General features: G+C 41.2%; 12 protein-coding genes and 1 long non-coding RNA gene across 20 annotated transcripts; 9 read left to right on the plus strand and 4 right to left on the minus strand.

Moving 5' to 3' along the window:
- Nucleotides 1–307: 307 nt before the first annotated feature.
- On the plus strand, nucleotides 308–14,180 carry LOC311267279 (tryptophan 5-hydroxylase 1-like; the record flags this gene model as incomplete). The annotated part of the gene is made up of 11 exons (XM_084370251.1): nucleotides 308–403; nucleotides 6,469–6,615; nucleotides 6,763–6,946; nucleotides 7,190–7,290; nucleotides 9,069–9,136; nucleotides 9,588–9,784; nucleotides 9,958–10,093; nucleotides 10,314–10,440; nucleotides 11,349–11,444; nucleotides 11,798–11,931; nucleotides 14,018–14,180. 11 exons carry the CDS (start codon nucleotides 308–310, stop codon nucleotides 14,178–14,180), a joined length of 1,449 nt encoding a protein of 482 aa, XP_084226377.1.
- Nucleotides 14,181–42,009: 27,829 nt separating this feature from the next.
- On the plus strand, nucleotides 42,010–72,670 carry LOC311262596 (CD81 antigen-like). The gene is made up of 8 exons (XM_084362123.1): nucleotides 42,010–42,330; nucleotides 54,474–54,588; nucleotides 62,245–62,342; nucleotides 63,022–63,096; nucleotides 64,236–64,355; nucleotides 66,315–66,413; nucleotides 69,262–69,345; nucleotides 70,349–72,670. Exons 1-8 carry the CDS (start codon nucleotides 42,265–42,267, stop codon nucleotides 70,409–70,411), a joined length of 720 nt encoding a protein of 239 aa, XP_084218249.1. The 5' UTR covers nucleotides 42,010–42,264; the 3' UTR covers nucleotides 70,412–72,670.
- Nucleotides 72,671–86,930: 14,260 nt separating this feature from the next.
- On the plus strand, nucleotides 86,931–119,118 carry LOC311262588 (plakophilin-3-like). The gene is made up of 13 exons (XM_084362113.1): nucleotides 86,931–87,911; nucleotides 95,546–95,634; nucleotides 99,481–100,100; nucleotides 100,969–101,092; nucleotides 101,268–101,472; nucleotides 101,626–101,785; nucleotides 103,259–103,367; nucleotides 107,121–107,285; nucleotides 109,828–110,007; nucleotides 110,182–110,335; nucleotides 110,500–110,695; nucleotides 112,171–112,258; nucleotides 118,070–119,118. The coding sequence occupies exons 1-13, from the start codon at nucleotides 87,701–87,703 to the stop codon at nucleotides 118,109–118,111; spliced, it is 2,343 nt and encodes a 780-aa protein (XP_084218239.1). The 5' UTR covers nucleotides 86,931–87,700; the 3' UTR covers nucleotides 118,112–119,118.
- Nucleotides 90,181–94,179, minus strand: LOC311262605. The gene is made up of 3 exons (XR_014623279.1): nucleotides 93,958–94,179; nucleotides 91,616–91,736; nucleotides 90,181–90,678 (listed from the first exon to the last, which is right to left on the minus strand). It is a non-coding gene; the product is annotated as an uncharacterized lncRNA (long non-coding RNA).
- Nucleotides 119,119–123,734: 4,616 nt separating the features above from the next.
- Nucleotides 123,735–140,542, plus strand: vps35 (VPS35 retromer complex component). The gene is made up of 17 exons (XM_084366092.1): nucleotides 123,735–123,840; nucleotides 124,948–125,046; nucleotides 126,323–126,419; nucleotides 126,991–127,114; nucleotides 129,694–129,876; nucleotides 131,409–131,628; nucleotides 132,471–132,554; nucleotides 132,694–132,803; nucleotides 133,095–133,191; nucleotides 134,002–134,150; nucleotides 135,447–135,654; nucleotides 136,328–136,483; nucleotides 136,790–136,912; nucleotides 137,006–137,185; nucleotides 137,735–137,974; nucleotides 138,655–138,798; nucleotides 138,992–140,542. Exons 1-17 carry the CDS (start codon nucleotides 123,838–123,840, stop codon nucleotides 139,169–139,171), a joined length of 2,397 nt encoding a protein of 798 aa, XP_084222218.1. The 5' UTR covers nucleotides 123,735–123,837; the 3' UTR covers nucleotides 139,172–140,542.
- A 2,487-nt stretch (nucleotides 140,543–143,029) lies between these two features.
- cUnh16orf87 (chromosome Un C16orf87 homolog) lies at nucleotides 143,030–149,558 on the plus strand. The gene is made up of 4 exons (XM_084358112.1): nucleotides 143,030–143,329; nucleotides 145,069–145,168; nucleotides 147,648–147,827; nucleotides 149,005–149,558. Exons 1-4 carry the CDS (start codon nucleotides 143,264–143,266, stop codon nucleotides 149,121–149,123), a joined length of 465 nt encoding a protein of 154 aa, XP_084214238.1. The 5' UTR covers nucleotides 143,030–143,263; the 3' UTR covers nucleotides 149,124–149,558.
- A 5,187-nt stretch (nucleotides 149,559–154,745) lies between these two features.
- Nucleotides 154,746–158,575, minus strand: LOC311259141 (THAP domain-containing protein 6-like). Its single transcript, XM_084356055.1, has 5 exons — nucleotides 158,449–158,575; nucleotides 157,662–157,854; nucleotides 155,956–156,069; nucleotides 155,457–155,667; nucleotides 154,746–155,206 (listed from the first exon to the last, which is right to left on the minus strand). The coding sequence occupies exons 1-5, from the start codon at nucleotides 158,526–158,528 to the stop codon at nucleotides 155,172–155,174; spliced, it is 633 nt and encodes a 210-aa protein (XP_084212181.1). The 5' UTR covers nucleotides 158,529–158,575; the 3' UTR covers nucleotides 154,746–155,171.
- Nucleotides 158,576–165,702: 7,127 nt separating this feature from the next.
- Nucleotides 165,703–180,347, plus strand: gpt2 (glutamic pyruvate transaminase (alanine aminotransferase) 2). The gene is made up of 11 exons (XM_084363360.1): nucleotides 165,703–166,171; nucleotides 166,686–166,775; nucleotides 168,030–168,138; nucleotides 171,270–171,403; nucleotides 171,522–171,765; nucleotides 172,760–172,839; nucleotides 173,503–173,639; nucleotides 175,634–175,808; nucleotides 177,281–177,436; nucleotides 179,274–179,386; nucleotides 179,652–180,347. Exons 1-11 carry the CDS (start codon nucleotides 165,878–165,880, stop codon nucleotides 179,806–179,808), a joined length of 1,689 nt encoding a protein of 562 aa, XP_084219486.1. The 5' UTR covers nucleotides 165,703–165,877; the 3' UTR covers nucleotides 179,809–180,347.
- Nucleotides 180,348–181,185: 838 nt separating this feature from the next.
- mtfmt (mitochondrial methionyl-tRNA formyltransferase) lies at nucleotides 181,186–187,589 on the plus strand. 2 transcript variants are annotated; one of them, XM_084374733.1, is made up of 10 exons: nucleotides 181,186–181,277; nucleotides 181,392–181,589; nucleotides 183,712–183,909; nucleotides 184,184–184,306; nucleotides 184,385–184,487; nucleotides 184,575–184,650; nucleotides 184,738–184,829; nucleotides 184,918–184,996; nucleotides 186,715–186,788; nucleotides 187,252–187,589. In XM_084374733.1, exons 2-10 carry the CDS (start codon nucleotides 181,501–181,503, stop codon nucleotides 187,405–187,407), a joined length of 990 nt encoding a protein of 329 aa, XP_084230859.1. In that variant the 5' UTR covers nucleotides 181,186–181,277; nucleotides 181,392–181,500; the 3' UTR covers nucleotides 187,408–187,589. The 2 variants fall into 2 exon arrangements, with proteins under 2 accessions (XP_084230859.1, XP_084230858.1); XM_084374732.1 differs by having other exon boundaries at nucleotides 181,221–181,589.
- A 2,066-nt stretch (nucleotides 187,590–189,655) lies between these two features.
- celf1 (cugbp, Elav-like family member 1) lies at nucleotides 189,656–237,333 on the plus strand. 7 transcript variants are annotated; one of them, XM_084350839.1, is made up of 15 exons: nucleotides 189,656–189,884; nucleotides 197,000–197,137; nucleotides 209,376–209,563; nucleotides 209,792–209,874; nucleotides 213,602–213,650; nucleotides 214,874–215,008; nucleotides 216,265–216,344; nucleotides 216,589–216,723; nucleotides 216,855–216,924; nucleotides 218,506–218,628; nucleotides 219,009–219,122; nucleotides 222,495–222,680; nucleotides 223,455–223,475; nucleotides 223,987–224,130; nucleotides 227,775–237,333. In XM_084350839.1, the coding sequence occupies exons 2-15, from the start codon at nucleotides 197,034–197,036 to the stop codon at nucleotides 227,900–227,902; spliced, it is 1,560 nt and encodes a 519-aa protein (XP_084206965.1). In that variant the 5' UTR covers nucleotides 189,656–189,884; nucleotides 197,000–197,033; the 3' UTR covers nucleotides 227,903–237,333. The 7 variants fall into 7 exon arrangements, with proteins under 7 accessions (XP_084206965.1, XP_084206962.1, XP_084206961.1 ...); XM_084350836.1 differs by having other exon boundaries at nucleotides 189,657–189,884; nucleotides 214,877–215,008; nucleotides 216,562–216,723; XM_084350835.1 differs by having other exon boundaries at nucleotides 189,659–189,884; nucleotides 216,562–216,723.
- Nucleotides 237,334–244,361: 7,028 nt separating this feature from the next.
- Nucleotides 244,362–252,488, plus strand: tollip (toll interacting protein). The gene is made up of 6 exons (XM_084353944.1): nucleotides 244,362–244,552; nucleotides 246,182–246,331; nucleotides 246,757–246,939; nucleotides 248,840–248,992; nucleotides 250,099–250,183; nucleotides 250,317–252,488. Exons 1-6 carry the CDS (start codon nucleotides 244,520–244,522, stop codon nucleotides 250,538–250,540), a joined length of 828 nt encoding a protein of 275 aa, XP_084210070.1. The 5' UTR covers nucleotides 244,362–244,519; the 3' UTR covers nucleotides 250,541–252,488.
- Nucleotides 252,489–252,806: 318 nt separating this feature from the next.
- LOC311257881 (intestinal mucin-like protein) lies at nucleotides 252,807–265,591 on the minus strand. The gene is made up of 17 exons (XM_084353826.1): nucleotides 265,579–265,591; nucleotides 264,570–264,817; nucleotides 263,596–263,779; nucleotides 262,787–263,000; nucleotides 262,353–262,525; nucleotides 262,195–262,264; nucleotides 260,964–261,085; nucleotides 260,811–260,842; nucleotides 260,557–260,725; nucleotides 259,150–259,245; nucleotides 258,468–258,508; nucleotides 256,622–257,575; nucleotides 254,483–254,581; nucleotides 254,095–254,223; nucleotides 253,972–254,011; nucleotides 253,770–253,884; nucleotides 252,807–253,224 (listed from the first exon to the last, which is right to left on the minus strand). Exons 2-17 carry the CDS (start codon nucleotides 264,693–264,695, stop codon nucleotides 253,023–253,025), a joined length of 2,766 nt encoding a protein of 921 aa, XP_084209952.1. The 5' UTR covers nucleotides 264,696–264,817; nucleotides 265,579–265,591; the 3' UTR covers nucleotides 252,807–253,022.
- A 622-nt stretch (nucleotides 265,592–266,213) lies between these two features.
- On the minus strand, nucleotides 266,214–288,166 carry LOC311267339 (uncharacterized protein; the record flags this gene model as incomplete). Its single annotated transcript, XM_084370385.1, has 6 exons — nucleotides 266,214–266,225; nucleotides 272,930–273,637; nucleotides 277,010–277,696; nucleotides 279,650–280,531; nucleotides 283,718–284,298; nucleotides 288,145–288,166. 6 exons carry the CDS (start codon nucleotides 288,164–288,166, stop codon nucleotides 266,214–266,216), a joined length of 2,892 nt encoding a protein of 963 aa, XP_084226511.1.
- Between the last annotated feature and the right edge of the window lie 192 nt (nucleotides 288,167–288,358).

Here is a 288,358-nt window from a genome sequence, read left to right on the forward strand (position 1 = left end):
GGTGTGCATGTCAGGCCACGTGATGTTAATTGTGACCCTTCCTAATCTCCCTCCTGCTGTAAGAAATGGCTTCTCCCTCTCACCATGCACCCTCCCTTCCACTACAGCTTCATAAATACCACAGCATTTAGCTCTGGGTGACAGTGCACATGGAAACTTGTACTGTAGTTGATCTTAAGTCTTCAACTGCTGGGAGAGACTAGCTTCATTTCAACTAGTTTCAAACTTAGCGGTAGCTAGTGAAGAACAAACAACTTCACTGAGCAATAATTATATAGCTCATTACATTTCTACTACTGATCGAGGCATGTATGCCAAGAAATCCGACGAACAGGGGCCATGCAGAGGAAGGTCTTGCGACTCAGTAAACTCTGCTTATGAGGAGAAGCAGCTCAACAATGAAGTAAGTCACACTCATGATGCTTGTGTTCAGTGTTATGTGAAAAGCCTCACCTATGAGGAGAGTGCACATTTTTTTGCAATAGTTTTAAGTAGATGTTAACTTGATATAACCTGTCCAACTGAATTCATATGTAGTCATTCTTTTTGTAGTAAAAGTAAGGTCAACCTATTTTTATATGTTGTTAATAGTATTGTAAAAGGCAGAAAAGTATCAGAAATGCTCCTTTTTATCTGAGCCGGCTGGCGGGGCATGTCGGTGTATGTTTCCTTGGTGAAAGTTTGGTCCTTGGTTGATCGAGCTAAGCTGCAGGGCAGGACGTGTGAAGGAGAGCCTGATCGTCCTGACGTCCTTACAGAAAACAAACAAAGAGACCTGACAAAACATCTATTCATACTTTTCAAAACATCATAATGTAGTTATTTATGCATCATTTTGATCCATTTATTGAAATTACATCACAGCAATCTGATCTTATTTTGGGTTCATACCGCTGTAGTAAGTTTATTATTTGAACACAACAGTTATTCACCAGAGGCAGGTGGACAGGCACTCTGCAGCCGAGGTGTCCTTCCTAGAAATCCTGGCAGTTAGAGCATTACTACTGATCTGAGAGCAGATGTTCAGCTCAGCAGCACTATGAGCTCATTCTCTATCACTGTATCATCAAGGACACAGAGACACAGACAGATGCATAGTTAAAATGAGTTTTGTTTTTTTTATCAAAGTCTGATTACACCATGCAGTATGTAACCAATACATCACGATCAACATATAACCTATAATTCATGTTTCAGAATAAATGTCACATCTCACAAAGCTTCAAAAACATTTGAGAGTGATCACAGTAGCTCTGACAACAGATACATCGTTTCCATTGACATAAGTAGAAGTGGTCTCAACTTTTACATCTGCGGTCTGTTTCAAAGACCCTGTGACCTGCCCTCTGAGCGAGCACTGAAAAAGTCAACTCACTTGTTTGTGTAACAGTACACAGAGTGTTCTAGCCATGAGTGTGTAATGTACCACGAGGCTTGGAAGTTTCTTCGCCTGTTGCCCAGGAGTGTCCTGGGAAAGAGTTTCAGGTGTGGCTGGACTGGTCCATCAGCTCTTGATTTGGAAATGTCTGTTGAGGAAGAAAATTAAGCAACTTTAATTATGCTACACAGCAGAGATTAACAATAATCAAGAAACCAGTTGACTTTGAACTAGGCTTAACGTTCACACAGTTTGTCTTGACCATCTCTCAATACAACATTAGTCCAACACCTCCCCAGACTGGGAGTAGCCACGTTCACAAAGCACCATGATAGCGCCTGAGTCAACAGGCTGACGTCCAAAATAATCAGTAAAGCTGAAATAAAACAGCAAAATTTAAAGTGGGGTCAGAGACAGCAGGTGTCGATCTATTGTTCAGTCTGTACTGTTGCTGTCCCTCGTTGATAATCATGCAGTGCATCATAAAATGTACACATCCTCGAGCTTGTGAAGTTAGAGCAGTCTGCAAGTAAGCACACACACACACACACACACACACACACACACACACACACACACACACACACACACACACACACACACACACACTTGTTTGTCATTGTTAATACATTTCTATCACATTTCCATCAAAAATAAATGAAGCAGATAAAGACTGTTGTGTTTATCCTTGCAGCTCCTGTGCTCACCTTTGTGCCCTCATTAACTGTGAGTTTCATTAATACCCTTTAAAGAGTGCAATGAGTTGAGGGGATGGGAGTGAGTTCACCTGTCGGTACACATTACGAAAGATGCATCAACCGTGTTTTTTGTAATTCTGCTAATTGCCACAAGGCGGAGACAATTTCCACACTGCAGATTCAAAGCGAATATGTTGAATCTACATGTGAACTTAAAGTTGGAGTTGGTAACGTTGGAGAAACCAGAGAGAGAAAACTAGAAAGTATACAAACCATTACACTTCCTCCTTATAGGCGTCCCTCCAAAGCCATTTTTTGTCAGAGAATGAGATTTTTTGATGTCTGTCAGGAGATTTTCTACAAGTGTAACAGAAATGCTTCTAAAATGTTAAGGGGATCAGTAAAAGGTGAAGTGATGAAAGATACCAAGGAGGACAAGCGGACACAGGTGGCTGTTTGCATAGCACGATTGGGAAACACTGGTTCAGGATCTGTGCTTTAAATTCACAAGAAATTCATATTACATTGTCACCTGCAAAGGTCACAAAGCCAGTCATGCCATCTGTTCCTCCATTTAGCAACCTTGTAATTACAAGTAATCTGACAGAGGATGTCCAACAGGGACAGCAGAAAAGGTATAAAAACCCTATAATTTAGAAAAATAACATCAGACACCTTCTGTTGTAAGAGAACTCTGACTCACTTGCTTCAACTTCGACTGATTAAATTGAATTATTTAAACCAGCAGAGTTGAAGGGGCAGCTCCTCACATACAGCCGTAGACAGGCTGCCTGAATGGGCCTGAAGCTTGTGTCGTGTCTTTCCATCCAGCAGCTGATTACAGAGCTAACACTTGTCTTTTGTAATGGAGGAGACTTCTCAGTCTACTCATGTTGTGTGTTATGAGAGAAAATGTCGGTTGTGCATCCTTCCGGCCATCATAGCATATACCTACATACTAATCATAATTCCTTCCAGATACTCTTTGCCTCAATTGCTTTAACATATTTTCTGAAATGCTGTTTCAGTTCTCAAAGCATTCAGTTTATATCGAGCACCATAGCAAATCATTTATATCCTATCACCAGCTGAACAGTACAGTGTTTCCCCCAGATAGACTTTACGTAGGCGGGCCACCTACGTATAATAACGCCCGCTCAAGTATATTTGGCGACTCATTTCAGCTTTGTACAACAGGATGTTTCAAAATTGATCTGAGAGAACGACAGCATCTGCGAGTGAGTCAATGACACATGCTGAGCAGAGAGAGGGGGCCTCTGGTGTTGCATCACTGACTGTGATGTGACCGCTCCTGTTTAAAGGTGCACTATGTAGTTTGTATCAGAAGATGACTGATTTTTTTTTTTATGCCAAAACAAACTAAATAAAAAAACTCTCTTCATTTTCATGACTGAATAAACTAACTGACTCCACAATTTATACTGTTTTATTTTGTTTATGTGGCAGACCCTGCCACCTTTCTAGCTTCAAACAGTGTTCTGGGACTTTATTTTCCTCTGAGAACAGCTGGTTTATTCAGTGATGGAAAGTTTGAATTGCTTTGCCAAAACTACACAGTGCACCTTTAATGTAGGCCTACTTACTGTAAGTGCACCTGGTCGTTGGTTCGGTGCATGTTGGTCTTGATCGGCCATATAATTAGCAACAAGCTTCCTCCACACGTGGCTCGCCTGCTGTAAGTCCAACGGAATCGCGTGTGAAAAAATCCTACAGGCAAGGTGTGTTTGTCTTTATAAAACTTACTGCTGATGAAGAAAAATGGAAAACGCTGCTGGAAACAGAAAGGAGAGAGAGAAGAAAGGCGAGGCAAGCCAGTGTGTGTGCATTAAGGAGGACAAGTAAAACAACAGTATGTAATGTTGATGTAGGCAAACTCTTCAAGCTTGTACATAGAAAGATAGTTGATTTTTGAGTATCATTACCAGGTCGTCCTCCCCCTGCCTGACAAGTAAACATCCTGTGGGAAACACTATAGTATGTATCAGGTATGGCGCCAGGATTTCAATTTTGGGGGGTGAACGCTAATTTTGTCTGGGCCTCATTTATAGGCTACATATGATAATAATGTTTCCTTCTTTGGACAGTTTCCAGTCTTGCTCAAACAGAGATGATATTGTGCTGTGGAGGGTCACTTCCACACTTCTGTGTGATAATGACACTATTAACTCTTTTTCTAAAACATGTTCAGTGCCGAGATAACTTTTCATTTACCGGTGAGAGTTTATATTTATAACAAGCGGCACACGGGAGTATATTGCTCGCATCATTCGAAAATGAAACATCCCAACTATTACAATGATCTTTTGCTGCATATTGTGTCGACCCGATCTGACTGGATAACCATGTTTTTAAGTTGATCGCAGAAAGAGAAAGAGAGCGATCAGCTGCTGGATGAGCAGGATTCACTTTTAACAAACAAGAGAGCAGCACACTTCATAGTGACAGTTCATAAGTCGTCTCAATAGAAATGGTCTGAAAAGGCTTTTAAAGCAAAATCCTCTCTACCTCCCGTCTTGACTAGCCTACATTGTTTTCTAAGTCCTTCTAGTCTATGGAAAGGGATTAAAAGTCAACATCTAAAGTTTACATCATAAAAAAAGGTGTGTGAGACCTCTCAAAAAGAAGATGAGGAAGAATACTGATTCAGGACTGAAGGCTGCCACATGGAGGACGAGCAAGTGTGACAGGGGCAAATGTTAATAAAGGAGAAAGTCTTGCACCGAGCTGAGTGGAATTTGAAAGCTTATTTCTTCTTCTTGGGACGTTTCATCCATTCTCAGTAGCAAACTGAGCATAGGGGGGGGCTGCACAGGCAGGGTCGTTTGTGCACGTTCATCTCTGCCTCTTTGGGTTGGGTTGCCACATACCCAGCAGATATCCCACACAGAAACTGAGACACTCTCAATCGATTTGTATCTCTGTATGAAATTTGGAGATTAGCGGGAGAGATTACGAATCAGGAGCACTGGGAGTAAGGGTTAAAAATAGTGAGACTCCTGTGACGATTGGGAGTGTTGGCAGGTACTGTATGTATGTTCTCCTGGTCATTTAGGGTGGGCCAGTTGTAGAAGTGTGTATAAGTGTGTGGGCTGAGGCCCAGAAGGCCCACCTACAACCATGCCAGGCCATGCCTGGCATATTAAAAGTTATTGGCAAACAAACAACAGTTTCAACACAAAGTCAACCTCAACAGGCGTCTCCGTCACTCACAGTCCAAGTATGCTACTATTCAATTCAAGTTTTCAAACAGTAATAGTACTCTGAATTACTAAATTGTTCAGCTGTTATAGAATTGTATATTAAAGGAATAATTTAAGATATGGCCAGAATTTTAACAAATTCTGATGTGTGTATGTGAAAGGAGTCATAGACAAACCACACAGAACCATCATGATGTCAGCAGCTCCTCTCAGCTCTATGGAGGGTCTATTCCAGCTTTAACAGGCAACTGTGTTAAGTGAACAGCTCTCTGTACACTACCTACCCAGCACCAAACGCCAGACAGGCAACTAGCTTGTGACCACAGTTTTGCCACATTTTTCTCTCAGAGGGATAAACCACAAAGAAGAGCTACATAAAACCATCTCAGATCGTTGCTGCTGCTTCAAGTAGCAAAGCAGGTTTAAGGGCCCTAACACACAATGTCTCTGTGCTGCCAGTGAGTGTCTGTGGTCTGTGCAGTGTGTCCCACACTGCAGGCACATGTCAGACCTTGTCTGTGGCTTTTTGGCTAAATTGTGCAGATTTACTTTTCCATCTTACCGTGCCTCGTTGAGACAAGCAACTCCTGGGATGGACCCTCACGTCTGTGCAGGAGACAAGAGAGAAATACATTTTGAAAAGTCTTTGTGTGTTTAGCTCTCAGTCCTTCAGCCAGTGTCATTTACAACATTTCATCAGAAACATTGTTGATTAGAAGTGACTATGTTAGTGAGTGGTGTGAAAGATCTGCTGCTTTACAGTGGTTTGTAGAGCCACAGTTCCAGTTTCCCTTTTCGAATGAGGGATTCAAACTACCGCCCCCCGGTGGTATGGAGGTATTTCCTCTCATGCGGGTGCAGCGTGTATGAGCTAGTTGTCCCTGGCTGTATTATTTGTAGTGTGTTCAAGTGCAGCTTTCTGGCTGACATACAGGAGACATGAGCTGAAGCAACGCTCAGCATTTGTCCACTTGTTCTACGATGTCGGTTTCATGTGTCTGGGCCCAAAGACACTCTGCAGTTGTTTTAGCCAGCGTGCGTCTGTAGCACCTTTATCTTGCTGCTTAGTGTGTCTGTTAGTCAATCAGTGTTGAGGACATGTTTGTTGATTTATTTCAGGCCAAAGGAAATCATTGATACCTACTAAATGTATGATTGTTGTTTGAATAAGGCGACATTCAATAAAATTGATGAGAACCAGGACAACAGGAGCGTCTCCACTGGAAGGCCCAGCAGCTCTAGAAGAAGTGTTGCAACAATCATATTCTCACTGAAAAATGAAGTGGGTGGTCTTGTCAAGGCACTTAAGCTTTTCCAGGTGGGTGTTTCATTTAAAGTTTTAAAAGCATGTTTAGTCATCTATAACCAAACTGCTGAAATGGGGGGGCATTATCTTCTCCTTATGCTTTTGATTGTGGAAGCTTTTTCACATGTTTTGTTCATCTTGTATATTTTGTATGTGCAGGAAAAACATGTCAACCTCATTCATATTGAGTCTCGCAAGTCCAAACGAAGGGATTCAGACTTTGAGATCTTTGTGGATTGTGACTCTGACCATGCACAGCTCAAGGAGCTGACTCAGCTACTGAGGACACATGCCGATATTGTTGAGATTACTCCATCTGACATCCCCACTCTACCTGATGATGGTAGGCCATACTTTCCTTTGGACTTACCTGATGTATGATAATAGAATTTCTTTATTCATGTAAATAAAGATATAGCAGTAAATACTATCATCTAGGCCCGTCCACAAGCACCAACATTAATAGCATATATGGTTCAAATCTAATTCACAAGGCTGTTTTTATAACTGTTAAATTGTGATTTTGTGGAAAAGCAGAACTTATTTTATTTTTAATGAACTGAACTGAACCTGAATTGTATTTCAGATCTGGTGAATGTGCCCTGGTTCCCTAAGAAGATCTCTGATTTGGATTTGTGTGTGAACAGGGTTTTGATGTATGGCTGTGAATTAGATGCAGATCATCCGGTGAGTAGGACAGACACAGCTGTTACAGAGTGGCTGCAAATATTGGCACCCTTGCATTTTTTATATTATATATATATTATATTTATAAAACACAATATCACAGAAAATATTGTATATTGATACGCTGTATTTGTATATATGTATAACATACAAATATTGCATGGCATACAATATTGAAGAAGCCTCTTGGATGAGAGGTGAAACGTCTCCAAGAAACTGAAACAAGTCCAGTTGCCTATGCTTAGAAGTGTATGGTATCATTACATAGGTATTTATTTGGGTCGCAGACGAACAAAACAAATTGAAAAAAAATATTGGATCCTAACTTATTCAACATGGCAATCAAAATATGGCTAATGGATAATATTAAAGGAGAGAAGGACCTCAGACAATTGCAAACTGATTGAAGCTGACCTTCAGACACGAGGTACAACATTTTCAACTCACACATCTGTTGCCAGCTCAGTGTGTTCTCCGAGGGTTTTATGGTTGGAGACTCAGTGGGACTGAGATGGAGAGACACACAAGCAAGCCTTTGCCAAAACACACCTTCTGGGAGAATGTCCTGTGGGCAGAGCAAATGAGAATTCTTTGGTAAATTGTATCAACTCAATGTTTGCAGGTAAAAAAATGAAGCCTTCAAAGAAAATAACATTAGCAGTCTGGTGTTCTGGTGTTGCTTTGCTGCCTCTGATCCCGTCTACCTTGAATCTGTGCCTGGCATCATCAAATGAAATCAGGAGATAATCGAGGTAATTTGGAGTGTGCTGTTCCAAGCAGTGTCACAACGGTCTCTAAAGGTCATGGGTCCTCCAGCAAGACAACAGCCCAGAACACACATTAAAATGCAGACAGAAATGGTTCAAATCTAAACTCTGTGTGTTTCAAAGTGGCCAGCAATGAGTCCACATCTAAATCTTATTTGATCCCTGTGAAGAGATCTGAAAACTGCAGCCTTTAAATCTGTGAGAACCGGAGGAGTTTACAAAAGAATAGTGGGCCAAACTGTCAGCAGAGAGGGGTAAGAACCTCACCGATGTCTCTAGCAAGAACTTGATAGCAGTTATTTTCTCCAAAGGCTGTGCAACAGATATTTAATCAGAGTGTAAAAACCCATGCACTCCTGGCAGGGTCTCCTAAGGCAAACTGGTCTCAGGGGAGGGAAAAGACAAAGAGCAATTTGAAGACCTGATGAATCGCAGCAACAGGGACAGAGTACCTCGCCCGGCATGGGGACACCGGGGCCCTCCCCTGGAGCCAGACCTGGGAGGGGAGCCTTTTACCACGGCTGTGGTATTAGTATTAGTTTATTTAATAGGCCAGTAATTAATATTGTAATGGAGATAACAGAAATAGTCTCAGCCTGAACACTAGTTCGTGGTTGGTCACTAGGTTCACCCAGATGTGTCGGCCAGAACACAACTTAAGGCCAAATCCTCCAGACTATGGAATAAAGAGCAGAGAGTTGGTTGAGTGGCTGTTTCTTCTTCTTCCTCACAGTGCATCCCTTATTAAAGGGAACAGGTTAGGTAAGTTAGCGTACTATTAGAAGTTTGAGAGCAGATACTCCACAAGTCTAATAATATACTACAATTTCAACTACAGTTCAACTACAGACAACTGTGAGTTTTTCTTTGAATGTGCAAGGGTGGCAATATTTTTGCCATCAACTGTATCTCTTTTGTTGATTGTCTAAAAGCCCAGATGTCTTTTCTTCACTTTTATAATGAGGATCTGTGACAATGTAATCTGATACTGTGACTGTACTGTTTTTGCAGGGATTTAAAGACAACATATATCGTAAGAGAAGAAAATATTTTGCTGATTTGGCTATGAGCTACAAACAGTAAGTCCCATTGTTTATTTAATTGTGATGTATGGTAGCCCTGAGGGTCAAAACACAACAACATTCTAGAAAAGTTTCAGAAAACAAACTCCTGTTTTACAAAAAACATCTCACGAAATCTGACATTTCAGAAAAACACAACATTTCACATTAAAAACACTCTGTTGTGAGGAGAGAAGGTGGAACAGCGCTGTATGTGATGCAACACTGTTGTGAGATGATGAGCTTTTCCATCGTTCCAACAAACTCCAACAGACTGATGCATCCTCTGTCTACATCAAGTCACGTCAGTTTAATTTCTGAATCATCAAACACTCGATACTGAAAAACTCTTGATTGTTACCTGTGACAAACTTTAATTAACTAGTTAAATACTCCAACTGAAAAGTGTCATGAGACTCATTGATGCTTTATAAATTAAACTGACTTACTTACTATTTCCGTTGGTCAGTGGCGATCCTATCCATCGCATAGACTTTACAGCAGAGGAGGTGCGTACCTGGGGCGTGGTGTACAGGGAGCTCAACAAGCTGTACCCCAGCCATGCCTGCAAGGAGTATCTGAGGAACCTCCCTCTGCTGACCAAATACTGTAACTACAGCGAAGACAACATCCCCCAGCTGGAGGACGTCTCACACTTCCTCAAGGGTAACTGTTGCAACATAAGCCGGTTTGGCTCAGCAAATAATGTGATACAAACTGCAGCAGCAGTTTATCTAATGACAAGGATGAGGATGACAAGAATGTCAGCGCCACAAAATCTGTGTGTGTGTGTGTGTGTGTGTGTGTGTGTGTGTGTGTGTGTGTGTGTGTGTGTCTAGAGCACTCAGGCTTCATCATTCGGCCAGTAGCAGGGTATCTCTCCCCCAGAGACTTCCTAGCAGGCCTGGCCTTCAGAGTATTCCACTGCACTCAGTATGTCCGCCACAGCTCCGAGCCTTTGTACACACCTGAACCGTGAGTACACACCTTCACTCATGACTTCCACTGTCATACTGTTTGTTTGATTGTCAGTCTTTTATTGAAACAATAGTTGTGTTCACCTTTTCACAACTGTGTGTGTGTGTGTGTGTGTGTGTGTGTGTGTGTGTGTGTGTGTGTGTGTGTGTGTCTGTCTGTGTGTGTGTGTGTGTGTGTGTGTCGGTGTGTGTGTGTGTGTGTGTGTGTGTGTGTGCAGAGACACATGCCATGAGCTACTGGGTCACGTTCCTCTGCTTGCTGAGCCCAGTTTCGCCCAGTTCTCCCAAGAGATTGGTTTGGCATCGCTTGGAGCTTCAGATGATGCTGTACAGAAACTGGCCACAGTGAGAAAATACACACACACACACACACACACACACACACACACACACACAATACCGTAGAAACTAAAGAGGTGGATATGTTTTTGTCATTACATTTCATCTATGTCCTGGTTCAAGGATCAGTTGCAATAATAATGTAATGGCGTCTGACACTTGTGTGACTGGAACAAGGCTCCCCTTTAAGAAAGGTGGCTTTTTGGGTAATGGTTCAATGTGAGTGTAACTGGTTTGTTGTGGGAAGTGAGAGAAGTAAGAAGTCACCAGTATGTTGCTGCAGTCACAGAAAAGTGCTTCATGGTATTAGGAGCAGTTACGTTACTCTAGTCACCATATAGTGTCCAGATAAGCACAGGTTACAGTGTAATAGTTATTGACAGGTCTGTGTTGTGTTTGGTGCCACAGAAGAGAAATAAAAAGCCTTTCATGCAAAGTTACTACACCATGTAAGATTACAATTATAGCTCCAAATATTAGTATTAATTTGGCGTTTTAATAAAAGTTATTATGCAGACTACTGTTATCACTCGACCAGCGATATGACCTCCTAGTCAGTACAATAATTGTGGATCAGGCAAGAAAAGAAACCAGGAAAGAAGTCCAAATACTCAGTTTGGACTTAGTGTTTTCTTATTCTAGCCTCCACCTGTTGAACCTGTAGGTGCAGCAGGCCTCTGGTGCACCATGCATGCTCTTGTTGCCAGCATGCAGCTGAGGTCCAGTGATAGTATTGAAACTAGTAAGAATACATTAAAAGCAGACACACAAATTAGTCCAATATATATTTATATAGTGATACATCCCTACCACACATGCAAACACACATACGTTCTGTTGTGACATCTGTGACTTGTATTCTCATGCTGTGTATGAACAGGATTAATTTAAGGTTACAACCTGTTTTGTTCCAGTGCTATTTCTTCACAGTGGAGTTTGGCCTGTGTAAGCAGGATGGCAGGCTCAGGGCCTATGGAGCTGGACTCCTCTCCTCCATCAGTGAACTCAAGGTGACACAGGAGCTGCTGTATACCTCTATCTACACTGTAGATCCTTTGTTACCACATACCTGTTGAATATAAATAAAGCAAAGTATCTATACATCACACAATTGTGATCTTGACTTAAATGAACGAACCAGTACTGGCTGAGTTATGACAGCTGTTAGCTTTCACCACTTCTTCTTCTTATTCTGTGTGTGTGCTCTTCCAGGTTACTGTGACCCAGTTAAAGCGTTCGCATGCACTTAGTCAAAACCATGTTATTTGCCCAACCAGATGAAGGAGGGCGTTCTCTCAATATGTTAATGTGTCTAGTGAGTAAAATGTAAATCTGACCATATGACGTGTTTGTCTTCTATTAGCACGCTTTGTCTGGCAAGCCTCATATCCTCCCATTTGACCCCATGGTGACCTGTAACCAGGAGTGCTTGATAACTACTTTCCAAGAAGTTTACTTTGTGTCCGAGAGTTTTGAGGAAGCCAAGAACAAAATGAGGTCAGTGGAGTTCCAATGAGTAAACACATGTAGCTATTATTGTATTCTCTGAATGTTTTTACACCGTCTTTGTTTCAGTTAGCAACTTATCTGAACAATTTTTATGTCCCAGCAGTGTAGTAATATTATCAGATGACCAATAATCAGCAGGGCAATCTAAGGCAAAAGTTCAACATTTTGAGTATTATTCACTTTCCTTCTAAAAGGTGGATGAAACGATCAGTATCACTTTCCATGCATCCTTGTCTTCCATGCAGGTACAGAGCAGGGTCCCCAGTTAATTTCCCCAAGGGCCAAATTATATCGAGCATGCCGAGTCAAGGCTTTTTCATTGGATCAGTGAAACTTGTTTTATGTACAGATGCTGTTGTTGCTGATATTATTATCATTATTCTTATTATCATTATTATCATTATTCTTATTATCATTATTATTATTATAATTATTATCATTATTATTAGCGTTATTCTTATTGTTGTTGTTGTTGTAATTTTTATTATTTTAATTTATTTTTCATATTTTTTATATTTTTCTAATCATTATCTTTATATTATTTTATGTTGTTTTAAATGTTACCAACTAGTTTGCTGATGTTAGTAGCACTTCTCTCATTTCATTCATTTCTCTTTTTTAATTGAGCTGTGTTGTTGAAAAGTACTATAAAAATTAAATTATTATTGTTGTTGTGTTCAGCAATCTTTGTGATGTCAGGCCCATATTCTGTTGAGGCGGTCCTGAGGCGCTGTCCAAGACGGACACTGGAGAGTTTGTTTCTGTCCTGGTCCTTGATAGAAGTAGAGTTCTTGATAGTGTCCATAAAACCTCTGCTCTTCTGGTTGTCGTTAGCTGACAGCGGCACCTGCTTTAATAGCTCCTCAACTGTTTTCTTGTTCTCCTCATCATGACTTCAAACTTCACCGGCCACATCGATTGCACACTTTTTAATCAGCCAGCATCAGGAAATGGCTTGTTAGCTTTAGCAAGGGTCGATGAAACGTGCAATGATGCAGCTGTTGTGCTCTCTTGTGCTGACATTGATTTATTTATAGTAAAAAATGGACTGCTTGATATTAACATATATGACATATATAACATATTTTGTGTGTCATTTTGTAGGGTAGTTGGCATTACAACTGGCAGCATGATTAGTTTTGACGTGCCGCTTTAGCTTGCTTTGCTAACAGCTACTGTCTGCATTCAGATTAAGCATGTCGGCTTAGCGTTGGTATGGTCCAGTAAAATCAAACCTAACTGATCTGTCCAGTCAGAGTAGAACTAACGGCTCTCCTGGTCAACCTCGCACTTCTTCGCAAAGGCCATGTTGTTCTTGGTTTATTGATTATCTGAGACATACTGGTGATCATTTGCTCTGATGACAGGCAGCTGGCTAGCTGGTGAGTGATGCTGTCTATTCAGAGCAGAAACAGGGGTCCAGGGCGGCATTCCGAAGGGCCGCCATCCCGAACATTCACTTTCATGTTTCGGAATGCCAGCCCTTAATTATTTTTGAAAAAAGGTCGCCATTCCGAACCTGAAACCCTAACCTTAACCATAACCCGGTCGGAATGGTGGACCGTCGGAATGGCGGTCCTTCGGAACGGGTGTCGCCCCCCCAGAAACAGCTAGCCTGGCTCATTCCAAAATTCTGTACCCGGCTGTTTTTTTCGCCAATAGACAGTGACACAATGTAACTCCCATAAAACCACTAATTGTCCTTTTTACATTGCTGGTTATGGATGTAAAAGTGAACTTCAGAAGTGTTTCCAGGCATTGTTTTGAACTTTGGATTGTTCCAGTCTAGCTGCTAGGCTCAGCTAATCACCTGCCTACCCTTGCTCTGTACTCAGCGTAGACAGGAGAGTGGTCGATCCTCTCATCTCACTCCTGGAAACAAAGTGAATAAGTGCATTTCCAGGCAAACTATTTCTTTACCAACAGCATTATAGCAAAAGTAGTCTCCATGCTGTGACAATAGGCATCCCAAGCATCTGGACCTTAGCTTAGTTGTAATAATGTTTTTCCCAAGGAGATCAGTGTTTTTGTTTATGATGACATATTTATGGATATAAATGTGCTGTGTTTACAGGGAGTTTGCCAAGAGTATTCGGCGTCCATTCACAGTACACTACAACCCGTACACCCAGGGTGTGGACGTCCTGAAGGACACCGACAGCATCAACAGTATGGTGAAAGACATCCGGCATGAGCTGGACATTGTAGAGGATGCACTGAACCGACTCAGCGTCTGAGAGTCTAAGGCCCGTTAATGCAAGTTACTGCATTCTTAACACTCACACAACCAACTGTGCAATTAGAAAACCATCTTGAGTTATCCAATGACGTAAATGCTCACAAGTCTTAAACATGGGAATCTTTCCCAGTTCTACCATCCATCCCATATGACATAAATGCAGCCCAAGTACTCGGTTACAACATAAGATTCAAAGCAAAAATCATTTACGTGTCACAAAACTTTATTAAGAAGGGGTGACTTACAGGTCATGCAGTGGCTACTTTTAGTTGCCGCTAGTTTAATTTGCAGCAAAATGAAGAAGAAAAGAAGAAAAGATGTCGGTGTTGCTTCAATAAATGATGGGACACAGTTTATACAATTGCATCTGCCATTTTGGAGTCTCAGGTCTATCTGGTCCCTCAAAGGTCAGTTTAGAATGAATCCATTACACATAACATTTACTAGTGCAGTGCCTGTTCAAAACATGCTGTTCGGCTCAGATTATCTACTAATGTGAGGGGTTTACAGATCCAATCTCAAGCCTCCTGAACCGTTCATAGACTGACATGTTGTTATTCACTATTTAAAATTTGGATGATTACATTGGTACTTTCCAAGCAGAGCCACAACAACCAGTGACAGAGGTTTGTTTGTTTCTTTTGTCAGTGCAATGTGTGGCCACAGCAAGTTACTGCACCACGCTAATCTCCTTTTTATTTATGTCTGCTTCCCCATGACATCTAATGAGAGGTATCACGTGAGTTGTGCATTGTTCCCTCTGATACGATAACTTTATCTGTAGTACTGTATGTGATTTGATGGAGTTTTTTTTTTGCATGTTTGAGATTAGAGAGAATGCTTGATTCCTCAGCAACACACCGGCCAAGTGTGAAGTAGATTGGATGACAACTTTGGTGTGTATGTTGGCAGTGACCATTGTCCTGTTTCATTCATTAAGATATTCATGATTTTCTTGACACAGGCCTGAGAGTTGTTCATTTTGGGTTGCCCTTCTACGAACACCAGAAGCTCAGAACTCTGCTGTATACTTCAGGTTGTGATTAAAAAAATAAACACAATAAGTAATGTGAGAGTGCATAATTCTGTAACTGAGTTCTCCTGTCATGTATGACTGTAAAAAAATTAGTAAATGTTGAGTGAAAATGTCTTCTCTACTCGCTATTGTTGTAATTTATGTGATAGAGTTTTAATAACTGTACAATAAAGTTTTAACTTTGTTGCCACAATGTGAAGGCTCATGTCCAAAGCTACCAGTTCACACTGTAATGATGGACCCTGATATCTAATGTCTACTGAAAGTTATGTATTTGTTTGTGCCTTTTCTCTTTTAATGGAGCACTATGAGGTGTTAACACCTGGCATTCTCATACTGCTATGGATTACAATGCCTGTGTTAACTGGATATGGAACAGGCTTTATATAATACTAATCCAATAAAAATAATTACAAGCATGTCATGGTTTACTGCGGCTTGTTTTTGTGTTTTTTGTTGTGTTTCAGAGGTGCTGGGAGAGGCCAGCCGTGGTTTCATAATCAGCCTCCCGGCATACACCCTGGTCTCCTCTCTGCTTGCTGCCTTGGACTCTAGCTCAAAGACTTGAAACTTGACTTGACTCTAGCTCAAAGACTTGAGACCTGACTTGGACTCTAGCTCAAAGACTTGAAACTTGACTTGACTCTAGCTCAAAGACTTGAGACCTGACTTGGAATCTAGCTCAAAGACTTGAGACCTGACTTGGACTCTAGCTCAAAGACTTGAGACCTGACTTGGACTCCAGCTCAAAGACTTGAGGCTTGACTTGGACTTGAAAAATGACTTGTGAACATCTCTGCCACAGACACTCTAAGGAAACGAATAAATGTCTTCAATGAAGACGCCTGGACCAGATCACCACTCACTCTCTTGGACGTATCGCAACAGTTACAATGAACATTTTACCCCTGATTAATGATTTATTCTCACTGCTTCCCATCCCTCCCACTGACAAATAATTCAAAACACTAAACTCACTAACAACTCAATTTTTCTGGAAAAACAAATAAACGAGAATCTCACTTTCAACATTACGAAACGCAAAGTCACAAGGTGGCCTCAAAGCACCAAACTTTCTTCACTACTTCTTACACACTAAGTCAGTTGCAATAATATTTATTAAAATAGACCCAAAAGGAAAACTACAATAACCCATTTCTAGATTTAGAACAAATTCAATATAAACCCACTTCACTTGCAGACCTCCCTTTCCTACCACAATCAATCAAGAAACAGGACTACTACAAGAACATCACTATGCCCTCAACTCTGGCAGCCTGCTGGAGTCACATAAAATCCCTAAGTCATTACTGGCACCATGTAGATACACCCCAATTTAGCATAATCCTACAGTCCAGCAACACAACACCCCCATTTACTTTTATCATGGTGTTATGTCCAAGGCTATTTTCCTAATTTTTCAGGTGATCAGAAACTCCTCCCCGTTGTTCCCTCCTGATCTCTGGCACCTGCTGGGAGGCCTTTAAGAGCTCTGGGTAGCTCCACCCACTCTCTCTCTCTCACACTGCAGCTTGGGCCTGCTGCAGTGCCACCAGCCTCCATCTTTGGGTTTTCTATGTTATCCATGGTTTGTTCTTTTGTGCAATAAATGTTACTTTGGCTGTACTGATTGCTTTTTGACTTCCGCGTTGCTTCCCAAGAGCCGGGGTCGTAACATATTGGGGGCTCGTCCGGGATTTGCTTTCCCCTATAATACTGTGCGTGATGTGCTGTGTAGCATTGTGGCTGTGTGCTGCTGTGTTTGTCCTCTTGGTGAGTATGCGGTGAGTAAAGTGTCTGAGTGTTGAGTTTCAGTGATCTCCCTGGTTAGGTAGGGAGTGTGCCAGCCGGACTGAGTAATCAGTTCCTCCATCGGTTCACTCATTTGTTTTTTTGCCTTTCTTATTTTTGAGGTAATTCTGGGTGGAGACATGTTCTCTCGTGGGGGTAAGCGTTCGGGTTCCCGGCCATCTGGCTGTGGTTCACTGAGTTTCTACTTTTAAAGAAGCCTCGAGCCCGGCACGCCTCGGAAGATATTTAGGGTTGAGTGAGGGTTAGGCAGGTACCAGGGGGGCTTGCTTTTGATATTCAGTACACTCAGAGGCTTACTTGCTGTACTCACTGGGGGGGGGGGGGGTTGTTAAGTTAGGGGTGTTAGAGATGGTGCTTTGCTTGGTACTATTGTGGTAAAGTGTCCTGTCCCCTAACTTGTGTTATGCAGTCTGTTGTTCTGTCAGGTTATGGTGTGTAACTTGACTTTGTGTAGGCTAGTTTCCCTGAGATAGTCGCCTTAGGTTTTGATTACTTTTTGATTACTAGCAGGTGCCATTCGATTAATATTATATTAATATTATTAGTAGCTTGATGGGTTATTTCTAGGCCTACATATTTGTGACCATGGCTTTGGTGGCCATTAGAGAGCATTTGTGATTTGGCTGCTTTTGTATGGGACATTTAGTAGTGCTGTGTGCACTGTGTATTGGTTAGCATAAGGTTTCTGGTGCGGTAAACCAATTTTGGTAAATGTGAGGAAGTTATCCAGTATGGCAACGCTTGACAACTTCGTTAGTGCACCTTCAGAGGAGCTGCTTGAGCAGTTTACTAAAGATCAGCTCCTAAAACTCGCCAGCTACTTTGACTTTGAGATTGCTAGTGGTGAGAAGCGGTTGAAAGAGAACATTAAAGAGGCTCATAAGGCTATGTTGACTGAGAAAGGTGTGTTAAAGCCTGTGCCTCCAGCAGCTTCTCAAGAAAGTTTCTCAAAACCTCCTCAAACAGATGTTGCTTTTGAGTTGAGGCTGAAGGAATTGGCCTTACAATAATTGCAACTACAGGATAAGCAAGAGAGAGAGAGCCTATGAACTCGTTCCTGAAGCTTACCGCCAACGCTGGAGTCTCAATAAACTTGACAAACAAACTTATGTTGACTTCGCAAAAGAAAAGGAGGCTCTCTTTAGTAGATGGTGCAAGTCTCAGAAGGCTGAAACCAAAGAGGATCTCACACAATTGATCCTGCTGGAAGAGTTTAAAAACTGTCTGCCTGATGTCAATTGTACATATATAAATGAGCAAAAAGTGTCCACCCTTGATAAAGCTGCTGTTCTGGCAGACGAGTTCATCTTAACCCATAAGACTGACTTTGACAAAAGACAGGGCGAGCAAAAGGGGAGAGCTTTGTTTCATAGATCTCATGTTTCAAAGCCTGTGCCCACTTCTGCCTCCTTTGCTAGTAAACCAGCTGTTGGGGGCACTTCTTCAGAGAAGGCTTGTTTCTATTGTAAGAAACCTGGCCATCTCATTGCTGATTGTCCTGTCTTGTGTAGGAAACAAAGGTCCAGTAAGCCTGTAGCTTTGATAAAAACTGTAAAAGGTCCTGCTGTAGCTCCAGTTATGGAACATCCAACTGAAAAGAGAGAGCTAGCTGGCTCTTCAGCTTTCCTTATGGATGGCTTTGTTTCCTTTGGTTCTGATCCTTCAAACAGGAAACTTATTAAGATCTGGAGAGATTCTGGAGCTTTTCAATCTTTGATCCTCAAGGACCTCCTTCAGTTTACTGATGAGTCTGCTTTGGGGTCTAGCGTCCTTGTTGAGGGGTTTGGAGGGGGTTATCTGACTTGTCCTTTACATACTCTTAACCTTCAAACAGCTCTGGTCTCGGGAGAGGAGGTTGTGGCCATTTGCCCATACCTCCCAATCGAAGGTGTGTCCTTCATCCTAGGGAATGACTTGGCTGGGGGTAGAGTGCTTGCTGCCCCTGAAGTAGTTCCATCCCCTGTAGCTGTCAAAACCCCAGATGAGCTTGAGGAGCAATTTCCAGACACTTTCCCAGTATGTGTTGCTACACATGCCATGTCCAGGAAAGACCAAGGTAAAAACTTGGATTCTGAGATTGCCCTTTCTGACACCTTCCTGGTAAAGCTTGAGGCACCAGGGTTTGGTAAAGTGTTCCCCTCTCGAGAAGAACTTAAGCTTGAACAGGAGAAGGATGCGACTCTGTCTTCCCTTTTTGGGGAGGCTATGTCTGAGGATGAGATTATAGCTGCCTCATGTGGTTATTTTGTGAATGATGGAGTGTTGATGAGAAAATGGACATCTCCTAAAATGTCTTGTCAGGATGATTGGAGCAGTGTGTTTCAAATTGTTGTTCCAAGTGCTTATCGTCCTGATGTGGCCGGAAGATGTAGTGGCCCGCCATGCCTCTGTACGGCACTGCGCTGGGGTCTCGCTGTGCTGTGCGCTGGGCGGCACCATGCGCACCTATATAGGCAGGTGCCTGACCACACCTCTTCCTCTCTCTTCCTCTCTGCTGAATGATCCCTGTGGTGGTGGCTGCAGCCTGGCGTGGCGGAGCAGTCCGTGCGGCACGATAACGTGGCCGCCAACGCTCTTCACGGTTGTCTCGAGGTAATGCACTCTGACAGTATACCTTCTCCATTCCGGTGTGCAATTGGCGCCGTGTGCGCACTAGTGACACCGGTGTTTGTGTGTGTGCAGTTGGCTGTTGGTGCGGAGGGACAGATCGCCCCGCTTGGAGCCTGGGTTGGTTGGCATCTGCTCCTCCTGGCGAGTTGGCGTGGTCTGCCCGGTTATATCAGCTGGCACCAGACTCGGCTGACTGATGGCTTATTGCCCTTTTTATCTTCCTCCTCTGTGTCAGTGAGACTGTGCCGTTGCCCGCCGGTAGGTGAAGATCCAGTTTTTATGAATGAGGCTCACCGCGACATGATTAACGTATCCGCCAAAATTGTTAACTTAACGAAGTTGTGCCCTTTTGTTTAGGGGCTGTCAAGGTGCCTGGCCTGTCATCGGCCACCACCCCCAAGTACGGCTGCTGCTGTTTTGGATGCGTTCTGGATGACATTGATGTGCGTTTTGTGCAGCTACTGACTACAGCTGTTCACTGCTCCTGGTTGAAGCGGCTGGTCGCCGCAGTTTTGACGTGGCTGCGCTGCTGCTGACCGCTGCTTTGATCCCTTCTTCCTTTTGATGCTTTTGGTTTCCCATTTTCATTCCTTAGTTATTTAGTTATTTGTTGCTTTACATTCTCTCAAGAATCTTAAACATATGTTTATCTTGTCTTGTATTTTGTTAATATTCATTTGGTTGGTTGGATTTCGTTATTGCCTTTATTAATGTCTTTGTGAAACTTCCGGTTGTGACATGTAGGGAGAGGACGTGCATGCGAGGGCTCCCGGTTCACCTTTTCTTAATCTCCTTTTATAACGAGTTTTCTGTACGGATTTCGACATAATTTTATCTGTTAAAGTCAGTTTAACTAATTCCGTGGACATGAGCATGTCTAAACACGCGAAATCAGTGAACGTGCAAACTCCGGCCACACGTGCTGCAGGCAAGCTAGCAACTTTTGCAGCTAGCAATACTCCGACAACAGCAAAAGCTCCTGCTACACTCGAACAACCTGCAGCTGCGGTGGTGGCTATGGACCAACTGTCTGCTCAATTTGCTATACAGAGAACCTCACTCAAGGAGGACGTTTCCACCCTGATTCAAGAGGCCATTAGACCAATTCAAGATTCACTGGACTCGCTACAGACAACAGTGACCTCATTCCAGAAACGTCTTGCCTCCGTAGAATCTGTAGCAGGTGATAACTTTGAGCGGCTAACAGTAGCGGAGTCCACCATCAAGACGCTCCAGAGCCAGAACCAGTCGCTGCTGGACCGGTGCGATGACCTCGAGAACCGCTCACGGAGATCTAATCTCCGTATATTGAACATCGCCGAAGGCAGTGAAGTTGGCAAAGACCCCCTCAAGTTCATGTCAGATGTTCTGATGGAAACGATGGGCCCCGAAGTTTTTTCCACACCGCCTGAACTGGAGAGAGCTCACCGTACCCCGACCTTCAGAGCCAGCCAGAGATCATCCCCCCGCACGTTCCTGGTCTGCTTCTCTAGATTCCAGCAGAAAGAAGCTGCACTGCGCTGGGCCAGGAATCACGAGCTCAAATATCAAGGTGCCACTATAAGGGTCTACCAGGATGTCAGCACAACACTCGCCAAAAAGAGAGCCGAGTTTAACGGCATCAAGCAAGCCTTGTATCAGAAGAACATCAGGTTCCGCCTGCTCTACCCGGCCCGGCTGCGAGTGATGGACGGAGACGATGTGTTCACTTTCGACTCGCCTGATGAAGCCCAGAAGTTTTTCGACCGGAGGTCCGGCAAAGAATAGGAGGACCCGCGGTTTGAACTGTACAGCCTGGCGATGATTAATCATCTGAGCCCGACGATGTGTAAGTTCACCTTTTCAGCATAAGAAATCAACCTGCGGTCCGCGGACCCGAGGTATGGACATTCAATAATGTTATTGCTGGACTAATCAATATTATGCTGAGCTATATCTTAAATTTTTCCTAATTTGTTGCCTTTGAATATTGAGGTTATGTTCTCATATGTGTGTATCTACTTGTTTGATAGTAATAGTGCTGCTCAACCATCTCTTTTTTTTAATTTTTTTTTTTTTTTATCTCGGTATTAAGAGGTTTTAATATACCTTATCACAGGAACTGGGAGCCTTCCTGGGCAGAAGTGTTGAGAAAACGTGCTACCGGAAGTTTTTTGAAATAGTGTTTAGCCTGCAGCTTGCCTCAGAGAGAGCGACAAGTATAGGCTTAGTTCTAGTTTTGTTTTTGTTTTTTGACAAGGTTAGGGAAAGGGACACCACCATTTTTCTTTTTTTTTCTTTTTTTTTTCTTTGGCAACATACACTCGCCTTTATTCACATAAGAGTAGAAATGAACCAGACTGTGCACTTTAATATGAACATTGCTTTACCCTTTTATTACTCACTTCTCCCTTTTCGTTCTATTCTCTTTAGCTAAACATGGTGAATGGTATTGATGCGAGGATGACTGCTATGCGATTTATTAGTTGGAATGTGAAGGGTTTAAACGGGCCTGTCAAAAGAGCCAGGATATTTAATCATCTCAAGTACTTAAAGTGTGATGTTGCGTTTCTCCAGGAAACTCATTTGCTGGTAAAAGATCAAGTCAGACTTAAAAAAGGATGGGTGGGGAATATGTTCCACTCCAATCTTAACTCTAAAACATGTGGAACAGCCATATTGATTCATAAAAAAATTCAGTTTAATGCAACCACTGTTATCTCAGATCCGCAAGGACGATTCGTGATGGTTTCCGGGCTCCTCTACCACAAACCTGTGGTTCTGGTAAATATATATGCCCCAAATTGGGATGATGATAAGTTTATTACCAAAGTTATGTCATTAATTCCAGATCTGACTTCACAACAATTGATTTTTGGTGGAGATTTAAACTGCGTGATGAATCCGGCACTTGACCGCTCCAATCCTAAATCTACAAATCTTTCCAAAAAAGCCAAGCTTTTATCTGTTTTTATGGATCAGATCAGAAGTGTTGACCCCTGGCGGTTTTTATTTCCACAGAGTAAGTCCTTCTCTTTTTTTTCTAATGTACACCACTCATATAGTAGAATAGACTATTTTTTTATTGACCAGAACCTTCTCTCCTTTGTCAAAAAAGTTGAATATTCATCTATCACAGAGTCAGATCATGCCCCTTTACTTCTGGATCTTGCATTTCCTCTTTACCAATTAGAACACCCCTCCTGGAAATTAGACAGAAATCTCCTAGCAGATGAGAGCTTTTGTGAAATGATATCACAAAAAATTGATGACTTTATAAATTCCAACAAAAAAGATGACATTTCCCCTTCTCTCCTGTGGGAAACACTAAAGGCTGTAATCAGGGGTGAAATTATATCGTATTCGGCTAGGGTAAATAAAATTAAAAGAATTAAACAAGAGGAGCTAATTAAAGCTATATCTATGGTGGATGCTCAGTACTCTGTTTCTCCTTCCCCTGAGCTCTACAAAAGGAAGCTGGACCTCCAAACACAATATAATTTATTATCAACTGAAAAAACAGAACGTCTCCTATTAAAATCACGGGGGTATATCTATGAGCATGGCGACAAAGCCGGGCGTTTATTAGCACACCAACTTAAATGCCGCTCAGCCTCTCAACAAATCCCACAAATACGAAAAGATGATGGTGAACTAACTATTGACCCAGAAGAAATTAAAGAGACATTCACCACTTTTTATTCGAATCTGTATACATCAGAGATGACAAAGGACTGCTCTGACATGGAACATTTCTTTAATAACCTCCAGGCTCCTTCTGTAACAACAGTTCATAGGACTGAAACTGAGCTTCCGCTAAATCGTATAGAAATCAATACAGCAATAAAGGCAATGCAAAATGGCAAGACACCGGGCCCTGATGGGTATCCCATAGAGTTCTATAAAAAGTTCTCTGACAAACTAATAACAATTTTACTTGACATGTTTAATGACTCTCTGTTCCATGGATCACTCCCACAGACATTGACTGAAGCATCAATTACCCTCTTGTTGAAACCAGGTAAAGACAGCAAAGAATGTGGCTCGTATCGTCCCATCTCCCTCCTAAATTGTGACGTGAAGATCTTGGCCAAAGCCCTAGCCCTACGCCTAGAAACCACAATGTACGACGTGATATCTGCTGACCAAACTGGTTTTATTTTAGGCCGTCATTCTTTTACAAATATCCGTCGACTCCTAAATGTTATCCACTCTCCTGCGTCCGGCGCGGTGCCTGAGGTGGTTATCGCGCTGGACGCAGAGAAAGCATTTGATAGGGTGGAATGGGGATATTTATTCGCTTGTTTAAAGAAATTCGGATATGGCCCTAATTTTATTTCATGGATTAAACTTTTGTATACCTCACCCAAAGCCTCTGTAACCACGAATGGTAAACGTTCACAATATTTTCAGTTGTCAAGGGGCACCCGTCAGGGCTGCCCAATCAGTCCACTGTTATTCGCCTTGGCCATAGAGCCCTTGTCTATTACACTTAAAACATTACCATCAATTGGTGGGATTCATAGGGGGGGGAGAGAGCACAGAGTATCTCTTTACGCAGATGATTTGTTAATGTATGTATCTGACCCTGTTTCATGTGCTCCCCATATTATCCACGCCCTGAGGAGTTTTGGCGCTTTTTCTGGGTACAAACTGAACTTCAGTAAAAGCGAATGTTATCCTGTTAACGATTTGGCTCTTCAAATACAGGATGGTGCTTTACCGTTCAAAATTTCTAAAAATGGCTTTAAATATTTAGGCATTAATATCACAAGGGACATGCAAAGCCTTCACCAAGAAAACTTCTGTCCGCTATTTGAGAAAGTCAAATTAGACCTAAAGAAATGGAAACCACTTCATCTGTCCTTAGCAGGGAAAGTGAATTGTATAAAAATGAATGTGCTCCCCAAGTTTCTTTACCTGTTTCAATGTATCCCACTTTATCTTCCTAAATCTTTCTTTAAATCTATTGATAAGGCTTTAATTTCATTTATATGGGACGGGAAAAAGCCTAGAATTCGGTTAGATCTGTTACAGAGGCCTAAAAACCAAGGTGGCTTAGCTCTCCCAAATATTTGTCATTATTATTGGGCCTCAAATGTTCAAAAAATCATGTATTGGCTCCATACTCCTGACGCAGACTGGTGCCAATTTGAAGCTGCTTCTTGCATCTCCTCCTCTCTTAAAGCCCTGGTCACCTCCAGCCTACCCCTCTCTTTCTCACAATACACTTACAATCCTATCGTCATAAACACCCTTAAAATATGGGCTCAATTCAGATGGAACTTTGGGTTTAAAAACCTTCTCCATCTAAGTCCCATACACAATAATCACCTTTTCCCCCCAGCCAGGTTAGACTCTGAATTTATTCTCTGGCAGAGACGAGGCATTCATAATTTTAAGGATATGTACATAAACTCTATTTTTGCAAGCTTTGATGACTTATCGCACAAATTTGGCCTGCCTCGGTCTAGCTTATTTCGATATTTCCAAGTCCGCCACTTCCTTCAACATCATGATCCCAACTTTCCATACATAGCATCACCTTCTGGTTTAGATGATCTGTTAAAATCCACATTCAAGACTAAAGGACTTATCTCAAGAATTAGTGATTGTATAACCTCTTTTAAAAACACGACACTGGCAAAGATTAGAGCAGATTGGGTGGATGAACTGGGGGAAGACTTGGAAGAGGAGATATGGGAGAGCGCTCTCTTAAGGGTAAACGACAGTACCTCCTGTGCCAAATTAAGCATCATACAATTCAAGATTCTACATCGCACTCACTACTCCAAAGCAAGACTGGCTAAAATATACCCAAACACAGATGCAGGCTGCGACAGGTGTCGAAACACTCCTGCTGATTTAACACATATGTTTTGGTCATGTCCAGCCCTGGTAACCTACTGGTCTACCATCTTTAAAACGTTGTCAGAAGCATTGAATATTGATCTTCAACCCAACGCAGCTATGGCCATATTTGGTACCACAGATAGGAGACATGCAACATTAAGGAAAAGTTATAAAAACATAATTGCTTTTACGACGCTGCTTGCACGTAGAAGAATATTATTACATTGGAAATCAAAACATCCACCCAAAGTGTCTGTGTGGTTTAGTGACATGACACAATTTATACAATTAGAGAAGATAAAATATACTCTCAGGGGGTCTAGGGACAAATTCTTCTCTGTCTGGGATCCGGTGTTGAAGCATTTGGGTAAACTAAAAACTGTGCCTACTTAATGACCATTTAGCATCCATCTTGTATTTGTGATTGTGATCAAATCCATGTAAACCTTGTCTTCTTGTTTGGTGCACAGCCTCAGTATTGGCGAACTCATTTATGTGCTTTTTGTTTTGCTTTGTTTTTTCTGGACTGGTGTCCCAACATGTTCGTGGGGGAGGGGGGGGGGGTATTATGTTATATAAATATGAGCATTGTGATACTTCTGTATGTCTATCTATGTACAATATTGTTGATGCTCAATAAAAAGAAAATGAAAAAAAAAAAAAAATTAATGTCTTTGTATTGTTTTACTTTCAGACTTCTGTTAATTTTCTTTGTTTATTTGACAGGTGCTGTGGCCCCAGGCAGCAGTTCACTCCTCTGGTGGTGGGTTTCTTCACACTCCTGATTGGTTTGCTGTGTCACGGGTGATTTTTGTTTGGTTGTGGACCCCCATTCCTCGTTTTGATCCCTGCTGCCGTGGTAAGCCCAGTCCTGTCTTTACCTTTGTTTGGTTTCCCTTTATTGTTGTTTTTGGTTTGTGTTGGTTATTTAATAAATCATTTTTGCATTTAAAACGTTCTCTGCCCCCGTGAAATCTTTTATCGAACCTGTGTCCTGCGTGCTAATATCAAGTGAAAACTCTATAGTAAAATAGTAACCTCATCTCAATAATTTCCCGGGGGTGAAATTCCCCTGGGTGGCGTTGTCATGGCAACTGATTGAACCACTCCGTCACATTCTTGGCGTTGTCGGCAGGATTTCACGTTTAAAGGGGCAGAGACGTTTTTTTGTTTTTGTTTGTTTTTGTTTTGCTTTCGTCCCATATTGTTTTTTTTGTGCTTTCTTTGGTGTGTGTTTGGTGTGTGTAAGTTGCGCACAGAGTATCAAATAACAGCAGCAGCCGTTAATTTGGGGACCCCCACCCCACTTTCTATCATTCTAAGAGGCTGGGCGCAGTTCTCCCTCTGTCGGCATGGAGGAGGAGGTGCAGCGGCTGAGAGACCTGGTGTTACAGTTGGAGGCGGATAACGAGCGACTTCTTGGGGGGCGTGATGCCTCACCTTCGGGCTCTGGTGGCTCTGCCTCTGCTTCCTCCGCTCCAACTAGTCATGTTCCATCTGCCGGTGTTGCCACTGCCGTCGCGGAGCGCTTGATTGTTGTACCCAGGGACCGTAAATGTCCCATGTTCAATGGTAAGACCGGCATGGGAATAGTTGAATGGATCGAGGAGATACAGGCATGTGTGCGTGCCCGCCACCTTTCTGCCATTGACCAGGCTCTTTTCATCTTTGATCATCTGGAGGGGGAGGCAAAGGAGGAGATCAGGTTCCGCCCAAGCGCAGAGCGAGGAGACCCAGCCAAGATTTTTGCCATCTTGAAGGAGCTATATGGTTGCGTGCAATCATATGTCACATTACAGCAGGCTTTCTTTTCAAGGCGCCAACATGATGGTGAGACATTGCTGGAGTTTTCCTTAGCCCTTATGGCTTTAATGGAACAGGTCAAACAGCATGCACCTGATGGGATGCCTAATGCAGACGTACTCCTGCGAGATCAGTTCATTGAACATGTCCTTGACAGTGCTCTCCGTCGGGAACTTAAACAGTCCACTCGTCGCCAACCCACTATCACCCTGTTAGAGTTGCGTAGTGAGGCTATCAGATGGGAGAGGGAAGGTCTCCCAGGGGGTGCTAGGGGGCGGAGCGCCTCACTTCCATCAACTTATGGCCTACAATATGAGGTGCAGGGTCGTGTTCATCCAGCTCCTCGTGCCACTCCGCCGAGGTCTGAACTGAATGAGCTAATGGATCTCTTGAAGCGTCAACAAGAGCAGCTCAACCAGCTCACTCAGACTGTAGCTTCCTTGCAGACGTCTCGCTCCCAAAGTCGGACTACTCATCATGGCCCTTTAATTTGCAGAAGATGCCAGCAGCCTGGCCATTTCGCTCGTGAGTGTGACGGTGAGAGAGCTCTACCTCGGGCCCGTGCCAATTCTGTTGCTGGCTTGGTCTCCAACACTGCTAGGCCCACTTATACTTCACATCAGCCGGAAAACTGAAGCCCACTGAGCTGCCGAGCCACAGCTCAGTTGGGGAGTCTACAGGCTCACGGCCAGGTACATCGGCTGAGTTAATTGCCGCTTGTCCAACCATTGACGTCTCGATTGGGGGAGTCACGGTTGCATGTCTGGTGGACACTGGGTCCATGGTGTCCACAGTCACCGAAAGTTTCTTTCTGGCACGTTTTGCACCCTGGGGCCATGATCGCCTTCGCTCCTGTCAATGGCTACAGTTGCGAGCCGCTAATGGACTAGCTATTCCATACATAGGCTACTTGGAGCTTGATGTAGCACTCTGCGGCAAGGTGATGCCTCGATGTGGAATCCTCGTTGTTAAAAACCCTCCTGGTGCAGTGTCTTCCGTCCCTGGAATCTTGGGGATGAACGTCATTCGCCGATGCTATAGAGAGCTCTTTGGAGCATTCGGCCCTTCTCTTTTTGACTTCCCTGCTGTATCGCAGGCACCTGGCCCTGTCTTTGAAGCCTTGCAGGAGTGCCACCACGCTGCTGCCCAAGATGCAAGGGTCCCATCTGGTACTTTGAGGGCTCGGGGCAAGAAAGCAGTGTGCATACCTGGGGGGGCGATGAAAATGGTTGCTAGCACCTGTCCCGACTCGTTTTCAGGTCAGGTGGCGCTCTTTGAGCCTCCAGAGTCTGGTCTACCAGCAGGGTTGTTAGCTTCTCCATGTTTGGTCCAAGTCATTCGGGGCACAGCCTACATCCCAGTGGTCAATGTGGGGACTAATGATGTTCTTCTTTACCCACGGACTGGTCTTGGAGTCTTAGCTGCTGCCCAGGTCGTCAGCCTGCCCGCTGGAGTGATTGAGGTGGAGTCTGAGGTTGCCACTGTCTCTTCCCACTTAGCCGCCGCCCCAGTGCTAGACCGGGTTGACTCACTGGATCTGTCTGCGTTGGCTGAGCAGGAGCAGGCAGACGTACGATCTTTGCTACATAAATATCTGTCAGTCTTTTCAGCCCATGATGGCGACTTGGGGTGCACCAACCTACTTTCACACGATATACCTCTGCTTGACGATGTTCCTGTCCGTCAAAGGTACCGGCGCATCCCGCCGTCGGAGTACGAGGCAGTGAAGGCTCACATTAACCAGCTGCTTGAATCCCAGGTCATCAGAGAGAGCAGTAGCCCTTACGCTTCTCCCATAGTCCTGGTCCGGAAAAAGGATGGGAGCCTACGCCTGTGCGTAGATTATCGCCTCCTGAACAGCAAGACTCGGAAGGATGCGTTTCCTTTGCCTCGCATTGAGGAAAGCTTGGATGCACTCTCTGGGGCTCGCTGGTTCTCCACAATTGATCTCGTCAGTGGTTACAATCAGGTCCCGGTGGCTGAGCAAGACAAGCCCAAAACTGCCTTTTGCACACCCTTTGGCCTTTTCGAGTTCAATCGCATGCCCTTTGGTTTATGCAACGCCCCAAGTACCTTCCAGCGGCTGATGCAGAGGATGTTTGGTGCTCAGCAGGGTCAGTCCCTGCTCCTCTACCTTGATGACATAATAGTCTTTTCATCCTCTGTGCAACAACATCTCCAGCGGCTGGAACTGGTCCTTGGTCGGCTCCAACAGGAAGGCCTTAAGGCGAAACTCGAAAAGTGCTCGTTTTTCCAACAAGAGGTTGGCTATTTGGGGCATGTCATCTCCAGCAAGGGAGTCTCTACAGACCAGGCGAAAGTTGACGCGGTGGCTAAGTGGCAGCGTCCCAAACATGTTTCAGAGTTGCGCTCCTCTTTAGGGTTTGCCAGCTATTACCGCCGGTTTGTAGAGGGCTTTGCAAAGCTGGCAGCCCCTCTCCATCAGTTGGTGGCCAAGCTGGCAGGCACTAAGTCAAAGAGGGGGTCGGAGCAGACTCTAGGCGAGGCATGGACCTCTCAGTGTGAGGAGAGTTTTGAGGCCTTAAAGTCGAGGTTGGTTTCCGCCCCAGTGCTGACCTACGCTGACTTTTCACGCCCTTTTATTTTAGAGATCGATGCCAGCCATGGTGGCCTCGGGGCTGTCCTCTCCCAGGAGACAGACAGTGGCGTGAGACCTGTGGCATATGCTAGTAGAGGCCTGCGACCCACTGAGCGTAATATGTCGAACTACAGCTCTATGAAGCTCGAATTTCTTGGACTTAAGTGGGCCATGGCAGAAAAATTCCGTGAGTACCTGTTGGGGCACAAGTGTCTGGTTTACACCGACAACAATCCGCTGAGCTATCTGCAATCTGCCAAATTGTGGGCCACGGAGCACCGATGGGCTGCTCAACTCGCTGCGTTCGATTTTGAGATACGGTATCGATCAGGCCGCAGCAATAGGAATGCTGACGCACTGTCACGGCAGTATGTATCTGGCTCAGACATGGTCGAAAATTCCCTGCCTGGCACTTCGGTTCCAACCAGCCTTCAGCAACCCTTACGCTCAGACCCTGCGGTGTTGGCAACTCAGTCCATGGTCTCCGTTCTTCCATTACACTCTGCTTCTGATCTCCGGTCCTTACAGGAGACTGATCCCCTCCTGAAGGACATCTTGCAGTTTTGGCGGCGAAAGGTTCAGCCTACCTCCACTGAAAGGCGACAGTTCTCCAAACCAGTGATGGCACTGTTGCGTCAGTGGGATCGCCTAGTGGAGGAAGATGGTGTCCTTTTTCGTCAGGGTTTCCGTCCTGATGGGGGAGAAAGATTTCTCCAACTCATCCTGCCTGCAGTCCTTAAGCAGGAGGTTTTGAATCAGCTTCACCAGGAACACGGTCATCAGGGCATTGAACGGACCACCGACCTTGTCCGGCAGCGCTGCTACTGGCCGGGCATGTTTTCGGACATAAAGCAATGGGTCCAAGGGTGTGAGCGCTGCCAAGTGGCCAAGGACTCGGGTCAGGTGCCACACAGCTTTATGGGTCACTTGCTTGCGTCTAGGCCAAATGAGATCTTGGCCCTAGACTTCACCTTGCTGGAGCCATCTTGGGGTGGGCTTGAGAATGTTTTGGTCCTGACTGACGTGTTCAGTAAGTTCACGGTAGCTGTCCCTACACGAGATCAACGGGCCTCCACTGTGGCCCAGGTTTTGTGGTCTGAGTGGTTTTACAAGTTTGGTGTTCCAAGTCGCCTCCATTCAGATCAGGGGAGAAGCTTTGAGAATTGTCTGATTCACCAGCTTTGTGGCCTGTATGGAGTGGCAAAGTCCCGTACCACTCCGTATCATCCTGCAGGCAATGGGCAGTGCGAGCGGTTCAATCGAACTCTGCACAACCTCCTTCGCACCCTTCCACCTTCACGGAAGCGGGATTGGGCCTCTTGCTTGCCTCAGGTGACTTTCTGCTATAACACCACACCTCATCAGGGCACTGGGGAGTCCCCCTTTTACTTGATGTTTGGGCAGGAACCACGGCTTCCGGTGGACTTTCTTTTGGGACGAGTTCAGGACCCAGTACCTGGTGGAGTACAGGACTGGGTGGTCGAACACCAGGCCAGACTTCAGGTGGCTTTCGAGGGTGCTCGTGAACGCTTGCTGGCTGCAGCCAGCCGACGAAAGGAGCGGCATGACCAACGGGTCCAAGATGCACCACTGACAACGGGCCAGCTGGTGTACCTGCGGGATCACAGTGCTCGGGGCCGCCACAAGATCCAAGATCTTTGGAGCTTGGTGGTCTACCAGATCGTGAAACCCCCTTTCCGTGACGGCGCAGTGTACACAGTTGCTCCTGTGAGTGACCTGCACAAGGTCAGGAATGTGCATCGGGACATGTTGAAGCCAATTGTTCAGCCTGAGCCGCCTGCACCACCACTGGTGACTCCATCACCACCAGCTTGGGCCGCACCGGATGGTGACTCCTCTAGTGACAGCGATATATTGCTCTTGGTTCCCGAAACCCCCTTGCCAGCGGTGGCGTCAGGACCTACTGTCCCGCATCACACTGTCCCCTCTGTGGTGACACCATTGGGAAGCAGACGTGTCACAGAAGTAACTCCGACAGGTGGGAGTTCGGCACTGCCGTGCCCTTCTGCGTCCCCAACTGATCAGCACAGTGACAGCCAGCAGACCTTGCGTCGGACTGCTAGGTCCACAGCTGGTCACCATTCAAATGCTCACCACCTTCCCCGTCCGGCTGGGCTCCCGGGCGGTGCAGCCAATTTGCTTCCTGGGCCTGTGTCCAATGCTCAATCTGCCATCTTTAGGCCGTGGTACTAGCGGTCAACATCTTGTCCGTCCATCGTCGGGCCGACGATGCAAAAGGGGGGGTAGATGTGGCCGGAAGATGTAGTGGCCCGCCATGCCTCTGTACGGCACTGCGCTGGGGTCTCGCTGTGCTGTGCGCTGGGCGGCACCATGCGCACCTATATAGGCAGGTGCCTGACCACACCTCTTCCTCTCTCTTCCTCTCTGCTGAATGATCCCTGTGGTGGTGGCTGCAGCCTGGCGTGGCGGAGCAGTCCGTGCGGCACGATAACGTGGCCGCCAACGCTCTTCACGGTTGTCTCGAGGTAATGCACTCTGACAGTATACCTTCTCCATTCCGGTGCGCAATTGGCGCCGTGTGCGCACTGGTGACACCGGTGTTTGTGTGTGTGCAGTTGGCTGTTGGTGCGGAGGGACAGATCGCCCCGCTTGGAGCCTGGGTTGGTTGGCGTCCGGTCCTCCTGGCGAGTTGGCATGGTCTGCCCGGTTGTATCAGCTGGCACCAGACTCGGCTGACTGATGGCTTATTGCCCTTTTTATCTTCCTCCTCTGTGTCAGTGAGACTGTGCCGTTGCCCGCTGGTAGGTGAAGATCCAGTTTTTATGAATGAGGCTCACCGTGACATGATTAACGTATCCGCCAAAATTGTTAACTTAACGAAGTTGTGCCCTTTTGTTTAGGGGCTGTCAAGGTGCCTGGCCTGTCATCGGCCACCACCCCCAAGTACGGCTGCTGCTGTTTTGGATGCGTTCTGGATGACATTGATGTGCGTTTTGTGCAGCTACTGACTACAGCTGTTCACTGCTACTGGTTGAAGCGGCTGGTCGCCGCAGTTTTGACGTGGCTGCGCTGCTGCTGACCGCTGCTTTGATCCCTTCTTCCTTTTGATGCTTTTGGTTTCCCATTTTCATTCCTTAGTTATTTAGTTATTTAGTTATTTGTTGCTTTACGTTCTCTCTCTTGTCTTGTATTTTGTTAATATTCATTTGGTTGGTTGGATTTCGTTATTGCCTTTATTAATGTCTTTGTATTGTTTTACTTTCAGACTTCTGTTAATTTTCTTTGTTTATTTGACAGGTGCTGTGGCCCCAGGCAGCAGTTCACTCCTCTGGTGGTGGGTTTCTTCACACTCCTGATTGGTTTGCTGTGTCACGGGTGATTTTTGTTTGGTTGTGGACCCCCATTCCCCGTTTTGATCCCTGCTGCCGTGGTAAGCCCAGTCCTGTCTTTACCTTTGTTTGGTTTCCCTTTATTGTTGTTTTTGGTTTGTGTTGGTTATTTAATAAATCATTTTTGCATTTAAAACGTTCTCTGCCCCCGTGAAATCTTTTATCGAACCTGTATCCTGCGTGCTAATATCAAGTGAACACTCTATAGTAAAATAGTAACCTCATCTCAATAATTTCCCGGGGGTGAAATTCCCCTGGGTGGCGTTGTCATGGCAACTGATTGAACCACTCCGTCACACTGACATTCTGCATTTGGCCCATGATCATTGTCTTGCAGGACATATGGGGGTCAGGAAGACTTTGGACCGTGTGTTGAGGTATTTTTTTTGGCCTGGTGTGAAAAATGATGTTGCCCAGTACTGTAGAACATGTCATGTGTGCCAAACGGTTGGTAAACCTAACCAGAAAATCCCACCTGCACCCTTACACCCTATTCCTGCTATCGGGGAGCCTTTCGAGCGAATACTGGTTGATTGTGTTGGTCCACTCCCCCGCACCAAGTCAGGTAACCAGTACTTATTGACCATCATACTCGGTACCCTGAAGCCATTCCCCTGCGCAGGATTACAGCTTCAGCGGTTTCTAAGGCTCTAATAAAGTTCTTCACTGTGTTCGGCCTTCCCAGATTTGTTCAGACCGACCAAGGGTCAAATTTCATGTCTCGTATTTTTTCTCAAGTGCTCAAACAGTTGTCGATCCAGCATTGTACTTCGTCTGCTTATCACCCAGGGTCTCAGGGCGCCCTGGAGAGGTTCCACCAGACTCTCAAGACAATGTTGCGAGCCTACTGTAAGGAGTTTGAGAAAGATTGGGATGATGGGACCCCTTTGCTTCTTTTTGCAGCAAGGGAAGTGACCCAAGAATCCCTTGGTTTCAGCCCAGCCGAGCTGGTGTTCGGCCATACTGTGAGAGGTCCTTTGAAAATGTTGAAAGAAAAGTGGTTGACAAACCAGTCTCCTCCTACAAACCTCCTAGACTTTGTGTGCAACTTCCGGTCTAAGCTATCTAAGGCATGTGACCTAGCTAAACAAAACCTGGGGGAGGCTCAAGTAAAGATGAAGGGATGGTATGACAAGAAGGCGAGGCATTGAGTGTTTTCACCAGGGGACAAAGTTTTGGTGCTTTTGCCACTTACCGGTTCCACTCTGCAGGCTCAATATAGTGGACCATATGTGATTGACCACCAGGTTGGTGAGTGACTACTTGGTTAAGACTCCAGATCGTAAACGAAAGACGCGTTTATGCCATGTGAACCTGTTGAAACCTTACTGTGAGAGACACCAGCCCATGCGCTCGGATGTGAAAACTGTTGCTGTGCTGAGTACTTCAATTCATGTAGGTGGAGACACTGTTGTTGTTTCAGAGGACAGTGATGATGTTCCAGAGGATCTTGATGTTACTGTTAGTCCAGAATTTTCTCAGGGTAGGTTGCCAAACTCTAAAATTTTGACTAACTTGGACGACCATCTTTCTTATTTGGTTTTCCCCAAGCGTTCTGACATCACTGAGTTGATACATAAATATCCTGCCCTGTTCTCTGATGCGCCGACACGCACAAACATTCTTCAGCACGATATTGATGTAGGCGATGCTGCTCCTATTAAGCAGCATCCTTACAGATCAATAATGTGCAATAAATGTTACTTTGGCTGTACTGATTGCTTTTTGACTTCCGTGTTGCTTCCCAAGAGCCGGGGTCGTAACAATGGCAACAAAAGGGAATCACTCAACTGCATCACCTATTCCAAAACCAGTTCCTCCACTACCAACAATTAAAATCCATAATTAAATAACTTTTGTTATTATAATTACTTATGTTGTAATTGTTAGTGATATTGTCATTACAGCCACCTTCACCATTGCTATTGATCATCGTTATCATTATAATTATTTATTATTTATTATTTATTATTATTATTATTATTATTATTATTATGTAATGCTGCACCTTCATCCATGGGATCATTATCAAAAGGACATGCCATGGTAGTGAAAATAGTCGCCACCTAATATAGCTTCTAATGTAGGCCGACTGACTGATTTTTTTTTTTTAAACAGATGGCAGAACTATATTACACCAAAACTCGCCTGCTGACTGAATGAATGAGGAAATCAAATACCATGTGGCTGAAAGAGGGCGGAGACAGAGAGAAACTCGAGGTTTGTTGAGAAAAACCTGGTCCCGACCAGGTTAGGTTCATAGAGTATGTTACCATGGTAACTGACCGAGAGCTTAAGTTACCTCTCTCTGTGAAACAGGCTAGAGTTACCCCTCTTTCTCTGGTTTGAGTTACCTCCCTTTGTGAAATGGAAAACTCAGAGTTTCCCTCATTTCAGGGTTAACAGACTCAGAGTTTTCACTAAACCTGCTTTGTGAAACGGAGCCCTGGTCTAATGAGGTCTGTAGGTGTAACCAGGTTCAACTACACTTTGTTGTAGCTGGCTGGCTCAACCCCTCGACTCTGCGTTGTGTTTAATGATGGCCAGGAGGCTTGCGTTGCGGTTCGTGAGACCATTTATTCTGGGCAAACTGGACAGGAACAGAATATGTACTGGTCACATACAGGCTCGACAGGCAGCTCACGTACAGCACACTCGATTGCACCTCTCATTAACTGGCCCAATAACATAATACAATATAATACACAAATACAGAATGTGGATAATGTACCTGGACAGGAACAGAATATGTACTGGTCACATACAGGCTCGACAGGCAGCTCACGTACAGCACACTACAACAGAACCGAAAGCTAATGTTAGCACCAAGGCTAACAAGCTAACTGAAAAATTGCGTTTACACCATTAAATGAACATTCCAGCACCTACAAGTGCCGCGACTCACTCCTAGCTTGCACATTAACATCTTCAATAACCACAGTACGTCTATATTCATACAAGAGAGAATATTGACATAAATACACAATAATTGTATACAGTGCTGCACTTTGCAACTCACCTCGATTGTACCTCTCATTAACTGGCAGCGTTTCTAACATGCACTTGGCATTCATAAACTGCCATTGAAAGAGGGTGCTGTTGAGCCACTAAACTCCCAAAAATACATTTCCAATACAAAGCAAGTGGAATCCCATACATACTGTGTTACATTCCCCCCTGCCAAATTCCACTTGCACCCCAAAACAACAAATACATACAGCAAGAAAGAAAAAAATATATGACCAGTTCAAAACACCAGGTACAAAAATCGCAATCAGGCAAAACATGGAACGATACAAATAATTCCACACATCGTAGAAGATATTTCACCCCTGCCTTGTGTTACTGATGAGGGCATATTAACGAAATTACAGTCACAAACACCCAGTACAAAGACCATTCACCATAAGAATCAGTATAGGAAGAAGTTGGCCAGACCTCATCACCACACACGGGGAAAAATATGCCTGTTACATATTTCATAAACGTTATGACTGAAAATCACCTCATTACAGAGAGAAGCAAAGGAGATCCAATTAGTGCACATCTTCTCTTGACAAATATGAGAATGAGTAACCAAAATATCCATAACTACAGTCGAAAACAATAAAAGGTCACTACTCTAAACCTAGGACCCCGTTCTCTGATGCATGAACTCTATAAGTCTTGCAACAGGTTTCAACAACCTTCCCGCTCTGGACCTCACACCCTCTCTAGCCTCCCCATCCCCAGCAAGGGATCCGGTTTTGTCAATAGTCTCGGTAGTCAGGCACTGATTGTCATTACATGAAAGGTGGTCCAGAGAGCCACCACCAATAGCTAAGCTGTTACCAGAGTCAGTGCCATCACTAGTCTTCAGAACCTCAGTCATGGGAGGATCAGGATCTGACAGTCTGTGAGATGTCTGGTCAACTATCTCAGGCACTGTGATGCCAGTAGATTGAAAAGTGGCTGCCTCACATTGCTGGCCAATCACTGCATCCTCAGACCGGTCAACATCCTCCAGATCCACTCTGCTCTCAGTCTCAGATGGTAGGACAGATACCCACACTCTCGTCCTATACTCAACAGAACCCACAGAGACATCAGCAACTGCCTCTCTCTCATCCTCAAGATCCGCTGAGCTTGACATAGAGGATACATCCACCTCCGAAGCAGAAACATCGTCAGGCAGAGGTAGAAAATTCACTGGCATTATCAGATTTCGATGCACAACTTTCTCCTGACCAGTGGAGGCATGCTGGATCTTAAATGTGTGACACTCTTCATTCTTCCCAACCACCACATAGATGACATTTTCCCATCGGTCAGCAAGCTTTCTCTTTCCACGCCCTCCTTTGTTAGCCAGCAGCACACGATCGCCCAAATCCACTGGTGCTCCACGTACTTTACGGTTGTACAGGTCAGTGTGACGCTGCAACTGCTTCGATGCCACAGTCTGAGCTATGTTCATAGCTTCCAACAAGTCTTTGGGACTGGATGTATTGACCATAGTCTGCGACCTCAGGGTTGTCAAGGACAGAGCCAAAGATGACATCAATGGGAAGCCTTGGCACTCTGCCAAACATGAGCAGGAATGGTGCAAAGCCGGTTGTTTCATGGACTGTACAGTTGTACGCCAATGTCAAAGACTTCAAAGCCTCAGGCCACCTTTGTTTCGCTCTGGGAGGAAGTGCTCGGATCAAGTTTCCCAAAGTCCTGTTCATCCTCTCGCATGAGCCATTTCCCATAGGGTGATAAGGCGCTGTATGGGACTTCTGGACACCTGCCACACTTAACAACTCCGCAATCAGAGTGCTCTCGAAATTAGCTCCTTGGTCCGAATGCAGACGTTTTGGAAAGCCGTAGATACAAAAGTAGTTGTGCCAAAGCTGATGTGCAACTGCCTTTGCAGTTTGGTTGGGACACAAGAAGGCGTGAGCCATCTTCGTAAAATGGTCTGTGACGACAAGTACATCCAAAGACCTGTTGTCAGAGTCTTCAGCCGTCCAGAAATCAATGCACACCAGCTCGAGAGGCTCTGATGTCCTGATACTCTACAAAGGTGCCCTGGCTTCAGGTTCAGGCGACTTGCTCACAACACACCGTCTGCAGCGCCTCACATACTCTGCAACATCCTTACACAGTCCAAGCCAATGAAATCTCTGCCTCACAAGATACAATGTTCGCTGTTGTCCTTGGTGTCCAGCTTCGTCATGGGCACCCTGCAGCACCCTGGATCGCAGTGATGATGGAACAACGTACAGGTAAGTTTTCTTCTTCGTTACAGCATTCTTTGCCACGCGAAACAGTACTCCATCCCTTAGTATCAACTTATCCCAACTTCTCAGTAGCTTGATCGCACCAACTGGTTCCTTAGTGCGCTCTCTCCTCGAAGGTCTCCGACCCCTCTCAACAAAGAAGATAACTCTACTGAGAACATTGTCATGTCGCTGCTCCTCCATCAACAATTCGCGTGAAAGTACCTCTGAGCCATGCTCTGTTGTTAGCACAGTCTGGGAGAACTGAGGCAGTAAGAATGCAGTCGGACAGACCCTGGAATCCTGCAGATCCTGTGCATCTAAAACAGCTGCCACATCATGGGGTGTCAGGGTGCCAGCCTGAGCAACTGCTGCACACTGAGAAGTGATGACCTGGCTGCCACTTGGGTTCTTATCGAATGGGTGAGCAGACCAGCGAAAAACATCCTGCACTCCAGGTGCACACACTGCCGCCGCCTCCGCCAGCAGGTCCTCATAGGGCACTCTAGTCAGCCGATGGAATGCGCTGGGCTGCACAAAGGGCTCCCTGCTCAAGGCGTCAGCCACCACATTCCTGGGACCAGGAATATACTTAATGTCAAACTGGAAGGGTGCCAGCTTTGCAATCCACCTCTGCTCACACGCATCCAGTCGAGCCTTGGACAGGATGTAAGTCAAGGGATTGTTGTCAGTCCATATGGTGAACTGATGACCCCTCAACCAGTGGTGGAACTTGTCACACACTGCCCATTTCAAGGCAAAAAACTCCAGCCTGTGTGCGGGGTATCTGGACTGAGCATAACTAAGCGACTTACACGCGAAGGCAATGGGCCTCGCAGTTGATTCACCAGCAGGGACTTGTGATAGTACAGCACCAAGTCCATTGCATGAGGCATCCACTGACAGCAGAAAAGGTTTGTTAAAGTCTGGGTGGGAGAGAGGGACTTGGTCCAAAAGAGCTTGCTTCAGCAAGTGAAAAGCCTGCTTGCACTCATCCGTCCAGTCCTCAGCACTAAGCTTTCTGTGAGCCTGCTTGCGCCTCTTCCCACTTCCTCGGGGGCCTTTACTGCCCGTTGTGAGTCCAAACAGTGGCTTGGCTATTGCCGAACAGCTTTCAATAAACTGCTGGTAATATACTACCATCCCCAGAAATGATCTAATTTTCCGCGGTGATGGAACATCAGTGCCTGGCTCCATAAGATCAGACTCAGTCAGCGAGGTGATGGCTGCAACTTTATCAGGGTCAGTTCTGATGCCCTCGGCACTGACCACATGTCCCAGAAATCTCACTGACCTTTGCAGGAAATGGCATTTCTTTGGGGCAAGTTTGAGGTTGTGAGTCTTGAGCCGCTGGAAGACCATCTCCAGCCGTTCCAATGCCAAATCCTCTGTGGGGGCGAACACCAAGATGTCATCTAAATAACACAGCAAACTGAGGAAATTTTGGTCTCCAAAGATGCCCAGCATCATCCTCATAAATGTTGCCGGGCTATTACACAGCCCCTGGGGCATTCGATTGTACTCATACAATCCGAACGGCGACGTGAACGCTGTGTACTTCCTGTCCTCCTGGTGGACCTCCACGTTGTAATACCCAGAAGTGAGGTCCATTGTGGAGAAGTAGGCGTTACCACCTAGCGCGGCCAGAGCGTCGGCTGGATGAGGGAGGGGGTGAGCATCTTTCACTGTCCGAGCATTGAGCCAGCGAAAATCATTGCAAATTCTCACATCACCTGAATCACCAGATAAACAAATCCACCATATAATGAAATAAAAGAGGGAAAATGCAATGACTAAATGAAGAAAACAGAATATCACTATGTGGAGAAAAAAAAAAAAAAAAAAGAAAAAAAAAGGATTCAGAAATGAAATTAAAAAAAACTGTTGAAACTTCTGTACAAAAATAAAAAAAAACAGCAATGTGTCAATTAAAATTAAATGCTCAAATCAAATATCAAATTAACTGTCACCCATCAAAACTTAACTCTCACAGTTATATATATCAGACCGAAAATATCAGTGAATTAAACAGCACCCATAAAGTCACTTCCCGTTTTTTTTTTTCTTCAAATAAAAAAACACCAATTAAACAGATATGAAACTGAGAGTAAAACACAGTTATGCTGGTTTACTAAACAACACCGCCACCTCGTGGCTAAAAGTGGAAGACCATATTCCTACTGCGCCTACTGATGACGCGCCGAGACGTGGAGCGGCCGCTCCCCTCCGCATCCAAGCAGACGAATCCAGGAAGTAGACGTGCCCCACTCGCTGCGGCCGGTGTAGAAGCGCGGGTCACGGCACCAGTGTAACCAGGTTCAACTACACTTTGTTGTAGCTGGCTGGCTCAACCCCTCGACTCTGCGTTGTGTTTAATGATGGCCAGGAGGCTTGCGTTGCGGTTCGTGAGACCATTTATTCTGGGCAAACTGGACAGGAACAGAATATGTACTGGTCACATACAGGCTCGACAGGCAGCTCACGTACAGCACACTCGATTGCACCTCTCATTAACTGGCCCAATAACATAATACAATATAATACACAAATACAGAATGTGGATAATGTACCTGGACAGGAACAGAATATGTACTGGTCACATACAGGCTCGACAGGCAGCTCACGTACAGCACACTACAACAGAACCGAAAGCTAATGTTAGCACCGAGGCTAACAAGCTAACTGAAAAATTGCGTTTACACCATTAAATGAACATTCCAGCACCTACAAGTGCCGCGACTCACTCCTAGCTTGCACATTAACATCTTCAATAACCACAGTAGTCTATATTCATACAAGAGAGAATATTGACATAAATACACAATAATTGTATACAGTGCTGCACTTTGCAACTCACCTCGATTGCACCTCTCATTAACTGGCAGCGTTTCTAACATGCACTTGGCATTCATAAACTGCCATTGAAAGAGGGCGCTGTTGAGCCACTAAACTCCCAAAAATACATTTCCAATACAAAGCAAGTGGAATCCCATACATACTGTGTTACATAGGTATCAAACAAAAACGGTGAAATCTCCCCTTTAGCATTTCCACAAATAAAATAAACGTTTCACAAATACAATAGCGGGTGTCAGGCAAAGTTAATGTATTACCTAAAATGTCTAAAATGTTTTAAATCAAGAACTGTCACAAAAAACCGACAATCAGTGTACAAACAGTCGCACTGCACGTTACGTTAATTTCCTCTTAACTTTCCCCTTAAGTGCCGAATGGATGCTGGCGAATTGGAGGCTAACTTCAGCGTTGTCCAAACTTCATGAATGTTTTTGTGACAAAGTAGTGTGTGTTCTCTCATTCATCACAGAGAAATGAGAGCTGTAGAAATCATTGGAACTGAAGACTGACATGATGAACACGTTCTTTATGACTGTGAACTTTCGACCATGACTGCCTCCAATTGCCAAATACAAGTTAGCGTTTATTTGGTTTAGGTTATCTTGGCTGGAGCAGGCTTCCGTACAAATCCGCCTGGATAGTGAGAGAGACATTTTTAACAGAAATCCGTTTCAGAGGCGAGGCCTGTTAGGACATCCGTGTTTTATTTTGAAGACGGCTACAGGAAGTCCAGTGTGTTGCTGGGGCTGGACTATGTCGGGGTGCTGAGATCGTGAGGAAGGGAGGGGGAGTTGGGTGTTGTCTCGGTCTCCAAGCTGAAGTCGGGATTCCCAGTCGACTCGAGGTTTAGCTAGCAACACGCCGCACTCTCTGCCGCCGCCGTCCTCACAACTCTGCCGAATATCTCCGTCTAACGGGTCAACATGGGAGTCGAAGGCTGCACCAAATGCATCAAGTACATGCTCTTCTTCTTCAACTTCATCTTCTGGGTGAGCAGCCTTGTTTTTCACACGTTGTGTTCATGTTAGTACGCAGTGCCTCCCCCTCGCTGCCCACAGCGGGTCGGTTTGTTTAGGCTGCGAGTCCGTTATGAATGAACGGTGCCTGTGAATCAACCACATACACGACACATGTCCCATGTTGAGCTCATTTACCGTTATACCACCGTAATAACCGTGAGGGTGAGGCAGCTGCTCCGCCACCAGGGGTGAATTCAGGGTAACCGCACTGATGGAAAAGGCACGTTTGCTATTAACGTTGATTTACGTAACGGTAACACCCATGGTGACTAGGTGCTGAATAACCCGCGTTTTTATAAATCAAAACAGAGTCGAGTCAGTTCTGGTGGTAAGTCAGCCTGAAAGGAAGCGTGTGTGTCCTCACAGTGACGAGCCCATCGTTAGTTAGTGTGTAGTGACACAATTAAAACACACGGTTCATTAGTTTGAATAAAGTTTGGTCCCTGTCAGAAGCTGAAGACAACACAGGCTAATGATGAAGAGGCTACATTTTTATTGCGAGCCTTAAGCTAATGGAGACTGACTTGCATGGGCTTGGAAAATGGCTTTGTTTGGATTATATCCTCCACCCAGCCTGTGTGTGTGTGTGTGTGTGTGTGTGTGTGTGTGCGTGCGTGCGTGTGTATGTGTGTGGAGGGGGACCCATGGTGGTTTCCATTTGGTGAGTCAAGGCCCAGTGTTGGGTGATGGATCATGGAAACATTTGTGGGTGTTTCGTTTTGCCTCTCCTGTAATAGTCTGTTCTCTGGAAGCTCTTGCACAGTTCTTCATGTACTTGGTACTTTTCTTTCTTGTTTCTTTAAAATTCAGCATTTATAGCCTAAATCAAAAAGTGGGACTCTACATCTTTCTGTAGAGGTGAATATCAACAGACGTTTTTTGGAGCTAGGCGACCCGATTCAGGAGGAGAAAACAAGCTTAAGTCTGAGCTCGGACCAAACAGAGCCCAGTGTTGAAGCAGCGCAGGGGGCTGTGATGGTGGGGGATTGTTGCTGCAACTTTGTTTTTCCAACTGACTCATTTTTTCAGTGTTTTATGTTTTTATTCTTAAAGTACATTATGGTATTTACAACGTGAGAATAATGAATAAAAAGTGCTGTATTAATTTGGTCAGTTAAATGGCACTACCAAACAGTTTTTTTATTATTACCATGGCTGGTAATGTTTTCACTTTGTGAGTCACTGTGTGTGTCATAATGGCAGACTGTGTTGTTGGAGACACCTATTGTAGCAAGAACAACCACAGAAGCAGTTCTGAGTACTTTGGAGCCCGGTGTTTATTTCTGTCTGTCTGTCTGTCTGTCTGTCTGTCAACAACAGTGTTGATGTAGTCAACACTGTTGTCGCAACTTTCCAAGATGCAGTCACCAAACTTAACGTTTGTAAAGGTGAAAAAAAAGAATGGAAAAAAAAGAAAGCTGAGCTCATAGATATGTGGTCCAAGTATGGGTGCCGGAATTAGGCCGTAGAAAGCAGGAGAGGGGCTATTGGGTCCCCACTTTACACCCCTGGCCCACATTTGTTTTGATGCAGGCACAGAACTTTACAGGGGTAAATCAAAAAGACGGCTGACTTTAAAGATGGGTGTGGTCTGACCTGGAACGTCAACATGTTGTAGGGCATTGTAGCTGGTGTGATCCCATCACAAGGTGGTTCGTAGTTACCTCCGCCACAGAGGTTATGTTTTCACCCATGTCCAATGGTTGGTTGGTTGTTTGGCTTACCAGCAGGATTACACAAAAACTACTTAATGGATTTTCACAAAACTTGGATGGAGGATGGGACTCGAATAGACCACATTAACTAAAGGGATGGATCCAGACATGTCTTCTCACTTTCTTCAACATTGCAAGATGTTTTTTCACATTTGTGATAATTTCTCAGGGAATAACGCATGGAGCTTGATGAAAAATCGGGTATTTAGGTGGCTGGTATCCATCCAGGAGTGAGTTCAAAATGGACCTGTCTGTCTCTACTGAGTGCCAGTCTAGTTTCTATTGTCATAGCTGTAACAGACACTGCAGAAAACCTACTACTCTGCACTGCTCGTGCTTGCACAATTAAAATAGGGCCCTGTGATTGTTGATTCGCACAAATGAGCATCCAGTTTATCCCCTCTCACGATGTTGATTAACCGCGCTCAAGTTGCGTGTCTGGAAGACGAGACTGCAACTTGCATCGCGGCTTCTGTCTTGGTTTCAGAATGGTTACACCACTAGGGCTGCAGCACTCCATCTCCTTTACTGCATATCCAAGTGAAATTAAAGTGTGTGAAGATGAAAAATAACTTGGTCGCAGTTGTGAGAGATTGAGTTCATACACACAGTTGGCAAAATGCACAGATTTGCTAAGCTCGGACGCTAATTATCATGAGAGGAAAGCAGTGTACAAAGCATTCATGTAGGCCAGCAGCTTGGCCAATGTCTGTGCCCAGTTAAGGACTGGTGCTTGGATCAAGTAACTGGTGTCATTTAAGGTGTGTCAGAGTTAGTAGGCTTCAGCTGTTAATTTAGTGTGTCAGATATTTAATCAACATTTAGGTTCACATAATTTGGTAGATACCCAATATAAATGGATCTGAATTGGGGCCAAAAAAATGTGTAAAAGACTTCGTTGTTGTAAATAGCTTTTTTGCTCTTTTTACATATTTAAAGATAAGTGCTGGTAACACTCCTGAAAAGTGACTTTAATGTGATTTTTAATGCATTACAGCATCCCTCTGGCTCCTCCTTTCTAACACATATTCCACTTTAGTCCTTTTAGTTTTATCGGCTGCTCTAAAGAGCTCTCTGAAAGGATCTGTCAAAGCAGACAAGTTCAGTCCGTCTTAAGAGACACTTTAACTGTAATGTGCGGTCATAGAGGAGCTGACTGTGGAGGCTGGCTCTTTAAAAAGGGGACCTCCTGTTTCCAGAAATTGCATTGGACACTGGGGGGTTGGGGTTTGGGGGCTCTGTGGTGGTATAGATAGGAGTCTTATGGGAACTGCAGAGAAGACCCAGACCCCCACTCCCCCTCCCCCAGCATGCCCAGCATTCTACAACCTCCTGTACTCTGGGCAACAGGCAGAAATAGACACTGGAGAGAAGCTCACAGAGGAACTTGGGCTGGGCTGAAAGTTTAAATCTCATCTCTATGTTGAACTTCCTCGTCCATCTTGACAGTCATAAAGTTTGAGGTTTAGCCAATGCTGTAATAACCATCTTACAACACATTTAAACTTGCCAAGCTTTATTAGATGGTTATAGGTTTTGCTGAGGAGGAGCTCAACTCTACTACACTGTCAGCCACTTGTAGGTACACTCTCTTTGGTGACAGTGGGTTGTAGTAAACATGATAAGGGTGGCCCATGTGTTTTGACATTTTTCGGGGTTTCTTGGAATGTGTGGGACAAAGGCAGTGGTCGAATAAGCAACAGATGGTGAGATAATGTCTTTGGCATCTGAGGCCAAGAGGGAGACAAGTTGTAGTTATTTTGGAATTGTGGCATGTCCTCTTGTCTCAGTTTTGATGATGTGATTATCCAGTATTTGGTCTGTGCTTTTTTCTTTGCTTTATTATGAATAGGTGACGCGTTGGTCTGTGCTTATTCTTTTATCAAATGGGTCCTTTCCATTTGAATCCTCCTCTGATGGCCCTCTTAGTCTTTGTGTTCAATACAATGTGTCCCAAAAAATAGTTTTGTTTTCATTTTGACATTCCAGTGCCCCCATCATTTTATGTAGCCTAGTTATTGCTTTCGTTCTAAATGTTTCTATGTAATATTCCAATTTTCCTCTAATATTCCAGTCATGATAAGTGAGGCTAAACCACACCCAGTTGAATTATTAGACAGAAATGAAATGATAAATTCTTAAAGGGTTAGGAAAACAATGCTCATGTAATTCACACACAAACACTCAAACGTGTAGATAGTGCATTTATTGGTGACTATTTGTTGCTGTGGATTTGAAGCACTGGTGAAATTTTATGCCAGCAGGATGATGTATGGTCTGTAAAACACTTACCAGTTACATTTTTCATTCATAGAAAGATTTTGCAATTGTTTTTCTAATTTTCTATTTGTGGATGTTGGATAGAAAAAAAAGGAAATTTGATAAATAGAAAAGTGGAGAGGTTTTATTTCTGTCTGTGTTATGGGTTGCCTGAGAGGGGCGGGCTCTAAGCGGCTGACTCACCTTACATCTGATTGGCTGGCAGGAGCCGCTATTCTCACCAATCCAGCGCAACTGAATATGAGACTTGACTCAAACTGTTAACTCACACAATAGCTCCGGTAATGTCTGTTTTTGAATTAACACATCGGCCTCTTCAACCTCTCCCCTGACCTGCTGCTCCTGTCATCAGTGTGTCTCTATGCTTGTTAGGTAGATAATAAGCAAGCCGCCACTGGGCTGCCCTGCCACTGCTCCGCCAACAGGCAGCTTAACAGGCCCAGAGACACTGCAGCTGCGACCTTACTGGGGCAACTACAGTTTACAATCAGCTGCATTAGCTCCACTCCACTGAGACCAGGCAAACTTTTTTAAAATCTGTTTTGAAGTTAAACACTTTATCAAAGCACACAGTTACATATTTTTTTGTTAGGCTAACAACAATGAAAAACACTCAAATAAGATTACACAAATAAATTAGAATACTGCCATACGGTGAGCTGACCTGCCCTTTATTATTAACAATTTCCTCATTGTCTCATTGCACTCATTTTCTCCCTCTGGAGTTAATGGGTTGTGCTTGTGTTTCTCTCACTGTTGGTTTGTAAAACAATCAGCCAGCGGTGGAGCTGATACCATAGATTGTGGGTCGTAGTTGCCCCGCTTATCACACCAACCACTTTGGCCGCTGCATCTGCAGTGTCTCTGGGCTCGTAGGTAGAGCAAACAGGCTGGGTGGCGGAGCAGTGGCACAGCAGCTGGCTGCAGCCAGCCTGTAGTCCGGAGACACTGCAGCAAAGTGCGGACCTGTCTGTGAGCAACACCGAGAGGGGCAGCAGAGGACTGGGACAATGGGGAAAGAGGTCGGTGTATTTACCAGCAAAACTACAGCTCATAAATTACCAGACCTACTGTGTGAGTTAACAGTTTTACAGGCAGAGTAGGGCTGGTCTTACGAGAACTGTGCTAACAATGTCTCACTCCATGCTTAGCTCTACAGTCATATGGCTATGGTGCACCTGTGATTGCGGGCCAGAAACAGGTTGTGGTAAATAAAAGGGGTATCAGCTATGACGGATGTAAACATTGAATGCAGAAGTCAAAGTTGCCAAGACATGCAGCTCCCACCAGCCAATCAGACATGAGTTGAGACGGGTCTTAGAGCCTGCCCCTCTCAGGTAGCCCAAAACACCAATAGAAATAAAACCTTATATAAAAACCCAATTTTCCATTTTTCTATCCAACATTCCACAAATGCAACACAAAACACAAATGCATTCCACAAAAAACGGCTGCAATATTTTAATCATACATTGATCTGGTGAACAAAAATACAATTTTAGAACATTGAATTCAATTTTCCAATTTTCTATTTTTCATTTTGTAAATGGAAAATTGAACTTCTATAATCTTCTATATAAACTTCTATTTATCTATACATTCTATGCTCCATGTGTGTGATGTGTTGGGAACCGCTGGACCTACTAGTGATTGTTTGTCCTCATCGATGGATTTAAAATAGCAGTAAAGTCTTACTGTCATTATTTATGTGTTGTAAACTGGGGGACAAGACCGAACCGAAGGGAAAGTGAAACTTAATGCTCCACAGAGAAATGTCTGCTGTGTTCCCTCTGTAGTATTTATCCATGCTAAATAAAATGCCCTGCTTCTGACCCGTTCTACTCTGCTTATGATCTCCGGTCATGTCTCTGCCACAGTAGGTTAAACATGCCCGTCCTACAGTGATCCTCGCCATCACAGTTGTGTTTGAAACTGGTGCACAAAGCCAAACTGAGTGAATACACATGACGCATTACTTTACACTCCACTGTGGCTTCAGTCGTAGTCTGATTGCCAGCTTCTGTGATTGGCCACTGCAACGTGACGTCTGGCTGCGTTTCTCCAAAAGTTGACTCGTCGTCTCAACTTTTTCACAGCCAAAACAGATACCCTCATTAAAATGAATGGGAAAAACTGCGTTTTCATCGCAACGCTGAATCCAGTGTGAATCCACTCGCCGCACTACGTCATGCTGTGTGTAGTTTTTTCCCTCTTGGCATGCTGACACTGGGGGCGTGCTTGAATCCTTGATTCCACCTTTGATTTCGAAGGTCGAGATTGTGACATCATTTCAATCGATATCCAATTTACATTCGAGATCGTGACACCCCTACCAAGTTATTATCGGCTAATGTGACATGTAGCATGCAAAAACACCAACTCATATGGGCAAGCTGTTGCTTTCAGACAGGCTATAGACAGGCTAACGTTACAACAAAGTGCCTTAGCTGGGCATTTTCATTGGTGGCATTCTTCTCACAATGTAAATACCATAGGACTGTGGTGTGTTTGGAGCTTCTTCCTGGAGCTTCTCCCCTTTCTCTGCCGTGTCTCTGTAGCTGCCGGTGGCACAGAGCCTTGCCAGTGTTGATTGGCTTATACTTGTGTGATTATATCACCAATCTTGTAGGCAGGACATTAGGTGAGAACAGAGAGGTGAATACAGAGAGAGGCAGAGGCTTCAGCAGAGCTAAAGCAGCATCATTTTGAATTAGGGCTGTCAGTCGATTAAAATATTTAATTGGGATTAATCGCATGATTGTACATAGTTAACATTTTTTATATTTTCTAAATGTACCTTAAAGGGATATTTTTCAAGTTTTTAATACTCTTATCAGCATGGGAGTGTAATTGTATGTTTATTATTATTACAACAATCCAAAACGATTACACATGCTGTCCAACTCAAACCCAACAAGCAACAACAGATGGGCATACTGACCTGAATGTAACATTCCTTAGTCATACTAAAACAATGTAGTGTCCAACTTTACACTTTTAAAGGTTAACCAAACAATGTTAATCAGCCTGTAAGCTGTAGCCACCCATTTAGCTATCACTGTTGAAAGTTTGCCTCATGTAGAGTTGTCCAGGCGTCCATTGCAAACTATTCACTGTGGTCTGACTTTGGCGAGGGGAAGGAGGGCTCTCTGCATCAGCTGTGTGCTTGGCCAGCACGTGGTATTTGAGACTCGATGTACTCCGGTAACTCAGTTCACATTGACAGTAAATGCAAATAACATTGGAGCGGGCTGAGGGTCATAATATGCGTGCGGAATTTGTGTTAATGCATTACTATCGCATCCTATTTTAAATTACTTAATTCTTACTGGCTATCACAAAAATGAAAACGCAGATACATATTATCGACCAGGCCGATAATTGGTCAACCACTACTTTTTGGCTACCGTTTTGACTAATACATCGAAGTCCCAGTGATTCTTAAAACTTGGTCTTTCTTAATTCTGTGGCTGATCCTTTCCTAAAGCTGCCAGTCCCTCTGACTTAAACATCCCAGATGCGATAATTATGGCTTGAAGGATGGATTTGTAATCAACAAGTTCATTACTTTCTCATTGAAACCACTGGCTACTGGATTATTGTGAGTCACACCCCTTTGCTTGTCCCTGATGCTGTAGCTAACCTGGAACCAGGACTGTTCCAGAGCTCAGTCACTGGTATCTGTAGCGATGCTGTTCTGTCTCGTCACAGGCGAAAAGTATAAGAATCAGAGATTTCCATGTTGTTCTATTTTGGTTCTCCCTCTATTCGTCATGTATACTAGGTCTGTAAATGAAAGCCTCTCAGAAATCTGTTTCAATCATGCTTAAGCTTTATGCATTGCAGTGACTCATCGCAGTGGTCATTCACGTGGTAAGGAGGTGGGGAGTTCACTTACAGTTAGCAAGTCATTCTGTCGTGCCGTGTGTGTGTGTGTGTGTGTGTGTGTGTGTTGAATTCCAGCACTCATGCCAGTTATGGTGTTGTTCTAGTTGCTAGGCATCAGAAGGCTGAAACTCTGGAATGGACCATGCTAAAGGAGGAGGATAAGGAGGAGTAGGGGTGGCTGAGTCTGTCGGTTAAGATCTATTCACATAAACACTAATGTTATCTACTTCTATTCAGAAATTGTTTTTGGCTATATTCTCTACTTTGGACGTAGTAAAATGTGAGATATATAAAATTCCTGAACCCATGTGGAGCAGAAGGGTTCCATCAGTGGTTTATTTGACTGCTGCCATGTGCTTGTTCCCATGTGTCTGCTTCGGTGCATGTTATTTCATGTTATATTTAGGATTAAATTGTCCCGAGCCAAACAAAGAAGTGCAGGAAGGCTTAAGTCAATGTAAACCACCTTAAAGAACAATACATTTAAGTAATAAGGTTACTCTGTGCACTATGTGCATTGTGCAGGGTTTCCCACAGGAAATTGGTGAGCTGAGGAAGTGAAGGAAAAACTGAACAAAGGTTGAATGCTTCACTCTTTGTCCCCAAATATATATACCTATGTCTCTTTGTTGCAGTGAGATGAGAAGATTAATACCATTCTCATGTTTATAAGGTACAAAATGAGGCTACCTCGAACAGCTGGCTAACTTAGCTTAGCACAAATACTGGAAATGGGGGTAAATAGCTAACATGCCCTCCATTGCTTGAGTCTCATGCATTGACCATGAGACTCACGCAATTAAGCATCTTCACACGGTCACGCACTAATCCTCCTGTTTTACGTGGTGAGAATCATAAATCGCCCCTTTTTATTTTTTTCCCTCTTATATATTTCCTCACTTGCTGCTTGCCGTACTTGGGGCTTTGATTGGCTTACCCAGATATTATTAACCCTAACCAATCACAAGTCCTCATGTCAAATAACCAACCCAATGAAAGGCAACGAGTACCAACATGCCGTCGCATCTCAGGAGGAGAAAACAAACCTAAGCCGACCGGCTGCAAACATTCAAAAAATATTGTGAGCTGGATAATGACGTCTGTCAGCTGAAGCTGAAGGTCAAACTGTAGGTAACCATCTCATTCTGATATGAATTATGTTATTTTTCTAGATTAATCAAATGTGGACAATAACTTAATCTGTAACATAAATGTTAATATCTGCTACTACAGAGAGGAAGAGTATAATCCGACCATTAACACAGTTAACAAATTACCAATAATCCGCTTCAACTGCTGAAGCCTGTATGCAAACTTCAACAACATCAAGGAACACTGAAGTCAATTTACACAACCATGCCACATAACTGTCATATCTGACACTATGATCAACCCTGATAAAGGAAGAAACTTTGAATCAAATGGACATGAATTCAATATAAATAGAAAAAATAAGAGTGGAGGAGGAGTGGTTATGAATGAAGACAAAAACCTGAATTATATAGTGTTTGAAGTGTGGTGGACAACTTATTAGAGAGTATAAGAACTGAAATCTGCATAGAGAAAAACTAAAATATATTAATTAGTTATGTAAAGGGCACCAGGGTCTAGTATTGAATCTTTCAGGGACTGGATAGAGGAAATGTTTTCAAAAATAAGTCAGAAAGTACTTTTCATTTGTGGGGATTTCAATATTGATCTGTTGAATCCAAATAAACAAAAAATGAGTGTCATCAACACAATGTACAGTATGAGCCTATTTCCAAAAATTACCAAACCCAGTCGAATAACAGCCTTTCTATGACATAGAAAACCAAACAATGAGCGGACTAATAATCAACAATATCAGTGGCCATCTACCAGTTTTTACTGTCTATAACATTAAACACAAGAAAGATCACATGGACAAGAAAGCAGAATACAGTGTAATGAGTATGGAGGCATCAATGAACGCACTAAAAGATTTACTGGCACAAAATTGTGAGACATTATATAAGGAGAAGGGATATTGACAATGCATATGAAACATTCGAAAGGAAAATTCAGATCATTTTTGATTCAAATTGTCCCATAAAACAATACTGCAGAAAACATAAATACAGAGATCGTCCATGGATTACCAGGGGTTTACAAAACTCCTGCAAGAAGAAAAATATAATAATATAATATAAGGAGATGTAGGAAGGACTACTACAGTAAAATATTAGATGATAATAAAATAATGTTAAAGGAATATGGAATATATTAAATAGTACTATTAAAAATGGTTCTAAACAAATAAGTTATCCTAGTATTTTATTGTTAATGATTATGAAAATTTTAATATGGACGATATGGTAAAAAGCTTTAATAGATTTTTTGTGAATGTTGGACCAAACTGATCCTCTGGTGACAACTAAAGAAATTAATGATTATTCTATAGAAAGGAATCTCAAATGCGTTTCTGACAGCAGGGGAAGAAAAATAAATTATATATATTGTTAATAAACGTAAGACCAAGACGTCCACTGACTTTAATGAAAAACATATATGACAGTAGTGAAAAGAGTTATTGATGGGATTTAAAAACCACTAACATACATCTGCAGCTCATCATTCCAAACTGGTACATTTCCAAATAAAATGAAAATAGCTAAAGTAAAGGGTCAGTTATTTTTCATTTTAGTAGGTCAAACACACTACACTTTAAAAAAAAAAATCTGTTTCAAAGATGTCAGGGAAGAAGCAGAAAGACCTGCTTTCTACTAATTTCTACTTATGCTGGTACATTATGAGCAATATGTAAAATTTCAGGAAACTGTTCTTTAAGTTGCAAAATAATTGGTCGGGGGAGGGGCTGCCTGACTAATGACATCACAACAGTCTAATCTTCATGTAGACTATGTGTATGAACATCTTTCTAGTCACTAATTTACTGATAATATTTCTTACATGTTCTCTGGTATATCCAGAGTAAAGGCAGAGGGGCAGAGAGCACGCAGAGGCCAAAAGTGCAGGGAGAGTAGCCAAATAATGACATCACAACAGTCTAATCCTAATGTTAATTTAAAATGAGATATTACTCTAAATCTGGCTTCAAGCGGACCAATTTTTTCGCCAGCAGCCGAAGGTCCCGTCCCCCAAAGTATCACTCCAAAATTTTGGTGAACATTGGCAGCCCTGCTCTGGCCAAAGGGAATAAAATTTGCCTACGAGCACATAAAGTTCACTTTTTTACATGTTGCATCTAATTAATTAAACCTTAATTTGCAGTTTATGGGGTGTTATGTTAACAGTCAGGCTAGCTATTCTGCAAACTTTGCTTATGAATAATTGGGTGATAGGTCATCATTTTGTGAAAAGATATTCACTCTTTTGAAGGGTTAGATGGGGATATTTGTGTGCATGAAGTATGGAGCTAGAGTGAGAGCTGATTAGCTCTTAGCATGAGGGCTGGAAACAGCAAGCCTGGCTCAAACCAAAGTTCAAACACAAATTAAAAAATTATTATCAGTTTGCCCATTTATCCAATATAATTATTAATATAATATAATAATAAACTTATTATTATTACATTGGAGAAATGGACAATATTTTTGTGCATTGTCTGAACTGCCTGGTTTCTGTTCAACAAGAGATAGTTAAAGCAGTTAACTCTCCCTGAAACATCAGGTTGTTTTTACATCACTGTTTGTGTACGTACAGAACACTGAAACACATAAGCTGTGTTAATACTGGAGAGTGCCAAGCTAGCTGTGTCCCCCTTGCAGTCTTATGCTAAGCTAAACTAACCACCTCCTTTAACCCCATGTTACTCTCAGAAAGAAGTGCATTTTACAAATTGTCGACACAAAAAGGCACTTGACATCATTTTCTCTTCCTGTGTCTTCCATTTTTTCAGCAAATCTACAATACAGAGTTTTGTCCCTAAAATATCAAGCAACAGCCAGCAGCCAACTAACTTAGCTTAGCACAAAGACAAAACCAGTGATCTCTACAGGTACTGGTAGGCAGATTTTGTTTCCTCTGGCAGAGCCAGGGTAGCTGTTTGCCCAGTTTCTGATCTTTATGCTAAGCTACGTTAGCCTGCTGCTGGGATATACTTGATCTGGTTTACAGCAAGAAAGCGAACAAGCTTATTTCCAAAATGTGGAACAATATGTAATGTAATCAGCACAATGTAGTGAAGTGCAATGTACAGAACAAAATGAAATGTACTGAAGAAACTATGTGTTGTGTTGTGTGTTGCAGCTTACAGGAGGTGTGATCCTGGGTGTGGCCCTGTGGTTGAGACACGACCCCAAGACCAGCAACCTGCTGGAGCTGGAATTTGATGGAGCCCATGCCCCCAGCACCTTCTACATCAGTATGTATCTCGCCTGTTAAGCTAACTGGGGTTAAGGGCCCTATTTAGACGGTCTAAAGTGCAAAGCGCCAGCGCGTTTAAGGCGTGTCCAAGCCCATTCTGCAAGTTAAATGACAGATGATCTGGGTGCAGAGTGCAGCACACGGCACAAAGAGGTGGTATTTAGACTCTGAATTAGTCATGGGTTGTGTTTTGGGCGAACATAAATCAAACCAACCTGAATGTCGTCTCTAATTCCCTTTAAGAGCCAGGTGCACCAGGGCAACATATCTATGTCTAGTGGCACCGGTTAGCTGAGTAAAAGGGATGTGATCCTCGGCTGCTGGACCCTCTGTCCCGATGTTTCCCAATCATCTGTCCCATCAACAACTCTGTTTGACTACATATGACAAAATACACTGATATTAAACTGATGAGGAGGAGGAGCGCTGCTACTGCGTCTATCTGTGTGTGCACGTTTCTCAGTCCGTGGATCAGCTGGCTTAAAAAGTATCATCCTGGCCAATAACAGGTGGGATGAGAGGGTCAAATACGTCCATAATGAGGAAAATATAAATTAAATTATCTACAGCGCTCCTCCAGCAGCAGAAACCATATGTGTATCTCTATGCTACCTGAAAAAATGCAGTGATACATGTAGTTAATGTGTTCTTAAAACAGTATAGCTGTATTGGCATAAGTATAAATATTATAAGTATTGGCATATCACTTTCTTTAATGTTATCAAATACCCGATCACAGTGATGCTTCTTTGATGTGCTGCAGTGGAGTTGAAGTGATATAATGATATAATGGTCCACATTAATTATTAATGACCAGAGTAAGTGGATGTCCTGTAGGCAATGAGGCCCTATTGATTGAGATGAATGTGATATTCATTTTTAATAAGTTAACAAATAGTTATAAATCTCCTTCACCTAAAGAGTTTGATGAGTAGTTAGTTTGAGTACACATCATCAACTATTGTGTTACATAGTATTAACAAAGTATTGTGGCCACTGATGTTACCATCTGTGTTCCACTGAAAGCACGTGTTGTCGTTCTGTTGGTTATTTCCAGTCTCTCACAGACTAATAAGAAAGATTGTCTCATGAGTCGGAACAAAAACCAGTAGTGCCTATTAATCGAAATGAGACCATGTTCCTGCTTTCATAAGCAAGAATATGAGTGAGTTGTGCCACTAACAGACCTCTTGACGTAGGCCTTCCATATGGGTGAATCAGCAAGAACTGTCTGTAAATTATCTGTCAATGCTGTTTAGATGCTGTCAGTCTGTTTAATCCCAGTATACAATTGTGCAATTTAATTGAAACAGCTGATTGTAATGTAAAAATAGCTACATCATATTCATTCAACAACCGCGTTTACATCCGCTGTTTGTCCCATAAACACTGGTAAAAGAAAAATAAACTCAAGTGAGTGTAGTATTTGAACATTTTGTTGTATTTGGTGCTTTCCAAATTTGTCAATTTGTATAAACATGGATAGAAACAGTAAATATTGAAAATAAAGTCAATACAATAGGTCGAGACAATAGTGTTAGAAGAAGCTATTTAAATCTCTGTGCAGCAGGACAGGAAGTGAAACATATTTTCAGAAACCATTTGAAGATGAATTTGCCAACCACAACATTGTTTTGATGACAGCCATTGAATTTAACATGGATTCAGGCCTGGTTGCAAAAAAATTTTATGACACGGCTGTGTCATAAAATGCAATCTACAAAAACACATTTAAATCATACTCAAATAATATGTTAATAAATTATTTGTATCATAATTACGTGTAATCATCAAATCAAATGTAATGATTTTGACAGCACTGCTCTAGAGTAGCATTGTTTCATGCAGTCACACATACAGTACAGGACAGGTGGTACAGAGCTGACCCTCAGTCACCTGGATGTGAGAATATAAAAGTGGTGTGAAGCACACTACAGTGAAGTGGGGCGGTCCGGCCTCACCCAGATCACCAGCAACTTGTGACCAGGACTAACAGAGGACTCACAGCTCATCATATGACTCTGAAAAGGTTGCACTCCCACATGAAGTTAGTCGCTGTCCCCTCTCCAACTTTGCAACCATCATCACTTCAGATTACCAGTCACTTCCTCACGTCTGCGTGAACTATCTGAGTCATCTGCTTTGTGAGGAAGAAGTCTGAAAAGGGAGATGAAAGGGGAGTTGATCGAATGCAGAGTTTGTATGATTACAAAATAAATGGGAGAAAGTCTCCCATCTACATCTGAAACACAGCTACAGAAATGGAGGGGGTGTTTGGATCATTGTTTGTGCCGTCCTCTGAGGAAACATAGCTGCGGTTGTTCAATGAAAAAAGCCTCAGCAGTCAGAGAGGAACTACTCGGGGACTTTCTCAATGATTGCATCCTACCCATTACATAAAGCCTCCCTCTCATTCCCGAGGAGGGGAGAAAAAGCCTTGTCAGTATAGGAAAAAATTCCTCACTGGCCCTCCCTTCTCCTTCCCCATCTCCTCCTCCTCACCGACCCCTCCCGTCTTCCTCCTCCTCTGTGAAAGTTTTCCTCTCCTTCTCTCCACTCGGTTTCTTTCCACTGTTGCTCCCCCCTATTTCCCCATCTGGTTATGGTTAGTGTTCGCAGTCTCACTTACCCTTATTTTTCCTCTGGTTCTCCCCTCCCTCCCTCCCTCCATCCCTCCCTCCATCCCTCCCTCCATCTCTGTCTGCCCTTTTTTCCTCCTCTCCTCTCCTGTCTTCATCCCCTGCTGCCAGGAAATTTTCAATATGGAGTCCTACATCTGCTTCTCCCCTTTCTCTCGCCCCACCCCCTCACAGACACAATTACCCAATGGCCACCCTTGTTTCGCCTTTCTGCAGAATTAGACACACAGTCAGTTTTTCAGTAAATAGTAAGGTTTTTTTATTTTCTATCCCTGGATATCACTGATGTCTGATCTCTAAAGTATACCAACTTAAAACAACCACAGCTGAATAATCACTTCAGAATGTGCTCATGTTTTCTTGTGAAACTTAATGAACTGCACTTTTGAAAAGTCAAATGGTCCTACGTTCTTAATTTCAGATTAAGAACATAGGTCAGTTCAAACTAACAAATTGTTAAATGTTAGTTGGAATTGTTTTGCAGCCTTAGACAGACAACTTCTGGGTTTAACTTTGGCCTACGATACTTGCCTTGATTGTGCAAGTGTGCTGTCCTATGAACAGGACCTTCATTCAACAAATAGAATAATTTAATTTGTTTATTTATATAAGTCACAAGACTGGAGCTTGTGATTGTAAGTTCTGAAATGGTTAGAACTATGGTTACTACAAGTTTAAAGATTATTTGATTTATAACTGACATTGGGTTTATGATGATAAAAAAGATGTCATTTAATTGGATTATGGTTTTTCAGTAGAGCTGCAGTCTGTAGTGATGCACTGGATGGAAATGAAACCAGTTCACTGTCATATGCTGCTCTTCACGTGAACTGGACAATAGCTTCCCAATATTAAATCACAGATTCACATTCCTGGGACTGCTTTTTACAGTGTAAGGTATTGATAGAGAACAAACAAAACACAGATGTGATTATTGATGAGCAAAAATTAAACATTTTGATGGAAGAAGAATACACTAATGCATCTATGGATGGTAGTTGTCTCTAAAGCTGTACTATACAGTTACAGTGTTACACTTGAAGTCAGACAACTGCTGGATTGTGATTTCTGATAACAAAGAACATCAAATACTTTAACTTGTTTATACAAAACTTATGTCCTAATGTTCTGACTAATAAAACTATACATCTATAGATCTAGTTTAGATGTGTTTTTTTTTCAGCTTGTAAGGTGTATATGGCAAAAGTGTTAGCAAACCTGTGCAGTTTCCTATTCAAGTAGACATTAGGGTTAGCATTAGCAACATTAGCATTAATTTTGAGTCATACGACTCAAATATGACAACATATGTTTTTTGTCACCTGACAAATGTTAATCCAGAATTCATTCTCCTGTCATGTTGGTCTTTGTCTTACAGTTTGTTCATTAAAGTAAAGTTGCTCTGTGTATCGTTTACAGTTTAGTCTGCAGTGTTCCAACAAATCCCATCTTTAATGTCTTTCCACTGCATCCATCCCAATCTGAAGTCAGGAATCCTGATGTCCTTACATGGCTGGACTGCAGTATAAAAAATAAACTACCAAAATATAACAGGGAACAGGAAGCAGCAGAAAGGAAGGCTTTTGTATAATACACAATAGACGGATGACTTCACCAAAGTTTCTAAACACATCTGGATAAAATATTTGGAGGTACGATATTCTATTTGCTTCATCGTCTTAGGGAGGTTCCACCTTTACTTAATGTTCTTTCGAGCTGACAGCAGATGAACAAACTCAATAGGCATAAATAATCTCATGGTTGTGCTAATTATAAAAGAGAAATAGGTTTTTCCAAATTGTAATGAATCCTGTTAAACAATGAAATAATAGAACTAAATATGAACAGATTTTAGACTGAATTTGAGTGATATTAATATATTTTTTAATTTATATATCATAAATTCCCTACCATATGTGACCACTTGTAAGACTTTGATTAAGCATATGAAGGTCCATAACAACTGAGAAGGCTCCATCTCCATATGAGGACTGTGAGATGTGGTTTAAAGCTCTGTACAAAAGCATTGTTTCTCAAGACAATGCAAATAAGTGTTGATTTCCTACAAATCACACATTGTTACAATTGTAGCAAAAAGGGACACAAGCACAAGATTTTTTTATTTTTTATTTTTATTTTTTATTTTTTATTTTATTTAAGGGGCGGCAATAGCTCAGTCCGTAGGGACTTGGCTTTGGGACTCAAAGGTGGCCGGTTCAATTGCCCCCTCGGACCTAAAAAAGTATGATGTGGACTAGTAATGGAGAATACTGGTTCACATCCTGGGCATTGCCGAGGTGCCCTTGAGCAAGGCACGGACCCCTAACACTGCTCGTTGGGCGCCGTTGCAAGTGGCAGCCCTTTCACTCATTCTCCTCTGTACACTGTGTGTGGGTGTGCATGTGTGTGTAATGTGAGTGATAAAATAACAAAAAGAATTTCCCCTTGTGGGATGAAAATAGTATAATAAAATTAAAATAAAAGCAAAACCATGAAAGCATATTATACATTGCATATACTGTATACAACAATACACCACTATCAGGTCAACATTTCAGTTTGTCCAACAAATACCTCATATTCATACACCCAGACAATCCCAGACATTGAGAGAACTCTATTGTGAAGTGTGTGGATGACAACACCATCATCGGCTGCATTACAAACAACGATGATAGTTCATAATGTAAGGAAACCAACAATCTTGCACAGTGGTGCACTTTGATTGAAAAAAAAATTACATCATGTGGTCCTTTTATTTGTAGCCTTGAAATTTTAGAGGATTGTGACGCATCTCATGGCAATGCAGCAATGTTGAGAGTCACATAATCCATCAGCTCCTTCTCAGACTATACAAGGAAGATGCAGAAGGCCTGAAGAGTGGAAACAAAAAGCATAATGGAAGAGGATCCATGAGTAAATTAAATCAAGACAAACAGGAAAAGACATTTAAGTAAATGGAATTATTGAGAGCATAATTTCAAATGAGCAAATGCATTAAATAGAAAAGACAGATGGGCGGTGACAAGACAGGGAGAGATTGTGATTGCCTTACAGCATCTGGAGAGGGAGGGGCGATTGTGTCAAACTAGAAAGCCGCAATATAAAAGATGGAGTGAGCACTTGGTCCGTCTCCAAGATATCGATTTATAAATTAGCCTGAGTGTGTGTGTGTGTGTGTGTGTGTGCGTGTGGGTGTATGGGTGTGTGGGAGAGAGAGTGGCTCTGTGGGTAGAAAAGAAGAGGGGGATGGGGGATATGAGCTACGGGACCAGAATCGTTAGCGGTCTAGAATCGAATTATGTCTGAGCTGACAAGCAGGAGTAATGAGACTGGGGCTGAACACAGAGAAGTGCACTGCCAGCTGGTGCCCAGTGGGCTTATTTAGTAGAGAAACTAAGTATCTACCATGTATTGTTCAGGGCTGATACGGATACAGATTGTTAGTAATCAGGGGGACTGATAACAGATATTTGGAACTGATATACATTAGCAGTAGAAATTATATTCATGGTTTTAAAGATTTTGAATAACCAGTTTTGGAATGTAACTAAGTAGAATTTACTTAAGTACCGCTCTTTTACAGATTTGAGATACCTTACTTGAGTATTTTCATTTTCTGCTACTTCATACATTCCTCTACATTTTTTGATTACTTTAGTTAGTAGTTACTTTCCAGATTCACATTATTCAGTGTTGATAGGCTATTACTGGTGAAGTGTAACAAACCAAACAGTCTTGTGGGCGGGACATTGAGTGATTGCTAATATCTGCTAACATTTCTGAACCATTAATCTGTATGTAAGTGCACCATCAAAGAACAGTTCACTTCTCAAATGTGTGTGCACACAGTTAAGACCAGTGTTAGTCAGTGAAATAAATGACCTCACTCAAATCTGCAAGAAATGTGTTTTGTATTTTTTCATGTTAACTGCATCAAATGAAAATTGAACTACTATATGGAAAAACACATTTAACAATCTAAACAAAGGAAAGTCTAGAGTGAGTCATTTGTATTTATGGGACTAAAACTTGCAAAAACAGCAGATTGGTCTTTAAAGGAAAAACCAGAAAGCAGTGTTTTTCTGTGGATTAAGGGCTGTCTTTTTCCCCAGATTTAGAGAGAATACTCATTTGTATGAAAGTTTTTTACTTACTAATTTATATTCAAAGTCAACAGCTGTAGTATAAGCATGCTCCTCCTCCCCAGTCTTATCTTTCCACCCAGCTTTTTCCCGGCCTGGCTCACCCTGCATCAGACCTTTGACCTGACCTTAATAGGACATTTTTTACTTCTTTTTCTAAGCTGTTAGACTATAAAGGCCAGTGCACAGCTGGGATTTACAACCACACACCTCCTGAGGTTAACAGAACTAAGAGCAAGACGCAAAGCAGAGAAATGGCTGTTTCAAAAGCATATTCATGCCTGTCTTTCTTTCCATACTGCACGCCCTCTGTCCTCCAAAAGTCCAATATTAACCTGCAAGTATACAGCATATCACATGAAACACATGGAGGTCTCTGCAGAAACTGTGAGATGAGATGTGCTTTAGGAAAGAGAAAGCAAGTGCAGAAACTGCTCAATATCCTGGATGAAAAATGATGTGTGTGATTTATAAAGCAAGCGCTTTTTACAAGAAAACACAACTTCCTGTGAACATAACTGGAACATTACTCAATTTAATCTACTGGCGTAGAGCAAGATTGTGCCTTCTGCTGGTCGTCATGTGTTATTGCATCCAAACAGGCATTAAAATGGGGTGGAGAATACTCGCAGAACTTCAAAACCACAGTGGTTTGAAAGTCTTTCAGTGGTTTCCATTCTTGTAATAACTGATAACATTAACTTGTCTCTTTGAAGCATCTTTGAAATCATGCGGTCAAGTATGCTGGATATCCATGCAGCACTCCGGTCAGCCCACTTATTTCTACCTGTTAATGTACATGTGTTTCCATGGATATTAATCAGTCTATACTGTCTGTCTGTCTGTCCGTCTGTATGTCTGTCTTTCCAGGTGTCCACATCCTGATTGCTGTCGGCGCAGTGATGATGGTGGTTGGTTTCCTTGGATGCTATGGTGCCATCCAGGAGTCTCAGTGTCTATTGGGAACTGTGAGTCACAGTCACACCAAATGTTCCCTGTGGAGTTTTAGAGAGTTTTAGTATCACCATGGAGATTTGTGGGTGGGTCCATGTTTTGCGCATGAGGAAGCCTGGCTTGCTGGATTTAAAAAATGCCGTATTGCCGATATTCATCTGTGTTTACAGTTGCCAATAGTGCTGAATATGGGTTATGCTCCCCTTACCACTGTATAGCTATGGTAGCATCATAAAACATTTGAAAAGCATCTATTAGATGAAAAAAATTAGTCTATGTCCACAAGTGCAGGTTGAGTCATCACATTTTCTTACTATTGTCCAGGTAACAAACTCTTAAATACCATTACAAATACCTACAAAACAACTTTTTAGCCATTGTTCACCCTGCTTCCACCTGGCAAAAGATACAGAAGTATCCAATACAATAAATACACCTTGTACCTTGATACTGGTGTATGGGTGAGATATGGAGAGAGACATATGTGATAAAAACACTTAAACATTTAATTGACTGGATGGGGTCTTAAGATATAGTCCACATTGTGTTTTGGTGATACAACAAAACGTGTGTTTGTATACAAGAAAACTCCACAGGGCACCCTTAACTTCATAAAATCTTCTTTGTCTCATTAAGCGATTAGCTAAATTTTTAAATGGACCACCTATTTAATGTCTCTATTCTGTCTTGCAGTTCTTCGCCTGCCTGGTCATCTTGTTCGCCTGTGAAGTTGCAGCTGGAATCTGGGGCTTCATGCACAAAGACACTGTAAGACTGCAAAAATACTCTAGAGTTTGAATTAGGCATGCAACATTGAGCCCAAAAGTTCAGTAAATACCAATAAAGACCGTTTTTTGTCAATTGCATTTTCAGATATACTTTAATATGCCATTAGACTGAAATGTTCCCACATCAAGCTGTGAAGTGTGTCACAAGAATCAACAGTTAAAAATTTGGAGTAGCATGCAAAACCATCATTATCATGACTACCTTCATATACTGTCTACTACCTTAATCCATTCTTAGCCACAGTTTTTGGCTCCCATATATACCATCACTGCAGGTCTTAAGCATCTGTTTTTTTAACAAATCATTACCCATTGATATTTGAAAAACCCAGAAACTTATTTAACAACACTTACCACTCTGAAGGTATATCCTTCAATCCTCAAAGACTCTTAACCATCTGAACGAAAAAATATTACATCAAAATAAAACAAATAAATAATAGATATTTTTTCACATTTACGACTTAGTGACTGTATTTCCTGATCTAAACAAAAATGGTAGCCAGAAATTACAAATGTTTGTGCTCATGTTTTATTGTAAATTATTTTTGTCTATATTTATGTGACACTTTACTATTTTATATTTTCATACAATCAAAGTGCGTATACTTTAGTGTTGTACAAAGGGTAGGAGAGTATATAAATGCAACTTGAGAAACAGGCTTTAAAATGAAGAATATTTTTGAGTCCGAGGAGTCTGGAAATAACTTGAGAACATAAGCAAGCATTGTTGAAAAACCCTCTGGGTTTTTCAAAGATTGCTGGTTATTTATTTTGTGGAGGAAAAAAAACAGTTGCTGAGCTCTGTGATTGTAAAGTTGGACCTGGCTCAACATTTTCCTCAAGGCCCTGAGTCATCCCACATCACGTCTGTGTTTTGTTTTGGTGGCTGACAAATCAGGTAACAAGATAGTTACTGTAGCAACACACCTAAAAACACAACTTTAGTTCAGTTCTAACACAGGGCTGTCTTTGGTCTGAATGCCCTGTTACTTCGTCTTAAATGTAATTTGTGTGATGTTTATTGTGTCGTGTCTCTTCCTTACACTTAAGACTGATGCACTTGATAAGAGGTCAAAGTACGTTTAAACATAAAAATGTCTTTTGTCCTGTTTACAGGTGTCGAAGGAGATGACTAACTTCTATGACACTGTGTACGACAAAGCCATGACAGAAGGCATCCGTGACCCGGACAAGACAAAGGCAGCCAACTCAGTGCTCAAGGTCTTCCATGAGACGGTATGAATGTACATTATAAAACATATCACTTATATCCAGAAAAATTCAATTGAATTTTGGCACGAGGTAAAAATATACACACTCACCTGCCTTAAGTCAGCGGTTCATTGATCAAAACCACCAGCTCAAGTCTTCATTCTTTTGATGATTCGTTCAATCATTTACATATTCAATACACAACACACATGTTGAAGTACAATCCAGGAACTTCTGTAAGAACTTTAGTTTATTTGCATGAGTGTCTCACTAGGGGTAAAGCCCCTGCGTTCCCTCAACAGAAGCTCAGCCCATAGACTGGTCCCTATGACATGTATATTGTAGGGTCATTCATCATTTGAAAATTTTAGCCCACCCGTTCCTCGCTTCACACTGGGGATGCACAATATTGGATTTTTTTGCCGATATCCAATATGCCAATATTTTATAACTCAATTGGCCGATAAACAATGCCAATTTCACAAGTGAAAAAGTACGTAAACATTGATAATTAAGTTTGCAGTGTTGAAAGACTGAGTCTTGACTCCTCCTCGCATCACCGATGCTGAGCAGTCATCGCAAATAGCAGTTTTGCTATCCGTTTCCATCCATCCATCCATCCATCCATTATCTACCGCTTATCCGGGATCAGGTCACGGAGGCAGTAGGCTTAGAAGGGTATTCCAGACCTCCTTCTCCCCAGCGATGCTTTCCAGCTCCTCCTGGGGGAGCCCAGGGCGTTCCCAGGCCACATAGGATATATAATCCCTAGCGAGTTCTGGGTCTGCACCGGGGTCTCCTCCCAGTTGGTTGTGCCTGGTACACCTCCCAAGGGAGCTGCCCAGGAGGCATCCTAACAAAATGCCCGAACCACCTCAGCTGGCTCCTTTCAACGCGAAGGAGCAGCTTCTGTACTACGAGCTCCCCGCAGATGACTTAACTCCTCACCCTACGGAGGAAGCTCATTTTGGCCACTTGTATCCGTGATCTCACTCTTTTGGTCACTAACCACAGCTCGTGACCATAGGTGAGGGTCGGAACATAGACTGGTAAATTGAGAGCTTTGCCTTCTGGCTCAGCTCCCTCTTCACCATGACAGTCTGGAGTAGCACCCGCGGTACTGCTGGTGCTGCACCAAACCTCCTGTCCATCTCCAGCTCCATTTTCCCATCACTCATTAACCGAGATACTCGAACTCGGTTGAACATCACTTGGGGCTGGAGCTCTCACCCCAACTGGAAGGGCCAGTCCACCATTTTCCAGCAGAGAACCGTGGCCTCAGATTTCGAGGCGCTCACCCTCGTCCCGACTGCTTCACACTCGACTGCAAACTGCCCCAGTGCCTGCTGGAGGTCACGGGCCGAAGAAGCCAACAAAACCACGTCATCTGCAAAGAACAGCCTACATTGATTTTTGTGGGATCAGACTAAGATTAAGGGCGCTGTAAAAACTAAGAAGAAATAACATGAGTGCATCTCTTTAAACCATAAACATTTACTATAAACATATGGCATACATATGTAATGTGTAAAACTCTTTTCCAATGAAAGTAGCTATACGTAAATGCCATATGCTCATTTACGTATTAATGATGTCGACACATGCTCATTTGCATAAAGCTTAGAGAGTCAATTAACTTTCTGCCTTTTCACAGTTTGTGCAGTGCCTTGTAAGGCACAGTTAAACCACATTTCTTAATGACATTTCACTTTGATTTTGATGTCTCATTATGCCACATTGTGAATTTAATTAAAAGTAAATGTATAAGTTGCTCCCCTGACAGAGATAATAAAATCCAGCAGTAGACTGAATACAATGGACAGATGATGCAGCTGTACCACATGCCATATTTAGTTGATGTCACTTTAAAATCTGTCTCTGAACTCTTAATTAACCGATTAATGTTTTGCATTTTTAAGTTACTTTAGAAAGCACTGTGTAGAGGATAGAGACAATCACTCACTGTGTTGTTTTGTGTTTCAGCTGAGCTGCTGTGGTAAAGGCCAGGGAACCACTTTGCTGACACACTTCACAGACCAACTTGGCCTGACCGACCTCTGCCCCAGCTCTGGAACTACAGTTGTAAGTGCAATCATTCAACTCAACAGTTGTATCACCACTCTCATGCATTAACAGCTTGGGCAGTCTGTGAGGTTTTGTTAACACTGGATACAAGCAAGACTTTTCTTGTCATTTTGAGTAGGTTACATTTCAGATCAAATAAAGTTCAAACTGACCATGTTTATATTTATCATTATTCAGAAGGTTGTTCAATGCCACGTCATCACTGTGATATGTTTGTTATGAGAATAATGACATTTTTGTCTGACATATTTTAATAAAAAATAAATTAATTTGAAAGAACTACAACAAGTGTACACAATACCCTTACACTTAAACATGACACCTTGAACACTCTCAAGAGTCATGGAAAGCTTTAGAAGAATGTATCTTCCACATGACAGATATCTTGTCTTGTCAAAGAAAAGCTGGAACTAATAATGTTAATGATTGCTCTGTTCCATTTAGGTGTAGCAGGAAGTTACATCAGTGTGCCGAATGGAATGTAGCCGTTTTTGTAGCACCTGTTCAACAGGGAAAGTGAGTTAGATTAGGAGACCGATACCACTCTCTGTGTGTTCAGTACAGAGCTGAGGCGGGTATAGCATTGTGTAAAGTAGCCTATTGAAGCAGAAAGAAAAAAAAAGTCTGGATCTGTTCAGTATCAGAAATATGCCAATACCTCTTAAGCTCATGAATGAACATGTTGTCTCTTATGTGTTAAATCTATACACACACAGAAATGTAAAAAATAACAAAACATTTTGTGGTTTCATTGAGAGTTACATGTTGGACAAAAACTCTGGCAAGTCCCTGTTCCTGGCTAATGTTCACAAGAAATCACTACAGCACCTAACTCCCGTATTTACAATACAATAACAGTACATGAATGTTTGTGTTTGGGTTAAACATATGAGATTTAATATGTTATCACTTATTAACAGGTTATAGCTTTAGAGGTGCTCTTAGAGGTACGTTTTAACTTCAGACCGAGCCAAGCTTCGTCCCTTTGCTTCTTGTCTTTATGATAAGCTTAGATCAAGCCCTTCTGGCTCCAGCTCCATACTTATATATATATATATAGTACAGATACACTGTGTGGCCAAGAGTCAGTGGACACCCCTAGTTATTATTGAGTTCAGGGGTGTCAGCCACACCCATTGCTAACAGGTACATAAAATCCATCACACAGACATGAAATTTCCACAGAATTATTCAGCAGTCAGAATGGGTTGTAAAGAGCTCCGTGAGTTTAAACATGGCACTGTGAGCTTTGCCATGAGTCAAAGTAGAATTTCTGCTCTACTAAATATGCACAGGATAACTGTTGTGAATCTGAAGCACAGAGAAGCAATAACAGCTCAGCGGTAGACAACTGCTATGGCCGAGTAGCTGAATGCAAGCCTTGCATCACTGTGCATAAGCGTTGGCTGTATCAGTTCTTTTTCATTACAAACTAATTGCTTTTTTAAAAATATATTATTTTCAAAGAAGAATATATTCAGAACAGAAATAGAGTTGAATGTTTTAAATATATCAGAGCAGCAACATGTTTACAACAGCAGAATCACTACAAACTCAATAATATCTCACTAGAAACAAAAAGAACCTGTTTTGGTAGCCGTCCCTACTCACGCCATAACTGAACTCTGAAACAGCGGAAATGGGTTCTTTGGAGTAATGAATCACTCTTCACTGTCAGTCTGATGGATTCATTTGGATTTGGCAAGTGCCGGGAGAATGCTACCTACTAGAATGCATAGTGCCATCTGTGAAGATTGGTAGAGGAGAGACAGTGGTCTGGGGCAGTTATTCAGGGTTTGGGCGAGGCCCCTTTCTTCCAGTTCGTCATAATGCTACAGTGCTGAGTGATGTATTCAAATCAAAGTCCTGTAAGTGGCACATTCATCACAAAATCCTGCGCTCATAGAGTTTTGTTAGCATAGTCAGTCAAAGTTGATTTGTACTGTTGCCACCTAAAGGTAATTGACATCACATTTCACAGCAACGTTGGCAATTGATGTTTGATGATACCACCCAAAATTGCTGCTAATTGAATCGTGCGTTAAAGTCATGTATGTTTTTAATGGCCACAACGTGGTGCTGTTGGTACAATGCTGAAATGTCGTGTACATGCTCATGGAGAACTTGTGTACCTAGTTTCATTTTCTTAAAGGTGACAGAATTGAAGAACTATCATGTTATATTGTTGCTCTAGCGCCCCCTACAGGTAGACTTTTATGATCAGTCGCGCGACAATAGTTGATGTGTGACGTGTGGTAGGTTGGTACATATGCACAACCAAAGCATGTCCACAATGACAATGCCGGCACGTTCATGTTTAGCAGGTTATTATTATATAATCACCATGCTGATTTAGCAAATGAATACAGTTACATTTGCTTATCAGCACTAAGTAGGTTATTTTGCTGAATATTATAACACTGTTATAGCATTTATGCAGTTCCTGCTGGAGCCAGAGAAATGACTGTACTTTCTCTGTAGTATTTTTAGCATTGCTCTTGCATTTATGCCAGTTACATTCTGAAACAGATTGGTTAAATTAGTTTAATAGCCTTTAATAACCAATATTGACGAAATTAAACACAATAGCAGATAGTCTTGAGTCCTAGCCAAGTTGATATTTGCTGAACAGTGTTAACTCCTCCTTACATTTACTTGTCCAAGACTCTGAATGAAGAAGAAGCCTGCCTGGCCACTGGTGGGATAGTTTTTAATCTGAAAACCTTAAGTCAAATGAAGCACTTTTGTCCCTCTTGACCTTAAAATCATTTGACAGGGCAGTCAAGTTGTTCTTGTTACTTTGGAGCAGATATAAATTCTATGTTTTGATTGTTTTCTTTTGCAGAGTTGCCACAACAGGATCGAGGAATTGTTTTCAGATAAGATTTACCTGATTGGTATCGCTGCTCTGGTGGTTGCAGTTATTATGGTGAGAACAACCACACATCACGAAAACATAAAATCTTTCAATAACATGGTGTATTTCTGCCTTGACCTTTCCAAAAAGCAAACAGAAGGTGCATACCAGAACATGGGGACATTATGTTCAGTGAATATAGTTTAAGGTTTAGTTAGTTAGTCTAACTCCAGCAGTAATCAGTGTGAAATCCTCTACTCTTTTCTTTGTACAAACTTAAACAGGCTTGTTTGGCTGTTTGAGTTCAGATTGAACATGTTTATATTCCTCAATCAAAGGTATTGAAAAACTTTTGTTTTGGTGTTGGTACTGTTCACCTGTCTGTCCATTGGACATTTGAAGTAACTGTTCTGGAAAAGGGCTGCTACTAACAATTATTTTTATTGTAGATTAATCCCTTGATAATTTTGTTGATTAATCAGTGAGAAGTTTGTTCTATAAAATTTCAGGGAATAGTGAGAAATGTCAATAAGCGTTTCCCAAATCCTAAAATGACGTCTTCAAATGTCATGTTGTGTCCACAAGCCAAAGACAGTAAGTTTGCTGTCATAGTGGAGGAAAGAAACCAGAAAATATACATATTTAAGAGGCTGGAATCACAGAATCTTCACCTCTATTGTTTAAAAAAATCAAACCAATTCATCGATTAGCAAAATAGTTGGAGATAAATTAGTAGTTTACGACAAACTGACTAATCGATTGTTGCAGCTGAAGTTTAGATTAAAGAGTTGAGACTTGTGTTATTGTAGATAGTTATTGTCAACAAAAAGATCAATGTATTAGTTTGTCTCTCTAGTTTGTAACCCGTCGACTTTTCAATGGCAAGATGTAGTTTCTTTAAAATAAAAAAAAGCGGCTCAGTAATCTCCTTAAACAGCTGCTCACTGTAGATTTAAGCGAACACTTAAACAGAGTAATCAGCGCGCTGGTTGGGAATATTTTCATCTGAGGATTAAAGGAAAATGTCAGTGTAAGAATATGAAACCAACACTTGTCCGTGTGTTCATCCTCCCAGATCTTTGAGATGATCTTTAGCATGGTGTTGTGCTGTGGGATCCGGAACAGTCCGGTGTACTGAAGCGATGGGCTGCCAGTCTACTCGTCATGAGGGAAGGACAACCCTGCAGCGTCTGTCTCATCCTCTTCCTTTTCCTTTTATAAGCAGGAAACGTCACATATATTGCTTGCTGGATTTAGTCAGCTCTTTGAGAAGACAACATAAATCATCCTTCATTGAGCATTTTAATTACACTGTCAAAGATTTTTTGTTAGTCACACATGCTGTTATGCATATTTACCCAGTGCTATCCTAACCTGATATGTAGATACTATATCACTGTGTCACACATGAGTTACACTCACCAGTCCTGGTGACTCATCCTTTAGTCATTCTTTAGTTGTTTAATGCTTTCTTGCCTATGATCATGCTCTTATATTCTTGGTTTTATGAATGTTTTTCCACTGTTTTATGTATAAACTGTATATAAATATATATATTAACAGTGCTTTATGACTGCCTGAGCATGGATATTATATTACAGTAGATCCTTCTTTTGTATTCTTCCTGCACTCTCTGCTTGTTTGTCTTGCCCTAGACTGAACCAGAGGATGGTGTATATGACCAGCGCTACTTAAGCACTAGTGTTGGCCTCACCATATCTACCATACAGGTGAACACCCTGCAGGAACTGACTCAAGAAGGAATCTCAGTTGTTTTGGCTGATGATTTGTCTCTGGTTGTTTGTCATTCATCACTTTTCCAAAACTGAGTGCTCAGTCATTTGAAACAATTTTGAACAATATCTCTTCAGTAGTTGTCGTCAGATTTCCTTCGACAGAATTAACTTGTATAAAGTTGAATGTAGTCTTGTAATTACAAATGATACTTAAAAACACAAATTTCTTCTGCTTGGCAAGTTTGCCACGGCCTCCACTTCTCAATCGTCACCTTTGTTGTCAAAAGATTTTGAATAGCATGGTGAAAAAATGGTCATTAATTCGAATCTAGTTCTGTCTCATCTGACATCTTGTTGTGTCATTGTCCTGTCCCACCAGCCTCACAGCCTACTAACTCTACACAATGTCACTGTTCATGTAATAAGTGCTCCCTGTGCAGGGCAAGAACAGGACAAAAGCAGCTCCCTCAGTGGTTTGCGCTAAGCTTCTTGCAGCCCTGCTTCTGTTGCTTAGCTGTTGGTTTGGCCCTGTATGCACCTCAAAAACAGTTTGAGCTAGTGCATTTGTGTGCACGTACAGAACTGGGACGGACACAATATCATGAACACCAGTGAAACTGAGTCAAAATAAGTGCAAGCTGGATGTATTTTGCAGTGACCTCTGGAGTCTTGTCACTGTGAGGTGGTCAGACTGCCAGCAGAGACTCCTGGAAGCCGTTACATTCAACCAAGTTATAGTTCCAGCACGTAGCCCCCCTTTAAACAACGACTCGTCTTACCTTGAAATTAAAACTCAAACATTTGTCAGTATGATAGATTCATGTTTGTTAGGGTTTGTATTAGATTTTAAGTGTTCATGATTTTGTGTCTACTCTCTTGTAACTGTCTCAAGCTGTTTGCAGTAGTAATATTTGTACTAGTATCTAACAGCACAGTCGCAACTGCTACAGAGTTGACCACAAATCAGTTTTAAGTGCCTGCTGAAGTTCAGGCAATCAGAAAGCTCCCACCTGGAAACTGAGCATGTTGTTGTATTCAGTCCATCAGGGTATCTACTCCACCACGTGACAGGCTCAACTATATTTTGTCCTGAGGCTGCTGCTGACACTAACGCACCGCAATGCTCTAAGTTTCACAGGTCATAAACACACTCACATTAAATCATATCGTCTTGTGTAACCTTCCTAACATTTCATACTTTAACTGAGAACCAGTAAAAGTGTCTTGTAATATTTACAGCTCTGAAGTATTGTACGAATGAAAATCATGAAGGCTGTAGAAAGACAATGTATGCCTTTTTTTCTTCTTGTATCGTGGTATCTTTGTCTGGTACGTTGTCAAAAGGAGTCTGGACAGAAAGGGAGGAGGATTTGGTGGCAGTGCTGACTGAGGAAGTCAGACCTTCAACACATCAGCTAGCTGCTCCCCAGAATTATTAAAAAATATGACAAAACTAGTCAGTCCAGTATTACTGGATGATGAGGGCACTAGCTGTGTGTGTCTGACAGTATTGTCCATGTTGTGGCCTTTTGAATTAGAAACTGACATCCAGGACCCACTGCCACTGAAATCTTAACCCCTCTCTACCCGTGTAGACTTTGGTTTGCCCAAATATAAAGGGATTAAATGTATTTTACAAATAAAACAGTCAGGTGATCTTGCCTTTTTTTTCTTTTTTTGGGATGGGGGGGGGGGGTTACTACTTTGTAAAGTGAAATCCAATAAAAATGTAAGGGATGATATTGAATTAAAATGGGAACATACAGGAAGACTAAAGATTACTGCAGCAGTGATATCTTCATTTTACCATCCAGTCAACTGACTTGAACCTTACATGTCTGTGTCAGTGGCAGCTGTGTCTGAAGGCATTATGTTTTCAGGTTGTCCATCCATCCAAACTATTGTGGAAATGATATCTCAGGAACCCCTTAAGGGAATTGGCACAGACCTCCACTTGGATTCAAAGAGTAACTAATTAGAATTCGGTCAAAAGTCACACTGACCTCACAAAACAAAAAAACAACAATTTGGCCATAACTCAAGAATTAATGCGCTAAGTATGACATAATTTCACACAAATGTCGACTAGGATAAAATGATGAAGTGATGACATTTTATATTAAAAAAGTCAAAGGTCAATTTCACTGGGATATCATAATATTCTGCAAAAAAACACTTCTCTGGTCACTCAACACATTCAACACTTTTGTGTCCATATATCAAATCTGGTCAGGTCCAGAATTAGTGACACTTTTACATATAGTTATCCTAGCTTATTAAACTATAGTTAAAACTTATTTCATTGTTAACAGACAATGAAATGCTTCATAAACCATTATGAATCAATTGTAAAGCTAATAAAAATCAGTTACAACTTCATAATGGCCATCCAAATAATGTTTATAGATGAACTATGTTAGAAACTGTAGGTTTGTTCCCCTTCATGTCAGTGGCTCGTGACAAGGAGACCAAGTGGAGTAGTGGTGCAAGCACCTCCCACTGTTCCTCTCACTTTATAAATAGAGGCCTGGATGTTTTGGATTGTTTGTCAAGCATTTCATTATTTGTTAACGGTTAAAATAACTATTAACTTAAGTTGAATTAACTATGAATTCAAAGTTTATTTATGATGATTATAATTTGTTGCCAGTGAGAAACATCAAACCGGGGTTCTCATGTGGTGAGGGGCAGTTTGCTGGGTCAACTTGATTTGACTTGAGTTTTAACTGAAACAAGTATGGATGCACATCACACCCACTGAAGCTGCATTGGCTGCCTGTTGACTGTTCATTGTGAATTATGCTCACATCTTACACGGAGCTTATGAGTATGAGGAAACGGTACATGTCTTTAATTCTGTATGTGAGTAACCCTGAACTTTGTAAGTACATTTGAAACAGCGACAGGGATCCTCAAGCTGGTAATGATCAAACCTGCTCGTGCTCACTTTTGGCGGTGTGAATCAGCTGAGCTCATTGTCAGCATTTCCGTTTGACCTCACAGTGAAGGGTCAGCCTTCTCTTTCTCTTTCAAAATGAGACTCACTCTTTCAATTGAAACAACTGGGACAGTGGCGTTTTATGACCACGAGATGGAGACAAAAGACAAGTGTTTGGGGTCTGTATTATCCTAAACTCCCAGTTTTTAAGGCGCGTGGCAGGGTAAGTTTGAGTCAAATTAATTTAAAGGTAGTTACAATATCATTGTAGACATGTTAGCTTTGTGTTACCTTTAGTATGAAACAGATGGGTGGTGTTATTACTCCTTGTTTTTTGTTTTTATGAATAATTTTAATGGGCATAATTTAGAACCATTATAAGAAAAACATTTATGTCTGAGGCTCACGGTCACTTCAGAGAAGAATGCTGAGTTTGGCCAAACACTGTGATGATAGATACTCTCAGTTCTGATGTTTAAAAAGTTAAACAGTGTCACATGTTTGAGGGAGAGGAAAGTTTTTACTTGTATTTTACCATTGAGTGTGTGTGTGTGTCTGTGTGTCTGTTCATCAGTGGTAGTACACAAACACTTCTGGAGGCTTACAGCAAAAGTAGTGCAGCATTCTCCTAAACAGCTGAAGTATATGGGGACTTGTTTTAGAACATTTAAAAAAACAATGCACATAAAATGCTTTAAGCTTAGCAGCTACAGTTCAATTTAAAAAAAGGCGTAAAAATTAAATCAATGTGGGATCAAACTTGACCTGACTTCCCATCAGCATGGGGGTGAGTAGATAATGACTGAATGAAAAAAATTGTGGGGAACTTTCCTTTAAATAATCTCCATACAAACAGATACTTTGTTGTGTAATTTACATAATCCCTCTTCTCGTGGATCTGTTGGTGATCATGATGCTGCCTACATATACAAGTGCAGGGGCAGACTGAAGACTCAATCTCCAGCCAGATGGAGGAGTTTTGGGTGAGAAATAAAACAAGGCGGTTCTCAGCTGGGCTGTCCAATAATATCACAGGACATTGTGACAACATAGCCCCCCTCTATTAGTAATAAAGGGACAGGCATAGTCGAGAAGTTAAATTCCATTTAAAGTTGGTGAACGGCTTCTTTATTTTTGAAAAGAGGTTGTGGAGGTGATAGCAGGGGATATTATGACATAAACATAACAATTTAAGAAGAATATTCATTTTCTACAGAGGAGGATTAGGGCCACTGTAAAACACTTTTTTGAGTTCTGACTTCATTTTTCCCTCCAATTTCAGAATTGAATTTATTTAATTCAGAATGTATTTACTTTTTAGTGGCTCTTATCAATACTGTCAATTAGTGAGATTGATAGTGACCACTATTGGTCCAATTATTTAATGATTGAATTTGTTGGATCATAATTTCATTTAACTGTATCATCTATATCAGATACTATTTGTATATTTAAAAAAGTGAAGCAGTCTTTGACACTGAAATGTGTCCTCTCAACCTGGACTGCTTCTTGCCTCCCTATTCAACAGCATGATTGAGGATTTAGAATTATTAACTTTATGAATTCAAATTCTGCCAAAACTTTTGATCAGGCTTAGTAATGCAGGTGTTACGGGTCTCAAGGTAAGTTCCACAGTAACAAATGATTTTGGTTCAATGTCTTTCAGTTCCTTGGAAAACACAGGTGAAATGTGGAGAGGAATGATGGTCACATGCACTCCTTTTCCCAAATTTCCTCTGAGAATGGGGGACAGAAACTCTCACCATAAGGAATGTGGACGCAACACCATCTTAGCCTATGAGAAGCCGTTTAGGCCAAAAATACATACTTCACTTGCACATACATAAATGCTGGTACTGAGCACTTGCACATACGTGCATACTCTCAGTAGTGTATCTGTGTGTGAGAATGCATATATGTGCAAGTCCCTGGAGGTACTACAGCCAATCACCCTCTCACCAGAGCTATGATATACTGCAGTCTGCTTTTGTCCTTGGCAGCAGTGTACAAAATGGCGATGTAGGAGGTGGGGACGGACTCAGTGATCGTAGTGTAGAAGTGCAAGAAAAGGCTTGTTATACGCACATCACGGAGGTGAAAGAGTTAGTGTGCAAGCATTACCGTCTTTTCATTCCAGTGTAGAAGTGTAGCATCACTGTCTTTGGCAGGTTGTACTTCTTAAGCTGTTGCAGGAAGTACATCCTCTGCAGGGCTTTTTTGGTAATTCAGCTAATTCGGCTCAATTAAAGGTTCAATTTCGTTTGGACCTTGACAGACTGGTGACTACAGGTACAGCTGTTGGTATACAGGGAGAAGAGCAGAGGAGAAAGGGTGCAGCTCTGGGGGGGATCCCTTGCTGATGGCTCAGGAATCAGATACATGTTCCCAAGCTTCACGTGCTGCCTCCTGTCAGGTGGGTGTTCAATGATCCACCTGCAGGCACTCAAGTCAGGCACACAGCTGGGAGAGCTTGTCCTGCAGAGGAGCTGAGATGATGGTGTTCAAAGCAGAGATAAAGTCCACAAACGTGAGTCTGGCATCCTCTGCAGCAGTATGAAAAGCTTTCTGGAAACAAAAACAGAAATAAAATGTCCTAAATTAAAATGTATTTCTAACAACAGACAACAAAAACGGAGCCAATTGACAGCCCTGCCACACAACCACCTGTATGAAGCTTACAATGCTCAGGCTTTGCAAATATTCAGTCCTGGGTGTGTTCATTCAATTATATGGCAATAACAGAGGTCACAGTCACACTGTTAAGTTTTGCTGGACAGCATCATACTGAGGTGTGTCTGATATGTCTTCCTACATTAGGTAAATGTTGTGGCTTTGTTGGCTTAAGAACATACACACAGGTACACCCAGAGGTAGCATACTCAAAAGGTAATTGAATTTGGGAGCTATAACCATTTTTACAGTTTGAATTCTTCCCCATACGGAAATCTGCAATTTGTCCCAACCCTTGAGGAGAAGCTGTATCTTTCATAAGACTGGGCCGAAAATATCAGAAATCATATTCTCCAGTCCTGGATTCAGAAGTATCCCCAGATATTTTAGATAATTTGGTACCCAATGAAATTTCCAAGTTATTTCAGTAACAGTATTTTGATAGAGGCATCACCTCGGATTTGGCCCAATTTATCTTATACCCCGAGATACCTGAAAATTAGTTAACTAAGTCCAACAATGGGGAAACAGATCTCTGAGGGTCTGATATCAGAATCAAGATGTCGTCAGCAAATATTAACAATTTGTTTTCCCGGCCTTCCATTGATACACCCCTGACAGATTCATTTAATCTTATTGCCTCTGCGAGTGGCTCCAGCACAACAATAAACAAGAGTGGTGAAGGCAGGTCATCCTGCTTAGTCCCACGTCCTACAGGAAAAGCAGATGACCTCAGACCATTAGTTACAACCATAGACCTAGGCTGAATGTATATAAGCTTTATAATACTCTGAAGTACTGGTCCAAATCCAAATTCTGGGAAAGGAAAACATCAGCTACTGGGGACTCCATGTCTTTGGTTTTCCTAATTAAATGCAAGAGGCGTCTCAGACTATGAGAGGAGGTCCTGTCCTTTAGAAACCCCACCTGATTTGGGTGTATCCTTATTACATAATTTACATCACAGCACAGGAGGCTGGGTCTATAACTTCTACATTCTAGATGGTCTTTATCCTTTTTTTTTTAACATCTCAGGGACTTCCCATTAGGTAAGGCTCTTGCTTTGTTTGGCCAGCAGTTTATTGGCTTTGTCACTCGAACCTATTTTTGTTTAAATCTATATAGGGAGTATTCTGGTTTTTGTGAAAACTGTGTTTAGTTGATATTTAGCCTTAACTAATCTGGCAAGGCATGCGTCATTAGGATTTTCCCAATAATCCTTTTCCAGCCTTTTAACTTCTTCTTCATATTTAGAGACTTTTAATTTATCCTGTTTTTTTTTATCAGTGCTGTTTGTTGTATTAAAACTCCAAGTATGCATTAAAAGCATCCTCCACGTTAGCCTGTTCAGAAGTTCCATTATTAATTTTAAAAAATGTGTGAATGTGATTTTGAAGGTTTTCACAGGACCTCTCATTCTGCAGAATACTAGTGTTCATTCGCAACTTATAGACCTTTCTTGTGTCAGTCCAAACACAATCACTAGGTCAATAGGGGCGTGATCTGTCATCGATAATGTGCCTATATTACAGGCTCCAATGGTTTCAATCAAAGAATGTGAGGCCAAAACATAATCAGTAGGAGAAAAGTCTATTGTGTCTATTTGAAAAGAATGTGTAATCACAAGCAGTTGGATTGAAAAGTCTCCATGCATCATGTAGTCCTAAATCTTTACACAAGGCCTTTATAGAATCCTGAGTCCTGGATGATCTAACAATACCAGACCCGGATCTGTCTAAGAACACATCAAGAACTTGGTTGTAGTCACCACCCAAAATGATAGGAAAGTCGCCAAAACCCCAAATTATCTTCTTGAGTTTCAGAAAAAAGTCTGGATCCTCCACGTTAGGTGCATAAATGTTCCCTAAAAAATCATTTGTCCTAAAATATTAACCAAAAGTATAATTATTCACCTGTCCGTGTCTCTAAATTCATGCTCTACCTTAACATTGATCTTTTTTTAATTACAAGTGTTATGATAGGCCCAGCCAAACCATCTGTCTTGAATTCTTGGAGGATCTTTTCCCAAAAGATGTGTTTCCTGAAGCATCACCACATCTGAGTTCCTCTAAAAATGATCTTAAAGAACTGTACACAGGTGGCCCAATCCCTTCTGAAAATTACTTAACCATTTTGAATTGAGCCTTCCTAAATTGTCATTAGAGGACACCCGGAATGGCCGTATATTTGGAGGGTATTAAAATAATTTAAGTTTGGCAATACATTTTAAAATATGACTCAAATGTTATATGCAAATCCTTCAGCCTGGGTGTGTGTTGGGCCCAGAGATGAAGTCGTTCACTGTGGATTTCAAAATGGGCTCTAAACTGAATTCAGTTCCCCAGAATTCCCCAGTCTTCGCACCTAGGTGCAAATTCAGCTTTAGCTACTATTGGTCAGGGTGACAGACCTCCCTCTGACCAGATAGTCAAAACTCCAGCTCCTTCCTTTGTTCCCTCTCTTCTCTTCTCTTCAAGTTCTCTTCTCTAAGTGCTTCTCCACCTCTGCCCTGCCCTCAAGATCTCTACTTCTGGATTCGTCTGGGCCTAATAGCTGCTGAGAGCTGCAAGCTGCATTTCCAGCAGGCCCAAAGAACTTCTCCTCACTGCAGCGACACAAGGTCCTGCTAGCATTCCAAATCAGTTAGCGCCAGCAGCTGAGACGCAAAGCTTGCCAGCTAACTCCACAATCTGAGGAACACCAAGCAAGTTAGCACCGAGCTGCTATCCCTGCAAAGGAAAGGAGTGACCAGTTTCCTCCATCTGCTGTCTTTCATCAGATCTTGCACAGCAAGAACAGCATTGTTTACCATTGGAATCCCACCCTTCTTCTGCTTGACTTTTGAAGCTTCATGCTGTCTATTTAATATTGTACAAGAGTGAATGTTGCCAACCTCTAGTCTGTCAAGGACTCCAAAATCCTTCAACCTTTACCAGCTGTTATGGTAATTTTGGTTGTAGTTATTAAGTTAATTATTAATCCGAGTTACAAACAGTTTAGTACCTTTTTATGAGACTGATTTGGTGAATTGGCTAACTTTTCCCTTCTTCAAGGGTGGTGCCCCGAGGTGATCTAATGCAAATTGGATCTTATTATTAATCATAATTAATAATTATCCCTGATAATCATTAATTATTATTGATAGCCAAATTTAACCCACAACTCCCTATTACTGTTGCATGAAGCACTACATTATGGTGCCTCGTGTGTTGTAAGCACAACATGTGTGTAGGAAGAGGCGTCTCAGAGTTATTTGACATAGGACGAGGCACAGGGCAGGTCCCCTTTAATCTTTACTATTTCTATTCTTGCATATTTAATTAGAAGCTCCACTCAGTTCTCCCCTATAACAATAGGTGCAACAGCACATTCAATATCGCTATAAGTGGACGACACATTGATCTATATGGCAGATGTCCAACAAACCCTTCCATATGTTTTAAAGACACTAGAATGTTTTGGACTTCTCTCAGGATACAAAGTAAATCTATCAAAATCAGCCAGGTGTCCCTCCCTCTCCAGATTAGGGTCACAAGGGAGGTCCTCTACCTGGGTATTAAAGTTAGTACGTCCCTACAGTTGGTGGCTAAGAATAATTACTTGATAATTTTTTTTAAAATAGAAGAAGATACAAAGGGGTGGAGACACCTACCAGCATCAGTTCCAGCCTGTATATCTGTCATCAAAATGAACATATTACCTATGGTACCATATGATCCCTCTTACACCCCCTGCAGGATTTTGGCAAAAATTGGACTCCTTACTTAGAGACTATATTTGGAACGGTAAAATAACTAATATAAAGTAGATAATAATTATATATAATAATAATAATAATAATAATAATAATAATAATAATGATAATATAAAAAGATGGAGGGGGATTAGCATGTCCAAATTTTAACCTGTATTACTGGACATTTGTATTGAAAATTCTTACTTACTGGATGGAGGAGGATAGAGTTTCGTCCTGGAAGAATGTAGAGCAATAGTCAATAGCACCGACAAAGTTGAAGGTTTGTATTATGGTTCAATTTTAACATATGTGCTGCTACAAGTGTTAAGGGGGGCAGAGGAATTCGGTATGTTGTGTAAATATTCTCCATTATGGAACAATAATCATCTTCTATTTGGGGGGAAGTAATTTACTAACAAAGCTTGGGAGGATAAAGGTATCACTACTCTTCAAGATATTATTGGGGCAAACACAATCCTTAGCTGTTTCAAAAAATGTTTCAGAATATAATATTGATAAGCACTCTCTTTTATTTTACTTTAGAATAAGGTCAGCTTGTAAAGCCTACGGGGTCCCCTGGGGGTCAGACTTGAAGGACCATCCCATCTTAAACTGGATGCTGGTGGTCCAAGGCAGATCTATGACAAATTAAAGTCACAGAAATATATGCCCACATCAGGAATAAAAGCCTGGAATAGGGATATATCTGAAGTAGGACGAGAATTAAACTGGAATATGATTTGGGTTAACGTGAATAATGCTTCTAAAAACCCAAACCATCAGTATATACATCTGCAATTCTGTCACAGAGCATATCTTACATCAATAATTAGAAATCAAATGGGATTGGTCCCTGACCCATACTGCTCTCTCTGCCCCCATGGAAGAGTTGGCTCATTAATACATATGGTATATGTTGTCCAGGGGTTTAGGACCTGTGATAGAAGGTTGTTAAAACTCTTGCAGGACTAACAGGGATAAACTTATCCCTGTTGTACACCTTCTAAATGATGACTCTCACCTATCCCATATTGGAAAAACACGTAAAGTTTGGCTAGCAGGCCTGACTGCTGCCAAGAAGATTGTTATACAGAAGTGGAAGCCTCCTCATGATATTTCCAGTATACATTGGCTCTGGAGTTTTTTTTTGGACATTTCTTACCTGGAGCTATCATCAGCAAGAATAAATGATGCACGAGCCAACAAAATCTCAATGTGGACTAATTTGATGGATGACTTAAAGATTTATTGTCAAAATCAGTCTTCCCTGTCTGTATATGTAATGTGATGTTGCTGGTGGAGGGGGGGTTCCTGGGTAAAAAATCCTTTAGTATTTTAAAAGGAAGATAGAGTATGATTACCTTTAGCCCTCAGCCTCAACAAGCTCAGTTTTTTAGGTCTATCCAGTGACCCTGTAAATGCAGACCCTTTCTACTACATGCCCGAATGATTGAACTTCCAGATTTACATGTACAGCATCTAAACACCTTAGACAGATGGAGCCAGGGTTGGTCATGAGACCAAGCCAGGGTTGCTCCTGAGAGTCAGACAGGATGGCCAGTCTGACTCTCAGGAGCAGGCTTTTTATGACTATGGACAATTGGATCCAGGTGAGCTTAAACAATCCATCTGGTGCTAGGAATGCTTTTGAAGTTACAAACCCTTGAATACATTCTTTGTTGGACGCTCTGACAACGCAATACAAGTGAATCAGTACTAGGACTTTTCATTCTGCTTTCATTGTTTAAATCTGTATTCACACTGATGTGGCCAACAAGGTACAGCACTCAGCTGTATTTACTGTACAAACATGTGGTATATGGATGCTATCAGAACCAGCACATTGTACATTTTAAAAGTTACACACGATAAAGATGGAAGTAAAAATCAAAGTACACTTTACACATGTTATGAATATATTGCATATCACCCTTATTTTGAATGTATATCTTCTTTTTTCCAACGGGTGAATTTGTTAATTATCTGATTATAATGTATGATGTGTATGATACAGAATGCAGTTGTTTGAATTTAAAATATACTATAAGCACACCAATGCTGTATTCCCACTCTTAATTGTGTGCTGTACCAATATCTTATCATGTTTCACACTGGCAACCAACCAAGACAAAAGTTAGCACACTGTCCCACCCCACCCTCTGTATGCTGCTGGTTTGTCTCTACACATGCAGTAATTTCTCACAGTTAGATTAATAATTTCTCTACTGTGAGACAAATAGCTGTCAGCGTTAGTTCTGGATGCTCTGAATTCCAACACTGACTCTCTATCCTCATGAAAACTATCTGTGCCTCATCAGCAGTGAAAACAAGTAAACGACGTTTAAAACAAAATGACAAACAGATTCCAGTTCAACAACACCTCTCAAACATGTCAAGTGCTTCACATCACTTTGTTAAGCAGGTTTGCTAATATTATGATTAATTGGTTTGTTTTAAAAAATATCTTCAAGCTAAGATGTTCTGAGCCCATAGACCTTTAATATAGCAAAGATCATCTTAGCCTTAAGGTGTTTTTGAAAATGGCACTGGTTCTATGTATTGTAGCAAAATTATATGGAGGCCTGTGACTGCCAAGTTTAAAAAGTAACTGTTTAATCAATTTAACATTTTCTCATCTAATAAGTCTAATTACTTGCAAAATCAAAAGTAAATATTTAACTGACAAACTGGCAATGTTCAATGCCACAAAGCATAATGCTGCTCTAATGATAATAAAATTGAATGTAAATTTGACTTTTCTATGTCAAACACTTTTTGTATTTGTCTTTTTTCTACAGCTTCTACCAGGCACACAATTGCAGTTTTCAGAATGGCAAGATTCTCCCAGGCCTCCTGTCTAAAACCTGTCTAAGTCAACCATTATGAAACCGGCCATAATGAAAATAACCATGAAAAAGACAGATACGATTGAATTTTTATCAAAACAAGATAAAATTCGACAAAATTCAGAAATCAGGTTCACAATTTCATTTTCAGGCTTAGGTTACACTTTTCTGCCAATTTGAAAGTGAAAAAACTCCATTTTAAATTTTTCGGTAGGAGGTTCATACCTTCCATTGTTCAAGAATGTTCTGCTTTCTATAAAAGGAAAATTAAATAAAATTTAAAAAATTTAGAAATGAATTCGACTAACACTGGCAGCCACAGACTTCAAAAGTACAAGAAGAATAGCCTGTTACTAACCCAAAAAGTACAAAATAATCATTCATGTGTTCATGAGGTTAAAGTAAGAGGTCATGGCGAGGGTGTGTGTGTTTGTGTGTGTGCTGTTACTAAAAAAAGCCACTCTGACACACTCCTCATAACATCCACACCCAGTCTAAGTGTCAGTGGTTCCTCTGTAGGTTTGTGTGAAAGCCTCATGGTCTCATTCCTGGCAGGATTGTTTCTGAGACAGGCTGCATGAATCCCTCCCTGAGCCTCTCTGCTCCTGGTGCATTACTGCTCCCCTCACTGTTTGCAATAATCTCCCCCAAGTATTTCTCATGTTAGCCTGAGGTGATGAGGTTATTTCCACATTCCTGGGCCATTGAACAACCACCCCATCTACAGGAAAACGGTGCTTATTTCGCAATGCTCTTGATTTGAAAAATTGATAAAAGAACAATAAATTGGGGGATATGGGGAATAACTATCCAACTTCACTAGTATTTGTGTATTCAAGGGGTGAACAGCATTCTTCCTAAACAGATCCCCATGCTTGGTGTTTTGATAGTGGTGTGAATACCAAAGCACAATTTTTACAAATTTTCATCAAACCATTGGACATTTCCACTTCTCATGAGCTTTTTATTTACCATGCGATTACCTCAGTGAACTTTGGGAGGGTTTTGAGATGACATCACATTGTAGCTGTTTGTCTGAAACATCACATCAGCTGAGCATGTTACTAAACTTGATAACCATCTGAACCTGACTCCACCCTCCTCCTGGTCCCTTTTGCTGGTTCCAGTAATCTTTTAGGTTTGGATAAGGATGATTATTCTCAAGATCTTGCATAACATACAGACTTGACATGATTGGTTTACTAATGTTGATGACAGATGTCTTTTATGACAATAGGAATAATTTACAAACAGACTTCATTCACTGACCAGACGCTTGCTCACATGAAGATCACCTCTCTTCATTTTAGACCCACTGTGAGGTTTCCTCTTGCACCACCATCAGGCTAAAATATTTTCAGTCATATTAGCAGCATGGCAATGTTGGTCTCTCCTGTTGGTCCATTGTTGACAAATATTAGATAAATGGCATGAAATTTGGTATGGATACCTGTGATGCATTGGACTGGTCAAATACTTCAATCAATCAATCAATCTTTATTTGTATAGCGCTAATTCACAACAAAAGTAATCTCTTGACACTTTCCAGATTGAGCAGATCTAAACCATACTCCTTGATTAATCTATTTACAGAGACCAAACATTTCCTCCATGAGCAAGCACTTGGTGACAGTGGTGTGAAAAAACTGCCTTTTAACAGGCAGAAACCTAGCAGAACTGGACTCAATGGTGGGCAGTCATCTGCCTCAACCGGTGGGGTTGAGAGAGAGAGAGAGAAAGAGAGAGAGAGAGAGGGAGAGAGAGAGAGAGAGGGAGAGGGAGAGAGGGAGGGGGTGAGAAAGAGAGGGCAAGAGGGGGGAGAGGCAGTGGGAGAGACAGGTAGAGGGGGATTACAGCAGCCACGGCTGTAATAACAGCTTAACTAATTGAGATATGAATATTAATAATAATAAAAGTATAATAATAATCATCATCATCATGATGATAATGGTACTAGAAGTCAAGCAGGACTGCAGCAGCAGGGCCAACCACCATCCATAGAGAGAGACTAGAGAGCACAGAGACTCCGGGTAAGAAGCCAAGTCAGTAACATGTATTAACGAGACAATGTGTACAGATAGAGAGAGAGAGTGAGGCTCATTGCATCATGGGAAATCTCCCGGCAGTCTAGACCTATGGCAGCATAGCTAAGACTGTGCAGCCCCTTACAATAGGATTCATCAAAAAAGGAAAGTATTAAGTCTACTCTTAACATAGAGAGGGTGTCTGCCTCCAGAACTGACACTGGAAGATGGTTCCACAGGAGAGGAGCTCGATGACTGAAGGCTCTGCCTCCCATTCTACTTTTGGAGACTCTAGGAACCACAAGTAACCCTGCATTCTGAGAGTGCAGCGTTCAAGTGGGGTAATAGGGTACTAGTAGGTCTTTAAGATATGCTGGTGCCTGACCATTAAGGGTTCTGTATGTGAGGAGGAGGATTTTAAATTCTGTTCTGGATTTTACAGGAAGCCATTGCAGATAAGCTAATATGGGAGAAACATGTTCTCTAGTATTACTTCTTGTAAGTACACATGCAGCGTTCTGGATCAGCTGGAGAGTCTTTACAGACATATTGGGGCAGCCCGATAAAAGGGAATTACAGTAATCCAGTCTTGAGGTAACAAAAGTGTGGTATGACTCTCTGTCAGCCTGGCTTCAGTGCTGAAAACAAACCTGGGGCTGTTCTTATTTTCCTCTATGATCAAGTAAAAACTCTGTGTACATATACACATGCAAAATTTTGTGCATTAACATTCGTGTTTTAGGCAGTTTTCATAAATATTCCTGTGCACACTGCAACACCTGAACACCATGGAAACCGCTAAAACTTCTTCAGTGACTAGTTAAACTGTGGCATCACAGCCTGTCTGGTCAAGAGTTGGACAGACGTGAGTAGTAACTGATAGTTACCAGGTTACTCAAGTCTCAGCTAATAAACGTTATCCCCACTCTGTGACCATCGGTACCATGGTTTAATAAATTGGAGCTGAAGATGCAATTGTTCTCATTTACATGTTAACAACAAAGAGAATATAGATCAAATATACGGAGGCCTAGAAACGCTGCGTTTGCATTTTTTATGCTGTAACTCTCGAGATCACAAGTTCATTCTTCAATTATCTTGCGAAAATGAGCCGCGTTATCTCAAGATAACAAGATAATCAACCCGTTATTAGGACAAAACAAAAGGTCATTTCCTCCTTACTTATTTTGTAATAAGATGGTGTCTTTTTTGACAACTGTAGCAACTGATTAAAGTTGAAACCATTGAGTCTTTCAGTCAGAGATAAAAAAAAATTCACATCAGCTATCATCATTTAAGGAGTCTGAGGAGTTATGAATCCTCCCAGACAGTTGTGATAGTCATCTTAAAGGTTGAAATCAAGTGTGTTCAAATGACACCCATATTTGGATTCTACATAATTATCTGGAAAGAACAAAAGTCTTTTCCTTGTGATGAATTATCTCGTTATCTCAAGAAACCTGCCTTTTGTTTTCTAGAGATAATGAGCTAAATGAACCCTTTATCACGAGATAACAAGCTTTATTATTGTGAGATAACCAAATCATTAACTTGTGATCACGAGATAACAGTGTTTTAAAAAATTATTGCATTCACAGTCGCTCTTGCGTTCCATACAAATCACTCTTTATGATCTTTAACATAATCACTCTTTATGATAAAAAAGTGGTTTGACAAAATCAGCATGAGTACAACTCATTAACAATATTATCAGGGTGCATTGTCTGCCACTGTGTAATTGTTGATTGCACCAGTGGGAGTCACCAAAGTCATACATACATACATACATATAAAAACTATAGCAGTTCAACCTCCAGCCTCAGGCCAACATTACATCTTCATGAACATGTCAGTGATCACAGATGATAAAGAATCACCACACAGGTGAAGAATAACACTGTCATCAGACCGGTTGTCTGACTTTCATCAGTCTTGCCTGTTGGCTACCCAACATTCACTTCTGCAACAGTCTTTGTCACGGTAAATAGGCCTATATGGCAGATCATGGGCCATCCACCAAAAAGCAAGTGACTTGGTCAGTAATTTTATACATAGTTAACAAAGTGAGTAAATAAAAAAGTAAAATTTGAAATGCTGAATTGAAACAACTGGTTGTTGATTTGGGTGAACTGTCCCTTTAACCAAGTGCTGTCAGTGCCTAAACATAACCATAAAACCTTTAATGATGCAGGATAAGTTACCAGATGAGGTCATTCCCTCTTTCTGTTATAATATATAAAACTTGGTCGCATTATGTCTCCACACTGTTGCTCTAGTTGCATCCTGTCCTGTCCTGTCAGTCATAGGTGGGTTTGGGTCCCAACTCTGCAGGTCCCGCCTACATCCAGTCGGACTGCTGACAGATCTCCATTTCGTAGCGGACACTCAACAGATCCAGTCAGTCCAGGAGCCGCGCCCGTCCGGTCCACTGCCCTTCTGTTTCTCTGCCCGGGTGAAGGTGTTGATCTGCCGCTGTGATGATGAGTGTGGCGGTGGCGGAGGGCTGCTTTCTGTCCGCCCTGCAGCCCAACTCCTCCTGCACCGCTTATGTGGTTCCCTCGGACGGGCCGTCTGCGGACCCGGTCGCTAAAGCACGGAGGGTCCGGGAGCAGGTCCGGATGCGGTTGGCTGAGAAGAAGAAGTCCTCCTCCCTGCCCAGACTGGACGACTCAGTGCTCGGATCAACAGGTGAGCACATCCGTTAACAAAATAAGATTGCTTTGAACTTGTTAATGACACCATCACCTGCTTATTAATCATGAAACACACAAACAGAAATGTTAAGGAAGATCACAGGTTTGTCTCAGGTGGTTTAACATGTTAGTTTAAAATCAGATTTCTGTGAAATATTTCATACCTCTATGAAAAAGAATATTTTGATATTGAATAGGGATTTTATATCACCGACCACAACATATGACAAGAAAAGCAAATGGCCAGTGGAACAGTAAAAGAAACTACAGTGGGCTCCACTGAAGTGAAGGAAGACGTAGCGCTGCAACAAGCTGTGAAGACACAGTGACACATTATCATCTGATAAAGATGTTGTGGTGAAATTGCTCACACATCCAGCAGACACACAGCGACATTAGCCTTGACTTAGTTGTCTATCAACCTGATGATAATGACTATAAAATTCCTTTTCACTCTGTTTTGGTCTCTACCAGTAAAATGACTCTTTAAACGCTCCACTATGATTCACCAGGTTGTTGCAAACTATGTGTGAGTGCTGTCTGGTGCTGGCCAGGTAGTGTGCAGTGGGTTTATTAGAGCCTCTGTGGTGAACACAGGTGTCTGCTGCTGCTGGAACTGAGGCTGAAGCATAAAGTTGTGGTCAGAAGAGCCAAAACAATTGGCTGACAAATGCTAACATATTAAACGTGACCGTTCTTGTTGGTTTGTGACTAAGTGACATTGAGTATTGTTCTTATAAAGATATTAATTCATGTAACCATGTTAAAGTAACAGTTTCCAATAGGAAACAAAACCAAGGTACATGACGGTCACTGGGGGGCAATTTGTAAGATATGACCAGAATCAAAAACTGAACTAACGTTATCAACAGAGTGTAAAATAACAGCAGCTTGACCTTATGTCAGTGACTTATATTTACTGTTCTGCAGGTATGTCTACTGAAGTTAGCACACTAGCACCTGCCCTGTCTCGTACCACTTCATACTGCAGGAGGTGATAGTCTGATAGCCTCCATAGTTTCAGCTGGGACTTTGATACTTAATCTTAGCTACTGTCCTTGTCCCGATCAGAGCCGCTGTAAATCAACTCTGTACTGTATCATTTTGTCTTCAAACTGATATTCGTTTGTCCTGGAGCCTGTGTTCAATCCCAGTCGGGTGTCCGGCCGTGTTCACTTGGAGGCGGCTGAGCCTCATTAATCATTAAACTCAGATTTAGTTATGCAGTATTTTCCTTGTGCAACTGTAGAGCGTTTGCACCCAGAGGGGGCTCCTGGTGTTGCTCCAGAGGCAGAAGCCATGCTGGCAGAAGGGACCCGGCTGAAAAACGTTCACCTGACGCCCCTTGAACAATTCCTGTTACTCATGTCAGTTGCTGAAAACTGAATTATGGAGGAATCACTAATGTTATTTATTGAGGATGTGCAGAAATCCAGAGCTTGGTAAATGTTTTGAGGTAATGGAAGAGAGACGCTATCCAGTTGCATTCTGGGAAATGTAATGCTTCTGCTGCTTCGGTTTGTATCGTTCCTTTGTAAGAACTGCACCTCCTGAATTTGTGAAGATGTCGACATAATTGGACAGAATGAAGGTAATTTGACAAATCATCAATAATGATTTTGTCCAGAGGGCGTTCACATAAATTACAAAACAAAATTCCAGCCGGAACACATCAACACGTCAACACACTATTACTCTGATGGTCAAGGTCATTGGAATCTCAACACAAAACAGCAGATGTGAACCTGAGCTGTTATGCAACCAAGATGGGAAATGTGTTACACAGACAACATGCAGGAAACAGATGATGGGGAATTTTGAAATTCCATTTCGTCATTATTTTCAGAAATCTGACTCTTACATTCACTCGGCTCAGTGATCAACTAAACAGAGCCCCCTGTTCAGCACTGTGTTGGTCATACTCTAACTCTGATTAAAGCTGTAACATGTCGTGGCAGGGGTGCACTAAGAGAGCTGTAGCATCCCTGTGTTAAAGCTTAACAAGCACATGCTTGTAGTCCTCAGAGGGTTGATAAAGGTGTAAGACAGAGGGCCTTATTTAGACAGTCTGTAACACTTGGTCTAAAGCGCAGCGCCCCGGTGAGTTTAGGGCGTGTCCAAGTCCATTCTGCTGGTGAAACAGTGGATAATCTGGGCGCAGAGTGCAGCACACGGCACAAAGAGGTGGTATTAAGACTCTGAATTAGTTATGTGTGTGTTTTGGGCGGAACATAAATTAAACCAATCCGAGTGTCATCTCCCTTTAAGAGCCAGGTGCACCAGGACACATATTAAACAGTAGCACTTGTCTTCACTGAGGGACAGGGATGTGATCCCCAGCTGCTGGACCCTCTGCCCCGCCGTTACACGATCATCTGTCCCATCAACAACTCTGTTTGACTGCATATGAAAAAATACACTGATATTAAACTGAGGAGGAGGAGGAGGAGGAGGAGGAGGAGGAGGAGGAGGAGCGCTGCCACTTGACACAATGACACTTACGCTCCACTGTGCGTTGCGTTGCGTCGAGTGTAAGATAGAGCCCAGAGTCTTGTTATTCCTGGATTGTATTACTATTTCTCTGAGGCTTTACAAACTAACAATTATTTTTATAATTGATTTATCTGTAGATTATTGTCTCTATGAATTGATTGTTCATTGATTGTTTGGTCTATAAAATGATGTTGATCAGTGTTTCACAAAGCTCAAGATGACGCCCTCAAATGACTTGTTTTGTCCACATCCAGAAGATATCCAGTTAACTGTCAGAGAGGAGAAGAAAGCAGAAAAGAAAAAAAATGAATTTTGACTTTTTTATTTCCTAAAAAAATAATATTGGAGATTAGTTTAATAGTCAAGAACTAATTGATTTATCGACCAAACGTTGAAGCTCTACTTTAAAAAGGCATTAATTCTTATCATTTTACAGATTTTTACAGAAAAACTATGCATGTATTATATTCAACAACGTGTATTATTATATATTTATTACTATGATACACAGATAGACACCTGTCTGCTGTGAGAACCTGCCAGTGTGTTATTTCCTGGTCATTTCCTGTTTTTTTCCTTCCTATGGAAACTGTCATGACATCACAGGTTCCAGTCAGGAAAGTTTAGAGTTAAACATGTTCACATGTTGAACAACAAGTTATTTTCTATTAATTCCAATAGTCCAATAGTGAGTATTAAACACAGAACACCTCATGGTCTTTGTCTTGACACATGCATGTTTATAATAGTGGCCAGTCAGCTTGCGAGGTTCAGATAATCGGATCATGACCTGTGTTAGTCTTTTCAAAAGAAAAGTATGGGAGTGGAAGGAGAAGTATCCTCCTTCTGTCTGATAAGAGAACAGGATTCCAGTTCGACCCATGAGGGAGTCAGGATGTCGGCTGAAGGCTGCATATGAGCTGTGTGTCATTAATGACGAACTCTACATCTTGAGATCACATTTCATCAGACTGAATTCCCTGTTTTGCAAAATAACAATATCATTTCATTACTAATACTGTATAAAGATGTTTTTTGGTGTTAGATTACAATACTAGCTTGTTTAAACTCATTAACAACAAAACACATAACTGAAAATTCAATCAGGAGTGACTAAATTGAAAGAGATGCTTGTGATGTCATGTTTTAAGGGGGTTGTGATGCCATGAGCTGTACAGGAACACCAACGCAATGGAGCCAACGCACTTGGGGTGGTGAAGGGGTGAAGGGCAGCTGCAGATCTGGATGGAATAGATGTAGAGCAGGACGTCTGACGAGCTCACTGGAAGGTCCATGATGGATGTGAAGGCGTTTGAGACTTGATTCACTGTGTCAAATTTCAAGTTTCAAGAGTTTCAAGAATACAGTATATGCAGTACAGAAGTGAAGTCACGGGGAAATTAGAATGTGTTTTTGCTTGAAAAGCCATATACATACATGAACTGTAGGTGTGGCTTTGTTTAAAGCGCCCCTCGGGCCACAGATATATACATGCTTTCTAACCACACATACACAAAGACATAGTGCGTATTCCATCTTGCAGACACGCAACTTTAATTACTGGGGACGTTCACAAACAACACTCCAAACTAGGGTTGCACGATATGATTGAAAAATAAAATCATATTGTGATTATTTGACAGATACTGTGAATGCAATATGATTCCAGATTAATGGACATTATTATTTTAGAATCAGAATTTTCATTTTCCCTCAAAAAACTATTGAAATCAAATCCTGATGACGTGACATTAGTTTGGTCCATACCATGTTTCATTCCTTACATCTGGACAATTATCACACATTTCACCTCTATTAACTCATTCCCTATTGTGGCTTAAATCTGTTTTGTTTGACATTAAAAGTTGAATGGGATCAAATGAGCCAAAAGGGTTTTTCGCACAGTGTGTTCTGAAGTCAGCATGACGTAGATGCAGTGCAGCCACAATGAGGATTAATACAAAGGACACAGATGGCGCAACCGGACTAACTTAGACAGAAGTTAGTGCAGTCAGAAGAGATGCTTTGGGGATGAGTGTGATGAACAGGAGGTGATGACTCCAGTCTTTCGTTTGTAATGTAAAAAACAGTGAGCTGTTTCAACACCCCTCCTGAGCTCATTGACCACCTCGTGTGTTGAACATTCCTTTCCAATCTCCTCTTCACAGCATGTTATCAGAGTTTATTTTAGACTGCTCTGTACTTTGGTCAGTGGCGTAAGACCTGCTGTCATACTGAGTGTCTGATATTTTTCACTGGGCCGTAAAACTTGAGGAGTAAACAACAGAGAAATTGAATAGGTCTGATTAAATTTAACAGTTGAGAAAACAGTTACCAGCAAATATTGGTAAAGTTGCCATCTCCAGGAAATGATTTCCTTGCTTTGGTGACCTGTTTATCATTTGTCTCGTGCCAAGGCGAGGTCACATATTCCCCCCTTCCAAATTCCATGGTAACTTGAAAACAGCACCAATCAGCCACAATACTGAAGGGACTAACAGGTGAAATGAAAAACATTGATCATCTGGTACCAGTTAGATCGTCACTGAAAATGTCCCGGAAAAAAACTTGAAAAATGATCTCTAGATAAGAGTGGGAACCCTGGTATTACCGAGTTCACTTCAGACTAATGCTGGAGACCAAGGTTGCTTTTTGGATTTCATGGGACAGAAATTGGAGCTTTAGTTGAAAAAGAGTTTGTGGCAAAGATCGGAGCTTGGCTGGATAGACGGGAGCTGCAGACATAAATCACTGAGAGGCTTCTTGTTTTGCAGAAACGAAAGAGAAAACAGTCTCATCTTGGGAGATGGGCTTAATTACAGTCATAAAACTTGAGTTGATTAAAAACATGCTCAAACTTTATATAGCAACGCCCCCATGTTCTTGATTTCTCATGGAATGTGAGTGTGAATTTGTTCACACACAGCCTGATAGAAACGTCTAGATATTTGCTTTGCCAACGATTTTCAAACATTTTCAAATCATCTCTTTTTTAAACATTTTTCAGACAATACAGCGCTGAACCATCAGTAACTGATTTAATCGACAACAATCTTATAACTGAAAAAAACCACAAAAATGCTCCATTTCAAACAATTAGAATCCATCACATTGAACTCCGTCTTGATTAGTTGCACTAACAGTTTAGCGACAAACATGGCCTTGAACTTAACTGAGGATCTGTATCATTCTTGGTGACAGGGAGGCAACTGTAGTGATCACACTCTTTTCCAGGCAGTTTCTGTTTCTCTGCTCTGTTTTTATCAGAGTCATTGTATAAAAGGAGGCCTCACACAAATATGTGAGCCAGCTCAGGGTGCTCCTTCTTCACACACTCCCAAAACTGTGTTAGAGTGGACGTGTCAGACTGCATCTGTACGCCACAGTGAGACAGCACATCCAACAGCCTCCTACTTCAGACAAGAGAACTGGGTTTCTTGATTGGTGAATTAAAACCATCAATCAAGTTGATCAAATGTCAATTTATGATTGACTTAAGTCACCCTCTGCACATGTGCGTTTTCAGATTTCTTCAGGAAATCACCCACCTTGTCATACAGGTTCAATATGCTGCTGTCCTTGCCCTGCAGACACATTCAGTTGGTTCAGTTTGCTGAATATATCTGCCAGATAGCATCGCTTTTGAAGCCAGTCGTCCTTAATCAAAGGTGGCAGGGAAGATCCGTGCTAACCTCGATACTTCCTGACGTTGTAGTCCAGCAGTCTACTAGGGCAGAATGCCAAAGTTAGTTATAGAAGTAGCCGAGGAAAGAGTTAAATGTTGCTTAGTGATATTCGTTTTGCACAACCACGGCAACCAACTGGAATGTTTAACTGTCCCTCTACCCTCACTGCTTAAAGTCCCTAAAACGCTGTCTGTGTTCTCCTCAGTGTGGTGGTCCTGTATGAGCATACCTTCCCTGACCTCTGACCGGGTGATGCTAATGCTCAGGCATGCAGCCCAGCTCCCCTCCCAGTACCACTCCCCCCCTCCTTCCTTCCGTCCTGCTGGTCTGATGGTGTGTGTTGTTTTTCTTCAAGCATTTTGGACAGGCTCCGCTCCCCCTTCCTCTCCATGTTCAACTCAGCAGCTCACTTATATGATATTTAACAGTTTACTGTGCTCTAAAGTCTGAGAGTGTTGATACATGTGGTTATAGTGTTCAGTCTATACAGTATAAGGTTCCTTCATCCACATGTCGTCATGGTTATGTTTATCACTTCCATCTGTGCTACAGCGGTTCTGCCCAATTACTGTTTGACAAAGTGCTTCAGGGGGTCTCTATGGATAGCCATGTTCATCAGTAGGATGTTCTGCTGCTTTTGTCCAAACTGAAATATCTTCATATCTACCTGATTGATTGTCATACAGTGTTGTTAAGACACCCATGGTTTCTCCAGACAGTGTATCCTAATAATCCTCTGACTGACTGCTGCATTGAAATTCGTTACTAGTGGATGGATTGCCTCAGAATCGGTACAGACATTTATGTCCCACCTTGGAATTGCAATGACTGAAGTGATTCCCTGATTCTTCATTGAGGGCTAAACAACTAATGCCATTGATACTCTGTTCAGGCAGGAGATATATTTGTTTTTGACAACACGTTTGGCTGCTCTGCATTATCCTGCCTTGTTTGAAACATTGGTTATGCAGGTGTCCTGAAGATGCAAGGAACAAATCGTCTCCAGCTTTAGTGCTAATTACCAAATGTTAGCATTCTAACACACACACAACATAAATCAGGGGTCTCCAAGAGAGGCTGGCAGTTTGAGACTGTGCCTCCAGAATTCTATAAGGAGTTTGAAGAGCAAGTTACACCACTTTTGACACAAGCCTTGGACTAGACGTCAGATAAAAAAATGTCTGAAACATGGTGAAGTTCATTATTAACAGTGATCCATACAGCTGGTATCAACCCAACTGATTGTGGCTCCCACAAACCTTCTCTTTATTAAACATTGATCAATGAATCCTTAGTCGCATGGATCCGCTTACAAAAAAGTTTTCCGATATTATTGATCCAGACTACACAGGCTTTACTGCTAAGAAAATATACATGAGTGCAGTAAAGATAACACAGTGGCATTTTGATCAATGACACAACATTTTTTTTCTTTCTTCTCTTTGTCTAGACTACAGCTTTCCTGAGACGAAGAGCTTAGCCCACACCCTTGGTTTCAGTTCCAGGTCCATGATACACACACCGAGTCGCATCATGTCTGTGAGTACCACCTGCCAGTACTGCCTTACACAATACTACACACCTGCATACATTTAAAAGAACTGTTCAGTACAGGTCTGTGTGGCTGTGATGGACTGTGGTAGGATTTGCATTAGAAGTTATCAGTTTTGTCATTGATTGTTTAAAGATTATTCAGTTGTATTATAACCTCTGTCTTATTTTTGTTGTGTTGGCCAGCATTTCTATCAGTAATAATAACATGGTACTCATCAAGGCCATGATTTGAGAAAGTTGCCATCCTGCTTAATTTTTTGTAATTTTGTTTTAAATATTATTTATTTAGTTTAAGGGCAGCTCCACTAGTGTTAAACACTGAAGCGTATTTACAGTGTTTGAATATTACTGCATATGTGAAATAGTAGTTTTGGGTCTTTTGTGGCTCTAAAGGAAGCTGCATGTAATCTGATAAATTGGCTCAAGGGATGTCACTCACTTGCTAAGTTGCTTTGTGGGTAATGGCTGGACCAGAGGACTGCTTTTCAAATCCTGGTGCCTACATTTCACACAATGCAACTTAGCTACTGTGTGACTGAGTGACACAGTGACGAGGAGACGAGGCAGTTTATCAGATGACATGCAGCTTCCTCTGGAGTCACAGAAGAAGAATCAGGGATTGAACCTCAATACTTTTTTGGTGCAAACAAAATGTGGTTTTAATCTTAGGTATCGCAAAAGGTTATTAAATGCTCGTGCTCGAGTATTTTAAGCAAAGCTTAAAAACAGTAATGCATTGTGTAGTTCTATATATTTTTGTAAATGAATAAAGGGGCCAAACATGTCTGTATTACCTCAAAGTAAGGTATCAAACAGTAGGTAAAGCTTGATATTAGACTCCCTGTAATAAGTGTTGGTAAGGCCCTTATTAACATTAATAAACCAATACAAGACATTTTATTTGTTGCTTTATTAAGATTAATACATAATTAATTATGCATTTATTGGCAGTTCACTGCATTAATTATGCTTTATGTAGCTACTGGATCTAAAGCAAGGTTTTCACTTATTAACTGTATTTTATTTCAAAGAGGACGTAAGGAAAGGGCTGCGGGCTAGAATCAAACCTGGGCTGCTGTAGTAAGAAACCAGTGGTGAATGGGGCGTGCTCTTTACCAGGTGTGCTACCTGAGAACACCCACTTTTCAACACTTAACATTGTTTTGAAGTGATTAGTGATGTTTTATATAATGTTTCTGAATATACTTTACAAAATACAATTTACCTCAATGTACTTACCCGAAGAAATGTACAAATACTTCTATTATTTTTGAACAGGTAGCATAGTTAACTGTTCTATCTATTAACCCTAACAAGTTACTGTTCTCACTTTAGATCCAGTAGCTGCAAAAGACATAATTAACTTTTAATAAATGCATAGCTAAGTGCTGATAATTGTATAATGAAGTTTGTATTAGTCTTAATAAAGCAACCAAAAGCATAGTAGAGGTTTAACAATAACAAAATGTGTCAGACGATTTTAAGTAATTGTTCCTCTGTAATTGTGTCTATAAGGGACTGAGAAGGCTTTTATTAACATTCTGAAGCGTCTATAAACTGTTAACACGTTTCTTAAAAGTGTTTATAAGTGTATTATAATAGTAATATAAGCAACACTTGTGTTTATAATTATATTATTAACACTTCTATAGTCTTATTAATGTTAATAAGCAGTGATTCATGACTTATAACACCCTTATTACCTATTAGCTAACACTTATTATAAGGACAATAAAATAAAGCACTTTTCTTTTTCTTTTCTTTTGTTGGCCTAATTGGAGTTAAACTACCTGTAAATTTGCCTGAATGTGCCCACCATGTCTGAGCTTGTTGATGTTAATCTTAAACTCATTTCAGCGTACTAAGAGAAGACATGGCCTACAGTGCGCAGCTACAGTCCAGGCTGAGATATGATAGGACAGCCAGAACAGGAGCAGTCAGACATTCGGACACAACCAAACAGAGAAAATAAAGACAGGTGGTCACAGTACTCCCCAAACTGTGGACTGAAAGATTGGTTTAACTTTTGACCTGCTGTGCTGAATAACGAGTGCAAAGGTTTCAGTTCAGTTCAGGTTGCAGTGAGGGATTATTAGCATGAGTCAACATTTCAGCTTGACCTCCAGATAAAGTGGTTTAGAAAATGGATAGACAATTTTCACCTCTGGCATTGTGACTGCTGGATTCATCCCAATAGGCAAAGTAGCCAAATGCTGTCCGCAAATATCCAGCATGCAGTACAGTCCTCCTCACGTACATGACTGTTAATACAACACTCCCACTCCAAGCCCCCCTCTTCCTCTCCCGTCTCACCACTGGTCACCTTCAGGACAACGTCCGCTCCAGCGCTTCCTGTTGCTATAACCACCATCATCTCCTCCCATAGACCAGCTCCAGCACGCTCAGTCTCACAACCCTCTGCAGCCTCATTCAAGTTCCTCTAACTCTCTGTCACCAGCTCCTCGCAACTGTACTCACATACAGTTTGGTCTTTTGAACATCAGATCCCTTAATAACAAATCATTTTTATGTCACAAATGTATTTCTTTTGATAAGTTAAATGTTTTTATTATCACAGAGACGTGGTTTTGTCAGGGAGATTTTAGTTCACTTATTGAAGTGTGGCTTCATCACTTTTACCAGTTTCTCACAGCTCACCTGTCCACCGCTGGGTCTTTAACTGTATGTCTGCTGGCAAGCTTTTAAAAGGGTTTTTATGGCTGCTTCTTTAACTGCTTTTAATTCCAATGTTAACACAGAGGAGCTGGTCTCTCTTCATAATCACATCTGTCAGACCTGCTAGACTTTGCAGACTTTTCTTTCTTTTCACTCCCTTCCTTTTCTGTGATTTTGCCTGTTTTATCACTTTTATTCCTTTTACTTGTAAAAACTCATTTAGATGTTTTGTGTTTTCACATTTGGAGTTCTGCCTTCTTGTTTTAACTCACCTCAGACTAGACTTCCTCGTGTTTGGCTTGACTGTTGAGAGCTTATTCTATAATATTGTCTTCCTGAGTTTCCTGCTTTTGCTTCATTGTCAAAGCACTTTATAAACTCTGTTTTTAAAGGTGCTATATAAATAACGTTTATTATTATTATTAACTAAGAAGTCTGACTGACTGTCGAAGTTTCTTATTCCTTTGACGTCAATATTTCAGTATGTTCCAAGATGTTTAAATCCAGCCAGAAATATGAAAGCAAGACAAAGTTGTCAAAAATAAAAAAATATATATTATAATAATAATTGTAATAAATATAATTGAGCTACTTTTTCTGAAAAGAGAAACCCATGCGTCAATTGTACACACACACACGCACACACACACACACACACACACACACACACTTGAAAGCAAGGAGCCAGCATTGTTTATGAGTAATGCTTCCTCTCTTGTCTGATTGGCTCTGTGTCAGTGAGAGGGAAAATTCTTCAGACCACACTGAGAACAATGTAGAAACAATATAAACAGGACGTTTGTCTATTGTTTTAACTGGCCAGTCTAACAATTCAAAGGCCGCAGTGAGTTTCCTGCAGCTGACAGTAAGCTTGCTTTATTGAAGGAGAGAATAAGAAGATCCTGCACCAACTTCCAGCTGCCGTGGACAGTTTCACTAGCAGCGGGCACTGTTTCTTGTGAACTGTTAATTAAAGAAGATACTAGTGATACTTTTTTGTCCATGCCATCGCTGTAAGAGCTTTTCTATAGCAACTTTTTGCAGTACAAATAAAGATATGAAAGTGTGTCTGTATCAGAAAACTAGAAAAAAGATGAATTTTCTGCAGCTGCCGCAGAGTGTCAGCTAACCTTTTTTTAAATCCCCACCCTGCAGGTGCCCACGGCACCCCTTCACTCCTCTGGTTTCTCCACCCGCTCTGCTGTGGAGAGCACTTCCAGGGTGAGGCATAAAGGAGCCAGCACAGTCCACAACAGCTTCCACACCTCCCAGTCACACAGCAGAAGCAGACGCAGTAAGTCACTGTGCCAGACAGACCAGGAGGCGTTTCCTCTCAGTGTGTCTGTTCCTCCAGAGAAGGCCTCCTTCCCAATCACTGTGCCTCCCCCCGGCACCCTAAGGCGCAGCCTCAGTGGGACACTGGCCCAGGACAGGAGCTACTGGCAGGAGGAGGAGCTTCCGTATCAGTACACCTACAAAGGCCCTTCTCACCGCACCATCAGCCGTATTACCAACCGACAACAGCACTACCAGCAGCAGGGCTCCACGCTTGGTCAGGAGGGCTGGGTGGGGACTGGAAGAGGGGTCCCCATGGCAGGGGACGGCTGGGGGAGACAGTGGCAGCAGCATGTGTCCAGGGCTAGTCATGTCATGGGAACAGGGCAGTACCAAGCCCCTATTCACCGGGCCGCCTCGCTCCGCAGTGTGAGGAGCGTTGGGAAAGGGGTGGATATCTTGGATGGAGCATCGATACACAGCAACGACCCACTGGAAGAGTGAGACATGTCCCTCATTCATTAGCCTGGCTACAGCATCTTGGCCACAGCTAGCCAGATCAGCTTTATTTGTAGTTTTATCACTTATATGAATTACTTGTAGGGTGTATGTTACCAGCAGTGATGGGAAGTAACTAATTACATTTACTCAAATAATGACCACTATATTTCGGAGGCAAATATTGTGCATAGATTGCCTGCTGCTGTCAAAGATATATGTATAATTTACTTTCATCTGTACTTTTGATATTTAAGTACATTTATTGACAGAAAATTACTTTTGGTACTTGAATGCATATAGTATAAAATACTTTAAGGGTGCACTCACACTACGCAATCTGTACCGTGCCCAAGCACGTCTGACCCCAAAGTCCAGTTTGTTTGACTCGTGTGAGCGCTCCGCACAGTGCTCAAGCACGGTACACTTTCTTGGCCCTGGCGCGGGTGGAAGAGGTGTGCTTCGACAAGTGGACATGTAAGTACAAGAGGCAACCGTGCTCAGGCCTGGTTGGGGCCAGAGTAATCAAGTGCAGGCCATCGGGAGGACTGGGGAGGAGGGACAGTCGTGCTTTGGCACAGTACAGAACAACTGGGCCAAGTGTGAGTGCACAATTTTACTCAAGTACTATTTGTATGGGGGGGCAGCACGGCAGTGCAGGGGTTAGTACTGTTACCCAGTGTGGTCTGGGATCAGCTCCAGTGTGACAGATATTTTATGTCTTATAAACAAAATAATTGATGATAAAGGGAAAGAAATAAACAATGGATTAATAAATGTGTGTGTGTGTGTGTGTGTGTGTGTGTGTGTGTGTGTGTGTGTGTGTGTGTGTGTGTGTGTGTGTGCGCGCGTGTGTGTGTGTGTGAGCAGGATGCAGGGTCTGGACATGCCCACAGCTGTCAGGTATCTCTCTGAGTCCGATGCTAACTTGCAAGTTCTGGGAGCTGCATACATACAACACCAGTGTTACCACAGCGAAGATGCCAAAAACCAGGTGACAGCAGCATGCTCGTGATTGTGTTCGGTTATAATTCCCTTATTTCCTGTTTGTATCTATCTATTTATATATTTTATTGTCCATTTATTTTTCATTTAGTCACCAGCACTTCCTGTGATGGTGTATGTGTTGACAGGATGTGATGAGTGCTCTTCCTGCTCCTCTGTCTCAGATTCGTGCCCTGCATGGTGTTCCAGCTCTGGTTCAGCTGTTTTCCAGTGACAACCAGGCAGTGCAGCGTTATGCCACCGGCGCCACGCGGAACCTCATCTATGAGAACTCTGACAACAAAGTGGCGCTGGTGAATGCCGGTGGAGTGACGCGTCTCGTCAGTGTCCTGAGCCAACCTGATGAGGAGCTTCGAAAGACCATCACAGGTTTCTGCTCATGAGCTCAACCATGCATTGATATTTGCCAGTCCATCATTCAATCACATAATCCAGTTGGTCTTCATTATTTTCCTTTCTATATTACTGGTTTGAAGAAGTCAGTTATTCAGACAACAAAATAAACTGCTCTCATGGCTGCAGGGGTCCTGTGGAACCTGTCCTCCAGAGACAACCTGAAGGAGAAGCTGTCCAAAGAAGCTTTACCAGAGCTGACAGAGAAAGTGTTGATTCCTCTGGTTGGCAGCCTTCCACTCAGCCCGCCTGAGAGAGATATCTTCTTCAACACAACTGGCTGCCTCAGGTAAGTCAACCCATTATCTACTTCCTAGCATTGGTTCTGATCACATTTGAATGTTCTGTGGGTTAAACAGTGTCATCATACCAAAAGACTGAATTTGTCAGAATACTTGCCGATGAGTACAGAAAGTGAGCAGGTATATCATAAGATTTCTTTTCTCTTTTACTGCATGAGCAGGGGGAGGAGAGACATGGTTTATGAGCAAACAGTAGGCATTTGCTTTTGACTTGTAGCCCACCTTGAATTTTCAGTTTGGGCACCCCTGCCTTATACCAAAGTATCAGGCAAATACAAAGTTTGATCTGATGATGACTTCAGATATAAAGTATCTCAGTTCCTCCTGAGGGAAACATAAATCTCTGTACAACCCATCCAATAGTCGTGGAGAGATTTCATCTGAACCAAATGATCAACCTGCTGGTGGCACAAGAGGTGAAGTCAGGGATAACGGAAGTCATAAGAATTATTTTCTCAGGACACAAGTGTTGCTATACAATTTCATTGCAATCAATCCAGTATTTGTCTAACTTCAAAACAAATGTGTGTACACACACAGTGTACTGAACTGCTGTTTTTTGAATATTTACTTCTAACAATAAGTATTGATGTCTTAAGTGTAAGAGATTTCAGAGTAATTTAGAAATACTGTCATCAGCATTGGAGAAGAAAGTGCAGGTTTTGGATTAAGAGTAACGGACTTTGAGGCCATCACTGGCCATGGCATCTTTCAACCAGGGAGGAGAGGCGAGAGATCCAGGTTGGGAGACATTCTGCTTGGATGTAAGGTTGCTATGGGCCAATGTCCAGTCACAGGAAAAATGAAATAGACAAGTGGCACTCAGGCTGGCTAAGAGACCGCCGTGCCTTCAACTTCACAGAGACCTGTCTCCACCGGGCGGGCCATGTTGAGAGCAGAACTACAGTGCAGCAGAACAAGGAGAGGTGGACTCGTTGATGGTTGGTGCTCACAACCAGTAAACGTTGATGGACAGTGTTCACCCGATGTTGAGCTGTGAAGATATCCACCCTATTATCATCACCATCTTGTTGCTGCTGCTTGTATTCACCCTGACACAAATTTAAAAAATGCATCACGTGTTTAAGCGTATCATTCATTTCAATATGCGACCCTGTGTTTTATAATGATAAATAAATCATGGTCAGTTGAATACTGTGGTATCCATGAACCTTACCTGCCATATGCTACGGAGATGCCAGCCGGAGGCATGAACCAGAATGAAGAACAGAGGCAGCAACTACCAGCACAGTTTATTCAACCAGTTCTTTATTCATTGAAACATATTACTCACAGTTCATTGATAGTGCAGTACGCTCCAAAATAAAACAATGTTTTTTCTGTGCTGCTACTGGGGTGATTTTAGAGAGCTCCATAAAGTTTATGCTAAAATCACTAACATCAAAGTTTCAGCTTTACGGCTTTACTGATTTAAATGTCTGAATCTGTGTGTTGCATAGGAACTTGAGCTCAGTAAATGAGAGGACGAGACAGAAAATGAGAGACATGCCGGGCCTGGTGGACTCTCTGGTGTCCTACATTCAACAAGAGGAGAGGCCAGATGACAAGGTAACTCTGAGCAGCACTGTAATTGCCTGTGACACTTTCACACACTGTAAATGATGATTTGAAAATCACTATGGTCATTATGGCTACAGCATACCACACTGTTGGTCTCTTTAAAATGTCAGTAGCTATGAGAGCTAACCACCAACGCTGGAAATTAAAAGACTGAAAAGTCAAAGATACACAAAGTGAAAGACTCCAAAGCATCTTCTGACATTTAACAATACGTCACGTTAAAGAAGAAGGCTGGTGTTTTTCTATGCTTGTCTTATTGTCAACAAATCCCATGACCCAGACCAGAACCAACAACGTGTCGTCAGTACTTCCTGGCCTCCCCACCCTGTCCATAGGACTTTACTTTCTTGTTGATTAACCATGTAGGTGTCACACTGAAATAACAGCTGCTACCTACTTAATTTCACACAACTTTGATTTGGCAGTCTACTTGATCCAAATACTAAATGTCCTGATTTAAAACCATTTAGGAGTTTTGCTTAAGCTTTTGTGATAATAATATGTAATAATAGTTCAACTGGAGAATGTAACTCATGAAACTGACATGACACAATCAGCCACACAGATAACGTGAGAATAAAAATAAATACAAATGTGAAGCTTCTGTCTGAGTGGTTTGGACACTGCTCTGTGAAATAAGAAAGAGAAAAAAGATAAATCATTTGATTATGTTGAAGCTTAAGTCAGTCTCAGTGTTCACCTGGACATGCAGTGGATTCATACACTGTAGAGAGCGACTCTCATAAGGGAGAGTAGCGCTGCAGCACTGGAGGCTGCAGGGACAGAATAACATAGAACAGTTATGAAAGGATTAGAATTTAATCTGTTGTATTTCAGCTACACTAACCATTGAAATATGATTCACCCCCCAGGACTGTTCCTTAGGATTAGCTCTCTAGTCCCCTACTGAAGATGTGAATCTTAAAAAAAACTTACAAATACATCATCAAACTTTTTTTTAAAGGCTCAGTAGTTGTCTAAAATAGCTGGTCAGTGTTGTTTTTAAAGCTCGAGTGAGTATTTAAAGCAGCACAGTATATGTGTGATAGAGTCATAATAAACTACAGTGTGTGTCTCTAACAGTATTTGGAGAACAATGTTCCTCTGTGGCACACAGGAACATTTATCACACTTTGCCTACTGAGTAGATTTTTTTTTTTTTTTTTTTTGGTGTAAAGGCTTTATTGAGATTTATTGTAATAATAGATAATTATTTGGGTGGTGTTTCTTCAGCTAGCAGTTACACTGGAGTTGCACTAATCATAAGGAATGTCAGCTTCTGACCCAGTTAAATACTTCATCTGTCAACGCTTCATACTTTCACTTTCTCATTATGACTTAAGGAAACCTGACATTCTTCAGGTTACTACAGTTAAGAGCACTGTCAACAAGCAACGGACCAACATTACTTTACAGCCACTTGGTTAAACCTTTAACCAAGAAAATTAATAATTGTGCTGCTTGTTTTAAAACTTCAACATGAACCCACTCTGAGGCCACTGGGGATGTCCTCAGATTTAAGACTGAAAACACATGGTGGCAGTTCTGGAGATGTCATATTTTATCTAAACTGTCTGATCACATGTTAGTAGTGAAAAATAAATTCTGCTGTTTGGTGTTTAATGTTGAGGTGGTGAGTGAGGTGAATGTCCACCAGTAATGCTGCTTGTTGTTCTCAGCATTAACACATCCTCTGTAGTCTGCTGGCAGCACCTCTGTTTCCTTTTTCCTCAATTCTGATATTAATTCTCAGCACATATACTAAATGAAAAAAATCGTCCCTCTGGTATCAACATTATGTGGCAGTTGTAACCTAGCTAACTGATCACTATTATTGGTTAAGTATTCACTGAAAATTGATGAATGATTTTTTCAACAGTACCAGATCCACTTTTTGCTATCTGTGGCCATTCTGACAAGATGAGGACGAGGATTTTTGAGTGTAATGCTTTTGGTCGCTGTCAAAAGCATTATTCTCTTGCTACACTGTTGTTTTAAAAATGATTGAATGAGATGCTTTTTAATTATTGTGTTAGCTGCATGCTCTGTGCTCTGAGTGAAATATCTCAACAACTATCAGATTCATTACCATGAAATTTCGTAGAGACGTTCATTGTACCGTGGTTTCAAGATTTCTTTAACCACTGAAACATCTCACCATCTACCACATGGACTGGTTCAGTTTGACGTTCAGTGTTCCACACTACTGTGTGGAAATTTGAACCCGGTTAGGAATATCTGTACTGAATTATGCTCCTTTTCCATTTCTTAATCCTTAATTAATTATTAACAATAATAATGTTGAATTGACAGTTTTAAGAGTATTCTCCTTAGGACAGAACCCAAAACAAACCAGAAGGTTAATTATGGTTTATAAAATACAGTTATTTATTGTCAGAATGACTAGGTGAACAGGTCAATAGAACCTACCAACCAAATGGTTTTATGTTAAACACTGGATAAATAAAATGATGAATATGTGCAACAAATTGCTTGTTTCAAACGTGTCTCAAACATTTTAGAGGTAGCATACTGAACTGAACATTGATTAAAGACAATAAAATAAAAAGGTAAACATTGAGGATGATTATGCTACTGTATTCTTTGAATATTGCACATTCTTGAGCTTGCAGGTAGTTGTTCAGTTCAGCTTAAACGCCTCCTGTTCTGTTAGACCTGATGTGGTTTGGACGTGCGACCAGACCACATATCAGCAGTGACATCTCTGAGGGGCAAATGTCTGAAAAAGCAGCGCAAACTGATGGTTGTTGAGCTGAAGTTTGACTAGTAGCAGCAGTGGGGCTGGGCTGTTGGCTACTTGAGGGCAGGCTGACGCTAGCATGATAGCGCTAACTCATACTTTCAGAGTACTGTTTAGGACGGTACCTTTTGAGATGATGGAAGAGGTTGGTGGTGTTTCCAGTTCTGCTGAGGACTGGTCGCCCACACATTTTGGACCTAATGCTGGTCGGTCCTTTATCAGACTTCAGGTAGCCAAACTATTTCCAAATAACTGAAGTGGTATGACCTTTCTTCGGTACAATTTCTTCGTCTTCGTCAGTTTCCTCGCACTCTGTGTCACAAGTCGGACCACTCATTGTCTTGTGTCAGCTTGACACACAGGTGGTCACCGTCACTTTGAGTAGTTGTGAGTGGGAGGGGCCGGAAACATGTATCAGCCACATGCATTTGTTTCTCTCTCTCGATAAATCGTTATCGATGATAAAGTGACAAATAAACATTATCGAGATCGTTTCATCGGCCAGCCCTAGTTTAATAGGATATTAGGTTATCTTGTGTGTTGGTGTTTCTGGGGTCAGCTGAATTGAAGTCAGGACATTAATCATCAGTTAACTTCTTACATCAGGTTTTGCTTTTTACATCTTGATTTTTTTCAAGCTGATAATTTGAACTCTTACCTGTGATCAAATCTTCATATTGCCGGTGATCAAGCAGTGAATATCCCTCTCTGATGCAAAGAGATGAAATAACGATGCCCCAATGTGTTGCTAGTTTTTGTCAATTTAAAAATATCCTCATAATGTTGTGTTGGCTTGAGTATACAAACCAATAGTGAAAGCAGGAAGAAATGTCCTGTATCACGTGCCCTAAATATGTTTAACATCAGATTAACCATTCAGGTAAATTATCTATTGACTGCTTTCACTACAAATCCACCCTTCCACCCTCCTCTCGTCACACCTCTATCTGCCTCCTCTCTCTGTCTTTCTTCATGTTTAGGGTTTGGAGAATTGCTTGTGTGTGATGAGGAATCTGTCCTACCAGCTTTACACTGAGCTTCCTCCCTCCGTCCGACTACGTCTGGAGGGCCCAACGAGAGGCTCTGCCATCAAGGACAGTGAGGCCATCGGCTGCTTTACTCTGTATGGCAAAAAGGACACTGAGGTAAGATTCATTACCAGTAATTTAATCTTGTGCATCCTGTAAACTGCTGAATTCCATGATATCCACACATCTTTAAAAGCTGCATTGCTCAACTTTTCATATGAATGGGTCAAATGACTGTGAACTGTAAGAGAAGTGACAAACCCACAGAGAATTATCACCAGACAGAGCTTTAGCTTTAGTGTTTTAGTCTCTTTCAGCTTTGTGGCCCACAACTTTCCTATACTGTTTTCGTTGTCTTGTGGTTTTATCAGCCTTGAAGTCTTCAGCAGCAGAGACTAGTTTTCAGGTCCAATACCTGCCTATCACTGAAGAACACACAAACAACATTCTAGACTGACTCGACAGTTGGCCAGAAACTCTACTCAAAGGCTAACATTGCTCTGTGTCTGCAAGATGTGTCAATAAGTGTTCAGTGTTTACAGCTTGTTTTGAGTCCCAGCCATTAACCCCTCTTTAAAAGTCTAATAAGGCCTGTGATAATCTAAATGTTTGGTCTTAAAACACAAAATATAGAGTTACTGGCAGTCAGTGTAACTCTACATTTTGTTAGAAACTAGTAGGAAGGTTATATTGATTGATATTAAAGCAGAGTAGTCAAATACAGGCAAATCTGACATTATGTGATTATTTACATTAGTTTCCCTGACGATGATTATAAGTGTGTCCCAGATGCATGTCTACTGTGAGAGCTAGAGTTATATAATCAGAAACTTGTTGGATATTATGTCAACCCTCAAGCTCCCCTGACATAGCCACACCCATTATATCCCTTTACGTGACGTATAACGCAGCAATGCTCTCATTGACTGACGTGTGCTTGTAGCTATTTCTGCTGCATAACAAGAGGTGTTAGACGTGTGGTAGTGTCTGCTACTTATTATCTGTGCTGTATGTCACTATCACTGTGCTCACAGCCTTTTTTAGCCAAACGACAACTCTTGAGAAGCCCCAATATGCAATGCTTTCCATCTGAATAGTGCTTGGGCAATAACATCCACTTATACATCTTATTAAAAGCTTCAACGGTCCTGTATTGTATAAACTGAGATTTGACTTTTTTTTTATAAAACAAGTCTGGGTGCTATAAATACTGTGAAAGTATCAAAAATCTAAATCCACAGTCAAATGCACACAGTCCGTATTCAGAACTTCTCCTTAAACGAGCCAACGAGACTTTTGTAAAGTTGTCATGTTCCAACTACACTGTCTCGCTCTCAGCCTCGCCCTCAGCACGGCAAACACAGAGGCAGAGACACGGTGGCCAGTACCTGTTCGGGCTTGTGACAGCCAACCAATAAGAGCAGACTGGGCTTTTCAGAGGGGGGCCTTAAGGAGATAGGCACTAAAACGAAGTGTTTAGACAGACGGTTGATAGAGGTGCTGCAGCAACTGACAGTATGAGAAAAATAATGTGCTTTTTCACCTTAAAGCATTTAAACACTTTCGAGTAAACATCCAAAATACAGTAAATGTATGATCGGGAAAATAAGCATAATATGGAAGTTTTAATTGTTGACAATGGATATTGAATATGAGAGAAAATGCATCTATATCTGCTTTTATGTTAAAAGGTCATTTAACTGCCTGTCTTGTATACATGACATACAGTAGATTAATGATCAACTTTGAACCACAAAATGAATGCACATGCATCTTGTCTCACATCATGTGCTGTTTGTTAAATGCACCATCATTCTTAGATATAGAATTTTTCAACAGCACACTGTATGTGCATGTGTCATTTTTGTACCAGTGATTTAAAAAACAATTTCCACCTATTTTTCCTCGAAAAGTCGAGCTTTAGGTCAAGCCACTGACATAGAGCAGGTCAGGCTTCACTCAGGTATCTCAGTGATAGTCATATAATAAGTGGCCTAGCAGATAGAAACCTTAGAAGTGTCCACAGGTCCCCAGGGAGGCTCAGTTTTCAATACGACAAACACAGTCAGCAGATCACATTACTCATTTCAATAGCAATGGAGTGTAATGGAGAGTAAACATCAGGCCCACTGTTACATGTATGTTCTCATAGTCACCCTGAGAGTGAGGAGAAAGGGACCTGTTACACTATATATGGCCTGGTTCTCCATTGCCTAGAGCAGATCATTAGCCAGGTTACAGGGAGGGTGAACAGGGAGGAGTTTTTGACCAGCAACATTTATGGTTGCATGAGAAGCTGCTTTGTCTACTTCTGTACGCAGTAAGAGACCCGTAGTTTGAAGAAAATATTAAGAATTTTGAAGGGTGAATCTGCCACCATTATCACTATATTCTGCATATTCGCTGTGAAAGAACAACGAGTTTGACAAGGGTAAACAAAAGTAAAGAATGGGGTGTATCCATCCTAATGTGGATGTGTTATAAATATTCTGCCTATTCTCCCCATTACCTTAAAAGCCTCGGTATAGGACGCACAGATACACACTCCTCATAACATTATATTGATACCAGAAAAGTGAAATAAACTACAACCGAATGTAATGTATGCTACTCTACAATAAATTGAAATGTTCTCCCTCTTTGACCTCCTCTATGGCAGCGCAACCAGAATCTTTCCATCCTGTCTGAGGTGTCACGACAGCCTAAGGGGGCTGAGTGGTTGTGGCACCCTAAGGTAGTGGCGCTATACAAGCTTGTTTTGCAAAACAGCGATAGCAACTCGACCAGTCGCGAGGCTGCCATAGGAGCCCTGCAAAATATCACTGCAGGAGAGGCCAGGGTAAGATCTCACACACCATAGAATTATAAACTATCCATGTGTATTTATATTCCAAAATGAACTGTCTGATTTATTTTTTGGTTGCTTTGGAATTGGATTCTGGAGCAGGAAAAACCTACAATAGCACATAATCAACAGAACATACCTCATATGATCTCTGCCCCTCTCTACCAGTGGGCATCAGTGCTGAGTGGTGTGGTGGTGGAGCAGGAGAGGATGCTGCCCATCCTGCTGGATCTGTTAGACAGCAACAGTGAACTGGAGCTGAGGCCTCTGACGGGCCTACTGAGAAATCTGGCCAGACACATTTCCAATAAAGACCACATGGGTAAGATTCAGACCGGGATTGCTGTTGTTCCAGTCTTCTTTGGGCAGGAAACTCTGTGTGCAACATATTTTAAGAACTTTCAAAGGCTGAAATGTTTTAAAGTTCAGAGCATTTATTGAAAAACAGTCCTGTAAGAGAACTATCCTTGCTCTTTGTCCTTTTAGCTAAGAACATGGTTAGAGTCCTGGTGTCTAAGCTGCCCATCGATGGCCATCAGAAAACACCATCCAGTGAGGTGGTGGTCAACATCTGTGGAGCCCTCAATCACCTGGTCACCTGCAGTTCCTTGGCAGCCCGTGACATCTTGTACTTCGATGGCCTGCCAAAACTGATGGCCATCAAGACATCCCATGATAACAGGTAGAACTGACTTGTACTGTAATCCTCAAGTATCAGTTTTGTACGGTGGAAAACGAAGCTGCTTACCAATAATGTTAATCAAAGGCCAATTGTTATTTTACAATACAGGTTTGTACAATGAAATGTAAGTTGTAGCCCATTCATGCTACACAGACATAAAACATATCTACAAATAGTTCAATTAAAATAGAATAAGATAAAATGAGTGAATATACAGTTACTTATATACATACTGTATATACAGTACATATACACGCATACACCCAAAGAATATGTACAGTATCTGCAATGTCAGTGTCAAGTGACATTGTTTCATTTATTCATGGTGGAGTGTGGGGGATGAGTTCGTTAGTTCCTTAGTTGGCGAAAATCTAAATGTTAGATTTAAATAGAAATGTTAAATCTAAATCTAATTCTAAATCTAAAGGTCACAGATGAAACTAAATATTTAGCTAACATGCAAATTCACACTGCCTGTCACCGGAAGTACCAAAATAAAAGCTCATTGACTCAACAAGCGCTATCCGCGGTCTTCTTCGGGTAGTCAGGCGGAGTGATTGTGCTGCACTGTTAGTCACGTCTCCGCACCGTGCTCTCATGTTGCCTGCCAGCATGTCGTGCAGTCTGACTACCCTACTACTTTCTAGGTACAGGGACAATGGTGGCTGTCTTTAGGCACTTGGGAACAGTTTCCAGTGAGAGTTAAATGTTAAAATAAGTAATAACATCAATCAGCTGATTGCACATGTTTTACTACATGTGCAGTAGCTTGTACAGAGATGATGTGATGTAGCCAGGTCTCTGCAAAAATGTGGGCACAACAGTTTCTTATTTCCTATTGCCGAGTGACCCTGAGTCTTATTCATCCATTTTATTTTGTGCAATCAGAAATTAGCTGTGTGTTGGCTGGGTAGTGGGTTAGCCTTAGGCTTAGGGTCCAATTCTGGGTAAGTTAGCTCTTATCCCGGCTCTCTTCCCTGTCTTCTTGGGGTGCTTACACTGCTTTGGAAGTTCTTTGGTTTGGCAGGGTGGTCAGATGTCGTAAGCACTCAATCCAGTCCTTGTGCTTCACTTTCTATGTTGATGAGGGTTTTATCTATGGGTTCTGTCTTAGATAATACATGCTTTGTTTAATAAAAGCAAAAATAAATAACAAATAGAAACAAAAATGCGGCTAAGTTTGCTACTGCCTGCCATATATGCATGGCTAGCCATCCCTATGCTAAATCTATGAAAAATGTTTTATTGCAATACCTTTCATCAGGGTCCTTATAATTGGGTAATACTTGTTTGGTCCTATTATCTTTCAGCTCTGCCATGGCTGTGACTTCTTATTGACCTCTGCTTCCTGTTTATGACTTTACATATTCTGGAGAGTGTTAATCACTGGGTTTCTCCTCTCTGTTAATGCTGTGGTATTTCCTCCTTGTTAATCCTCCTTTTTTCTCTTTATCTTTCTTTGTGTCTTGGTTTAGCGGGGGGAGTTTAAAAGCTGCCAGAGCAGCCTCAACTGTCCTCTGCAACATGTTCCAGTACAGCAAACTGCACAGAGACTACAAACTGGTGAGACCCACTACTGCTGATACCAAGAGACACACAAAATTATTCAAATATTGCATATACAGTACATCGCAGCAAATACATAGCACATCACCATGCACCACCTAGAGATCCACATAGATAAGCAATAACAAGCACTTAAAATCTTGGTTCAAGCCAAAAGACAAACACGAAAACGATCAGGGCTAAAGGTCAAAGGTAAACTTCACTGTGACATCGGAACATTCTGTTAAACCCTTTCTGGCCACTATTCAACACCATGACCCAGCAACAGAAGGGGAGTTTGTGACAATATCTCACATTTGCTCAGATACTGAATTAGTGACACTAATGTTGGGTGTCCCTTGAAACTATTCTGTTTGTGGAAATCTTCTGTGCTGCTGTTGAAGAAGTGCGTGAAACATCAACGTTTTACAATTTGTAGCTTCCTTGCAGCAACATCCATATTTAAAGCACTATAGTCTGTTGTGCTCGGTTGTGCAGACCCAGAAGCGGACACTGAGGCAGGGAGTTGAGTAAAGCGTCATTTATTGGCTTCACAATGAATTAGGCATGTGATGATGTTGAGAGTCCAAGGCTGAGTCCCCGTCAGAGAGAGTGTAGTTGGAGGCGAGGTAGCCCACGGTGGCGCTGGTGAAGCATTGCGAGGAGAGTCTCCAAAGGGCACAGGGTAATGCAGTTGGCCGCAGAGGTGCAGAGAGCTGGACAGCTGGAGCTGCAATGCTGGAACACTGAGCACAGAGAAAGCACGAGAGAGATTAGATCTCCAGGAGAGAAATACGTACATATACACTAGTAGACTTAGTACAAACGATCTAGCTGGAGCCATGTACCACATCAAGAGACGAAATCATCTGGCAGCAGGTAGCATGGAGAGTAGGGCTTAGCAGCAGGCGCTGATTGCCAACCTGCTTCAGGTGTGCGTGTGTCAGCTGCTCCGGTGAGTGGCAAGCTCCGCCCAGCTTCTCAATGCACCTCAGCACAACAGAAAACAAACAACAAAACACAAAGTATCTGCAGAATCCACAGAATATGACCCAATGTGACAGTAGTTCACCATAAGCATGTTTTCTGTTGATACTGAGTTTCAGGTCATTCCACCATGTAATGAAGCTCTCTATCAGTCCTCCTTAACATTAGCTTTCATTTGGAGGTGTATTTGTGTCCATGTAACAAAGTCCAATAATATACTTTACTGTCTCCTTGAGTAAAACCTTCTGGGTTTTAGCATCATTGCATATTATAGCATTTATCCTTTGACATACTTTTGTCATTCATATATTAAAATACTTGTCATATATTTTATATATTATTTAATGTATTTATATTTTTTATTAATTTATTTTTAAAAAGCCAATTATCATACATTGAAAAGTAAAAACTAATAAGACCAATAAAACTGATATGACAACGACGATGAGTGTTATACTATATAAATTTGTTTTCGCTTCGAAATGCTCCACCAAGTTCACCAACTATCTAGTTGCTAACTTTGTCTGTCTGCTATTCATTAATAAGCAGGTAGTGTAAGGTGGATACTAGCGAAAGATAGCCGCCAGTTAAGTCTGGAAACCTTGTTGATGTGGGAGCCAGACTGATGCAAATGAACAAATACACTAAACTTCTCCTGAGTGATGAGGGGAGCTACAGCTTTGGATGAAAAGTATTGGATCCTACTTGGACACCAAGCCCTAAAAAGGAATAAATTTAACCAATACAACCAATATAGTTAAAGGTTGCGCTGTATTCTCTCAGCCATTTTTGAGTCATGCAATCACGTCTTATAGATTTAATGAAATCAACTTTGTACAGCCTGCTTACATATTCTGTTGCACTCAGAAATACATCATCATTACTGAGATTGAATCAGTCGATCTTCTGTTTCTTATTAAGTCATTCAGATTGTAGTAAGGAGTAGTACTTACATTTCTGCTAACAAGATGAGCAGCATTAATCACAGCCTCTGTTTTTTTTCCTCGAGTGGAATTAATATGTTTTGGCGCCTCTGCGACACAGCATTAGCAACTTGGCTACTGCTAGCAGCTCGGCTACTGCACAAAAACAACTGTAAAAAATCCTAATCCGACCTCTTGACAGGGCTGTCCATTAAGCCCTTTCCTTTTTCCCTTATCACTAGAGCCCCTTGCTCAGGCTATTTGTCTACATCCAACTATCCACTCATTCCATATTGCTGTATGTTGATGATATATTGTTGTATGTCAACAAAGCTGCCATCTCTATAACTCATGTATTAGTCACCTTTGAACAATTTGGCTCTCTATCCAGCTGTAAAATTAACTGGACAAAATCAGCATTATTTCCATTAAACTCAGTACTAGAACCTAGTTTGTTACCCCAACATATTTCAGTTATCCAGCAGTTTAAATACTTGGGGTGAACATTTTTCCCTCACTAGTCAGATCTTGATAGATGGTCTTACCTCCCAAAATCTCTTCAAGCTTGTGTGTCAATTGTTAAAATGGACATACTATCATGGGTAGTTTGTTCATTTGTTCTGAGACCATTAGCAGATTGGCTCGATCCTGACTCTGTTACCTTTTGGAAACCAATGGAGACTAATTTAGCATATCCACATAGACTGGAAGATCTGATTTACTCTGCAGTCCCTTTGAGTCATGCTAAACAATGGCTTGTCCCCATAATGAGTTATCTTGCTGTAGGTTTGCTGTAGTGGATGTAACTGGCATGTAACTGCCACACTCATGCTACTCTTATATGATACCTCCTCATTAAAGCTAACTTATCTGAATAGATGTATTCTCCTGACAGGCATTACTTCTCCCAAAAAGTTGCTGGCCTTGCGCTGGAAACCTCCACACAAAGACACAAAAGCTTATTTGATCATTACTCATGTTGAAATAATCAATATGGAGTTATCAGAGGTTGCGTGGCGATCCTTGGTATGGTTGGTATGGTTTTGTTGTATTTCACATTGTTGAATAAAAATGTTTCAAAAAAAAGTTAATCACAAAAAAAGTCTTGGTGGTAAGGGGAAACATATCAATGCGGGAAAAGACCCCCATCCAGTTGTTCCACCGTTACTCGGGAATAGCATATAGTGAAAACAATGCCTTTTCCTGTTTTGGGTTGTGCAGGGGCAGACACATTTCCTTTGTGCCATACATGTATATCAACCTTCATTTTTCTGGGAAAAATTCAGCCTAGTTGCAGACCAAGTAAAGCGAGGTTTACAGGGAACCAATGTATTCATGGATGGTGTTTTTTTTCTACAGCCATTTCACTGTGCAATTGGTACTTCACAATGATAAGTTAAAACACAACGGTTGTCCATTGAGTGTATAAAATTATCTATTATATTGACTTCAATACAAATATTGTAGTTCACACATAATTGCCTTGGATGATGGTTATAGTGTAAAATGGGTATTACAGTATTACTGACTGAAAGCCCTAGTCACTCCCCACAGATTCACTATGGTCTTATTGTGCAGTGGGACAATCACATGTGCAGTACTTAATGGGCTTTAAAACTGTTACGAATAGGCCTACATTTAAGATGCAGAACCAAAACAACATAACACTGTTAATATGATATTATTCATAGCTACAAGTGTAAATGACATGAGCCTGAAGTTTGAACGGAGCGCAGAATGTGTGGGTGTAATCTCCACCAGATTATTTTGTAGTTTGCAGCTGCACATATCTGCCAAGGGGGTGGTAACCCATAGACCTCCACTCATCTCTTCCTATTGGTCCTCTTCTCCCTCCTTCACTCGGTTCTAAAAGCCTGCATCTTGTTAGCCTCTGGTCATGCCTTATCTGGGAAGCCTGCAAATGCAAATATTTTCTCTGCAGCTGATAGCAATTAGACTGTAGAGTAACTAAAGTTCTTCTCTGGGTTGGGTTGGCTCAATATCTGTCATGTCACACATAGGAGACTCAGTGGTGATGCAGTTTTTACTCTTACTATTCTGTGATGACAGTAATGGAGTCAGGCTACTTGAAAGTGAGATGTTGTCTTATTGGTTTGATATTGCTAACAGGCACTTCCTAACATAAGCAACAAATCTGACAGAGGTGCAGCAGTTTTTTCAGTCACAATATTTCAGACTGTATAAACTGATTTTTGGCCGCTCTGAGGCAGCACAACAAGCTGTCAACAGAACTCTGATGAACCATCATCTTATTAAGTTAGTAAGACAAATGTTTAACAAACACGGGCTCATGTACACATCCAGCAGATACATAATCACTCATTTTTGTGGGCACCTGATGAATATAAGTTCAATACACTCTTTTTTTAGCTCTGTTTTGATCTCCACCACGCTGCTGGGAAACAACACACAGTAGATGAGAGCTGTGGAGCTGTGAGACTGTACTCAAACAGAAAGATGTATTCAGACAAAACAGGTGTTGTAGCAATGAGTGCAGGGTCGTGCAGAAGTGTGGGAGGACACAACTGGGAGAGTATCATTGATTGGTTTCCTGCTCCTGGCTAGGGAGCAACAATACACTGCAGCCAACCTCTCTGGAAGGGTTGTTCTTCCAGACAGGTTGAGTGCAGTGTATTGTTGCTTTCCCAACAACTCTGCTTGATAAGGAACAATTTAGTTAAGGAAGAAGCAATTCTAAATTAGTTTTTCCACAGTGGGAATTTTTTAACTTGGGATTGAACTAAAAAATCTGACGGCATGTTAAACTACAACTACTACAACAAGTTGGTTTGTCCCAGTTTATGAAGTTGATAAAGATCTAAAGTGAGAGGCTAACAGGATTACGGCAGTCTGGGCACGAACAGGAGAAGTAGCTCCTTTTATAGAAGGATGTTTCACCAATCTGCTGTGGAATGCCACACTCATTATGCTCTTCCTCTAATAACTGCTGTCAGGGTTTGTAATTGTAAGTGGAAATAACAAAAATAAAAGACAATATTAAACATTTCAATTACAACAATCCTAAATCCATTGATTTGTTCTAACTCCTCTACAATCTTGAGAGAATCCCTGCTTCATCTACTGAATACTCTACTTGTGTCTGTCAGAGCTCTTATCTGGCCCTGCTGTGTTTTAGTTTCTTAGTGACTGCTCTCAGCTGGAATGCAGAGAATCTGGCTCAGATATTCTGGGTTTGTCTCTTTTGTGCCTTCTGGGATGAATAAAAGAAGAGTTTGGTTTGGTGGACTTGGCAGTCCCTGAACACTGTTATGTTCCTCCTGTTTAAACCCTCCTACACACACACACACACACACACACACACACACAAGCCACAGCGAAAGTGAACCTGACACAGCAAACAAAAGTGATGTGTTTATCTGACTGCTGGGTGGCCATGGTGAAGTTATTACATTTCATAGATAACCCGTTGTGATCTCCTGTCTTCACCAGTCACAGTCCAAACAAACTGGTCTGAAACAAAATATCTGGAAACATTTCCTTTGCACTCTAATCAGCCTCTTTTACAGCAGCAGCAGACGACTCATCACTTTGATAAAGAGTGAATACTGGACTTAGATTTGTCAGCTAATGCTAATGTTGCTTCTCAGTCTCCTGGATATGCATCTAATAGGCAACTTGTTGCTAACATGTTTGCTGAAACAACTTAATAAGGTAGTAAAAACTCATGTGCACCTGAAAAGTGCTTACAAGACAGTAAATCACAATGGGAAGTTAGAAAGGTACAGTCTGAGTGCAAACAGAACATGATGCAAATGATGGATGGCGGGACAAGCCGAGTATAAATGTTAAGCCCAAACACTACATATTTTTTTGGGAAGCATGTTTAAGGTTGTGACATTGTTTGCCAGTATTTGCATTGTTTCTTTATGTTTTTCAGAAAGGGTTTGCCAGACGAGACTTCACAGATATCACCATCTAGACTGCAGCATGTGATGTGACTCAGGATCTGGGTCACTGTGAGGAAAAGAAGACAAACAACAGAAGGATTTAATGAGCAGACTAACTGTGATGGACCTACAGGGGCGAGATGGATTGGGGCCACTGGGAAGATAGACTTAAAGTTTATGTTTAACTTTTCTTAGTTTAAAGCAGAAAGGCTGTAACGACCGGCGCTCACATACAGTGGACTTCACCAAACTACCATGTGCTCTGTGTGTATTACGTCTGACTGATAGTGTTATTTGACACTAACAAAGATTCCAATTATGTTGGACTGATGTTGGTAATATCTAATATACGATGCCTTCCCTAGATAGACAACTAGATTGCGGCCCAAAGTATGTGAGTCAGTCAGAAGTGTAGACCGTCGGCCTCCTCCTCTGCCTCCCTTTAAACTGATGGATGATCTCAGCTTGTTATCAGGTGGAAGAGAGAACGAGAGTAAGAGAAAAGGTGGAGCTGAGAGGGAGCAAGTAAAAAGTAGGAAAGTCCTGCAGGAAAGTGCAACTAAATGCTGCAAAATTACAGAAGTAATGGACGTTTTCAAAAAACAGCAAAAAAAAATGGACTGACCCTCAACACGTAATTATCACTGTTATCCTTCCTGAGCTAAATATATGTTTTAATAAACAAAAAAAAATGGCATCAACAAATAATCTTTGTAGTAATCTTTGTAGGAAAGTGGGAGGTGCATACATAGAAATAATGTAGAAAATACAAGGCTGTATATTCTCTTCCATCAGATGGAAGGAGCTCAGATACTCAGAGCTACCAGAGCTTCATGAGGACCAACACAAGTCCAGTCAGAGCTCTGAGGAAACGCCAGGTACCTAACAGCCCAAAAATGATATATATGAATACTTGTGTCTGTAGTGTTGACAGTGCAATTGAACTCCTAAAACTGAAGACAATTGTTGCTGTTTTATTTTTGTTTTTGAAGCAGTTTTTGTGTGTAGTATTAAAACTAAAGCAATGCTAGTAACATAAGTTGTACGTGGTCTGTTATGATTCCAGGCCTGAATTATTATCCCAGTGTTTGCCTGACTTTGGTGATGATCAGATGCGTGTTTGTGTTTAGTGCTAATTAGCTAATCACTATAGCTAAACTAAGATGATGAACATGGTAAACTTTATCTGCTAAACTTGAGCATGTAGCTCAAAGCACCACTGTACCGAGGCACAGCCTCACAAAGGAGCTCGTGTGGCTGTTTTTAGTGTTTTTCTGTCAGATGTTGATCATGAAGGACAAGAAATGTGTCAGGAAGAGGAAGCTGTTCATAGCAGCTCCAGTTTTAATATAGGTTTTGATATAAGCAATTTGTATCCACTTTATTTGTATTGCATTTGTTTATCTGCCTATGTTTTATATGTAGCTGTCCTGGGAATGGAAATGCTATCATGTACAGAAATGTAAACATTTAATCTTCACTTTGATAAAAGAAGGAAACTGAGAAAACAGCGTGAGAGGCCACCATGGCAGTCTGAAGAACAGAGCATCAACCACAGGAACAGACTTCACCAAGCTTCAAATTACTGTCCAAGCACCTTTTCACCATTTGAACTCAGTCCAGAGCTGTGCTAAATGTGTAAAAATACATCAAAAACACGTATTCCTGGGGTCTAAGTATGAAACTGTGCACAGAATATGACACAAATCAACCAAAAGTTAACCTGTCTTCACAAAATATTATCTGGTGCTCACAATTAAATGTTTACCTTTAAAATATACTGTTTGTTCAGCAGAATAGGATCAGAGAGTGGAGAAAATAGTTTGTTATTTGAGACAAAATCATACTCCTACTCTGTACTATATAATCAATCTGCTCTAAAATAAACATTTGATTAAAAAGCTGAAGCCTCACAATGTCTCAACAGTGCAGCAGGACAGACAGTGAGGGGTGAACAGTTACAGCATGGATGACAGAGGGGTTACTGTGGAGGACTCGGAGTAAACGAGGGGATTTCTCAGGAAGGACGTGCGGGGGAGAGCGTCCAACCTCCAGACCTGGAGCTTATCTGATGGAGGCTGGAGGAAGGGAGGGCCTGACTGAGGAATGAAAGGCCTCTGGATCAGCGCTGGGAAAAACTGGAGCGAGGGTCTTTGACATAAAGACCAGCCACCCTTGAATAAGAGAATGAGTTATATAAGGCGGAAAGATCTCCAGCATGCTGCTGATGGTTATTATCATCAACTCTTAGGTCAGTTCACAGATCATCAAGCGTATGAAGCTGCACACAGGAGATGTGGACGGACAGAACAGCATCAGTGTTTATGGACTATGCAGTTGTTTTAAATGTGTCTTTTCTTTCCCCCATAAATTGTTACCTGTGTCTCCATTTTTGTAGTCCACACAGCCAGCTAGTTTACTGGTCATATGCTGTTGTTACTCTCTATTCTGTCCACCACATCACCACCACCCACAGAGTGTTGTGTTACAGCTGGTTCTGCCTAAACAAACAAATTAATGCTGCTTTAAACTGAGCGTGTATGGAGGTGTAAAGATTATAATAATCATGGCAAACATTAGAATTGTTAATAATTATCGGACAGCAACTTTTTTAATGTGACTGGGACATGTTTTCCCATAGCAGTGGACAGAGAGTTTTGATGAACTTGATTTGAGCCTTTCCCTTTTCTGCCTCTTTATACTTCTGACCTCCTACACTCCAGGCAAATTTTTTTATTACACCACATTTATCTGAGAGCTTCAGTTCTAAGTGTAGGTGTCAGATCAATGTGATGTTTCATACAATCTATGATCTCCAATTCGAAATTTTGTTTAAAACCATATATACAAGCAGTAACCTATCAGCAATCTGTTCTGCAGTGTTAAAATCAGCAGTAGGCTGCTGTGATACTAAGATATATGGTAAGTGTCAGGTACTGATTGTGGAGTAGGCCTTGGTGGCTACGACCCACTCTCTCCTTAGGGAGCTTCAAAGGTTCATCCACTATAATCACAGGGGTCACAGACGAGCCAGTGGATTCGTCTCTTCCCTCCAATCTAACAAACCTCAGCCTCAGCCGAGCATTCCTGACCTCAGTCACAGAGTTTCTGAAGGTGGCTGAGATGGATGCTGCTCAGATGGATCTTCTCTGCCCTCTTGTGGCAGTGCTACTGACCAGTCCATGATATTTCATGACGCTGTCTCTGAGTTTCTCGATGTTGAACTGTTTCACTCAGCGTAAACATCCAAGAGCAATCACTACAGTGTTGGATGGTGCATATAGACAGTAAATAACTGATTCTGTCAGACAGTGTGTAAAAATGTTTATATTTTTATTAATTTTGAAACTACTTTCAAAGTAGTTACATGACTGCTCAAAAGTTATAAACTTTAAACTGTTAAAATTGAATTAAATTCTCCAGAGATACAGTCTAGACATTATTAATATGGTAAATAACTGTTTGACTGGAAATGGTTGAGTTTTAATGCAATGTATACATACATGTATGTATATGTTCAGTAAGCATCACTCCTGTGGTCCAGTGGCACATTGTGTTAGCTAATCCAAGTTTGTCATGTTAAAAGGCTCAGTGATTATTAGAAAACCCTGGTGCAATTATGTTAGCACAGCTGAAAACTGTTGTGCTGATTAAAGAAGCAATACAATTGGCCGTCCTTAGACTAGTTGTGTATCGGGAGCATCAGCATTTGTGGGATGCATTATCATTACAAAACTAGCCTAAGGAAGGCAGATTTGATTTTATTGCCATCAGGGAGTGATGTTGCCTTGAGGGGCTTTACTTGGGATGCAGAGGTATTTGGCTGGGAGGTGTGTGTATGAAGTCCACAGTAAGTGTTATATTTATGTCCACAAGTGCAAGCTGACACCTCACACAGCTACTCTGATATGGACAGAAGTCCATGAGTGTGTGCTAACCCCTAATTAATATTCAGACAGACCTGCCAGAGCCTGGAAAAGAGCATATCCATCCTTTCAAGCTAAGAGATGTTGTGTTTGGGTCCCTTTATCTCCAAGATGGAGAGGTGCTGCTAACCAAGGGAACGTTCCAAAGAAAAGGAAAGGAAGAAAAGGCAGAAGTGATGTAAATCACAAGGTGCAGAAAAGATCCAGTGTAGGTTAATGAGTGCACGAAGGTTGCCAAGAAGTAGCTGTGGCTGGAGGAATGTCCCCTTACAGCCACGCTCCTCCTCCTTGGCACAGGCAGAGGTGCTCTCATCCTGAGGAACCACAATGTGCGAGGATCATCGGAGTGCAAGAGCTCCACTGATCGCAACACTGACAGGTATTCTAATCTTTCAGAGTGCTTGGCCTATGGCACCACTAAAGGAGATGACAAACCTCAAAGAAGAAGTAAAATGCTGTCTGTAGACATCAGATGATAGTATCATACTTTGAAGATATAGTTCTTATGATACTGCTAATTAAGCAATGCAATCAATGATAAACATTGCCTGAAGTAGAAAACAGTATAACTGTTGAGTACGTTCACAAGTATTCCCCGAAAACAAAAGCTGACTATGCCTGTCTTCCCTCCTAATATGACATCTATCTTGGTTTGGAGTCAAGAAATGACAAAGTTTTTTGCCACTAAAGAGCAGTTTGGAATCAGTTCAACTTAAAAAGGCCTTTAAATAAATGATTCTGAAAGTACAAACCTAAAATCTGATTGGGAGCTGATGGAAATGTAATTCGGTCCTAAACTTATCCCAAAAGATGTGCTATTCTATTATATTCTATTACATTTAATAGTTAAAGTTTGATTATTTTTCCATGTATTCGTTTGAGTTTGATTTGTTTTCCATTTTGACAAATTAGGTTACCATAATGTAATTTATGTAATTAAGCTCGAAGTAATTTTTTGGATCATAGATAGTGATAGATGTGTTTGAATGTACTACAGTTTGTGCATGTTGTAAACAGAGCTCCAGAATAAGATCTACAGCAACACATATTTAAGAACTCTAAAGTTACATTTAGTGTCCCCTTAATGTCATTTGAGTTATTGTAATCAAGCTAAACTGTGTGCTGAGATGAACTTAATAGTCACTAACTAAACTGACTGTACACTGATACACTGTATCTGGTATTGGACTGTGATCACTGCTCTGCTACACATACCTTCTGGTACTGAGATTTTTTTATAGAGTGTTTTAGTTTTCTTTTCATTTACCTTAGAAGTGAGGTTATTAGTTAACTATTGGATTGTTTTTGCTATTCATTCTAAGTTTAATCAGTATATTTAGCCTACCCCTTTAAATTAAAATTGAAATGATTTGACGCATGCTTGTTTGACTGAGACAGTGCACTTAAGGTCAAAATGAATTCAACATAAAGGTGTGAATCACTTGCGCAATCATATGTGTATATGTGTGCATATAGATGTGTGTGTGTGTGTGTGTGTGTGTGTGTGTGTGTGTATGTACATGTACAGTATGTGTGTGGTGTGTGTGTGTCTGTGTATACATATATATATTTATATATAGTAGTAAATTTACTACTACTATGTTTATTAGCCTCTTTCACCGGTTATTCAATATGAACCTGTTCCAGTGTTTTCTGTTGTCTCATATGTCTTTAATAAAGGAAACATAAGTTTACAGTCACATCCTGTATTGGAGGAGCTGACCACGCCTGTTCTCTGATGTACAGGCTGAGTGCAGACCGTGAAGGCAGCATTAATGTGAGTCACATGACAGGCCAGCTCCTGCGACTGATCTGATACACATATAATAACCATGGTAAGCACTTTTCTCAACTGAATATTGTTCCGTGTGTTTGCATGTTTCCTCCGATCACCTGTCTGTGTTAAATGTCGGTCAATGGAGCAGCCAGGCTCGAGTGTCTACCTTAAACTGACCTAAAATCAGCCTTGTGTGTGAGTGCTAACATGGCCTAACGCTTCTGAGGCAACGTTAGACAGCGGATAGCTCGGCTAACAAGCTACCTACTGACTGCAAGCGAGTAGCTAGGTGTTCTACTTCATTTGTAGTATTCTCGTTACCAATAACAGACCTAACAAGCCCTGATACTCGGTGTTATGTGTTGTGTCAGATGAGATAGGAGGTATTACCCCGGAGACTTGTAGGACTAAACAGGTGACGATGTGACAAGTAATGCTAGCTGTTGTTAGCTTGCTCTTCCGCTTTGCTGTGTCATATTTCACTGAGGCTAAATGTTGTGGACTGAAATCGTTCCAGCGTAAACAAATAGGACTGCTGTCGTCTGTTCAGCACCAGTGTTACACCCAAACTGACACATGTACTATTATATACATATTCCCGCATATGCATATGCACGGACATGTTTGGTGCGAACTTGCGTGCGCCACCCGCACACATCTAACGTTGGCTGGCTGAGTACACTACATTTGATCGTGCTCTGATGGAAACTGTAACTGAGAAGTGAAGTTGGGGGACTGACTCTGGACCAGCCAGGGTCCCGGAAATAGAGGCCCTGATCATGTGTTACACAGGACACTGTCACAGAGCACTTGTGGTTTGAATCAGATGACAGAGAGATTAAAATGTGCCTGTTTAAAACAGCTGTCCATACACTGAATACATCTATTAAATCAAATCACTCCATCATATTAAACCCAGTGAGTTGTATCAAGAGTTTTGTGAATCTTGCTTTATAAAAAGAACCAAATAATGTGCTGTTGTAAGGTTTTCCCACCGCTTTACGCTCACTGTCATTCAGTCCAGTCCACTGAAGAAGAGTCAACTGCTAAGTAACTTAAACTAGATAAATACAACCTTTTCCTATTCAAAAGTGATGTTTATGTCTTCCTTGGTTCATTCTGCAGAATGATGTTAAGAATTGTTTCCCTTCTCCTGGTATTTCAGCCGACCACACAGCAGTCTCCCCAGGACGAACAGGAGAAGCTTCTCGATGAAGCTGTGCAGGCTGTTAAGGTCCAGTCGTTCCAGATGAAGCGATGCCTGGTAGGATGATTGCAGTTTGTTGTAAATATAATTATTGTGGTGATAACTGTGCGAACCATTAGTTCTCAGCCCTGTTCTGAATACTGCACCCCTTGTGATGAGCTGACCAACCTGAAGAACCTAATAACTGAGGGAAAATACTGCCATCTCCAATACACGTGTTCATACGTTTTCTTTAGGAAAATGGCCTCCACATCATGTGTTACAGCTCAACGAGAATATCTTTTTTGACTTCATATATCGAGGGCATGTTGTTTTCTTTGAAGTAGCTGCTCTGGACCACTGAATCACTGCTCACATCTCAGATTTGTTTGATCAAATAGCGATTTAAATTCCATAATGAAGTGAAACAAAATGGTATTTCAGTCTGATTACCAAGAGACCTTTAAGAAGCAGCATATGTTCATGCTGTTGGTATACTACTAACTGCTGGTGCTCACCACCAGCTGTTAGATTCAAAAGGATCTCAGTGGCCCTAAACTATGCTGTCATAACTTTAGTCAAATCAATTTACCACCTGACATTAAACGAAATTGTTCACATCCAAAAAACATGATCTGAGAGAATTCATAAGCTGTTCTGAAGGCTGACGGTGCAACAGCTCCTTGCCATTGCTGTATTTCCACTGCTTGGTTCGGCTGGAATCTCTTGGCACTATTCTTTTTTGGTTTTCCATGCGAAAAAATTGTGCCTGGTACATGGTACTTTTTTTTGGTGTCAAGGTTGCAAACGAGCTGACCCAAAACTAAGTTGATAGGGCAGACCACTGAATAGACATCCTGCACATTGACCACAGTCTGCACCTCAACTTTTTATATTCTCTCAGCCTGATTTTTTTAAAATGGCAGCCTGCAAAATGTGGCTAATTGATGAAGTGCAGAGGTTCCTCTGTTTTGTTACCAATGAATGGATATATTCCATTGTTCCTATGTGTTTGTGTCACATTGAAGATGTCAGGTCAGTGTCACAGTGTTGCTATGATGTACAGTTAGGAATCCTACCTTCATTGAGAAGATATCAGCTGCATTGGAAAACAAACTTGAGAAAAGTATGATACCAAAAGCACATCAAGCAGAACTGAGCCATACAATGAGCTGGAAAGATGGCAGAAGATACTTTCTGTTGTGTTGTGTGGCTGTTATTAATTATATACATACCAACATTTTCAGTGTATAACTTCTTATATGTGTGATATAACTGATGTCTTGGATATTGAAATATTTTGTTTGTGATTATTTTGCATGTTCATAGTTTGACTGTGTTGTGTGGTCCGCAGGACAAGAGCAAGCTGATGGATGCTCTGAAGCATGCGTCTAATATGCTGGGTGAGCTGAGGACCTCCATGCTTTCTCCAAAGAGCTACTATGAGCTCTGTATCCTTTATGGTTGGCGGTTATACATGTTTGACATTGCACTAAGACAGATACAAAACTATGCAATGATGCATTTTAGCTTACGTCACTTTTCAGAATTTTTTTTGTTACTTATATGTTTTAAATAACTTGTCTTGGACAGTCAGAAAAGAATCTGGCAGAAACCATGTGCAAGTTTCCTGTTTTCACTCTTTTTACTTTAGGTGAGATTTATGTGCTTGTTGATCATGGAGTGAACATTATCAGATTTAAGACCTAACCCCTGTTGACCCATCCTGGATTCTAGCACCATTACACCAGGAAAACAATCACCATCAAGCAACGTCTTGAGTGTCCTCTCCTTTCTCTAAATCAAAAACTCCTGATAAACTAACGAGATTAAAGACTGCATCTATTCTAACTCCAGAAAGGTCTTCAGCACTTGACAACTTCTCTTCTGAGTACATCAAATATGATGGACAACCTTGCACAGGCTTAAAAAAAAGCAGCTTATGTCAGTAATTTAAAAATCGTGTTTTTGTTTATGGATGATTCAAGATGGCTTTGCACTGTTCCCTAACAGTCTTTTCAGATATGGCCATCTCTGACGAACTCCACTACCTAGAGGTTTATCTGACTGATGAGTTTGCCAAGGGACGCAAGGTGGCAGATCTCTATGAACTGGTCCAGTATGCAGGCAACATCATCCCCAGACTGTAGGTATCACCTGAAACTATACTTTAATTAAACAGGGAGTAGCTTCAGAAGGATTAAGACCCTTATTTAACATTAAAGAAATTATTTTCTTTCACCATTCTGCACACATTTAATTTTAATATGTTGTATAAATCATAAAAAATGTAAAAGCATGAAAATACTAACATACATTGCAGTCTTTTGCAGTGTTTATACATTTTTGCTCCATACTCAAGCATACTGGATCTGGCATTAAACAATGATCATAAGGGTTAAGCACTGACAACGGTGGTGACTGGTGATTGTGGCTTTAGTCTATCTATCCAGCAGCCGTTAGTCTGTACAGGAAGTTACATAAACACTGTGCAGTCTTCAGTTGTTGTTAATTATGACAAGGCAGCCATTAACATGGTACTTGGGGGATCTGTTATATCGGTTCTAGGCTCAACCTCCATTTTACATTTATTGTACATAAATCATCTAAGCACACATGTTCCTCAACAAATATAGTCCATAGGCGTAGTCCAACAAAGGGGAAGGAAGTGCATGACTAGCTTTCATCATGTTATTGATCTGTCAGATATTTAAACAGTCAAGGATTCACATCTGTACAAATGTTATTTTCACAATCCTTACATTCCCATTACCAGAAATGTTTATGTTGCTTAATACTTCAATAGGACAAATCAAATTAGTCCAATGATAAAAAAGACAAGAACCACCATATATTGTGCACAGTTAATATGTTCATATGAATGTAAGCTATATAGTATTCATCATCATTGCCCACACACCATGTATTATGTTAACAGAATAAAGTTTCAAAATCACACAAATAATAGCAAAATCTCTCTAACTCAGCAGAAATAAGTGTGTATTTTTCTGCTAACTCAGCAGAAAAATGTTTCTAATGACATCATATTGTTGAGTCAATATCTAAACCAATCAGGTGTTAGATCAGGCCAGGGGTTTGGGGTCATTGGAGAGCAACTGCACGGCCTCGCTCTAGTGAGATTATTGATGCCCACGTGCACGACATCAGAGCAAGTTGGGGTCAAGCCAGACACAAATCTAAGTCTGTATCCAAATATGTGGACTTCACAGCTCTTGCAGACTCGCGGACTTTGCGGGCGTGATCGTGGCAAGTCCACGAGTGCTATCAGAATGCACATTTCGTCCAGTCCACAAGGGCTTTCATGCGGATGGTTTTGCAGACTTCCATGGAGCTCGCTTGGGCTGCAGACTTCCCCGATTTAATTACCCACAATTCATTGCAATATGGACATGACATTGTAGAACTAATTATGAATGTGTTAAACAATTACTTTATTGAAACGTTACTTGAATTGTGTAGGCTAGTAATATTCAACCACGTCTGGCCCCTAACAATTCAATCAGAAAAACAAATGCACTCTATACAACAGCTTAGCTTGGCTACTTAATCTGTCTTCTTTCTCACCATGCTAAAAGATCCTCTCAAAAACAGTAGAAATGGCTGTCTGCATACTTTGAGACATCACTCAAAATGTGGTTTTGCATTGGGTCTTGCCTTTCTCTCCTCTGCTTTCTGTGTCTTGTTTGAACAAGGGCGGGGCTGAGCTCCTCCACCACACACACACAGAGCGACAGCAGAGCAGAGGTCACAACCGAGAGAATGAAACAGACTTGAGGTTGTATTTTACTCAACCAAATGAAAACATTGCTCATTATCTATTAGTACAACAAAAGCTGCCTGTAGGGGCAGTAACCATAACCCTAACCCCCCGGAAAGTCCTTGGCATCCCTCAATTTCCTGTTAAGCCCCCTCTGGACAGCCTGTAGCTCCTCTGTCTTGGCACAGACACCTCTTCCTCCCTTTTCCTGTTGAGGATGTCTTTGTGTATCCATAGTTTGTTGTTTGTGTAGGCACAAATGGCTTGTATGTTGTACCGGGTGCAATATGTTGTGGTTCAGCCCACTGAGTGGGGGACGGGCAGAGGAGGTTCATGTCCCTCTCATGTTGGCGTCTATGAGCTCCAGGGTCTTATTCCCCCTTGTTGCACAATCCACACACAGAGGTTGCACTTTTCCACAGTGGTTTGGGTGCAGCTCCTCCTCAGCATCCTCCAACTCTGCTTCAGCATCAAAAATCCAACATGCTGTTCTCTTTTCTGCCACCAGGAGTCGAAAATACTGAACCTGAGATTTTGTTAAGAAACAAACGGTGTTATTGCATCACAGATGAGACGCGATTAACATCCTTTTCATCCTTTACAGTCTTAGTAAAAGGCAAGCTGAGCCTTCAGCCATGGTGACAGGGTTAGGATAGGATTGTTTATCTTCTTTTTTATCTTTGTCTCATATCCTAAAATCTTTTTTCCTTCTAATTAGATCCCAGTGTAGGTCACAGAGAGCAGGAGGGACAGTAAGCTAATGCTGAAAAGCTAACGCTCCAGACATGCCCGTTCCTTTAAAAGAAAAAAAAATGTATTTGATGTAATTTTTCTTCTCTTTCCTTTGGAGAGTATGAGAGGGTCTTGCTGCTGTTTGATTATCAGCTGATGTATTTAAGTATTTACAAACTTCTTTTGAGACCAAGCTTCTGCCCCTGTCTCCACAGCTATCTGCTCATCACAGTGGGTGTGGTGTACGTTCGCTCCTTCCCCCAGTCTCGTAAGGACATTCTGAAGGACCTGGTGGAGATGTGTCGTGGTGTCCAGCACCCACTCAGAGGCCTCTTCCTCAGAAACTACCTGCTGCAGTGCACCCGAAACATACTGCCAGATGATGGAGAGCAGGCAGAGTAAGTTCAGCTTTTTTCTTTGCGCCTCTCATCCATGCTATTTTTGAACGCATTTAAAAACTTTACTTTCTAGAATCTAAACAATCTCTTAATCAGTTATGGTAGCCTTTGAAAGAATCCTTTAGTTACCAGTGGTGGCTTGTCAATAGGGGGCGATAGGGGGCTGTCCCACATGAAGAAGAATCATAAAGACCTTCATTGAATAAGACTTTTATATTTTTAGATGAGCAACCTAAATATTATACAGTTAGTGAGTAACATGTATAATCTGCAATGAAAACGTAGATAGAAATGCTCTACGTTGTGTAAAGTTACTGAGAGGTGAAAACGGTGCGTAAAGGAGTTGACATAGGAGCAGATGACATAGATGTTCATAGAGAGTCGGAGGACCCTTCAATGATAGTGAGGAGAATAGATTGAAATGGAGAAAGAAAGTTCAGTTAAGTTGCTGAATACAACACTGTTTGAGAGGAGAACAGTGAAAGAGCTCAGACAGTAGACAGTACACCCCGTCTTTTTCATGAGGCTGGTTTGCTAAGAAGTCGTGGCTAACTGCATGCAGAGAGGCTGGTGCTTTATTTTGCTTTCCCTGCCTCCTTTTTCAAACAGCAGGAACCGAACAAGCATGGATCCAGTCAGGTTTGACCGATTTTGAAGCAGAAAAAGTGAAAAGTCATGAACAAGCTAAGAGCCACATGGAAAATGCGATGGGTTTTCATGAAGGCTACAGGATAGGGATCTGAAGACGACGAGGAGGTTGACTATAACAGGCACATCTTGTCTAAAATAATAGACTGTGTTAAGTTCTGTGGTGTGTTTTGAGCTCACCCTGCGTGAAAGTGAACGCTCAGGCGTTTTCAGAGTTCTGGTGGATTTTGTAGCATCACTAGATGCAGCAGTAAAGAACATCTGCAGAGAGCTGCTGTGGGGTAAGGAACATCTAAGACAGGGCAGAATGAACTGTCAGTTTAGAGGGAGCACATCATTGAAGAAGTCAGGACTGCTGTCTTTGTTATCTCATGTCATTTTAGTCATTTTTCAAGCTTAAATGTCAAACATTTGCTGTTTCCAGCTTCTTGAAGAGTCTTTATGTTTTGGGCTGATGTTTGACAGGCACGGCTCTGGGAATTTGTAAATAGAATAAAAATGTTTTCAAGACTTTTTGAGTTTTTATTGAGGGTCATTTTTGGTATTTAGCAATAATATTTTTTGTGGAAGAACCATATCAGACAAATATTACTGTTCCATGCAGAGTATTTTTATTTAAATGTATTAAAATAGACTGGTGTGACGGGCTTTGTCACATCCTACTGGTTATAGTGCATCTGAGAAATTCCTTTTACATACTGCTGGAGCAGGAGTGTAATAATAATGACAATATTAGTAAAAAATTACAATAATTAAGTTCATCAATAGAGTTCTAAGCTGGTGAGTTGTTGATGGCTGCTTGTTTCATTTTGTACTTCACATTTAGACATGAGGTTAATATCAAGCTTTGACCCTGTACTAAAAGTGTAGCCTTAACTCCACAGGGGAACAGAGGAAATGACCGGTGATATCAACGACTCCATTGACTTTGTCCTTCTGAACTTTGCTGAAATGAACAAGTTATGGGTTCGAATGCAGCATCAGGGTCACAGCCGAGACAGAGAGAAGAGAGAGAAAGAACGACAAGAGCTCAGGATCCTGGTGGGAACCAACCTCGTTCGCCTCAGCCAGCTGGAGGGCGTCAACGTGGACAAGTACAAACAGGTGTGTGTGTGTGTGTGTGTGTGTGTGTGTGTGTGTGTGTGTGTGTGTGTGTGTGTGTGTGTGTGTGTGTGTGTGTGTGTGTGTGTGTGTGTGTGTGTGTGTGTGTGTGTGTGTCATTTGTCATTTGTCATGGCAATACTTCTCTGCAGTGATATAACTTCTTTTGGCACTCATTTCTTCAAGTAGTTTAAGTAAGATTAGAATTTCAGTTTATAGTGATTTATTTGATTTTATAGCTAATTGATATTCATGTTATAATCAATGAGAAAGCAATGCCCCTTCAAGTCCCTTCAAAAAATGTACATCAGTTTATTTTGTTAATTTCTGTTAATTCTGTAAACATGATCACTTCCTCTCCGTTATTTCCTTCCTACTGCGCAGCTCTGTTGTCAGTTGGTCCCTGCATGTTGATGTACCTCTTTTATTCAGTTAAAAAAAGCTGCTTTTATGACCGTTTTTTTCACTCTTCTCTGTTTGTCTGTCTGTTGGTTCGTTGGTTGGTCTGTCAGCAGGATTACACAAAAACTACTGAAATGATTTTGATTCGAAAGGGACAGATTCAGGGATTTTTTCTCACACTCAATAACATTGCGAGACATTTTTGTTGATGTCTCAGGGTATTATGCATGGATGTTGATTTAAAAAAAATCTGGCATATTTCGGTGGCTGGTACCTGAGTGAGTTCAAAAGGGAACTGTTGGGCCTTGGTGAAGTTTTGCACTTTACTGGGTGTGACTCTAGTGTGCAACATTTGACATGTCTCCTGCACATATTGCACAATCATGTCATAATCATGTCATCTGTGTGGTAAAACAGTCTTTCCTCTTTATTTCTCTCCACAGATTGTTCTTGCTGGAGTGCTGGAGCAGGTTGTGAACTGCAGAGACTCGTTGGCTCAGGAGTATCTAATGGAGTGCATCATTCAGGTAGACACCTGGGACACATCAGTACAATCTGTTAGATTAGTGTTGAACCACATTTAACCATTAATTCATGTAGACTGGTATCCAGTCTACGTTTTTTTAAATTAATTTAATAAATAAAAAACTGTCTTCGTTTTGTAAGGTTTTCCCAGATGAGTTCCACCTTCAGACCCTGAACCCTTTCCTGCGTTCCTGTGCTGAGCTCCATCAGCATGTCAATGTCAAGAACATCATCATTGCCCTCATTGACAGGTACAGTTGAATTCACTGTAAATTTGCAAACATATGGACTGAGGATCTCAGTTAAGTGTTGGTTTGACATTTTACTGCATTAGCAATGTCATTATTTGCATATACAAATTAAATTAACCGATTAACTGATCAGAGCAGTTAAGTGTTCATGTTGTCAGTCGCTTGAGTCCTTAAACTTAACCAGATAATTGGCTCCATGTACAGTGGACAGAATAACTGGATCCTTTCTGTAAAAAGGAAAAGTAACTTATGTTGACATAGTAAGTAAGAATTTCTGTTTTCCATTTCCAGACTTGCTCTGTTTGCCCATCGAGAAGACGGCCCTGGTATTCCAGCTGAGATCAAACTCTTTGACATCTTCTCTCAGCAAGTGGCCACAGTCATTCAAGTAGGTCACATTACAGGTTAATGTTGGTTGTCAGAAGTCCAGGTCCAGGTTCCAACACTTTGTCAAAAACACCTTCAGTACTTATTGAAGTCACAAAAATACTCAGGAAAAAGGAAACCACCAGATGAGCAGAACCTTTTGCAAGAGAGTTTTGTCCAGTCAGCAACACCAGCAAACTTGTGCAAGTTCTGGAACCCAACTGAATCCGACCCTCTGAGGCTCTGTTTATATACCCAGTGAGACTCCTGTACTCTCCACCTATGCTTCTTAACATCCACCTATCAGAAGCTCTTCTATTGATGATTGGTTTGGCTCTCTGCTTCCACGGGCCTCGACTACTGATAACGAACACCCAGTGACTTTCCCAGCTGCTGACTTCAGCATTTTTCACTGCTGCTTCGTAGTTTTCCACTGCTGACATCGACATTTTCTGCTGACTGCATTGTTTTGGGGCTTTTTCAAAATAGATGTTATTTTTTAAAATGTTAAATCAACACATCTTAGCTTTTAAAGTATACGAGTTATAAAACACTGAGTACATCAACTATTTGATTTGGTTATTGTTAAAGTTTACCACAACATTAAATTAGGTTAACTCGGTCTGTGAGACTGTTTAATCAGTGTGTACACAGTAAGAATGTTGTTTAAAAGTCCCATTCAGACAGGATGCACTTATCAAGATGAGGCCAAGTGAATTTAATGACATGAGCTGATAGGCCATTTTTATTATATTTTTATTGCACAAGGCTGTAGTGAGATGTCCTTGCTCATTTCTTGACTTTTGTTTTCATTCTGTGATTCCTCCTTCAGTCTCGCCAGGACATGCCATCAGAGGATGTGGTCTCCCTTCAGGTCTCTCTCATCAATTTGGCCATGAAGTGTTATCCTGATCGCGTGGACTACGTAGATAAAGTCCTGGAGGGGACCGTGGAGATATTCAACAAGCTCAACTTGGAACAGTAAGACCCGAAAGTCCTGACACACTAGCCCTTTTCACACAGAGATTCTACAATATCGCCACAACGAGGCACGCATCTTCACCGCTTTTGTATTTTCACAATGAGCCGGTGCTGAATGGTCCTCGGAAAGAATGCAATATTTATTTGTGTTCAAGGTACTGAGTCTCGCAGTAACTGGAGATTTACTGGAGAGTAGGGTTGTCACGATATTAAAATTTTCAACTCGATACCGATACTCAGGAAAATATTCGATACTCGATACCATTTTCGATACCACAAGGATAAAAAAAAAGACCCCAAAATTTAAAAGAAATACTTTTATTAACGAGAAAAATGCAAAAATAACCTCTGTTACAACATGTAACAATTAACAGAACCACACGTTAAATATTCTGGGGACTTGGCATCATATTTTCGCTGTTGGTCAAACAGATGGTAGAGTCGGCTGTGTGTGTTGCTGTTTGGTTGCAGGTCGACTTTTCTCTGCTTCATTATGGGACTTTAACAGAGAAAAAAACACTTTTCAGTCACCAAAATCTATGTAAACTTAGTATACTGACACTGTGTCTATTAACGTAATATGGGCATGCCCGATTCATTTTTTTTTTTTACGTTGTTTATAATCATTAACGTGACGTCAGCCCTTAATCGCTAGCTGCGGCTAATGGCTAATAATAACACGGCCAACATTAATGCGGGCCACCGGCCACGATAACATCAGTAATAATTTGAAACGAAAGACACTAACTTGTCGAAATTCACTGTAAAGGCCAGGGTGTCAGTCCTTAAGATGTTTCGCGAAGTTGGAAGTATTACTTGACTTGGTCGCCACCGCCTTGTAGCAGTGTTTGCACACAGGCTTATCTACGTCCTTTGGCTTTCCGTGCTCGTTAGACTCGAAGGCAAAATACCTCCAAACACTTTTCCCTGTTTCATTTTCAACCAAAACTGGTTGATTTGGCCCTCCTGCAGCAGCACTGGCCATGCTCTGTTGTTATTGTGCACGTCACGGTGAGGGGGAGGGTGCCGCTGCTGTGTGTGTGAAGGCAGAGAGGGAGAAGGACGCAGCGTCGGCGGCTCGGCGTCGGGGAGGGGAGGGGTGCCGGGGTGGTATCGATATGTGGAAGTTGTGGAAGTTGAAGAGTGGAAGTTGTTTCTCCATACAAACCTTTCCATCTCAGATATGATCATAGACGGGGTAGAACAGAGAAAGTAATTGCCTTCTGAATATAATCTTTGCCTCACTTGCTCCGTCTTGTGTGTCACACTTTGACCCTTTCCTTTTCCCTCTTGTAGCATAGCGACAAGCAGCGCAGTGTCAAAGGAACTTACCCGACTGTTGAAGATCCCTGTGGATACCTACAACAACATCCTAACGGTGCTGCAGCTCAAGCACTTCCCACCGCTCTTCGAGTACTTTGACTACGAGTCACGCAAGAGCATGAGTTGCTACGTGCTGAGCAACACGCTAGACTTCAACACTACCATCGTGGCACAGGAACAGGTTGGATTCCTAGTTACCACTTTAGCACGAGGTTTTGTTTTGTCTTTTTTGTTTAAATTCTTCACATAACAGTGAATGCAGCACCAACTGGTATCACCAGTCCGAATGTTGATATTGGATGATTACGCAAGATTTTAAATGTACTTCTACAGTATTTGTGCCTATTGGTTGGGCTCTGTGAAATTGTGATTGGCATTTGTCACAATTCTATACACTAAACGATTGATTGTTTAATTGTGAAAGTGATCAGTCAATAATGAAAATAATTGTAAGTTGCAGCCTTACATTAAAGATAGAAGTGCTACTCACCCATTCAGCACCCTCATTCATCCATCACTGGCACTGAACATAAGCAGTGGACAAAAATTGACGATTAAGCTTAAGCTGTATTTATGATTTATGACTCAGGGAGTTACAGTAATGGGAGTCCCACCACAGATAAAGATGGCGTAGGTTTATATGTTTAAGGTAGCATCAGATTTCACACTAGAAACACAAGAAGGCTTTTTTTCCTCTTTATAGCATGTTCCTCACAGTAACTTGCAGTGGAGATGGTTTTGCTAGATGTGTGTCACTGAAAAGGTGAAGACTACTCAGTCTTTCTTCACTCAATCAAATTTTGGAGAAAAGTGTGTCAAGTCTAAACTCGTCCCTCCATCCCTGGTTTCTCTAGGTGGACGCCATCTTGAACTTGGTATCCACGCTGATACAGGACCAGCCAGACCAACCTGCTGACGAGCCTGACCCTGAAGATTTTGCTGAGGAGCAGAGCCTTGTTGGTCGCTTCATCCATCTGCTCCACTCTGAAGATCCTGATCAACAGTACCTTGTGGGTCCTTTTCTAGACATTAAAGGAGCATACCAGAGATTTTGCACATTTATTTCACATACTAGATATAGTATGTACTTTATTGCTATTACCATACTTTATATTACTGCTGAGTATCTTGGAAACATGCTGTAGTGTTTACTTTTTAAGTATACTTACCACCCTCACTAAAAGTATGACAAAAAGTACAGTACGCTTTGGAAAATGATTGTCATGATTTTAATGTGACTTTGTGGTTGGTTGGCTACAGTGTCTATGTCGCCATCTATGTTGTTCATTGATGTTGACTTTCTGATCTGTGGTCAGATTCTGAACACAGCCCGGAAACACTTTGGTGCGGGTGGAAACCAAAGGATTCGCTACACACTCCCTCCTCTGGTGTTCGCTGCCTACCAGCTGGCCTTCAGATACAAGGAGAACTCTTCACTGGTGTGCAAGCATCCCTATTCACCACATTTCAAATGCTGTATTTCTGCTTTGTTTATCCTATTATTAAATTATCCAAAATCTGTTTACCATCAGGATGACAAGTGGGAAAAGAAGTGCCAGAAGATCTTTTCCTTCGCTCACCAGACCATCAGTGCACTTATCAAGGCTGAGCTTGCGGAGCTGCCTCTGCGACTCTTCCTGCAGGGGGCACTTGCTGCAGGCGAGATTGGCTTCGAGAACCACGAGACTGTAGCTTATGAGTTCATGTCACAGGTAGGATGTTTGATAAAATCGTCAGCTCTTTGAATCCCTTATAAGCAATTGTTTTTTTTTTCTGCTGTCTTTAAAGATTCATGTCAAGAGTTAAAGGAGAAATTTGTAACATATGGCTAGACTTTTAGTTTAAAACATTCAAAAAATAAAATCAAAACTAACATTATCAACACAATGTAAAGACTCAATGGTGTCGACTGTTGTAGGTGGTAGTAAGTCTAACAGTTACTGGAGATTTGGCTATTATTCAGCATTGAGTATTAGTCTTCAAGTGGATCTGCTAACACTTAAACTCCGCCTTTATTTTAGACATTCTGTGCAAAACAGAATTTGTGATGTTAGTTCATAAAACAAGCTACACAGCACAAGTTGAGGGCAGTAACACTGAATATTGGTCGACGAATCCAGACTAGAAGAAGTTTTGAAATTCTGACAAAAATCCCAGAGGCAACCATGGTGATTTCATTTTTAAATATTTGACTGTTGTGTGTCTCTTTCCCTCCTTTCCCACCAACCCTATCTCGCCCATGAATACATTCCTTTTACCAGGCCTTCTCTCTGTACGAGGATGAGATCAGCGACTCAAAAGCTCAGTTGGCAGCCATCACACTGATCATCGGTACCTTCGAGCGAATGAGATGTTTCAGCGAGGAAAACCACGAGCCGCTGAGGACTCAGTGTGCTCTGGCTGCCTCCAAGCTGCTGAAAAAGCCTGACCAGTGCAGAGCCGTCAGTATCTGTGCCCATCTTTTTTGGTCAGGTCGCAGCACTGACAAAAATGGTGAAGAGGTGCGTTGAATTGTTTCATTTTGGGTTTCAGAAAAGGGAACAAAATCTAGTGTTTGTACATACAACCACTGTGAGTAAAGGTAGTTGATGTAATGGTCTCCTCACCAGCTGTATCTTGGAAGCCATGATGGGTACAGCTGCAACCTGTAATTGTATTCAATCAAGGAGTAACACAGTTATACTAGAATTATGCACATGGTGATGATGAATGCACTGTAGAAAATCTGAGTTAAGCACACTGAAGCCTATTGTGGCACTTCTTTTAAGCCTTCTGTTAAGCCTGTATGAATACAGCACATTTAATCAACTGAAAGAAGTTTATTAGTATTTTTGGTGCATTTTCTGCCTTTTTATATCAAAGACATACCAGAGGAGACAGAAAATGAGAGGAGGAGTTGGTGGTTGACATGCACCAAAGGTCCCCGGGGGGGGGGGCTTGAGCCAAACAGTTCAAGCCTTAAATCCAGAAGTTCTTGGGGAGCCCAAAATAGTTCTAATTGAAAATGCAGATAATTGGTATAAATTACTTTAGACTTAATTTTAGACCCAATAGTTATCTTATTATAATATAGATAATATTTGTCCGGTAGGTTTGCTAGATCATTGATCTGCCACATTTTTGTTGTACATAAATGTGTTAGCACAGCTGTCATTGCTAACTACTGATGTTGCATCTTCAGATCCGTGATGGTAAGCGGGTGATGGAATGTCTAAAGAAAGCTCTGAAGATTGCCAACCAGTGCATGGACCCATCGCTGCAAGTCCAGCTTTTCATTGAAATCCTCAACAGATATGTCTGCTTCTATGAGAGGGAAAACGATGCGGTAAGACACCATAAATGTCAAATTTATCTTTTATCTTATCTTTATCTTGAAATTTGCTTCACTCTTTGTAGGAACAGAGTAAGAGTAAGCGTTCTTATGTGGCTGCACTCATATGAAGCCAATATAATTTTTCACCTTCAAAATGCACTACAAACAGGAATTCTACATTGTGACTCTTCCTCTACCCATCCAGGTGACTGTCCAAGTATTAAACCAGCTGATCCAAAAGATCAGGGAAGATCTCCCCAACCTGGAGGCTAGCGAGGAAACAGAGCAGATCAACAAACACTTCCACAACACACTGGAGCATCTCCGCCTGCAGAGAGAATCCCCGGAGTCTGAGGGCCCCGCCTATGAGGGCCTGGTCCTTTAAAACAGTCGCAGGTTGGGAGGATGTGAAGCCCATCAATAGATTTTCACTATATTATGAATATACAACTGCACACACAAATGCCATCCTGTAGGCCAGGAATAAAAAATAATGTCAAGAAGAGCTAAAAGAACTCACTCTTTCATTTTACTATTGTTCATTTTCCTGCATCATCATCTCCTCACTGTCCCTCACTAGCAGAACTGTTTTCTGCAGCAGGTCGGAGGTGTTACATCCAAGTGTGTGCCAGAAACCCTGCACAAGTCTTAGGCACCATTCCTTTTCAGAATTCCTACTTGACCAATTTGTCTTTAACCTGTATCATATTATCGTCAATAGTAGACTGCTGTTGTAGGTGTATCCACTGAGCCATCAACCCCTCACTTGTTCACGTCTTTCCATATTGAGAAGTGAATGTATTAGTTGAGTGTATAAAGGCTACAGAATTTAGTAGTGGTATTACAGCTTTGTTACATACAAGCTAGTTTCCAGTCCTGAATAATCAATAACTCTGCTGTTCTTTATGATGGGACCACCCAAACTGAAGACCAGACAAATGGAAGCACATGCAAAGTTTGGCCCCACAGGGATGATGTTGTTCCCATTAAAAACTGATTAATGTTTAAGAGCAGAGCATCTTTTCATCTTTTCAGACTTTGACTGTGTGAACTTGAGTCAAAGCAGTTAGTAATTGTGAAGCAATTTGCATGATCCTCAATCCTCTAGCCATCCCAGCTGGGTTGCAAAGAAATGACAAATAGCCTCACTGATCCACTAGTTTTGTAGGTTGCAAAAATTGTCATACTTAAGCTCATACATGAGTAGAGCTTCTTTTTAATAACGTCAGATTTGTCTCAGCCTCCATATTTCATGTGTTGGTTTATTTCTGGACTTCTCACCAGTGTATTGACCCGTTCAGAACTGCAGCATGTGATGGCATGCTTTGTGTGCTTGTACCAAAAGGCCTGGTTTTCAGTTTATTCTATACGGATCCCAGCAACTACAGTTACTAAATTTGTCCGATTTCTGTCCATCAATGAAACCCTATTACTTGGTGACACTGTCCTTTCAGATTAAACTGTTGTGGAGGGTGTGCAGTGATTCCTCAGGATTGTATGCTAGTTGACGAGTTGCCATACTGAGTACCTAATGATGTACAAGTTTGGTTTTGGAGTTGTTTGCTGCAGCATCTGACACTGTCTGCTAATCTCTCTTTCTTAACTATTATTGTTGATTTTTTGGAGAGAGTATTGAATGATTTCTTTCCCCTTTCTGTATCTGTATGTAAACCCACTTGTAAATCAGATAAGGAAAAACGCAGATTAAATAGCAATTATCATGTCATTTGCTGAAATAAAATTGAAATTAACAATACCTATCTACATTGTGTTTATTTTACACACAGCATATGAATATAATAAAACTCATTGTTAATATATGGTGACTGTCATTATGTTTTTAATTATTTCATACAACAAAAGACATATTTCAAACATTTTTTCAATAAAAAAATCAGATCAGAAATTGTGTAGACATCTTTTAATGAGGTTTATTTTAGCTAGAAATGGCTGATTTCTGACTGAATATCTATGTAGGTACAGCGTACACAGGACCATTTTCAGCATGGCTGAAAACTAGAACTGATTAAAGAAGCAATAAAGTTGGCCTTTCTTAGGCTAGTTGAGTATCTGGAGCATCAGCATACGTGGATTTGGTAATAGTCTCAAAATGGCCAGAAAAAATATATAAAAAAGAACTCTTCTGAAACTTGTCATTTTATTCTTGTTATGAGAAATGAAGGCTATTCCATGTGAGATAATTACAAATAAACTCAAGACCTCATACAACATGGTGTGCCACTCCCTTCAAAGAAAAGTGCAAATTGGCTCTAAACAGAACAGAAAGACAAGTGGGAGTCACCCCATAACTGAGCAGGAGGACAAGTACATCAGAGTTTCTAGTCTGAGAAATGGAGGCCTCACAAGTCCTCAACCAGCAGCTTCATTAAATGGTACCTGCAAAGTCTCAGCGTCAACTGTGAAGAGGCGACTCCAGGATGAAAGAAAAAACCTTAGACTGACTAATAAAAGGGAAAGATTAAGTGAGCAACAAAATACACATTGGACAAAGTAAGACTGGAAAAGGACAAACCAAAGTCAGCCGGGTGAAGAAATGTGATGGTCTGGGGTTGCTATGGTGCTGATAACATGGGAGATTTGTACAGGGTTATAAGGAAGGCTGTCTATCCATTTTGCAACATCATGCCTTACCTATTGGACAGCACCTTACTGGAGCCATCTTCATCCTACAACAGCATAATGACCCAAAGCACAGCTCCAAACTATGAAGAACTATTTGTGGAAGAAGCGGTCAGCTGGTGTTCTGTCCCGGACAGTCACTGGATGTCAACTCTATTGAGCTGATGTAGCTTGACTGTATGGTATACAAGATGTGCCCATCAAGCCAAGGTGGCATTTTTTGGGAGAGCCCAAGTCTTTGAGTGATGCTAATCCTCAAGTGTTTCCCAAATTTTAGTGACATGAAACTTTGCACATAAGCATATGATTCCAAAAATTCCCAAACCAGAATATTACATATTTATCTCTCTCAGCCTTTTTGTTGACTTACTTGCACCAAACTTGTGTTAAGGAATGTATGTTGCAAAAAAATTGGTTTCAGCAGTCAATCAATAGGAGCCAGTGAGTTAGAAACGAAGTGACCTATCACATACATGTAACATTTCATCCAGTCTCAGAAGCATGTCGACTAAAGCATACTGCAGTTTGAATCTTTGAATTTCTGGAAAACTGACTACATAATGTGGAATGGGCTGAGCTCACTTCTCATAGTGAATTCTGACATACTGAGGGGAGAACAAATTTGGTACAAAGATGCAAATATGAAAAAAATGAGATCAATGTCAGCAGTAATGTTTTTGCATTAAATCTCTACTAAGTTTCTGGTCTGTTTCTCTTCTGTTCAGTTATGAACTATCCCACGTATTATTGTCACTCACGTGCATTCTCTGCATTTGAGAGAAAAATCAATACTTTCACATCTTTACATTTACTTCAATTCTTCTACTTAAAATATTTTTTATATTTATATTGGTATCCACATTGTACTCGGTTAACATGTCGTTCTTTCCCTTTTGAACCTCGAGGTTTACTTGTCCCAGGCCTGCTGGGGTTAATCAGAAAGCTTATCCCAAATCTTAAGATCTATGTTTCACTCTCATTAGCAGCACCTATGGTAATATGTGGTAATTGCAGGTGTGTAAATCACTTGTGTGGCATGGTGTGTAAATATGTATCAGATACAGTGGCCTTCATATTTCTTTGGAAAATGGCAACCTCACTATGACAACTGACAGGCTCCATTGAAATGATGAGAAAGCTTCGTTTGTCAGGTAGGCTGGTCGCGTGCCTCTCTGCTGCCCTCTGTAGGTGGAGGCAGCACCATACTGACACCATCAGATAGCAGCACACAGGTCCCACAGCAACCGCATTTCTTCACCTAAAATAAACATTTTAAAAAAATTTGACACCACATATTTATCATTACCAGAGTTTGTATGACGACACACGAAGTTTGAAATATTTTATGAAAAAGTATATCATTATTATTAATTATTCGAAAATATGATTTTGTTGCATACAGAGCTTTCTATAATTAGCATTGTAGCATCAAAGAACGAGGTCATATGACTATAATACAAAGTACACATTTCAAAATGTGCAAGAGAAATACTGATCATGAGGTTCCAGAGAATTTGTGACGACTTTTGTCACAGTTTCATATCCTCTATTTTTCCCAATGGACCTTGAATGCAACACAGCAGCAGAAGAGGTCTCCGTGCGCATGCTCGCAGATTTAGCCTTTAGTATACTGTAATGTGTGTGTGTGTGTGTGTGTGTATGTGTATGTGTGTGTGCTTCTAAAAGGTGTTTTGTCATTTAGCTGTATCGGTGTGTGTTTCTGCTTCCATGTGTTAGTGAAGCCCGGTGCACATTAATTTCTGTCCATGTATCGCAGAGGAAAGTTGTAACGCGAGCTACCGTAGAGCTGTCGGGGTGTCGCTGGAGGAAACCCACTATGTCGACAAATAAAACAAAGAAAGTCAAAATGGCTACTAAATCTTGTCCTGAATGCGACCAACAGGTGAGAATATAGATTTACATTCAGTTGTGAACATATTACTGTTTGTCTAGTTTACGTCCTGATCGTAATGTTACTGATAACCGTCATGGCACATTCACAGGCAGCTCTGGAGACTGATCTGGGGTCAGCGGCAGCTTTAATGCACACGTGTAAACAACTAAATCACATAATTCTGGTCAACAAGTTAACACTTATTATTGTGTTGAGCTCAGACAGCCTTCATGTGCTCTGAACTGTCCATGTGACACATTTACACCAGTTTCATCGCTTGATATTTAACACATGTAGAGCAGCAATAATGTTTTAGACAATTATACACTTGGTTGTACTTTTATAATCGCCTCCCTGATAACAGACACATAAACTGGTTTCACAAACATTCACGGATGGTATTCGTCATGAGCATTTCTCTACAGCTTACGTTGATGTCAGGGCTGTCATTATATTATGGCTCTGGGGATTTTAACCAGAAAGTGAATTACAGTACATTTAAAGCTCACACTTCCAAATTACCTCCAGAAAATACTCCACATGCCAGGGACCAGCATTTTCTTTGCTTTGAAGTGAATGCTTCAGTGTTTCGTCATTTAAAGGGAAACTCACATCACAGTATGTTTGTAGATGTTGACAAAGATTTGACAAACTGCCTCAGGTGATGTCACTGAGCTGCCACACCTCTGTAGCCTACTCTTCACCTCTTCTTGAGGATAGCCTACATTAGCCGCTACTAGCATTAAAACTGCCAGTATACACCTTCAAAACTGCTTGTCAGTTGATTAGCGTTGACTGACACACACACACACACACACACACACACACCTTTCTGCTGTTGGGATTGAGGGTGTGATGCTCTGTCTGTCCATTTCTGTCCTGAAACCCACAAACCAACATTCACACCCACTTCATGCTCAGGAAGGTCCGACACTGACACACTGCCTTCAGGAGAGACCACCTGAAAATATGAACTGTGAAGCGCCAGATCTGTACGATACCTACATGAAGACCCTTTATCACTGCCTTCAAGTGTGGCTGTATGATGGCCTTAATATGAACTAGCTTACCTTACCCTAACACACTGGAATGTCTTAATGGTTCTGTTTTAGGTCCAGTGGCAATGTGGGTAATGTAGACTCCAGGTTTTGACAAGGGAGAAGAATGCATGGAATAAAAGTGACAATATGCTGCATCCACTTTGTTCTTCTGGTGAGCGTGACAGTGTTATAGGAGTGCATTGCAAAACTGGTGGAACTCTGAAGTAAGCCGGCCTGCTGCACATCCTATTCTGCTCTGTGCCGGACTGTTGAAGTGCATCTCGATCGTCTCTGCTTCTCACAGCAGTAGGCTTTATGTTGTGTTCAGATTCATTCCTTCATGGTGAATCTCAGGTATTGTACTGTCTGTGTCATCTGTGTGCAGTTGATGTACTGTGTTGCACTATTGTGCTGTGACACATTGGTGAGATATGCTTATTTATTGATTTCTCATGAAATGGGTTAGTATTTGTGCGTGTGGGTAATGGATGAATCATATCCTGCTTCACTCTTATCCCATTAGCACTAGTCTTACAGGGCTAAAACTATATGAAATAGAACATTAGTTGCGTACTGAAACTCCAGGTCTAATAAGTATATGTCTGTTTTGTTAAAAAAGAAAGTTAAATTGTGTGTGTGTGTGTGTGTGTGTACACACGTGTAACAGTAACTAAATCTTTTGTATGTTTCCTGTTGGTTTCTCTCTAGATTCCAGTAGCGTGCAAATCCTGTCCATGTGGTTATGTGTTCATTAGCAGAAAACTCCTAAATGCCAAATTAAATGAGCGGTCTTCTCCAGCCATAGCAGGTAAGGTTAAGCTTGTATAAAGCTAATGAATTATACCTGAAAATGTAGTTGGGCCTTGGGTTTAATGCTAACTTGATTCTTCTACATGCGTGTTGAGCAAAGTGATATTCATTCTGCCACACCTGCATCTCTGACTGTAAGACTCTCTGAGCTTACAAGCCTGTTCTACTTGTTATATACTTGCCTTCACCCACCTTGTCATTATATCCACATTACTAATGATCATTTGCCTAAAATTTCATCATATTAATATTTTGTCAAAATACCTACTGTAGTAATTCCTACAATACTGTCACAGTATCGAAGTTGAATTATACCATCAACAATATTGTGATATTTGACTTTTTTGCCCAGTCCTAGCATGCAGAAGTGCTTTTGAGGAGATTTCAGAATGTTGATATATATTTTGTATTTCCTGACATAGCTCAAAAATATGGCACTAAAATGTTATGGGCAGCTGTAGCCTGACTCGGGAAGGTTGTGGGATATGGAAACTGAAACATTACACGAACACACACCAAGCACCACACGTCCCCTCCGCTTCACAATATAAGTTCCTGCTTCCTACTCACACATATGGTAAAATGTAACCAAGTCATTATTAGACCATCAGGATGTGTAGCAACCAGTATAATATATAAATGCCTGTAACTTAAACTCATTTTTACCAAAAAAAATGCAGTTATTATCAGTAATCGGTAAAGTCAGACATTGATAAAATGTTAGACATTAATACAAGATGACAGTAATACAACACAAGTTGCAACATATGACTCAGTGAGAGATAGTGTCCTTAATCAAGTTTCCAATGTCCATCGTTAAGTGCCTTAAGGAACTGAGAGCAGGAGCATCTCTACTAGTAAGGACGTCTGCGAGTTGCTCGTTTGTGGTGAACCAGAGTAATTGCTTAATCTTTTGCGTTCTTTGATGTTCCTTATTTCTAGACGTTATCTGTTCTCAGGTACTGACTTTGTGGACTTTAGTGCATCAACCAGTGAATGATTGTATGTCCAGGTTATTGGTGTAGCGTGTTCAGTGTCACTGGTAGTCAGTTCAGAGAGGAGTGTAGCCAGAAAGATGGCGTTATCAATTCCATCCTACATTGCCAACATTTCACCTGTAAGTGTACATTTCACCTGTAAGTGTACAGGTAAGTGTTTCACTTGCTCATCTTTCTTAAGTTCTGTAACTTTGGTCCACATTGTGAAATCATTCTTCCAACTTCAAAGCCTGGTGGGATGCTGTAGTTGCGGACCATCCTCTACTATCAATGCTACGTGACGAGAAAACAATAATTTAAAGTTGTGCGACAGCGGCTTTAATGGCAACCGTCATGTTCACCACAAACAGACACCAAGCACCACCTGTGACTTCACGATAAAAGTTCCCACTTCCTACTTACATGCATATGGTAACATGTATAATCTCACACAAGTCGTTATAAGACCAGCGTGATGTATAGTAACCAGTACAATGTATAACTGCCTGTAACTTAACAGCTTGTAGCAGGTGACAGTTTTTATGTCAATCAAAGAAATATGGGTCATTTCATAACAACTCATTTCCCAGGACTTCTCACTTCATGTCTTGGGTTTTTTTGAAAACATTCATGTGAAAACTTCTACTACATTAATGCAACCTTGCAAAGCAAATAGCTGCATAAGTCCAGAGTTATGACATTTGGTATCCAAACATTCAAGGGTTAATGCACTGTGACATCTTAATATTCAGCAAAAACTTTATTCAGTGCAACAGCTCTGGAACAACAGCTTGACTGCAGCGGAGGCATAACATTGTGATGTGATAGTTTTAGTCTTAACGTAACATGAGTAAATAGATGACATTTCACTCTCTACGTGTGTCTTGAGCAGATTTCTGCAATCATTATTACACAGCAGCTGGAAAGTCTTCACACATTGAAGCCGCTCTCAATTGTTGTATGTGCACTTCTGAAAGCCTGGTTCTCTTTCTAAAAAGTGTTGAGTCCTTGAATTTGAGGGAATTGAGCATGGAAAGTGAATTGTTTTGTTTAAAAAGGTGTGAGAACCCAATGAATAAATGTTGCAAATTATCTTTAGGGTTTCTTGAATGTTCAGTGCAAATTTCAGCCCAATTTAAAATTAGCAATCATTGAGGCTTACAGTGAACAACAAAGACTCAAGAAAATGACAAAATGTAGCTGAGGGGCCAACATGCCCCATGTTTTGCAACATGCATAACTAAAAAAGTAATTGGAGTTGAGCTATAGGACTGTGCTAAATCTATTCAGTTTATTACATTTTAGCCTACAAAGCTCTGATTGGCTGAGGCTATGTTTCTGATTGTTTCTGATAGTTTCTAATTCACTCATTGGTCAATAAGCACAATATCAGACCTATTTGATTCACTGAACAAGTCAGAGACATCCTGGCCTGGGCCCAGCCCAGCATACCAATCATGATGATAAATTTTTTTTTAACATCCATGTTTTCTGCTCCAGACAAGCTGGATTTTAAGCGGAGAAGGACAGAGCGCATCCGCAGAGAGAGGATTGACTCTTCCTTAACCAGTGACATGGAAAACAGGAGAAGATCCCGGGCCAATAGCCAAACAGATCCCATCCGGAGAGGACGGGGCAGACCAAAAACAGTGGGGCTGAAGAAACAGGAAGAGGAAAAAGGTAAAGTACTCATAACTTAAGGTCTTTTTATAAAGTTTTTCTTTATCTATATTGAATGGACCAGACTACAAAACAGCAATCATTTTGTCTTTTTCTTTGACCCAAGAAGACACAACAGTTCTCTGTGAGCTACTTGTATAATAATTTATTACACCTGTCCACTTAATTTGTCCATATCTGATTATGATAACAAAGGCAATTTTAGTTTATTTTTATTTAAGAGTTTGGGATCCTGTTGGAGTAGAACATGGAGCTGTTTCCACACAGGTTGTGAAACAACTTTTTAACTTGAAGACAGTTTTTGTATTTGTCTGTAGCTTTACCTGTATGTCCTCAGTCTTAGCAGTATGTAAAATACCTCTTGATTGTTCTGATTCAGACTGCTGAAGGCAAATAAGCTTTGGATAAACTTTGAGATATACTTTTGCACAAGATGAGAACTGTAGTCTAGATTTTGTCCCCATCATTTACATTGAAATCACATTATTAGGAAGGAATCTCTTACTGGCCAATATGAACTAGAGGAATTATTACAGCAAGCACAAATTTAACTTGATGATGTTACACTAGATGGATAGCAGTAGCCCATGGTGGAGATGTAGCCTGTAGTCGTGGCAGTGACCTGCCACTTCCCATTCAAAACACAGAACCGAGACATCACCGGGTCACCACTCACTGTCTGAAAGCACCTCAGATCTGTGTGATTGTGTGGGAGTTGAGCTGTAACTTGGTACACATGAGTTGCTTCATGCAAGTTAGTAACATTGTAGAGTTGAGATCAAACTCAAAATGTATACCTGCTTGTATTGCTTCTCCTGCTTCTCCTACTGTGCAGGTCGAGGTGAAGTCTGAACAAGTGAGTCTTGAGTCTTTTGTGGAAGATAAAAGGCTGAAAAAATACATTAAAAACAAAATCCCTGGTGGGACCTAACAGTAGAAATGCGGAATTTATCAAGTAACATTAACAGCTTATTTGAAAGAAATGTTTTTGAAAAAATACATTGATATAAGAAAAACCTATATGCCATGGTGGCAATTTTTTACCTGCCACAACCAACATTTGCTTCCTGTCTCACCCTCCACACCACCCAGATGGGGCGAGCATCAGTACCATTAAATACTGTATTTGCCAAATGAGTTGTCAGTGATCGACTGTGTTTTTTTATTGTGTTCACAGAGAAACAGGAGAAGGAAGTGGATATTTATGCAAGTCTCTCTGATGAGAAGGCCTTTGTGTTTTCTGTGGCCTTGGCTGAGATCAACCGCAAGATTCTGGGTCAACGACTCATCTTATAGATTAAAGCCTGAATAAAAAGCACACACACAGAGAACCTATCATGGAAGAACTTTCAAAAAGCAAGAGGATGACCAAAGAAGGCAGAAATGGCTGCAGCTGAACTTTGACTGAGACTCTCAAAACTGCTGAAGCTTCGGACTGAAGGCGAGGGTGTTGTCATTGAAAGAAATCCCAGCTCTTAACACCTTGAATGATACACCCACAACAGACATGCAAACACATGTTGCTGGACTAAAAGCTAGACTACACTTTATGTGTTGTAATGACATAGAGTGTTGTTGATAGAGCCAGGGAAAGGGGGGTATTGATGGCATTTCCCACCTGAGATACATACATCTGTATAAATCCACACCGTACTGTATTTTAAAGGCCTTTAATTTTAAATGAATGGAATTTAGGAGAGTAAGAAACTAAATAAATACTACATTCACTCATTTGAAGTAAACTGTATTATCAAGTGCACATCTTCAGTTGACTTCATGTTAATGGCGGAATCTGTCTGTTCTACACCTCTATTCATTGTTTTATTTTTGTTTTTATAAACTGAAGATGAAGGCTGTGTGATTGAGACTGAAGCTCAGCAGAAAACCAGAAGTCTAAAATGGAATGAAATTGTTTTCTTGGATTGCCGTTGTTTCTATAAGTAATGTTCAAACTTTCCTAGAATCATACAGGAAGTCAGACACATTTATAACATTGTGAGGTGCAGCTGATGTAGTGACTAAGTTTTCTTCCAACAGTCTGATCTTATCAATCTGTCCAACCTTTATTCAGTCAGCAATTATTGTTGGTAAATTAATGTTCTGTTTGATGAGCCATAGCAAAAATACCATCATTGCATACTGTGATAAAATCACAATATATACAGTATATACTGTTTGTCTAACAGCAATTATTCTTATTTAACAATTTACATAGACATTTTTACATGGTAAAGACACTTTTCACCCAAAATATCAGACTGTCCGGCCTCTAACAGTCTTCTTTATAGATTCTATTTTAAAAAATCATCCTCTGGTCAGCAGAGGGTTCCTGTTACTTCCCAATAATAAAACCAATTAATTACGGTTACAATTACAGTCTCTTAAAACTGGGGTTGGTAATTCTGTTCAGAAGCATTTCTTTTTAATTATATTTGGAGAAAATCTCTTAAAGCAACACTAGGTAGTTTGGACTCATTACTACCCCCAGCTGGTTGAGAAGCGCAATTATCTGTTACCAGTGTTGTAAATACTGTAGCTGTATGAGCATTCCTGGGGAAAATGAATACACGTGAATTTGTTGACAGAGCCGGCGAATCAGGAAGCCTCGTTTGGAAACATGTCCACAGACAAGGTAAAGTAGCACGTTACACTATATTTACAAAATATCATTACATTGTACCAATGAACACCACATAACAACAAATCAACTCAAAGTAAAAGTCGGTAAGATACTAAATATGTATGTAATATATGAAATATACAAATCCAGCAGCATCACGAATAAACGTGTGACTTGTGACGTATGCCGTAAAGCAGGTTGCACTAGATGCCTTTACATCAGAAAGGTTCCTACCCGCTCTGGGAAGTTACACAGTGCGGTTTCTGCCAGCGCGACCCCCCTCAGGCTGCAGAGACGTCACCATTCATCCTATTAACCATTTCTCTACCAGTTAAGAAAGAAAGAAAGAAAGAGTTAAGAAACATTATTTTAAGGTCGAAAAACTACCAAGTGTTAACATCCAGATAGCAATCAAAATATAAAATGTAAATATATTTTAAAAAAGGGGGGAAATCCATGGCCTGTGGCAGCGACAGGGCTTTAATTACTTCATCCAATCAATTTTTAGCAGCCTGAAGATATTGTATGGACAGCCTTACTGTCAATCAATCTGTCCTTACCTGCCCACCCTGCGCTGACTCCTCCCAGCACTCATTACTCGTGACCGGAGTCTCTGCACCGCACTGCTGCAGCTTTAACGGAGTGAGCTCACTGTTTACAGACAACAATGTCAGATAAAGTACAGCCACACTAGCATTAGCAGCTGTACCTACAGCAGCTTGTACTGCCAACCAGAGCAAGAAAAGAAAGACAGAACTGGAGAAGGCTACAAACAAAAAGAAGTTGGAGAGTTGGAGATCTCAAGAGGTGAAACGAGAGTCAACATTGGAGTGGCTGTTCAACGATGGAGACGACTGATGGAGTCGAAGGCCTGAACACGGACGCCATGATAGCTGTGTCTCTGTAGGACAGGTAAAGAGCTGGTTTGTTTTGGTTGGGGAAATGTATTATTACTCTGCATTATGTAGTCAACGTAGCTAACATTAGCTCCATATGTTTTAGCCCAACACTAACATCGTTAGCATCGTCAGCTTGTAGCCAACGTTAGCTAGCCAACTATGATAGCATACTGCCATATGAGAAATATTTACATGTCATAGACATAATAAAGAGTAGACGCCGCATCGACCGCTACTGCCTATTGGCGCTGACGAGTCATGGGGCCGCCATCTTGGACCGGTCACCCGCTCCACTCAGTGTAATTTGTTTGGCAGGCGCAATGAAGTGTCAGTGCATTTAATCATAATTCACTGAATACTAAACTGATTTTCGGTTCGGCATATTTTAATATTCATAGTGGGCTTAAAAGTAATAGAATATTCTGATATATGATATATGTGATGTATGATAGGTATTATATATGATAGAGAAGCAAAAGCAGATAGTGGCAGTAAAGTACTACTCAGCTATTTTAAAGGAATAGTTCACTCTAGAACCAAATTCAGTCATTATCGACTCACTCTCATGTTAATGAGAAATCCGGTGTAATTTCTTATTCCTCTATTCCTAGTTTATTATACCGTCCTGCAGCAAAAATCCATATAACGGGGGTCAATGGTGCCCGAGACGAAAAGGTCCATAAAACTACACAAAAACGTTGTAATATTCCTCCATACTGCTCGTCTGCTGCAATCCAAGTGTCCTGAAGTGGCGACATCCAGAGTTTACTCAAAACGACGTCATTTAGTACATTTTTATAGCCTAAACAGTCACTCTACTATGTTTGCCTGGAGGCACGCTCGCGCGTGCATGCAAGTCTCCCTCGCACCCGCTCGCATTACGGAAGCCGCGCCAGACAAGATCAACGAGAACTTGCGATAGATACAGACCGGTATTTACATCCTGCTGTGAGCGACCGAGCAACACACAAACACAAGAGGGATCTGCCTGCACTAGTGATTTGAAACTTTGAAAGAAAAAAGAAAAATGTCCGAGGACGTCAGCTTCTGAGCGGGTGCGAGGGAGACTTGCGTGCACGCGTGAGCTTGCCTCTAGGTTAAACACAAGAACATGACACCCCCCTCGCCCCAAACCATATTTACACATGTACAAAGTTGCTCATGAAAGTTTTACATGAGCTAAAACCCCTGAAAGAGGTATGTTTTGCAGAGCTTCTTTCTCGTGCTCCCTTTATGCAGGTCAAGAGAGGTGAGTTTGGCAATGTGGTGCAGCCCTATCTTAAGAAACACAGACACAACCAATGACAACAAGTTGGAATGATGGTTGACGATGCCAAACTGTGTCTCCTCAATGTGTTCCCCAAGCAGAAAAACATCCTCCGTTCAGGGCTAGAAGGTGGTAGCTCTTGTCAAATGATGATGGTACAGCATCTCTGACCAAGCTCGCACGGCACACATCACAGGAAAGCTTTCACAGAATCTGCCGGACTACAAATCCTGCTATGTAGACCAGAGCATTTTCCACCAGACCACCAAACCGAGTGGGAAGATAGCTGTGGTCACACACAACGGCCGAAATGTTGGCGAGTGGAGATGGGTGCTCTTCAGCAGTTTCAGCAGAGGACATCTCTACAGCAGACAGGAACACAGTGTCATCTTGGGCTGCCACATTGTCTGTCTCACTAGGTGAGACACCACACCGAACCATCAGACAGCGGAAGATGCAGATGGATTGTTATTCCAGCCACCTTATATGGAAAACAGGCACACAATACATACATTACTCACAAGACATAACATATAAAGATATTCATTAAGTATATTTTCAGAACGCTCAGACGCTCTGTTTAAATTAAATAGGAGCTCCAGGTGATCCTGGCTGAACCTGTAGGTGAGGACATACTGCTGAACTTGGAGCAGTTCAGGAATCATCAGCATCAACTTGTTGATGTTAATGACAAATCCGATGACAGACAAGTACCTGCAAAAGAAAAAAGTTTTATTACTCTGATCGTGGCAAAACAAGACACCCCAAGAAAGCACCATATAATTTTGTTCATTCAAAGCAGTAAAGTGAATTTTCCATCACATCCATCGATAATGTGTAATCACCAATTCTTGAGTGCCTGTCACAGGGGTGCAAACTCGCAGAGAATGAAAATGGTAAACAGCTACCAGGGCGGATAGATAATTAGTTTGCATCCATGTTTTTAGGAATCAGTTTCTTGTTTAACTTATAAAGTATATTTGTAGGACACTTAGCTAACTAGGAACAATGTAATTGCAGAACTGGGAGAACTTGAGAACAAGAACACATGCAATACATACCATTTTGACACCTACATGTACTTGATATGTTGTGTAATACATACAATTTAGAAGCATCTGGGACCTGAAACACACTGAATACAAGACAATTCCGACAAACAAAACTGAACACTGAAAAACATTGAAATAAAAGAGCATCATGTTAGCATACATTCTGTTATGACACTTGTGTGGGACTGAATACAAAACAATTTGAACAGAGACAAAACTAAAGGAAAAAAAATTGCAACAGTAGCATCATATGAACCTGATGCAGAGAACGGAGCATCTTAGGAACTCGATGCATAAGGGAACAGAGTATCATTGAACTCTTGTCATGAACTTTTCATGCATGAATAACAAGCACTATTTTAATAGACCTCTTAGATCGGTGAAGGGGTGTTTATCTTTTGTCACCAAAGTAAGCAAGTACTCCCTCCCAAAAATGCTTTCCTCTCCATCCAATTCAAAGCACCCAAGGGTTTCATTAGGTATCAGATAGTTGAAATCAATACTCATCTTTTCAAAATATACAGAGAACAGAGTACTTATTTCTAAACTGTATGTTCAATGTGTAAACATGCAAGTATTAATATTTGCTTGACTTCCTTCTCTCCATAGGCCTGCTTTGTTCTACAGCAAATTTCACACAGAGCTTTACCACTCTAAAATTTGTGAAGGTATGTATAAGGTTATGTATGAACTTTTGTATTTATGAAGAATATGCAATATCATGGTTTATGACAATATTTGCATGTTGAATTTAGAGACAGTCAGAATTATCAACGAATTGTTCCTGATGCTCAAATCAAATTTTACACAATCACTAATTGTATTACCTCAATGAATTCTGTCGTTGCCTCACAGTCTTTAAACTGAGTACCCAAGATCCCTCATTGTGCGGAGAGCCACAAACACGGAGCGAGTCAGTGTTTGTGCAGCCAGGGACACCCTCATGTTGTGGTTCTCAAAGTAGACATGTTTGTCTAATTTTATTGGCAGCATGCAGTCCATCTTTTTTTTGCACATCATTGAGATGATTGATGCCAACTTCAGCATGTGGCATGTGTTCATCATTACAAATACTTTCTCACCAGTCACCGGATGCTGGAAACTGGTTTAAAGCGGCTCTCGTGGGTTTCCCTTCAGCTCACACCCAAGTTGGTTGCACATGCTGACGTTGGAGGCATGCCCATCCATTGTTACACATACCACCCGAATGCCCCGTGCATGCAGCTCTTCCAAAGCATGACTGAGAAGGACCCTTTGTGTTTCTGGTGACAGAGTCTTTGTGAGGTAGTATGCAATAGGAGCCTTCCAATGTCCTTGTAGGCCAACCACCATGAACACAAGAGCCTCAGAAGCAACATCAGTCTCACTGTTTCCATCACCCATGTCTACAAAACCAGCCATTGACATGTTTTCTGATGGCCATGGCATCCAATATGAGTGCAACACATCCATATTTAGCCTGGTCTTCCTGGCATCTTCTCTCCAGCATATCCAGCATCATCTTGTTCAGGCCAGGCTTGTCATCCACCGACCACAGCCACCTGTAAATAAATATTGAGAAGTAGCTATTTAACGTATTTGCATCAGTAATTTCCAAAAATTCTATCGGACAACATTAAGACTACCTTTGTAATGTACTGTATGTGGATATGGGAAGGGAAAATGTCAAGTCTCTCTGAGGTATTTGTATGCCTTTTTCACCATGTAGATGGAGTTAGTAAAAGGAAGGAGTTTAATAAAGAGTGTAAGAATAAGATGTACATGAATTTCAAAGTGCTAATTTCGTCTTACCTGAGTAGAATTCAAGCCTCTCTTTGAGCTCTTCATTAATGAGGTTATTTTCTCTCAAATCCCCCAAAAGACTCTTCACTGTGGTCTTTGCCCTCTTTTCTCCGGCCATGGCGTTCTTCTTCTCTCGCTCCAGACTTTCCACTCTTGCTAAGGCTTCATTGAGTCTGGCCTTAAGAGAGGTAGGAGGAGCAGGCAATACATAGCCATGATCCTAGTAGAAAGAGGGATGAACATGGTTTGAGTGATGTTTCACTTCACACACATCACTTTGACACCACTAGAGTATGGCCCACATTCTTTCTTATAGTCATCACCTGTCAAAGCCACTGCCAGCACCGTGTGTGTGTGTGTGTGTGCCAGGAATGCATGTTCAATATGTCTTCAATTGTGTGTGTATGGGTTTATTTGTGAGTGTGTTTAATATGAGTGGCAGCAAAAAAGTGAGATTTTAATATGTCGAGGACCATTATGATATGATGTTTAAAATAGAAATACTCACATCATTAGGCTGAGGTTGTGGGTGAGAGTTTGCAGTTTCTGGGGCATCCTGAGAGGCCACAGACAGGCTCTCTTCAGCTCTTCTGGAAGTAGACATAGTCCTGCCCTTTTCCGGCTTAAAGCATAACTACCGTTTTTTACAACCTGGACCTTATTTCTAGCAAAATATATTATCATTTACTCACCCAGATAACTTTGGTGTCATTTGGAGTCGTTCGGACGAAATTAGATCCAGTGTAGCGCCGGTATATCCATATAATGCGAGTGACGGGGCACCGAAACACAGCCTCTATATAACGCATTATCTGCCACGAAACTAGTTCATTTCACCAATATTTTGTTACGATACCCTAGTGCTATTCCCCTCTGAGTCCGGGCTCGTCTGTTGTCAACATCCAGGGTCTGTAGGTTGACCTACTACCTCTGACCTGGAAGATGTCATCTCTGAGCTGCGCGCGCACCCGCGACAGCCGGCTTGTTTACCTGTAGCTGCTACTGCTAGTTTGACCCCGGATGTTGATAACAGAGGAGCCCGGACTCAGAGGGGAATAGCACTAGCATATCGTAACAAAATATTGGTGAAATGAACTAGTTTCGTGGCAGATAATGCTCATAAAGGCTGCGCTTCGGTGCCCCGTCACTCGCATTATATGGATATACCGGCGCTACACTGGATCTAATTTCGTCCGAACGACTTCAAATGACACCAAAGTTATCTGGGTGAGTAAATGATCATATATTTTGCTAGAAATAAGGTCCAGGTTGTAAAAAACGGTAGTTATCCTTTAAATGAAGAAGCATAATACTTGAAAAGGATATACAGTATATATATATATATATATATATATATATATATACAATTTTTTTTTGTGGAACCTTTCAAAAAACTGTCGTTGGACAAGGGAACTTATTAAAATATTTGATGAAGCAGGTCTTCGATGTATATACAGTATATAAATAAACTATCTTGTAATGTTGGACAAATTAAGATATTATTTGAAAAATATAAACAAAATTGGGCAGAAGAAATTCTGCACAAACCCAAACTAAGAGTATATAGCTTGATAAAGTTTGTTTACCAACCGGAGCCTTGTGTCACCCTTAACCTAACCAGAGCGCAGAGGTCTGTCTGTGCCCAGCTGAGATGTGGTATCTTGCCTCTCGCGGTTGAAACGGGACGTTTCCATTCAATCCCAGAGGAGAATAGAAAGTGTCACCTGTGTGACCTGAGAGAGTTGGAAAATGAAATGCATTTTTTGTTTTACTGTCCTTTTTACCATAAATGTAGACATAAGCTCTTTCTTAAAATGACCGCGGAATGTCCTGATTTGTTTTCTGTGTCTGATGACTGTAGACTAACATACCTGTTTAGTGAAAAAGTGTTTTATTTAGCTCAATATGTGTTGAATGCTTACCAACAGTGCATGGGTGCGCTTTATGTTTGATTGTGGATTTTGCTTTCTGATGACTGTTGATCCCTGATTAATGTATGTGGTTGATGTTCTTTTGTTTATTGTTCTTTATTTCTTATGGTGTGTCTTGTAAGCCCATGAGGGCTGGGCACCTCTTTGGTGTATGACACCGTGAAAATAAAATACATACATACATACATACAGTATACAGGGATAAGTATCTCACCCTGCCCTGTGATTGATAATAGAATATTTACATTTATGAATGCTAATAGCCTTATGACTATACACCTACTCTTTGGAGGTGAACCGGGAAGCTGAAGATGGATGGAATAACACCATCTCTGAGTCGGACAATCTGACCTGTCCTATCAAAATCGTCCTGCTTAAAATGCTTACTGCAAAACACAGATGAATCACTTGCAGTGAATCCTTCCCTCCTCAAAGCCACTTCCCACTTCTTCCTCACATCTTTGTCTTTGGGAAACCTTCAAAATGAAAATGGGAGATTTGGGAGAGTCTACAGAGTTCTATTTTCTATCTTCCTATTTTCTTCCTATTTCCTATTATTCCTATTTACTACTTCTTCCTATTTTCTTCCTTAGAATTTCTTAGAACCTTTCTTCAACATAACTCCTATTTTGATGCATATCTGTTGATAATGACCCAAAGCTGCTGAAATTGTGAGTAAGCTTGTTTGCAAACTATTCTACAGTCAGATGTTCTGTTGTCTGTATTTTTAAGTAAGTGGGGTGGGTATGAGACATGAGAGGTATCTTACTTTTGTTAGGGTGAAAGAATTACATGTGAATAATACAGTCTGTGCCAAATTTGCTGTTCAATGTTATACCAGTAATATTTGTTTTATTTCTACAATAGCATTCTTGTGTCAGTTGTAATCTAAGTCAGTGTTATGGAATATATGATTTATAAAGTCTCAGTTAGCCTTCATAGCCGGGTGAACACCGGCACTAAACATAGCCTAGCTAATGTTAGCTGGCTACGATTTCGCTGGTGGACATAAATACAGTACAGTAATATTCTATTTACAAAATACAACCAATAATAATGTTCAATCTTACTTGTGAAAAGTAATCCCCCGAGCCCTGTTTTCAATAGTCCACCGATTTGAACAGGAATACGCCGCACAGTGCTCAGGCATCTTGTATCTTCTGCTGCTTTGGTTTATGTCTATGGGTAGGATGACCGGTTCAAGATGGCGGCCGCATTTCTTGCGCCCCAGCAGCCAATGCGGCGTCTACTCTTTATTATGCCTATGTTTACATGTAACGTCACCGTTTACACGCAGGCCAATGTTTACATGTACTGTTGATCTAATCCATATACAACCCCTGGCAAAAATTGTGGAATCACCACTGTTGGAGGATGCTCATTCAATTGTTTAATTTTGTAGAAAAAAAGCAAATCACAGACATGCCACAAAACTATTTTTATTCAAAATGCCAACTCTCTGGCAGGGTGATTCCATAACATTTTCCTCAGAATTGAGTGATTCCATATTTTTTTCCTCTGCTTGATCTAAAAAGCAATAGTGACTGACAACAACAATTTTCTTTCTTTCTTTTTTAAAATGTTTCTTAAAGCCAGAAGGTTGGCATTTTGAATAAAAATAGTTTTGTGGCATGTCTGTGATTTGCTTTTTTTTTCTACAAAATTAAACAATTGAATGAGCATCCTCCAAGAGTGGTGATTCCATATTTTTTGCCAGGGGTTGTAGCAGTGTTCACACATGCACTGCTACCCTGGCCTGTTTGGACATTAGCCAGACATATGTATGTATGTGAGGGGCGGACTAATTCTTGTGTGCTACACGTGTGAAAGGCCAAGTCCACTGTTTGGAGGTCCTGGGAAGATTACATATATCTGTGAATATAGTTTGTATTGTAGTTGTAAGCAGATTTTGTTAGATGGCATTTATGTGACGTTCGTTCATATAGTCTTTGAACTATGATGCAGGTAGCAACATGGATCAGACCACTGTTATTCATGTAATATGTGTCTTTGATGGATACATTTCATACATACATGTGTCCTTCTTTCATATCATGTTGGTTTGCTTTATGTGCATGAATGTGCTCCTTAGCAGAGATACAATACGAAAAGGAATGGCATCAGTTCATTAGCTGCACCAGGAAAATGCTTCAAGTACTGGTCCTAGCAGTCACATGTTAGCCTACTGCTTGAGACTATTGCATATTAGTAAGACATTTTTTAAGAAAATAGACTTTGCATTGCAATTCATGATCTGACTGTCAGCTGACCACAGTAGAATGTCGGAAACGCAGACCATAATTGCTGCACACAATGCACCCACCAACCCCTTCAAATAACCGCTTGCTACCCACCACATAAGTTTCCCATCACCCACCTCACCCCAGACATCTATTATTACTTTTTTTTTTTTTTTTTTTTTTACACATAGCATCAGTCTTGTGTTGTCTTTGAGAGAATCAATGACATTTTTATGCCCCATAAACACATTCAGATGTGACTTTATGTCCCAGAAATACATTTCCGGGACACAGTTCTCCATCCTTATCCAGTTTCCTGTAATTATCATTTTTGCAGAGATGATGACTTTTCAGTCACAGGAGTTGAGGAGTTGGACAAGTAATGTAACGGGACGGAGGAGTGTGACACCCCCGACATCAGCAGCCTAAGCTGTTTGCCAACACTGATCTGTCTGTATAACCAGTCAAGAAACCTCTGGACGTCCTTCCTGTGTATAGTTGTTTATGCTAATTGTACTGTATATTGTCTAAACGATAAAAGGTATACTATTTTTGTAGTGCTATTTATTTACGTGTTCCAAAAAATTTAATAAACAAGGTACCTAATTCACTTGTTATTATTAGTGCATCATTTAAAGTGTAAGAACTGTAATGGGATGGTTGTTTATGCTGGAAGTGTGAAGAAAAGGCATTCATCATTTTTACGACTTTATTCAAACAAGTTAGAGATCATGCAAAACAAGGAGTAAATACAGAATGACAAATAAACAGGTGTCAGGCAGAGTTCCAGCACTTGATGTGATTGCTCCAAACATAGTCCTTGAATTCTGGCCTGTAGAGCAACAGATGAGCAACATGATGAGGTATTTTTATGGAACAGAGCTCGACTGTCCTCAGCATACTGTGAACAATATACACTTTCAACGGTCAATACTTTGGACATTCCTGTACAAAACTGTACAGATGTCCCAGTTAATATAACATGTTTTTGAAGTACCAGCCCTTTATCGGTCTTTACATTTTTCTACTTACTGTGTTTATTGTTATGCACCAAAACACAAATTCAAATGGTGAAAAAAAAAATGTGGACATGTGTGTCCAAGTTACATGCCTGGTCAATATACTGTACAAACACAAATAGTTGTAGGTGACGTTTATCAGGAAAAAAAACACCAGTAATGTTCTACGCCGGATGCTGACCTGCTCATGTGCAATCCTTTGAGCTTGAAGATCTTCTAGTCGACGTATTAACACCTGCTCCTTGACCTGTCATAGTCAACTATGCTCTCATCGTGGAAGCTCTAACATGCAAAACATTGTCTCATCATGAGTCCAATACAATGTTCAGTATCTGTGAATCACTGAGGGTAACAAAAATAACTGGTTGTAACTGCTGATCTACTTGTATTCTGCATAAGCTTTGCTCATCTCATGTTTATCTGAAGGGATTTTATAGGTCTGTAGTCTGTTCAGAGGTCAAAGAGTGCTTAACCAACGATTTCTGCACATGGAGCTCAGAACATTCTGTTGCACAAAGTAGTTTCAAAGGAGCAATTTATGACACATGGCCAGAATTTTAGTTTAAAACATTCAAAAAAAGGAACAAACATTATCAACCTCGACATATTGACATTATGTTAAAAATGTCCATGTATTGTTTTGTTGAGCTGTCTACTGAAGTAAGCATGCTTACTAGCTAGCCCTGGTCATCCTGTCTCCTAATACCACTTTGTGCCCAAGAGGCAATACAGTTGAAAGCTGTATGCAGTGGCTAGTCTGCTACTTACAAACTCACAAAATTTCAGAACAGGATATATTTTTACTCCAATTTTCCTCATTACCATACACTGTCTTTAAGTTTCTCCTTTACCTACCTCACTAAGGCAAGATTAATTGCCTTGTTAACTTATTTTAAAACACACTTCATTTAAATTTCACAAATAAAATAAAACTCATGAAAATAGTCTGATTAGCTTTCATGTTTAATGTCAACTCAGGTAGATGTGCTGGCTGCAGGGTAAGATAAACATCTTGCTGTCCAGCTCGGGACATGAGTAACTACGATGATGGTACTGACATTCTGATCAGCAGTGTCAAAGATCTATCAATCAAAAAGACACAGGTAGAGTGGGATCATGGCAGTTGTTGGCTTCAATGATAAACTGTTGCTGATGAAAATCTGTCCACTGTAACTCAAGCAGAAAAGTTTACAGATCACGTAATGTATTAAATTTTTACTCACGTGAAGTTCAGTCATGTTCACCAACTTCCTTCCTCGCTCTGACTCTTTACCAGAAGGTATAGTGACAAGTGATTGTGTTGCAGTAATCTTTGTTCCTCAGAAGCTTCACAACACTGCTCGATTTCTGACCTGTGTGAAATATTTCCTGCTGCAAATCTTCCCAGGGTGGGCGAACGCTTTTAGCTTAACTGCTACAGTGACGATTTCAGCTTGAAAAAGGGTGTAAATAATGTCCTTCAACTCAGTTTGGGATCTCAGGGCTTCCAGAGACTTGGATTATGCTGGATTAGCTGTATGGAGCCATTTTGTGTTTTCTTTCTCTTTTTATAGTTTAAGAGAAGACACAGTATTTAAATACAGCATTGTTCTCACTACCTTCTTGGTTTGGGTGGGAGTACTTGCATCAAGTGTACAGTTAGCGTTTTTCAACAATTTAACATGGGTTTACATGTAGTACGCTTGCACATCTTTTTTTGTGTAATCCTTTTAAAAAATACTTCATTGTGAGAGTGCAAGATCTTACATACATTTACATTTACTTAGGCTAAATATGATGTTCATACTGAAGGCATCCGTCCAATATATAGCCTATCAAGAGCAAATAATAATAAAGTATAAAAGTATAATCTCAACTTAATATTGGACGTTAATTTCAGAATTTTATCAAAATATTCTATCTGCTGAAGGGCCAAAAAAGTATGTGTGGTGTCCATAATTATTCCACATTTTCTTACATGTCTCGTTTTCCATACACATCAATTTGAGTTTACATAAATTGGTTTATGTAAACTCAATTTAGGAGTTAAAGTAACAATTCATAGCTTTCAGTCACGCTGACTTGGAGGGCAAAACAGTAGACCAAGATGGCGGCTCATACCCGTAGAGATGTGGCAAAAGCCAGTAAATTTCCCCTCGCAGTTATTTAGATCACCTGTCAACCGTAGAAAAGGAACAATATGGACATAAACTGCAAGTGTTGGGCACTTGCAATCATTATACAACACCCGCTGCGGTATTTCAGCCCTTAAAAACCACCAGGTCCCTGGCAGAGTTCCACTTCGGTGACATTGACGTGTACCTTGTGGAGAATCCCTCACCTTATACTGCTGCCAGGATGATATTTGATATTGTTATATATGATTTATTATTAAGAAATTTGGTTAATAAACCAGGAAATATTCACAATTGAAAATCTGGGATTATATTAATGTGGACATTTTTCATTTAAAAAAAATTATCAAAACAATTAATTGATAATCAGAATACTTGGTCATTTATTTATTTATTTTCAAACGCCAGTTCATCAAATGTTCCAGATTTAATCATGTCTTTCAGCCTTTGGTTTTCCTCCCTGAGCTCATTACACTCCCTTTGTAATCTTTCAAACTTTTCTTTGCATGGTCTGTTGTCACACTGTTGTTGACCTTCAGCAGGTGGCGCAGGCTCAGCATCAGGCACTGATGACAACTGTAGGAGGACATCCACTGCGTCTAGCTTCTTCTTCTCCTCCACCCTGTTGTTTGTCATTCTGTTGTGCTGCTCATACCTCTCCATGTCTTTCTCTCTTTTCCTCTTCTTGGTGGCTTGTGTATATGAGAAGACGGATGGTACCCAGTCAGGGTACAATGGGTCATCAGATTTGGCACCTATAATATAATATAATATAATATAATATAATATAATATAATATAATATTTATATAGCGCTTTTAAAATAAAGTTTAAGAAGTGCTTTGACAAGACAAAGTAGAGTTTTTTTTAAAAACCGAGCTGAAGAAAACAGAATAAAATGATAAAATGAGAGTTTATGTCAAACAAGTTAGAATAAACGTTACTACAGTGTATGATATCAGTCCTGTAGACTAGCTGAACCCTCTCTCCTTTAAACAACTGCTAACTACCGAAACAGAAAGTCAACCTTTCCTTTAATTTTAACTTAATACAACCCAGGGGTCGACAATATAAATGGCCCGGTGGCCCGGACGTACTTTTAAAACCGTCAGGGGCACCAGAATGCAACAAGCACTGGCCCGGTGGGACCAGTGAAAAATATGCCTTGAAAAAAAAGGTTTGGTAAAAAAAATCTAATTTCACAGTAATTCCCTGTGGTGCTGTGTTTTGCAATGATTTCTGTGAAATCGTCTCGGTTGTTACCGCTAACACATAGTGTTACGTGATCCCGATCAAAGACAGCCAGCGCTGTGCTCTCCCTGGGACATAAACACACCACCTGCACAGCTCGCTCTTTCCCGCGTGCAGCTCGCTCACTGCTGCTGACTGTTGACACGGAGTTTCTCACCGGCAGTGTTCCCGACATCAGTAATGTTTCTAAAACCCCCAGTACCCGGCCAAACGCCGGGCAAAAAACAAAAAGAAAAGAAAGGCACTGGAGGAGTTGAGAGAGAGTGAGAGGAATTATGAAAAGAAAAGGGCAAGAAAGTTCCAGCCTCAGTGGCGCGACCGCTGGAATTGGCTGGGGTATGACAAGGAAAAAAATTAGTTCTATTGTGAACTGTGCAGGTCAATGCCCACGTTTGCAGACAAGTAAGTTAGAGAAAAGTTGAAGTGTATGAACAGAAGTGTATGATAACGCATTGCTGTGTAACTACGGAGAAAATAACGGTCTCGCTTGAAAACGCAGATCTGCAAGCACACGTGTCCCATTTGTGACACACTGTAGATCGGCGTTTGAATTATTATTGTTATTATATTATTAATAACTTGGAATTATTATGATACAATTATTTTAATAATCTAATGATAAACACTTGCTTTATAGAAATTATAGTAGCTAGTTTTTTATATTTTTGATGAGTACAGGCAGGAGATGTGAGTTGTGAGGTTTTTTTTGCTTGTATATTTGAGGAATTCTCCACTCTACAAGGGCCATGTGGCAGAAAGGGCTAGTGGCTTTGACCCTCATGAAAAAAGCTCTTCACATCAGGTCTGCCTGAAGAGGAAGAAGTCAGAATACTCAGTACTGCAGTATTAAAATAAATGTTATTAAATCAAATTGTTCTTTTTTGTTATTATGGGGATTGATTCCTGGGCCAGTGGTTACAATGATGGGGCCAGTGATCTTCAAAAGCCACTGGCAAATTTCCCTTATTGTCTACCCCTGCAACCTCAATTCCAAAAAGTTGGGATGCTGTGAAAAACGTCAATTAAAACAAAGGATGAAATTAGTATATATTTATGACAAACAAAGTTTATCAGTCAAAACAACTAAAGGGATTTCCAAATCATTGCATTTTGAGTTTATTTGCGGCTGACGCAGCATCCTAACCCCTCAGCTAACTAGCCAACTTTAATTCAGTGCAGTTGGTCGCCTCGATACACAACAAACCATGTAAAACTGATTACAAACAGATGTGACTAATGGCTAAAAAATAGGATAATTAATAAAAGTATATACTTGTGTTTACTTGAGCTTACCTTTGATGAAGTGTTCGCTGCAAATGCGTGTGTATTTAGACGGCTGCCATTGTTTGCCCTCCCCGGCGGGGACATAGGTACGTCTTATGGCACAAATCCACAATCTCCTCCTCTCTGGGTTTTCTTTTTCGGACGGAATTCGGTAGAAGCACAGCCCGGGCTTGTCTCCTCGTCTGTTAGTACATCCGATAGCACAACAACTGTCCGGCATTTTAGCAAAACGAAACTGGTTCCAGGCTAAATATATCACTTGCTTCCTGTGATGCTGGCGGGCAGCGGGAAATGAGCTTATGCCCTCCAAGGGGGCGTTCCCATGTGAGCGTGACGTCACGTGAAAACTATGTATAGCTTGTGATGTGTGTTGTCAATAAAGTTTTCTTGAAAAAAGAATGGAGGACGGATGCTAAAATAGTGCGCGTGTAATTCATCCATGTTAAATTTAGTCTCACAGACAGTGAGTCAGCGATACTAACGTGTTTATCCTTCAGTGCGTCTCTCTTCATGTAATGGCGGTAAAACCGACATATTGTCAGTAACAACTGGTACCTTGACTGATGAACCATCGGGCCGAGCCGGAGGAAACATGCATCGTCTCAAACACTTAATACATCGCTCCTCGCAGGTTCCCCTCCGGACGACATCGCTTTCTTCACATACATGGCAGCACGCTCGGTTTCAAACGCAGGGGCCTACGGAGCAATACGGACTGAAGCGGTTCAGCACGGCAGAGGCCACCGTGGACACTGGACATCCCGTCACAATGCGAGAAAAGACCCTGACCATGGCGACCCTAAACCCGCAGGTGAAAGCGGTGGAGTACGCCGTGAGAGGACCTATCGTCATCAAGGCGGGTGATATCGAGAGAGGACTGCAGGAGGTCAGTGTCTCTGCTCATGATGTCAGCTCATTGTTTACTCGTTAGTGGACAGCACATATACTGAAACAGCCAGAGACCCCCTCACTACATGTCTCCACCCTGTCTGATGATGAGAGCAGTTAACATGACAATGACCCGGCGACTCACAGTTCAGTTTGATATTTTATTAAACGCCACATTTCATATTTAATCTAACACAATGTCAACGTTACACTGCGTTGGTAAGATTTTACATACAGCGTCCACGCGACGGAACACTAAGTGTAGCTCGTCAGCATGACAGCAGAGTTAAAGCTGGTTGCATCATACGGTGTGGGACGGGTAGGACCGCAGGGTACCAGCAGGTACTCCTCAAATCTCTACCGGCTTCTGTTCACATAGTTTTGAACAAAACCAATTTGGCCAAAGATATTTAGACACTTTCACACTGTGTGCAGTTATCAGAGTGGTGTTCTGTATTCAGCAGCATAATTAAGTCTTGATGATGTGTTGTGTTTTTGTCTCGTCTCTTCAGGGAGTGAAGCAGCCTTTCACTGAGGTCATCAAAGCCAACATTGGTGATGCCCATGCCATGGGTCAGCAGCCAATCACCTTTGTTCGTCAGGTGAGGGTTGGACAGGCACTCAAATAGAAAGGATCAGACCCACTGTCATCACTCAGCTGTAGTTTGAGTCATTCACTGTATGAAGTGCGACCCAGCAAACCATCTTCTGTTCAGTGAACATTTTCTTTTTGTTAGAAAGTTGCCAGCTGTGTCAGTTTTGTTCTTGTTTATACTCTAATGAATATGGTAACATACAGCTTTGACTGTAAGAATGTCTTCATCAGCTCAGCTCCATTCATTCCTCCTCTTCATTTACCAGTCTATCGTAGTAGCAACAGGGCCGTCTGACTCCACCAGGCGTCCCTTTCCCATCACCAACCTCAGGTGGTCACCGGCCCTGGACAAAACTATAAATAACAATATCAAGCTTTGGAAGAGCAAAGAAGACAGAACTGAACAGCCAGTCAGCATTAAAGGATGTCTAAAAAGCTTACAATCACTTTAAGAATAAGGTGTTCCAGCCTCACTGATAATAACACAGGTATAATATCACAGTATCACACTTAAGAAAAGGAATTACATCATTAAAGATTAGGTTTTTTATTAACCTTACAACAGTACTTTCGTGTAGACACACTGGAACAATGTGGGAAAATAAACAGGAAAATAAATCAAAACAAAGGGAAGTTCTGCTTCAGTGATAAAAGTGCAGGGTGTAGTTGTGCTAATTTGGTTTTCATAATTTTTCTGCATTTCATTTTAAACTTAACCTAATTCAGAAATGCTTCAGGATATATGAGGGATAAAAGATGGAACTACAGGTATCAGCCACTTATAGAAATCAGTCCAAAATAATAGTAGCCTATTGTATGAAACGAAGATATGGCCATTAGTTTCAATACCATTACTACAGAATATACAGGTCTTGCCATGGAGATAAACCGTCTCCCTACCACTTTGTTTTCCCCTGTCTGCCTTCACCAGTGTGAGGCCAACCCAGCTGTCTGGTATATTCTATTTTATGAGACAGAAGAAGCTGCACCTCTAGGCTAGCTCACTTCTCTTCAGTTCACTTACATTGCTGGAGAGCAGACTCAAAAAATATCTATCAGAAGGAAATGTTTACACTTATTGTCTGCAGTATAAAAAGGAAAATATCAACTGAACACTCAATTTTCCCCATGAAAACTGTTGATGCTCACTCTTATTATGTTATTAATCCAAGAGATTCAGCAAACATTAGATTAGTGCCTCTCCCATCTCTCCTTGTCATTTCTGTGTTAGAAAATGGTCTTTTTCATTCTGCCTGTGCAGGTGGTGGCTCTGTGTTGCTTCCCAGAACTAATGGACAGCCCGGCTTTCCCTGATGATGCCAAGCAACGAGCCCGACGCATCCTCCAGGACTGTGGAGGACACAGCCTAGGTCTGTGTGTGTTGTTCTTGTCACTACCCAGACTGTGTGTGTGTATTAGTGCAGTAGCAGTTGACAGAGGCATTTAACAAGGGGCATCTAAGATGTGCTATGAAATTGATGTGATGTGACCAGCTACATTGTTTTACTGGCAAAGACTTACCACCATCAAATCCTTTCCTCACAGTGATCCCTTTCTTACATGAACTCCAGACAACATCCAGAGAATCAGATCAGGATATTGTCTTGATTTGCTTGTTCAACAACATCAATGAAAGAGTGGAAAGTAATATACAGACAAAAACAGAAGAATACGAAGCAGTTACACTCTGTGCACAAAAGATCCCACTGTAATCCTCCATTGTGTTGCCACATACAGCTCCTCTGGGTAAACTCTAGATAAATCCAGAGTTACAGTGCATGTGTGAAAGGGGCTCTGGATGAGATGGGTAGTGCATAGACCTGTGTAATCACAATACAGATATCGGAAATTTAGGCTGTAAAGGAGGCATTTCTGATGCTGGTATTGGAATGACCCTATACAACACAAGTAGTCAGAATTTGCACTGTGGATTAATTTCATAAGTTGAGTCTGCAATGTTCCACCTTCCCTTTTCACCTCTGCATTAGACTGTCTTGAGAAAAGTCTATGACAGAAACGTTGACCTTTTTTAATGTTTAAATGTAGAGGACTTTTGCTATAGTCAGAGAGAGAGAGAGAGAGAGAGAGAGAAGGGGCATCTGTGTTAACAGCAACCTGAGTGAACTCTTCTGTAGCATCCTCAACTCCAGATTAATCACTTATCTCACTGAACATAATATTCTGTCTAGAAGCCAAATTGGCTTTTTACCCAAACATCAAACATCTGACCACATATACACTCTCCATACACTCATCCAACAGCATGTTCACAGAAAACACAAAGGAAAGATATTTGCATGTTTTGTAGATCTAAAAAAGGCTTTTGACACAATTTGGCACAACGGGTTATTTTTACAACTTCTCCAATATGGAATTGGGGGTAAAATGTATGATTTAATCAAATCCAAATATTCTGACAACCAGTGCTGTGTTAAAATTGGAAACAAAAGAACAGAGTTCTTCAAACAAGGAAAAGGAGTGCATCAGAGCTGCAACCTGTCTCCCACTCTGTTCAACATCTATATCAATAAACTGGCCACTCTTCTTGAACAGTCCTCAAGCCCAGGATTACATCTCCAAGGCAAAGACATCAAATTCCTCATGTATGCAGATGACCTGGTTCTACTGTCCCCAACAGAACAGGGCCTACAGCAGAACCTCTCTCTGCTGGAGACGTTCTGTCAGAACTGGGCGGTAGATATCAACCTTGACAAAACCAAAGTCATGGTATTCCAGAAAAAGGCAAGGTTACAGGAGTCCAAACATGTTTTCAGGGTAAGAGTGAACACACTTCAGCATACAGTGGAATATAATTACCTGGGCATCACCATCAGTTCATCAGGCAGCTTTGACAAAGCAATAAACTCCCTCACAGAAAAGGCCTACTATAGCATCAAAAGCTCACTATATAAATTCAATCCTCCAGTTACAATTTGGCTAAAACTATTTAACAGTGTAATAAAACCCATCCTGATGTATGGAAGTGAAGTGTGGGGCCCTCTGATGACCCAGAGGCACACCTCATGGGACACAACACCCACTGAGAAACTTAACCTCCAATTCTGCAAGGAAATCCTCAAGGTCCACAGAAACTGTCCAAACCATGCATGTAGAGCAGAGCTGGGACACTTTCCTCTCTCTCTACACATGATCAAAAGGTCAATTAAGTTCCAGGTTCACTTAGCACAAGCTGATCCTGATTCCTATCACCACAGAGCCTTCCTCAGTAACAGCCTCTGTCCAGAGACAGACCCTCTGAGAAACACCAGAGAAACCTGCCACCTCAAAACCCAAGACCTCCAAACTCTCTCCAAAACTCATCTGATATCTATAGACAAAGAGAATAAAAAGACTTACATTGACAATTGGAAAAATCAAATCAAATCCATCAATAAATTGGAGTGCTATCGCTCACTGGACAGAGAGTATTCTCCAGCACAATATCTGGTCAGCATACAAAACCCCAAACAAAGACAAACACTAACAATGTACAGACTCAGCGACCATCAGCTGCAGGTTGAAACAGGTCGGCATAAGAAAGAGTGGAAGCCCAGAGAATTAAGAATCTGTAAACACTGCTCTTCAGGAGAAATAGAAACTGAGGCCCATTTCCTCCTCTCCTGCCCCCTGTACCAAACTGAAAGAGAGGTTTTCCTCCAGCAGATCACTGCAGCAGATCCAACATATCAGGGAAAAACATGTGATGAGCTGTTAAAAGTCTGTCTGGGAGAAGATCCACCATTTGTAAAATTAGCTGCACAATACGTAACACTCTGCCATGAAACTAGAGAAACACACAAATGCTAACCACAACCATTACTGCTATGGTATAATATTGTTGTTGTTGTTGTTTTTCATTTCTTTATTTTATATATTATTATTATTATTATTATCATCATTTAATATGAACTGTATATATATATATATTTTTTTTTTAATTATATATAAGAACTTGCAACTGTCTAATGACACCCAATCTGTGTATAAGAGAGAGACAGCACTTCATCAACACACACACACACACACACACACACACATAAGGTATACAGTATAAATATATATTTTTTTTATTTTTTTTTATTTTTATTTTTTATTGTATTATATTTGTATATATTTGATTCTGTGAGTTGTATTTGTTTTGTTTTCATTGACTCTTGATGCTTTGGCAACATAGTTCTTGTAACAGTCATGCCAATAAAGCAAAATGAAATGAAATGAAATGAAATGATAGAGGGAGAGGGAGAGAGAGTCAGAGGGAGAGAGAGACCTTGGGTGATTGCTTTGCCACATGTACAAGCCGCAAACAGTATAGTGTTTCTCAGCAGGGGAGAAACTTCTGACAAGACTAAATGTCATGTCATCCTTGAGTACTGCAGTCAGATTTAATCCATGATGTCACTGCAAGTAATATGCTCATTGAGATATTATTATTATTATCTTTATTATTATTGCATGTTCAAACTGTTTGCTGTATCCAGTATGTTGTCTCTTACTGATTCAGGCTCGTACAGTGCCAGCCAGGGGGTGGAGTGTGTCCGACGGGACATAGCTGACTACATCGCACAAAGAGACCAGGGTGTACCTGCTGACTGGAACAACATCTACCTCACCACAGGAGCCAGTGATGGCATCATGGTATGAACAGCTCTCTTGGGTTGACAGGAGGGAGGATGCAGGGAGGTGACAAAGAAGTAACTGGAAAGCATTATGACTGGGATGAATTGTGATGATAATGATTATCTTTTATTTTTAGAGCATCCTGAAGCTGCTAGTATCAGGTGAAGGAAGATCAAGAACGGGCGTGATGATTCCCATCCCTCAGTACCCACTGTACTCTGCCACCATCTCAGAGTTGGAGGCAGTTCACATTAACTACTACCTGGATGAGGCCAATTGCTGGGCACTGGATATTGAAGAACTGCAGAGAGCTTACCTGACAGCTAAGCACCACTGTCAGCCACGGGTGCTCTGCATCATCAACCCTGGAAACCCCACTGGTAGGAAATTATTGATAGTCATTTGTTTAGACGGTGAGCAACTTGGTCTCACTTTATCAATGTAAACTTGTTATGAACAGTAAGAGCCACAACTGGTTTCTGATAAGAGAGAACGTTTTTCAGTTCAGTGGGCTGCAACACAAAATTCTCTACAGATGAAGAGGTGACACCTATATCCTGTGTAAAGGTACTTTTCCACATTTCATGTTCCACTGCAGATAGTACCCTTAATATGTAGGCAGGGTTCTTAGATGATCATCATAGCAGCGCCACAAAAAAACTGCTGTGACACCGTCTTCAGGCAACACAAACACACGAACAGTAAAAGATACCATAGGGGTGGTGTTTGTTATTCTTGGTATGTGGCTGTCACAGTAGGGATTATTCTGTGATGAATATCTTATAGTCATGTGTCAAGGCTAAGTGCACCTGTTGAACTACTTCTCTGCTGCCACGCTTCAAAAGATTCCATTTATGTCAAACTGGAATGGCCGTCTTTGAACAGAGGAGGTGGCCTAAGACATTACTTATCACCCACCTACAATGCAGTAATGAGTTCCCTCCCCTGACAGCTTAACAACCATTCACACCTGGGCTCACCTAGCCCTAGAAACCCACATGAAGGCCGGTTGGGTCAACTACCCACAAGTGTCCCTGACAACCCTGTAAGGACACTCCCACACCCTGTAAGGACACTCCCATACAGAGTTTAAGCCTGCAATTCCCCTCCAGTTAGTTAAAACTGAAGAAGCCCCTTGGATTAGAGGTGAACCATCTTCAATAAACTGAAACAAGTCCAGTTGCCTACGATACAGCACTTACAATTCCTAGTTTTTTGTTTCACAACACTCATCACCACTTCCACACATACTCATTTAATTTTCCCTGCATTTCCATTGCCAGTTTTAATATTTTTGAGTTTGTCTGTTTAGCCCTGACATCAGCTTGAAATTTACTTCCAGTGGTAATAAGTTTGTATATCTCTGTTCTCCAGGTCAGGTGCAGAGTAAGAAGTGTATAGAGGAGGTGCTCCACTTCGCCTATGAGGAGAATCTGTTTGTCATGGCTGATGAGGTAACTTCAACTGCCAGCATCCAATCTGTTATACCACATGTCCTCAGAAATCAGCTTTCTATTACATCTAAAAATTGTTATCCTTTAATATAAAAGCCAAACTGTTCAAACCTTGCATGAAAGTTCCATTGTTATGGTATTGAAAATACCAAATGGAAACATTTGTGATAATGCAAGTGCACAGCAAAGAAATTGTACAACAATGATCAAACCCAGTGAAATCCTAATTTCATTCAAGAGTACATTTTATTTGGTCACCTGTCGCTATAACTTCCAGGAGAGAGTCGGAGAGTGAGGAAGGAAGTCGGAAGGCAGAAATGACAATTGACAAAATGAAATATTTTGAGTTGAGTCATGATGTATCTATAATGAAGTCCTGATATTATGATGTATGTATTTTGGTGCACATTGTATTATTTTTCTTCAAATATTAGATAATTTTCCAATAAATGGTCCTACTACTCTAATAACTAATACTCAAAACAAAAGAACATTCTTAGTGTGCCTATTAAACTCCATTGGCTCTCGTTTGACCTTTTCATGCAGGTATCACCAGCAGCTCACCGTGGCTGCAATTTAAGCAAAACTGAATGTGTTGGTGATTGTAGAGATTTATACATTTTTTCTACCAGATTGTGATCAAGCTGGCTGGTGTTGTTACAGGTGTACCAGGACAATGTGTACTCACCAGACAGTCAGTTCCACTCCTTCAAGAAGGTCCTCTATGAGATGGGCCCTGAGTACTTCAACAATGTGGAGCTGGCCTCTTTCCACTCCACCTCCAAGGGCTACACTGGAGAGTGAGTATCCTCTGAACTGTTACGGCCTCCATTCATAAAAGTCAAAACTAAGGCTCAAAAGGGGTTAGAGGATGCAACATATTAAAGCAACACTAGGTAGTTTGGACTCATTACTACCACCAGCTGGTTGAGAAGCGCAATTATCTGTTACCAGTGTCGTAAATACTGTCGCTGTACGAGCATCCCTGGGGAAAATGAGTACACGTGAATTTGTTGACGGAGCCGGCGAATCACGAAATCGTCTGAAAAAACCTCACTCGAGTGCCAACAACAAGCTAGATTCAGAGATAGTAGTTGGGAGTTTGTTAGCATATAGGCTACACAGCACATTAGCATGCTAGAATTATTCTCATATCGAGTTGTTTATAGTGATTGCACCGACTAAGTTACTTCCCAAACACGACGATTGGGAGTGAATGTGTTTAGTAACGTCTGAAAATATAACTATGTTTTCGGGAGTTACTAAATACAATCGCAAGTTGACGTTGCGTTTGGTGTAATAACTACAACCAACTCGGTACGACAACAGTAAGTAGCATGCTAACGTTACTGATAACAACAATAGCCTAACGTTACCTCCCGACCACACTGTTCAACAATTACGTTGATTATCTGCATGAACTAAGGAATCTGCAACTTTTCAAGACAAGACGTCCATAGTGTTTTATAAAGTTAGTCATCGTTTACAGTCACTACATGAAAACGTGCAAGCTATCGAAATGGACAGCATTAGATTATCTCCCGGCTTTATTACGGTTGTAAACTGTGGAAAAATAGAGCCCCAATGAACACCACATAACAACAAATCAACTCAAAGTAAAAGTCGGTAAGATAATAAATATGTATATATGTAATATATGACTTACAAATCCAGTATCATCAAGGCTAGATCGCCATCAGGCTTGAAACCCATTTCTTACTCAGCTCGCGCCACCGAGTGTAAGCTGGTCCAATATTTATCCGTGTCCGGGCTCTGTTCTATCACTTTCTGTTTTTCTTTTCTTCGCCTCCTCAGACAATACCTTCTTGGCTTTTTTAGCTGGCTTGGCCATGGCGTTGGTTTACGAAAAATCCAAGTAGCTGCTGGCTAAATCCACCGACGAATAAACGTGTGACGTATGCCGTAAAGCAGGTCGCACTAGACGCCTTTACGTCAGAAAGGTTCCTACCCGCTCTGGGAAGTCACACAGTGCGGTTGCTGCTGGCGCGACCCCCCTCAGGCTGCAGAGACGTCACCATTCATCCTATTAACTGTTTTTCTACCACTTAACTGAGTTTAGAAACATTATTTTAAGGTCGAAAAACTACCTAGTGTTGCTTTAAAAACACTTCAAACACAACATAGCCTGAAGCTGCACTTCTAGACTTGTATCCTCTGTGTGATGAAGACCGTCAACTACTGGCTTGGAGGTAACTTACAGCTTTGGAGATGTTGGTTTATTTTCTTTTTCAGAGATCCCTTATTGATTTCTTTGAGAAGAGGGTTTACTCGTGATAGGATTGAGAAACTGAACTTTGTAACAAACTGAGTTTCGGTGTTTTGTTGTTTATTGTTGAATCATTGAAGGCTGGTAATTTTTGTAGAAGAAATGTATATATTGGGCCACATGAAGCTGAGCAGCAAGAGCGACATTTTAATATACTAATACAGCCTGAAAATGTCAATATGTCACAATTTCAGTGTGTCTTTGTCAGTATCTATGTATTCACAGAGACATGACACTAAATGTTGTGCACAGGTTTTGTCCTATAAACACTAATTTTCCATTGTTGCTGTAACTGACAGGGAACCTATAACGCCCAAGAAATTAATCGCATCCTGCAGCCTCTTATTCACTGTATGAACTATACATACAGGCCTGAGTTTGACTGTAATTATTTGGTTCATGGGAAATATAATTTCAAATGGTTCAGTATTAAAACATGTGTCAGTACACAGGCACAGTGTAGAGTGGCTTTTTCTTGATGCAGGACTGTGTCCGTCTCCCACTAAGGTGTGGTTTCCGTGGAGGCTACATGGAGGTGTTGAACATGGATCCACAGGTGAAGGCCCAACTGGTCAAACTGTTGTCTGTTCGCCTCTGCCCCCCTGTCTCTGGACAGGCAGCGATGGACGTCATTGTAAATCCCCCCCAAGGGCATGAGCCCTCATATGCTCAGTTTACCAAGGTGAGTGTCTGTGGCTTCTGTTTCACTGAATCAAGTCAATGCAGATGCTGTGTGCACAGCGTCCATTCAAAAAGACATGGTCGAAACTTTTCTGTTTTTGAGCAGAGGCACTAGTGCTGTGACTCACCTCTGGACCATTATACACAGGATTGTATAGTATTGTATGAACAGTAGACGTAGAAGCTGGAATCAGTTGGCAATGTACCCACATTTTGGTCTTGTTAATGCTAGACTGCTGTCTGCTAATGCAAAAAAAACCAATTCCTGCTGCTGCTCCTTAACATGAAAAGCATTCTTTCAGCAAATTACTGGGTAGCTTTTCTATGTTAGGCAGCCATGGGAAATGCAATCTGCTCGTCACTAACGGCACCAGTTACTATTCTTGAGGGATCAGACATACTCCTACAGGACTTCGTCATTTTGGGCACCTTTTGTATACATTTGAGTGATCGCAGGGAGGAATGTGAGAACAGACACAGTGAGGCTGGTTTTCTGTACAGGAGTGTAAACCTAAAGGACTGACTTCAAGAAGCTGTATAAACATCCTCACCTTATCATGTTCACTAATGTATATCACATATATATACTTCCTTTCCTTTTTACCCTTAACATACGCATGCAGATCTACTTATATACACTGCCTGGCCAAAGAAAAAACACCACCTGGATTTAACAAAGCAACTAGCTAAGAGCCTTCCAACAACCATGTCTGAAGACATATCCTGTAGTCGTGGAAAAGATGTTACTGTTTCAGAAGGGTCAAATTATTGGCCTGCATCAAGCAAAGAAAACAACTGAGGAGATTACTGAAACTACTAAAATCCAGTCAAGAACTGTCCAACACATTATTAAAACCTGGAAGGATAGTGGTGAACCATCATCTTCAAGGAACAAATGTGGTCGGATAAAAATCTTGAATGATCGTGATTGGCGATCACTTAAACATGCAGTGAAATCCAATCAGGTGGATGAAGTGATGTACCCATCATGCCTTGTGCCTACCGTACAAGCCTGTGAGGGCAATGTTGTGACATTGCAGAAGCACAGCGAATGCGTGCTGAAATCAAAGCTTAAGGCGGTCCAATCAAATGTTAGTGTGACTTTATTTTTTGTCCAGGCAGTGTATAAGGGTACATACACTACCAGTCAAAAGTTTGGACACACCCTCTCATTCAATGGTTTTTCTTTATTTGTATTATTTTCTACATTGTAGATCAATACTGAAGACATACAAACTATGAAGGAAACACATATGGAATTATGTAGTAAACAAAAAGTGTTAAACAAACAAGAATATGTTTTATATTTTATATTCTTCAAAGTAGCCACCTTTTGCTTTGATGACGGCTCTGCACACTTCTGACATTCTCTCAATCAGATTCATGAGGTAGTTGAAGGTTTGCATCTTAAATGAATGATGGTCATTGATTATTTGCTAACCCTTATGTATGATGTGTTATGTTGGTCCCCAGGAGAAGAGGGCAGTCCTGGATGCCCTGGCTCACAAGGCCAGGCTGACAGAGGAGATTCTAAACTCGGTGCCTGGGATGACGTGCAACCCAGTTCAAGGAGCCATGTATGCCTTTCCTCAGATCTTCATCCCACCACAAGCAGTTCAGGAAGCACAGGTCTGTTACTGAACCCACTCTTTTCTGTTTATTCTTCAGGTACATGCTTTAAACACACCTAGTATTTTGTGGTGTACATACATGCGATAAATGACTAAAGAAAAACATGCAAAAGATGAGGATTCAGAAAACAAACTCTCTCTTAAGGTGATATGGACACTTAAGAATAAACTTCATTAATACCTGAGAGTCTATACCAGCAGACACTGAGTTTCCCTCAGCATGTCTCAAGATGGACATTTAATTTTTAAATTAAGTGATGCAGTACAACAAAGTGAAAGACAAGACAAAACAAAACTGTGGGAAGACCGACAATAAGTGTGAACACCAGAAACTGTGAAATAAGAAAAGACAAATTAAATAAACAACAATCATACAGACAGAAACAAATGGTATTTTGGCAAGTTGTGTGTTTGGGTTGTTGAAAGGGAAAAGGGAGGGACAACGAGAAACAATTATTAGAGAAATAGTAGATTAAATATAATAAGTAAATCTCTAAGTAAAAGAAACAGAAAGAAATGGGAAAGGAACACTTTTATATTGAGGTGCAGGGTTGATCTATCATTGTTTGGTGGGATTGATCCATTTTTGTTATGATTTGTAACTGATTGGTCAGGAAACAGTTGTGAAAGTTCGGTGCATTGAGACCTGTCTTTTTTTTAATTTATTTTTTTTTTAACTTTTTTTGGTTTTATAATGTCAGCTTTATTCTTGTTTTTTTGTTTCCGGTAAAATGTTTTCATTGTTAAATCAAGAATGTAGAGAACTGATCCATGTAGGGGCTTGACATGCAGGAGTCATTTACAAAAGATAATTTATTGTGGGAACTATTCTGGTTATTGTGATTCTTCTGATTAATGAGTCTGGTAAATTCATCCATCTGTTTGTGTAGTCTTTTATTGTTTTGATAAGTGGATTGAGATTGAGGTGCACAAGCTCTGACAGTTTGGGGAAATATTAATAACTTGGTATTTTATTGTGTCTGTGGAGGAAGAGATTGGTGTAATAGTGTTGATTTTGACCAATTAATTGCATAATTTGAGATTTGAAAACATTTACTGAAAAGGTTCATGGTTTCTGGGAGAGATACTTGTGGGCCCTGTAAGTACAGTAGACTACCATCTGCATATAAACTTACTTTATGGTTTACAGTCATGGATTGCCTATTCGATTACTTGCCCACTGCCCTCAACCAACATTTTGTCTTTTTAATCGATACGACAAACGCTACACTTACAAACTCATCTGGAGCAGCAGCACCAGCAGGGTCACCGCACAGTAGAAAGGAGTCGCGTACCACTTAAAACATGACCAGAGAAAGGAGAGTTGACCGACAAGATGATGGCTGAGGATTTGCTTTCAAAGCGAAAATCAAAAGCACCCATTTTTGTCAATATTTCAGATTAACCCAGTGTCAATAGGGAGCCTGCAGTTCTTCATCTAACAGCTTCCTCTTGTACCTTCCCTCCCACAGAATGAATAAAACTTCTCCCTGACATGTTCAAAGTGATCTACTGTCCCAAATGCTGAAAATGACCGTTGTTTTGTTTTGTAAACATTGCATTGCCTGTGACTGGCCTACTTCATAATAAAAGTCAACACGCGCTTTGCCAGTTAAATGCTTTTAACTTGAAGCTGCAGCAGAAGGAAATGTATTATCAGTAAATGAACACTGTGCTAGACAGAAAGTGAGCATCTTTCTCTGTAAAAAGCCAGTGTGCTGTTGTCACACACTCATTAGCTGGTGGGAAAATGTTGACATTGCAACAACTCTGTTGGGACCTTCAGTCACAGTGGGTGAGCTGAATGTATCATTCTTATCTGTGTGTATCTGCAGTCCCTTTCTATGGCTCCTGACATGTTGTACTGCCTCAAACTGCTGGAGGAAACCGGTATCTGTGTGGTACCAGGAAGTGGATTTGGCCAGAGGGAGGGAACCTATCACTTCAGGTGAGACATGAACACTTCCTTACACCAACACGGCCTTATTTAACATTCGCGATAAGATTCAAGATCACAAGACTGAGACGGATTGTTTTCAAAGTGGCAAACTAGGGTTAGGGTTAGCCCTACATTTGCTGGATTGAAGATGTCATATTCACCAGCCTAAATTTGCCACACACACAAGATATCTCAACATTCAATATACAGATGGACCATGAATTGAAATGAAACCATGACATATTTTAACATAGTATGTATTTTTGTTTCTTAGAATGACCATTCTTCCGAGTCCAGAGAAGCTGAAAGTCCTCCTGGAGAAGCTGAAGGAGTTCCACCTCAGATTCCTTGAAGAGTATTCACAACAGGAACCTCAGGTCAAAAGAAATGCCCAAGACCAGCACAGAGATATGTCAAAGAAACCAGACTGATCCCCTCCCAGAGTTATAGCATGTGCTATTTAAATTAACAGCTTGTGTAATGTTAATATTGCTTTGAGATATTACTTGTATTTAAGGATTTGTTACAGAAATGTGTGCCTTTCTCTCAGATGATATTTAAAGAGGCAAAGGATCCTCCAGCTCTCTACAGACGAGGCCCTGAATAAGAGAAAAGACTGTATAACAACATATGAAGTGCACTGATCTTATTCTGCCATTAATAGTTATCCATGCTGTCATTGATCTGTGCTGTGTTGCTCAGTGGTAAACATCCACTGAAAATCCTGCATTCAACCATCTGCTCTTTATCATCCACTGTGCTCTTCATGCTTGGCCAAGGACTTCACACATCTTGTTACACACATATAACGTGTATACGGAGTTGTATACGACTATAAATGCCTCTGCAAACATGCAACAAAATTGTTTTTGTTTTGGTATTGCCTTTTATAGCAAAGTAAAAATCAAGAAAGTATACAGTTGTGGTGAAAAGTTAACATCCACTCATAAAGAACATGTTCATCATGTCAGTCAAGTCTCTTCTGATTTCTACAGCTCTCATTTCTCTGTGATGTATGAGAGGAACACACACAACTTTGTCACAAAAACATTCATGAAGTTTGGTTCAATAATGATTTTATTATAGATCTTCTGAAAATGTGACCAATTTGCTGGGTCAAAAATAAACATACAGTAATTCTAATATTTGGTCAAATGTCTCAGCCATTCTCACCTCAATTCGGTTCTTTTGATATCCATCCACAAACTGCTGGTCGTCCACCTCCTCTGTTCACAGACGGTCGTCCCAGTGCGACAGATGATTCCTTCACTCCTCACTGGACTTGTGTCAGCCTCAGTGTGGTGGAAGGTTTGAAGTGAACCAGGATATGATGTTTATTAAAGATCCTAATCAGTCTCTCACATGTTCCCGTAACATTGTAGGGAAAATACTGAATACTCACATTACTTCATTAGGTACAGCTGTACAATCTAATGTGACTCAGTACAACAACTCTCCCATACATGCTGCCTTTCAAATGTGACATCACAGACAGATAGATATATTTCTTTAACAATATTACAATACTGTTTTCAGTCAAAAAGGCTCATCAGGTATGATGCTACCGATATTAATCAGTATGCATTACAGACCATATTCCTCTCTCCACACTGTTGAACACAGATTCATTCCATCACTTCCACAGTGGGATATTATGGGGACTAAAATTATGCCTGTATATCATTTTCCCATATAGTAAAACCTGTTAATGAAACGATAATTTAACGAGCTTTTCCAGGTATAATCGGAGGTTAATATCTCCTACAGTCTCATGATCATCACACCACTGTCCACCTGGTGGCAGAAAGCTTGTTTGCCTTCGCCACCGACCATCCACGAAGAAGAACACGGGACGGAAGTGTGACGGAAAACATGGCGGCGCCTAATGTTGACACATTGGGTAAGTACAGGGCAAATCTGATCCAGTCACAGACACACAGCCAGTGTCAGCACTGACAGGGTGACACAGGGTGTTCTGAGCTGAACAGACGGGTCTTAATATGTGGACGAACAGCAGGACAGCAGGAGCGTCTCTGAGGATCCTGAACCACCTTCACCACTGCTGTGCACAGACCGGGTGGAGGAGGGGGACTGATGGTCGGCATCGGTGGCTCTGTAGACGGATGTCCTCATCAGGACCCCCGTGGAGGCTCCTGTTCTTCGGCTCTGATCAGTTTGCTGTGGAATCTCTGAAACTTCTCACATCCAGCTGGTACGAGTCCGACACCAGCAACTACTACACACTGACAGTGCTCAGTCATACACATGATACACAGATTACACTCCATGACACCTGAAACCAAATACATGTACTTGGCAGGCGAGGATGTGTATTGATCTGAGTTACAGGTGCACTAAGGTTGTTGTTTATGCTCCTTGATACATCATGTATGTCTTGATGTTTTTCTATAGCATTTTTGGATTATTATGTGCCCTGAAAATCCACTGGTAAACTGGTAGATATCTCTGGTGTCCTTATTACTGCGTAGATACTGCTGCAACCAACCAGACTAGGCCCGTTTCGTGTTATAGTTAAGGTTACTTATTGGCTCCTGTGGGAGAAACTTGTCTGGGATCAAGAGAACTGCTGACTCAGACCTGACATTTCAGTACAAACACATATGAATAACAAAGTAACATGTAGAAGGATTTCCTGAGATAAAAAATACTCCAACAATTTAATCAAAGAGTAAAAGAGGTCATATTATGCTAATTTTCAGGTTCATACTTTTATTTGGGGGTCCAAGTAGAACACGTTTACATACTTTAATTTTCTCATATGGTGCATTGCTGCAACATCCTCCTTCACACTGTGTCTTGAACGCTCCGTTTTAGCTACAGAGTGAGACATTGCGCCTCTATTTAATCTTTGGTGAGAATTGCACATGCCCATTACTTAACGGGCAGGAAGTAGCCAATCAGAGGCAGAACATGGTAGTGTGATCTAAACGAACACTGCTATAGTGACCCTGTACCTTCTTCCACAATTCATCAGCACAGAGTTCAACACATGGGAAGGGTTAGAAACGATCCTATTGGCCTGCTGAATATTGGACTGCTCAAAAATGTCCTAGGGGGTGACGGGTATAAGTGTTCACATAATCTTCCCTGCCATCTTCCCATCCAGACTTAATACCTGAGCTTTAGACTTTTCCTGTTTCCAAACCGGCTGGTAATACCATAATGTACAGTGGACTCTATAGTGGCTCTATAAAAAATGTACAGAATATCATTGCATCTGCAATAAACCTTGAGTCTCTGTGCAAGAATCCATCAATGCCTCTATTTCTTTTAGACTATTTCCACATGTGTTTGCCAGCTTAGCTCACTATCAATGTGGACTAATTATTTGAAGTAAGTGACCCATCTGATGTCATACCCATGTATGGCAACAGAACTGTGGTCTCCATAACATATGCCAATATACCAATATATCAGCACTGAGCTAATATTGGCTGATATAATGGTTGGGCACTAGTTAAAATACAGACTTCTAATTATGAAATGTGAATGTGTACATATTCTATGTGTATTAAAGCTAGACCCAGATCATTACAACAGACTTGCATGAAAATTAAAGCCATGCAAAGTAAAGCCTCAAATAGCATGTAGAATTTACTTTGTCTTTGATTAGATATTTGCAGTTTTGAATCCAAAAAGACAAGGGGTAGACCGATTATTGGCTCTGGCTGATTATCGGGCCAATTTTCAGCATTTTCTGATTATCAGCATCAGTGATTTTTGTCAGATTGCTATAAATAAAATAATCTTGTTTAAAAATGTGCTGCTTTGGGTCTGATGCAGCATCCTCTCACTCAATGTCCCACGCACAACAATATCTGATTGGTAACGTCACAATTAATAGCCTATAAAAACTGAATAATCTGAATCTGCAAAGTATCTAGTAACTAAACGTATCAAATACAGTTTCATTTTTACTGCAAATGACTATCGGTCCCAAATATCATTTTTTAGTCTCCTTGATTTCTAGTAATCTGTATTGTGCCAGTATCCGCCCTAAAAAACATATTGGTCGACCCCTAGTTTAGACAACATTAAACATTGTAGAAGTTCTTTTGTCATCCTGGCAATCCCATTTCCAAAACGATCTAAATCCTGAAAGATTTGGCCTTAAACTCTGATCTTATCCCTAGGGTTTCGAATAAAGGCAGGGTTAGATAGCCAAGTCCCGATCTTCATTTCAGCTCTGGAAAGACAACTGAAGTGCATCACAGATGGCGTGAAAACACATGAAATGACTCGTACATAGGCTTCATCAACTTGGAATAAGGGATGTGAGTGCATGGCAGCTAACCTCCATGTTGTGTTTGTAGGACTTCCAGTGAAGGAATAGTGGAGTCCCTTGAAGTTGTTACTCTTTCTTGTAACGTCCCAGTGAAGAAGTTTGCTCAACAGAACCAGCTTCCACTGCACAGCTGGCCCCCTGAGAATGTAGATGGACGGTTTGATGTTGGGGTGGTGGTGTCCTTTGGCTGTTTACTCCACGAGACACTGATCAACAAGTTTCCACAGTAAGCATTTTTTGTCTATCAGTGATGTGGTAAAACGTGTGGACTGGATGATTAATAATAAGGAGGTGTATACTTTTGGCCATATTGTGTATTTATAAAACAGCTAGTTAATCATACAATACATGAAGCATAAAATAAGGATGCACAACTTTTGACTAAATAAATGCCACGTTTTGTCTCTTTGCCCGAGTAGCGGAGAAACAACTGCCTGAAAACTATCTCACCAACCTCAGCTTAAAGCAGAGAGTCGTAAACTGTATATGTGTCTCTGCAGTGGGATTTTAAATGTTCATCCCAGCCTCCTGCCGAGGTGGCGAGGTCCAGCACCCATCTTCCACACCATCATGCACGGTGACACTGTGACAGGAGTCACCATCATGCAGATCCGTCCTCATAGGTATACAAAGAGAAAACCTCTGTGTTCTTCCTGTTGGACTGCAAACTTAAATAGATTCAACATATCTTCACTTCTCAGGTTTGATGTGGGCCCCATTGTAAACCAGGAACTCTATCAGGTCCCTGAGAAATGTACAGCTGATGAGCTTGGAGCTGCCCTTGCCTCTAAGGGAGCACATCTGGTGAGTTGTTGAAACATGTTGAAGATGGTTGATCGTCTTTCTAACAAAATGATAACATAGTTGGTGTATTTGTATTCTGGATTGCAGCTAATTGATACGTTAACCACACTGTCTGAGAGACTTGCACATAAAAGGAAGCAAAGCCGGACAGGTGAAACATTTGGTACGTAGGTCTAAACTACACAGACAGTCATGCAAAATGTAAAACAGGAGGAATTCTTCTAACTTAAACATCGATGGCCTCCAACAGCCCCAAAGATCTGTACGTCCATGAGCTGGATAGTGTGGGAGGAACAGACTTGTGACAACATCGATCGTCTGTATCGTGCCATTGGATGCCGGGTAATGATGACTGATTTAGACTCGTATTTATTTTAAGCAATGGAGGACTGTTGAATATCACTCTAATGAGCCTTATCTCTGTTGTCAGATACCTCTGAGGACCATGTGGATGGGCGAGACAATAAAACTTCTGGATTTTGTAGGAAAATGTCACATTACATTATCAGGTAAGTTTGTAAAAACAGATTTATTGTACCATGAATATATTTGAACTAAATACATACTTTTAAAAATATTTATCAGGTATTTGAAGTATCTGGTTTATATGTGTTGGTTAAGAAAGTGAAATAAACCCTCTGTTTTGTTTCACTATCCATGTACAGTGAACATGTAACAGAACATGTAACAGAGGTCTAGCTAATTGGTGCTAGTAGTCTCACAATTATTGAAATGGAGATCACCTGAGAGCAGTGAATGTGTCTCAAGTGATTGTAGTATAAAGACACCAGTGTCTGAAGGTCCGGTCACTGGTTAATCAGTAGTCATGGCTACAATTACACCATGAAGACAAAAAAACACTCCAAGCAACTCCATAAAAAGATTATTGAAAAGTATAGGTCAGGGGATGGATCCAAAAACATTTCCAAGTCACTGTACATCCCCCGGAGTTCAGTTAAATCCATCATTAAGAAATGGAAGGAATATGGCACATGTGTAAATCTGCTGAGAGCAGGCCATCCTCACAAACTGAGTGACCATACAAGAAGGAGACTAGTGAGGGAGGCCACCAAGACACCTGTGACTACTAGGGCTGAATGATCAATCAATTTTAAATTGCAATCGCGTTTCAAGCAATTAGCAAATCGCAGAGGCTGAGATTAATTTTGCTGCTCATTATTATCACTTTATTGAACTTGATTGCAGAATGTGCAGTATTGAGATGCTGCTCCTATTAAATCTCAACTAGAGTTCATCCAAAGGCATGTGGGAGACTCCAAGGTCAACTGGAAGAAGGTTCTTTGGTCTGATGAGACCAAAATGGAGCTTTTTGGCCATCAGACTAGACGCTATGTTTGGCAGACACCAAACACTGTACACCACCACAAACACACCATCCCCACGGTGAAGCATGGTGGTTGTAGCATCATGCTGTGGGGATGCTTCTCAGCAGCAGGCCCTGGAAGGCTTGTAAAGGTAGAGGGTAAAATGAAAGCAGCAGAATGTAGGGAAATCCTGGAGGACAACCTGATTCAGTCTGCAAGAGAACTACGACTTGGGAGAGGATTTATTTTCTAGTAAGACAATGACCCGAAGCATCCAGTGAAAGCTTCACAGAAATGGTTTAAAGACAACAAGGTGAATGTTCTGGAGCAGTCGAGTCAAAGCCCAGACCTCAATCCAATAGAGAATTTATGGCTGGACTTGAGAAGGGCTGTTCATGCCCAATCCCTGTGCAACCTGACAGAGCTGGAGCAGTTTTTCAAAGAATAATGGAGTAAAAGTGCAGCGTCCAGATGTGCAGGACTGATTGAGACCTATCCATACAATACTACTCAATGCTGTGATTGAGGCCAAAGGTGCATCTACTAAATACTGACTTGAAGGGGGTGAATTACTGGGTTAATAAATAGCAGAAATATGTATATTTCTGTGCACCTTGTCAGGTGAAATCATTGGATCATTTCACACATTTAAACATTCCTGCCACAACAAACTATATGGGGTCTTTAATTTGTCCAAAAGATCATTGACTGTGTTGATTAACATTAAGTTCATCATTAAAAGTACACTTTTGAATGAGTGTATTTGTCTACATGAAATGAGATTTGGTTTGTCTGTCCGTCCGTCTGTCCGTCCGTCTGTCCGTCCATCCCTGTGACACTCCAGTAATGTGTCCTTAGTACCATGACCCTGACATGTAATATCACTCATGTGTTGTCTGCAGATCAGAGGAGGAGACCAGCCCCCGGCTCAGTCAGCTTTCAAAAGGAGTCCAATACTCTGGCTGTCTGCTGTCAGGTCTGTCCAACTTGGTTAGACTTACATTAATTTTGTTCAGTACTGGCAATGACCTATACCGTCACACTGTCCCTCTTTACTCCCATCACCACACCAAATGTGCAAATGTGCCTTGTATCAAGCAGATAACACATGGAGAAAAAAAGTTTATATATAGTCTATGGACAGAACTTTTAATATAAGAGACCATCTTTATAAGTGAGTTTCAAGCTCTTTGTGTGCCATTTCATCAATCTTTTAATCTGCAGTCTGTGAAACTTGATGTTCCACATTAAACTTCAAGGAAAGGGAGTTTTTTGCTCTTTGAGTCGCTGAAAGTTTTCTAATGCAGGAAATGTTCTGTTTCATTGACAGCAGCTTTTTAAAAGATGACAAAACAACAAGCCCCCCCCTTTTACATTTAACTCATTCTGATATTTTCTGTGACTCAAACATTTGTACTGATGTTGGTTCCATGTTTCAGGATGGCTGGGTGGGGTTCAAGACAGTGCTCCTGAAGAAAAGGTTGACAGCAGCAGACTTCTATAACGGCTACCTGCATCAGACAGCTGAACGACTGTTTGTCAGTAGAAAAAGAGGAACTGAAGCACAGCAGATAAGAGAGAACACAACATTGTGATGTGACAACAAATATTTTCTTCCTCGATGTGAACGCTGCAGACATGACATTACTTGATTGAATTTACAATAGTTGATTTGTTACTCTTGTCTGTTTTAAGACATAGGCTTACACAGTGCATTTACTGTATTTATACTTTGAATAAATGAATGTGCTGTTGACTGAAAGATGTCAGGAACAATCATGGATCCTGATTATTTCTATTTCCATTTTCCTTAATTTCCATGATGTGAGTTTTAAGTCTAATGTGAGATTTCATTATTTAATTTTAAGTGTCTGATTTTAAAGAGTGCCTGTCATAAGGGCATGTGTTGACCCACAGTAACATGCTGTATTTTCAATGATGAAATTATCAACAGTGGCCAAGGAGCCTAGTTATACACACATCACTGCAAGGCTATACACAAACTTCGATTACACCTTAGTTACACATTAAGCAGACAGTGTTGTAATAGTGACTGGGTCCTTGTCAACTACTATGACTGATCCAGCAGAATTTTATTGAAGTTAATTTGCAGGTGTTTCTTTACATATGATACCACTGACCCCTAGGAAATACAACATCCTGATGTGTGTGGTCAATAGCACATAAGGAAAAATCATTTTACCAGAGAAATATAAAAAAGTGTTGATAGGGACAAAAATCATCATCTTTACATGATATGTAAAGTTGATGATTTTTGACATATGTGAAGATGCAGACATGAAAACTTTAACATGGGAATATGATGTGGTAAATGATCTTGAACTTATAACCATTGTATCTGAGTTGTGGGCTGGTCAATCGATCAGTCGGTTCGTTGGTCTCTGCTTTAATATCTCAACTATTCTACTGTACTATTTGTTTAGTGCAAATAGTAGCATGCTACTTCAATTAAGTTAATTAATAAGCTTTTTATATCTACAGAGGAAGTGGGTCCTCGTCCATGTTGCACCGCCATGTTTCTACAATAGCCCAGTATCAGTGATGGAATGTACCTAAGGTAGATTTACTACAGTACTGTACTTCAGTAGAACTTTGAGGTACTTGTACTTGACTTGAGTATTTCTATTTTCTCCATTTTTATACTTCAACTCCACTACTAGTTATAGTTCAGATTGCATGCTGCATCAGGGTGCAATGAATGCATTTTCTAAATTAACGACAATCAAAAAACATTCAGATAATCAGAAAAACGCTGAATATTAGATCTGATAGTTGGCCAGGCCCATAATTGTTAAAATTGGTTGCAATCTGCAACCTTGCTGCTAGAAGCCACCAAAGTCTTCACACTGGTCCTTTTGCTCTGCCCAGTGGCAGGTTACTATCCAACAAATCTTTTATTTGCAGTGACTTTATTGTTCCCCTTGACTTTTAATATTAGAGTGACAACATGCTACTTGCTGAATGTTCACCTCATGACTTCAGATCAATCTAATTATTATACAATCAGATTGTAACAACTAAATCTTAGTTGTAGTCCCTTTATGCTACTTCTAAAAAAAAAAATGATAGAAATGGATGATGAAAAAATGGGTGTCAATGATGTTCTGTGTAGCTTTAATTACCAGCTGACAATTTTATCAGTGGCATTTTAGACATCTCAGTCTTACTTTTCTTCTCTCAAGTTCAATAGATGTGTTTCTGATTTACTTTCAGCATCGTTTTATTTTTTAATTTGAGTAAAGATTACTTTTTAAAAAAAATTAAAGTTATATTTGCTGTAATGTGTTTTTGACAACTTCATTTTGTAAAGGTTCCCACACAGTACACACCCTGGTCACCAGTCTTTAACAAAAGTTAAGGGATCTTTTGAAATATGTTTTGTTCTTCTGTTAAAAAAAGCTTTAATTAGTTAAAGTTAAAGTTAAAGTTAATGAGATATACTTTTTACTCATTGGGTTCCTCACCTGATGTTTCATTGTGGAGACATTTTTGTTGAAAATAATTTTGTTAGATTTTATTGAAGTTATCTTGTGGCTCTGAAGTTATATGTTTTAAGATTTCACTGCTGCATCTTGTAAGAAATTAGCAAATTACTGTCCAAGATAAGGTTCCTTTATATGGACCGTACCACGTTACACTCGACCCAGGGAGCTGTAACGTGCACTGTGACTCCTGTCTCAAAGAGCAGCTAATACCAAAGATCGCTCATGTAGAAAAGTGTGTCCTCTGGAAGATGACACCCTCCACAGAGCCATTTAAATCTATTCTGAAGCAAATATCGCATTTAACGTTGACTCATGGCAGCCCCCCCCCAGCCCCCACCCCCTTGCAGCTGTCGAGTGGTAACGGTTCAGCAGGAGAGAGAGACTGCCATTTTACACAGGGACTGCTAGCTTAATGTCTAAAGTGACAGATCACAACTAATTCACCTATGCAGTCGTCAGCTTGTTTCCTACAGTACAGTATAAATAACGTCATATTGTAAGCAAACGTCCAGAACGACATTTTGTTTTAAGCACAAGTCAAATTAACAGTGGCGTAAAAAACACGGGTAAGTTGGTCATTTTAAGTTAACGAAATGCTATTCTAGCTAGCTAACGTTACCAAAACATACCCACAGTCCTGTAGCTTTGTTAATAACTGTTGGTTTGGTTATGTAGCTAGCACCAGCGGCTGTCAAGGCTTGAAGTGGATCTACTTTCATCTGCTGGACGGCAGCTTGACAGTACGACTCGTGTTGACAGTAATGTGTTGATAAAACCAGGTTATGACAGTTGGTTCGGTTTGCATAACTAAGCTACGATGTATGTTTCGGGTGCCGTTAACTTGTTAGGTTAACGGTGCGGTGCTTTGCTACGCTTTGTAAAGGACTTGTGGTTAATTCTATAACGTTACACATCTGAAAATAGGGTATGCACGTGATGTCACCGAACGCGGAAGTCGACACATTTACTCCTCCCACTGTCATCTCAGACTCGCGTGAAGGAACCTTTGCTGAGAAGGTAACTAGACTAGGTCAAAACATAGTATGCATCTGGTCAGTGTGCGAAAATGTGAGTAATTTGTTACAGGGGTAGTCAGTGGTAATGTCAGTGTGAATATCTGGATATTAAATGAATTTTCAGCTGCAGTTTCTTGTAGGACCCAGTAGGGATGCACGATATGGATTTTTGTCAACCAGTAACCACCTGCCCCTTGCAACCGGTAAAAAAAAAATGTTTTGTTTACTTTTTTGTATTTTAAAAAGTTCTACTTCTTCAAATGTTATTCTTTCAAGTAACAGTGAAAAACGTCAAAACATTATTTAGCTTTTAGAGCATATTGCCCTTTCAATATAAATGCTTTGACATAATCTGTCAAATGAGACCCATCAGTTGTATTAAATATGCAGTACGTAAATTGAGGTATGCAGACAATTCCTTGCTGGAAATGTACAATAAAAATCATTGTAGATTGATAGTAGAATAGATGGGCTAGAGGGACATTCTGCTGTGCACACTGTTGTGATTAGTTGTTTCATAAGTTTATGAGTTAACAGTTTGAGTCAGGCAGTGAGACTGTAAAATGTGTAACTTGTTGTTTTGCTTGCGCTTGGTTTGTATAACAAACAGCCAACAGCGGCTGTTAAGTAGGAGGTTCAGGGGAGGAAGCTAGAAACTTTAATACTTCAACGATTTCTCCCCTTCAAGAAATTATTAAAGCACATTACTTGATGTACTAAATAAACACACATGTATTGATAAATCTGAAACAAAACAGGAGTAGAAATCAATGTCAAATTAAAATAATTCTTCTCTCTTAAATAATGGTAAATAAATTCAACTTAATTTAAATTCAGTTAAACTTAAGGAGTTTTCACACTTAGTAATCTTTACCTTACCAAGACTGCCACCCCATGTGAAGGTGAACAAAGATTATATGAAACGGTGTGCAAGACTTAAATAGGGGTGGCTCAGGTGAACGTTAGCAAGTAAACGAGGTGTGACAAAAGAACCAATGAGTGATGAGAAAAGGAAAGGAAAGGAAGTGAGGTAGGTAAGGAGAGTGTGTGAGAAACACAAGAAAATAAGAGCCTTCACTACAGCGGTGGTTCGAATACAGGGGAGTAGTTTTCCCCGTCAACACTTCAACTTTTTGGTTGTAGCAGTCACTCCTGAACAACCTGCTGCTGCTCTCTTTGGGTAACACTCCTCCTTTGGAGACGCTCTTCGCTGCCAGAGTGTCTCTGGGCTACAGAGAGCAGACATGCTGGGTGTCCGAAGTTCGGGCTGCCCCTCCACGAGCAGCCCATTGGCACTTTGCTGGAACCAAGTAATAATTTATAATCCCGATAATTATCGTGCATCCCTAGGTCCCAGTAATAGTTGTTGAGTGTGCTGAAGAAGCAGATCTGGAGACATGGTCAAGCCATGTTTGTTTTGTTATTTATACTGTTTTTATTTATTTTTTAGTTCAGTCAGGTCACACACAGCTTCAGTTAGAAGTAAAAAGCTCTCACATAGTTCATGCACAGTTATAAGGTCTGAAGAAACTCATGAGAAATCACACAGGAGAGAAGCCAGTCAGTTGAGTTTATGGCAAAACCTTTTACAGTGCTTACATATTGTTCATGTTTCTTACTGCATATGATAATTCATACTGAAGTGACATTCATTACAAGATGGTTCCTAGTTAAAATATTTCAAAATGGACCTGCAATGTCTTGCATTTTGTAACTTCTGATCGAACAACATTTTTAAGACGTTTTCTTAAAAATAGTGTTAAAATCTTGTCTCATCTCGTTGTCTTGAACCCAATTTCGTGTATCGTCTTGTCTCGTGAGCTGAGTGTATTGTGACACCCCTAGTATTCTATTTTTTCACTCTGAAAGTCCTGCAGGTCATGTCAGTTTAAACCTTCAGTGTAAATTAGACCAGTTGCAGAAGTCAGATATAAGCAGCACAAGCCTAAATATATAATCCTGTGACAGACTTCATTAACCATGGCAACAAGCGTGTCCAAGTCGTGTTCTGCACTTTTTAGTGTCCTCTGGAGACACATGCATGCTGTATTGTGCATCTTTGTGTAATTGTAACTTTTGTTTTCTTAATTTTCTTCTTATTTTGCTCATGTTTGGTCTCTTTACGTGCGTTTTTCTTAAGTTGCAGTGTACTGAGCTCTCTTGGCTACTGTATAAAAAGGCTGTTTTAAAAGCTTATCCCCAGGAGTTGTTACATACTGCCAAAGTATGAAGAGAAGTGTAGCAAAGTGGTACTTTTAAAGTATCGGTATATCTAATGTTAAACAAGTACATGATTATCTGAATAAAGTCATTTAAAAAAGTATTTTACCAAACCTGACAACCAGAATGCTTGGAAATCTATGTGGTTTTGATGAGGTAGGCAAAACCTATATGGGTTTAGGTAACAGTAAGGACTCAACAGTAAAACTAAGGCTACATTAAGCCATATAGATTTTAAAATGCCATTTTTGTGTAAAAAAGATTTGCCTTTCTAGATTGTTTAAGTCCTCTGTCCACAATGAACACCTGAACAACATAAAAACAACCAAATCCCCTCCTTCACCCTTTTCTCAATTGGCAAACAATGAAAATGCATCGCAGCCAACATCTGGGACTGAATCATTATATGGCTGCAATGTTGTCTGACAAAATCAGCATGATAACAAATTATAACAGAAGCAGTTGTACTGATGAAAACAATTCATGAACACAGAAAAAGTTAGATAACAGAATTGTCTTCTTTGCTGCCACACAGCCCCTGTCCACGACCAGGGTACAGGTTCAACCTGTAACTCTGCCTAGTGCCAGCCCCATTACACCTCTATTGAGTCTCCTCCTGTTCTCTGTGGTCAGCTATGCTGTGTTTAATACATCTGAATTCATAGTATAGTTTTTGTCATTCACATATTTGTCTGTGTTACATAACTGAAGAAGAAACAACTACTTCCTTTTAATCAGCAGATATTCCCAAGCTGTTGTGCTGCTGTACTGATACAATCATTATATAATGAAACTGTCAAAGTCAACAGTTTTATAACAGCAATTGTGCTGTTTATTCTGCCTTATTGACATTTACAATAAGCAATCAGATCGCAGAAGTGACCAAAGATGGTCTTTCATCAGACCCAAGGACCCGGACCCTCTCTGGGCTGGCTTTGGAAAAGCTCAGTTTTCATCGCACAATTAAAAAGCAAGCCAGCATTTTAAGATTTATACATCCTGGGGTCTCTTTTTAGTTTTAGTCTGAAAGGAAGGCTTATGGAGAGTAAAATATGCAGTTACAGACATGATGTTGATTTAAGGATGCATGCTTATTGTTGAGTCCTTACTGATGCTGCTGTTGAATCTGAAAGGTCAGAATCCTAGTGTTTAGGTGGTATCTCAAAAAAGTAAACTTACTGAAAAGGTTAACCTTAATACAATTGTATGTCAAAATACTCGAGTGGGGCTGAACTTTACCATCAATTTAGTAAAAGTTGTAAAGGTTGCAGACAATAAATGTATGTAGAAACATTTGTGTATTAAAAATTAAAGGGGAATAGTTCAGTGGACACTTTAAACTGTGCTTAAACTAACAAGGGCACTGTGTGAAAAAGTGCACCCTCATTCAATCATTTCCTTTCAGTGTGACCACAATATTGGAACAGTGAGATTGTTGCTGTGTCAGCTTCTGCCACAACACAGTCCATCATTTGATAATGCTCCGTAGTTGGCCAGTCACAATATTCAAGTGCAACTTTGAATGCCGTGTAGCACTGGGTTAATTCCAATGTTTATGTCACAAATGCTGGGACAGGAATAATTTATTGCTCTGGCTTCCTGGATTTCATGTTCTTGTAGTAGGCACCTTTTGCAACACGCTCACATTAACACTGTTTGTTTGTTTCTAACTTTATATCTCTTTTTAAAAACCTTAAAATTCGATGTTTTATTTCTGAAGGTCAACGGTGTGAACCAGAAGTATCATTGTTGCTGTAGGAACACATCTATACCATGATCTACGTTTGTTTAGTTGACCAGTATTGAGCTTTGTATTTGTGTAGGGGTGAAATGGTACACAAAATCCAACGTTTGGAATGTACCTCGGCAAAAAATGTTAAACATTTGCTGGTTCCAGCTGCTTAAATGTCAGGATTTGCTGCTTCTATTTGTCATTTCTGATAGTAAATGAAGAGTCTTTGGGACCTATTTAGACAGTCTATAGCGCATGGTCTGAAGCGCAAAGCGCTAGTGCGTTTAGGGCGTGTCCAAGTCCATTTTGCTAATTAAACAGTGGGTAATCTGGGCGCAAAGTGTGGCGCACAGCGCAAAGGGTGTATTTAGACTTTAGTCATGGGTGTGATTTGGGCAGAACATAAACGAAACCAATCCGGGTGCTGTCTCTCAATCCCTTTAAGAGCCATGTGCACCAGGGTCTGGCACATATATCTGTTTTTGCTGGAGAGTTTCCTCTCCAGCTTTTAGTTTTGTTGATTAAATGTGCCATGATACTTGTAACAGTGACATTACTGCATTCATGGAAATGTTTAAAATAACTCAAAGCAGCCTCTCAAATCATAAAATCAGAGTGTATGCACAGTGTGAACCAGAATGAGTAGGCTCATCTCACTGTCTGAATAATGCACTGTTTAAATAGCAAGAAACACTGTGCTTTTGACTTTAGACTAGGGGTGGGCGATATATATCGTTTGTGATAATATCGTCATTGTTGTTTTGGCGATGTGCAAATTTCCATTATCGAGTATTTAAATTACTTCGCCAAAAATATTGAAACACACGCTGAAACTCCTCACATCCACTTAATACATGGTGCAGCAACACTCTCTACAGCATGGCAGGATTCGCCCCACCCCTCGACCTCTTGCCTTCTACCTCTGAACCCCGCGACGTCTTATAACAACAACAACAGCAATGGCGGACTACATGCTTGTGTTCGTGTTTCTTGCAACTTACTCGCCTTGTAGTTGAGTGTGAGTCGCAGCAGCAGGTTTGAAATCTGTTCAACTTTTAACAATGCTGGGCGCTCGGAAAATGAGTTTTTGAGTGCTCTCAGCGCTAAAAACGCGTTTGGTGGACACAAGCCCTAACTCAGACAATTCCAATCACATTTTAAAGGATATCGACTGATTATCGGTATCGCCAAAATCCCCCCAAAAATCGAGATATTGTTTTTTGCCCATATCGCCCACCCCTACTTTAGACCAGCTTTTTGTTGGCCTATGTCATTTTCTGCTGCCTCAAGATGGCAATCAACCATCAGTGCGCCTGACCACACCTCATTTTAAGACCATTAGCCGGGAGTCACACAGGTGGTTGCAAGTACATTTGCTATTTACACAGCGTGGGCACTGGGCGTGAAAATGACAACTGCGTTGGTCCGAAACTAACAATTACACTTGCGCTCAATGTGTGCTGCCTTTCCGAATATGGGACAATAAATAGATAAGAAAATAAAAGCAGTAAAGGACAGTAAGAAGAAAGGAAAAATACATCACGAGGGAGGAATTAAAACAGATACAGATCAGGTGTACACGATTGCATGTGATACTCGTGTTTTTTTCAAACTGAACTCTTAATGCCATGTGACAGCATGTTGTCATTTCATATATTTTTGTTTCATCTGGTATATAAAACACCTTTTTTTTTTGTTTTTTTCGCAAAAAACAAAACACTCATCGCATACAGAAGGCTATATGTGGACTGTGCACATTTATCTTTAAAAGAGAGTCTGAGTCAGAGTGGGGAAAAGTGTCAGTAAGTTAACACAAAGTTTTATTCAGTTTTGTCCATTGATAAATGTTTTACCCCATTTATTTATTTATTTGCACATTGATTTTGAGCCTTGTTCATTGTCCATTGCTTTTTGCATGTGACATAAGTTGAAAATAGCCATTCTGTAAGTGTTTTACAATAATTGTTCTACCTGGAAATGACGGGCGAGACGTGTGTGTGCGCTGCAGCTGGCAGCTCTGGTGGTCGCACTGTTAAGCTATTAGGCTACATTATAATTGCTTATTTAATTCGTTCTAATTCGTTATTAGTGAGGATAATTTCTAGATGTTACTTACTGTTTGTAGCCTACACTATTTACAACACCAAGATCTAGTTTGTAGGCTAACAAAATATAGGTTTGTCCAGCGGCAGCTTGGCATGAAGCCGATGCATGATTACACATTATGTGCAATATACAAACCCGTACTTTAGTAACAAACTAATATCCAAATAGGATTTTGATTCCTGGACACAGTAATCTGCTAATTAATGCACTTCAACACACGCTTTGATACGGACTGAGTCAATAAGGAAAAAAACAGCGTGTCTGGTTCCAGTGGGAGGAGAGAGAAGCTTAGGGCCCTGATGTGTTCACTGTAGTCCTGACTGCTCACATGTGCCACCTCGTGGTTGTTGGTGAGCACTGCAGCTAATGCAAAATCAGCTGGATAAAATAAAAGTCCCCCCTCTTTTTCTTCCTTTTCACCTTCCACCCTGCTCTGAAAGGAGGGACATCTGTAGCTTGGGTAACTGATTCATGTGTTGATTGTCTCTGCTAAATGTGTAAATATGTTTTGTGTGTATTCTTTTACTGTTGCTATGTTTTTAATTGTAATTGTTTTTTGTGTTTCTGGTTCTTGGTGTGTTGTGTCTCCTGTGTTTGTGTTTGGTAGTAGTAGTAGTAGTAGTTGTAGTGCAAGGCCCTGGATGGATAGCCTGGACCCTGAAACCCTGTATGTGTCTCCGGAGCAGACTGGGCAGGCCACACTCCCTCTCCCTAACTTGGAAGTCTCCAACTTGGCACTAGGGGGGTAAGGAGCATTCAGCCTACTCTATCCTGTTCTGTGATGCCTGGGAAACTATAGAACATCTGTTTTCACCCAGTAACCCATTGCACGCCTTACATCCATGTATCATGCACAGTCAATCAATCAGTCCATACATAAACTATAGCTAAAAGAGGGTATACCTACAGTACAGTGGGTTTAACTGTGGCAGAAAGTAAAAATATATGTGCACTGACCCTATTGTTATTATTATTAATAATACAATGATTAACACAGTTTGCCAAATGTCATACTGCTTCATCATAGTCTTAGCTCTGTCAGATCAGAACACAAAACATTGTGCTTACACTACATCCATAAACGAACTTTTATTAAATTATCTAAGAAAGGCAGTCCTCATTACTTCATATCATGTACATCTGTGGCGGTACTGGCAGTAAAATGCTTACAACTTCACCTTTCATACATGAATGCAGCCTAAAGTGCTTCACAGAGCAAAATTAAAAACAATGAAATAAAACTGATAGACAACAATAATTCAATGAGTCAATGGGGTGTTTCAATAAAAAGCAGACAGATAAATAAATACAAAGGCATAGTAATACCGATTACTATAAAAGTGATAAAAAAGGCTAGTGAATAAATAAAAAATAAAATAATTAAGTAAGTACAAGCATGGAGTAAGAAATAAATATATATAAAGCTAAGAGTCAGGACATAAGAACTGAGTGACATAAAATAAATAACAAGCCAGGCTAAAAAGATATGTCTTTAGATGTTGTTTAAAAATCTCCACAGAGGTGAAGTCCCTCAGATCCAGAGGCAGACTGTTCCAGAGACGAGGGCCATAGTGTCTGAAAGCTGACTCTCCATATGTTTTTCTAGAAGTCTTTGGGACAACCAGGAGGCCATCTGAGGAAGCTGCTGGGTGCATATCTATGAAGCATTTCAGAAAGATATGATGGTGCCAGGCCATTTAGTGATTTAAAAACTAGTAAAAGGATCTTAAAATCAATTTTAAGACTAATGGGCAACCGGTTTAAAATAGGCGTTATATAGCGGGGAAAATAAGTATTGAATGGGTCAACATTTTTCTCAGTGAATATATATCTGATGGGGCCATTGACATGAAATTGTCACCAGATGTCGATAACAACCTAAGTAATACACACATACAAAGAAATCAAAACATGCATTGCTCAGGTGTGATTTTGGCCGATTCTTCCACACAAACTGTCTTCAAATCTTGAAGGTTCCGCGGGCCTCTTCTATGAACTCTGATCTTCAGTTCTTTCCATAGATTTTCAACTGGATTCAAGTCGGGTGATTGACTGGGCCATTCTAGCTGCTTTATTTTCTTTCTCTGAAACCAATTGCAAGTTTCCTTGGCTGTGTGTTTGGGATCATTGTCTTGCTGAAATGTCCACCCTCGTTTCATCTTCAGCATCCTGGTAGATGGCAGCAGATTCTTATCAAGAATGTCTCGGTACATTTCTCCATTCATCCTTCCTTCAATTATATGAAGTCTGCCAGTACCATATGCTGAAAAACAGCCCCACACCATGATGTTACCACCTCCAAACTTCACTGTTGGTATAGGGTTTTTGGGGTGATGTGCAGTGCCATTTGTCCTCCAAACATGGTGTGTGCTATGACATCCAAAGCGTTCAATTTTGGTCTCATCTGACCAGACTATATTCTCCCAGTATTTCATAGGCTTATCCAAATGTTGTGCAGCAAACTTCAACATGAACGAGCTTCAACATGCTTTTTCTTCAACAATGGGGTCTTGCGCGGTGAGCGTGCATAGGGGCCATGGCAGTTGAGTAAGTTACTTATTGTTTTCGTTGAAGCAACTGTACCTGCTAATTCCAGGTCTTTCTGAAGCTCTCCGTGAGTGGTCCTTGGCTCTTGGACAACTCTTCTGATTATTCTTTTGACTCCTCTGTCAGAAATCTAGCGAGGAGCACCTGGTCGTGGCCGGTTTATGGTGAAATGATGTTCTTTCCACTTCCGGATAATGGCCCCAACGGTGCTCACTGGAACATTCAGAAGTTTAGAAATACGTCTGTAACCAATGCCATCAGTATTAGAGATGTTCCGATACCATTTTTTCCCTCCCGATACCGATTCCGATACTTATGCTGTGGGTATCGGCCGATACGAGTACCGATATCGATACCAGTGTGTTATAAAAAATTATATATATCATACTACGCCTGCATGACTGTGATATGATTATCAGTGTGGTAAGGCCTGGCTCAGGTTAAACCCTTTGTAAAACATGAATGAATACAGCAAATGAAAGCCATTTATTTTTAAATAGAACAGTATAAAGCCGAATTCAGCACAGAGCAGACAGGAAGTCGGACACGAAATAATAACAAGACATCCGGTTAATTTTTAAAATAAAACACTCCGTGTTGATACAAGCACAAAAACCTCAAATAAGAGACAAATACGCGCTCTTCTTCTAATCCTTCAGTCGGGAACACTTCGTGTTGTTGTGTTTATAACACATACATATAACTGCGGTCCTGTGTGATTATGTAATCATCGCGGGAATTCCTCGGTTTCGTAACTCCAGCTGATCGGCGGAGCTGCGCTGTGGCGGACTCAAAACACAGCTGGTGGGGGTTGCTGGACGAGGACGACGGAGCCAAACCGTACCGGAGCCGTAACGCAGCGGACACGTATCCGGTAGAATCTCGGAGCTAACGGAGCTAGGCTAATAAATTACGTGGTATCGGATCGGTGCCTGGACTCCAGTACTCGCCGATACCGATGCTGGCATTTTCGCCAGTATCGGAGGCATTTCCGATTCTGGCATCGGAATCGGAACAACTCTAATCAGTATGTTTTGCAACAATAAGGTTGCAAAGGTCTTGAAAGAGCTCTTTGCTTTTACCCATCATGAGATGCCCATTGTGTGACACCTTGGTAATGAGAAACCTTTTTTAGGCCATCAATTAGGACCAAACCAGCTGATATTAATTTGAACTGATAGGGGGCAGGATTGCTTTCTAAATACTGACAGATTTTAGCTGGTTTCTTGGCTTTTCATGACCTTTTTTTTTCACCTCCTTTTCTTTATGTGTTCAATACTTATTCCCTGTGTCATTACACTTTATTACACATAACTTAATTTATAGACATATGTGTTTTGATTTCTTTGTATGTGTGTATTACTTGGGTTGTTACTGACATCTGGTGACAATTTCATGTCAATAGCCATATCAGAAATATATTTACTGAGAAAAATGTTGACGCGTTCAATGCTTATTTTCCCCACTGTATGTGCTCTCTGTCTGGTCTTGGTCAGAACTCGGGCTGCCGCGTTTTGAACTAGTTGTAGGCGGCCAATGGCTTTTTTAGGAAGACCAGACAAGAGAGCATTACAATAGTCCAGCCTAGAGGTTATAAAAGCATGCATCAGTGTTTCTGTGTCAGCCTGCGAGAGAAATGCTCTGACCTTGGCAATGTTTTTCAAATGATAAAAAGATATTTTGGTGACATTTCTAATGTGTGTGTCAAATCTGAGATCAGAGTCTAGGACGATACCAAGGTTTTTCACCTGGTTCTTGGTGTGAAGGCCTAGTGACTTAAGGTGCACAGATATTTGCTCTCTCTGGGCTTTTGCCCCAAATATTATGACCTCTGTTTTGTCTTCATTCAGCTGGAGGAAGTTCTATGACATCCATGTATTTATGTTAAGTAAGTAGTTTATTAAGCTATCCATTGGGCTAAGGTCATCTGGGGATACAGAAACATATAACTGGGTGTCATCTGCAGAGCTGTGAAATTCAACATTGTGCTTTCTAATGACATCACCAAGTGGCAACATGTATAGATTAAAAAGGACTGGGCCTAGAATGGAGCCTTGTGGGACCCCACAGGTTATATCCATTTTCTCTGAGGAGTCACCCATGGAAACAAAGAACTCTCGGCCAGTCAGATATGATTTGAACCAATCTAAGACCATTCCTGAGAGACCAACCCAGTGTTCAAGTCCATGTAAGAGAATTTCATGGTCGACAGTGTCAAAGGCTGCACTGAGGTCAAGGAGAAGCAGAACTGAAAGGTTATTTAAGTCAGTGTTTGTTCTTAGGTCGTTAACTACTTTGACCAATGCAGTCTCTGTGCTATGTTGGGCTCTAAAACCAGACTGAAGAGTCTCGAAGATGTCGTTGTTTTTAATAAAAGTATGTACTTGATTAAAAACAACCTTTTCTAAAATCTTAGCTAAAAAAGGGAGGTTTGATATGGGTCGGTAATTATTAAAATCTGAGGAATCCAAGTTACTTATTTTGAGAATGGGTCTAACCATGGCAGCTCCGTGACCAAGAGTGGGGATTGGGCCAGACATGAAAACAGACTTTCCACAGTTCTTTAAAACATCAAAAAGGAGGTTGAAATAATTTTTAGTGCGCTCAGACTCCCGACAGGTTGTGTCATTCGTCCCCACATGAACAACAATTCTTTTAATGGATGTAGGGATTGAGGCCAGTAGATTCAGAAGTTCATCCCGGATGACTGGGACTGTGGCACTGGGGAGACTGCGTGTAATTGCATTAAAAAAGCGGATGTTCCTGACTTAAATAACCTTTCAGTTCTGCTTCTCCTTGACCTCAGTGCAGCCTTTGACACTGTCGACCACGAAATTCTCTTACATAGACTTGAACACTGGGTTGGTCTCTCAGGAATGGTCTTAGATTGGTTCACCAATGATTAATGTACTTGAAGGAAAAAGGGACAAAGGGGTGTTACTTGTGGGCTATCTGGACAGGAAAGTGCAGTTAGCGTTACCTCAGTCACCGTCGGCACAGTCTCCTTCAGTAACCTACGGCGGTTTTTCCTTGTGGGTGAGCGACAAGGCACCCGGTCAGCGCTGGCTTCAGGTGGTGGAGACACCGGCGGGGTGGCATCCGGGCCAGGTGAAGTCGAGACTGCAGGTGCATCGCTGGGATGGGCCGGGTCCTCAGCCGGCAGGATCGTGTACCGGTTGGAGAGGGTTAAGGGAGGTTGTGAAGAAACCCCAGCCAAATCTCTCTTGCAGCTGCGGCGCACCACCTCTGTCCAGGACAGCTGGCTTCTTAGAGCAGCTCGATTTGGTGTGGAGCTATGAACCGGGCCTTGGGCCCGGTACTGATGCTGACCCCTGGGTCATCAGTTGGCGACTTTGTGACAACCAGTGGTAGTGAAGTGTCCAGGTCCAGTGCAGAAGTGATGGAGGTGCCCGCTGCCCCTGTGTCACGGCCATAGGATAATCAACAAATGCCTCTTCAGTGTATAATCAAACTGAAATGTGCTCCTATAAGCCCCAGTGAAATAAAATGTAAAAACTGAAGGTGTTTTGGGGCTTGGGTTTTCAAGGGGGTTCAACAATGAACACAGTTTCCCTCACTAGAATGACGTGGGGCAGCCAAGAAAACACAATAGGGCCTAAACAGACCAGAGTTTCTGGCTGGCATTTTAAGGGGATGAGGTTCTCAGTGAGTCAGGGACAGATTCAGAATGAAGGTGAGAGCCACCTGGGTGCCATTCCTCACCTCTTTTAAGCCTTCATAAAAGGGCGTCGTCACACCATGATTGGCTGGGAGGGGAATGCCCCAAGCTGCTTCCACTCATCAATCAGGAGTCAGTCTCCCCACCCTGCGCACAGGTGATCTGATTCCCCTGCAATTAGTCCAGAGGGATTTGAAAATCAGCCCAAAACAAAGAAAGATAGCAAGTCTTAAACAATGAGACTGCTTTACATCCATGCTTACATATGAACAGAAACTGCTACAAGGTTACAAGGTCAATTTATTGTAATTTTTTTAAACACATGGGTTTAAAAACCTAATTATGATTGAGTCCTTTGTGCTACATCTATTTTAGAAAAATTGAGCATTGATGATAAATTGAGGAATCTGAGGAATGAAGCTGCTCTGTAGTCTGGTGGTATGGCAACCGGTACTTCTGTATCTTTTTCCAGATGGCAGCAGGGTGAACAGCCTGTGGCTTGGTTGTCCTTAGGGCTCTGTGAGGAAATCTCAAGGAAATCTAACCCTAACCCTAACCCAAGACAATGATTATCTTGTTTCTCAGTCAAGGTTTAGTTAAAGGCCAGGACTGATGGGCTACAAGATTAAAAAAGCAATAGATTGATATTGACTATTGACTATAGCGTATAGGCTTGTGTTACTATGATATAGCCAGAGCTGTGTGAGTAAATTGTTAGGACTGGACTAACCACCAGGCAGCAGAGCCAAGGCTGAGTGTTATATTTGATTATTTTCTACTTTTTATATTTTCCCCATTTTCCCATTTATGGTCATGTTATTTATGAGATAGCCTCTCCATTTTTTGCTCAAAGTGCACCGGATTGATGCATTTGACTTTAAAATGTGCAAAATTTCTTACTGGGAGCACACCCCTGGACCCCCTACAGGATCCAAGGTCCCCCCACCATAGTCTCACAGATTCCTGTGGAAAACACTGCTAGTGTAATCCAAGAAGAGCAGCAGCCAAATAACAGGTCACAATCCCCATTATTGGCACCGCCGCTAAGCACTGAAAGGAGAAGCCAGAAAATGCAGTGCTTCCAAGCGAACCAATCACATTCCCTGCAGTCTGCGTCGCTGCGACTTGCAGTTGCATTTCTGGGGACGTGCACGTCAGGCTACGGCATAAGGCAAGCACCTACGCAGAGGCTGTGCTAGGTATGCCGTTGATTCAACAATTAGCCACATCCCATCCTTGGTTCGAGAAAAAATGTTAACAGTTAGAACTCTGGCTGCAGTGGGACTTTTCCATTCAGTAGGCCTATGCTCAGCAGTGTTTAGTCATTTGCCTCCATCATGTTTACAAAGCTGCTTGTCAAGGTGTGTCATAGAGCGTAATTAATCTGTGTTATTTTTTAAATGCGTTATTTTTTCTGTAAATTTAAAGTGTCATTCATTTATTTATTTTTCTGTATTTCTTTTTTTGAGTCATCTTATCCAAAACTGTCCTTATCAAGAGATCTTGGTCTTGTTGTTTGGTCTGCCCCTCTATTAAAAGCTTTCATGGTTGTTATTTTATTAGCTTTGTTATTTCAATGACTTGTGTATTTAATTAGAAATATGCTGATTTGAGTGCATGTTGCACAATAAATAGGTACCAATCTGTGGAACAAAAGAAATTAAATATAAAACCAATCACAATCAATCATGAAATAGAAAACAACATACAGCAATAAGGGGTTATGTTGAGGAGTCTAGCCATCAAATGATAGATAACAGATACTTTAGTCCAGTGTTATGTTACATAGTGTACATGCCTGGAGTGTATCTTGTTTAATAGGTGTGCGTGTGTATGTGCATGTGAGTTAGTGTGTGCATTGTGGGGTGCACAAAGACCAAAGCCAGTGTCATTTGACATTGGCTCCCTTCTGTTTTTACACACACACATTGCACACAAACGAGTGCAGCCTGTTGGACAACAGGGTAAACACAGCCCCCCTCAGGCCGGAACCTAATTGTTAGCCCCTGGTGTGGCTAGTCCGGGGATTAGCTACTGGCTGGGGAGTACTATTCACTCCCTCTTTCATTCCCTCTGCCCACTGGGCCTTATCACCATCAATCTGACACCCTGTTTATCTGACGCTGCAGCCAGATCTGCTGGCCTAGGAGAAATGTTCACAAAAGGCTGTGGATCATCAGCACTTTGATTGTGGGACCCCAAATTGCCATTACTCTCTCTGGCCCCAGTGATCCCAGCAGCCCTCTGTTTCCATGATCTCCATGCAGTGGTTAGTCCCAGTCCCAGAACCTGGAAAGCCAACCTGAAGGCTTGTCACTTTGTGTCTGTCATTTGTACTCTTCTTCCACCCGAAAAAAGGTGGTTCCTTAGCCAGATTTTGCTTGCCGTCTTTGGTGTTCCAGTGGACAGGATCTCCATGTGGATTGGTTTGTTTCGACACACTGTTTTTTTCTACCCTTTGTGCACCGTTGGCTGCATTATTATAACCTTCACCAGGGACTTACCAACAAGTGTACGATCTGGAGTTTACCACCACCCTCTGATTACTACGTCAATTTAGCTCCACCGTCTTAAAGAAGAAGAAAGAAAAAGAAACACATTTTGCAACCATGGCTTCTTTTAAACTGGATTTTCTCCCTGAGATGATGGTGGACCATTGCTCTTTAAATTCTAGTCCTGTGTAAGTAACTCCCTCTGACCAACTGTGTAAGTAGGCTATTATAGGTTTTCTAGGGTTGTCCTATATCTCTGGAAATTGGCTACAAAGAACTGGTCTGGTGTGATTTAGTGTAATGAATCTCATGAGCAGCTGTGATGTAGTGTGTCAGGGGGGTAACTGGCCTAATGAGAAGTGCCCCTTTTGTGATTATTTGTTTTCCATTTGCGGTTTTGTCATACTTAAAGGTTCCTGATGTTTGTCCGTGTTATTCAGTGGGTTTGATTCTCAGAATATTTCTTGTCTTTATGGAAAGACTTGGATAAAGTTTTACTGTTCTCTTAAACCTGTAAACTCTTCAAATTCAATGGGCACACTTTGTTTCCAACTATCACTCCACTTTTCAATGAAATATTGAATGCATTGACATAAAAAGTTTTTTTCAGTAAAATCAACACTGGTTGCTTACGAGATGGGTTTCTTCCGTGTTCACTGTCAAGCAATCCCCCAAAAATGTTGTCAGATATTGTAGTTGGATTCCAATCCATATAGCAATCCAGTGTACCAAGAGAGTTGTGGTACCTTCCTATCTGCCTTACATTAAGGTTGGGTATTGTTTTGACAGATTCTGTATTCAGACTCTGGTCTCTGGATCAGTTTCTGTTCTTATGGAAACCTGTCTCTGATTCCTGGCATATTATTTGTGCAGAGTTCTATGGTTAATAGGCTGCTCTAACAAGCTAAAATTAACAAATGAATAACTCCCTCGCTTAAGTCATCACAACAATATTATTGGTTTTATTTTCAATAATAGTCTTACAGGCAACTTTCCTCTGAAAGCACTAACTGTCATACCTCAAGTAATGTCACAGTGTATCTGTGTATATTGATACCATGGTCTTTGATCACAATTGTGATATTTGATTTTGTTAGTATTGTGCATCTCCATACTTTTTTGTCCTCTGCTAGGTCAAGGATCTAATGGATGCCTTCAATAGCACCATTCATAGACACAGATATAGGATGCTTCGATAAAGAAGATACGCAAGATGTTGTTGTTATTTATAGCAGTGGCAGGATGATTATATGCTAACTGAGAGACTTTAGCCATAATATTGGCAGATATGGTTTTTAGACCAAAGAAAATATAATTAAATCATCTTTAGGACTAATGTTTTTACCTAAAGTAACTGAGTAAGTAAGTAGTGAGTAGTGTGTAAAATTTTCCTGTCACTATCAATGTACAGATTGATAGTGTCATTTAAAAATGTGCTATCTTAGATGATGCTGTAGCCTAGATTCTGCGTCTGTTAAGTGTTAACTTCATTCAGTATTTTTTTCCTTGATAACTTGCCTAAAACAGGACTTGAATCTCATGATTTTTTCTCTGATTTTAAACAAACTTTTTGCATTTTATTTTCTCAGCATAGATCTGAGAAACTTGTATTGATTACATAACAGCTAAGCTAAGGACCTTATGTCTTATATTAATTAACTTTTCAGAGGAAATTATGTCAGCTGTAGCCTAATAATAATGTTCGCTAAAATCTGAGCTCTGCTTAGTCATCTTATCAAACGCCTTGTACCTCAAATTTTATATCAGTATGAGTTGACTGTTGTTAGTTATGTCCGGCGAAAGACATTTTTAATTCTGCAGTGTTTGAAACATTTATAATATAATATTAACCCTCTCACATCACTTGAGAACATGCTCAGCAGTCCTGCTTTCCAAATCACGTTACCTTGTGAGATTTGCAGAATCACAAGATCCGGCAAACATCCAGCCCTGATTTGCTACATAGCCTGCCTCCAGTATATAGCAAAGACACTTAAGGCATTGCTGCCATAATGTGACTGGATGATGTACTTCAGTTCCAATGTGTGGAGGGGATGCTGATTTCCACCACGGAAAATGGCCTCATATCAGCTGCAATGAAAATGCAGATGTCTTTCGTTATTGCCATGGCTAGAGCACTTGACTGTGGGAGTTGAGTTGCAAAGGCATTTGTCGGCATTGTCTGTCCTTTCAGTGTTTTCTTCACAGACACAGTTGATTTTAGTAGAGAGCTGTGGTGGTTCTGTGTCTTTGCATAGTGGTCGTGTAGCCGTGGTGTACGGCACTGTTTTCTTACAGTGCTTACATACTGTTTGTGTCTTGTCTGTCACTCTGTCGTCGTTTACTGTTTCCACAGAGCACCCAAAATGCTGCCACACAAACGATTTACAAGTGGCGGGGGTATCTTCTATGTTAATTTTGAGTTCAAAGTTAGTCTCCGTCATGCTGCTCTTCGTCTGTTATGTACTGATATCTCGAGACAGCTTTTCACCTCGTCACATTTTAGTATTGCGTCGATCTCGTCACTTTAATGAAACCTGTAGCCTTGTGTAATTATTAAATAGGCATTATTAGGCCAGAAATACCTGGAGGTGTAGGCTACAGTAGGCCAAGCATTGTAATGATAAAGATATAACCTCAGGTTCAATGCTATTACAGTAACACATCACAGAGGATCATTCTCTTCAGGGGGAGTAACATTTTTTTTTTTTTTTACGTGTATGTAAGCTTTTGCAGCCACCTGACTGCAGCTGGATGACACAGTTTCACCATTGATACAGCTGGCTGAGTGTTTATGTTTCCCCATTGGGTGATTCTCTATCAAAGTGAATCAGTGGCAACTGTTATATGTCATTATGGGGGATTTACAGCGAATGCTTCTGTGCTACGTCCTCAGTGAGCCCAGTTTGGAGAGCTTTAGAGGTTCAGCATTTTTTCAGCTGAAGAGATTTGGTTGCTATGATACAGAACTTTTGGTGGACACAGTATGTTATGCTCAAGGTAAATGGGAGTTTTTACTTGCACCCAGCCACTTGCTTACGGGGGAATGTCCGTTATGTACTGATATCGCAAGACTGCTTTCCCCCTTGACGAGAAATATCGTCACGTCTTAATATCATGAGATCTCATGGTACAAGCTCTTGTCACGTGACTTATAATGAGTCTGCATAAACATGGATGGAAACTGCAGCTTGACGAGCTGGCAGAAGCATACAGCTAGGCAATTCTATTTAGTATGGTATTTGTACTTTCTTTTAAGTAAAGGATCTGGATGATTGCTCCACCACTACTTGTTAGTAAGCTCAATCAAATGGCCATTTATGACTATAATTTAAACAAGATAAAATAACACCAGCCTTAACTTTTGAGGCTTGGGCACTGACAGAGAAGAAAAGAGAGATAACATCGTTATTCAGAGCCAGGTAGCGAGTGGCATCCCTTGTCAACGGCCAAGACTCTGCATCAATGGACGTAACAGCTCAAGGCTGGACAATGTGTATTAACTGAGCAAGTTGAAAGTGAAGGACAGGCAGTAAGGGATTGAGGGAAGAGGGACATGGGTTGAGCAGAAAAGAAGCCAGAAAAAAGTTTTTAGAGCATCTGAAAGTTAGAACGCCTGTCTTGCATTAGCATGCCACTGTGAGAGAATGTGCTGCTGGGAGGTGTTACATTGCAGTGGAGGCACTGTCATGCTCGAACCTGGCTCCAGACTAACATTTTTCACCACCATCCTGAAATTGTCCTGAAAAAACAAGTTTTACTGCTCTGAAGTGAATGTAAACTGTTGCAAAATCAAAACGTTTCTTTACTTTATTATCATCTATAATTGCAACTTAAAAGTATAGCATACAGAGTGCTTTAATCCCCAAACTGTACTGGAACCTGAAAATGATAATAATGAGGGACCTTTAAACCCCTTAGCCAACCCACCACAGGACTCTGCTCCCCAGTGCTGACTGTTGACTGCTAACTAGCTCTCCTCCTGTCAATGTCAACACAGATATCTTGCCCACAATATAGCATTACAGAGAAAAAAAACAGGATTTGTCCCAAGTCAATAGTGAATTTACAGCATCTTTTTGTAATTTAATGTGTCATATTTTTCAGAGGTGTCGCGCTGAGTAACCAGCCAGTGATAGTAACTAGTCTAGCCCTGACACAGTGCTGTGGAGGTTGGTCTTTGGTTATGCGTGATTATAACAGCTGAGACTGTAACAGCATGAGAGGCTGGATTCCATCTAATGCACTGCTCTTTGTCTTTGAAGTGGGAAGAAGATGAACGGGTCTTTGGACCACCCCGACCAACCAGACGTTGATGCCATTAAGATGTTTGTGGGACAGATTCCACGGTCCTGGTCTGAGGAGCAGCTTCGGGAGCTATTTGAGCCTTATGGAGCAGTCTATGAGATTAATGTTCTCCGAGACCGCAGCCAGAATCCACCACAGAGCAAAGGTCAGCCTGTAGTAACTTAGTAACACACATGCACAAACACAATAGTGTTTCATTCTATAGTAGTCTTATATGTAAGCCTTAAATTTAGCAGTTCAATATAATATGTCTTATTGTAAAAAAGAATCATTTTGTTAGAAACTAGCCACAGCACTCCTTCCATATAGCACAAGTGTAATCTAGTAACTGAGTCAGGTGTGTGACATTGGTGTCTTTTTCATTTTCTGGCAGGCTGCTGTTTTATAACATACTATACTCGCAAGTCAGCCTTGGAAGCACAGAATGCTCTGCACAACATGAAGATTCTGCCAGGGGTAGGTGACAGTCTCCTTTAACTGACCTTTCAGTGCATGCTCGTTTATATGGAAACCTTGACCTTCCTCCCTGTCCAGTCCAGGACACTGAATGTGATATTACAGCCAGTGAAAAGTTAAAATTGTGTAATTTTTAAAAAAAAAATCAATTATTTTGATTTTTTTAATATATATGCAATGAATATCAACACTTTCACATAAAAAGGTTTTGAGGAAATCAAAGTCAAAATAACCCAAAAAGTGGGTTTTTCAGCTCTGAAGCTATATTTAACAAGATACGTGGCTCACATTTTTTTTATGCAGAATTACATTAATACTACACAGAACCAAAATTTAGTTCATCATTTCTTCATTCTGTTATTATTTGATTACTGCAACCATTCAGCAGCAACTGTTTAAACTAGAAAATGTGTATTTCCTGCAAAAATACAGTGTGAATGCTGACAGCTGAAGTGATTTTGAAAAAACTGCTGAAATGTGAAAAATAATGGCCTGAAATACATAAAACTATAATGTTTTGCACTACACTGCTGCCCTAATGTAGTAGAGGTAGAAGTAGTAGTATTAGTATTAGTTGAAGTGCTAGTAGTAGAAGTAGTATTACAAGTAGTAGTAGTAGTAGTAGTAGTCAAAATAGTGGTACAAGTAGTGGAAGTAGTAGTAGTAGTAATAGTTAAAGTAGTAGTACAAGTACTACTAGTAGTAGTAATAGTACTAGTAATAATATTACGAAGTGGAGGAGTTTGTTTTGTGAGAGAAAGACAGAGAGAGAGAGAGAGAGAGAGAGATTAAACCTGAAGCAGATCAAGGTTTTAATTTATTAACAGTTAAACTCAACAGGAAGAGCGTGTGACATCAGTCCACCAATCAGAACAGAGGAACACTCAGCGTAAGGCTTTACATTGCTGTGTCAAAGAGAGAGAAATGAGGAGAAAGCTGAAAAACTCTACTTAAAGAAGGCAGAAAAAGTCCTGCGTTGTTACTGCTATTGTGTATATGTTAACAGATTGAGTGAGAGGAACAAGTAGCCAGACAAGTAGATGCCTATTTTATTGTTGTTGAGTCAAAAATGAGCAAATTACAGTGATTTATAAAACTGCTTCTGTCTGCTGTCTTCTAGAAATTTAGGCTCAAAATTAACATTGGCGCTTATGTGGGAGTTGGCTGGAGTGCTTGTCACTTGAGAGCCCATACAGCCAAAAGTTTAAACCCTATCGTGAAATCAGCCAATAAGCTGAAAGAAGAGAAGATTTCCTACATTTTACTGTTTTATTTGTGTATGAGAGGTGAAAATAGTGTAATCTAGAGAGCAAAAAACAACCTGAAAATGGCAGAAGAGTTCAGTGTGCACAGCATCACAGGTGCACTCACTGACCTTAACGAGCACAATACACACCCATTATAAAAGCAGAAGAGGGAGCTCAAAAGACCGTAAAACTAAAACGGTCATCATTTAAAAACTATGTAAGATTTTAAAAAGTTGAATACAAGAATAATAGTTTAAAGTCTTGTAACTGCTTTCAAGTTGGAATGGTGTCTGTAGGTTAATCTATCAAATAGCAGAAGAGGTTCAAAAAATTGTGTGGGTTTGAAGAGGATTTGAAGATTTCTCCATAAGAATGAATGGGCAAAATTTTGCAGAAAATATTTTGAAATGGTAAAAGGCAGAAATACCAAAAGTCATAGCCATCATCTCCTTAACGAGCTGAATGTTTTGATAGTTGAACGGTTTCTGTAGCCCAAAAGATGTGGAAGGAGTAACGAGCCAAAAAACGTACGGAAGAGGGAAAATAAAGACATAGATTAAACGAGAAGGACAATAGTGTGAATGCTGTGTCAGCATTCACATTAAACAATAGTGTGAATGCTGTGTCAGTTAGAATACACAAACAAAGAATCACAAAAATATTTAAATTTAGCTCTGAGGGCCAAACTTTTCATTCATAGCTTTAAAAGTATTTGGAGTGCAGTTATAGGATTTTGCAAGTTTCAACCTGAATTTTTTCAAGAAAATCCATGACATGAACTGGGAGGCCCTCGGTAAATTGCCATGGAATGACCCATAGGGAAAGATATTGTAACATCGCTGGTGATAAAAGTTTCCACAATTTAGACAGGTCAGTAGATGGATTTATACGCTGTGTTGAGTTTAGATACGGGAAGGAAAGTATTTGTAGCCTATTCTGTGAGATGCCTTTGCCTTTCCAAGTAGTGAAATTCAGTCGCGTTTTCCCTTTTTTTGTTGAGGGATTATTCTGTAGAGGTGTTATGAAGTGCCTGTTGTAAGGTCATGATTTGTCCAGCAAGCTGCTGTAGCTGTAGTAATATTTTTGACACAGTTATGGAGTTTTATGGAGGTGCTAATAAATGGCAGTGTTAAAATATCAATTTCTTTGTACAGTTGTTCAGTATCTATTTATATGGAAACACAGCGCACAATTCTTTTCCAGTACAATTTGCCAGTTTGTTTACATCCTTGTTCCCGGAAGTAGAGTTGTTCCGATTCCGATGCCAGAATCGGAAATGCCTCCGATACTGCCGAAAATGCCGGCATCGGTATCGGCGAGTACTGGAGTCCAGGCACCGATCCGATACCACGTAATTTATTAGCCTAGCTCCGTTAGCTCCGAGATTCTACCGGATACGTGTCCGCTGCGTTACGGCTCCGGTACCGTTTGGCTCCGTCGTCCTCGTCCGGCAACCCCCACCAGCTGTGTTTTGAGTCCGCCACAGCGCAGCTCCGCCGATCAGCTGGAGTTACGAAACCGAGGAATTCCCGCGATGATTACATAATCACGCACGACCGCAGTTATATATATGTGTTATAAACACAATGACACGAAGTGTTCCCGACTTAAGGATTAGAAGAAGAGCTTGTATTTGTCTCTTATTTGAGGTTTTTGTGCTTGTATCAACACGGAGTGTTTTATTTTGAAAATTGACCGGATGTCATGTTATTATTTCGTGAAAAATAAAATGGCTTTCAATTGCTGTATTCATTCATGTTTTACAAAGGGTTTAACCTGAGCCAGGCCTTACCACAGTGATAATCATATCACAGTCATGCAGGCGTAGTATGATATATATAATTTTTTATAACACACTGGTATCGGTATCGGTACTCGTATCGGCCGATACCCACAGCATAAGTATCGGAATCAGTATCGGGAGGGAAAAAATGGCATCGGAACATCTCTACCCGGAAGTTGGCCCTTAGCACCGTATTCCTGCTGACATCATGCGGGTCATGAAAACGACAAGCTATGACTGCTGGCCAAGAGACTGCAACATCTCTCTGCCGAGTCAAAGCAAGAATCTATGACTGTAAAGCCTAGTCTGGCACAGTGACCATCTTAACGAACAAAAATATTGCGTAGTCTGAACCTGGCATTAGAGTCTTTGTAGAGCCATCCTTGTATGTGTGATTTGTTCACAATCAAGGAAACACATTTGTTGTTTTGTCTCTGTTGTTTCATGATGGGGTAGAAAACTTTGTATCCTTTGTTTCTTTTCATTGGTAGTTGAAATTGTCATTTTGTCTGTATTTGTATTTATATGTGGATCTAACATATAGACCTTCTTTTAAACACTATCATAACTGTCTTTCTTTATACCATGACACTCTGTTATCCCCATCTCTGCTAATATTACCTAAATGCACTGCACAACACAGATGTGCATATTTCACTGCTAAGAATACTAACGTGTTGTTTATTGCTCCATTCAGATGCACCACCCAATCCAGATGAAACCAGCTGACAGTGAGAAAAACAATGGTAAGGATTTTCTGGCATTTCCACCAGTCTTCTCTGTCTTATGATACTTGCACACATCTGTGTAATTCCCTGACGTTCATTGTTAGATAATGATGAGCCTAATAAAGCTTATTGCTTTAAACAAACACAATTATATCATTTGTCAATCTAATAAGATTTGGTGAAACCCAAGATTGAGTAATTACACAGCAGACATATGTTGTAAGTGATTCAAATGGTAAATGATGTAAATGGTGGTCATCAGACATCAAGTGTTTGTTCCTTAAGTAGATCTGAGCTGTGTCCATTAAAATGTTTATTAAGATGTTGCTTATCTGGAAAGTGTGAGCCCTTCCAACAAAAAGATCAATACAACAAAGATATTTAATTTCCTCCTTTTTTCCCCCTCTTACGTTTGGTTTTGTCATCCCTCTGTAATGTAACTAACCTCTTCAGATGTAACCTCAATAGTGTGGACATTTTTATCCTGCTGAGAAAACAAACTGACCAAAGCTCCTTGATTTTAAAGTAAAGATTCAGAATTTTTCAAGTCTGTCTAAAAACAGTATTGTCAGGTGCCTTTATGAACCTGTCCTTTCAAGGGTGCACTCACAGTAGGCAATATGTTCCATGCACAAGCATTTTTGACCCCCAAAGTCCAGTTTGTTTGACTGGTGTGAGCGCTCCTTACCTTGCTCACACACAGTACATTTTCTTGGCCCTGGCACAGTTGGAAGAGGTGTGCTTTGGCACAGTATGGTTGCTCATGCACAACAACAAGCACAGGTGCGCAACGTGGACATTAAGTATAATCATGCGTATTACGCCGCCTTGCATAATCAAGAAATCCAGCAATATGAGAGGACCGTCTATGACGACAACACACAAAATAAGCCACAAAAAAGGCAGTAAAGTTAGTCATGTTCTCTGTTGTGCTGCGACCGCAATATGACATGATGACGTATGTACATGAGGTAACCGTGCTCAGGCCCGGCTGCGGCCAAAGCAATGTGAGTACAGGCCAGCAGGGGACTGGGGAGTAGGGACAATGGTACTTCGGCACGGTCCGGAACAACTGGGCCTAGTGTGAGTGCACAGAGCTCGGTCTCCTTGACATGAAAAGAAGGATGAAGTTGCAAAAGACACACGATGAAACATAGTGTATGTACATGTTGAATGCTGTATTGCATCATTTACCTTGACACAGAGCAGGTGTGTTTGATGTTGTGTTGTGTTGACTACAGCAGTGGAGGACAGGAAGCTGTTTATTGGAATGATCTCCAAGAAATGTAATGAGAATGACATCCGACTGATGTTCTCACCATACGGACAGATAGAGGAGTGTCGGATACTTCGAGGCCCTGATGGACTCAGCCGTGGTAGGGCATATTCTCTTCTAATACACACATGCATACAAAAAACTTGTTAAACGTCAGGGTGCCACCAAATAATGAACATGTCTTTAAATAAATTAGGTAATTTCTGGATGGCTTATATTGTTTTAGATTAATAGCTGTCTGACAACTTGGCTGTTTTAGTTCACTCTCACTGAGGTCAAAGTGTCAATTATCGTACATATCTGTCAGCTGTTTTCAGAGAAAAAGACTTGCTCTGCTCCAAACGGCAGGCTGACACAGTTAGCAACTAGCTGAACATAGTGGAGCATTTGACAGCTAAAGAGTCACAAACCTCCTCAGAAGTTGGCTGAGGTAAAAAATTGAGGTAGACAAAAACACAACTCCTAATGAATTATAATGTTGTTGTTGCTGTTGTTTGATGTGTAAATAAGCAAGTGTTTGATAACAAGTCAAGTGATTTAATTTTCTGTTTTGCTGGATCATCCCCGTTAGGCCTCTGTGTAACTGGCATGATGCCCATGTAAGACAACAGGGTGTCATCCTATTTTACTTTATCCACTATAGAATAAAGCAGTCAGTTTATTTTGTTGAACTAGGCAGGTATCCTGCAATCTATTGCAAGTCAGAAGTCAATAGTTCTGAGTCAGTATTCCCAAATTTCAGTCTAAATGTGTCCCAGTGCATCTGCAAACATGGACGCCTGCAGCAATAAGATATTTGTATGGCAAGTCTCTTAACTTCACAAGCAACTACGGCAGCTGATTCAACAGATTAGCACACTTAAAAAAAGACAGGGGAGTAGGATTGGACCACATGCTCGCAAAGATTTTTATCAAGCACAAATCAACTGACTGGAAATGGAAATGGCAACTACAAAGTTGTAACTGCATGTTTCACAAGACAAACAGCATAATGTTAAAGTGGTAATTGTTCACTGTGTGCGCTGCCATACTGCTGTGACGTCATGTGTGTTATGTATGGGAAATCTGTGAAAGTTTTTAACTTTAATGACTTTAATGACAGTGGAATTCAGCATTAAAACACATGACTACATTTCTCTACATTGTCTTTATAGCAATGGAGGGTATTTTTCCCTCAATACTTTTTTCTTGCCACGCTACATGAATATGTCTCATTTTCCTCTTCTTATGTCCTGGAGGAGATAACGTCCGCTGAAATACACTCTTGGAGTTCACTAACACTGAAACTTTGACAAAATATAATTTTTCTTTGTAAACTCTGTATAAATCATGATATATTGTGTTTCTCACTTTCAGGTTGTGCATTTGTGACATTCACAGCTAGACAAATGGCCCAGTCAGCCATCAAGTCCATGCACCAGTCCCAGACAATGGAGGTAAAGTTCAACTCAAAAACATTTATGTTGTAAAATTGTGAAGTTGACTACATTGTCTCCATCAGTGAAATTACCAGGAAAAACAGTCTTTTGTGAGTCAAACCAGGAGAGTTTTTAATAATAATTTCTGTTATTTGATGATGTTTTAATCTGTATTTACTGTGTATCAGTGTATTAAGATGTCAAAGTGCAGATGATTTCCTGTGTCTGTGTTCAGGGTTGCTCATCACCCATTGTGGTGAAGTTTGCAGACACTCAAAAGGACAAGGAGCAGAAGCGCATGGCCCAACAGCTGCAGCAGCAGATGCAGCAGCTCAGTGCTGCTTCCATGTGGGGAAACCTCACTGGGCTCAACAGCCTGGGACCACAGTACCTAGCGGTGAGATTGTGTTTCTAGATCCTCTGTGTGTTTTCTTTGCAGAAGTTAATGATTAGCCTACTGACAAAGCCATTTATCAGTTTAAACTTTAAATGTAATATGCTTTTTCTCATATGTCCTCGTGGCTACAGCTCTACTTACAGCTGCTGCAGCAGTCAGCTTCAACGGGGAATGCACTCAACAACCTGCATCCTGTTTCAGGTACACACACACACACACACACACACACACACACACACACACACACACACACACACATGCGTGCATTAAGATTCCACCATGAGGTGTCATGCTGCTTTGTAAGATTAAGCTTTGACTATAAGAATATGTATTGTTGGCTGACAAATATTCTCAGTCATGGCCTCTGGGTTGGAAGAAGTAAATGTCAAAGTGACAGTTTTCACTGTCCAGCCTCATACCTGTACAGCCAGCAAAATCCAGGAGAGTACATGACCTTGTTGTTTTAATATACACTGCCTGGCCAAAAAAGAAGTCACACGCTCCAATATTTCGTTGGACCGCCTTAAGCTTTGATTACAGCATGCATTCACCGTGACATGGTTTTGATAAGCTTATGCAATGTCACAACACTTATTTCCATCCAGAGTTGCATTAATTTTTAACCAAGATCTTGTATTGATGATGGGAGAGTCGGGCTGCTGCATCAAGTCTCTCCCGCACATCCCAAAGATTCTCAATGGGGTTGAGGTCTGGACTCTGTGGTAGCCGATCCATATGTGAAAATGATGTCTCATGCTCCCTGAACCACTCTTTCACAGTTTGAGCCTGATGAATCGTAGCATTGTCATCTTGGAATATGCCCGTGTCATCAAGGAAGAAAAATCCACTGATGGAAAAACCTGCTCATTCAGTATATTCAGATACTCAGCTGACCTCATTTTTTGGACACATAACGTTGCTGAACCTAGACCTGACCAACTGAATCAACCCCAGATCATAACACTGCCCCCACAGGCTTGTACGGTAGGCACAAGGCATGATGGGTACATCACTTCATCCACCTCTCTTCTTACCCTGATGCCCCCATCACTCTGGAACAGGGTAAATCTGGACTTATCAGACCACATGACCTTTTTCCATCGCTCCAGAGTCCAATCTTTATGCTCCCTAACAAACTGAAGCTCTTTTTTTCTGATTAGCTTCTCTGATAAGTGGTTTTCTTAAGGCTACACAGCTGTTTAGTCCAAATCTTTTGAGTTCTCTTCTCATTGTGTGTGTGGAAATGCTCTTACTTTCACTATTAAACATAGCCGTGAGTTCTGCTGTTGATTTTTTTTATGATTGGATTTCACTGCATGTTTAAGTGATCTCCAATCACGACCATTCAAGATTTTTGTCCGACCACATTTCTTCCTTGAAGATGATGGTTCACCACTATCCTTCCAGGTTTTAATAATGTGTTGGACAGTTCTTGACCAGATTTTAGTAGTTTCAGTTATCTCCTCAGTTGTTTTCTTTGCTTGATGCAGGCCAATAATTTGACCCTTCTGAAACAGAGTAACATCTTTTCCACGACCACAGGATATGTCTCCAGACATGGTTGTTTAAGAAATGAGAAGCTACTCACTGCATCAGTTAGGGTTAAAGAACTTGTTACCAGCTGAAACATATTGATGACTGCAGTAATTATCCAATGGAAAGCTCTTAGCTATTTGCTTTGTTAAATCCAGGTGGGGACTTTTTTTTTGGCAAGGCAGTGTACATTAGTGGTCAGATGAAGGGGTGGGTGGAGTCTTCAACTTCACTGTGTGTGTCTCTCAGGTCTTAATGCTATGCAGAACTTGGCTGCTTTAGCAGCAGCAGCAACTGCCACACAGGCCACGGCATCAGGCTCCAGCGCCATGACAACATCTAGTAGCCCACTAAGTGCACTAACAAGCTCAGGTAAATAAACATATCAACAGTACTGTTTCATAGTTAGAGTCCACTTCAACATCTTACACATAATCTCGGAAATTCTTCTCTCACTGTTTAACATCTGTACAACTATATATAACTATATACATATTTATTTTCTATATAATGTAGAAATAAGCAATATACAAAGCCTCCAGGAGTAAAAAACAATTACTTATCAAATAATCTTTCTCCAAATGTCAGGCTTTTTCTCAAATTGCCCTTTAAAAAAATAGACACTGCAATTTAAGATATAGTCATAATGACAGTGTAACAATGCTGACATCACTGAGCACTGTCACACAGCTTTATCTCATGTTTTCCACTTGTGTTTATTATAATATTAACTGTAAATATTCCCTGAGCAGGCTCCTCCCCCACCTCCAGCAGCACCTCATCAGTGAACCCCATGGCCTCTTTAGGGGCCCTGCAGTCTCTGGCTGCTGGTTCTGGAGCTGGTCTCAACATGGGCTCCCTGGCAGGTACTAACCCTAAACTAAACTAGTACTTGTTTTCAGTCAGAACATATTCACTGATTACATTACTGTGAGGCAGAATGTTTTATGTAATTACTTGTGTGTTAAGAATTATAGAGGTATATTGGCAAGGTTGACTTGTACCAAACTCAGTACTACTAAGGATACCGACTGAATAACACTGGTACTACTAACATTTTGGTACCTGAGTGCACATCTTTGCAGTAATGTTAGAGAGAGTGAGGCAGAGTGAGACGTCTCCCCAAAACTCCACTGGCTGCATCCAAAATTCCTAACCAACATGCTGTTTAGTTCACTAAAACAGTGTGTTTATTACAGTTTGTCAGCTGTATACTCTCTATGGGGAAAAATTACAGCATGCTTTCTTTGATTCCGCTAGCTTGACGCTAACACATAATGGGAATTCACATTAACGTGCTAAGTCTAAGAGTTTAGCATCACTACCGTGGTAAAAGTATATTTACAAACGATCCGTTTCAATTGACATACTTAACATAAAATGACATGTTTGCTTATATTTACGAGCATTCACAGTATTTGAAATGCTCAGAAAACTGCTGACTTCACATAATTAACAGTCTGCGCTGTAGCACTGTAACACAGAGCCACTACAGCAAACTCAAAGGGTCAAATCGGCATCTCAAAATTCCCTATTGGTTTAAGATATAGCCACCACTAGTAGAGCCGTTGCGTGCCAGGAGAGGGCAGCACATATACACCTCGAAAGATATACATGTGCGTGAACACGCATGCACGAAATTAAACTTGTGTTTTCCAGCAGCAACCTCAATGGTTCTTCTCACAGGCGCATATCATTTTAAGACAAAACAAGTAACAAGGTTAAGTTACAATAAAGTTTAGTTACAGTGGATTTATAATGACTATAGCTTATAGACTTGTGTTAATAGTGTATAGTCAAAGCTGTAATACATAGTGAATTGTGATAATTATCTAACTAATTACCAGGCAGTAGAGCCAAAGCCAAAGTATTTAGTGTTTTTTCACATTCAAAATGTTCTATTTCTCATTCATGTTCATGTTATTTATGATATAGCCTCTTAATTTGTCTCTCAGAGTGCACCAAATTGATGCATTTAACTTTAGAATGTGCAAAAAACGAAAAATCTTTTGGGGGAGCATGGCCCCTGGACCCCCCAGGAGGACCCTAGTCCACCCACCATAGTCTCATGAAATCCTGTAGGAAACACTGCTGACATGTCTCTGGAATTGAATGATTGAACTAGTTAGACCTGAAATTACTTTATTTGTTATTACAGAGAGATTAAAGTACAGAAAAAAGGTACAGTTGGGTACCAGTATCGAATTCCAGGGCTCCGTTTCACAAAGCAGGTTTAGTGAAAACTCTTGAGTCTGTTAACCCTGAAATGAGGGAAACTCGAGTTTTCTGTTTCACAAAGGGAGGTAACTCAAACCAGAGAAAGAGGGGTAACTCTAGCCTGTTTCACAGAGAGAGGTAACTTAAGCTCTCGGTCGGTTACCATGGTAACATACTCTATGAACCTAACCTGGTCGGGACCAGGTTTTTCTCAACAAACCTCAAGTTTCTCTCTGTCTCTGCCCTCTTTCAGCCACGCACAGTATTTGATTTCCTCATTCATTCAGTCAGCAGGCGAGTTTTGGCGTAATATAGTTCTGCCATCTGTTTTTTGAGAAAATCATTGCAAAAATCAGTCAGTAGGCCTACATTAGAAGTTATATTAGGTGGCGACTATTTTCACTACCATGGCATGTCCTTTTGATAATGATCCCGTGGATGAAGGTGCAGCATTACTGCGCAGAGAATTAAATATTCGTCGGGAGATGATTATCAGACCGCGCATAGATGTTCTTGCATTTCCAGACAATTATCTTTTTGAGCGGTACCGTTTCACGTCACAGTCCATCATTTACATACACAACCTAATCCGTCCTTACATTTCCAACATTACCAACCGAAGTCATGCTCTCACATCCCAGCAGATATTGTGTGTTGCGCTGCGTTTTTTTGCAAATGGGAGTTTTTATATACAACGTCGGAGATGCACTTTACAAAAGTAAAAAAAGGTCATGAAAGGGAAATAAGTATTTTTATGAATAGGCTTAAAAAAAATATATAGATCCAGGCATATTACATTTTATAAAAGCACTTGTGTCTTGGGGGGTGAGGTCAGAGGATGAGCTCCCTCCAGGGATTCCCTCAGCCACTGGCCTTCCTAAATTCTGGCTTAGGGCCGGCTCCTCTGCCTCTGTTAGAGGTGGCGGTGCTGGGCCACCACCCGTTTTACGGGCATCTGCTTTCTTTTTGTTGGCTGAGTAGAAGTCTGTGTTAGTTTAAATAGGCTTAATTATTTAACAGAACATGATATAGATGGAAGAGACATTTATGTGTGTGAAAACAGCATTATGTTGGGAATAAAACAACTGTACAGTCAAACAGCCACTTAATATTTACTTTACAATGTAAAACATGATCAAAATGAGGTACCCCCATGAGATTATGCCAAGGTCTTACCTGTTTGAACAATGTTTTTATGTTTCATCTTAAGCTGCTGCCAAGTGCGCTTCTCCCCCGCAGGATTGCACCTAAATGAAATAAGTTAATAGGCTACCACTCAAGCAGTTTCCCCCTGTAATATTATTGTGATCGCAAAGGACTACATTTAAACTTACGCTTTGACCCGAGCAGCAATGTTCTCCCACTCAGAGTTCAAGGTTAGACTCAGAGTTTGTTGAACCTGCTTTGTGAAACGGACCCCAGGTATGTGAATTTGAACGGTACCCAACCCTGGTGTTGATGTTATTGTTGTCTGTAATTGCCATCAGACACACCAGCCTTCATATTGCTGCTCTTGGTTTTTCATAGTTTTATGCTGCCAGAACAACAGTAAGAAATCATAGAGAGCCTGCCATTTTGAAGACATAAGTATGGCCTCACTTAAGCTTCCTACAGGTGCTTATAATTGTGTCAGTGGAACACAACAGTTGTAAGAGATGTAAATGTGGCCGGTACTCACACTTGACGACATCACTGATCTGTAGAATTACATTTTATTTCACATTGTACTGCTAAGTGATAGAGCACTATAATGTACTCTAATTAAATCCCTTTTTTATTTATTTAATTAGTCATGTGAGCCATCTTTGACTATCTTGAAAAGTGGTCTGTACATAGTTTATTATTGCTGTTCGAGGCTTTGATCTACCATGTCTTGAAATTACTAAGCAGAGACAATGATTATGACTTACCCACTTATTGAACTACTGTGTTTTCTGATTAATTTTATATTGAACTCAACATTACTTAAGAGCTCACCTTTTCACCCATGTCATTTTTGTGTTCTTATAACTCTGTTGCAGGCATGGCAGCACTGAATGGCAGCCTTGGCTCTGGAGGCCTGTCTAATGGCTCAGGAAACACCATGGAGGCACTGAGCCAGGCCTACTCAGGCATTCAGCAGTATGCTGCCGCGGCTCTGCCCAGCCTGTACAACCAGAGCCTGCTGTCCCAGCAGAGTGTCTCAGCAGCAGGCAGCCAAAAGGAAGGTAGGTTCTCTGGGCTGGGAATAGAAAAAGGGTGTTAGACAGTACAGATGAAGTAAGAACAGAAAGAACTGGGGGCTATTTACTATTTAACTACTGTATATGAGCATTCTTCACACTATTTCTTTCTTCAGTCCAGTTCAGTCCAATTTGGATTCAAATTGACTAAACAAAAACTTGAAGAGCTGCTGGCCAATATGTGAGTTTAGACTATTTCCCCTAATGTGTCCACTAGGCTGCCATAGATTCCCTTTGCAGATCAAAGAAAAAAAAGCTAACAGTAATAGATGTTTTGAATAATGATGATGAATAATGAATAATAAGTTCCCCAGTATTTTGTGATGCTTGTTTAAAGGTGCAATATATAAGTTTACTTTTTGGTTACAAACATTCAAGACTTCCCTAAAATGAACAGTTTTTACCTTATGACATCTATGTATCGGAATGTTTAGCATGCTAACCAACTAGCCCTGACCTGTCCAGCTTCAAAACTTCTGTGCTAGTGATGTAAACACCAGCACATCTCCAGTGCTCTGAGCTCCCAGCACTGACTGCTAGCTGTATGGCTAACTGAGCTAACTAGATAACTGCAGCTGCAGTTGACAGCAGTTAGTGGTTGCTCTGGTGATATACTGTGAGCATGAATTCAAATGGCCAAGTCTTACATATTGCACCTTTTAAAGTACTGTTGTAGGCAGGTTGGTAGAGATGTGGGTGCTGTGTGTTGATCTCACCTTCTGCTAAGGATTCTGTCTTGTTTTAAATCTGCTGCGTCAGCAAGCGACAGTCGCAGCACCGGTAAGATGTCACCACCTTCTCTCTGACATGGCCTCTGATAATCATGTCAACCGATCCACTTTAAAACAAGCTAAAGTCCATAACAGAAGGCTTGTCCTTGTTCGTGTGTTAATGTTAGCCCTTCTTCTCAGATTATCTCATTTCAATCATTTGATTTCATTTTTTGATTTTTTATATTTCATGTCGTATAATACTATGGGGTCATGTGGTTGAAAAAATGTGATTGTGGAAATTCTAACTGGCAGACCTAGTGCACTGAAGAAAAGAAACGGTTCAGCAATCTGTGCACATGGGTTAACCGATGCAGGCATGGGAAAAAACAAAGTCTTCCCTCAGTTCATTAATCCGTTGACACACTTATCACATCAATATAATTTTAATACCACATGAGCCCTGAGGAGGGAACTTGATCATGACTATATTTTAAAGAATTAGGTTAAATTATTGAGTCATAGGTAGTTAAAATATGACTATGTTGAATGTTTGTATGGTTGACTCCTTGATTTGGCAGGTCCAGAAGGTGCCAACTTGTTCATTTACCACTTGCCCCAGGAGTTTGGCGACCAGGACTTGCTCCAGATGTTTATGCCCTTTGGAAATGTGATCTCTGCTAAAGTCTTCATTGACAAACAGACTAACCTCAGCAAGTGTTTTGGTGAGTTCATTCAAACTACTGAATATAAGACTTCTTGTGATCAAAAAAATATCTGAATCTGTTCCTCCAGAACCTTGCAGTGCTGTGTCTCAACGGCAGCTTCAAAGGTTTTAAGGCAGTATTATCTTAGCAGCTCAACAATGAGCACACAGCACCCCGATAGTTTGGTATTTGATTTGAAATGGACTTTACCTGCTTTACCTTATGGTGCCCAGCAGGTGGACTGAAAGGTGCAAACAGGTGGTTCATTCACATAATGTAGCACCAAGGAATTTGTTGGTATTTTGGTGGACAGTGGGTATTAGATGTTGAAGATACAGAAGATACAGTCAGGTCAGAAGTTTACACACACTTCTAAAGAACACGTATGTAGATCAGAGATATGTCTGTTTTTGACATGGTCGTATACAATAATCATTTGCATAATTTAAGCTCCCTACTTTTTTCTCACTGATGAGAGACAATGATATTATGAACACTTAATCGTCACACTATATCACTAAGTCAGTTAAAATTCAGGGATATCAATCTGTCACATTGGAAGCACAAGTGATTGTGAATCAATTTCACCTGCTCTGGTGCAAATGAAAGTGACAACAAGTGCAATGGAGAGGCAAAAGCAAGACAACCCCCAAAAAGGGAATGGTTTTGTATGTGGTGGCCACAGACAATTGCCCTCTCCTGATCCTTCCTGACTGATTCTTCTCAAGTTTTGTGTTCTGCTAGTGTACTTGTCACTACTGGTAGCATGAGTCGGTACCTGCAGCCCAATTACTGTAGGTTGCACAGGTAGTCCAGCTCCTCCAGGATCAATACGTGCGGTCGCAAGAAGGTTTGCTGTGTCTCCTAGCACAGTCACAAGAGCATGGAGGAGATACCAGGAGACCGGCCGTTACTCAAGGAGAGCTGGACAGGGCTGTAGAAGGGCATCAATCCTGCAGCAGCCGCCATTAGCGTCCCGTTCTCTTCACAGATGAGAGAAGGTTTACACTGAGCACAGGTGACAGGCGTGAAAGAGTCTGGAGACACCGTGGTGAACATTATGCTGCCTGTAACATCATCCAGCATGACCCGTTTGGCTGTGGGTCAGTGATGGTCTGGGGAGGCATGTCCTTGGAGAGTTGCCTGACTGCTGTTAGGTACCTTGATTTAATCCTTAGAGCGATTGTAAGACGTTACGCTGCTGCAGTGGGCCCTGGGTTCCTCCTGGTGAATTGGGTCCTGGGTTCCTCCTGGTGCAGTGGGCCCTGGGGTTCCTCCTGGTGCAGTGGGCCCTGGGTTCCTCCTGGTGCAGGACAATGCCTGGACTCATATGGCCAGAGTGTGTAGGCAGTTCCTGATGACGAAGGCATTGATGCCACTGACTGGCCCTCTCGTTCCCCTGACCTAAATCAAATTGAGCACCTATGGGACGTTATGTATCGGTACATCCGACGACGCCAAGTACGGCCACATACTGTCCAGGAGCTCACTGATGCCCTGATCCAGGTCTGGGAGGAGATCCCCCCCAGGACACCATTGGCGTCATCAGGAGCATGCCCAGACAATGTTGGGAGTGCATACAGGCACGCGAGGGCCATACACACTACTGAGTCACATTATAAGTTGGATCAGCCTGTGATTTCAGTCATTACTTTGATTTTCGTTTTGATTTTGAATCCAGCCCTCAGTGTGTTGATGATTTTGGTTTCCATTGACCGCTGTTACATCATTTTGTTCTCAAGTGAAGACATCAGTAAAAATTTTCAACTTGAACAATTCATTCATCAAGATCTGATGTGTGTTTTAAGTGTTCCCTTAATTGTTTTGAGCAGTGTAGATACATTACCTCATCACCATACATGCTGGAAAAAGGTATTTAAAAAATGGAACAGTATTAGAAACTTGTTGTTCCTCACTTCCAAGACAAATGCATGCCCTAGCCAGATCAAAATCTTTAGGTGGCAGTGATGCTTATAATGCTTTTGTCCACAGGGGCAGCCAGAATGAACAAATAATGAAACAAACTTCCTTGTAGCTGCTTTAATTAAACAGTCCTGAAACTTCAAAAGTTTAGAACAACTGACTGAGAATAACTCAGCCTAGTGTCTGTATTTGTACTTTTACACATCCATTTATGTTGTCATACATGTTCACATTTTATTCTTGGTGTTATTGCTTAAAATCATACTTGTGATGGATTTTTAGGATAGTTCTTACAAGCCACTAATGCTGACCCCTCTGCACAACACTGCACTATTACTAGACAAATACAACGGCCTGTTTATCTGCTACTAATATTCTACTAAGAGCTAATAAAGAATCCGAGTTGTATTCATCAAGTTGTAGTGATGACAGTGGAATTTATTGGTAGTATTTTTACCTTCAGTAAGAAAGCTTTTTTGCTTTGAACCAAGGAGTTTTTTCCCAAAATGCATACATTTTGTCCCCAATCACTCACACTGAAATTGCTTTAAAGAAATAGTTCACTCTAGAACGAAATTCAGTCATTATCGACTCACCCTCATGCTGATGAGAAATCCGGTGTAGTTTTATATTCCTCAAAGTGCAGCTGGAGACCCGCGGGGGTACCGTCCTGCTGCAAAAATCCATATAATGGGCGTCAATGGTGCCCGAGACGAAAAGGTCCATAAAACTACACAAAAACTTTGTAATATTCCTCCATACTGCTCGTCCTGAAGTGGCGACATCCAGAGTTTACTCGAAACGACGTCATTTAGTACATTTTTCTAGCCTAAACAGTCACTATACTATGTTTGCCTGGAGGCACGCTCCCGCTTGCATGCAAGAACCCTCGCACCCGCTCGCACTACGGAAGCCGTAGTCCGAAGCTGAAGTCCTCGGACATTTTTTTTTTTTCTTTCAAAGTTTCAAATCACTAGTACAGGCAGATCCCTCTTGTGTTTGTGTGTCGCTTGGTCGCTCACAGCTGGATGTAAATACTGGTGTGTATGTATCTCGAGTTCTCGTTGATCTTGTCTGGCACTGCTTCCGTAGTGCGAGCGGGTGTGAGGGAGAAATGCGTACGCGTGCGAGCGTGCCTCCAGGCAAATATAGTATAGTGACTGTTTAGGCTAGAAAAATTTACTAAATGACGTTGTTTCGAGTAAACTCTGGATGCCGCCACTTCAGGACACTTGGATTGCAGCGGACGAGTTTTTGTGTAGTTTTATGGACCTTTTCGTCTCGGGCACCATTGACGCCTGTTATATGGGTTTTTGCTACAGGACGGTACCCCCGCGGGTCTCCAGCTGCACTTTAAGGAATAAAAAACTACACCGGATGTCTCATCAGCATGAGGATGAGTCAATAATGACTGAATTTCGTTCTAGAGTGAACTATTCCTTTAAGGAGGGATCCCTTCAGGGCATTGTGGACTAGAGAAAGTAGTACAGCAAGCAAAACCAATTACAATATACATATAAGGTACATATAGCCACCTGACTATTGTTATGAGAGAGATTTAAAGCAAGTGAACATAGCTTAATGCTGGAGTTATGTGTGATTGAATATGTTAAGCTTTTGCTTAGTTATTCTTGCGGATATTGTAAGGATTTTTTATTCACAATAATTCTTGTTAAATGGAAAAAATGAGAAATTATTTTATCTTCTGTTTCCATTGATTGCTTCTATTTCTCTTCCAGGCTTTGTGAGCTATGACAACCCCGTGTCATCACAGGCAGCCATCCAGTCAATGAATGGTTTCCAGATTGGTATGAAGAGGCTGAAAGTGCAGCTGAAGCGTTCAAAGAATGACAGCAAGCCCTACTGAAGGTGCTGAGGCACTGCAGACTTAGTTAGGCAGGGTGGTGTTATGGTAAGTGGAGTATGAATACGCAACTAAGACTGGTCCACTCAGAAACTTGTCTGTGCATTATGGGGTGATGTCTGCTGCGCTGCCACACCTGGTCATTAGAACGTGCCCAGGCAAAGAGACACATGACGCTACATGCAAGATTTTTCAGGCTAGACTGGATTCTTCCTGTGTTATGTTGTGGTTTATGCACTTTGTTTTCCTTTTAACAAAACAGGTGTATTTTCATTTAAGTTTGAATGTTTGCTGTGGTACATAATACACATATGAGTTGAGTGTTAGGGTGTGTTGCACATTCACAGTCAGGTGCCAAATCCTTGTGTTTTTACTTCCTGTTCTCCTTCCCCTGCACCACCCAGACCCAGCATCAAATTCATGAAAGCAGGCAGCAGCTGGAAAAGACAGAACTACATGTCATTAGGAAGCAGAAATCATAACTAGTTTTTTTTTAATATTTTCACAAACCGAAATGTGTGGTTTTCCCTAAGTATGTATTAGATAATTGTATTATCTCTTGAATTGAAACAATGTATGTGATACCCACCCAAATTAGTCAAAAGGCTTAATGTAAGGTAAGTTAGAGAAGGAGGAGCTCCACCAAAACATGCAGATGGCATTCAGAAGATATTTGTCCTCATTCTGCATCTGCACAACACTTTCTGTTGATAGAGCAAGGAGCATCATACTCAGATGGTTATCTCTGTTAACTGGACTGCCAAGTGTTTCTTCCATCTAAAGATTACACATTGATGCTAGTTTATATCTGATTTGTTGTCTGGGTGTAGTGACAGTTGCATGGCTCACACTTATCGAGTGGCCTCAGGTGGGTGGCTACACATTTGTGAATGGATTGTCTTGTATCCAAACATTGGCTGGATTTGATTTCTGCATGCACATCATAGCCTTTACTATATTTTTCTTTATTTGATGGTTGGAGCATTTCTAATGCTGTTGATGTTGCATGTAGTGAAGCAGTTGTGAAGTATAGACTTTTCCGGAGGACTAAACCCAGCATGATTTGGTGGTGCTCCTCCTGTGCTTCTGCACTCTGGTGATAGGTTGGGCTGATGTGGCTGTGAAGACCAACTGTCAGCTGTTGCTAGCATAACTGTGAAATTTGGCAATAAAAACAAACAGCATAGGCTTGTTCCACTCATCTTAATATCCAAGAGTCTGTCTACTGCAGATGTAATGCTTTGTATGAATACATTTTATGGTTTTAGTTAGTTTCAACCTTGAATCCAGGTGTTTTGTAATAAATCAACATCATCCCTCAGCTACTGTCCTGCTAGCTAGCTGCTAGCTAATCTATAGAGGGCTACACCACTATGTCTCTCACTGAATATCTTCTGTGATTGGAGAATTCATATAAATGTCAAATTGCTAAAGACAAACCTGTTAGTTGCTTAAACTTGCAAGAATGTGTGTTTTTTTTTATAGAACTAGAAAGCGGAAAAATTGTTGAGATGTATATTTACTATTATGCCTTTTCTATTTTTATATAGGTTTTATACTTCCCCTGTGTGTCGGGGAACTATTTATTGCCTAAATTATTTATCTGAATTGAAATTATTTTGAAAAACAAATGTTAAGTCCAACAACTCCATTTGATCTCCTGGTGTGTGTCCTTTCCTTGCCTGTTAAGCGTTGTTTCCTTCTGGTAATGTGTACTACTGTCTTGTCATGTGGCATGGACTGTGTGTGTAGGATCCATCAGTGCTTCTACAGACCCCCCTCTCTGTTACACATGCCTTCATCTCTGAATAAATCACTCATTTTCCACAAACACAGGGAGCATAGTTTATTCTAAAATTCAATGTCATCATGTTGGTCCTGTCTTTCCATTCGATTTAATAGTCATCCTCTGTTTTGTTAACAACTTTACACTAGGTGAAGTCCTGGGTGTATTTCTAATCGTAGAACTAGTTTGAAAACCGATTCCAGGTCCATAGATTGAGGGAAAATATGAGTGATATGAGTATGACCGGGGTGCTCAGAGAGTTTCTCACTGCTCCAGGGTCAGTCATAGTCTATGTAATATTGTCCCATTTTAATGTTATGTTTGCGCTGGAAGTTTCTTGGTATATTGTGTACCAAAGCATTCTTGCTATTGCACAAAAATCATGATTATGTATCAGGGAATTTGTAGTTGTAGCTGATCCAGCTGTGTCTTGTTTTAAGACCACTGTTTGGTTTTAAGGTTGTTTAATAGCGGTAAGGTCCTGGATGACTTGTAAATCATTCATCACATAAAATGTACTACTGAAAAACTACAGCAGGATGTGAATAATAGTAAGCCAGGCATGAACTTCACTGTCAGTTGTTATTAGCAGCCAGGATGTTGTTGATCACTGTTCCAGATAAATGGGTTTACATTGCAAGTTTGTAGATCTTTGTTGAAATGAAGTATTACAACAGTTACGTGAACCCATCAAAGAACTTGGCTAGGTTTACCACTACTATTTATACTTTGTGAATTTACGGCCTTTATTTTTCTAACTTTACAATCATCCGGTGTGTTTCTCTGGTACTGTTCTGTTATTAGGACTGACCTGAGGGCAATGTAGCAGTCAGCTCACTGTCAGCCACTTGAGGGCAACTTCCTGATGATACACTTAATAACTTAATGAGAATCAGTAGTGTAAGAACAGCCATGTGTAAATGGAAAGACAAAAGTTACATCTCTTTACTGGAAGTCATGTATAATTTTTATCGACCAATTTTTAAAATGCATGATGTGTAGTTTCAGATGTGTTTTTCCTTCTCTTCCAGGCAGACTTGGTTTTCACTCATTTCTTTATGGCATGAAAATGAAATTGTATATACTATAGAATGAAGGTTACAAATGTAACCACGGTTCTATGTACCCTGGATGACTGCCAGAGCCAGTGCTTATCACTGGATATCTTCCATTTCGCGCACAAGCAGGTCGAGTATTTATCTCAACAAAGTCACGTGTTACCTTGGCTGACCCCTGACCAGGTATACCACCGGTGTCATCCGGGCGATCAGTTCCACCGAGTCTTCTCGTGACTCACAAGATTCCAAGTGACTAGAACCATGGTTACACTCGTAACCTTCATTCTCTTTCACCCTTCCTGACTGGCAGTGGTTATCACTGGATGACTTATGGCATCAGAGTCACGAGGAATCAGAGTACTCACCTCATAAGGATTTAGCAGAGGAGCTCGGCTGAAGAACCACACACAATAGATGGGGGGTGGCCACATTCACTCTGTAGTATCTGGAAAATGTGCTGGCCGATGCCCACGGGGCCATAGCACAGATGTCCTCCAAGGGCACACCTCTCCAGATTGCCCATGACATGGAGACACTCCTGGTAGAGTGACACTTTACCCCAGATGGTACAGCACGACCTGTCGCACTGTATGCGTAAGCGATGGCATCCACTACCCAATGGGACAGGCACTGTTTGGAGAGAGCGCAACCTTTCTTAGCACCACCATAAATGACAAAGAGCTGTTCTGACCGCTGTATGCATGCGGTAGCTTGCACCTAAGCTTCTAGGGTGCACACTGTGTCTTGACTTGCCTTCTCCCCAATGGGGGGGTCAAACTGTCTGGATAGTTTGACCCCCCTGGATAGGCTGGTTGAGGTGTGAGCGTGCCAGCACCGTAAGGAGGAATGCTGTATTTGGCCACAGAGTGACAACTCAGCTATCTGGGTTCCACTTCAGACAGGTATTGCTCACAGACGAGGCATGTATCTCTACAACACACTTTGCTGAAGTGATGGCCAGAAGAAATGCTGTTTTGACAGACACTCATTTGAGCTCTGGCTCTACTAAGGTTTCAAGGGGAGGCAGGCCTAGGGCATCGAACACCAGGGGCAGGGCCCATACAGGAGCCCATGGGGCACATAGAGGATGTAATCTCAGGGCCCCCTTTAAAAAGAGGGACACCAACTTGTTGCCTCCTATTGTGTCATTATCAGCCTTAACATGCTGTGAAGAAATGGCAGCCACATACACCCTCAGGGTAGAGGGAGATCAGCCCTGGCCCAGGAGGGATTGCAGAAACTAAAGGATCGTAGGCACAGAGCGTTGTACTGGGTTTTCTTTCTGAACTGCACACCAGTCAGAGAACAAACTCCACCTGTTTTGGTACTGCATGTGTGTGGAAGGTGCCCTGACATTCAGAATAGTAGCCTTGACTGGCACTATGCACTCGCTCAGCAGTGGATTGGGCCCTCCAGCGGCCATACCTTCAGCTGAAGGCGACAAGGGTCGGGATGCCACACCCTACCCCCCAGCTAAGACAGGATTTCCTTCCTGCTGGGGAGGCGCCATGGCATGCCACAGTGGAGTCGGTGCAGCAATGAAACCAAGTCCTGGCTGGCCAGAAGGGGGCCACCAGAAGTGACCCCAATTTAGCACCTTGAGCAGTGTTAGCAAAATTAAGGACAATGGAGGAAAGGCATAGAGAAGACACTCAGACCACCTGTGAGCCAGAGCATCCTGGCCCAGAGGGCTGGTGTTCTTTATCAGGGAAAACCAGAGGGACCCCAAGAGACCCCAGATGCTCTGCACCACCTCTGGATGAAGCCGTCACCGTCAGGAAGCACCTGAGAGGGGTGAGCCGGTGGCTAGGAGCTGCCTCTGGGGGCAGATACGGAACCCCTAGGCCTACCAGAGGGTGGCATGTCCCAGCCCCACTGGGACAGCACGGAGGGTCCTCCAACATGTCTCAGACAACGGCAACTGTGCTAGCCAAACCTGACAGCAAGTCTGAACCAAAGTGGACATTAGACGCCCCAGTTTCCCTCGACATGAGAGCAAAGGGCTGCAATGAAGCATCACTCAGGCTAATGGAGGATGTGTCAAGTGCAGTCTGCTGCAAGGAAGCGGAGAGAGCAAGCATGAGGTAATAGAGGGAGTTGCCGATACGGCCCTTATACGCCCCTGCATCGTATGCCTTAGAGAGGAGGTCATCTCTGACCCGACATTGAGGTCGAGGACACCTGGCATCCGACCTCAGAGCCTCATCAGGGGAAACTATTAGGGAAAATGATGGTAGGTTCAATAGCTGGTGTGCAGCCAAGGCCAAATTTGGCCGTATCCTACATGGCCGCCAGAGTCCGTGCATCAGACGTTGAGCAGGAGAGCGCCTTAGTGTCCTTCCAGCTTGCATGCAGCTCCTTCAGATATTCTTCGGAAGGTGGAACAGAAAAGGTGGCAGGGGCCGAAGTGCACCTGAAAAACGCAATTGCAGGCGAGCCAGTGCCATGTGAACGACAGAACTCATAGAGCCGTCCTCCAAACCTTCCATAGAACTTCAAGCTGAGGAACATGAACCAGGTTCGGACACAGGGGAGGGCCCCTCCTGACCATAGTCATTGAAGAGAGCAGCTGAAGCTGCTAACAACATGACATCTTCCTCCAACACCAGCTCATGCATGGGTGGAGTGGACGAGCCAGCATCCTCCGAAGTAGCACTAGGATGGAGGGACAGGAGGAGAGACTTCATCTTGGCCAGCTCAGTGGAGTGGTTAGCCAATCCACCTTAGAAAACAGCTTGTCAGACTTTGCCTTCTTCCTGGGGGGAGCACCTGCAGCCTCCGTTGCACGACACCTGGGTTGAACAAGTTGGGCTGAAGTTAGTTGCTCTGAGAAGGGGATGCCGGCCTCACCCATTAGATGCTCCACGTCGCCCAGTCTAGCAGAGGCTGCAATTCATGCAGGGTCCTAAGTTAGAGCGACAGCACTCTGCTAATTGTGAACAAGATACGAAACAAAATACCACACTACAGTGAGAGGGGAGCGGGGACAGTCTCTTCACCGGCACAGTAAGTGTCAAATCATGCTGATATCAAATGCACTAAGTTAGCCTGGGCGAGAGCACATTGCAAACTGTGAGAACAGGATGTAATTCAGTGTACATCGCACAGAGGCGGAACACTCTCTTCACCGTATCAATTAGTCTTAGCTGAGACCAGCGGAGCTGTGCTAGCTACCACTTATTTAGCCTGAGCGAGAGCACTCTGCTAATTGTGATCAAGATATGAAATAATGTACTCACACTATAGTGAGAGGGGAGCGAAAACACTCTCTTCACCGATACCATACGTAACATTAGGCAGTATGAGCCAACAACGAGCAGACACACTCTCGCGCACCGCTGATGAACTGTTAGCAAGAGCAGGAGCACTCCCCTAATCATCAAAACAACAAGGATACAAGAAGCAATATATTCAGAATCAGGAACGAGGACGCTCCTCTCACTGACACACCTAGCTATATAATGCCAATTGATCTTACCGATTGATGTCCACAGGTGAAACAGGTACTTATCACGCTGTTTGAAACGGAGGCAGTGATTTAACTTAATGCTACTACAGCAGTTGACCTGCATAAGCGAGAAGGTGATAAGGAACTGATCGCTTGGATAACACCAGTAGTTATACCTGGTCAGGGGTCATCTGAGGTCACACGTGACTTTGATGATAAAAATACTCCTGTATACCTGTGTGTGCATGAGATGGAGGATATCCAGTGATAAGCACTGCCTCTGGCAGCCAGGAAAGATGAAATAGAAAGTGCATGAAATGGTCTAATCCAGGGGTGCCCAAACCTTTTCCCTTGGGGGGCCACTATTTAAATTTTACGGTGGCCACTGGACAAAGCAAATACCTAGGCTATAGAAAAGATGCAAAATGGCACAAGGATCCTAAGTTCTCTTGTTGCACCTTTTTCACAGCAGGCATTTTGACATGAAATAGTAGATTGACAAGTGTTACTAATCATGTTAATTAGGGCTCAGAGAACAAAACCTTTGTTGTTGTTTGCCATTAGTAACACCTGTTTATCTACTATATCATGTCAAAATGCCTGCTGTGAAAAAGGTCTATTTACTGACCTACAGTTTCACTCTGCCTGCCCTGCTCAGATTATGAAAAGTATTTAATAATTAGGGATCCATATTTAAAGAGTGTTTCTACCTCAAATTTAGAAGGAAAAAAATCAAAAAACTATGTTGAGTCATATCATATATATATATATATATATTTATTTATTTATTAAATTTTTTTCTATTTTACTGTCATGAATGGGGAAAGACATACTTTTTTTGATTACGATTTATTTGTGCCATTAATAACAATGTCGATTTAAAAGACAATTTTTCAAGTCAAGAAAGTCGCAGTTTTTTGTAAAAAATAGTCAAATTCCATTTAGGTTTATGTAAAACTGCTCAGTGAACTTTGGTCAGTATACATCGCCAACACCACCATAGCCATCACCTTGGCACAGAAAAAGTATTTAAAAAAAAGTTTACATCTGGCCACATTGACAACTGCAGGTATGCAAAAGGAGAGTTGGTCAGTTTTGTGAGTTAGCTAATATATGGGATCAACTCTTCAAGGTTTTTGTGAACATTAAACAAGACATGTTACTTACGTGACTGTTGGGTGTGTAGTCGTTCTAGTTGTGTGTTTTCACAGTCTTTATACTTAATTAGTTTTATGACAGCATTCACTACCATATATATTTTTATTCTGAAATAAGGTCCCATGGTGGTCCACAGGAGGGGGAGGGACTTTGCCTCGCTATTAATTTTGATAAATTAGTTTCTTTTTTTCTTCTAGACACTACTTATGGCGAAACTTATGGCGGTCCACTTTGGTCAGCCAAATCCATCCAAGTGAAAAACAAGTCTGTATCTATCTTTGTCAAAGTTGCATTTTGAAATGCAGCAAACTGCAATACAACTGAATAAATAAGATTCAGTAATATAACTTTAAGCAAAATCAAACAGCTGACATTCACAGTGAAGAATTTCACATCTCACACAGTTTCAAGAGTCTGCTGATAGATTTTCATATCCATTATTCAAGTGAATGGAAACTAGTGACTGCTTTGAATTGTAGCAAAAATCCTTCCACAAATCTAAAGCAAAACAACACGATTTGCACAATGGTTAGCTTTTTTGTTCTTGAATATTTAAATTTGTAGTAAATGGGATAAAAAATGCAAAACTATGGCAATATAATACCTATTTTAGTGCCGTAGTTATAATACTATAATACCTATTTTACTTACTTTAATTATTAGTCAACTATTTATGATAATTGATTATGAAAGCTCAGTGTACACAAAGTAAGTCATTATTCCAGTGGCACTCCCCAGCCTCCATACATGAATAGATATGGACTGGTCTGGCAGCCTGGCGTGACCTGTCCCTGATCCTTTGCTGGTGTGCGTGTGTGTGTGTGTGTGTGTGTGTGTGTGTGTGTGTGTCTGTGTGTGTGTGTGTGTCTGTGTCTGTGTGTGTGTGTTTGTGTTTGTGTATTTGTTGTTGTCATCCACCTCAGTTTCTGGTAGCATGTGGCTCATCCTCACTCTGTCCCTGACACTGATTGTTGAGTGTTTAGACTGTGATCGACCCCACATAGTGATGATCATTCTTGGTTTCTTTTCTCTCTGTCTGTCTGTGTTCCATTGCTGTTTAACCTAGGTTTGTCTCCCTGTTGTGTTTTTCTTTTTGTTTTTTTCTAGATCTCTTCCTGTTTGCCCCTAGCATGTTGATGTGGCGTCACAGTTCATCGTCCAGTCCTTGTCTTCTGCGCTTCTCTGATGCTTCCAAATTCACTTTTGACCTTGTGTTTGACATTGATTACGTAGAGGTTTCGTTTTGTTGTTTCCCATATGTCCTCTTAGCTGCCAACAGGGGCACTAGAAAGACTGCCACTGAACATGTTTGAAAGTTAAATCTGAATTATTACAAACAAAAAGAGTATCTATTTTTCTAGAACTGACTAATAATAACCACTAGATTGTTGCAAAGCTTGACATGAGTCTGACCTTTAACTTTGTTTTATCTCCTGTGTTGTGGAGCAGTCCTCCCAGTGCCCCCATCCTCTGGTTTTGTTGTGTTTTTTGTGTGAAAGCAGCTTATCTCTCTAGGCAATGTTGTGTATGAGTGTTGGTATGTGTCTCCTAAGTTCGGGAAACTTTTCAAGCAGTGATCACGTGTTGTTGGACATTTGTAATTTAATGCTAGGCTAGCTAAGGGTTCATCCTCGGGAGTTCCCATCTGAGTGATGTTATAAGGAGGTAACATTTATTGTCATTGTAAAAATCAGATTTTACTTTAAGCCTGTCGGCACACCACCACAAGCACATGATGCTGTTCTGCTCTTTTTTTGTGTGGAGAATCAGACACAAAGACTTTTGTCACAGTATATTTAGTATGCATGTTTTTTTTAATATCTGCACTGAAATTCTTGGCAAAATGTGATCTAGTTTGTGTTAAGTTAAAAATGATGAATAAACTGGTGCCAAATGTTTTGCACAATCAGTTTTTCCCCCTTTTATTTGACTTGCTTTACTGGTCAGAGGTTGGTTGGTGAGGCAGGTGGCATCATGTACAGCAGCTGTAACTGAAGAACTGACTCAGGCTTGATGTCAAATTGACCGCTTGCAACATTAAATCATTTTTTGTGGAGTTATATATACCAAGAGAGCTTGCAGACCAATATCAAACACAAGTGACCTACTCCTAAGCAGTGCTATGTTACTGTTTGTGTGCATTCATTGACCCGACAGGTCGACACTCATTTAGGCTGCAGACTGTTTCCCTGACCAGTGGACCAGCAATGTGACTTGAGAGTGTAACTAGTCATCCATGATCTCCTTGTGCTTGAATAAAACGTTATTATACAGGTCCCATATTTTCCAACAGTTTTCCTGACAGAAACAGAAATGAGACTGTAAACAAATCATAGAAGGTTTACTGGAGTGTGGAACTTGGTAGAAAATTAAGGGGAAAATGATGAAATTAAGTTAATTTGATTCATTTTAAATCAATACATTCCTGTTATTTGCTAGTTTGACCCACAGAGTCCTTTAGTACAGTCGAGTACAGCAGGTCAGCTGAGCAAACAAAATGTGAAATGTGTCTACTGAATTAATCTTGTTCTTAATTGCAACGTTTGATCAATCATTTTCTTCAAAAATGAGTTATTCAGCTGGAACAAGTTATTAACATTTTGTGTAGGTTTATTTTGATTCTGATACATTTATGGCCCTAATATAAAAATTGAAAGGAAAAAAGTCTAAAAACAATCTCTAAGTTGTTTCTTTACTAGACTATGAAATTAAAAAGCTTAAAAGTTCATAAAATAATGCTCAATCTTAAATTTAGAAACCTTAAACTACATGATTTTATGGAAGACATCATTAACGACAGTCAGTAGAGTGAATTTTTTACACAAAACTTTGAACCTCAATATCTGACAAAGGTCTTGAAATGAAAAATGTGAAAAACATTTACTGAATAAACTCTAAATAACAGTCTAAGAAATAGGTCTCTTGAAAATGTAGAAAATATAGTTTTAATTTTTAGAATAATACAGACCCTTTAAAATTCTTTAATACAGAATATTCTACAAAAGCATACTTAGAACACTCTGCTTGTCCGCTCTCTTGCCCAGAGGCCCAGCTAGGAGCTCTGGGGTCTGTATGTTTAAAGGGGAAATTACTTATTATGACTTTATTGACTCACACACTTGGTCTGGCTCATAAACTGCTAAGTTTACGGCAGTTGATGAGCTGTAGCTTTGCTGATAAACACACCGATCTCCTTGGTCCTACTCCCAGTCTTCTGCTGCTGCTCCGGGGGTCTCTCTTCCTCTGGAGCCGCTCTCACCACAATTGCAGTGTCTCCGGACTCTTAGGTAGAGTGGACAGGCCAGACGGCAGATCAGTAGCAGGGCAGCCCACCTCCACAATCTGGCCTGTTTGCTGTGTTGGCAGAACAACTTGCTCATAATCTGATGCACCAGCTCTGCCGCTGGCTGGTTGCTTTTTAAGAACAACTGATTAACACCAACGTTTATGAAATGATAATAACATAATTTTTTTCATGGCCCTGGTAACAGTAGTCCACTGTATTATAAGAAGGAGGGACATTGGTGTGACCCGTGGCCTAGTGCCAGACCTCTGCTTTCCTCCACCCCTCTTTCTGCCTGGGTAGTCCCGTTGTACAGCTGGAGGGAGGGAGTCGTGGGCCATTTAGGTAGCTTAATCACAAAGCAAAAGAGACAAGCATGCTACTTACTGTATGCTCAGTAGTTATATCTGGTTAATGGGTTGTCCTTGTGTTTTTCCCGTGGCTGGTTTGTAAAAAAAACTGGCACTGTGGCAGCTGCAGTGTCTCCGGGCTCATTAGGTAGAGCAGACTGGCCTATCTGCTGCTGCTGTGCAGCCCTGCTGCTGCTCAGCCAACCAGCCTGTCTGCTCTACCTTAGGTAAAGCAGACAGGCTGGATGAAGAGTGGCTCTGGACAAGTGACCCCAACAGGAGCAGCAGAAGACCAGGGGAGAGGCGAAAGAGTGCTGGTGTGTTTAATCCATAATAATGCGTCTCAAAAGGATCAGAGGGAAAGATAAGTATTGCTAGGTAATGTAAAAGTATTCTTAAAAAGATTCTCACCATGATCCTTAGTGGGCTCTATACAAATGAAATTAACATAATTAAATAAATCTGCTTCAATAACCTGGATAATTGCTGGTATAGGGACTAAAATGTAACAAAAACAACAGCCAGGTACACATTTAAAGACACATATTGCCATCTCCTGGTAGAGAAGGCAAACATCAGTTTCACCAACTTTAACTGCATTTGCAAGCAACAGAATAAACTGACCCACTAAATACAGTAACAACTCTGCACATGCAATAATTACTTAGGTTGCATTATATTATGAACTGTGTTGCACCAAATGCACTCATCATCTCTTTCCCTCGATAAATCATAGCTTTATATAGAAGATAAAGTCCAGGAGAAGAAGAAGAAGGAGGAGTTCTATTAAATCAATGAGATAAATGCATAATATTAATCAACTGCAATCAACTAGACTAACTTTTGCAAACATACTTTCATTGGTACTTATTTATTTGTTTAGTTAGTTAGTTAGTTAGTTAGTTGGTTGGTTGGTTGGTTGGTTGGTTGGTGGTTAGTTGGTTAGCATCCCTGGTATGTGGGTCCGTGTATCATCAGTTCATTCAATTATCCAGTTCAATCCAGCAAATGAAAAAAAAAAAAAAATGAGAAATTAGTTTATTTGTTTTTTTCTGTATCCAACAAAGATTGCAAAAATACTTTTGTTTTCCCATCTTCCGCTGGAAAAGGAAAATCTAATAAATAAGGAAACAAATTTACATTATTCCTTATTTTATTTATTAAAATCTATGCTGAGCCGACGCCGTAACCAACGCAAATGGCCTATGCTGTAGTGAGCATTTAGACATGTGCGCTGGTCTGTCTGGGTTGCTGGACGTGGTGAGTGGATTGCCAGCTGTACTTTCACACCTTCGGCAGCGGTACATAGCTGTGTCTCTGGGCTACAGAGAGCAAAATGCAGGGTGTCTGCAGGGAGGGCAGTTGTTCCACACAAACCCGGCTTGAATTACTTGGTTTCGGCAAGCTGGTGTTTGCCACTGGGCTGCTTGTGGAGGGATGCCTGACTACTCTGCAACCAATGAACTTCAATGTTTTCCCAAGACATTTTTCTATTTTAATGAGATTATTATGTATAAGAAACATAATTTCCTCATATTCCTCAATTAAAAAACAACTCGGCAATAACAGGAAAAATATAGACACTCCAGACCTGTACGTTATCCTCACGCTCATGTTATCAGTAGCTGTGTAAGACAAAAAACTGCAGACCTTCAACTTTAGCTCTGTTGTACTTAACTGTTTTTTTCAGACTACTGTGAAACTCCACTTTTCATAATGCACAAATCATTTGTTCAAATACGCCCACTGACTTGCACTTTATCCTCACACAGATATTTGACCTTTACAGATATTTGACCTTTTACTAAAACTAACTACTGTTTTTTATTAATAGCATAACTGCTTATTTACTGTTACACCAGAGGGTCTTAATTAAATAATGCTCCAACTGGCTATATAGTTAGCCAATAACATGTCGCTGCCCAGTTAGAAAGAAACATATTGTAATATTCTTGTTATGACAGCAGTTGAAGATGTATGCTTTCATTTATTGGGTATGAAGTGTAAATACCACATTACACTTGTTAGATTGCTTCAGAGCCAAAAATCCTCTGCAATATTTTGAAGGCCCCAGACACACAGTGTGTAGATCTGAGGTGTTGTTGATTGCAGATATAATCAGCCTATTACTTTGAGTCATTACTGTTCACAGATACCCTGGAAGTACACAGAACTTTGTAATTCTAAAAGAGAATTTAAAATGTAAAAATCTTTAAACAGATTTGAAAAATAATTCCACCTAAATTAGCGTACCTGATTTGAAATAAATGAGTTAAACAGGTAGAACCTGTTTGCTCCTTTATTTTTCACAAACTGAAGGTTAAATGATTGATGGGTTTTTGTGATTGCATGACAAACTGGAGTTAAGTCTGTGTTCTCTGCTGAAGTGTTCAGACAGCAGCTAAAAGAACAATCATATGCTCGATGTCTGGGTGATTGGGTCGGGTTCCCTATCATGTAACAGTATTGGATACAGTCTCTCCTCCAGGTGCCTTCTGGGTGATGGTGTTTATTTATGGGTTATGACTGTTCTATAACATCCTGCAATCCGCAACAGTCTTCAATCAGTCAGTCAATCAAACCTGCACCAATCCAGCACACGGACACTGAAACTGTTCAAAGATCAAATCTCTGACCTGCTCATGGACTGATGATGAACTGATGAAGCCTTTTGAAATATTTCTGTGAAGTTGTCTTTTGCTCCACTGCATTAAAACAAATGGAATTTTATTATTATTATTATTATTATTATTATTATTATTACTTTTAGTATGACATTGTTGTGATTTAGTGTGACACCTTGTTGATTCACTGGAACTAACCCCAGCTGAGTTTTCTTTTGTTTGGGGTGAGATCTGTGTCTCCAAAGCTTGGACTGTTTTTATTGGATCTTTGCTTTCTGCACCACATGAAGCACCACAGCAGAACAATCCAACTGTCATTTGTGTCAGACGACTATGTGATGCTTGGTTGGTTGGTTGGTTTCTGTACAAATAAAATGTTTGAGAAATCTCCACATTTCCTGTGTGTTCTGTCGAACTCCAATAGTGTGAATTGTATTTCTGGTTTGTACTGCCAATGTGTTTATCACACACTATCCAAACTGTATTAAAGATAATACATTACATTGGAGCCTGTATCGTGTCTGGGAGAGCCCTGGTTGCACTGTACCCACCAGAAAATTGACAGAGGACAGTTCTCAAGCCTGCTTTTGACGGCTTGCTGTATATACTACGTCAAGGTTGAAATAATGACTGATCTCTGTCTCCTGTCAGCAGGACAAAACCAGGGTGACACTACATAATACAGCTGTTTTTTTACTTACATTGTCAGAACTCACAGCGTGATTTTGTAGTATGAATCAGTCTACATACAGGGTGTCTGCTGCAGGGTCTTAAAAACTATTGAAGTTGATAAATCAATTCAGCGAAAATTAAGGCCCTTAAAAAGTATTGAAAAGTCTTAAATGACATTTCCCAAGGTATTAAATTTGATAGCTTGTTTTCAAAATGTATATTTTTCATAATAGGTAAGTTTGCCTGAATGTAATCATTGCGTGACCATGAGCTGTTACCAGACACTTCCTCTTAACTCCTCATATGTTTTAATTTAAATAGATATCTTAGGCTCTTAGAGTTAAAACTCTGAAATATTTCACAAAAAAGCCACAAATTTGTATAGCAGAACCTTTTTCTTATTATTTTCTACCCCATTAATAATCTCAGCACCCCTAAGACTGATCTTGTGAACCTTCAGAGGGGTCCGACCTCTAGGTTGGGAACCACTGGATGAAACTATCAAATAGTATAGTAATTACAGCTACAGAACAGAATTGATGCAATGTTAATAATCTAATGATACATTATCTAGTATTATATTTAGTCACGGGGCCAGTTTTCTACTGAACAAGTTTTACTTTTGATACTTTTAGCTGATAATACTGTACTTTTACTTAATACACTGATGTCACACTTTAACCTTCAAAACTTGAAGTGGTGATGAGGTCTTGAAATGTATTAAATGTAACTTCAGGATTCCTGCATATTCCCTGACATAAAATACTTACCGGTTCCTACTGGTACTTAAAGGAGACATATCATGCTTGTTCTTTTTCTTTTTTCCTTTCCTTCAGTGTGTTCATGTTCATGTAAAAGGTCTTGAAAGTTAAAAAGCCAAAAATCTACGACAACAGGAGCTCCTCTCTCCCACAGAACACGCTGCTCATAAAGTGGCTGAAATGCCTCATCAATAATCCTGCTTTTACTTCTGTGACTACATTAGGGGTCAACCGATACAGCTTTGTCAAGGCCGATACCGATTAAGATTAGATTGAAAACTGATGTTACAATATATAAATACAGTACAATTTACTCAAATACTGTTCTTCAGTAAAATTTTCAGGTACTTTACTTGAGTAATTCCTTTTTCTGCTACTTTATACTCCCTCTCCACTACATTTATTTGATACATGTTACTACTTTGCAGATTCAGATTATTCAGTGTTTACAGACTGTTAATTGGGACTGTTACCAGTCAGATGTTGTTGTGGGACATTGTGTGAGAGGATGCTGCATCAGAGTCAAAGTAGCACATTTAGAAATTAATTTATTTTATTGGCAATCTGACAAAAAAAATAAAAATGAGATACCGATAGTCTGAAAAATGTGAATATTAGCCCCAATAATTATCCAGGGCCGATAATGGGTCTACCCCTACACTCATCACTACGTCACACATTTGCATAATTTAGGCCTATACTTACGGTAGAAGTAAAATTAACTGGAAGATGAAAATATGACAGCTGACTGGCAACATTGTGAGCAGTGCTGGCTCAGGCGTGTGTGAGCTGACCAATTAGAGCAGACTGGCTGTGCAGGAGGGGGGCCTTAAAGAGACAGGCACTTAAACAGAGCATCTCAGACAGAAGGGGAGTGATGAAGTATGCAGGCTGTTTTCTCCTTGTTACTCTGTAATTACACAGCACTGTTAGGGGTGCAGGCTGGATTATAAAGGGTCCACTGTTCTCCCGTGTGGTCCTGAAATTACACAGTAATATTAGGGGAGCAGGCTGGATTATAAATTAGATTTCAAGAGTCTAAATGCAAACTGTAAAAAAAAAATTAAAAATTGAAAAATGGAAGGATTGTATTGGTACTGAACGCTGCCAGGAAATGATTGAACTAAATGTGGAGAAAGTCCAGAAACTATTCTGAAGGAAGAATCTGAACCAACTCAGACTGAGTCTGGGTTACACAGTGGACAGGCTGGATGGAGTACACTGGGGGGACCCTGGACGTTATTAGGTACTGTGAAACTGTGACAATCCAGCAGATGGCAGTAATGAAATATTTATGGATGACAAGCGCCAGAAAAATCACCAGAAGAAGAACAAGGAGAAGCCGACGAAGAAGAAAAACAGTTCCGTGTCAACTGTAATCCAAGTCCAGCAGTTTTCAAGTTGCTATTAATTTGCTAAAAACACTTGTGTGATCACAGAAGCAGAGGAGACAACAGACATCAGACACCGAGGAGACAATATGGCGACCACCATCAGCACACAGCGGGGACAGGTAGGCAGCGGGCTCTGACTTTACTCAGGTTATTGTGAGGATTACAGGCACACAGCTAGGCGGAACTAGCTGGACTGTAGTTTGTTAACATCTGTGATAAGTCACTAACATTAACTTTAACGATGGTCGACAACACTGTCGCTGTCACATGCTGTTAGCGAGAAGTATCCTGTCACGGTATGTCACGAGCTAATGCGAGTTTATAACGGCTAACAGTCTCTGGGTGTAATGAACAGCTAACAGTTGCAGCAGCTCATGCGCAGATTAAGGTGTCCAATAAATACCTGGTTCTGACGCAGTACTGGCTGTCAATATAACGACAGAAACAACGAAATAAACTCATTTTAAAAGTCAGCAAAATACCGAGACCGTTTCCTGTCCGCGAGTTTTAGGAGGAGCAGGAGTTAGTGAGGTGGCTTATCTCTAGAGAACCTAGTTAAAAACTGTACTCAAGAGAAAGTCATGTTAGACTTTGTACAAACGTCTGTAGGATTCAGAGTAGTCATTAAGTTTATTTACTTGAGTTGGAGCACAAAAGCATCAGCTGAAAAAAGACTTGAGTAGTAAGTCATCTAATGAGTAAAACAACACAGCCACTGCTTTTAATGTGGGTGGATCCTAAAGGACAGAAGTGATGATCACCCTGCTCATGCACAACACGCACACTCCTGTCTGTGTAGTACCCCACAGGACCTCACTGAACATTAGGGCTGCAACTAATGATTAGTTTCAATGTTGATTCATCTGTCGATTATTTTTTAGATTAATTGGTTAATTGTTTGGTCTTAAGGACGTCACAGTACGGTGAATAAGTCATGAGAGAGGGTGTGATCAGATAGATTAGAGGTGTGATCAGATAGATGAGAGGTGTGATCAGATGGATTAGAGGTGTGATCAGATAGATGAGAGGTGTGATCAGATGGATTAGAGGTGTGATCAGATGGATTAGAGGTGTGATCAGATAGATGAGAGGTGTGATCAGATAGATGAGAGGTGTGATCAGGTAGATGAGAGGTGTGATCAGATAGATGAGAGGTGTGATCAGGTAGATGAGAGGTGTGATCAGGTAGATGAGAGGTGTGATCAGATAGATGAGAGGTGTGATTCTGTGAGTCTGCCATACTTGAATCAGTCTCTTGTTGCAGGCATGTAACTGCACTGTGCTAGTCGATGGTATACACACCACATGCTGTTGATCACATGCATATGACTTGCAGAAGAAGGCCCTGTTATTAGGATGAGTAACTTTAGACTCACATTATGTTCACATGGTTCGGTTGTTTTTTACAACTAAGTTTTCAGTTAGGGGTTCCTCATATTGTCATATAGACAATAAAAGACATAAATAAAAACACATGTAGAAAAACAGAATAATTTATATTATAGACTCAAAACAACAGAGATGAGACTAAATGATAAATCTCCTTAAAAAAGAATCCATTAACACATTTGTAGATAAAATCCCATTCAAGTAAAGTGTTTTTTGTATTTTTTTGTAAAACAGATAAGATGTCAAATACAATTTGAGTTGAAACTATTACACATTTGGAGGTTGTTCTTGCTGTTGATGTTTGCTCTCTTTACATTTTCAGTCTGGATCTGAATTGAAGTATGTATATATGTATTCAGGTGTATATTGGGGAGCTTCCGCAGGACTTCCTCCGGATCACCCCCACACAACAGCAGCAGCAGGTCCAGATGGATGCCCAGGCAGCCAGACAGCTGCAGTATGGAGGCTCAATAGGTACTGTGGGACGACTCAGCATTACTGTTGTCCAGGTAAACACAGCTCAGCTTTTTCATTAGTCTCATTTTAATATTTGTACAAATATGGATAATATGATATTTGTACCAATAACATATATGTCCATATTTAGGTATAAAAGCACATTAAGAATGACAGCACATTACATCTCTTAGATGAAAGTTACGAGTATTTCAACAAAAATAATTCTTAAACTTTGTAATAGCAACACCTCTGTAAATATGGATATACATTGTTCCTCAGTGTTAAGGGGCTATATAGTTGTTAAATATAAAGCACTATATTGCCCAATTAGTGTTTATTATTGCAGAGCTGATATTAGTGGGTAAAATCTACCTAGACTCCTCGTCACACATTTCAGATAATCAAACTGTATCCTTTACAACCATCTGTTGAATACAAAACTAACTGAAGCCACCTTGTTTGTTTTGCTGTGTAGGCCAAGCTGGCAAAAAACTATGGTATGACCCGGATGGATCCGTACTGTAGAATTCGACTGGGCTACGCAGTCTATGAGACACCAACTGCTCACAACGGAGCCAAGAACCCACGCTGGAACAAGGTGATCCAGTGCACGGTGCCTCCTGGGGTGGACTCCTTCTACCTGGAGATCTTTGATGAGGTGAGGAGGTGGATGAGGTCATAGAGGCCACCGAAATGTGGTCACTGTTGCTCTGTCGGATTCAACTGACTGTAGATAAACTTCAGGTACACAGATGATTAAATCTTTGTAGGTTCAGTTTGCTCATTTTACACATCTTTTACAGAGTAGAACTACACAAACAGTTATAGGCCATGTGGGCTTCTGATTAATTAATTTAAAAAAAGGATAGAGCCTTGATGTTTTATACAAGCAGTAAATGGTATTTGGAAGTGTGTCTTCTCAAAACCTACAATATCAGTAATCCATAAAGGCATACAGTACTGGCCTCGATAAAACTGCTGTGGGAATTTTTCTCACAACTGAACTGAAATATTAATGTATTACATTTTTGTGACACACAACTGCTACGTTGTAAGCCTGTCTGCTGACACCCAAGCCCCCAGGAAGAGCGCCCAGCTTTGAAGCCAGTTTTCGTAGTGGCAAGACCTTGTAATTACATCGTCATGTCATGCACTGTGGCCCAAAAAGACATTTTCCCATAAGATAACATTTCGAAAGAAGCATCTGTAAAACAGTGGACGCATTTTTTTGAACATCAGAGCCGTCGCCAAATGACTCGTTTCACTGTCATAACTGGAGCCCTTCGGTCCAACAACATTTGGAAAGTGTAGAAGATTAAATAGAGAATGTAGATTAAATAATTTTATCCCCATTCAAGTTAGCCAGGTGTTAAACCAGAAGTTAGCTGGCTCGGTCGGCGGAAATCTCTAGTGCGCACGCTATGGGCCACACAACATGGAAGATCTGGGTATTTTCATACCCAGGAAGTCAAGCTTTTATGGCTTCAAAATGCCACTGAGCAGCTTTAATAGGAATGAATGGGGCTCCACCTCCAACACTGTGTCCAGATGTAATATAACTGCCTTGGCTGACACATGAGGAACACACTCTTCCTCTTTTTATGCCTCTGTGCCGTGGCCGGAGGCATTATGTTTTCTGGTTGTCTGTCTGTATGTCCGTCCATCCCTTCCTTTCTTGTGAACACCATATCTCAAGAACACCTCGAGGGAATTTCTTCAAATTTGGTAGAAATGTCCACTATGATTGAGCATGAGCTGGTAGGAATTTGGTGGTCAAAGTACGTAGAAAAAGGAATAAAAAATAAGATAATTAAAAAAAACTAAAGTGATAAAGACTTTTGATTAAAAACGTTTAGTAATTCAGTCAGTATTTTTTACATCACTACATATACATGGTAAATAGTGCTTTCAAGTCTACTGACTCATCAAAGCACTTTACAACACATTCACATTCATAAAATGAATGGCAGAGGTCATGCAAGTTGCCGATATGCATCAATTTGGGGTTTAGTATCAAGGATACTTCAACATGCAGCTGGGGGAGCCAGCATCACTGTTTAATGTGTGAGAAGCCTAACTTTTCCTGAAAATAACAGTATAAGATATAAGTTGCTAGGACATGTAGTGAATCTGCTGTAATAAGCCTGTAAATCTAGAGAGTTAAAAAGGAACAAAGACAGTTGAGGGTTTAAAAGGTAAAGATGTGCACAGGGAAAGTCAGGTTTATACTGAAATGGACAGACAAAACATAGAACCAACACAAGTGTACTATTTCCAATTTTAGATTTTATTATTTTTCCGATTCATGATATTGTTAAAAATAGTTCACCCTTATTATTATTTTGGGGCACAAAATATTTGGGCAAATACAAACTCTGTACCATCACAGCATTGTGGTTTAAGAGACAAAGGGTTAATATGGTCTCAAACTCTAAAATGCCACTGTTGACGGTGCAACAGCCCAATGAAAAACCTCTCTTTATTCTTCCTTTTTGCATGTTGTATTCAGTGATATGATGAGCATGTGGCTTCATGTGTTTTTCCATGTGTTTTTCCAGAGAGCATTCTCCATGGACGACAGGATAGCATGGACTCATGTCACCATACCAGAAGGCTTGAGGGAGGGCAGTGTGGTGGATGAGTGGTTCAGCCTCAGTGGCAGGCAGGGCGATGACAAGGAGGGCATGATCAACCTGGTGATGTCTTTTGCTGTAAGTACATTTACAGACTACAGACTTTGTCTAGAGAGGTCATAAAAGTCAACAATTCTTGCGGCACCTGAGCTGAAACAGATGTGTATGAAACCAACCCAAACCAAACATGAATAAATTGATTTTTAAAAATGATCAGTCCTTTGAACCCAGCCTGAGAACACATGTTGGGGTTAGGATTGATAGGAACCAAGTGGAACTGTTAAGACCTACACTGAGGTTGGTTCAAGATTGATGAGTCTGAGATAATCATTTAATAATACCACTAAGCTTGTATTGACTTGTTAAATTTAGGGAAAGGCCTTTTTTTAAAGAAAATTAAGAGCAAGATTTCACCACTTTGTTCTCAAAAGTGTCAACTTTCCTGTGAAATGGCACAAAATCACACGTGTGTGGGTAGAGTTGGGAAGTAACGGAAGTATAAAAACTTTGTTACTGTGTTTAAGTAGGTGTCTGTACTTTACTTTTAGTACTTTGTTAGTATAAATACTTTGCTACTGTGTTTAAGTAGGTGTCTGTACTTTACTTTTAGTATTTATTTTTCTGGCAACTTTTGACTTTTCCTCCCTACATTTGAACAAAAAATATCTGTACTTTCTACTCCTTACATTTTCAAAACAGGCTCATTTATTTAGTTTAAATGCATTTGAGTAGAAAATTATGGATTATTTTGCGTCTTGGCACACCATCTTCCCAACATCCCAAGACTGATTTCAACCTATCAGTGCACATCAAGCACGGCAGACACAGCGAGAGGAATCCTTCTGGTTCTACCTTTTAAGTTTAATAGTCTTAAATCATATTAATATGACGCGAGGTTCACTCAACTTTGCACAGAAATGGCCGGTAGAAATCTCTGTCAGAGGGATACTTTTTACTTTTATACTACAAACATATTTCCTTGGTACTGCTGTCGAGATACAAGGAAAAGATGCAATTTAGGGAAAGCAGCTGCAATTAAAGAGAATTGGGATGCCCCCATTGGGTATGTCAGGGCCTCATCTCTGTACATTATTTACTTTGCGGCCCTCTGCTGGTGTGGGTGTTACCTCTATAGTGCAGTGGTCGCAGTGATGTGATTGTTGTCTCTGTGTGTTTGTTGCCAGTCCTTACCAGCAGGGATGATGACTCAGCCCGTTGTCCTAATGCCCTCTGTTTATCAGCAAGGAGTTGGATATGTGCCCATTGCAGGTTAGAAACACACACACACACACACACACACACACACACACACACACACACACACACACAAAACACAAAACTGATGCAATTCATACCAAACCGTGTAACTGTTCCATTAAAACTGTCAGTGGTGTGTCCCTAGGAGTGCCTGCAGTCTACAACCAGGGCATGGTGCCCATGGCAATGCCACCAACCATGCCAGTTGTTGGGGGCCAGGGGCCAGTGTGCAGTGAGGAAGACCTGAAGGCTCTGCAGGACATGTTCCCCAACCTGGACAAGGAGGTGGTCCGCACTGTGCTGGACGCACAGCAGGGCAACAAGGATGCTGCCATCAACTCTCTGCTGCAGATGGCTGAGGAGCTCTAACTGCAGAACACAAGCTCACAGTGGACATGCCAACAAACACACACATATACACACACACACACACACACACACACACACACACACGTATGCATGCACACAGATATGTAAAAACAGTCTTTACTCATGGAAAGACCGCCCACTTGTTGCATACACACACATCCACAGAGTCCTCCCACACACTGCATACCTGAGCTCCCAGGAGCTCAGCTGGTCGCCACAGAGATCTGTTTCCTTCTTTCTATTGTCTCCTCGTTGGCTCAACAGTACATGAAGCCTGGGCTGTCTCTGCTAACACACAGCTGTCTGTCACAACTGACAGTATATCCTCAAGTGTTCATCCTTGGTTTAGGATGATATCGATGGCAGATGTTTGGGACCGGATCATGAAGGTTTCCATCACAGTAGAAAACCAAACTAGGTATTGAATCAGCAGTAATGTGACTTGATTGGTATTGTAAGTCTTACTAGCCCAAAACATTATGTCTTGGTTCAACATCACAATCTTTCACTGTATCCATGGTGACCCATCTGTATTCTCCCTGCTGATTTGCACTGTTGTAGCTGTAGTGAGTCACATTCAGTCTATCTTCTGTTTATGGTGATGTTGTTGTTAATAGTGTGGAGAACCTGTCTATAGTAACCTGCAATGAACTGCTTCTGTTTCATGTGTAGCTGTAAAATGTTTAGTGCACTTAAAATCTGATAAATTATTATGGATGTATTAAATTATATAGAATTACTATATATTGATGAGAGAACTGAGAATGAACAAATGACCTGAGGCATTTAGGGCGAGAAGAAATATCCCAACTGAAGTTATCGGTGACAACAGTGTCTTTTAAAAGTTTTGATGTAACCTATGTTCAGTCTGTGAAGTGAGGATGTGAAGACTTAAAGTTATTGAAGTGATAATCTCAAAGATTTCAGTCCTCGTTGATTTGGTGACAGCTTGCATTACTGGTGGTAACAGCATATGTGGTTTATTACTGCAGGTCACAGAATTCTGGAGACAACGAACCAAACTATTGTCATTTTAATAAATATGTCAGGCAGTAATTGGCCTTTTTCCATCTTTCTGTGAGCAACCATGGCTGGATTTTTTGGGCCTAACACCTGCAGCTCACTGTGGCCGCTTCTCCTTGTTCCATTACTCCCTGCAATATTTCAAACTGATCCACTGGCAAAAAATGGCAAAAAATGTTATTGCCCAGAGCAATAATTACAGTAAACAACACATTGACAGCTGTTTCCCAAGTTCACTGACAAACTAACTGCACTTCCTGTGACTACTTCATTATAAAGAACAACTTGTGTTTTACCAGTAAAATGCTTTTCATGTGAAGCTTCAACAGTCGAAAATGTTGGATTTTAATTTGTTGTAAATTAAAACATTTCTCCTGAAGTGTGGCCACAGACACCCAGCTCAAAACTTCAAAGCTCAATCACCTCATTATGCGATAGTGATTTAACATTTATTTCAATGAAAATCTTTGAGATAGCTTCTCTCAGTAATATCCTGTCGAGTCACTTTTAAAAAAAATGACTTTTGATAAAGATGCAGTGTGAGCATGATGAGAATGAAGATGTCACTTTTATCAGGATGTTTTCTTTAGAGTTTTTGGTTCAGTGATTCGGGTAAAGAGGAGACCGGAAAGGTCATTCAGTCCACTTTTAATGAGCTAAATATCCCCAGCTAAGGCCTGAGATGACAGTGACTTGACTTAGTGTGCTCCCCATAAGCTTTCGCTTCTAACACCACAAACAGAGCTTTACATGTTTAGCCTTATTATTTGTAGTTCCTAAAGCTTTTTATTTACACTTGTAGGTTACAAGGTCTTGTTGTTGTTGTGCGTTCTGCCAAAGGTTTAATTTGAGAGATGTTGTCTGATGGATGTGATGTTTGACTTGTGATTCAAAAATGAGATTCTTAAAAATGTCAGTCATTTTACTCCATGTCATGTGTTTCTGTTATTTTCACTTATCTACTGCGCAGCACTTGGAAGTTCAGACAGGTCTTACATTTGATTTGCAGTTTTTAAATGTTAGTCTATGAAAATTCTAAGAAAACAAGATCAGGTAGTACATGATTTTAGTTTTTTACATGACAGGCTATGCCCTCCAAAGTGTGCAACTGACTCAACATTGTTTTTTTTGTTTTTTTTTTACCATTCTCTTCTTCTCTTCTCTACCATGTCCTCTGAAGGTTTAACTTTGTGTTTTTGATAGTCACCATTCAATACAATGTAAAACAAAGACAATGCAAGTGTTCATATTGCAGAAATATAATTTTAATCATTATTATCCAAGAAATCTGAAGTTGAAGAAAGTTACAGCACAGAAGTCTGTTGTGACATGAAAAGAGAGCTATAAATAATACAACCTAAGATCTAAGGTTAAGTCTTGCTAGTGTTTTAAGAAGTCTAAGGTTAAGTCATGCTTAGTGTATAAGGTGTCAGTCCAGAGTGAAGCAAGAAGTAATTGATCAGCGTCTCCTGCGGCGCTTAGGCTTGGGCGTTGTTGTAGCCACACATTCTGCTTTGTTACAGTGGCACGTCTCCACCACTGTGTAGCTGTGCTGGACCTTGGAGCCATTGCCACAGCTCAGCTCCACCTTCCCCTGACTCGTGGTGGCCTCTTGGCAACACTCACACTGGTGCATCATCATGTTAGCTTCTGCAGAATATCTGTAAACACACACCATAGACAACAGCTCTTATTTTCTCTATCTGCCATGGGTTTTATTATTACCTTATCCTGTCACCCTCTGTTATTGGGGGGACAATGGTCCTTATTGCTAATAGTTGTTTTTTGGGTCCTGCCAACAAGGTTATCCAGTGAAAAAGTGACACAATGTTCAAATGAGAACCAGACAGTTATCAAACACAGATAATGTGCAAAAAGTTTCACACAAACTGAGAAAACTCACTCTTGAGTAACTGATGCAACAAGTATATGAAGTAGATAAAACATGATATAGTGGCCTCTAGGGTGCCCTCAAGTGGACAAAACATGACAAAGTGGCCCTTTTTTTTAGCCCTTGCCCCTCAAGAACATATTGTCTAATAGTGTAACATTGTTTATTTGACACAAAAAGAAAGTTAACATTAGATGTACATACAGTACATGGAAAATATACTTCTGTTGCATTAGAGGAACTTCAAACTATAGTGAAAACAACGTGGTCCTGCCAATTAAGTTAAACTACAAATTTGGTGCTGAATAGACTCACATTGATGAGCTTCCACAGTGTCCAGCGCAGGACGTCAAGTTGACTGTGCCACTACAGCCGTCCACCGTGATGACTGTCTGCTTACTCTGGATCTTACAGTCGCTCCGCAGTTTGCCTGGAACACAAAGCGACTGTTAAGCTTACAAAATAGCACATGATAGTCAGGACTTATAAGATAAATACTGTGACTCCACTAGCTTACAGGTTTTGCAGCATCCATTGGTGTCAGTTGTCTCTGTGCCCTGGAGGACAAAGACATGTTGTGTGTTAGATATAGACAGTATGTGATGAGGCAGGGCACGGAGGGAGGGGTATCAATACTTACAGGTTCACAGTCCAAGGGGTTATAGGGAGGACAAGTGGTCTTGATCTCCTTGGTAACAAGCTGTCTATTGACCTCCTCACAGGCATAAGTGACGCACTTGTCATCAGGGGAACTGAGAGTCTCGTTAACCTATAAAACAGGAAGAACAGAAGCTTAAGTCAGATATTCAACAAAGACATGACTCATACAAACACATGTCCTAAATACTTCTGCATTTCTGGAGTAAACAAAGTCTAACAAGAACCAACATCATCAAACATCTCTCATGTTTAGAATTTAGGCTGGTTGTATTTTTAGCTTTGAATCACATTAAACAAATCTGTTTCTGTTTGTCTTACTTTTTTCATATTCATACCTAAAAAAGTGAGAAAACAGCTGCAGCACTGACCTTAATGATATGGGTTTTGTTGTCAGGTGTGGTCACAATACAGCTTGTCTGAACACATGTCCCACAGCACGCACCAGTTACAGTCTGGTACTCATAACCCTGGAGACAGAGCGACAGAGAGTCAAGGAGAGGGACAAACAAAGACAAGTCAAAGTGAACTCACAACTACCTTATTTAAGTCCAGGTCATTTTTGTGTCATCTATCATCTTTTTTGTCATTAAGGCACTTTTATTTGCTGTTCAATAATCTGTCCACTGTGACTTTATTATAAAAGGTGTATTTGTTCCGACAGCCATTTGTGCTTAATTATGACCGCTAACTACGAGCTGAGGAGGAGGAACAGAACAGGTCAGTTTTTGCTCCACTTCCAACGTTACTTTAATTGGAGGTGAGTCATCTCAATTTATGTGTATTATTAGGAGAGTTAGTCAGTTTTGTGAGCAAGCTCAAATACAAAATCGGCTCTACAACATTTCATATATGTGTTTTGGTGAGCATTCAACAAGACAGTGTCACTAATGCGACTGTTGGCTGTGTAGTCTTTATAATTACATACTTTCACAGTCTTATATTTAATTTGTTTTCTTGACTTGGAAAATTCTCATTGAACAATTGACAATCATCATCTCATGCGTGGTAGTGAAGAGATCTCATCTCTTCACTACCACGCATATTTTTTCTAAAGTAAGGTCCCATGGGCGAAACTTGAAGGGGCGTGTCTTTGGCCACCGTGACATCACCCATAGGTTCCTGATGAGCCAGAATGAAGCTCAAAGTGCGTTGTCACCTGGTCCCCACCTGCGCAGTACCTGACTCCACCTGACTCCTGGTCATAGGTTTAGTAATATAAAGCTATGCTCAGAGCTGAAGCGTTGGTGGAGCTGAAGTGAGCTTAGTTAGTTAAACAAGCCCACCTGTCTGGAAGCTACCAGGCTTGCTAAAGGCCGTGTTTAAAAATTTGCTAGCTGTCAGCACATTTCGCCTCATGTTGCTTGCCTGAGTAAGAGTTTGGTTGTATTTGCCACAAACAGCCAGAATACTTAGCTGTACATTAGCCACAAGATAGCGAGCAACAACTGGCACAGAGGGTGTGTGTTAGTGTTTAATCTGAGCAAAGTTAGCACTCACCAGATGCTCCGTTCTTTCTGTTGCCCTGTACATACCCTTAACGTCTTTTCACATTTCTTCTCTACACAGTCATTAGGTAGCTAAAACCATATTTCCCCTCCATCCATTAAATGTCATCATGCCATCCACGGAGTCTCATCTATTCACTAGTCCATCTATACAGGTGGACTTCAGTTCTAATTCTAACTTTACAACTTGTTTATTGATCAATTTATAGAGAACGTGTAAAGTAACTATAGTATCTGTGAAGATGATCTTACTGAACGAAATGTGAAAGCATCATAAACTTGTGTTGGTCACAGAGCTTATTTTCAGCAATATTCGAAAATCCAATTCAAAAATCCTATAGGCTTTTTGATGAGGGAACTAGGGCAATGCTAACTTCCAAGTTAGCCTCCAAAAATGCGTCAGCCCTACACCACTCTGTTAGCTGTGGTGAGCCGAGCATGTGGGTACTTGTCACTCAATGCGGCCACTCCCCTTTTGAACCAGGTTGTAAAAATGTGTAAATTGCAAAAGTGACAGCTAGTCATGAGCTGTTTACTTGGCTTCACTTCAGCTAATTCCAGTCACGGATCTTCACCTCCACCTGGCAGATAGTTGCTGGAGCTGGTGAGCTCTGGAGGAGACAGCCGTAGGCAAACTCCCAGAGTCAAGAACAGCACATTTTTAATGTTCAAACCTTTGGGATTAAAAAGTGGTCTACAGCAGTGTGTGTGGCGCTGTTGACTCCTCTGTAATGTACTTAATTGAATTGAAATGTACTTTAATTTATGGATGCACAGAGATGTTGTCTGTTTTGGCCAAATAAACTTAGGTAGCGCAATGTCAAGTGCGAGCTAAATGAAGTCGGCCACTGTGCCACTGTGGGAGCTCTGTCCACTATTTACAGTCAATGGCTCCAACAGGAGTGCTTGTATGTAAGAGTTTAGAATCTCTTTGTGTGTGTGTGCGTGTGTGTGTGTGTGTGTGTGTGTGTGTTTGTCAATATGCCCTGCAATTGAACTTACTTCGGAGCAGTTTGTGTTGCAGACAATAGGTTTGCACTCAATGATGTTCAGCTTGGTGACGGGATCCATTTTGGGGCCACAGTAACACTCCTGGCAGGGTCCAGGTATTAAAGACTCCATTCCTAATGTTACTCCTGATGGTGCTGATGTTACTCCTGATGGTGCTGATGTTGCTCCTGAAGGTGCTGATGTTGCTCCTGAAGGTGCTGATGTTGCTCCTGATGGTGCTGATGTTGCTCCTGAAGGTGCTGATGTTACTCCTGATGGTGCTGATGTTGCTCCTGAAGGTGCCGATGTTGCTCCTGAAGGTGCCGATGTTGCTCCTGAAGGTGCTGATGTTGCTCCTGATGGTGCTGATGTTGCTCCTGAAGGTGCCGATGTTGCTCCTGAAGGTGCTGATGTTACTCCTGATGGTGCGGATGTTACTCCTGATGGTGCTGATGTTGTTGCTGATGGTGCGGATGTTACTCCTGATGGTGCTGATGTTGCTCCTGGTGGTACTGATGTTACTCCTGATGGTGCTGATGTTACTCCTGGTGGTGCTGATGTTACTCCTGATGGTGCTGATGTTACTCCTGGTGGTGATGATGTTACTCCTGATGGTGCTGATGTTACTCCTGGTGGTGCTGATGTTACTCCTGATGGTGCTGATGTTACTCCTGGTGGTGCTGATGTTGTTGCTGATGGTGTTGATGTTGTTGCTGATGGTGCTGAGGTTGTTGCTGATGGTGCTGATGTTACTCCTGATGGTGCTGATGTTACTCCTGGTGGTGCTGATGTTGTTGCTGATGGTGTTGATGTTGTTGCTGATGGTGCTGATGTTGCTCCTGATGGTGCTGATGTTGTTGCTGATGGTGCTGATGTTGTTGATGGCTCCCCTGAGCTTGGTGGTTGGCTTAATGGTGGTTCTGTTGGTGTTTCTGATGGTGCTGGTGTTGGTATTTTGGATCCAGGCTGTAGAATACACATCATACACACTGTACTTGAGTTCATTTGTTCTGATAAAGAAATAAGTGGCCATGGGTGGTACAACTGGACCTTATATGTCATAAATAAGGATTTTGTTCTTTACTTTCTGATGCCTCAGGGAAAATCCCATACAGGATTCACCAAACGTGCATAATTTGATTGTTCAGGTAGATACTAGGAGATTGCGCCCTATACTGTTACTAGATTCAGAGCATGAATTGCAAAAATTTAATGGTAGTATAACTTTTGAAATCAGGCTAAAATCGTGGATTTTCTATTACTCTGTGTTTGCATCAGAATTTACTAAGAAACCACCATTCCATGTGGTCTTGGTGCAGTTATTACAAAACCAACATAACAGAGTTAAGTCTCACACCCATGTTTTTCACATTAACGGTCTTGTTTTGTAGAAAGTGATATTTCCATGTTTTTTGATAATAGAGCACATCTACTGTCAAAGTATCAAAATGATCAATCCACAGAGAAATGCACACAGGCCGCATTCAGAAAGCGTGCCTTCAAACAAGCCGTTAGGACTTCTGTAAATTTGTGATGTCAAAATTTTACCGTCACCGTGACGGTATAAAGATGTGATTCTTCATGGCGGTTGTGTTTCTTGGTCAATAAACTGTTGAAATATCAATGAGTTTGGTTTTGTCAGCTATTGTTTTGTGTCCTCGTCATGAGCTGTAAATGCTCGGGGATTTGCAAAAGCTGTAACATACCTAGCGTGTGCGAATTAATGTCAGTGGTCAGTAGCTATTTAGCTCGCAAGCTATCGGCTACTTTCTTACGAAAAAAAGTTGTGTTAACCCTCCCTGTTGTACCTGAACCTTGACAGATATATTAAGCTCTGGACTTTGCACTGCATGCTTACCATGTACTCAGTATTGTGATAGACACATACACCTTTTGGAACTGCAAAAAGAAAAACGAGACATGAGTTAGGTCAACACTGAAACTATGACAGTTTAGTAATGTAGAAGCTAGGCTAATCTATCTTTGTACTGGATGCACAGAAGCAAATTGATATTGATATATCAATGTAATCCTAAAAAAAACTTAGCCATAATGTGTCATTACCTTTCTGGTTAGTCTGTTTCCTTATACTAACAAGGTCTTCCCATAAACTGCAAATCCATCAAAATTCAGTTGTATGTGTGACTGATATTGTTTCTTTTCATATCTTGTGCTGTCATCTTCAGACAGAGGAAGTTAATCAGAAGACTAGTGGTAAAATCTACTCTATTTCTATTGCAAAATAACTTTTATCATAGTCATAATATGAATAGAAAATTGATGGGTGGATAGTTGAGGGGAAATGTGCAACCTACAATTAGTCTTTTCATATTGCTTGCAGCTGTATTTAACTTTTGTATTTGCAACAACAATGATGCCAGAACTTCTCTTTATCTCTCTGGTATTTTGTAGCTGCTGTGGACTTCTTTCACAACAAACTGTACAAGCTGACGATATGTATACAGTATGTTTACTTCAGTACATATAGTTCTCCGTACATAATGCTAATAATGCTGCATTGATAGGCAAGAGTCACATACCACATGTGCAGGACTGGCAGCAGGTGCCATTAGTGAAGCTGAGTTTGAAACCCAGACCGCAGGTGGGAGGCTTGGGACACAGGTTTGTATTGCATTCTGTTGGGGACAAAATGACAGGATGATAATCGGTATGTGAAGGTGCAGATTTATCTCAAACTTCCTGTGATAACAATAATTTAAAGAACCATAAGAGCAGTTCTACATCCAGCTGTCGAGTATGATCAGTCTGATCTGCTGGTTACAGTGCAGCTTCACTGAGGTAGTTGGGGGTTAAAGACCTTGCTCATGGGCTCCCAGATTAATCCCTGTTTGGGTGACCTTCTGGTCACTAGCCCACTTCTCTATCATTCAGCGAATGCCCCAATATCACTGCTTAGGAATTTTTCAAACAGAGCATATTGTTTGGTAACACTTCATAATAACCATTATTAATACATTCTAAATTAATAATTAATTAAACTGTAGTTAATAGTTAGAAACAATGAAATGCTTTATAAACCATTTATTAAGTAGTTGTTTACTGTACTGTAAAATTGTGCGTGATGTCTTAAATGGTTAATGAATACAGTGTAGTTCATCTATAAACATTATTAAGTTGAAACTGTTGTTTATAAACCTCTACAATTGTTTAATAAATAGTTGATAAAGAATTCCATTGTTAACAGTAAAATAACTATTAACTAAAGTTTAATTATCTATACATTAACAATATATTAAAAGATGGTTAGTATAAAGTTTTACCCACTGTTTTAAGTTGTGGAGTTATTTTGTGTTCCTGTTAGAAGGTCGCTTACCCTTCATTACTACCCCTGAACATTGTCCAGTGGAGCCTTGAAAATTTCTTAGCATAACATCACAGTGAACATTATGTCTGCTTGAATTTGTTATAATTATTGCAGCTATATCTGCACATTGATTCAAGAATTCTGCGTTAAAATTATTATGGTAAGTTTGAGCACAAAGTGAGGATGGATGATTTATCTCAGGCTATTAATTTAAGTGTTATTAATTATACTTCAATTTTGCTAATGTTAAATAACACTATTATACTATTTTTTTTTCTTCTGCTTTCCTGTGATATTTGTGCATGTGTGTTGTAGTAACAGTGGTCGGTCAGTGATTGAATGAATTTCCTTCACTGTTCCTTTAAATGTTAAATAGTTTATAAATATTCACACCTGAAAAAAGTTAACACCCCCTTATGAGACTGTTTCCGATTTGATTATTGGTCCCTGATTCCAGGGTGGCGCCCCATATCATTATTTTTAATCACCACTATTAGTTATTACTAACTGCTAACAACCAAACCTGCCCTGCCACTGTACCCAACACATCAGATGTCAAGATGCAGAAAGTGTTCTACCATCAAAGTGACAGAATCACATTTTCTGAGACACTGCAACTGACCACAAGACTGTTTAGGGCAGCAGCCATCTGTCTTGTTGACAAGCTGCTGGCCAGGCTCTCCACATGTGGGGCTTTCTATGGATGGGCACTGAATAGGCAGACACTGGACGCTCATGGAGTCCTTGTCACACACACAGGTCTTGCAGTCACTTGTCCATGTGTCACCAGGCTGGTTAAGAGAAAGGAACCAGTTCAGACACACAGCTCATGCATTGCTAGCATACAGTAATGTGTGTGTCTGGCAGAGTTTTCACCTGTTTGGGTTTCCCATCAGGTCCAACACAATCTGAAATTAAAACACAAACAATTGTCTGTAGGTTTGCAGGTGTGGCAGCGAATGCTTGTGTATTCCAGTATAGTATTCCATGACCAAGTCAAATTAAGTTTTTAATAGGACGCCTTCTTACCGCAAGACTTAACACATGTGTCATAGACTGTGTTGAATAAGGTGGTGCCCGGACGACAGAAGCAACCCTCCTTTGTATTGTTAGTGGATGCCTTTGTATACTTCTGGTACATCGTGTTGTATCTGATGTCAGAAATAAAATTACTGGTTATTACAGGGTTGTGAAGACTGTAGTCTGACTGTGCTTTGATTGTCGCAACAGGGTTCTGAGAGTCTAACTGAAAATGTCCTTCAAGGGGCTCTGTGGAACACATTAGTTCATGTTATTGGACTTCTTTCTTTCTCTGTTAGCCCTGCAGAGAGAGGCACTAAGACAAGGCACTCCAGAACATGCATAAAGTCCCATCGTCTGAGAAAATCTGACCAGAGTCCTTCAAAAAAAATAACCAAAGTACAGGAGCATTAAACTTCAACAAATTGTTCACAGGGCTATATAGGCATCTGGGAGAGACGAGGATAGTCTCATTTTTAATGTCATGTCACATTTAATGTCATTTGCTCAAATATGGCCAATAAAAAAGTGATTAATACAAGTATCAAAAATAAAGTAAATTATACGTATATTCACATGAATGTATATACTGTAAACTATTGGTCAAAGGATTATTGGCCTGGATGATTATAAAATCCAATTTTCAGCATTTTTAAGATTACTAGAGTCAGCATTATTTGGAGATAAAATAATCTATTTTAAAAATTTGCAACTTTGGCTCTGATGTGACATGCATTCTGCAAAGTAACTAGTAACTAAAGCTATCAAGCAAATTTAGTAGGGTATAAAGTACAACATTTGGCCCCAAAATGTAGTAGAGTGGAAGTATAAAGTAGCAGAAAAACTAGATTAACTATACTTAGCTACATTCCATCACTGATTTTGGGTAATGTAGGTGCTAGATTTTGAAAAGCAGTCCAGGATACCTATAACACTGTTGGACTCAAAAACAAATGATCAAAATTGATACAGCAGAATCAGAGATATCACCTTTTTTGTTTCACACATTCTTCTTCCTTTTTCATGAACTAGCATCTACATTACCAACAAAGCAACTTGAGGCAGCTCATGTAATACATGCAGCTTCCTCTGGAGCCACAGAAGGCTTTATACTATTATTTCACATATGCAGTAGTACCCCCAAGACCTGTAAACACACTGTAACGTGACAAGAGTGGTGGAGTTATCTTTTTAGTTACCTAAAAAACAAAAAGAAATCATATTGAATGACATGCTTTACCTGTCGTTGCATGTAGGCTCTACAGATGGGCCACAGGCCTTGTACACTTTGTTGCTTGGACACGTGTGCTCTGTAAGATGGTTATAGTTTTATATATACAGTTTTTAGAACTTCATGAAACAATTGTAGTATTGTACACTGTTTAATATATATCTTACCACACTGTCCATTTGTAGCATTCCTCCAGTCGATACAGATTCCTTTATTAGAGCACTGAGTGGCATAGGCCGCCAGGCTCGAGCAGGTGTTATTGCCATCATAGCAATCGTTAGACACACAGGAATCCACAAATGGCCTTGGTGAGATGACTGAGTGGCACGGCTTAAATACACTAGAGGGGGACATAGAAGTCCGGACAGTATGTCAGAAAAAGTGATCAGAAGATTCTGCAAACACTGACTGACCAGAAAAATCTCAACATCATCTAATACATTTTTCAACTACTTTAAGGTTCTTTTCTAGACTGAGGCAAGAAGGTTTATATATTCAAGTTATTAAACTACTTTTATTTAAATACTGTATGCACCAGATGGCTCCTACTCCACAGTAGTAAACACTCCAATAGCTATAGTAGGAGTCTCTCTCCTCTCACCTGCTGGTCAAGAGATCACAGATGGCAGTTTTGCAAGTGGGCTGTGTTGTTGTGCTTGGTGAACTTGAGGTGGTGGGTGTTGTTGTGGTTGCTGGGGGTTTGGTGGTGACACAGGTTGTACCTGGGACCTGCCACTGGCCTGCAGAGTCTTTGCAGCTTTCCACCTGGCCATTGGGAGAACGGCAGTCGTTGGTCTGGGAGTTGTCACAGGTTCCTGGAAAATGAGAGGCATGATGAAGCCAGAGCACTAGGCCTCATGCAAGAACCAGCTGTACTAACCAACTTATTCTTTTGCAGCATGTATGGAAATTTAAGAGAATTTGACCATTTGACCATTTTCTAGTATTAAAGGTGCTAATATGATTCACATGTGTTTCAGACCTCAAGTACAGGGCATACTGCTCTAATGACTGTTCATGGACAGCTGTAATACTTATTTTATCATAATATTAGTTATTAAATATTCTAAACAACTAATTGTTCTTCAGTCTAATTTCTAATAGAGTGCTGCAGGGATAATGTATATTTGTAAAGTAATCCAGACATTAGCCTTGGCCTGGTTCCCTCGACAAACAGCCTATGTGATATTTGCTGAAAATGAGCTCTGTGGTGATCACATGTTTATGATACTTACAGGCTTTGTTAAGCAAGATAATATTCACAGTTGAACACCACTTTAATGATTTTTCAAGTGTAAATGCGATAACTAGAAGTAAGAAGCCAACATTAGGCTATAAACAAACCACACAGCAGTCACCAACACTACTACACTATACTTTACACTACTACATACTGATCAGGTAACTCACCACACTGTCCCTCAGTGTTCCCATGGAAGAGGGAATATGGAAGTTCAATGCTAATTGAGCCGCTTCTGTAGATCACTGTTGTGTTGATCTCTGGTATCTCCAATGTGGTCACCAGATCTGTGCCAGTGAGGCGCAGGACAGAGTTGCTGTAGGCTGGATAGATTCGTTTTTGATTGACATTCACCTGCATGATGCGACAAGGATGAGAAACACATTAGAGAAGTCTGTACCATGCACATTATCATCTCTAACTACACCAACCATCACACCAGTTTGACTGACAGATTAAAGGTACAATGTGTAATATATAGTGGCATCTAGCAGACAGACCCGGCAGAAATGGAATATAACATTCGTAAGTATGTTTTAATCACTGTATAACTACAGTAAAATAAGAGTTGTTGTGTCTTCATTACCTTAGAATGAGTAATTTATATCTACATAGGGAGCAGGTCCCTCTCCAAGGAGGTGCATTGTTGCACCACCATGTTTCTACAGTAGCCCAGAACGGACAAACCTGGCACCAGTGAGCTCCTTTCATGTTTTTAAATTTAGTGGGCGGCAGTTATAACCTATAGTCTTATAGACTGAATAACTAAATACATCTTCACCTCATCACTTGAATTAGAAGAAATATGTAATGCTGTTGTGCATGAGTCCATAGTGAGAAAATTGGTTTCTTGTCTGTGAGGGCCACTGTAGCTTCTGGAGCTTCTCTAACGTCTTCAGAAAGGGAGAGCTGAGCAAGGGAGTGTTGCAATCAAGAACCTCACCACTAGATGCTGCTAAATACTCCATATATTACACACTGTTCCTTTAATCAGTATAGACAGAATAGTAAATGAACTGAGATACTTACACTTAAAGGTCCTATTTGTCAGTTTTTGATGGGTTGGGAATGAGACTCAAAAATCAACTTTCTTACAAATAGGACCTTTAAACAACACATGTTGAAAATTTGATTCCTTGCTTACCACATTAACAGATCCCTCTGAAGTCCTCAACTGTGAGAAAACTACCACGTAGGACTGGTATATAACAGTGAAAACCTGGGTACAGGAAGCTGTGTCTGAAGAACTACAGTCACTGTTATTAACCATAATAGTCAGGTTATATTTAGTAATTATCTCTTTGACCAGGTAGTAAGAGCAGTTCTCGTTGAAAGTGTATGATTTTCCATCAAATGTTATGTAGTGGGTTCTACCCACAAGACTGCAATCACCTGTAAGATAAGAAGAAACAAATATGGAAAAAATAAATAAGAACAGGAACAAGCAGAAAACATAATTACTTAAACCATCATGGCTGTTTCTTTGTTAGCAGTCAGTATCTACCACAGAATAGCCTTACTCGTTAGTTGCTTTATAGTAGCTCCTACTACAGAGGCAATTTTGATGTCATTTAAAAGGTGCAAAATGTAAGGATTAGCCACCTGTTGCATTCATACTCGTCTTACTAACAAATAGGGGCTGCATGCTACCAGAGTGCTGATGTTTACACTGTTAGCACAGAAGCGTTGGACACTTGGAAAAAAAGGAGGATATTAGGCTTGAAGCTAGCTAGTTAGCATACTTATTTCAGTCACTATCTCTGCATTGGTGTCACAATTTTGATTAAATGCAGTATTGACAATCACACACTCACAAACTTGACGTGATGACAGTGAACACGTCACTGTACATACGAATTATGCCCGAGGGAGCTCAGTCCACAATTCACTAACACGGATACCGAAATGAAAAGCAAGACGTAACGTCAAGCACACGTGCTGCTCACGCAGCCAGTATTTGCCAGCCTTTACATCTTGCTTTTCATTTCGGCTCATGCAAACAGTGTGGCCAGTCTGACAATGTGGGAAATGTTTCAGAGATCTTCTATTTATGAGAAGAGGGTTCACTCATAAAGCAAAAAGTGAACTGAACTAAACTGATGACAGTGCTAGTCAGTCAACTGTTTTTTAATCCAAACTATGATCTCCTTTACCTAAACAAGTAGTTTGAACAGCACCATTTCACAACGTTAGTTGTGTGTCTATAACTGTTACCATGGCGACAAAGGACACCTGACTTCATCCTTTCTTGCACGTCCAATCCTCTTCTCGGCATTAAATGACACACAATTAGCACACAATTAGCTTGAAATGCCTAAAATGACACACAAAATGTTCATAAAAGTCTAAAAAACGGTGTGGTATTTATATGGGATAAATACCACACAATACCACTACCTAGTAAATCCTGTGCTGAGTACAAACTGATTGCAGTTGCAAATTGAAGGAAACCTGCACACACTCTAGCACACGGACAAGATCCACTGTTACACGTGAAAGTGTATGGTAAACTGTATTTAAAGGCTATATTTTCAACTTACATTCACATTCATATCGGAAGCAGCATCCATCATTATCATAGATCTTGACAGGTTTGTTTCCACTGGCACAGATGGTTTGGAAAACTGTGGGACACGGCTTAGGTGTCTTCACGATCTTGCCATTGGTACATGTGGCCGTCGTACAATTGCTTATCGTCCAGGATTCTCCATTCTGGATGGGGATTGAGAAGCAATTATTCATACTGGAATCACAGGTGTATTAAATGTTCACTATATAATTTCTGCTGCTAGAGGGCCCCCTACCAAAACAAAACACAAGAGATCTGCAGAGTTTTATATGGAGAGGAGCCACTGCTCAGCTGCTCAGAGTGAAGTTTGCTTTGCTGGTGATTAATAACAATTGAACAACCACCACTGCTGATGAAAATGTGACTCACATGTTCACACACAAAGTAGTTTTGAAGTTTAATTATGTCGGTCTCATTTGTTAACTTCCCTAAGCCAGTAGTAGCGACCGCGGCCTAATGAAATCCACCATAAACTTGAGTAGACTTGTGGATTTCTCTTGGTTTAAACATTTTTGGGAACATTTTTGATAATGGATAAAATCTTGGACTTCAACAGCTATGAGTTGCTTTTGGATGTTTGTCTCATCTTTAAGGTTTTGAATGGACTAGCCCCTCCACCATTACATGACTTCATAAAGAAAAAATCCTCTAGAGTAAACACCAGAGCACTCACTAGGGGAGACTGTGATGTACAACGGCGCAGGACTAAATTTGGCCAAATGGTGGTGTCCATCAGAGGAACACAGTCTTGGAACACACTGCCAGCTCATGTTAGAAACTGTGACAATTACACCACCTTTAAAAAGACCCTTAAACAGTGGTTGAAAACAACTCAGACCTGCTCTCATGGGTAATCTCTTTGTCTTCTCTCCTTTGTGTATGGACTTTTAACTTTGATATGAAGCAGGACTTATTTTTTGGTAAGATTTCTACATGTTTTATGTAATTGTGTAATGTTGTATGTTTTTTTTTCTATGATACCTGCCTTAGGACAACGGATGAAATTTAGCAACTGTGCTAACTCTGGCATATTTACATTGATGCTTTTGACTGATATGTTGATAAATGTGCATTGTCCTAATCAAATAAATAAATAAATAAATAAATAAATAATGTAAGTACACAACTCAACAATAGGTCTAGTGTTTTTTAGACATTTTAATGCAGAATTCCTGCATAATATATGTTTAATCTTCATATTTTGACATAAATATAATCCTGGTGTTGACCCTCAAATAAAGTAGGATTTTTTTTTAATTACTCATGAAAAATACAATTTCACAGGTACAGAGTTGTACTCTACGCAAACACCAATACTGAACCCATTGAGTCCCCACAGGAATTTTACAATCATGGGAAAAAAATACATTTTAAAAATTACCTTTCTTGGTGGATCAACATTATTGCAGTCCAAGGTAGTTGTAGATGGAGTTGTTGATGGAGTGGGAGCAGATGTGGGAATAGTTGTGATGAGAGGAACTGAGCTCGAAATTGTGGCCTTTGTAGTGGTGCTGGTTGTGCTTGGTATTGGTGTTGTGGGACATAAATTTGGGCGTGAATCAATTTTACAAGATGCATTGCAATATGCAACAAAACACCACCCATGGCCATCAGTGACATTGTACACGATATCCCCTGTAAAAATCAGGTAAAGGTTTAGCACACAAAATTGAAAGATTAGTTGTTCATATACATACATAAGTATTTAATAAGCAAGATATTTATTAAGGAAGGAATAAATAAAACAAAACTTGGTCAAAACCTAGTATATGGTTGCACCATGTTTGGTAAAGTGCGAAAATGTGGCCAATTTATTACTAAGAGTCAGTGGTAGAGTTTACATTATGAATTCTGGGATATGAAATGTTCATGTGCAAAAAAACGTCAGAGTACTCCTTTGTCAGCGGGAGATAATTTAGGAATGAGTCAAATTGTTATTACATTCACAAATTACATTCATAGATTTTTTTTAAAATATATTTGGCTCATTGTTAAGATAGCTGTAGCCCTAAAAAATATGCACTGCTGAGCTCTACCAATTATTTCCACTTGATTTAATTAACAAATTTCCATCTAAGCTTAACTATTCCGCGTTTACGCATTACCATTTACAATTTCATCTTGCCAAATGCTTTCAGTTTGAGCATTTCCCTTTTGCATTTTAAATGTTAGTTTATTTATATATATTTTACATTTTAAGGTTGTCTTATCAATTTACTTTTTTAAACAAGTTCTTTTATGGCCTGATTATTCCTAGTTGTTGTAATAATAATAATGTTATATTGTGTTGTGATTGAGATCCTGACCCACCATGCATCGTGGAAAGAAAGATACGTTTTTTTGCTCAAAATCATGTTACACAATCACCGCCAGTCAATTGCGGGAGTCGTCTGGCTGCCGGGGATGGACACTGTTTTTCGGGCAGAAGTGTGACGAAGAGTCACAGAAACTTTTCCTAGTATAAACTAGTCCTAGTATTTTTTTCTCTCACATAAGTTGCCAAAGACACAAATGCTACCACATTACTGTTGTTTGGTCTCGGAACTTTGCTTTGTGGGTTCAAGTTTTGGACATTTCTCTTTTATTTTGAGCTATATCCAGTGAGACTGTTAGACTGTGACTGCCATCAGATTGTCAACCTGTCCTGCGCTGCCTGCTAACCTTTACACACAGAGGTTGATTCACCTCTGTTACTACCTCAGCTTGCAGAACAGAAGCAGAAAGTAACTGTACCCCCATTCCACCACTGTAACTTTTATTGTAAATTTTATTGCACCTTTAGTCCCGCCTTGAGAAGGCAGTGTGAATGGGGTCAGGGAGAGCTGCTAGATTTACCAACTTAAATTTTAAGCAGCATTAGCTCTTCAATAATAATGACAAGCATTTCAAAGTGGTATTATTAGAGGTTTGAATATTTGACAGTCTCACAATTCAGTTAAATACCAATTCTTGGATGTCTGATTTGTTTCAGAATCAACTTTCGATTCAAAATAGATTCTTGGTTTGATGAATAGAATATGTTGCACTATTTTCAGTCTTGCTTCAGTATACTGTGTGCTAAACCATTCACTGGTGTTCTTAATCTGCTCAAAAACAATAATAAACACAACTGGAAATTTATATAAATGGTCTGCAGCCTTTTTATGTTAAAAAAGTTAACAGCATCAATTTATTAATGAATTAATGAATTTGAAACTGTCATGCCTGTATGTAGCCGACAAAATAACTAAATCACAACACAATAAGGTAATCTCAAGTAATGGAAAGTAATCACATTACATTACTGTCATATTATAATATTTATGGTGAACTCATCGGTCAAATAAAAAAACACCTTTGGACATCACTCTGTAGGGCTGAACGATTTATCGTTTTCTGATCGAAATTGCGATTTCAGACAACGCGATCATGTGATCGCCAAAGCTGCGGTTTTTGCAGCGCTCCTGACTGACCCAGGATCTGTTGTGTCAATTACACATACATGCCGTCTCTCTACCATCCTGCCAAGCTCACCAATCAGAAGCGGCATGCTACTCGTGGACAGGTCACGCTAACCAATCAGTATTAACCTCCTTCCTTAATGGCTTCAGCTGGACCAGAAGCGAGTTAGGGGATCCCCAAAAAAAACAGCGCGTTGGTCATTTTGTCGGAGTATTTCGGGTTTGAGGCTGCAGACATGCACCAGAAATGGGTACTGTGCAAAACCTGTCGCGCTAAAGTTGCAACATCCAGCGGAAACACAACCAATTTATACCGGCACTTGAAAAATCACCACAGGCATTTGCATGACGAGTGTACTGTATGACGAAAAGTCCGGTGAAAAGTCCGGTGAAAATGATACTCAGGCCCACTGTAGCAAACAGATTACAGCATTACAGCACCAATTACAGCATCTTCTGCTAGTGTAACTCCGTATGATAAGAGCAGCCACACCAGGACACCGGAAATTGTTTTGTATTTTATGGAACTTGGGCAGGATCAAGAAATAAGACTCAATAGTGACACGATGGCCGTTGCGGCCATTAGGGTAACTGCAGCCATCAGCCATGCGTGTTTCTTGTTAATAAATACATTTGGAAGCAATTTTAAACTTTAGTTTTCATCCTTGCATTAGAGTAACAGCATTTAATGTTTCAATGTTACTGTACATTGTGAATATTGCACTGAAGCTTGATGTGAAGGAAATCGTGAATCAAATCGAAATCGCAATATCTGCCAGAAAAATCGCAATTAGATCTTTTCCTAAAATCGTTCAGCCCTACCACTCGGGTCATGTTTTTCCTTCAGCGCAATGCATAATTGTATATAATTGGCTGCTGACCCTCGGTTGTACACTACTTTTCATGATGCATTATAGGATACTTTCGGTCAACTATGTAGAGTATAAAAAACCTCACTATACATTCAGACAGCACTACAAAACGGCAAGTCACTTTATAGTCCACTATATAGTGGGAAGTAAGTGATTTTGGACACAGCCACAGGGTGTGGCTTATGAACAAAAAGGAAACTACTATCTCTATTAATAGTTATTTACTTACCAAGCATGAAGCCCAAGCAAATTTCTTGAGACATTTTTCTAGTTTAAAGATGAACGCTTTTTTCATTCTGTCAACATTACGGTATTAATTTATACAAATCAATTCTATATATAATTGTATAATGAAGATGAGTTGGCATGAAGAAAAAGACAATTATTAAGAAGAAAGACAACAGGTGCAACAAATTCTCAAAAAGACAGTTGTATCATGTATACAATTTTTGATTAGTGAAAAAGAGACTTATAAGACTGCTAATAACAAACTAAAGGAAAAATGATGAATGTGAAAATACTAATTAGAAAGTCACCTACCAGGATGAAATGAAGTTCCATTGGCAATGCAGGCACATAATGTTGCATTTGTGGTTAAAACTGATGTTGAAACAACTGTGGTGGTGGTTGGTCCAGAATAGGTTGCACCAGTTGTGTGAACATTTGTGGTGCCTGAAAGTGTCTGTGTTATAGGTCCAATGGAAGTTGTAGCTTTAGCTGTAGATCCAGTAAAAGCAGTTGAAGCAACACTAGTTGTGTTGAAAACAGAAGGTTTTGTAATTACAGTTGTAGTTTGTTGCTTTCCTGTAACTACACTGCTGGTTGTTTCTGGGCTTGTTGTAACAACTGGCACTAAGGTTGTAGTCTCAACAACAGCTGTGGTAGAGATTGCAACAGGGCCTGTGGTGACCTCTGTAGGTGGTTTTGTTGTCCCTTCCGTTACAGTTGTTGCTTCTGATGCAGTTGTTTCTACAGGTTTGACTGTGGTTCCCTTAGTAGTTGTTGTTGATGGTACTTGAGTAGTCGTGGTCCCAACAGATGGTTTAGATGTTACAACAGTTGTTTCTGGGCTTGTTGTTGTGACCCCTGGCGCTGAGGTTGTAGTCTCAACAACAGCTGTGGTAGAGGTTGTAACAGGGCCTGTGGTGACCTCTGTAGGTGGTTTTGTTGTCTCAACCGTTACAGTTGTTGCTTCTGAAGCAGTTGTTTCTACAGGTTTGACTGTGGTTCCCTTAGTAGTTGTTGTTGATGGTACTTGAGTAGTCGTGGTCCCAACAGATGGTTTAGATGTTACAACAGTTGTTTCTGGGCTTGTTGTTGTGACCCCTGGCACTGAGGTTGTAGTCTCAACAACAGCTGTGGTAGAGGTTGTAACAGGGCCTGTGGTGACCTCTGTAGGTGGCTTTGTTGTCTGTTCCGTTACAGTTGTTGCTTCTGAAGCAGTTGTTTCTACAGGTTTGACTGTGGTTCCGTTAGTAGTTGTTGTTGATGGTACTTGAGTAGTCGTGGTCCCAACAGATGGTTTAGATGTTACAACAGTTGTTTCTGGGCTTGTTGTTGTGACCCCTGGCGCTGAGGTTGTAGTCTCAACAACAGCTGTGGTAGAGGTTGTAACAGGGCCTGTGGTGACCTCTGTAGGTGGTTTTGTTGTCCCTTCCGTTACAGTTGTTGCTTCTGATGCAGTTGTTTCTACAGGTTTGACTGTGGTTCCCTTAGTAGTTGTTGTTGATGGTACTTGAGTAGTCGTGGTCCCAACAGATGGTTTAGATGTTACAACAGTTGTTTCTGGGCTTGTTGTTGTGACCCCTGGCACTGAGGTTGTAGTCTCAACAACAGCTGTGGTAGAGGTTGTAACAGGGCCTGTGGTGAACTCTGTAGGTGGCTTTGTTGTCTGTTCCGTTACAGTTGTTGCTTCTGAAGCAGTTGTTTCTACAGGTTTGACTGTGGTTCCCTTAGTAGTTGTTGTTGATGGTACTTGAGTAGTCGTGGTCCCAACAGATGGTTTAGATGTTACAACAGTTGTTTCTGGGCTTGTTGTTGTGACCCCTGGCGCTGAGGTTGTAGTCTCAACAACAGCTGTGGTAGAGGTTGTAACAGGGCCTGTGGTGACCTCTGTAGGTGGTTTTGTTGTCCCTTCCGTTACAGTTGTTGCTTCTGAAGCAGTTGTTTCTACAGGTTTGACTGTGGTTCCCTTAGTAGTTGTTGTTGATGGTACTTGAGTAGTCGTGGTCCCAACAGATGGTTTAGATGTTACAACAGTTGTTTCTGGGCTTGTTGTTGTGACCCCTGGCGCTGAGGTTGTAGTCTCAACAACAGCTGTGGTAGAGGTTGTAACAGGGCCTGTGGTGACCTCTGTAGGTGGTTTTGTTGTCCCTTCCGTTACAGTTGTTGCTTCTGATGCAGTTGTTTCTACAGGTTTGACTGTGGTTCCCTTAGTAGTTGTTGTTGATGGTACTTGAGTAGTTGTGGTCCCAACAGATGGTTTAGATGTTACAACAGTTGTTTCTGGGCTTGTTGTTGTGACCCCTGGCGCTGAGGTTGTAGTCTCAACAACAGATGTGGTAGCGGTTGTAACAGGGCTTGTGGTGACCTGTTTAGGTGGTTTTGTTGTCCCTTCCGTTACAGTTGTTGCTTCTGATGCAGTTGTTTCTACAGGTTTGACTGTGGTTCCCTTAGTAGTTGTTGTTGATGGTACTTGAGTAGTCGTGGTCCCAACAGATGGTTTAGATGTTACAACAGTTGTTTCTGGGCTTGTTGTTGTGACCCCTGGCACTGAGGTTGTAGTCTCAACAACAGCTGTGGTAGAGGTTGTAACAGGGCCTGTGGTGACCTCTGTAGGTGGTTTTGTTGTCTCAACCGTTACAGTTGTTGCTTCTGAAGCAGTTGTTTCTACAGGTTTGACTGTGGTTCCCTTAGTAGTTGTTGTTGATGGTACTTGAGTAGTCGTGGTCCCAACAGATGGTTTAGATGTTACAACAGTTGTTTCTGGGCTTGTTGTTGTGACCCCTGGCGCTGAGGTTGTAGTCTCAACAACAGCTGTGGTAGAGGTTGTAACAGGGCCTGTGGTGACCTCTGTAGGTGGTTTTGTTGTCTCAACCGTTACAGTTGTTGCTTCTGAAGCAGTTGTTTCTACAGGTTTGACTGTGGTTCCCTTAGTAGTTGTTGTTGATGGTACTTGAGTAGTCGTGGTCCCAACAGATGGTTTAGATGTTACAACAGTTGTTTCTGGGCTTGTTGTTGTGACCCCTGGCGCTGAGGTTGTAGTCTCAACAACGGCTGTGGTAGAGGTTGTAACAGGGCCTGTGGTGACCTCTGTAGGTGGTTTTGATGTCTGTTCCGTTACAGTTGTTGCTTCTGAAGCAGTTGTTTCTACAGGTTTGACTGTGGTTCCCTTAGTAGTTGTTGTTGATAGTACTTGAGTAGTCGTGGTCCCAACAGATGGTTTAGATGTTACAACAGTTGTTTCTGGGCTTGTTGTTGTGACCCCTGGCGCTGAGGTTGTAGTCTCAACAACAGCTGTGGTAGAGGTTGTAACAGGGCCTGTGGTGACCTCTGTAGGTGGCTTTGTTGTCTGTTCCGTTACAGTTGTTGCTTCTGAAGCAGTTGTTTCTACAGGTTTGACTGTGGTTCCCTTAGTAGTTGTTGTTGATGGTACTTGAGTAGTCGTGGTCCCAACAGATGGTTTAGATGTTACAACAGTTGTTTCTGGGCTTGTTGTTGTGACCCCTGGCACTGAGGTTGTAGTCTCAACAACAGCTGTGGTAGAGGTTGTAACAGGGCCTGTGGTGACCTCTGTAGGTGGCTTTGTTGTCTGTTCCGTTACAGTTGTTGCTTCTGAAGCAGTTGTTTCTACAGGTTTGACTGTGGTTCCCTTAGTAGTTGTTGTTGATGGTACTTGAGTAGTCGTGGTCCCAACAGATGGTTTAGATGTTACAACAGTTGTTTCTGGGCTTGTTGTTGTGACCCCTGGCGCTGAGGTTGTAGTCTCAACAACAGCTGTGGTAGAGGTTGTAACAGGGCCTGTGGTGACCTCTGTAGGTGGTTTTGTTGTCCCTTCCGTTACAGTTGTTGCTTCTGATGCAGTTGTTTCTACAGGTTTGACTGTGGTTCCCTTAGTAGTTGTTGTTGATGGTACTTGAGTAGTCGTGGTCCCAACAGATGGTTTAGATGTTACAACAGTTGTTTCTGAGCTTGTTGTTGTGACCCCTGGCACTGAGGTTGTAGTCTCAACAACAGCTGTGGTAGAGGTTGTAACAGGGCCTGTGGTGAACTCTGTAGGTGGCTTTGTTGTCTGTTCCGTTACAGTTGTTGCTTCTGAAGCAGTTGTTTCTACAGGTTTGACTGTGGTTCCCTTAGTAGTTGTTGTTGATGGTACTTGAGTAGTCGTGGTCCCAACAGATGGTTTAGATGTTACAACAGTTGTTTCTGGGCTTGTTGTTGTGACCCCTGGCGCTGAGGTTGTAGTCTCAACAACAGCTGTGATAGAGGTTGTAACAGGGCCTGTGGTGACCTCTGTAGGTGGTTTTGTTGTCCCTTCCGTTACAGTTGTTGCTTCTGAAGCAGTTGTTTCTACAGGTTTGACTGTGGTTCCCTTAGTAGTTGTTGTTGATGGTACTTGAGTAGTTGTGGTCCCAACAGATGGTTTAGATGTTACAACAGTTGTTTCTGGGCTTGTTGTTGTGACCCCTGGCGCTGAGGTTGTAGTCTCAACAACAGCTGTGGTAGAGGTTGTAACAGGGCCTGTGGTGACCTCTGTAGGTGGTTTTGTTGTCCCTTCCGTTACAGTTGTTGCTTCTGATGCAGTTGTTTCTACAGGTTTGACTGTGGTTCCCTTAGTAGTTGTTGTTGATGGTACTTGAGTAGTTGTGGTCCCAACAGATGGTTTAGATGTTACAACAGTTGTTTCTGGGCTTGTTGTTGTGACCCCTGGCACTGAGGTTGTAGTCTCAACAACAGATGTGGTAGCGGTTGTAACAGGGCTTGTGGTGACCTGTTTAGGTGGTTTTGTTGTCCCTTCCGTTACAGTTGTTGCTTCTGATGCAGTTGTTTCTACAGGTTTGACTGTGGTTCCCTTAGTAGTTGTTGTTGATGGTACTTGAGTAGTCGTGGTCCCAACAGATGGTTTAGATGTTACAACAGTTGTTTCTGGGCTTGTTGTTGTGACCCCTGGCACTGAGGTTGTAGTCTCAACAACAGCTGTGGTAGAGGTTGTAACAGGGCCTGTGGTGACCTCTGTAGGTGGTTTTGTTGTCTCAACCGTTACAGTTGTTGCTTCTGAAGCAGTTGTTTCTACAGGTTTGACTGTGGTTCCCTTAGTAGTTGTTGTTGATGGTACTTGAGTAGTCGTGGTCCCAACAGATGGTTTAGATGTTACAACAGTTGTTTCTGGGCTTGTTGTTGTGACCCCTGGCGCTGAGGTTGTAGTCTCAACAACAGCTGTGGTAGAGGTTGTAACAGGGCCTGTGGTGACCTCTGTAGGTGGTTTTGTTGTCTCAACCGTTACAGTTGTTGCTTCTGAAGCAGTTGTTTCTACAGGTTTGACTGTGGTTCCCTTAGTAGTTGTTGTTGATGGTACTTGAGTAGTCGTGGTCCCAACAGATGGTTTAGATGTTACAACAGTTGTTTCTGGGCTTGTTGTTGTGACCCCTGGCGCTGAGGTTGTAGTCTCAACAACGGCTGTGGTAGAGGTTGTAACAGGGCCTGTGGTGACCTCTGTAGGTGGTTTTGATGTCTGTTCCGTTACAGTTGTTGCTTCTGAAGCAGTTGTTTCTACAGGTTTGACTGTGGTTCCCTTAGTAGTTGTTGTTGATAGTACTTGAGTAGTCGTGGTCCCAATAGATGGTTTAGATGTTACAACAGTTGTTTCTGGGCTTGTTGTTGTGACCCCTGGCGCTGAGGTTGTAGTCTCAACAACAGCTGTGGTAGAGGTTGTAACAGGGCCTGTGGTGACCTCTGTAGGTGGCTTTGTTGTCTGTTCCGTTACAGTTGTTGCTTCTGAAGCAGTTGTTTCTACAGGTTTGACTGTGGTTCCCTTAGTAGTTGTTGTTGATGGTACTTGAGTAGTCGTGGTCCCAACAGATGGTTTAGATGTTACAACAGTTGTTTCTGGGCTTGTTGTTGTGACCCCTGGCGCTGAGGTTGTAGTCTCAACAACAGCTGTGGTAGAGGTTGTAACAGGGCCTGTGGTGACCTCTGTAGGTGGTTTTGTTGTCCCTTCCGTTACAGTTGTTGCTTCTGATGCAGTTGTTTCTACAGGTTTGACTGTGGTTCCCTTAGTAGTTGTTGTTGATGGTACTTGAGTAGTCGTGGTCCCAACAGATGGTTTAGATGTTACAACAGTTGTTTCTGGGCTTGTTGTTGTGACCCCTGGCGCTGAGGTTGTAGTCTCAACAACAGCTGTGGTAGAGGTTGTAACAGGGCCTGTGGTGACCTCTGTAGGTGGTTTTGTTGTCCCTTCCGTTACAGTTGTTGCTTCTGATGCAGTTGTTTCTACAGGTTTGACTGTGGTTCCCTTAGTAGTTGTTGTTGATGGTACTTGAGTAGTCGTGGTCCCAACAGATGGTTTAGATGTTACAACAGTTGTTTCTGGGCTTGTTGTTGTGACCCCTGGCACTGAGGTTGTAGTCTCAACAACAGCTGTGGTAGAGGTTGTAACAGGGCCTGTGGTGACCTCTGTAGGTGGTTTTGTTGTCTCAACCGTTACAGTTGTTGCTTCTGAAGCAGTTGTTTCTACAGGTTTGACTGTGGTTCCCTTAGTAGTTGTTGTTGATGGTACTTGAGTAGTCGTGGTCCCAACAGATGGTTTAGATGTTACAACAGTTGTTTCTGGGCTTGTTGTTGTGACCCCTGGCACTGAGGTTGTAGTCTCAACAACAGCTGTGGTAGAGGTTGTAACAGGGCCTGTGGTGACCTCTGTAGGTGGCTTTGTTGTCTGTTCCGTTACAGTTGTTGCTTCTGAAGCAGTTGTTTCTACAGGTTTGACTGTGGTTCCCTTAGTAGTTGTTGTTGATGGTACTTGAGTAGTCGTGGTCCCAACAGATGGTTTAGATGTTACAACAGTTGTTTCTGGGCTTGTTGTTGTGACCCCTGGCGCTGAGGTTGTAGTCTCAACAACAGCTGTGGTAGAGGTTGTAACAGGGCCTGTGGTGACCTCTGTAGGTGGTTTTGTTGTCCCTTCCGTTACAGTTGTTGCTTCTGATGCAGTTGTTTCTACAGGTTTGACTGTGGTTCCCTTAGTAGTTGTTGTTGATGGTACTTGAGTAGTCGTGGTCCCAACAGATGGTTTAGATGTTACAACAGTTGTTTCTGGGCTTGTTGTTGTGACCCCTGGCGCTGAGGTTGTAGTCTCAACAACAGCTGTGGTAGAGGTTGTAACAGGGCCTGTGGTGACCTCTGTAGGTGGTTTTGTTGTCCCTTCCGTTACAGTTGTTGCTTCTGATGCAGTTGTTTCTACAGGTTTGACTGTGGTTCCCTTAGTAGTTGTTGTTGATGGTACTTGAGTAGTCGTGGTGGCAACAGATGGTTTAGATGTTACAACAGTTGTTTCTGGGCTTGTTGTTGTGACCCCTGGCACTGAGGTTGTAGTCTCAACAACAGCTGTGGTAGAGGTTGTAACAGGGCCTGTGGTGACCTCTGTAGGTGGCTTTGTTGTCTGTTCCGTTACAGTTGTTGCTTCTGAAGCAGTTGTTTCTACAGGTTTGACTGTGGTTCCCTTAGTAGTTGTTGTTGATGGTACTTGAGTAGTCGTGGTCCCAACAGATGGTTTAGATGTTACAACAGTTGTTTCTGGGCTTGTTGTTGTGACCCCTGGCGCTGAGGTTGTAGTCTCAACAACAGCTGTGGTAGAGGTTGTAACAGGGCCTGTGGTGACCTCTGTAGGTGGTTTTGTTGTCCCTTCCGTTACAGTTGTTGCTTCTGATGCAGTTGTTTCTACAGGTTTGACTGTGGTTCCCTTAGTAGTTGTTGTTGATGGTACTTGAGTAGTCGTGGTCCCAACAGATGGTTTAGATGTTACAACAGTTGTTTCTGGGCTTGTTGTTGTGACCCCTGGCGCTGAGGTTGTAGTCTCAACAACAGCTGTGGTAGAGGTTGTAACAGGGCCTGTGGTGACCTCTGTAGGTGGTTTTGTTGTCCCTTCCGTTACAGTTGTTGCTTCTGATGCAGTTGTTTCTACAGGTTTGACTGTGGTTCCCTTAGCAGTTGTTGTTGATGGTACTTGAGTAGTTGTGGTCCCAACAGATGGTTTAGATGTTACAACAGTTGTTTCTGGGCTTGTTGTTGTGACCCCTGGCGCTGAGGTTGTAGTCTCAACAACAGCTGTGGTAGAGGTTGTAACAGGGCCTGTGGTGACCTCTGTAGGTGGTTTTGTTGTCCCTTCCGTTACAGTTGTTGCTTCTGATGCAGTTGTTTCTACAGGTTTGACTGTGGTTCCCTTAGTAGTTGTTGTTGATGGTACTTGAGTAGTCGTGGTCCCAACAGATGGTTTAGATGTTACAACAGTTGTTTCTGGGCTTGTTGTTGTGACCCCTGGTACTGAGGTTGTAGTCCCAACAACAGCTGTGGTAGAGGTTGTAACAGGGCCTGTGGTGACCTCTGTAGGTGGTTTTGTTGTCCCTTCCGTTACAGTTGTTGCTTCTGATGCAGTTGTTTCTACAGGTTTGACTGTGGTTCCCTTAGTAGTTGTTGTTGATGGTACTTGAGTAGTCGTGGTGGCAACAGATGGTTTAGATGTTACAACAGTTGTTTCTGGGCTTGTTGTTGTGACCCCTGGCACTGAGGTTGTAGTCTCAACAACAGCTGTGGTAGAGGTTGTAACAGGGCCTGTGGTGACCTCTGTAGGTGGCTTTGTTGTCTGTTCCGTTACAGTTGTTGCTTCTGAAGCAGTTGTTTCTACAGGTTTGACTGTGGTTCCCTTAGTAGTTGTTGTTGATGGTACTTGAGTAGTCGTGGTCCCAACAGATGGTTTAGATGTTACAACAGTTGTTTCTGGGCTTGTTGTTGTGACCCCTGGCGCTGAGGTTGTAGTCTCAACAACAGCTGTGGTAGAGGTTGTAACAGGGCCTGTGGTGACCTCTGTAGGTGGTTTTGTTGTCCCTTCCGTTACAGTTGTTGCTTCTGATGCAGTTGTTTCTACAGGTTTGACTGTGGTTCCCTTAGTAGTTGTTGTTGATGGTACTTGAGTAGTCGTGGTCCCAACAGATGGTTTAGATGTTACAACAGTTGTTTCTGGGCTTGTTGTTGTGACCCCTGGCGCTGAGGTTGTAGTCTCAACAACAGCTGTGGTAGAGGTTGTAACAGGGCCTGTGGTGACCTCTGTAGGTGGTTTTGTTGTCCCTTCCGTTACAGTTGTTGCTTCTGATGCAGTTGTTTCTACAGGTTTGACTGTGGTTCCCTTAGCAGTTGTTGTTGATGGTACTTGAGTAGTTGTGGTCCCAACAGATGGTTTAGATGTTACAACAGTTGTTTCTGGGCTTGTTGTTGTGACCCCTGGCGCTGAGGTTGTAGTCTCAACAACAGCTGTGGTAGAGGTTGTAACAGGGCCTGTGGTGACCTCTGTAGGTGGTTTTGTTGTTCCTTCCGTTACAGTTGTTGCTTCTGATGCAGTTGTTTCTACAGGTTTGACTGTGGTTCCCTTAGTAGTTGTTGTTGATGGTACTTGAGTAGTCGTGGTCCCAACAGATGGTTTAGATGTTACAACAGTTGTTTCTGGGCTTGTTGTTGTGACCCCTGGTACTGAGGTTGTAGTCCCAACAACAGCTGTGGTAGAGGTTGTAACAGGGCCTGTGGTGACCTCTGTAGGTGGTTTTGTTGTCCCTTCCGTTACAGTTGTTGCTTCTGAAGCAGTTGTTTCTACAGGTTTGACTGTGGTTCCCTTAGTAGTTGTTGTTGATGGTACTTGAGTAGTCGTGGTCCCAACAGATGGTTTAGATGTTACAACAGTTGTTTCTGGGCTTGTTGTTGTGACCCCTGGCACTGAGGTTGTAGTCTCCACAACAGCTGTGGTAGAGGTTGTAACAGGGCCTGTGGTGACCTCTGTAGGTGGTTTTGTTGTCCCTTCCGTTACAGTTGTTGCTTCTGATGCAGTTGTTTCTACAGGTTTGACTGTGGTTCCCTTAGTAGTTGTTGTTGATGGTACTTGAGTAGTCGTGGTCCCAACAGATGGTTTAGATGTTACAACAGTTGTTTCTGGGCTTGTTGTTGTGACCCCTGGCGCTGAGGTTGTAGTCTCAACAACAGCTGTGGTAGAGGTTGTAACAGGGCCTGTGGTGACCTCTGTAGGTGGTTTTGTTGTCCCTTCCGTTACAGTTGTTGCTTCTGATGCAGTTGTTTCTACAGGTTTGATTGTGGTTCCCTTAGTAGTTGTTGTTGATGGTACTTGAGTAGTTGTGGTCCCAACAGATGGTTTAGATGTTACAACAGTTGTTTCTGGGCTTGCTGTTGTGACAGATGTGTAAACATTTGTGGTGCCTGGAAGTGTCTGTGTTATTGGTCCAATTGAAGTTGTAGCTTCAGTTGTCGATGCTGCAATAACAGTTGAAGCCACAGTTGTTGTTTTCAAAACAGAAGGTTTTGTAATTGCAGTTGAAGTTTGGGGCTTTCCTGTAACTACACCAGATGTTGTTTCAGGGCTTCTTGTTGTGAGCACTGGCACTGATGTTGTAGTTTCAACAACAGCTGTCGTAGAGGTTGTAACAGGGCCTGTGGGGACCTCCGTGGGTGGTTTTGTTGTCTCAACCGTTACAGTTGTTGCTCCTGAAGCAGTTGTTTCTACAGGTTTGACTGTGGTTCCCTTAGTAGTTGTTGTTGATGGTACTTGAGTAGTCGTGGTCCCAACAGATGGTTTAGATGTTACAACAGTTGTTTCTGGGCTTGTTGTTGTGACCCCTGGCGCTGATGTTGTAGTCTCAACAACAGCTGTGGTAGAGGTTGTAACAGGGCCTGTGGTGACCTCTGTAGGTGGTTTTGTTGTCTGTTCCGTTACAGTTGTTGCTTCTGAAGCAGTTGTTTCTACAGGTTTGACTGTGGTTCCCTTAGTAGTTGTTGTTGATAGTACTTGAGTAGTCGTGGTCCCAACAGATGGTTTAGATGTTACAACAGTTGTTTCTGGGCTTGTTGTTGTGACCCCTGGCACTGAGGTTGTAGTCTCAACAACAGATGTGGTAGAGGTTGTAACAGGGCCTGTGGTGACCTCTGTAGGTGGTTTTGTTGTCCCTCCCGTTACAGTTGTTGCTTCTGAAGCAGTTGTTTCTACAGGTTTGACTGTGGTTCCCTTAGTAGTTGTTGTTGATAGTACTTGAGTAGTCGTGGTCCCAACAGATGGTTTAGATGTTACAACAGTTGTTTCTGGGCTTGTTGTTGTGACCCCTGGCACTGAGGTTGTAGTCTCAACAACAGCTGTGGTAGAGGTTGTAACAGGGCCTGTGGTGACCTCTGTAGGTGGTTTTGTTGTCCCTTCCGTTACAGTTGTTGCTTCTGATGCAGTTGTTTCTACAGGTTTGACTGTGGTTCCCTTAGTAGTTGTTGTTGATGGTACTTGAGTAGTCGTGGTCCCAACAGATGGTTTAGATGTTACAACAGTTGTTTCTGGGCTTGTTGTTGTGACCCCTGGCACTGAGGTTGTAGTCTCAACAACAGATGTGGTAGCGGTTGTAACAGGGCTTGTGGTGACCTGTTTAGGTGGTTTTGTTGTCCCTTCCGTTACAGTTGTTGCTTCTGATGCAGTTGTTTCTACAGGTTTGACTGTGGTTCCCTTAGTAGTTGTTGTTGATGGTACTTGAGTAGTTGTGGTCCCAACAGATGGTTTAGATGTTACAACAGTTGTTTCTGGGCTTGTTGTTGTGACCCCTGGCGCTGAGGTTGTAGTCTCAACAACAGCTGTGGTAGAGGTTGTAACAGGGCCTGTGGTGACCTCTGTAGGTGGTTTTGTTGTCCCTTCCGTTACAGTTGTTGCTTCTGATGCAGTTGTTTCTACAGGTTTGACTGTGGTTCCCTTAGTAGTTGTTGTTGATGGTACTTGAGTAGTCGTGGTCCCAACAGATGGTTTAGATGTTACAACAGTTGTTTCTGGGCTTGTTGTTGTGACCCCTGGTACTGAGGTTGTAGTCCCAACAACAGCTGTGGTAGAGGTTGTAACAGGGCCTGTGGTGACCTCTGTAGGTGGTTTTGTTGTCCCTTCCGTTACAGTTGTTGCTTCTGAAGCAGTTGTTTCTACAGGTTTGACTGTGGTTCCCTTAGTAGTTGTTGTTGATGGTACTTGAGTAGTCGTGGTCCCAACAGATGGTTTAGATGTTACAACAGTTGTTTCTGGGCTTGTTGTTGTGACCCCTGGCACTGAGGTTGTAGTCTCCACAACAGCTGTGGTAGAGGTTGTAACAGGGCCTGTGGTGACCTCTGTAGGTGGTTTTGTTGTCCCTTCCGTTACAGTTGTTGCTTCTGATGCAGTTGTTTCTACAGGTTTGACTGTGGTTCCCTTAGTAGTTGTTGTTGATGGTACTTGAGTAGTCGTGGTCCCAACAGATGGTTTAGATGTTACAACAGTTGTTTCTGGGCTTGTTGTTGTGACCCCTGGCGCTGAGGTTGTAGTCTCAACAACAGCTGTGGTAGAGGTTGTAACAGGGCCTGTGGTGACCTCTGTAGGTGGTTTTGTTGTCCCTTCCGTTACAGTTGTTGCTTCTGATGCAGTTGTTTCTACAGGTTTGATTGTGGTTCCCTTAGTAGTTGTTGTTGATGGTACTTGAGTAGTTGTGGTCCCAACAGATGGTTTAGATGTTACAACAGTTGTTTCTGGGCTTGCTGTTGTGACAGATGTGTAAACATTTGTGGTGCCTGGAAGTGTCTGTGTTGTTGGTCCAATTGAAGTTGTAGCTTCAGTTGTCGATGCTGCAATAACAGTTGAAGCCACAGTTGTTGTTTTCAAAACAGAAGGTTTTGTAATTGCAGTTGAAGTTTGGGGCTTTCCTGTAACTACACCAGATGTTGTTTCAGGGCTTCTTGTTGTGAGCACTGGCACTGATGTTGTAGTTTCAACAACAGCTGTCGTAGAGGTTGTAACAGGGCCTGTGGGGACCTCCGTGGGTGGTTTTGTTGTCTCAACCGTTACAGTTGTTGCTCCTGAAGCAGTTGTTTCTACAGGTTTGACTGTGGTTCCCTTAGTAGTTGTTGTTGATGGTACTTGAGTAGTCGTGGTCCCAACAGATGGTTTAGATGTTACAACAGTTGTTTCTGGGCTTGTTGTTGTGACCCCTGGCGCTGATGTTGTAGTCTCAACAACAGCTGTGGTAGAGGTTGTAACAGGGCCTGTGGTGACCTCTGTAGGTGGTTTTGTTGTCTGTTCCGTTACAGTTGTTGCTTCTGAAGCAGTTGTTTCTACAGGTTTGACTGTGGTTCCCTTAGTAGTTGTTGTTGATAGTACTTGAGTAGTCGTGGTCCCAACAGATGGTTTAGATGTTACAACAGTTGTTTCTGGGCTTGTTGTTGTGACCCCTGGTACTGAGGTTGTAGTCCCAACAACAGCTGTGGTAGAGGTTGTAACAGGGCCTGTGGTGACCTCTGTAGGTGGTTTTGTTGTCCCTTCCGTTACAGTTGTTGCTTCTGAAGCAGTTGTTTCTACAGGTTTGACTGTGGTTCCCTTAGTAGTTGTTGTTGATGGTACTTGAGTAGTCGTGGTCCCAACAGATGGTTTAGATGTTACAACAGTTGTTTCTGGGCTTGTTGTTGTGACCCCTGGCACTGAGGTTGTAGTCTCAACAACAGATGTGGTAGAGGTTGTAACAGGGCCTGTGGTGACCTCTGTAGGTGGCTTTGTTGTCTGTTCCGTTACAGTTGTTGCTTCTGAAGCAGTTGTTTCTACAGGTTTGACTGTGGTTCCCTTAGTAGTTGTTGTTGATGGTACTTGAGTAGTCGTGGTCCCAACAGATGGGTTAGATGTTACAACAGTTGTTTCTGGGCTTGTTGTTGTGACCCCTGGCGCTGAGGTTGTAGTCTCAACAACAGCTGTGGTAGAGGTTGTAACAGGGCCTGTGGTGACCTCTGTAGGTGGTTTTGTTGTCCCTTCCGTTACAGTTGTTGCTTCTGATGCAGTTGTTTCTACAGGTTTGACTGTGGTTCCCTTAGTAGTTGTTGTTGATGGTACTTGAGTAGTCGCGGTCCCAACAGATGGTTTAGATGTTACAACAGTTGTTTCTGGGCTTGTTGTTGTGACCCCTGGTACTGAGGTTGTAGTCCCAACAACAGCTGTGGTAGAGGTTGTAACAGGGCCTGTGGTGACCTCTGTAGGTGGTTTTGTTGTCCCTTCCGTTACAGTTGTTGCTTCTGATGCAGTTGTTTCTACAGGTTTGACTGTGGTTCCCTTAGTAGTTGTTGTTGATGGTACTTGAGTAGTCGCGGTCCCAACAGATGGTTTAGATGTTACAACAGTTGTTTCTGGGCTTGTTGTTGTGACCCCTGGTACTGAGGTTGTAGTCCCAACAACAGCTGTGGTAGAGGTTGTAACAGGGCCTGTGGTGACCTCTGTAGGTGGTTTTGTTGTCCCTTCCGTTACAGTTGTTGCTTCTGAAGCAGTTGTTTCTACAGGTTTGACTGTGGTTCCCTTAGTAGTTGTTGTTGATGGTACTTGAGTAGTCGTGGTCCCAACAGATGGTTTAGATGTTACAACAGCTGTTTCTGGGCTTGTTGTTGTGACCCCTGGCACTGAGGTTGTAGTCTCAACAACAGCTGTGGTAGAGGTTGTAACAGGGCCTGTGGTGACCTCTGTAGGTGGTTTTGTTGTCTGTTCCGTTACAGTTGTTGCTTCTGAAGCAGTTGTTTCTACAGGTTTGACTGTGCTTCCCTTAGTAGTTGTTGTTGATAGTACTTGAGTAGTCGTGGTCCCAACAGATGGTTTAGATGTTACAACAGCTGTTTCTGGGCTTGTTGTTGTGACCCCTGGCACTGAGGTTGTAGTCTCAACAACAGCTGTGGTAGAGGTTGTAACAGGGCCTGTGGTGACCTCTGTAGGTGGTATTGTTGTCCCTTCCGTTACAGTTGTTGCTTCTGATGCAGTTGTTTCTACAGGTTTGACTGTGGTTCCCTTAGTAGTTGTTGTTGATGGTACTTGAGTAGTCGTGGTCCCAACAGATGGTTTAGATGTTACAACAGTTGTTTCTGGGCTTGTTGTTGTGACCCCTGGCACTGAGGTTGTAGTCTCAACAACAGCTGTGGTAGAGGTTGTAACAGGGCCTGTGGTGACCTCTGTAGGTGGTATTGTTGTCCCTTCCGTTACAGTTGTTGCTTCTGATGCAGTTGTTTGTACAGGTTTGACTGTGGTTCCCTTAGTAGTTGTTGTTGATGATACTTGAGTAGTCGTGGTCCCAACAGATGGTTTAGATGTTACAACAGTTGTTTCTGGGCTTGTTGTTGTGACCCCTGGCACTGAGGTTGTAGTCTCAACAACAGCTGTGGTAGAGGTTGTAACAGGGCCTGTGGTGACCTCTGTAGGTGGTTTTGTTGTCCCTTCCGTTACAGTTGTTGCTTCTGATGCAGTTGTTTCTACAGGTTTGACTGTGGTTCCCTTAGTAGTTGTTGTTGATGGTACTTGAGTAGTGGTGGTCCCAACAGATGGTTTAGATGTTACAACAGTTGTTTCTGGGCCAAGTGTGCTGAATGTAAATACAGTTGTTGTCGGGCCAGTGGTGGTGGTAATTAAGCAGGGATTCACGGACCTGATTATAGTCCCATTGGCCCCACATTCAGCTGTCATGCAGTGTCCTAGGCCATCCGTGGTGTTGTAGATGGTTTCCCCATATTTGTAGGTTTTTCCATTGATGGAACAATGACAAGCTGCAGAAAGATATTATATTTTATTCCATTTTGCTACAGTAAAAAAACAGAATGAATAAAGACACATATATGTACTTACAGGTCACATTGTAGCTGCATGTTATTCCACTGTCAGTACAGGAGCTTTGAAAGGAGCAAGAAGGATATTGTGATCAGGTTATGACTTTGTTGTATTTTATTTCGAAAATTGCTTTGAGATCTACACACACAGACAAAAAAAGGTTGTAGTTTCCAATTAGTAAAAAATAATTATACCACAACATTTTCGTGTTACATTTACCTGAATGCAAAAGTCTTTTTGCATTGAAGGCATTTTTCATATGCAATAACATAAGAGAGAAGACAGACAGAAAAACAAACACAAGCAAATACAGTAACCCTACCACCCCCTCATCCACATCCCTGTTATGGTAAAAATAAATAATCAATGAACGTCTCCCATGGTTACAACCAAAAAACAAAATAAAATACAATCAAGTAGTATGAGGTCCCAAGTGTTGCTAGAATGTATATCACAAACATTAGGTAGACAGCATAATAATGGAAGGGCCAGGTCCTATACTGCCTAGTTAAGTGGATGTGATGATGGAAGTAAAGCCAGGAAAGAACCCCATATTTTGTCATATTTTTTTTTATTCCTCCTCACACCAAATAAGGTGTGTTATATGATGTTAATTAATTTAATCATTGTCTCTGCAATGGAGGTAGCTCTGAATTCCAATTTTGCAGAATACACTTTTTACCAGCTGTGCTGAGAGTAATATGAAATATTTTATTGTGAAACTCATATTAAGGCCTTGCATACCTCCCGAAATCCATACTCTCTGGTTAGGTGGGATCTTGGTTTTTGCAGTTATTAATTAAGTTAACTAATTAAGTTATTTTAATTACGTATTTCCAAAATTCTTCCAGAAGAAGACAATTCCAGAGCATATGAAGCAAGTCCCATCACAGGTTTTACATCTCTGACAATTTGGAGATGGGTTGCAGTGCATTTTATGCAGTCTATAGTTCATTCTCAAACTAAATCCAGCCATTATCGACTCACTCACATGCTGATGAGAAGTCCGGTGTAGTTTTTTATTCCTCAAAGTGCAGCTGGAGACCCGGGGTGCTTCCCTCCGGCAGGAACAATCCATATAATGAGCATAGGTGGCGACCCAGGGGAAAAGGTCCATAAAACTACACAAAAACTTCGTAATATTCCTCCATACTGCTCGTCCGCTGCAATCAAAGTGTCCTGAAGTGGCGACATCCAGAGTTTACTCGAAACGATGTCATTTAGTGCATTTTTACAGCCTAAACAGTCAATATGATATGTTTACACGGAGGCACGCTCCGCGTTCACGCGAGCCTCCCCGCAGCCTGTGTTTGTGTGTATCTATCGCGAGTCTCGTTCATCTTGTCCAGCGCGGCTTCCGTAGTGCAATCGGCTGCGAGGGAGACTCGTGTGAACACGGAGCGTGCCTCCGTGTAAACATAGCATAGTGACTGTGTAGGCTGTAAAAATGCACTAAATGACGTTTCGAGTAAACTCTGGATTTTGCCACCTCAGGACATTTGGATTGCAGCGGACGAGCAGTATGGAGGAATATTACAACGTTTTTGTGTAGTTTCATGGACCTTTTCCCCTGGGTCGCCATTTATGCTCATTATATGGATTGTTCCTGCCGGAGGGAAGCACCGCGGGTCTCCAGCTGCACTTTGAGGAATAAAAAACTACACCTGACTTCTCATCAGCATGTGAGTGAGTCGATAATGACTGAATTTTGTTTTAGAGTGAACTATTCCTTTAAACTGTATTTGTCTTGTGTTTTGTTAAAAAATAGTACAGTCTGAAAGATTTCAAGGATATTACACCAGCCACTGTCATTATACCTACAGTCAAGGGCTGATTCCCATTTATTCTTACTGTCAATGTTGCCCAGTTACTATTTAAAATGGTGTAAATAGCAGATATCTGCTAACCTGACTCTCGCCAGATGAATTTCGTTCCGCCTAGCTCCGCCCAGCTTCCCTCACATCCATCTGGGATCGCTTCCATTGAGAGAGATTTCTGCACCAGATTTTATGGTCGAGCCAATCAGGACGCAGGGTGGGAGTTTCACAGATGTGACGTAGTAGAGAAGCGACTGTGAGACTGTTTTGATTCAGACAACAATGGCGGCTCGCATCGAGGATGCAAGCGTCAACATTGACGCTGCTATTTCATTCGTGTTGTCCAATCTACCTAACC

Source organism: Pagrus pagrus (genome assembly GCF_965226575.1).
Source record: "Pagrus pagrus genome assembly, chromosome: 1".
NCBI classification, from domain to species: Eukaryota; Metazoa; Chordata; class Actinopteri; order Spariformes; family Sparidae; genus Pagrus; species Pagrus pagrus.

Coding starts and splice junctions, on each gene's coding strand:
- vps35 (XM_084366092.1), top strand. Junction 135,655..136,327: donor CCATCGTGGCACAGGAACAG/GTTGGATTCCTA, acceptor TGGTTTCTCTAG/GTGGACGCCATCTTGAACTT. Junction 136,484..136,789: donor ATCCTGATCAACAGTACCTT/GTGGGTCCTTTT, acceptor ATCTGTGGTCAG/ATTCTGAACACAGCCCGGAA.
- celf1 (XM_084350835.1), top strand. CDS start 197,034: ATGGATAGCCTGGACCCTGAAACCCTGTATGTGTCTCCGGAGCAGACT. Junction 209,875..213,601: donor ACATGAAGATTCTGCCAGGG/GTAGGTGACAGT, acceptor TGCTCCATTCAG/ATGCACCACCCAATCCAGAT. Junction 216,345..216,561: donor ACCAGTCCCAGACAATGGAG/GTAAAGTTCAAC, acceptor GTCTGTGTTCAG/GGTTGCTCATCACCCATTGT.
- gpt2 (XM_084363360.1), top strand. CDS start 165,878: ATGCATCGTCTCAAACACTTAATACATCGCTCCTCGCAGGTTCCCCTC. Junction 166,776..168,029: donor CAATCACCTTTGTTCGTCAG/GTGAGGGTTGGA, acceptor CTGCCTGTGCAG/GTGGTGGCTCTGTGTTGCTT. Junction 172,840..173,502: donor TGTTTGTCATGGCTGATGAG/GTAACTTCAACT, acceptor GTGTTGTTACAG/GTGTACCAGGACAATGTGTA.
- LOC311262588 (XM_084362113.1), top strand. CDS start 87,701: ATGATGAGTGTGGCGGTGGCGGAGGGCTGCTTTCTGTCCGCCCTGCAG. Junction 101,093..101,267: donor GCGAAGATGCCAAAAACCAG/GTGACAGCAGCA, acceptor CCTCTGTCTCAG/ATTCGTGCCCTGCATGGTGT. Junction 110,336..110,499: donor TTCCAATAAAGACCACATGG/GTAAGATTCAGA, acceptor TTGTCCTTTTAG/CTAAGAACATGGTTAGAGTC.
- mtfmt (XM_084374732.1), top strand. CDS start 181,378: ATGTGGACGAACAGCAGGACAGCAGGAGCGTCTCTGAGGATCCTGAAC. Junction 184,307..184,384: donor ATGCAGATCCGTCCTCATAG/GTATACAAAGAG, acceptor TTCACTTCTCAG/GTTTGATGTGGGCCCCATTG. Junction 186,789..187,251: donor CTCTGGCTGTCTGCTGTCAG/GTCTGTCCAACT, acceptor TCCATGTTTCAG/GATGGCTGGGTGGGGTTCAA.
- LOC311259141 (XM_084356055.1), bottom strand. CDS start 158,528: ATGCCTGAGCACTGTGCGGCGTATTCCTGTTCAAATCGGTGGACTATT. Junction 157,855..158,448: donor CGGGGGATTACTTTTCACAA/GTAAGATTGAAC, acceptor TTCATTTTGAAG/GTTTCCCAAAGACAAAGATG. Junction 155,207..155,456: donor GAGGCTTGAATTCTACTCAG/GTAAGACGAAAT, acceptor ATTTATTTACAG/GTGGCTGTGGTCGGTGGATG.
- LOC311262596 (XM_084362123.1), top strand. CDS start 42,265: ATGGGAGTCGAAGGCTGCACCAAATGCATCAAGTACATGCTCTTCTTC. Junction 63,097..64,235: donor GCTTCATGCACAAAGACACT/GTAAGACTGCAA, acceptor TCCTGTTTACAG/GTGTCGAAGGAGATGACTAA. Junction 66,414..69,261: donor CCAGCTCTGGAACTACAGTT/GTAAGTGCAATC, acceptor TTTCTTTTGCAG/AGTTGCCACAACAGGATCGA.
- cUnh16orf87 (XM_084358112.1), top strand. CDS start 143,264: ATGTCGACAAATAAAACAAAGAAAGTCAAAATGGCTACTAAATCTTGT. Junction 143,330..145,068: donor GTCCTGAATGCGACCAACAG/GTGAGAATATAG, acceptor GTTTCTCTCTAG/ATTCCAGTAGCGTGCAAATC. Junction 145,169..147,647: donor GTCTTCTCCAGCCATAGCAG/GTAAGGTTAAGC, acceptor TTTCTGCTCCAG/ACAAGCTGGATTTTAAGCGG.
- tollip (XM_084353944.1), top strand. CDS start 244,520: ATGGCGACCACCATCAGCACACAGCGGGGACAG. Junction 244,553..246,181: donor TCAGCACACAGCGGGGACAG/GTAGGCAGCGGG, acceptor ATATGTATTCAG/GTGTATATTGGGGAGCTTCC. Junction 246,332..246,756: donor TCAGCATTACTGTTGTCCAG/GTAAACACAGCT, acceptor TTTGCTGTGTAG/GCCAAGCTGGCAAAAAACTA.
- LOC311257881 (XM_084353826.1), bottom strand. CDS start 264,695: ATGGTTAATAACAGTGACTGTAGTTCTTCAGACACAGCTTCCTGTACC. Junction 262,526..262,786: donor TGTGATCTCTTGACCAGCAG/GTGAGAGGAGAG, acceptor GTCCCCCTCTAG/TGTATTTAAGCCGTGCCACT. Junction 254,582..256,621: donor GCAACACAAACTGCTCCGAA/GTAAGTTCAATT, acceptor CTCTGTCTCCAG/GGTTATGAGTACCAGACTGT.